Source organism: Falco peregrinus, chromosome 1 (genome assembly GCF_023634155.1).
Source record: "Falco peregrinus isolate bFalPer1 chromosome 1, bFalPer1.pri, whole genome shotgun sequence".
In the NCBI taxonomy this organism is placed as follows: domain Eukaryota; kingdom Metazoa; phylum Chordata; class Aves; order Falconiformes; family Falconidae; genus Falco; species Falco peregrinus.
Window position 1 is genome coordinate 120,336,887 of NC_073721.1, and position 232,722 is coordinate 120,569,608.

Genomic DNA, 232,722 nt, shown 5'->3' on the forward strand with positions numbered 1-232,722 from the left:
TGGCAAAGTCAGTGTTATGTCCCCAGAACTACTAAAATTAAACACCTTGCCCACTTTGCATTTTTTGTTGGTGGTGTTTACCACCACTGCTGCTCTTGTTTTCAAATGTATGTTCACACCCTACATTTCTATTCTACAGAAGCAAATTCAAACCAGATGTAAATGTGGTGATTGCTCTGAAATTCATTGATCTTGTGCACTTGCATGAACTGTAAATTCATGCTGGAAGAAGTGGAGTTATTACTTAGATGATCATTATATACCTCTGTGCTGCAAATACTGGGGGTTTAGGCATTTTTTTCAAACCAGTACTGCCATTATCTCATTGATTTTATTCAAATTTCACATAATTAGATCTTCTTATCCTGTTAGTGAATACATAAAGGCAAGAAAAATCATGAGATGACAAAATACACCAGTGTCCAGCTGTCTTTGCTTCTCCAGCACAAAAGATCCTACCTCTTTTAAGTAAAACTTCTGTTTGTCTGTAAATGAACCTGCTACAGGATTACAATAATGGACTCTTTCAAGGGAAAACAATAAATATGGTATCAGCTGACAGATGCTGTCCTTTCTGGCTGCAGTGTTATATCCATTATTTAATAAGATAGACATGATGTTGAGGAGAGCTGGAGCGATGAGGTGTAACTGTATCTTTTTGCTCCACAGAGGAACCTCCAAAGAGATGAACAGAGGAGGAAGGAGGGGAAACTTTTCATCTGGGCTTCTGGAGTCTTATGACTGCAGCTTTTTGTTTGCAGATAGGACCCTGCAGGAGCCCTACTGAATGAGGACAGAGATGCACAAAGCTGCTAGTAAGTTTCCCCACCACTTCTGCAGCAAATGTTTTCTTGGTGTTTTTCAGAAGTTGTCTGCGTGAGGTGAATGAAGTCAAGTCAGGTTCAGCTCAGATAATCTTGATACTATTGAGCAGAAGGAGGCACAGGGGTAAATGCATTGTTACTAACTGTCAGAGTTGAAGAAGTGACCATGGAGCAGCTCTGTGCTGGAGGCTTGGGCTGAGAAGATAGATCGGCAAGTGCGGCTCTCGCACATTAGCTGTTCTTCTGAAGTTGCTAGCAGTAGGTACAGCAGGGGTTTCTTAGGACTGGCTGGAAAGTCATGGAGAAAACTAATTTTGGAAAACTGCATGCAAATGAAACGAGGATATGTATGTTCCACAATCAGCTTTAATAGTTAATGGTGTAGTGGCAATTAGGAGAGCAGGCAGGGTCTTTTTGATAAAAGAAGGTGCATTTTTCAGCTAGCTGAAACTGAGGAAGTTTCTAGGTTTTGGGTAGGAGATCAAAGTTTCCTCTCTAGGAACTAGTCTGATACCAGCAGGCTTGTTCCCAGTAGTCCTCCCAAGCAGCTGCTAATAAATACCATGAACAGGTGTGAACTAACTCTTCGATCTGAAAGACAATGATGCTCAGATATGAGATCAAACACAGCAGGTAGTCCCTATGTCTGGATGGGAACAAAAAAAAATGTATACCAACCCCCCTGGTTCATGCAGGTCAGATCTATTTCAGAAACAGCTGTTGTGCCTGGCTAGTGGGATATAAAGCTGATTTGGCTCCTTGGCAGCAGAAAACAATCCACAACCACCCCGGTCTTGCTATCACAAGACAACATACTCCAGGCATGCTGACTTCCTCTGATCTGGCCTTGGGTGTTCAACTACTAGCAATTAGTCTGCCTAAACCTCATCTCTTGGGTATTAAAATTGTAAGGAAAGGGCCAGTGCCTGATTCTTAAGAGGGCAAGGGGTTAACATGTTAAATAAAAATATTCTGTCACTATAAAAAGATGTATCCTTATCTCTGAAAGAGACATATTCTATTACCCTGGAAATGACTGATTGGCCCTAATGAAGCTCCATGGGGAGAACATACAGCAATATGGCTGGTTCTGGTTACCTTAGCAACTCTCTCCTTGAGAATTCGGAGGCTAAATTTATATAAAATTGGAGATCTAAAAACATCTGACAATATTCCAACAGAGAAAAATGTTACCCACTGAAATTAACCTTGATTAAGAAGGATGATGTTGCTGTAATTGAGTTGGCGTGTACCTCCAACAGAAGGGTTTTGAACGCTTATTGTTGTTGCGAGTCGGGGAAAGCAACAGGCTGCTCTGAAGGAGCATCCCGTGCACATCGGTGGGGAGGTGTGTGCAGTGAGAGCTGGTAAGACGGGGAGAGGTAGGGGAGAAGGTGCCTCCACATAGTTTGGAGCTGCCCAGCTGCGCATGTTCTTAGCTCCTGCAACCCTACAGCCATATTATTATGCTTTTCTGCTACTGTTAGTATTGTTCTTGAGGTTAGAAACTCTTCAGCTATCAGGCAAGGCCTACTGCTTTGCTTCTTGGAGCACCTACTTGGGTCTTGACCTAGACTAGGAGAACTGAAGTTTGTCCGTAATGAATGCAAATCATGGACCATGCACTCTGGCAACATAAGTAATCATATGTGTGTTGACTTAACTGGTATATAATAATGTACTTCCCTGGATGTCAGTGCAGGTAAAATCTCTTGCAGTTGCTGAGCATCATCAGCCACAATTCCAAGTTACATCGCATTAGTTTCAGAAAGAAGTGTTTTTAATGCTTCAATCTTTAGCTTTTAAGCACTTGGAGTTTGTAGATAGCAGTGACAATGTATGCAGCTTTAAAGCTTCTCGCCTTTTAATTTTAAAGATCATCTGGATTGACTCAGTTGTTGAGGGCTGAAATGGAGATGTGGCCGTGGACTTGGTGAGGCACGGTGACGTGGCAGGAGAGACCCTGAGCTGCCATGGGTGATGCTTGGAGCTGCTGCTGGCTGGCACCAGGGACCGAACCGCCCCAGGCTGGGGAAAGCGGTGGTTAATTTTACTTGTGGAATTTGTTGCTGGGGGAGGTCAGCAGGCCAAATACTCCAGTTGGGTTTTAAATAGGGCTGGATAACTTCATGATGTCTAACAACATTTGCAGCTCTGCAAGGCAAGCTAACGAGGTTAATCAAATCTTATGCTTCAGGGAACTGCCTTGCCATGCAGGCCTGCTCCTGTGTAAACACTGCAGGATGGGGCATTATGGGTGTTCGACCAAAAATATCAGGAGTCTGCGTCAGTGAGCCAGGTTTGTTCTAAGCTAGAATGATGAAGGATTTGATCAGAGATGGAAAAATGGAGCAACCCTCATTACTTCTCAGTTTATCGCTCTGAGATGCAGCTGCACTGGCCTCTATTAAAAGAAATGAGAGCAAATGTGTGGCCACAATACCTTGAGGAATTAGCAGTTACACTCCACTGCTCTGTGAGTAAGGACCTTGGTGATTGTAGTCCCTGTTGTACTTATTGCTAATCCTCCTAGGGCAGCACTTCCCCACTGTAATGTGCCTTACCTTCTGCTGGGTCAGAAGCTCAATAACAGATCAGGAAATACTGCTAAAAAACGAAAGGTTTGCACAGGTGAAGCAGGGCATGGCTGCACAAAGATTCTGTGCCTTTCCTCTTCCCTCACTTACTGAAAGCAGCGTAACCTCATTTGAAGGGTTTCCCCATGAGTCTTGCCAGTGACCCCAGCCCCAGCAGACTGAGCTCGGCACAGGCAGTGCAGCCTCTGGGGATGCTGCAGAGCTTGGGACCACTGGGCTGACTGCAAAGTAGAGTAGATCCTGTGCTGTGTTAATGTGGAGTATCATTTTGATGAGCACCTGACTTGCTTCTGGTGAAGTGATGTAATGCAGGGAATACCTTAGCCTTTTGTTCCTGTTCTGATCAGTCACGAAGGGATTATACTGGTACAAATCCATTGACTTGTTCAGGGTTTATAGTCTGAAAAATGATGGCAGGATTTGGCTGGTTGCTCTTGTTTTTCTTGCTGCTTGACTCCTGGATGTCGTGCTTGTAAGTGAGAGCTGAAAGCAAATGCAGAGGGCTTGGCCGCTGAACTGCTTCACTTCTGGTCTCCCTGTTTGTACAAGGTTTTCCCTGTCTTCAAAGTAATCTGGAAGGAAAATGTCCCTGGCTTGATTGTGGCGTTAATCCAGCCTGAGCCAGGTGGGCTCAGGCTAAGTTAGGCTCTTCAGCTATATTGAACAGGTCCAGAGCCATGGGAGATGGGGAAGAGCGGAGCTGGAAGCAAGCACACCAATTTCCAAACTCACTTGATGGTCTTTCCTTTGCCCTTGGTGCTTAATGTCTCTTTAGCTAGTGCTGAGTGTGAGGCTGAAGTGTGTTACTTTTTCATGGGCTTTTCAATATTCTGGCTGAAATATTTAAAGGCGTGAAAATCTTAGGCAAAGTCTTCTGGGCTTCCCTAAATTGCCATGTTCCTAAAATTCACCACAAGCAAAGGTATGCTTAAAGTGGGATACAAAAGGGATTAAACGCATCCCATGAAGCAAAAGTCCAAGTTTCTCTGAATTAAGACAAAAAGGGATTGCAGATTTTGGGTTGCACATGTTTCATTAGCACAGTAATTAGTTTGCATTCAATTATTGTTTAAATGTAAAATAATAGGTGAAGTGTTTCTTCCACATGGAAATGTAATGTGATTACAGCTTCCTATTCCACAATAACTACATGATGACCATAGACATAAATATTTTTGAGAATTCATTATGGAGGAAGATAACTAGTAATTCCTTTCTACATATTTATGCCATGTTTGGGAGTTGCTAGAAACAGCACATGATGCTGACCTCTGACTAACTCAAGCTAACAGAATAAACCCTGTAAAAACACTTTGTTGCATTTGTATGTGCATACTAATGTACATACGCTTATACAAAGCATAATTGCTGTGCAGGATTGGACTACCTGGTCCCTTAAAATTAATAATGTCTCCAGTGCTGGTTCTCAAGTGGTTCTTCCCCAGGGGCCATACTTGCTGGGTAAGTAAGTGTCTCAGCAGAGTGTTGTCTGACAGCCTAAGAGTTTCTAATGCTCTGTTGTGCCACTTCAAAATACCCCTGAGAATCCTTCTCTTGAAGGCAATAAATTGCAAAGGTCTCTGAGATATTGGGGGAAGCGGGGAACACCTCTAAATATGAGGTGAACTGATGGATAACCCCCTTGGATAGGGAAACTTGTTGCTGATCAGGACTGACAGAGGAAGGTGATGGCATCTTACAGCCTTGCGGTGGGTGGTAGCCTCTCAACGCTTCAGCTCGGAGCCAGCAGCCTGTCGATGAATTCATGGAGTGAAACTTTCGGTCGAGTCAAACACAACATGATCAGGCTTGGCCTGCCTGGCCACTAATGAATAGAAGGATAGGTACATTGGATGGTGCTAGATCATTATGGTGGTTTTCCTTTTTATGTAAACTATGAAGTTACTTCCTATGGTGCAGACGGAAGCTGGTCCCTGCTGGGCAGGGTGTGCTGTAACTGCCGCTTGTGAAGGTCTGAGGTAGCTTAGCCAGACTGTAACAGGAGCTAACATAATGTATACTTTGGGACAATATAATGCAAAGGTGGGTGGCTTGAAAAGAAAAATCCTTTGTGGAGAGGCAGATAGTAAAGGACCAAATCCTTTATCCCTATGACGTAGCTCCCTTGCCCTGTCCTATCCAACCAAGTGATGGAAGTAGGGGGGTCATAGAGTCCCACTAAAAACAGCCAGATAACCACCAGACCTGTTTTCTGCTTAATAAAAATGGGTTACAGGGTATTGATAACCACTCATCTGATCTCCTGGTACCCTTGGTGCTTTTGATTGATATTTTTAATCACATTTACCAGTGAGATGCCCAGCTCTATGGCTCAACACAGAGACCAACTTTATCAGACAAACCAGAAACTCATCAAGATCTTTCAGTTTGCAAAGCAGGTCTTAAGATGTTTCTTTCTGGTACCAGCCATACACATAGTGTCTGTCTGTCACCTTCCAGCACACACTTGTCACTCAGTGAACGATATAGAGGAGCAACCTGAGCATAATGAAAAACCCTGGATAAGAGGAAATTGAAAATCAAAGTCCCTGGCCTTGGGAATTAAAGGATGAAGCAATCACTGGTTAGCTCATTTCCCCCTAGGGGAGTCCTCCAGCCTCTTGCAGCCTGCACTGTAAAGGAGCTTACAGTAAAATATGCATTTCATTTTATTTTGTTGAGAGGAAGAAGGGCAAATGAAATGACCAGAGGAGAGGTGGATGGAGAGTGGAGCACAGTCGGCACTTTCCATTATGTTTCATTTGTCAAGCCAGTTAGTCTTGCTGCAGAAATAATATTGGGTTCTCCGGCCTTTTCTTCCAGACACCTGCTGCCCTTTTGCAGTGATTTATCCCTGTGCCCCATCCTCCTTGCTGGGAGGAAGAAATGATGGTTTAGTGAGTGTAGCTGGACCCTCAGCTCAGAAGCAAGCCCTGTCTGCATTTTGACTGTGGGTTGAGATAGTTGCTGCTCCTGTGGGGAGCTTGGATTTCTTCTTTTATAGAGCTTTTGGCCAGCATCTAAGAAACATCTATCTAGATGTGTTTTGAATTGGATTTGTCAGAGCACATTTCCAAAATACTGGGTATGTCTCACCAGAAACTGGTCTATTTGATGTGCTCCTGCCTTCTTAAATCACCATGTGCTGCTTCTATACAATGGAGCTTGTGAAATGATTGAGTTGCTACTCTTCCTTCCCCACTACTAGTGACGCTTTGCTCCCTCAAGGTCTGCTCATGGTGGCTATGCTGTGGCTGAGTTCTGCTACCTGTGAAGACTTGTATGTCCAGCCTAATCCATAGGCACTGCAATACGTTGTTCCCTAGTTGAAACTTAATTCAGTTTTAATACTCAGCAGTGCTGCACCGCTGTGCTGCTGGGGGAGGTTAGAAGCTGTTGCTTACACAAAAGCTAACAATGAGCATGTTTTGGTAGGGATATGAAGTACACACTTATACCTGTGCTCAGCTTCCTGCAGGGGCCAGTTTACAGTCCAATTAAACAATTACAAATCATTAAACTGAATCTTCAGAATCCTCTGGGCTCTCTAAATTGCTATTTACATAATTCTACAACTAAAAATAATGAAGATAAAGCAATCGGGTGGCTGTGGAACATCCTTTTCAGGAATATGAAAAGTTAATTGCCTTCACTTTATTCCCAAGTGGGCAAACACTGTCTTGTTTAATAGTGACAAATAAAATTTGGGGGGTGTTTTACCCACCTGGCATTTTGAAAAGGGAATAGGCTGTACCTGAAGAGGCATCATCTTGGAGAAAATATTATTACTCTATACAGGTCCATCACCCTGTGGTGTGTTCATTAAGGGAATATGAGGTTGCTGAAAGATATTATAACTTCTGAAATAGCCTCTGCTAGAATTGCTAGCACAAGGAGGAGGGAAGGCTGGAGTGACCTTTCCAGGTCTAAAGCCTGGTGGAAGAGTTTTGCCTTTGCTTTTTCTTTCCTGTGTATCTACACATTCACGCTGCCATTAGGATCAGAAAAAGCCTGTTGTGTCACATGGATAGTATACTTTCTAGAGCTTTGTTTCAGACTTCTTTTTGGCCCCAGTTTGGGTGGTCTTCTCCCTTGCCCCCAAACTTTGGAATAGAAAAGCCCCACTAAGCTTGCCATGCTTTCACCCATTCAGTTCACTGAAGTGGAAGTACAAGGCTGGAAATAAAAGGATGAAATTTATCTTAAAGGCCGCACTTCAGCCATAGCTCCCAAGTGCTCAGTGCTTTGGAAAATACGTTCTTCAACTGACAACTTGATGGTTTATCCCATACAGGACATGTGTAAATGCTTTATGAAGCAGAGAATGGCTTAAGCATATCATTAAATGCCTTGCTGAATACAGAGCTAAATAGTGATTATTTTGCATGACTCAGTTTCTCTAACCACCCAGAAAGAAGAATAAGAGTTTTGAGCCCTCTCTACAGCATTACAAGGAGATATAATGATATCATGCAAGTGAACTATTGTACTGATACAAAATACTATAATCAGCATTAGATTTGCCTGGCTGTGGAAAGCTCAGATAACTTTTCTTTGCTATCACTGTCTGTGTTTCTACAGTATGACACCAGTGCAACAACAAAACAGACTGAGTATGTTCCAGGTGGCAAAAAATTACTGTGAACAAAAAAATAAATAATTTTTCACTTATTTTTCAAATCTCCAGGCACAGTTAATCAAATTTTATAAAAATGAAGCCAAAATGGCTCTTAATAACAGGGTTGAGGGCCAGCACCTCAGCTGTGAGAATAGTTTTTGCTCTTTTTGCAATGCATTTTGAGGAAGGAAAAATAATTAGAAGACTGATGTGAAAAGTACAGATTCCATTTCCCTGCTCTTTCCAGGTTTGCCTGTTCAGTACCTCAGAAATGCCACGATGGCTTATCTTTGTACCACAGTTTTTTTCAATTCTTCCAAACATGGAGTTGTTCTTGGGGCCCTTGAGGTGCTAGGTCTGGCTGTCTGCTTCTACTCCACAGTGAGAAATAATCCACTGCAGGGAACAAAGCAAAAAGCCCCAGTTTCAAGGCAGAAATAACCCTCTTCTCATACAGAGCTAGGGAAGGACTGACAGATATGTTGCTGCAATCTCTCCGTGTTTCCCTGATTTCACAGTAAACTATATTCTTACCAGAAAGAATTGCAGCCTTGCTCCTTCTGACAGATTTTTGTTCCTTTAGTCTGTGTTAACTGATTTCTTGCAGTATCCAAACTCCCCAGGGCAGCAGGGACCAAGGACCAGAGACTCTGGCTAAGTTTGTATTCTTAGAACTGGTATACAGTCTGGGATGTGCAGAGAAGGTGGGTGGTGGAGGACTCAATGAAGGGAAACCACTACAGAACTAGATCTGGTGTTTTTTTTTCAACCTTGCTTCTATGAGGTCTGAGGGACACAAAGAGGTGGAGATGCTCTCTGAGGAGAGCGAGAGTGGCAAGGGGAGCCTCTGGAGATGTAGGGCTGTACAGCATCTCTTCCAGTCTGTCTTCACAGTGACGCAGTGTACATGCCTCTGGGATGTTGAGTATTGGGTGGCGATGCAGCTACCTGTGCACATCCATCATGTGCCTGCACCTTTGTGCTGCTGGAAGCAGATGACTGCAGAGTAAGTGCATTGGCTGCACCCAGCTCTGCTGACAGACAGGTGGCACCTCCAAGAGTCACAAACGCCTGAATTCGGTGACACTTTCCTATCCTTGCCAGTCTGTGCTCCTCCTCAACAAGTGACAAACTGCTGCATTAGAAGCATGTTATCAATCCAAAGTGACCTTGCCCTGTCACAGCCTGTGAGATGCCCTATAAATCACAAAACACAGTAATTACCAGAATTAGGCAAGGGATTTGGGATTGTTCTGGGTAATAACATCGCTGCACATCTTCCTAGAGGCTCCTCAGCTTTGGAAAAGCTAAACTCAATGTTCCCTCTGGCGTCCTTCACTAAGCTTTTTATTGTATCTTTTGGGCACATTTTATGATGATCCAGCTTTTTTCGGCGCCTGCATGACTATTGCTGGCTGGTAATGGCATCAAGAGGCTTTTTAAACTTGAACAATGTGGTATTTTGTTTACAGCATCCTTATGCTTGGCTATGATCTTGAGTAAAGGGGCACATAACCTGGCAAGCTGGAGTGAGAGTTATGATTTAAATAATGTGAGGCTTTCTTGATTTCTGCACCTTTTCAGGAAGGTTTTCTTTCAAGGAGAAATTCAGTTGGCATCATATAGTGTCTGTAAGCACAGCATAATTAAAGAAGTGGTGCCTGTTGCCATTTGGTAGGGCTGAGAAGCCCACAGGTGTGGAGATCAAATGAGGAAAGGACCAGTACTGCCTTGTGAAATGAGAAACAGCACTCCTTGGCTGGTGTAATTCTCCTTGGTTTCACACTTCTAGGTGGATTACAGCCCCTGAAGCAGTGTGCTCCTTGGGTTGTTTTTTTTTAACTTAAGGAGAATTTAACCTGCCTGTGGAAATGTAGCATTTACTCAGTGCTAGAGAAGATGTAAGGGCTGGGGATTCCCATCGCGGAGATGGAGTCAGCCGCTGACCCCAGCTGCCTGCTCCTTCAGAGCAGTTCCAGCTCCCCTGTGACATGCCTTCTGGCCTGACTGGGAGGATGAATTGGCACCAGAAGTAATAAATAGAGAAAAGAGTGAGTTGTCTGGAAGAGAAATGGGAAACCCTTGTAATCACTGTTGAAATCCTGCATGCCTGCTGAAATGCTATCCATGTCTCCATCTGAGCTCTACTGTGATGCTGTTTAAGGGCTTTCAACATTTCTCCCAAAAGTTCTTCCTTACTGAAAACTGGGTTTTCACTACAAAAAGGTCATCTTTGATAACAAAACATTTTAGTAATCATTCAGAAATGGCTTAAATAAGCTTTCCTGACAAAAAAACCCCAAACCAAACTAGGTCCACTAAGCACCCTTGAAGAACTGGTGCAACCTTGAAATATCAAATTCCATTTCAAAACCTTTCTCTTGGTTTTCCCTTCAGTGGATCTGTCTGAAGCTGTTTATACACCCCAGGGAAGACTCTAATCTCCAGCTGTGGACGTCAGCAACACGTGTGTGGCTCCTGCACATTTTCACAGAGCCTGGCTGTGCTGTCACTGGGCAGCCCCACTCAGCAAGGATCAGGCTGGCCTCTCTGGCAGGCCAAGCATACAGGTTGTGTGCTTGGCAGGAGTCATGTCAGTAGAAGATGAGCTCCCTGCGCTGGGTTAAATGGGTGAACTCAGCTCCTGTGCCAGAGTGTTGTTTTGCAGAGTCCTTGCCTCTTGGTCAAGAGTAAAAGTCCAGGGTAATTCTTGCATCCTGCTTTCTTGGATAAAAAAGCATCCTAAAGCAACAAGACTTTATTCTTCATGTCTGACCTGCCTGACCCAGGATGTCTGTTTTAGAGGCTATGGGCTTTTCCATGGGCTTTTCCTAACAATAGGAGAGCTTCGAATAAAGTCATAGAGATGAGTAGCTGAAACTTCTCCCAACTGTTCAAGGAAGGAAGCCAGGTCTTAAGAGGAAAAGTCTGTCTGAGTCATGTTTCTTCTATTTCCTATAGCTATTTTGGAAGTATACAAAAAGAAAAGGAGGAGGGGGGAAGACTTAGGGTTGCTTGGGTGTGTTTTTTTTTTAATGCATCATCCCTAATGTCACCAGGAGCTTTGCTATTCATTTCAGTGGGAGCCCTTATCACTGAACTTCGTTTCTTCACACTGCAAAGCAAACTGCAGTGTGTCTTGGCTTTACTGGGGAGTATGTTGAATCCCACATCCTCTCTTTTTGTTGTTCTCCCCGGGAACTGGACAGGCACTTTCCACTTGAGTTAGTTATAAGCTGCTTTGATGTTTTGCCAGCGAACAGGGCAATTCTGTGCAGCCCCTGATCTCATAGTCACATGTGTTGATGTAGGGACAAAATGCTGTTGTCCAAATGTAAAAGATTCTCTGCGCGCATGTGAAGGACCTCAAGATACAACGCGCTGTGGAGTCATGCCTGTGGTGGTGTCACTGTTTTGCAGTAGTAATCCAAAAATCTGTAGGAGTGCTACTAGTATAGGAAACCTGCAGTGGGATGTACAAGATCTGTTTGAGAAGAAGCAAATATGCAGTTGTAAATCTCAAGGTGGTGGTGGTTGTTGTTTCATGCCAAATGCCTCCCTGTCTTCCTCCAAAAAGAAGTTCTGTCTGCTCGGCATTGCTGGATGTCTCCAGGATATCCAGCAAGGACCTTCTCTAGGGTTGAAGTTACCAGAGCTAGAAACATGCAGCAATTTCATCTTTGGCACTGAGATATTTAGTGGGATCCAGCTCCTGGTGTTACATGATACACAAAGAATGCAATCTCCTCAAAAACTCAGAAAAGAAAAGGATATTTTGAACCCTCATGGCTGAGGGGGAGAGCTTGCAGCACTGTCCTTGAGGACTCTGAAGGATCAAACACAAACCTGGGAGTTATTTCTAAATCCCAGTTTGATAAGAACTGAAAAAAACCAAACCCACATCCCTGGCCTTTGAAAATCCGGCCCATACAGACCCCTTTTTTGTGCATACTGCGAATCGGCCCCCAGAGCAGTGTTTGTGGAGGGAGAGTGGTTCCCTCCGGCAGTGCGAGCAGCTCCCACCTCCCACACCTTGCTTGCAATGGGAGCTGCCTGGCAAAACACTGGTCTGAAACCACTCAGAAATACAGGGCAGATAAGGAGCGCTGCTGTGCCCGGGCAGCACCCTGATCCCATCCATTCAAGGATGGCAGAGTTGGTTTTCCTTGTTTAACCATGACAGCTTCTCTCTCACCCTCAATAATCTGCTGACTGCTAAGGACATGAAGAGAAACCTGCAGGACCCAGCTCATTCCCATGTATCACCCAATGCTTTTTTTACCCTGCTGTAATATTTCTCACCTGTCCCATGCAGCAGATTCAAGGAAGTCCTACAGGGGCCAGGTCCCCAATTCCATTTGTCATGTCAGGCAACGCAGGAAATTGCATTGCAACAGAGCAAATTACTAAATCACACATAATTGCTCTGATAATGGTTTAGAGAAGGTGACAACAACTAGGAAGCTTTTTCATCTCCCAAGGTTAAACATTTTACAGGTACTTGATCGCATTCTTTTCCTGTGAAAACATGTATTTTCTTCCCAGCTCTTTTTCTGCACAAAGGAACTCGCAGAAAAAGGTTTTGGAAAAGGTTTGCTTATTTTCCTGCATGTAACTAAGGGAGGATTGATTACCTCATGGTGTTTATGATGCTGAGGTCAGCTCCCCTTGCGCTAGTCTTGCAGGAAGAGACAGTCCTGCATGTCCCACGTGCTGCAGAAAGCAGGTGTGAAATGTTGACTGTCCCCGTGCTACAGGCAGCACAGTGCAGCTCAGAGATGAAGGACCTTGCAAAAGACTTCTTACAGTCTTGGGCAAACATTAGACTCTTGTTTAGGTTGGTCTTAAACCCCTGCCCTTAACAGAGAAGCACCTTCATCCCTAAGGATGACCTCCTCCTGTTTTGGTTGCACTGATTTCAAAGCCAACATTTTCAGTACTTGAAATCCATTTATCTCCTAGTGTGTGTGGAAAGTTACAAGCATTTTATCTGTGCAGGACTGGAAGAAAAGGCTATTCAAGCTGTTGGCTGCCCCCCTGCTGTCCTCCAAAATAGCCTTTTTATTGCCCTGCAATATTTAAACTTCAGCAGCTAAAAACTGTCAACAAACTGCTAAGAAAACCAGAAGAATCTCATTGCTGCAGCTTTAATGAGTGGGTTTTTTTTTTCTTTTCCCCTACAGCACTTGCTCCAGCTTGCAGCAGCCAAAAATAGAGCTGGCAATTCAGAAGTGTGCAAGTAACTTGTCCTGGTGCTCACTCCCATTTCCCCCAGGCAGCAGGTGGCAAGGGCTGGGCAGCCACCCATTTCCAGAGGCAAAACCAAGTCCCTGCAGTGATTTCTCTCCCCGGGGCACCTGAAGTCTTGCACAGCTGCTTCTGAGCAAGCATGTGCAGTTGCATTGAGACCACAGCACTTGGATGCTCCATGTGCTGCTGGCAGGGCTCCAGGATAACACGCTTGCTCCAGTGTGCTGGGGTATTTTTGAGCATAGGAAAGTGGGGCAGTGAAGCCAGCCAGGGGCTCACAGCCCTTGGCAATGCTGTTCCCAAAGGTCAGAGCTGGGGGGAGGTGGAAACTCACCCCACCCAGACTGTTTTCCTTCATTGTCTCTGGTTTTGTGTCCAGCAGTGGAGCTTATCTCAAAGGAAAGGGTGGAGGCTTTCTAAAGAATTGATTTACTTCAGATTTTTCTCACCGTTGGGAAGATGCCATGCCTTCTCTTTGCAGCTCTGCTCGCTCCAGGTATATCCTAAGTGCTCGTGGGAAAGTCTGCAGGAGTTTGACCAGGGAGGGGGAGCAGGGCTTCCAGGCAGGCAGGGGGACCCTGCCCCCTGTTTCTCCCAGAAAGGCACAGCCCAGAAGTCATTTGTCTGATTAAAAAAAAAAAGCAAACAAACCCCCCCCCAAAAAAATCCACCAACAAAAAACCCAACGAAGTGGAAGAAAGCAGTTGGATTAAGAAAACAAAAAGTCTGCAAGAAACAGGTGGGAAGGGGGAGCACTAAGGGGGGAAAAAAAGCCATTGTGAAATCATGTCATTTGGTGTAATGCAATCTGGCTAATTACTCAGCTGCATTAATTTGAGAGCCTGTCAAGTGGGTAAGGGGAGAGGAGGGTGCAAGCGCAGCCCTGGGCCCAAAAGCTGCTGTGAGTATGTCTGGTTGGCCTCAAGCAGGAGCAGGATGGAGAGCACGGTGCCCTGTGAACTACTCAGCACCCAGCATCTCATCACATGCCCTTCAATGAACAAGGATGAAATAACGAAGGTCAGCTGCCTGGGTGCCTCTAAGGAGATCATGACTAGCACAGCAATCCTTATTTTTCCCTTGTTACTTTGCTGCCAGCCCCTTTGCCCCAGCTTGTTGGGAAGTTTTGTGCTTTGGATGTTGGGGGCCAGGCAAACGCGATCAGCTGCTGGCAGGCTGAGCAGCGTGACAATGTGTGACATTCAGAGCTGGTTCCCCACCCACGCAGCACCAGCTGCCTTCCTCACTCCTCAGCAAGCCCACCAGGAGTGTGCCAGGTCTCAGGCTGGCCACCTGCCAACACCCAGCTGTGTCACTAAACCTAGGGACGAGGGGGCTCTCTGCCATGGGAAGGTGTGTTTGGCAGGATGCTGCGCTCTAGAAAGATGATGCATTAGCAAGGATTATCCTTTCTCCCCAGCACAAAGAAGGGATGATATCCATACCATGAGAGCTTCCCAAAAAATGCCTAACCTCATGCCTGGGCCACCTCCGAGTGCTTCACCCTGTCACGGGAAGGTCAAGTGGGCAATATGTCCTTGGGTTTTGACTGGTTTCTAATGCCAGAAGTGCAGCATGGGCATGTCTGTGAGGAGGGTGTGAGCCTATGTGCCTCTTCTGCCTTCCATAGGGAAACCTACCTTCTCCTTCCATCCCATCTCCAGGTTGCTGAGACAGCCAGCGCGGCATATTGGCATCATCACAGTGCAGTTGCAGCAAGCCCAGGATCTATAAAGGGCCATGAAGAATAAGATGGTGCAAGGTGATGGCCGGGTGACCAGAAGCTGGCCTTGCTTAGGAAGACTTTGCCCTGGTGTAGATTGCCCAGTTTTAGGGAGCGAGGATGCCAGTCTAAATACAGACTCTGCATTGATGGGACTGTCAGTTCTGATTAATTCATTTTGGATCTGTCTTAACCACGCAGCTCCTTAGAGGACCCCCTCACTACTTCCCCAAGGAGATCCTTACATCTGCATCGCTATCACATACACCCATCCCTTATTGAAGACACAACCAGCAAATACCAGTCGATTCTGCATAATGCTGGATGGGATCCACATTCTCAGCCAGGCTGCTGACCCTCAGGCTAGCTTCTCTGGATGGCTTCCTGATATAAAAAATTACATCAATAATACTTCCTTCTCAAGATGCTGCAAATCTTCATTTTTTTTGTTTCAAAGATGCTCTGAGCCCTTTAGATGAAATTCACAGTTCAGCTACAATATCCTTTTTTGAGTTATTATGCCATTCTATTTTACGTTATTGTGATATTTGCAGTTCTCTGGGCTGTAATATGCTTCCTTGGACCCTGCTAGAGAATACGTGCATCTGTGATAATAGAATTTCCAGCGGTTATTTATCTGACCCTCTGAATTTTCATGGTTTATGTATGGGTGGGGATTATCTCGCTGCCGCCTTTTGCTCTGGGCTTCAAAGATGGGAGCTTTCTATTTTCCAAGGCTTTGCTAAGAATTAGTCTCAAGTTCTGCTTCAGTCCTGGAGGTAAGGCATAGGAGGTTACTGCAATATGGAATATTATATGAATAGTTTACAAAAAAAGACCATGCAGATTTTTCACACCTAAACTAAGGATTTCAATAAAGTAATGAGAATGGTCTTAAAAATGACCCATAAACCCATTCATGCATTTATCAAATTCCATTAAACAGACATATTGAGAGGGTTTTTTTGCTTGGAATAGTGGCTTTTCCATGTGTAAAGTACGGTAATTTTTTAACCCTTTTCACTATCTGGGTTTCATTTAGGGGGTTGTTTGGTAAGAGAGAGTTGGGTCCAAGACTTAACAATTGTCTCCCCTTCCACCACCAGCACGGCTCTAGTTCTGCACCATGTCTCTGCTCAGCGGGGCAAAGAGGTGTGAAACAGGAGAGGGATCTTCCCTTCCTGGAGCTCTTTACAATAGCAGCACAAATTTATACTAATAATGGTGGTGGTTTAAATCCTATGCAATTTGTAAATGTGCATTTCCATGGTAACGCGTAGGTAGTGAAGTAATCCTTAATTCATCATCTTCCATGAAATTCCAGCAACTATTCCTAAATATTCATCCTTTTCTAATCCCAGAGCCGTTGCCATGGAAATGCTCAGATAAGATACAGGCCTTTAGGCAGATGGGTCTATAAAGGATGCTAAATCTTGGCCCATTGAAACCTACGAAACTATTTTGTATTTCTTATTTAAAAGCAACGTATCTGGCAGTAATTTTTCTTTTTATTGTTTTAAGATTAATTAAAGTAACTCCATGTTGAAAAAGGCTTCTTTTTGACTAATCCCTGGGAACTAAGTGTCTCTGGATACAGGTGTCTCTCTTTCTCCCCTGGTGAGCTCTGGTGCTGCAGCATGGGCTTCTGCTGCTCTAGTGTTCCTGCTCCTCCCTCCACACATGTGGAGCTCAGATCCCCACTGGCATTGCGTGCGGTCTGGGTATTAGACTTATTTTTTGGATATCTTGTCTTACAAAAGAGCTTTTTTTAACCATTTATCGGAGCAAAGGTCATCATCCAGGATATTGCATCCAACACCTAGAGGATCACTGCTTTCTGTTGCATTGTTTTCAGTTCTAAAAGTCGTGCAGGATGAGAGGTTTACACGTGCAGGAGCGCTTTTCCGAGCTGGGCCTGTGTAGGTGACTGTTGAAATAGGATTTGGTTTTGAAGTCTTTAAGTCAAATGTTCCTAAGCCCCAAAGGTGCGTTGAAACCTGTATGTCTTCTATCTTCACTCAGAAATGTCAATGCAGGAGGAGCCATTCAGTTTTTGCCTTCTGAAATCAAAAGGAGAGTGTTTCAAAGACACGAACCACTCCTAGGCACCAATTTTGCTGACTTTTAATAAGGGCTGGGAATCGAATTCCTATATGTACCTGAGGCATTTTTCTGCAATGTTTCTTGATCTCTCTGCACACAAGAATACCTGTAAATTAATCTGAACAGAGAACATCTGAATGTGAAGCCTTTTTTCTTTTTTTTTTAATTAGCTTTTAGAGACCAGAGTCTGATAGTAAGAGGCCATCCCACTTAGACAACTCCTATGGAAATAACAGTGGTGGTTAAAAAGCCCCCTCTCAGACAGCCTGCTGGTTGTCAGGTGTTTGGTGATGGTTACCCCCTTGTGAAAGCTAACTGGTAGAGGGGTGAATGTTCGTCATCTGCTCCAGTGCAAAGCTCATCAGTGTTGGTGGTTAAGGAAGGTCACGCAGATATTCTCTGTCCTGAAGGACTAATGAGAAGTGGAGATCGGATGTATATGCAGAGTTAGAAAGTACATGCTTGTGATGTCGTGCCAATGGGGTTGGTTTAGCTTGAGGACAGGAAGAAACTGAGAAGGCAAGGAAAGGAGAGAGTGCTGGGACTGGGAAGGAGGCAGGAGAGGAGGAAGGACTCTGCCAGAAGCTGTTGAGCACACGAAACTCCAGGGAGAAGGGCAGAAAATATTATCAACATCCATCAGTGTCTGCACAGTCTGTTCCTGCATCCCCTCTACAGGCTGCGCTCTGCTCTTCCCAGCATGGCAGCAACTTTGTTCTCATTACAGGGTAGAAATTACAGAAATCGTACCCTAGAGCCAATGCCTTGTCCCCACCAGTGCTGCTGGCAGTGGCAGCCCAGCACATGGGACCCTGAAAGAGACTCTGCAAATAAAAACTTTGCTGTTTGCATTCTTGCAGAGTGGTATTTTGAAGATTTCCTATGGATGACCTAGTAACGCCCATTAAAAAAATTGCATGGGTTTTTTTTTTTAGAGCTTAAAAAATCAATATCAGCAGCTCTGCCTGGGTTTTAATCACTCACTGGCACCGCTTATTGCCTAATAATAATACTGCACGGATTGCAGCTCCTGTGCCAAGCACACCACAGCCTGGGAAGGAAAAGGGGGAAAATAAGTTCCGTAAAACCTTGCATGAAAATGGCATGTGTGACAGCCAAGAAAGGCAGCCAGTCGCCTCCACCAGAAAACCTGCCTAGTCTAAACTTCTCCTCACAGAAGAGGTTAATAGCAATCATACCCTGCGTTTATATGGTGCCCTGAATCAAAGGTACACACAGCCCCCTTGGTTTTTTTGTTTTGTTTTTCCAGCTTTAGCTTATAGATGGGGAAAGAGTGGCAGGAAAGGGTTGAGTCACAAAAGCTCACAAACAACAGCAGGAATCGGACCCAGGAGTCCTGGGCTCCAGTCTGCAGCTGTAATTTGGTATATGATATTTATCTAGAGACAACAGAGAGCTTGAGAAGGGGAGGACTGACGAAGACAGAGGGAAGCAGGGAAAGGCAGGGGATGATGAGCGTGGTGGGGAAGGAAAAAGGGAAAAAAGAAAGAGGCACCAGAGGAGTATGCAAAATTGGAAGGAAAATTTCTAATTAGTCTTCAAGTTAGTAAGGGTCAGAGGAAGAAAGGAGCTTGGACTAGCAGGGCAAGAGAGGTGGACTAGAAGACAGAGAAGAAATGGAAGAAATGTTGAGATGGTGCTTAGCGATAGAGACATAGCAAAGATTTCTAACTGCAGTAGCCAACAGAGAGCTACAGTCTCTGTATCTTTGTATCTGCTCCTGGAGCTCACTGAGATGTGAGCTGGGCACCATCAGAGCCTCCCACGTCACTGCAGGAACAGTGAATCTCCTGCAGGGAAAAGACATCCATCTCCAGGGAGACAGTTTGGCTAAAATCTCAGACAACATCTCAGTCTCTGTCGTTATACTTTAAGTAGCAAACTGCTGTGATTTTAGCAAGACTTAATAAGTTCCCTAAAATATCCCCTTGACTAGGGCTGGCCATAATTGTCTTGATTTGCAGATGTGCAAAAAAAAAAGATGAAAGACAAGCGTGGAACAGGTGTTCTCATGCAAATGAAAGGATGGGAAACAGTGAAATTTTTGCCTGGCTTCTCTCCTTCCCTTTCCCTTTGAAGACACTTAACTGTTTACAGCAGTCCTGCCCAAAAGTCACTTGGAGATCTGCTAGGGCTTTCAGAGTGGCTGGAACTGCTGCAGACTGAAAGATGCTTTTGTCCCTGCGGTGCCTGACCCCTTTCTTTCCTAGGGCTTGAAGAAAAGGGCAACCTTTCTGCTTCTCAGCTTTCTTTAACCTGCAGGCACTGAAGTTTATCATCAGCTTTCAGAAAGGTTTGTGGCTTTGTCTCTAACTGTTGCTAGCGAGCATCTGTAGCCCTCTCCCTTCTTGTCTGTGTGTTCCTGAAAGAGCTGCTGCTCCCTTAAAACCTCTGACACAAAGAGATAGAGGTAACACATCATGTTGAATTAGGGTTTGGGAGAAGCAGCACTTCTCCCCATGAGGTGAAAAGTGTTGACCCACAAATGCCACCCCTGCCCACGGACTGGCAGGTACTTGTCTCCCACTGGCCACCAAGACACTCAGTTCTTCCACCATGTACTCGATGTCAAACTTCATTCGGAAGTGAGGATTAATACATTAATAACCAGGGCTCCTCATGAACCACGAGGACTTCCTGGAGGGTCCTGATTTCCCTCCTAACCCATGAGATGGAGGAGATGTTGTGAGTCCCATTCCCAAGGAAAACAGAGGAGCTCATTGCTAGCGGCTCAGTTCCTGCTGAGAAGGTATTGGAACGGTTCTGATTTTTGCCATTCTTTTTTGTCAGAGCTGGGTGCTACTGAAAACAGTGAAGAAATCCCTGGAAATACAGTCCTACTTGTAACAGAAGCATACCTATCCCATAGGTGCCACTTGGCCTCATCCTGACACAGAAGCACCTGCACTGGGAGGGAGGGGGAAGGCTCCTTCCCCCACCTGTTACACCAGTGCCGTTAGCAAAGGCCCAGGGAGCTTTGCAGGGCATTTTTCACTTGGAAATTTCCAGGTCACTCAGTGTGAGGGACACCGGGTCCTTTACAAGGTCAAAGATGCAAAAGGACATTTTTACAGAAGTGTTTTTGTGAAGTGTTTCCCAGTTGTTTTATTTTCCAATTGCTGTTCAAAAGCAGGGTACATTAAAGAGTGTCTGGTGCTCCTGGTGGCACAGAGGCAGGTTGGGAATATAGCAGCAAGTGGCACCACCAGCGGGGTCTGAGCCCAGAGCCTTTGGCACCATCTCTCCCACCTGAGCTCAGGGAACAGCATTTTATCTGATAGCTGCTGGAAATTCTTATTTTCTACGTTTGAAAAATAGCAAAAAAGTCCCACTTTCTGCAGAAGTAAAACACTTTGAGAGTTTGATAACAGAGGCTTATCGCGATATCTCTGTGTTTTAAAGCAGATGCATCTGTGTGTGCTCACAGTCAAGTACATGATGAGCTGCCTGGAGTATTTTACAAGCTGGGTCTGCGAGCTGAAAACTCTGGAACAAGTAGCTTATCGTTTAAGCTGCTTCGAGGATTTAGGGTGGTTTAAATTACTTAAAGTGCTCCAGGGACCCGATCCTGCACCCATTGAAACCACTGGCAATTTTGTTGGAGACTTACAAGGGACCAGGATTTGGCACTAAAGGCTTAGAGAGCTGAAGTGGATAAAACCCCTACAGCCCTTTAGAGATGGCTAAGCCATTCCAAAGCCTTAGACCTGTTTACAGCCCTCAGAGGCTGGCTGTGGTGGAAACGCCTTAGGAGTACACCAAACATCAAGCACCTCTCCCAGCCCTCCTAATCACAGCAACTCATCTCTTTTTCATCTCGTGTTGACAGCAGTGGTCCAGTCCTGCTCGCAGCAGAGTCAGCAGCAGAATTGGACTACTGAAGACAGTGAAACAAAGAGAAATGAGGTGCCTTGTACAGAGATTGCGGGATCACTTTCTCGGGGTTTGGCTGGTGACAGCTAGGCAGGAGCAGAACTGGACCCTGAGATGGCAGGTCAAGGGTTTCCTGCTTTTGGTTTTTGCATAAGGGCTCTTCCTCAGTCATTTTGATACATTACATTAAAGCACTACCATTTCCTAAGTTCCTGTCTTCCTTCCATATACCTCTTGGATTATTTAAAACCATGTTTAATACTGATCTTTCCTTCTCATCTAAGAAAGTACCAGCATGAATCCTGGCTTTTAAGTTATTAAATAAAGTACCAGACTTTTTTTTTTCTGTGAGGTCGCACATGCAGGGGGAAAAAAAATAAAAATTGAAACCCTGCCATTTGTTGCAGAATTAAAAAAAAAAATTAAGAAGAAAAATGAAGAGGGGTGTTTACACCCAATGCCAGCCTTGGAGCAGTATTGCTCTCTAGAGATCCAACCTTCCATTTGTGCACAGGCCTGTTCTGCTTTTCATGCAGAAGTGGAATATGATCCCAACTCCACTGGCAGGCAGCAGTGTGTTAAGGCACCTCAGGCAATGTCGGCATGGCCTTGCAGGCACACGAAAATGATCATCTGCTGAAGACACGTGAGACAGAAGGGCTGAGCCAGACCTCCTCCACCACAGCACCCAGGGACCCTCAGCAATGCTGTAAAACCATGGCATCCAAAAGGATGTGTTTCCCAGTCTTTCTACCTTTCTCCCACATCCCACTCTCATGGGCAATAAAATAGGAAAAATCATAATTCTTAAGAGAAATTCAGCCATCCGAATGTAATATACCGGGGATGAATTACCGAATTCATTTTTCTACGAGACCTAAGAGGATTTAGTGTTGTGGATAATAGCACGAAGATAAAGTTCTTACAAACTTCTTTGCTTCTTCAGCCGTTGCCTGCTAAGCCTTTCCTCATTTTCTAGAAGCCCTCACCATCTCAGCGATCTCTCTTGATTTGGACACTTCATGTTAAAAAAGAGAGAAGAGCTGCAGCAAAACCAGGAGAGGATTCTGCTCCCAGGGGACCTCAGCAAATCTTTTCCCAGCAGCTCCAGAACATACCAAAATCCTGTCAGTACAGTAAAAGCCAGAAGAGCTGGAGAGAAGCATCTCAGAACCATCATACCAATAGAAATACTCTTGTGCTAATAAAAAGAAAACATAGCTTAAACATTTTTCTTCTCAGTAGAAGTCCCTCCATAGAAGGGACACAGTATTCTGGACAGGCTGACTAGAAATGTAAGTCAAAGAGACTGATCTATTTTCATACACATATATACCAACCGAGATGTATATATTTTAGATTTATAGTGGATAGCTCAACAGTGTCCCCTGAAGGATGTACTGTAAATAAGAGAGGTTAAGAAAGAGGTTAAAGATGACCAAAAAAACCCCACCAACAAACCCCAACACAAACAAAGAAAAAAAAACAGGAGAAGAAAGAAGAATCAGGAGAAATTAATGAAAATGCTTGGGAGCAATACTTCCAGCTACTTTTCTTGTAATGACGACACGATTCTACAGTTTTACAAGAGATCAATGAGTTGCTAAATTATGTCCAATTAGCTGGATTTCATGCTGGACTTCAGCTAGCTGTGCCCAAGAAATGCCTCCATATTTCCAGAGGGCACCGCTGCAACAGAAAAATGAGTCTGATGCAACTCCATCCTCAGCTGATCAGGAAAGCAGTATTTTTTTGCAGAGTGAGCTCATTAAAAACACCATCCCACTGTGCACAGGGGATGCACTCAGTGACTACCCAGTGGATGCCAAGACGTCACAAATTTTGCTAGATGGATGCTGAAGCCATCCAGGCAAGCCAAAACAGGCCAGGCATGGAGAGCCACGCCAGCCCCCGCAGCTATGTCCCTCGGTGCCACCACACACGTCTCAGTCCAGGGGCTTATTTGGGAACTGATGTTTCTGCAGCATCTTCCTTTGAGCTCTGAGATGTCTACGCAGTCATGATTGCTCTTGTGCAGCCCTGTTCGGCTCGAGGCCGTGATCCCGCAGCGAGCTCTCTGTGTGTGCTGTGAATTCATTGTGGGAATGCAGCTATCAATAACACCCACAGCAGGGTTGGGAAGTTCCTTCTATTCATTTAACATCACTGTGGGTTTTTTTAAACAACAGCATCAATGAGGCTTTCATTTTTTTTTGCAAAGGAAAAACAATCTGACCACGATGAGTTCAACCCTGGTAGTTTTCTGTAGGGAATCCATTTGCTGAGCCACTGAGTCCATTGGCACTTTGCAGTAATGCCAGCACTCGGTAAATATTGGCCAATGTGCCTCTAAGTACTATTAATGAAGTTAATTAGCAACAAAAGTTTTCAAATGTGAAAAAGCTACAGGCATAGCCATGGTTCATTAAGCTTCTCAGAAGCTTCAAACAAAACTTAACTGCATTTCTCAGGGAAAAAAAAACAACAAACCACTAACTTTTTCTAAATAGTTGAAACATTTTAGCAGCTCTGCTCTACTTTAGGAAAACAGCATCTAAGAATATTGTCATCCTTCTGCAGGCAAACTGTACTGAAGGAGAGAAGGAAAACTGAAAACAGAAAAAGAAAAAATGTGCTCGTCCAGCATAGTGGGTTGCACACAAGGCTGGTTTCCTTCTCCTTCGAGATCTCCAACATCTCAGAAGATCCAGTGATACCAGAAACAGTTTTGGATAATCCCTGTGGTCCAGCAGCCTTTACCTCTGGTCACCTTTGTGACTGGGCCTGCCTGCAGACCTCCTTTGGGTCACATTATCTCCTGGGAGTCTCCATCGGCTGACAGAGACACCAGCACTACTGAATGTGCACAAACACGGCTTTTTTTTTTCCTGAACACCAGATTTCTACATGCTCAGCAGGCTCCCAGAAGCTTTCCTGCTCCGCTGCCGGCTGAAGTCCAGTGCCAGCTGAGCCATGGAGGAGATAATGTGCGGTCAAGGTGAGGCTGCCACTGAGGACCGCTGATTCTTTTTGTCTCAACCACCAGCGTTCTGGCTGGTGTGACAAGGACTACCCATGGTCATGGGGAGCTCCTTTATGCCAGTGTTTCTCACCTCTGTCTTTGATATCCTTCATCTCTCCATCATAAAGCAAAAGGATTTACTGCTGTAAAGCCATCAGCAAAAGAGAGAACAAAAGCAGATGCTTGGGACCGTTCAGCAGGACATGTTGCAAAACCAGCAGAGTGGGTGTCTGCTCCTCACCTTACAAAACAGATGCAATTTAAGAATATAAAGCATTTCTTGGTAGAAAGGGAATTCCTTTTGCTTTGCAACACCCATGGGTATTAAGAAGCTTGGTCCTGCTTTCCTGGAATGGCCAGAGTAGAGGAAAGCCTGCAGGCTGTCCTGGGGGAATACTCAGCTGCAGGTGACCTCAGTGACGTACCCTCTTTCCACTCAGATGGAGCTGATGGAGCATTTAAGAGGTGTATAGGAAGGAAAAGAAAAGAGCATAACCTTTCTAATAAGCAATTTGCCTATGACAGTGCTGGTCAGTCCAGCATATCCCTCTCACATAATTAATCAAGACCAAGTGCTAGATTTGCTATCGTCCTATTTAATAGCATTATGGCAATCCAAGATTTAAGCCAGTGCTTTAATGTCCCTGCCTTGTTTAATACCATTACTGCATTACAGATTCAAGGTAGCACTTAGGTGGTAAATTTTCAAAGCAATGTCTGGGATTTAATGTCAACAGAAGTTCCACCACTAAATCTTCTGCTCCGCTTTGAAAATGTTCCTCTTAACCTTTTGCCTGCTTCTTAATACCCAAGCTAAATGGGATACTTTTAGGGTACTTCTCATGTCAGTTTAGTCCCTGGTGAATCATAGGCTCCTTGAGATGGATTTAACCCTAATGGAGACTTTCCCATAATGCAGATCTGGAGTGACAACTGATAAGAAAAGACACTACGCTCGCCTCTTAAAGTTTCATTTTTGTTTGAACTAAATGGTTTTTCTCTTGACCAGCAGAGAACAGGGGCTGTGTCGGGGTGCAGGAAACGCGAGAGAGGGAAGCACCAGATACCTCCTCTCCCCTTGGCCATCCAGGAGATGCAGGTTTGCACAGAACTGGTGCTGTCGCTGCTTCTTCATGCCCATGTTTGAAGTCTTTCTGACTGAGATCCCACTGACAGCCGCAGGACAACAGGTTTCCTTCCTGCTGCTTCCCAATTAAAACCCAAATGACATTTCCTTTGCCATGCCCTGTGAGTCTGGTTTTCTCCCTTTTTAAAGTCTAAGCTGGATGTAGCAATCATTCCTTTAAAATCACGTGTCGTTGTACCACTAGCAGTGGTTTAGTTGAAATGTTACCTAAACTGCTCCTCAGCTGACAAGCTTGTATCACAGCCTCTAACTAGGAGTGAGACTCGATTTCCCAAAGAATATCCATCCTTAAATAGAAACCTAATCAAGTGCATTCTCCTCGGTTTCTGGAGCCTATTTTCCAATAATCCATCTTTCTGTGCCAGAGTGTTAAGTCCAGTAAACTGAAAAAAGAAATTGGGTAGGATATTAAAGTTAGTTCATTGTGGCAGCCATCACTTTCAGCTCAGCCGGCTGCATTGCTCCTCGCTGCTGTGAAAATGATTTCAGAAGCAAAATTCTGTTATTGTACCCTGATATTTCCCCAACAGTTCCCTGAAATATCTGAAAGTACAGAGCTGTGACATGGATAGCAGGGTCAAACTAAAGAAATCCAGGAAAAGTTAGTATGAGGAGAAGCTATGCCATTTCATGGTCTGTGTCCCTGGAGCGCTACATAGACACAGAGCCTCCCAGCAAGCAGATTTTGACACAGCTGGAAATATTTGTACCTGAAAGTAAAAAATTATACATTCTTCTCGGCCAATCTGGAGACAAAGCCAGTATTATGTTGTCTATTATTTGGTAAGCTGTAACCCCTGCTAATCTCCTCACAGATGAAACACAAATAGTTTTCTCACATATAACAAGAACAACGTGAATTCTTCACCAGAATTATTTACTGATTTACCTTCTATGACCAGGCGTCAAAGGAGACAGCAAAGTACTAATGGATTGAGAAAGAGGTGATGGGAAGCTAACAAACTATTCACGCAGTTTTATTCCTTTGGGCAAAGCCCTTATTCCACCAAAACCAATGAGAACAGAATAGGATGAGTTATGATTTATTGTTACAGTCAGATCTCGTTGTGGTGCATTAAAGAGGTCGTGATGATTACAGGTTTTCTCTCAAAGCGCTACAAACACAGCGACGTATTTAGAAAGCATCAGATGTCAAACTCCAAAATGTTTCCAAGGGAACTTACAAAACGTGACATCACAAAATGAATCAAAATAGTGCAAACATCCATTTTGGCAAGTACTAATTTGTCAGCACATGCTAATCCAAATTCTTCCTTGATGTAGAGCCATTGTAGTCAGTTCTGAGGACAATGTAGTCACACTAGCCTGAATTTGGCAGAGTATGTTGCATCTGGAGCATAAATCAACTTGGCTTTGCTTGTTTCCTTCCTTGATCGTGGACCAGATAATCAGTGATGACTCAGAATTACTGAAAGAGTAGATATTGCTAGTTCATTTTCTTATCCTCAATGTTGTCTTGTCTGTGTTTGCACTAATCATGCTCCAGGGTAGCTGGATTTAATGATGGTGTCATCAGAAAGCGGTAGTGTCTTTTTTGAATTCTTTGTGACAATATAAGCCAGCTGATGTATTGTTCGTGATATTTTTCTGCTTATATCCTTAGCATGGATGGTACAAAGATGAAAGCAACACTGTCAAGCCTTTTTGACTACAGCTAAAATTCCTATTTGCTATCAGAATAGATTATGTTAAACCAGCCATCCTTGGGCCGGAGGTACCTTAAAGACATACTGCAATGACAAAAAGCATTACCAACACGAAGATGCAATTGCCTTTCATGGGAGCTTAGCTCCCAGGTATGACTGATTGTTTTAGGGCAGCAGCACTGACAGGCTGGGCCAGTTTTATCAGTTGGAAGTTTCCCTTTATTTTTATTTGATTTATTTTGTTGGAAAACGCTCTCAAAATGCTGGTGTAGGGGGTTTGTATATTAAGCATTTTTCTTTGCTAGAAGGGATGTGTCAGGACATTGAAGTCCATCTGATTGTAAGAACTCGGCAGTGACTTTCACAGGGAAAAGGTTGCGGCTCGGAGGACCTGAGCGCTGCTCTCATCAGTTTTTGCTTGTCACCGGGAAGCGAGCAAATCTGCAGGGTGCTCACGGTGAGCAGACGCAGGGGAATTTCAGCTGAGCTTCCTTCAGGCTGGGAAGCTCAAACCCTCACTGCTGCCAGTCACCCACAGTGTCTGCAGGGACCCAGGCTGGTCCCTCAGGCCTGCCTCCAGCTCAGACCAGTACCTGCTGTCCATGGATGCTCTGGTACTTCTGGAGAAGAAATCTGAGCACAATGGCAGCAGAAATGGAAAATGATCAGGAGCTGATGACTAGCAGAAGTACTGATACGGGTGGAGAGTGCAGTGTAAGATCAGTTAAGGTTTGTGAATGCTTTGGTGCACCTGGGAGGGGCGTTCCAGCACCGGTAGAAATGTCTCTCCTGTTAGATGAGAACTCGTGATGCTTGAAAAGATTCTTTGAGGCAAAATAAGTGCATAAACTTGTATAAAGGTTTGACCTCAAATAAATTAATGAACAATTTTATTCCCTTAGGTGGCTATTCTATTTGAAGAGCTGAGTTCCCTTCCTCTATTCCTGTAAAATGTTTACAGGGTCCTCTCAAGCATCTTCATTACCTGAAGTTCACCCAGTAATATCCAAGGAAGATCCTTGGCTGGTGGAGAGCATAATACAAGGATCTTGCAGAGCAATGGGCTGTTAGAGGGTTGGCCACAGACATGGGAAGCTTCTCTCAGCTGCTCTCTTCAGAGTCTGTTGAAAATCAATGGGCAAAATGTGTATGGTGCCTAGTAAGGAAACAAGGGTTCGAGTGGTTCTTGGTAGAGAGAGGTACCCAAACCCCACAGGCACACCGGTACGTTCACTAGCAATCTGGAGAGAGGTTGAGGGTGGAATATTTCTCCTTTTCCCTGAAGAAATACTTCCAGCTCTGGGCTCGGACCCTGCACAGATCGGACACAGTCCTGAGGATGCTATCCCAGCGATGTTCACAGCCACTTGCTGGGACTGAGGCTGTTTTCATGTTGATTTACCATCTTTGAAATTAAGGCAGCACCTGTTCCTAGGGTGGAAAGAGGGCTGTTCAGACAGAAGCAGTGAGGTTATGTTTTGTGACCATAGGACTATTTCCCTGATGTTACAGACAGGTGTTCAGGCTGTGCTCCTCAAAGCAAGAGCTAATCTGCCCAAAGCATTGGGCATGGGCTCACTAGCTGTCCTCTTCAGATCAAATACTTTGACCCTTTGATCTGCTTATGCAGTGTCTCCTCTATGTGGCTGAACATTTTCCACTGTTGTTAGGGAGTATCTACTGGCATTTTGAAGGACAGACCCCCTTTGTGATCTTTTGGGGAGATCAGATATTCAGTTGACTTAACTTTATACTTCCGAAGTGAAGAAAATAGGTAATCCTTGAACAACATAATGCAAGAAAAGTTCAGAGATCTGCAGTCGCGTGAGGAAAGAATAGAGGCTGAGTGAGGAAAATTTTACTCATGCATTTAATTACCTGAGTCAGCCTAAGTAAGTTGGTCATCCTAGAAGACAGCAGGGATTCAGGATCACAACCATCTTCAGAGGTCCAACAGCAAGTACTTGTCATCTCCCAGTTAGTGCTGCTCTGCTGGCGTAGAGTTTCTATCTCGGCCTGAAAAGGGGACCTGAAATATTGAACAAAGGGTTATAGATGACAGAAAAGAAACATAATTCTGATACGGTAATAACACTGTATGTCTGTGCAGTAATGATAGCTCATATCTAAGACTTCACAAAGATACCACAGCATTTTATCTAGAGAACAATGATACTCTCATTACAGGCAGAATTAGCGGTGATGTTCGTGGTGAAGCTGCTTAATGCTTTTCCTCATAAGACTCCCTTCAGATCAGATTCCGTAGGGGGAAAAAATGTGGGGTTTACTTATTCAAGATTCATATGCTTAAGGGAACTGAATTAAGATTGGTTAGGCAAACTGAACTGAGGGCATATCTTACACATGGAGCAATGACTACACAATCTTAATGTCATCTTAATGCTGTTTTTTAAAGAAAATCTCGCAGATGAAAAACAAGGGGTATGAAGAGTTGTGTTCATGTAAAAACAAGGAACAAGTCAGCATCAGGTAGAAAGCAAAGGAGAGAGCCAGAGGCAAACTGTCTTAGTGGGAGAAACCTCAGGTTAAAGTCTGACGTGGCTCAGCTGCAAAGGATATACCCCACTGTACTTTCCTCTGGGAGGAGAGGATAAACTTTCATGAAAAATGAGCTGTTTCTACTCTGTATTGAGCTTTGCCTATTGAACACAGTGCCAAGTTGAGGCCAGACTATGCAGAAATACCCTTGGATTCTTTTGGAAAAAAAAATTTGGTTTTTAGAGGCAGATTAATTTTGAGAAGAAAGACACTGGCACGACATTTTAAGGAAAGAAATGGAGTTTACTTTTCCTGAAAGCCTTATCTTCCCAAGTCCTTCCTTTTTCCATTAAGAACAGCCAAGAAGGCTGATGATTACCTGTGGTTTGTAGCTCTCTAACACCAGACAGCAAGGAAAGATTGACTTTGCTGCAGGATGATAACTCTGAGACTTGATTACATGTCGTGAATTATAGATTTTATTCTAAATTAAATGAACCGTTACACGTTCAGTATTGTGCACTTAGAGAGCTGTAAAACTCTGAAATAAAATTAACAATAAAAAAAGAGAAATTATGTAATGAATATGGGAACTTAGCAGGGGTGCACAACTTCTCTGTCCTTGCTGGTTTGTTTCATGAGTAATTGCTTTCTTCTTCCTTCTACCGTGCTTAGTTATCTTGGGCTCTGATAACAGTGTGATTGCCACATTGCAGCCTTCAGCAAACCCGTGCAGGGTCCCATGTAAGGATTCAGATGGCGATAACTAGCTGGATTTCCTCCTGCTGTCATTATAATCAACTAAACAGAATTTACCGGAGGGTGCTGGCTCTGGCTGGGCTGTAGACATAGTCTCTGTGCAAGATGCCTTCTGCTGGTGAGATGTTTTGGATCAACATGATGTCAGAACCCTTCTTTGCAATTAGAGATCAAATACAGCAGTCTAGCTCAAGACTAACACTTCATACAAACTTCTGGATGGAAATCAGTATTTTGGCTTGCTCCTATTAGCAGCAGGCTAACCACAAATAAAGACTTGCCAGCGACTGATGTACTAATCCATGGCTTGGGGATCAAAGCTGTCCATGGTCGTGTGTGTCCATGTGTGTGCACGTATGTGTGTGTGTCTGTGTGCAGGTGCATGAGACCAGGGGTGTATAATTTCATTTCTCTGTATCTTAAGTCTCCATCATGAAGGAACAGTTAACATTTCCTTTGGTGCTGTGATAGAAATGCTATTCATTTTTAGGCTGACATCCTAAAGGCACCCTTCCCTTAACTTTAAAATTACACGTGTCTAAAGGCAGTATTAAATTCCCATGTTCTCTCTGCACTTCTTGCAAGCTTTTCTGCAGTGGAAAGCTTTTAAGAAAAAAAAAAAAAAAAAGAAAAAGAAAAGAAAAGGCATTCAGCTTGTCTCTTTTTGTCTTTTTTTACAGACACTTCCAACAATGGAAAGTTTCACAAGAGGTACACCCACAAGAGAGCAAGGAGGAAGGAGAATGCTCTATATACATCTTTTGCTAGCAAAAAAAAAAAAAAAAAAGAGAGAGAGAGAGAACCAAGTAAGTATATCTTAAAAAAAACTTGTATTACAAGTTTTCTTCCTGATCACACTTTAAAAATCTTATTCATTTCAATGGAATTACCCAAGTGTAACTTCAAGGAGAATTTGGCTTACATGGGATCAGAGCAGGAGGCTTGGGACCAGAGGCTGGCAGGATGCCAGAGGTGTTTCATTCCCTCTGGCTTCTTCTCCTGGGAAGAGGACTGAAAGGGAGAAAACCCCACAGTGTATATGCTCAAAACATTTCATCAAACAGATCACTCATCCACGCCATAGTCAAAAAGTCTGTTCGCCAGCGCCTGGGACAGAACACACAGAGCCCTGACCTAACGGACACTCCCTGCACTGGAAATCTGGGGCATCACTTCATGCAGTACAAAGTCTGGTAGACAGAGACAAGTAGTGACATTTCAAGGAGGGGAATTTCTGTTTGAATACTCGGGGGCCACTGTTGCCTGATGACACATGAAGCGTCGAACCAGTGCTGCTCTCCATCTCCCAGTGCAAACCACAGCCTGAGCTGCTGAACCAGCTCTGCTCCAGGGTGACCGCAATAAACTCCTGATCTCTGTACTGTAGATCAACCAGTGGATTAAATATTCACCACCAGTACCTAATCTATAGCTAGAAGTTATCACGGCTTGGTTACATATCCGGTTGACTAAACCTCTGAGGTGGTTTTGTCCAAAACTCCCGCTGACATCAGCCAGACATAGTCTGGGTGTGGGGTCATCTGGATCCCCCGGAGGGTGAAAGATTACAACAGCCCACAGGATTAAAGCTAAACCAGCAGCGCTTACAGCACTGGCTCCGTGGAAAGATTTATGAAGGTTTGGCAATTCCAGCCTGCCAGTGAAAATACGTGTTTTAACAGTACAGTGACTAAAACTAATGTTGTATTTCTGCTAGCTGCTGCCCGTGCATTTGCTGATGTATTTAGTTTCTGGGTTCAGGGCTAGAAGACCTTACTCATCACAGCTTTTAATGCTCCTACCCTACTGCAAAGCCTGGCACCTGACTTGATGAATAGTTACTGGTATTAATCATTGGAGGGGACCAGTTTCTTCTTTGTACATTTGTCTGAAAAATTGCTCTCTTTGTGGAAGGTTTTAAAGGATTTCTCAAGTCTTTCTCAACCATGACACATAATGTCTGAAATTCAATGGCAGCGACAAATGAAAAGGACAAAAACTGAGATGGAAGCATAATTACTGTGTATCAAAATATAGTGCTCTGGTAACTGAAACTCAGGGGTGATGCAGCAACAGTTTAACATAGCCAGGCAGTGGGGCTGACAGTCCCCTTCCTCACAGCCACCCATGCTGCCGCCCTGCTCTCCCTTCCCCAAACTTCATTGCCTTGCAATTATTGGTTAGGAAAAAACCTGTAATCACTAGACATTAATTGCATCTCTCTGAAATTCCCGTCCCTGGAACTGACAGGGAGAAAGGTCTTGGTGCTTCTATCCATAGCATCATTTAGCAGTGAAAATACAGAGAGATTTTTTGGAAATGTCAGGGGGAAGTTGCCAGCTCTCCTCTTGGGCTGGGACAGCTACTGGAGCACCGTGGGTGCTTTGATATTTTCATTACAATGGGGCACAAATCATCTGATTTTCACAGGCAACAACGAGAAATTGTCTCTGGTCCTGCAAGAGATGCTATATTGCATGTAGCCCCTGTAGAGAATCGGAGGCAGATCTTATCTTGCTAGAAGCAATAGAAGGGGAAAATGATGCAGAGCATTGATCTGGGGTGGGACTCCTGCCTTTTTTGGAGAAGGCTGGGAGGGGATCTTACTGAACCTGTCTTAGATCTTCTCCCTTCTGGCTTTTATACTGTGGACTCCACCAAAACCCATGTGCCCTCATGATCACAATTCACAGATCCATCCTCCAGTTCAAAGTCTGCGTTGGTCCAAACTAAGTTTTCCGGTTCTCTCTGACCTCTCTCCTGAATGACAGGTTGTCACCACGAACTCAGTTTGGCAGGAGCGAAGCTCTGAGTCCTTCCCAGCCACCTTTTAAAACACCATACACAACACCACTATTTTGTTTGCCATCCAGAAGTACGGGAGACAGACTTCCATTCAGGTCATCACACCCAGGTTATTTTTAATTCCAGCATGAAGAGGAAAACCATATCTCTTTGCTGAATTTCCATATCCACTCGATATAAGATATAGTTTCATTTCACACCTTACAGAATGGTTGGGGTCGAAAAAGATCTCTGGAGTCCAACAAGATCTTTGGTCTTGTATGTGGAGCAGTATCCAGCACATTGTCAGCTATAATCAAGCAATTAGTATTACAACAAATGATGCAGGAAAATCATGTGTCTGATTCTGAAACCTCTAAATGATTGGGGAAAATCTTCACAAAGAATGTTACCAACCACATGTACAAGGATCACATTATGGGAGTTAGGGAAACACAGCCACCACATCAGTGCAGTACCATAATTTAGAGGCTGAAACCTCATTCTGGGGTATGTGCCATAATTTTTAATAAAAACAGCTCTAAAATAGAGCTGTTGCCAAGCAAAGCATTACCAGGGCTGCCAGAAGGCTTTCTGAGGTGCCAGCCCAGCAGAAAACCAGGCAGGGACTGAACATGGCTGGTAAGGAAGGTTTCTTTGGATACCTGGTGGATTTACACAGGAATTCCAGCAGGCTGGGGTGCTTCTTTTTTACTGAGTGGGCAAATTTCTGATGGGGAAAGTCCACCTGAAAATTTCCAGCCTGAACCACTATGTATTACACAGCAGCTGAGACCAGCTCTTCCAGATGGTTCAAGGTAGGAAAGCAAAAGCACGTTTGCCATATGACACTGGGAAGTTCACAGAGCCAGATGATAGGGATGAACCTGGTTTGGGGACAGGACTCAGCAATGACACATGGCTTTTCCCACAGCACTTTCTGGTTTCGGTTCTAATAGCGTCTCACTGTCATCCTGAGATGGGTAAAAGTTCCCCATGGGAGTCTCTTGTACTAGAAGATACACAGGAAAATAAAAACAAACTACTACAACACAGAAAATACATAAACATTTTTTTTAAAAGGTAACAAGTGCATGGTAAAGTGCTCAAATCCTGCAGCTTTTGTTCACGCCAATCCCTCAAGTAATGGCAACTGGATACCAAACTGACCAAAGCAAAGTCTTGCCAAAAAAAAAATCTTTTGTCTGGTACACTTGCTGCTTGTATTAAACACAAAGTCTCTTCTGGAGAAGGTCAAGAAGAGTTGATGGCAACAAATCCTGGCATCGGCTTCTGAGATATTAGTGGCCTCTCTGATCGTCCTGTGCGCTGGCTTTGCTGCCTCACTTGCCAGAGCACCACTGAAGCTCTGCTGCTGCTAAATGACTGATCAAGTCCAAAACATATATGTCATAAGCTACTGGACCTCTCTTCTGTCTTGATAGTTTGTTACACGACATGATTTTGCTTGCCGCTCCGCATCTTGGAAAGGAAGATCAATGTTGTGGAGCATTTTAAATTGGCTCACGCTGCAGAGTAGATTTCATTACCTGCTGATCAGTCCTCGAGTTACACAGTAATTCCCCGCCCTACATTACTGGAATTTTTTGCATCTTTTCTAGGAACTAGGTATTGATCCCTGGAAAATGAACAACACTTAAAATAAAATATAGACAACTGCAATCCCAGTGGTCCCATTAAAGGATGAAATGCTTCATTAACACCTCATAAGAACATTTGGAACATGAGCAGAGGGCAACATTTCTCCTTTACCACTGGTGCACGATATCCAGAAAGGAATGGCTTTTAAAATTCCCAGGATTAGTCTACACACCAATTACTCTAGTGTAACCAAGCCAGCTGTAAGTTGAAGTGCTCTTTCCTACCACCTCAGGATATTTTTTCTACTTTGAAATCGTTTTATCATAGTCCAGACTAAATCAGTTACTTAGCAATTTAATCTTAAACGAAGCAAAGGAAATGTAAACCATCACAGAAACCATAATTAGTTTGATAAAACTAGGTCATACTGTAAATTAAACCAGCTCAACTTCATGCATCCATTTCCTCTTAAACTTCTTGACTGTGAAGAACCCGTATCAAATTGTTGGACATGATCTTCCTCAAAACTTCAGCTTTGAGGTTTGGACCAGGAAAAAGCTCTTCAGTCTAGCAGAGGTAGCAAATCTGACTGACATTTGAACATTCCAGAAATGCTGACTCTCTACTGATGACTATAGAGTTTTCTTATGTTTATTTAAGAAATTATGGAGAAACAAAACTCTGCTGATTTCCATGGGGCAAAAGTACCTCTGAAAATTAAACCCCTAAGTGTTATGCAAGTCAGAGCTTGCACACGAGGCAGTGCCTACATGGAGTGACTGAAAACACACACTAAACTAGCATTATTCAGGAACTGCAATTTATTGCCAGTGAGGAACCCAAGAGGATATTTCTCCAGTACTATTTTAGGTGCAAGATAAAGTGTTATCAAGCCCAAGAGGTAACTATTCAGTATGGAGACAGGATCTAACTAAGCCAGAGTCTCCCACGTTGTCTCCCATCACTGTGAGAGGTTGTAGAGGCTGTCCTAACTCCTCCTCGTCCACCCACCCAGGGTGTAAATGATGCTTGGATCACATCAGTCCTCCTGAATGAGAGCATGCCCCCTCGGAAACTCTACCTTAGCCCAGAGAGACAGAAAATGGATCCAGCTATAGATCTGGATCCAAAATGCCCAGAACAATCTCATTCTGCATTTTCTGCCAAGTTTCTTATTGACTGTTTCATCCAGCTAGAGACTGGCGACACCTGAGACATCAATGGTGTTATGTAAATATCTATCCTATAGAATTAGGGTTATCAACCTAATGCTTCTGAGGTTTCTAGTTTACTTCTGAGAGGTCCATGAACAGCAGCTCTGACTAATGCTCCTTATCAGTTGGCTTAAATTCCTCAGCTGGGAAATGCTATGGGGGGCTGCAAATCCAAAAAGGTTGAAAACCAAGGCAGTCAATAGACAGATAGTGTCAGTATCTGACAGAAGAAATATCAATAGCTGGGATGACTGATGGGGAATGAAGGAAGTATCACCCACAAACAAAAAGTAAATAAGCAGAATTTGGAGCCTCCATATTGCATTCATTTTGAGACTTCTTATTTTCCCCTTTTGAAGCTGATTTGATTTCAGTCCTCAGTGTGATCTTCTGATCTAGGCATCCTCCATAATAAATAAATAAACAAACATTAATTAATTAATACAAAGTGGCCCTTATGGAAGCACCATTAACAAGGTGCACGATTAACAAGTGACTCTGCCCACCTGAATGGAGCTTCTGTGAACCACCACGGAGGGGCATGGAGATACACCTTCCTGTATCAAGTGACCTCTATGTAATCAAGGGTGTGTTGCTTAATGCCTTGTAAACATGTGAGGAAAAAATAAAGAAAGGAAAAAGTGATTTTATTTTATTTTTTTATGCTGGAGCACAGCAGGAAATAATGGGTAATTGAATTGTTTGTTTTTTTTTTTTTAAAAAGACATTTTTCTACATGTTAATCTCCTGGTGTTTGAGATTCTGAAGTGTTCAGCCACTTGAAATGATAGGTAAGTGAGTTTTTGGCTGGAATCTAGGTCTTTGAGTTCTGCCAGGCTATAAATAAACATAGATTGATTTACATATTTATTAAACTAATTTTTACTAGGTTGCAAACATCTCAGATCTTTCACATACTGTGGTCAAAATGCCAGCAAGGTCATTCCAAGAAACACAGAAATTCACAAAGATGTTTCTCAGTGCCAGAAATGCATCAGTTTAGGAGCAAAGGAAGAAAGAAGACAGAAGGCAACACCTGGGGTCTGTTGTGAGTACAGGTGGGGAGGATCTGAAGAAACTTCATGGATGTGTTATATCATTAATAGGCAAGATTTTGATGGATACCTCTCAGTTGCTGTCACTGGAACAATGTGACCTAGATTAGCTTGTGGAATAGCAGATCAGATTATATTGAAGAGCATGCCTGCTGTGTCAAGAAAGCATAAAGAAACTTTAAGGTGGAGAAGGAAAGAAAGAAAAGCATGTGAGTCCAAACACACACAAGTATTCTTTAAAATGTTCCACTGCCAGGCACCTCTGAGAAAACAAACCCACCTGGAACCACAAGCTCAACTCTTGGTGGCAGCTACACATCATCTGCCCAAACCCGAGCATTTCAGCGGGAGGTTTTAAGTAGGAACTTACGGTGCTGTTTCCAAAGAGACTGAAGCATGGAAACCACAGCCCCATATTTCTCCTGACGTGGAAAGAAATGTTCTGATTTTTCAAAAAATCCAACTAGGGACTACTTGCCTCTTGAGCTGCCTTCCATCCCATATGGATTTCAGGGACTGTAAGACACGTCGGTTGCAGCTAGGGCTTCAACTCACATTTGAGCAGGTCTGCAGTAGTAACCACAGTCTCCTTAGTGCCTCTGCCGGGCTCAAGGCTGGAGCAAACTAGCTGCATGGCTGCATGAAGGCACTTGGGCACAACGAGAGGAGAAAGCAACTGGCTCACCCCCGGCAGCGCAGCTGTGAGCAGATCGTCCTCACTGGCATGTTTAACAAGGACAATATAAACAGTGTCAGCACGAGTTACGTTGGGAACAAGCGATGCAACTTTTTGTTGCTACTTTTCCTTCACACCTTCAAGCCTTTTGACCAAGCTGCGCCACAAAAATGTGAGAAACATGTCATTCAGTGGAGGGGTGAGGAAATACTGCTATTCTGAGCACGGAAGAAGAAAGTCAGTTACGGAGCCAATATGTAGATCACTGAAGAGTTTACGTATCGTCATCAAGTATGAATGCCAGAATCTGATGCCTTTGATGGCACATCAGCGGTTTGATCAGCAACATGAAGCCATCTCAGAATGGAAATTATTTGACACGCTCTACAAGAGTGACACTTGACATCTGGTTTGACGGGTTATAAGGCATCATGAAAACACTCTCATAAATTAAAGAATTCAGTCCATCCATCAGAGCCTACAAACGAGCCTGCTGTGATCCCAGTCGTGCTGGGATGCTCAGGAACACCTGAGGGCTCTGCTGCTGCAGCAAAGATGAGTTTGGCCAGTCATCCTCCAAGGCTGCTCGGCACACTGCCACCCCAACCTTCGCATCAGGAAACAGAATGTCTAATTTCTTCTCAACTCACACTTCTGAGAAGACCCTGAAGCCAAAGGATTGACAGGCACGAGGAAACAGAAGAGTAGACAGAAAATTGACTGAAGCATACTGTAATTGAACTACCAAACACAATGGTAATGTGTTACTACGGTGGGACATAAATCAGTCATTTATTAGCATACTGTTCCCTGCAAGATTCTTTTAAATACTGACTCCTGTAGAAGCAAATGCCCTTTCAGTAGCAGTTCTGGTGTGACTCAGTTACTCAGGGATATAGGGACTGAGACATAGCTTAGTATCTGGTGCTACCGAGAAATATACTAAGGAGAAAAGCAGTGAAGCACTTTACAACAGTTATAAAAAGATAAGGTGCTCTGCTTAGCAGCTGTAACAGAGCAATAAGGTCATGCCAGCAAGCGCCAGTACACCCTAATTGAATTATCTTTTTCTTTGAAAGAATAAAGCACGCATGCTAAGTCTTCCGGGTTTGTGTGCAGGTAGTTTCACAGCACCGCAGTATACAGAACAGGCTCCATCCTCAAGGTCACCGTGTTGTGCCCAGCAATGTTCAGGAGAGTTTCAATGGGCCAAAGGCCTCAGGATTTTGCCTCAAATCAATTTCCCTAATAAGAACTTGCACAAATGGCTGCATGGGATGAGAGCAGAGGTCTATCTAATCCTGTATCCCTTTCCTCATCACAGCCAAAATCAGAAGACGCGCTGGACACACCTGCTAGCCTTCCCGAAGCAGAGTCAAACTCGGGTCCATTTGCTTTGCACTTATGCATCAACAGACTCAGGTTCCAGAAAAATAACAGGGGACTTGTATTAAAAGCTGAGGGCTTTCCAGTAATAACTCCCATAAACCAAACACACCCATTGAAATCAACCAGGCATGCCATTTATGTGGTGTTTTGATAAATTATAGCTCTGGGGTGCACTGAGGGCCAGGTTTTTAAAGCTGTTCAGCTGCTTGACTCTCATTGATTTCAACATAATTGATTTCAGTGGGAGTTAGGTGCCTGCATTGCTTCACACGTTGGGCCAGTCCCTTCTATAGGAACTGTACCAATTAGGCAGGAGAGCTATTTATCAGGAGCCCTATTAAATAGAGTCAGTGGTGCCCAATTACATCTAAATTACCAGTTCAGCCACCCTGATGGCTGAACGGGAGGGGTGGCCATTGCTGTAACACTGGCACCATCATTGACAGGGAGAATTTCTTCCATTGTATCCCATTTATAGTAACGCTTATCCAGGAAAAACATCCTGCTTCCTCCATTAACCTACAATTATTTATTTATTTTTTTACCCTCCCACCAGGTCACTCTGACATTGCAACAGACTAATGGTGTAATGGATACTAGGAGGAAAAGCAGGCTGAATCCAAACCTAAATGAGTGGGGCTTGCATAATTAGAGGGTGAGAGAAAGAGAAACTAGAATCAGAAACACGGTCTTTTCAAGGTTTCCAAGGCAGCAAGTGGCTGCTTCTCACACTGCACGCACCACAATCGTGTTTTCAATTCTACAGCATCAGTGTCCCCTATGACAAGGAAGGGAAAAAAAATCCCCACTCTTCTGTAATGTGACTGCTTTTGAAATAATAGAGAGAAGGTCTGGGACATTATGGTCCACATGAGTAGTTGTGGTGATATCTTCATTTATTTGATATAATCTTCTGACATTTTATTCCATTTGCAGGTGAGCCATTTGTAATGTTATGTACAAAGGATTCTGGTGTCATGATCTTTAACTTTTGCCCTGCATCTAATACTGAAGATCACTCAACTGTGATGAAACCAGCTGGAGGAAATTCCTCTCTTGCAAGACATGAAGGCCAATGACGGTATGAAAGATGTGGAGCTGCTTTTGTCATTTATTGCTCCATATTCCATATGTTTGTCTGACTGGTGTAGGGAAGGGTCCATTTATTAATACAACAGTTCATGTCAATTGCAGGCAGCTGAAAGAAAAGAAAAAAAAAAAAAGAAAGAAAGAAAGAAAGAAGGAAATAATAAAAAATAATAATAAAAAAAAAACACGCAAAACCCAGCCATGAAGGCAATGCAATGACTGAGCAGGGCAGCCTTAAGGGAGCTGCTGGGATGCTGCTGAAAACCACGGGAGGATGGGAGGGCTGGATGGCTAAGCCTCCCCTAGCGCCTCACTTTGGGCAACAATCTTGGGAGAAAGGGGTTCCAGGGGGAAAAAAGATCCTTTCAGCAAAAGCACAGAGGATTTCTGCAAAGCTGTCAGAACACCAACAGGTAAAGCACGTGAAGAAGTTAACTCTAGGAAGTACAGGAATATTTCCCTGGACAGATGGATCTTTCTATATAGGTCAAACTTTTGTTTTCTGCCAACCCTCTTTCTCACTCCTAGGATGACACCAGCTGCACCACACTGTACTGCTGGTTCCTCATTCTTGAAAGAAATTTTTTCCAGGTGCCAAATCCAATCAAAACAATGTAGGTAGCTCAGGTGCTGACATGGAACCAGAGCCGATGTGCTGGGAGGAGTAGAACGCGCAGACAGGATTCCTGTATCCTATACCACCAGGAGACAGACCTCCTGGCCTGCCCATACCACCAGGTTTCCCGAGACATCCTCCCCAGATCAAGCAAGCTTCACACCTTCCCAGGAATGCCTGGAAAAGGTAAATGCTGAGAAAAAACGCTTCCTTTTGAGATCAGCCTTTAACGAAAGCTCCCTGTTACCCACAGCCTTGTTTCACGCAGACGACGAGCCTGTTAACACACCGATGGTATATCGGTGCATCACTGTATTACAGGTCGGTATTTCATGTTTACTGCTGTTAGGGGGAGAAATATGAATAACTTATTTAGCTAGATTTCATTTCCTTAATCTCTGCAAGGTCTACAAATTAATTCCTCAGTGGGCTTTTGTTCCAGTACTTAACCTGATCTTTTCAGCTGCACCAGTGATCATTTCTCAGTTCCTGCCGTATTCTGCAAGAAAATAATTCCACAATACCCTGCCGTCTGTGATCTCCCCTTGGCAGAGTTCTCACATAGCCGTGTGAGACTGGTCAGAAATTTCACATATTTCGGTGGAATTTGTAATACCACAGTGGTGGGGTTTTTATCAGGAAAAGCCTTGTTCTGCAAGACCAAGAGCAAGCACCACCATGGGGATTCCTTCAGCAGGCACCCAAGCACTCACCTAGCCTCAGCTAAGGGCAGGGAAAACAATACATGTGACTCATTTCTGTTCAAAGAAAGAGAGGAAATAAAGAAACTGTTATTTTGCTTTCCTCCACCATCCTACCCCAATCTACTTCTTCTCTGTTCTTTACCCAGCTAAATTGTTCATTCACTATTGAGTCCAGCTAACCCTTTTCATAATGTGCCGGTCTTCATAGGTGTGGGAAGGAGGGCATGCAAACTAATGAAATAATTACTCCCAGCCTGTTACTTGTGGAATCTGGCACTTAGGAAAAGCTTCAATGGTATTTTTTCTTGTGGTGAGGAAAAAGGGAGGCGGGAAAAAAAAAAAAAAAAGCAGTGCTGCTTGGCTCAGAGCTTAGTGACTGAGGAAATCGGCTCCAAACATCCATACTTCGGGGTGAAAGCTGGCTTTCTGCTTCCCGATTAGCTAATGTTTTCACACGTTAGGCTGTAAAATTGTTAAGTGGAGTATTAGGGCTTCTGGTTTCTCACTGTGAATGACACATAAGGGCACCTTCTTGCCATGGTAACGAGCAAAAGACCAGTGTTATAGCTAAAAAATGTATAAAAGTAAAGCTACAGCAGTAACAGTAAAGGTGGATAGGAAGCAGTTTGCTCATCGGAGAACATTATCGAGGTGCGGGTAGGGGGAATGGGGAAAAAAGACAGTCATCAATTATTGCCTGTTCTCACTGAAGCAGAACGTGCCAGGATCTGGTGCTTCTGTAGGTGCTGGAGTAAAAACAAGTCTGGGATTGCCAGTGTGCTGAGTCCTGCCACCGAGGAATCTCAACCAGGATTCCCACAGTCTTCTTTCTTCAGATGTTTTTTAATACATTGTCTTTTGCGGTTGTAAAACCTCCCATCTATTATCCTTCCTTCCTTGCTAAATTTCTCCATTTCTCAAGCAGTTTCTTCTACCCCATCCTCCGTAAGACAACACCCTCCGGAGCCGTAACTTTCCCTGTTTAGTTCTTTCCGAGATCAAACTCCTATTGCACTTAATGAGCACTTGGCCCAAAACAGGAACAATGCCAAGTCTGGGACATCTCCGAGCAACACTTCAGCCCAGGTTACTGCTTTTATTTTTACTATTAAGTATGACTAATCTCCAGTGCCTCCGACGGAGATGTGAGTGTCCTAGCCAAGAGTTTTAATACCTCCCAGAGGCCTTTTGCAGTTGATCCAGGCTGGCTAATAAGCCTATAGCTTGTGCACAAGCTTTTAAACATCTGCTCTAAGTGCACCATTTTAGCCCTTTCAGTTTGGCCTTACACGTGCTATTTTTGGCTTGTGCTAATGACTGACATGTTGTCCTGCTGACTGTGTTATTTCACATCCTGGAGACACTGCAGGCTGTGAGCTACAGGACTCTCGGTTCGGGAAAAACACACGTTCCTTCTGTAAATCTCCATAGTCCGAGTGCGTCCTAGCAAGAGTCACCTAGCAAATGACAAGAGGGCGAAGAAATAGGAGAGGTGCTGAAAAGCATTAATATATAATAAATAAAACAGTGGCATAACAGACAGGATTTGATCAGCTGGAATCTCAAATATTAGTGTAGAAGAGGAGTATTTATAGATATGGGTTGCTCCAGCCCTGTTTAAAAATACTGGCAGAAGTTAGAGGGAGAACTCAGATTACCGCGTAGGGTGGTAATGGCCAACCTACAGTGTAACATTTGCAATTCTCTGGAAATCTTTGGGATTTCAAGCAGCTTGGGGCAAAGTGTACTCCACACACGTGGTGCCTGCCATGTGTTCAGCCCTCTTTACTCAGGAGGCCAACTGCCAGGATTTGTGTAGCGTGTGTGAGTACGTGTTTGGAGAAAGCGTTACTGGAAAGGGAACTTAAGCAAACTTCTCTTTGCTGAGGTCACCTGAAAAATTTCCACACACAGCTCTAGCACTTGAGCCCAGATGATGCCATTATAGAATTTTTAACCTCTGTGACTGTTCCTTCATTTCCAGAGAGGAAGGGTTTCTTTTTTCTTTACTCTACTAGCTCAAAATTTATGCACCAATGAGTACAAATACCTATTGCATCTGTTTCTTGTAGATGACTCCAACCTAGAGCATACAACACCTGCAGCAATGGCGTATGGGTTATGCCTCAGTATTTATTGTTAAATAGTTCCCATTTCCTCAGACACATGCAGCAATAAAGTGCTCAGAGTATTGGAAGGACAGTTGAGTTTGACACAGGTTTCATTGATTCAGCGGATAATAATCCTTCCTCTGGCAATGAGAATAGTCTTGGCAGTGCCCAAAATGTCTCTGTGAGTGCTGAGGAGGTGCCAGCTGCTGACATGGTGGGAGATTGAATTCAGCCCAGGGAAGGGGGCAGGATCATTTCTGGTTGTGGCTGCAAAACAGTACGGGGTGAAAGGAGAAGGGCAGGAACATCCACCCAGTTATGTGGATTTTCCCTGGGATGACCCCTGTGGATACATTTATTCTGATTTATCTGAATTTAGCATTTGTTTGCTGCCTTCTTTTTTTTTTTTCTTCTTTTTTTTTCTTCTTTTTTTTTTTCTATTTGCTTCTTGCTGAGCTTCTGAAGGTTCCTGAGATCATTTTGTTTGCGTATCCGTATATCTACATGTCTGCCTCTAACCTGCTCCCAAACTATCAAACCTGTGGGCCAAATTCTGCCAGCTTTCAGCTGAATCCAAATTTCAGCTGCAGGAAAGGTTGAACCATAGTCTTAATCTTTATTAGACCACTAGGCAACATGCTCAGAAAAGAGAAACCAATAGATAAGACCAGAGTTCAAACCTCTAAAAATACTACAAAATCCACCCGCTAAGCACACCATTGTAGAAAGCCAAGCTTCACTTTATTGTGTTTGACTTTATTTAAAAATGCAAATGGCTGCACCCACGCTGTCCATCCAACCTGCCAGTGAAGCTGAGTTTGAGGAGGTACCGCAGCCAGCACGCAACAGCGCCTTCATTATATCTTGTTATGATTCAGCAGAAAACTTCCAAATTAAGCCTGAAGACTTAATGTGTCAACGAACACTGATTGTGCCTCTCACTGAAGGTACAGAAGAAGCTATAAACACTTCCCTAAACTCAGAGGAGTGTCCTTGCACAGTTATGTTTGCAGACACTGTCTCCCAAGATGATTAACTAACAGTAGTAACGGGTCTATTTGAGCACAGTGCTGCTGGAGTTAATATCCAGATCCTTCCCTGTTTGGTAAAGGCATTTTCTAGCTGTGTGAAAATGTTCTGGTTAATCATCAAAACTGGAGTCATTCAAACAAGAGGTACTTCAGAGATGAGCCAGGGGAAAGAAAAAAGGCTGCTAATGTCTCCTAAAGGTGACAGATCTGACTATATTTTGTTTCTTCTGGAAGACAGAGGTGCTTCATCTGGGTTGATGGCAGGGAGCATGGTCAGGGTGTGGGATTGTGTAGACTTTATTTTATTGATACTGCATGCAGGCAAAAAGTGGTATTTTTTTATATTGCCGGTTTTTTAAGTCACATTTTGCAAGACACTATGGAGAATAAGAAACATTGCACGAGGAACAGTGGCTTGTGTCTTTAAATACTAACCAGAGTTCTTGTACCAGCAGTACAAGCAAAGAGGATCTTTACCTCTCATGATACCCATTTTGGATTTTCCGCGCTCGATTTGGCTTGCTGCGAGTGAGAGCACTGTGCCAACACCCTTTCCTTTCAACCTTGTGTACTAAAACTACAAGAAACAAATTTATGTCAAAAAGCACTGACGGAGAGCTGACCCCAGTTAATGTTTGTGAAACGCCGTGAAGATGCAGAACACTTCAGAAACGCTGCTGGTTCCGGACGGCAATCGGAACTGGTGGGGGATACACATGCAGCATGCCTGTGCTGCTCGGGGAGGAGGGAGCCTCTGCTTGGGCTACACATGAGACAGCAAGTGCTGCTGGAGGTACGGAGAATTGCAGAGCTCCAGAGCAGCGTGGTTAGGCATTTGGGAGAGCAGAATTGCTGTCAGCACCCACTTCAGATCTGAATGCATGTATTACAGCTACGAGGCTAACACTTTCTCTTTTCTGCTAACTTTGGTTCATTGCAGCGCACATCCTCCCCCTCTCCTTCCTGAGCATCTGCTGAGGTCACATCTTCTCCTCTGCTCCCCCAACCCCCACACTTCAGGGATGAGCACCCATTGCTGCTTGCACATACAGCGCCCAGCACGCACCGAGCCCTTCCTCTGGGACTGGGTTACACAGCATTGCTGTCCTGGAGTGGGGCTTACACTGGGGGCAGCGACACTGCCCATTTTGGCACCGAAAGAGACCTAAAGGAGAGCCCACACTGTGCGTGCAGAGCAGGTTAAGCGGTGCCCGCACAGTAAGGCCAGTTCAGGAACCCGTAGCCCTGCGCCGGTACGGCTTGGGGAGGGACAGGCTGTTGGCCCAGGTGCTGCAGCATGCGCCCGTGGCTTGGCTGCCACTGGGCCCATCCCAGTATCTCCACAAGGGAACGGAGACGTGGAATCACAAACTTCCCACAGTTGCTGGGCTACATTGTATTTTCTCTTCCAAATTCAGGATGAAGGGACAAGAATTAAATGAGAGCCAGGAGGCACTGCACGTCTGACAGAACACCTAATTATCAGTACTTTTTCTCTGATACAATTTCTGGCCCATTGGAGGTTGGGACCCCAGCCTTTCCCTGCTGCCTCATTTCAGATGCCTTGTACATGCCATTAAAACTCCTCCCACCACCTGCTTTGGCACCCATGCTACAGTTCTGCTCTGTTGGTGTAGGTACCTGAGCTCTAGTTCAGCAATAACAGAGGGGTTTCTGTCCTGCATGTCATTGCCTGGCTTTTATTTGTCATGGTCCATATGTATGAGTACAGACAGGGTCAGATAGTTGGCATGTTAGTGAATTCTGCTTTAAGAGCAAAAATTCAAAGAAAGCAGGTAAAAACTCTTAACCAGAAAAGCCTCACTAAATTAGATCTACATTAAATCCTTCTTGGTCCTTCCTAAGAGCTAAGCAGCCCTTACTGAAGCTTTTCTTTTCCAGTTTAACTCTTAAGATGTCTTACACATTGTCTACCCAGGGAATATCTACTAATAAGGTCTGAGCACACTTGCAATTTCTTTTAAAGCTAACTAACACTAACCTATCCCTAAAGGGTTGCTTTTGCTTCAGGTCTCCCTCTTAATTACTATAACTTTGCTCATACTGTTTGCTTACGTATTACTGGCCTGTCTTCCAGCTTGACGCCTTCTTTCCAGATGTGGCAGGTTCTGGGATCTAGGGCAGTGGAGATCATCCCTGAGAGAGGGGGAGAAGAGAAACAGAAAGGAATAGTCAAACAAGTCAGCAAATTTCTCCATTCAGTCTGTCAGCCCTTAAATTTCCGAAAGAAGAGAATAAAAAAGAAGACAAAACAGTATTGAAACCTAAAGATTTGGTGGCTACAGGGAAGGGTCCAGCTGAGGTATTTTCAGCAAGAAAACTTCCCTAAAAAACAGCAATTCAGGTGGACTAAGACAATACAATTCAGCTGACTTAGGCTAACAGAGTAGGCTGGAAAAAGTGAGGGGAGCAGTTTTTATGTCCTAACTTTCATGTTCACATTTTTAAAACAGAATATCTCACTGCAGGCATGCCAGTTGCAGGGGTATGTTTTCAAACTGAAAAGATTTGCCTCTTCATGCTGAGACAGGAATTTTTACTGAAAAATTGACCTAGAACTGATTTTTTAAAAGGGGGAGAAGTTTATAGTGGTAAATAATCCAAAGCTGAAGAAAACTATTTTTTCGAAATATCCATTTTCACTTGCCCTAAACTGATTTTCTCCAATGCTCTTATTTTCTATTTCTGCCATTAAATCCAAAAGTCAGGTTTTTACTGTGCCTCAGCACTCAAGGTCACGCCATTCTGACTCCTCAGCACTCCAAGGGCCTTTGCAGGAATTAAGTGCATCTCACAAAGGACAAACTTCTAGGGTGAAGGTTTAATTTGGTTTTGCACTGTGTGACTGTGAGTGGATGAAAACACAAAGAACTTCCTCATGCCTCTGTATCAGTGCTGCTAATCGGAGCTCTAAGTAAATGAACTGATTCGCTCGGCAACAGGTGGGAAATGAACTGAAGCAACCCTCCACCCACCAAATGTCCAGCCAAAAGGAACTTAGCCAGCTAGGAAATAAGGAAAACCGTGATGTCCTGCTGGCCCCGGCCAGCCACATGCTCTTAGCCTCCCCAGGTAGGAAAGCAATGCCATGAAACTTCAGATCAGCAGGGACTCTGTGGCACCACGCTTTTGCTAAAAGAGCTCTACAGTGAACACGAGGGTGTTTCTGGGTTTAGACAAAAGGATTGGTCACGGCTTTCTGGCGTAGCATATTCAATTTATCATTTGTTGAACATTTACAGAGCTGCAGTGAGCTACTTCAGCAACCTGAATATCCCACAGCCTTTCCTTTTCCCTGCTTCTGGGGAATCCTTCAGGTGTCCTTCCATACTGGACCTGTCCAGCGGTAGGCCCACAATTTCTCTTCCTGGATCACACCAAAAGATCCCCAGAGCCTATACTCTGCTGTCAGCTCCGCAGTCCCACGCGTAGGCAAGGGGACTCCCTGAGGCACTCCTTCCTAACAATGAGGAGGGACAGCATCACTTCCTCGTAACGTCAGTCTGAAGCAGGTAAACACTTCTTTTTTAATACAATAGGTGAACTGGGTTGAGTTGGTCGTCTCGGGGGTGCGTGCAGAGCGGGCTGTCCTGCTGCACAGAATGCGTGGCGCTGTGCAGAGCAGAGAAGCAGAGGGGTGACTCCCGAAGCAGCACAGCCACATCAGTGTGTGCCATATCCCAGCCCACCTCAGGAACCAGCTCAGCCAGCGCTTCCCTGGGGATCCCCACCGGTGCACCACTGTCTGGTGCACGCATTCCCTTAGAGAATGAGCAGCACAGCACTGCCCAAATTTCCAGATATCTTTTAGTCGTCTTTGTCAGCTAAACTGTACTTCTGTCCTGGGAATAGCCCAGTGATGCAGAGCTTCTGCTGATGAGGTAGGATTAGAAGGACTTTATATAAGGCCTGTTTGATTAAGTGGCTATTATCAAGTAAAAACTTGGTGCTTCCCATTAAGTACTCTCAAACGCGTGTCCTCACTTTACTTATTCACTGCTCGCATTATGCTTCGGAAGAGGCAGCCTGGCCTTTTTGCCTCACCCCGGCCCCTTTGCCAACACTGTTAGGATGCTCTGTCTTACTGAGCGCTACTGTACGAAACTGTACGCCCTGATGGAGCCTTGCCTTAAAGGTGTTTCTCTAAAATCACCACATCACCCTGTAGTTTACCATGCAAATTAGCCCAGCCCCTGTGAACTTTCTGCTCCCTACGAAATCCTTCAGTGCCTCTCTCCCAAGGCAGCTCTCTCCTTGCAGCAGATCAAAGGCTGTACCGCACACAAAAGACTAAAACAATAGCACTCTCACCTTTTGTCTTTGTTTCTATTACTGTGCCAGTGCAGTTTGATTTGCTGCCTTTTGCAGCATCTGTGCTCAGGCTTCAGTGATTTCCCATAATAGGCCAATATACTTTTCGTGATCCATTTCAATTTATACGCACACCCTGCTTTAATCCTTCTGTCCAGATCAGTTATTTCATACTTTTGTACATCAAATTGCATTCACCATCTGTTGGCCCAGTTGCCCTACATAAGTCAAACCCTCTGAAGGTATAATTGCAATATTGTTCATTATTTGCTTGCTCCCTTTCCTCCCGATATACATAATGATGGCAAAATTGGAGAAATAATTTAAATCTAATTTAAATTCCCTGCAGGTTTTTTACACTGTGCTGATCAAAATAGTAGCTAGGGTCTTCAACAGAAGAAGCCATCCATCTCAGAAGAGCCTCAATGCCCTCAGATAGCTATCTGTGAAAATGAGTGAATTTTTGTAGGACTGGAGCATGGTGTACCAGCATTAACTAGGCTGACGGCAAATGCTATCAGCGCATCAGCATGCTGTTAAATCATTGCACAGAAGAATTCCAATCTGGTTAATCGGGATCTGATTTTATACCGCCACTTCCATAAAATAAATATACCCAAAACATTATTTTCATCTTGTCTTATCTATTCGGATCTCTCTTTCAGCCAAAGCTTGTTGTTCTAGCACTGTGCACCATACATCACGCTCGGGCAATTTTTCAAACATCTACAGAGAAAGCTTGTAAGCACCAACCCTCTTCCCCAGGGATAACTATTCCTTGAGCTTTGATTTAATTTTTCCTACAGTCAGGAGGCCACCCACAGATCTCCAGTTCTGCCTGACATGCTTCATTTCTGCCTCAGCATTAATAGCAAGGGCAGGGGGGGAAATAAGTCTCTGGTAAGACTCATAGGTTACTCCAGGCCTGGGTTTGCATTTACCTTTAGGACTTACGGTGGGGAGGAAACTGCCGCAGAGCCATGGGGAAGTACCGCTGACGAACATCAGAGGCACAGCTCCAGTGCAATACATTGCACCAGCGCACACCTCCTGGAGGAGCAACTGCGGTGGAGATAAATAAGACATGTAATTTCTTGTCAGGCTGTTGCATTTCCCACCACTCATTTTAACAATTACACTCTGTGACTTTTTTTATTAAACAACTGAAAAGAATAGATTCTTGTAACCTAGGAAGAAAAATTGCCTGGAGAAATGAAACATACCTAGACTTAATTTTCTCTTGCGCTTTCTGAGGTGTGTGCAATGAATATGTTTTCAGTACAGCAGCCAATGGCAAGCCCTGTGGTTTTGGCACATCTTTGCCACACTCACCTTTTCAGCAACCAATTTCCTTACAACCAAACCCAGGGGGAATAAAAGGGCCCATCCAAGCTGTGGCTTTGATTTTTGCTGTTAAAAGAGAAGGAAGAACTTTTTCCGCCTGAAGTCAGTGGAATCACTGCCATAGATTACAACAGGAATCATTAAGTCCCATAATTATTTCATATGCAGCTTTCTCAACATCTTATTTTTAAAGCAATTAATAAAAGAAGTGATTGCCCTTTAGTGAGCAATGTCCCAACCTGAACTGTAATCAGCGTTTCTTCCAAGTGCTTCTTTTCCCTGATATCTGTACCAGTTAGATGTTTCTTCTATAGAAAGGTTACACAAACACAATTGTATTTCTTATTATTAACCATTTTTCAGACAAGGGCAAGTTTTAAGAGCCTGTCTGGACTTAAATCTTCAGTATTGGAGTTGTTCTTATAAGGAAGAGGCTGCCTTTAAGACTGACCTGGAAAATATAAATTTAAGGAGCACACATGCTAAATGCTTCAGCACTTGTCTTTGCTTTCAAGACCAGAAGGTTGTACATAAAACACACTCCACTACTCCTGACTACAACTTCAATGCTTTTTTAAACAGCGATGCCTCTGAACTCAAGATCAACCTGTTGTAAACAGATAATAAGATCAATCTGAAATCCTATTTGTTTGCTCAACTGAGGCACCTTTGAAACCAAAATAAAATGTACAAGAAAAAAATCGAACTGTCTTTGAACACCAAATAGAGAAAGATACAGCTGAAAAATAGATACTGATAGCAGACATCAACCTGCCCTCTATAAACACCCATGTTTCATTTCAATTCAACAAGATGTAACGTGGCATCACAGTGACAGAGATTATAGAAATTGCCAGTGACAGATTTCTCTGTTTTGGTGCTGAGCACATGTTAAAAATAGGGAAGATTGGGACGGGAAGAAGGACAGGGGAATAAAGCCTTTTGTTCCACACAACGTGCAAGTCATTAAAAATGCATCTGGCTATACCTGGAATATTTCTCTTGTGAGGGATAGAAATACAATCCCCTTGAAACAGCTACAACAGTTTTGTTGGGGGTATTTTTTCCAGGCAGAGCAACCTGAATCTTCCCCAGTACAGCTGTTTCTGCTGGATTCGGTGCCCAGCCAGAGCAGGTCCCTCATGGCAGGGGCAGGATGGCTCAAGACCACCAAGGAGGTGACTGCTGCTCCATAAATTGAGTACACTGATATACCCAAAGAACAACTTGCAGGAGTAAGTACTCAGTGTTGCCACTGCTACCGAGTTTCAGGGTGATTTTTTTAAGGCAACATCTAGGTTATGAACATGAAAATATGGTACTCCAGACTCTCAGCCATCTGAACGTGGCCAATGGTGAATGCTCATTTCTAACATTTCTCACCAGGGTTAGTATTGATTTCATTTCTCACACTACACTAGTCACTTGACCAAGCTGCAATCCAATGTTTAATGTGTTAGTCACACTGGCTTGTGGGGACTTGTGGTCTGTAGTCTATCACATGGTGACCTTTATGACTGGCAGTCTTAATCAGGATAGAAAAGGCTGATACAGAGGTATTCGCATCATTATTTTTCTAGCAGTAGGCAATGACAGTTGAAGGAGTAGTGACGTATGAGTGGAGTGGCATTTACTGTCCCCTGTGGACAAATGTAGTGATTTGTTGTACAGTTTAATTTTCTTTTAAAGACAACAAAACTTTGGCTGGATAGGCAGCTGAGAGGTGGCAAATGCTCTGTTTTAGGTGAAGGAGTACTCAGAATAGAAACATCACGACTGAAATTCCTCACATTAACTGCTCGTACAGCTTTTCCCAGCATCCTCATTCCCCTCCAAAAGCACTGAACAGAGCGTCTGTACCTCAGAATGAGGGATGAGCCAGTGACATCCTGAAGTCTTGTACGAGCTTCACGTTTGTTAAGCTCAACGTGGAAGATGCTCAAATACTCTAGTAGCACATAGACATTAAAAATGACCAAGAGAGTCCAGCCCACAGGGAGTCTGCAATACAAGACACTGACCTATGAGCTGGAAGGTCTCTGCTCCCACGAGGAGCTCTAATAGCACAAACAGTATTTTAAATCGAGACCAGTCTCACCCCTCAATGTCCTCCCCACCCCCTGTAAGACATAAATGAAAGTGATCAGTATTTCTTCATTCTAATTTTGCCATTTGATAGCTTTCCTTGTAGTTTTTGAACTCTTTCCACATTCCAAACTGTCCTTCCTTTCTATAACCATTATCACCTGTCCAAAACATTTTCCAATTATTACATGAGCTGTACCAACATCTCCCAGATGAGTAAGAAGCTGTGATTTACGGCGAGATTCTCCCCACTGTGAAGGGTTAACCTGAACCTTACATGCTACTCAAGCTCCCAGGCTGACCCCGAGTGAAAATTAATAGCTTGTATCTGTTTAATATTCCTTGCCAGTACATTCTCAAATCATTTAATCTGTATTTAAATGGATCAGTGGTTTTCATCTTCAGTGTTTCCTCATTCCTCTTTTGGTTTTTTACTAATCCTTTGCTGTTTGCAGGTGTTTTTAAAATCATAGAAGAAAGCCCTTTTGTTCATTGCTTTTATTTTTATTTCATAAGATTCTGATAAAGTTGGAGGTAAAGGAGGTGCACCACATTGACGGATCTGTGTTGTCTCGCTCAAATTAAAAAAGTGGACCACATCTATATGTTTTATGAGCTACATAACAGATATGGCAGCGTCATCATTTGCAGCTAATCAAAACATTCCAGCTGGGCACAGATTTCCTAAACACATGTATCGGTATTATTTGTCATGCAGGTCATTAATTTAAAACTGATGCATCTGTTACAGTCATTGGTGCTCAAGATGGAAAAGATCCATAGGGAGGCTTTCAGCTTTCCATTTAGTGCTAAAGCAGAACTGAACTCTATCAGATGTATTATTATTGTCATTATTATTTAATATCCTCCTCTGCCTCCCCTGCGTGCTAGCCACTTAACAGAAAACACAAGTACAGACCTCGTCTCAGATTGCTTGCCATCTGAGTGATGGACTAGATGTCCAAGTTACAATAAAACACATTTCACAAGGAGAATGGCCAGGATCTTCCTGGCGTGGCTCTGCGGGTGCTCAGGAAAGGCAGGCCAGCTCACTGGTGGACATGGAGGGATCTGGAGTTTGTTTTTTCTGTTGAATTGTACAGCTGTGAGGTTTTTAAGAAGGCCGTGCTGGTGATTGAATTCAAGGGGTGTATTTGAGCACCGATACTTTATCAGCATGGACACCAAAGCGCGCTAGAAAGAAAGAAGTTTAATGCAATATATTGCAGCTGCTAAACAACAGAAAGAAGATAGACCAAGCAAACCACTGCTGTAATTTCTCTCTTTTGGACTGGGTTCAGATGCTCTGCAAGCATTGGGCAGTATCTAAGCCTTGCATGCCCTCAGGCTTATATTAGTCATGCTTCCAAGCTCAGGAACTTCTTTATTTCAGCAGCGCTCATGACATCTCCAGCTTGAAGTCTGTCCTTGTGCTGTTTCTACAGGACTCACATGCCTGACTTTAAAAAAAAAATAAGCCTGGAAGCCCAGGCTGGGACCTCCATATCTTTAGGAAAGCACTTTCTTCATCATGCTTTGCAGGTTACAGAACTGCAGAGATAACCGAGTTTCCAATAAACTCCTATTTATGTTAACCTTGGGCAAAGGCAGGGGACATTCTTTGTGCTTCCAGGTGACCCCTGGAGCCCAGTGATGGTCACATTCATCACCCAGCTGTGCTTTCCTCAGAAAAACCATATTTTGAACTTGTTCCGATCTTAATGAGTCATCTGTGAACTATCAAATATTTCACATTCTATATGGAGCCGCTGACACCATCAGCTGGGGTGACTGGAAACATCGTAAATAATCTTCTCAGTTTAATGAGTTGCCACACGAGGAAAGGTTTGTCTACCAGGTAATGAGTCACAGCGTCACTTTGTTGTAGATCAGCTGAGACACTTGATTTACCGTGAGGGCTACCTGTATTAAAACTAATCAGAGGCTATCAAGGAAACCCAAACAGATCCAACCCACCACAATTTAATCTCCCCACAAATAAAATCTACCCATAAATCAGGGTAAGCATGTAAATGTGCCCCTCTAATGCTTCTATTAGGAAAGCTAAAACCACTAAAAGCTCGGTAGGATGTGAACACCATGGTAATGTCGGCAGTGTTAGACTAATTCATAAAATGCAAGGAGCTGTAAGATACATTCTGCCCTTACAGCTGACTAATTAGTCAAGATAGAGAAAGCAATTTGACAAAAATGTTCATGTTTCAGTTTCCATTTTGAAACTTAAAATGGACATATTTTTACATTTTTATTGAACTTCCCAGATAAACACAGAGAAAAAGATAGATAAAAGGAATTAAAATCTTCATCATAGCTTTTATTTACTGAAAGAAGAATTCTGATGGAAAATCAAGTAAACAAACTATACTGCTTTTAGTAGAAAATTATAGAAAAAGCTGAGTTTCACTCAAATACTTGTATTTATTATGGGGAAAGCATCACTCTTACTAAAAACCCACAGTAAGGAAAATATGATAGAATTACTTTGATCAGATCCAGTAAAGAGCTATTCTGAAGCAAACAACAGCATTAGTTCATTGATGGGCTGTTCAGCTTGGTCAAGAAAAGGCATGTTGATACAACTGAATGACTGCACTGAGTATCACCCTCTGGAACGATCATATCATGCAAACCATGTCCAGGTGCTAAATGAATATCCATGTAGAGGAGAATGGAGACTCAGCCTTTGTGCTTGGGAGAGTGGTACTTCTAGATCAGTCTACAAAGGATCATTTCAGCACTGCTGTAATTTATGTAAGTCAACAAAGTTGAATATTATCAAAGCCAAAAATTTTTTTAAAGACCTTGATTCTCAACCCCTTAGCAGATCTAGAACTTCAGTGCTCTGTTCCAGAATTGCATTTTTTCTTTGATGCTGACAGAGGAAAGAATCAAGATCCTTCTCCTTGTCAAAAGATTAATGATATATGTCCACATGGAGGAAGCTATGCAAGAAAGTTTTGTATAAGTACAATGGTTGTCTTAAGATGTTGTGCTCCATTTTGCTTCAATCTGATGTGCACAGACTATTAATAATAGTGAATTATTGCATTTAGGACAAAAATTCAAGGAAATAAGTTATAACAAAATCTGCATTCAAAGCCATCTCTCAGCTTTCACATACTGGTCATAAATCACTAAATAGACATTTATGATTGATTTACAAGGAAATTTTTGTATTACTATAGATATATAAAAATAACAGTCGCCTTCTGAACAACTGTCCTTCATCCTAATTATGCAGCCAAACTTATCCTTGGCAATTGATAGTTAGGATGTTAGCAAAAAAAGAGAATTTTAAAGTCAGAAAGGAAGCAAAGGCATAGGTGCAAGGGTTGGTACTGGATGATACTACAGGTGGTTGTTGATATTCGCTTTATCTCCTGGGCAGATCAGAAGAAGAAATTACATCGCAGGACAATACAAGAGCTGGAGCAGGCAATGGGACATAGTTCCCATCCTTGTGGTGACAATGCTGCTTGTGGTGCCTTTATGGCACTGAATCCCACTGAGGTCCAGGGTAAATCTCTGAAAACAGTGTCCTAATGTCATTTCTTTTTGTTTGGTTAGAGGCTGTCTATAACTCTTTTGTGTAAGTGCGTATGGTCTCCTCTGGGAAAATGAACAATTTCAGTGGGGGAGTGAATCCCACCTCTTGATGTTCTGTTACATGTGTAAGAAGATGGGACATGTTTTTTAATCTCGAAGGGAAGGCAATTCAAATGAGTATGGAGAGATCAGTTATCTTTTAATCCATTTGAACTAGCCATCCCATTCTGTGCTGTGAGATAACGATTAACATCCAAACCTTCACTGCTGCACCTTTGCGGGTGGCTTGCTGGCAACTCTTCACACTGTAAAAATGCAGGAGGTAGAAACCGTGGCTCTTCCCCAATGAAAAATAACTGCTGAGGGCTCACCTGCAGGTCACTCTGCCTAAACAGGAAACATTCATGTGAGAGCTTTCAGGGTATTTCCTGTAACCCAATTATTTCTTTTGTAAAAAGCAATGACAAATGCAGCAGGTATCTAACTTTGTTAAGAAGCCTGTCAGGCTTTTCCTCTCCTTGTTGCTGCTCTTCATTTTGTTCCATTATCTCCATGATCATTAAGCACTCTAGAATTAGCATCAGATGAGGCTGTATTTGAGAACCATCAAGACAACAAGCTCACCAATCTCCTCTAATAACACCTTCCTCTCCCACATCCTGCTTTTTCTGGGGGGGGACATGGGAAAGTTGTTCTGGTACAGCCACCAAAAATGCAGGCTGTGTTAGCTTTACAGTAAGTAAATGAACTGAGCATTTTTTCGCTGGTGGCCTTGCTTATTTCAAGGTCAAGAAGAACAACTCTTTGCTGCCCTACTGAGGCACTATCAAATGACTTGTTTTTATTCTTCGACCTTCCATTGCATTGCTCTGGTTCCGTATTGGAGGTCAGTCCAAGAGTAAGTGAATTCTCTTTATCTTCCACTGACTTATCTAAGTTCTACCGAGGTCAACAACTCCTCTGTCCCCTGCATTCCTCTGTCCCCTGCATTCCTCTGTCCTGCGTTTTTATCATTACTTCAGAGATACTAGACTCCTTCATACCAAACATTGTAAGGATCCTTCACAAGAGGAAGTTCCTGCCTCTAAGACTTTAAGGACGAAAAAGATGGAGCAAGACTCAGGTGCTCTTAGGATACAGCTTGCCTACAGATCCACGGGAAATCTGCAGCAAGGTCTTAGCCAATCTATTGCAGTGACTTCAGCAAAGGCACCCCTCACACTTGATTTAAGTGTTTATACCAGATAACCGTTGCCTTAAACATCAGTTAGTATACTCAAGCATTATTTATTACAAAAGGGGTTTAGAGACATTTCAGTTTCACGTGCTTGCACAGAGTAATGTAGGGATCCTGTTAATTCTAAAAGCTGAACCAATAATACATAGTAAGGGTTAATCAGTGTTCTCCAGAATAAAGTTATATAAGAATCCAGCTCCTTTCTTGGGGCTCCTGCTTGCTTCCCTCAGCCATTGTGCAAACCTTTTGAGGACCAAAGGCTGTCAAGAATGCTGAAAGTCAATTATTACAGGCTCTTACAGTAGAGTTCAAGGCAGAAGAAAAACATTTAATTTTGGCAAAAATGCTCACTATATACTCATAGTGCTGCTGGTTTCCAAAGGCACATTGTTGCTTATTAACATGAACCCAGCAGATGACTGTTCAACTCAGGGATATGGGTCCAGTCAAAAAAGTTGTGACTGACCTTACGGGTACCTGAAGGCATTGGTATAGCTAAGGTGACAAGAGGGTGTTCTTTTACATCAAGCTAGCTCAACTGAAATTACATAAGTATATAAGGTAACACCCAACAACACTCTTAGCTGCTGCTAAGAAGGAGCTATTGAATTGAACTGGCATCATGCATGAGTTGAAGGGGCAAGAGAATTCAGTTCTGGCCAAAAAAGAGGCAGTAAAAAGGTTGTTTATGGGAGCTTGTTTTGTTTCGAGAAGCTATTGCGCAACATCACAACACATCAATGCAGTTCCTCCCTTTTCTGTCTGTACTGGTCCTACTTTGTGCGTGCTTATTGTCTTGAACCTTTCATTGATAGCATAGGCCACTACTTTAATTGCCACCTGATCAGTATTTAGCTTCAAACCATCCCATGAACACCCTTACTTGTAGCTTGACAGAAGTAACATCCTCCACAGTGGCATCCGGCAGGTCTTTCATCTGCCACTACAATGCATGTTACAGAGCTTCTAGTACTACAAAATCACCACAAAATCACACAGGAAAGTCACTTCCATTGGGAAGATCCAGCTAATCCAGCAAAGCCCTAAACCAGCTTTTACTAGCTCAGAGATGTTAATAAAATCTGTTCTGCAAAGAGATACACCAGTAATTTCAATAAACTCAAGAATGAGTACCGTGAGACAGATACATGCTGCACATAACGTCTAGAGAAAAAAAATGTGACCGCGTTAAATAAAGCAAGTACAAATGGTAGATTGAAAGCATTCACGCAAAAGTACAAGATCCACAGAGGATATAGCCATGGACAGTAAATAAAAGGCTCCACCAACAGTCAGCCTGTGCACCCATGGCTAGATTTCAGCATGACATTGAGTATCTCTGTAAACAATTTCTTTATTGAGACAGCTTGACTTACAAGTATTGGGTCCGTCAAGTTATTATCTAGCAAGAAGTGTCAGGGCACAACTGCTCAGTGTCTGGCTGGAACTCCACTCACTTACAAAGTGCTTATAGCCCCCTTGATCCATAGCACTTTGCAAACTTTCATATAAAAGCTCTGCTGCCTTTTGCCATTAAAGGAAGTTACTTGCGAGGTGGAAGCACACGGAAAGAACCAAAGTGTGCCCAACTAACACAAGAAAACCAAAGTAGGGGGTCAGAATCAAATCCCAGGAATGAACTTCAGGCTGACCCGCTAAGACTAAGGCTCAGAGTTGGGCAGAAATGTCCACGTGTCACCGGCAACTGTGACTGTGTGAGAGCCTGGTGTGACTTCCTACACAAAAGATGGCACCATCACTCCTTGTACTACCCCACCACCTGGAAGATGAATTCTTACTGACTCCAGGGAACATTGCCTTCTGCTGCATCATCAGCCACGGATGAGTCTCGCCAAGAATATTTTCCAGAGTGTGACAGTGGCAGGAAAGCAGAACATTTGTACTAAGGTGTTCTTACCATGGGAGTATCTTAGTTGTTTCACAAATGCACATCAATTTGTAAAATAAAAACAGATGACATTCCCTTTTTTTCTTTTTTTGATTGACTAAATAGAATTATCTTCTAGAATTAGAGCTTCAAGGTCTCATCCTTACAATAAAGAAATTAAATATTTTCACTATATATTGACTTACAGTTCCGACAATCACTGCTTTAATGCTTTGATGCTGATTAACATTCAGGAAAGTGGTAGTCTGTTGTCCAGTAATTGGCTTTTCCTTTTCTGATTCTGCAAATTAACTTTCCTACTAAATGAGGCGTTAGGCTGATGTCAATATTTGCAGGTACTCCACGATTACACTGTGTTTGCTAAATCACATTGCTTCAATTCAAAAGTCATTCTGATTTCCATTTAGACCATGATCCTGCTGGGTGCTTAGTTCTCCTGTAAAAGTGCCACATGCCCTCGGGCCTCATGGAGTCAATGGCATTTGAGATTATTCAGCTGCCTTCAGATCTGAGTCTCATTTATTTGGGAAAACCATAATTAGAGGTTAGGAGCCAGGTTTATGCAATGTCTACATTAGAAGACAAGTCATCCAACTCTCACATTTCAGAATTTCCTCTCTTTTTTAAACCGTTTTCAGAGTGGGAGATTTCAAGGTGAACCTGCACCTTTTGTTAAACTAACGTCTCTTAATTTTCTGCAATTTTTAGCTGCAGTGAGGTGTTCTCCAGCCTTTCATCATCTGGGGGAAGAAGGAACAGCTATCTAATCAGCATGTCTGAAGGAAATGCCTTTTTAATGAGCCCAAGTCTCCAGCCGGACTCAAAATAGCAAGGCAGTAAAGTCAGAAGTGTTTATAGAAAGACATCGCATTAAAACCGTTAGCATTGCGGTATCTTGGAAATGACAGCTGCTGATACATCCACAAGCTATCCCAATTTCAACCCTCCTTACTGCTGTACACCCGTGGCAGATGTGCGCACTTCTACCCCTATCCTACACTGGTAGATGATCAAAATCCTTTCCTGTCACCTCCCTCCTGTACCAGTTGATCCATAGGGTTTTGCACCAGAAAATCACAAAACAGAATTTCACAGCCATCCCAAGGAAAAGCCTCTTGGCTAGAGTCCTGGGATTTCTTATTTATTTACGTGTTCTTCCTTGCTCTTTGAACATATCTGAAGTTATTCCTCATTTTCTTAATATGTAAGCCTTCCCTCAGACAAATGCACCAAGTAGGACCAGCCAGGGGTGCAGAGCTGGTGCCAGGGGGACATGATTTATGCTACATGCAAAGCCATTTTGGCAACACATGAGGTTTTCTTTCATCCAAATGGCTTAAAGCAAATGAAAACTGGCCTCAACACGGCTGCGCCATGCTGGAAAGAAACCCCAGTGGGTGTAGTCTGGGAGTGGTACCTGGCACAGCTGTGCCTTTTTTTTAACTTCACTGGCGTAATTTTGGATGGAGCAGAACATTATTTTCCAGCACCTAATGCAGTGCAGGTGAAAGCATCTTCTCTGCCAGATCAAGGGGCAGCAGCACAAGTGTCAACCTGGCAGACCAAAGCAAGTGTGCCCCGAAGGTGGCTCTCAAGATGATGTTCCTCAGTCACTCTGGCAATTACACCAGATTAATGGTGATTTGCAGCTCGGCTGGCACGCAGGGCCACAGGGCAGGAGAGAAACCCTAACGCTGTACTGCACCAACACCTGTCGTAAAACCATAGCCATGGGGAAGGGTGAGGATGCAGACACTTGGGCAAGTATCAAACTCTAATAGCTGCTCCTAACCTAGAGCATTGTAAAGGACAGCGATGAAATACACAGTCACCCTGCAGAAAATATCCAGAGCAGTTGTCATGAGAGCATAGTTATGGTTGCAGCACTTCTTTTGTGGTGTTTGTTCTTTTTAATATACACCACAGGACTGATGTGTCTCCTGTGAGATTATCACCTTCTCTTAGCACCTGTCCTTATTTTTCTCTGTTGCATCCTCAGCAAGAATAGGTACCCGGGGTGCCTACCGCTGCTTCAGTGCACATTAGCTCCCTGGACTGTAAAATATGTCCGGAAGGTTTGGGAATACAATTCCAATGGCAATTGTAGAGATGCCTAATGACACAAATCAGCTGTTTGCCTTGGCACATTTCATAGAAGAGGTTCCCACCAGCTCTGCTCAAGGAAAATTATCTTCCACTGTTCCTCCTCCTGTTACGAACACTGCTGATGGTTAAGCTTAGATTTTAAATTTACACTTTTGCCCCTTGAGGTGTAATGTATCAGTTGAGTGCCTCACTAAGGTCCTCATCCTTCACAGCTCTTCCTTGGTTCTTCTTCTGTGCTAGCCCTAAACCCCATATACCACAGCCACTGATTCTAGACACGGATGAAAAAACTTATGCCTGTCTAGTATCAAAACACATGACCGCACAGCTAATTTTCAGTAAGATTAATCACAAATAGGAGGAAAAAATTAAAGCAAAAATTGTTTTAGGATGGTGATAGATCAAGAGGACTCCAGCTGTTAATGTTACCCAAAGGTGAATGTCGACACAAGCCCACAGGTACTGAGCAAGGAGATGTCCAGCAGACAAGATGTAATAAAACTGTCTCAGGGAAGCCGACTCATTAAAAGATTGTAGTGTCCAACCTTATCTATGGCAGCACGTTGCCTCCCAGCTATGAATGTTCAAGTGTTTATAAAAATCTGACAAGGTATCTGCAAGAAATTTAATACAACTTATTTTGCGGGAAAAAAAAAAAACTTGTTAATGCTTGCTTCGGCTGGGGAAACAGTTGAGAATTGCATTGGCAAAACTGCTGAGCCCTAAGGAAAAGGGACTATTCTAGCTAGAAAGACTCTTTTTGTTCTAGGCTAATCATAATGCAAGAACATTAGTATTCCACACATTAGTAGTTAAAGTTCAGTCAATTTAGACCAAAAAAACTGTTTGGGTATAACAATAATTAACTATTAAATTCAACAGGTCACTTGTCCATCCCTGAAGCACTCGACTGAGATCTCTCAGGAATGTGGCATGTTCAGAGGTGGTAGAAAGCAAACTCAGGTCTACTAATGTACTCGGGTGGAGATCCAGGACCCCCATTATTTCTTTTAGCAGAGCAATCCAGGAAAGTGTTTCTAAAGGAAGTAGTGCAAGTGTACAACATAAAGAAGAGAAAAAAAATCCAGGCACTCTGTCTCTTCTGGACAGAAATTGAAGGGATAATTCTATTCTGCTGCAATAAACTAACCAAGCAGATGTTTCAGATAATTAGTATTAGAGTCAATTTTTTCTAGCAGCTGTTTTCCTTGTGACAGACAAGCAGTATATCTGCTTCCTCAGCCTGGACAAACTCTTCCAACAGGATGTCTAAGATGTGATCAAGACACGTGATTGCATTTGCATAATTTTTTTTTATATATATCCAAAAGCTTTAAAGCATCCGCTTGAATATTGATAACTGCAAAAGCACGTGCATAAGGTTACTTGGGTCTCCAGATACACACTTAGTGAGTTATATTTTCAGAGCTTTGCTACCTTTAGCACCTAAGCTAGAGCGGGCAAAAGCTGACTGGAAAGACCAGAATGTTTCCCAAATATTAATATTTTTCCTTTTTGCAGGGAATTTTAAGACTTCCCTTGCCATAATTCTATATGCTCAAGTATTTTAGGAGACACCACTCTATTTTCACCTGTTGAAAAGTCTGTTAGATTGTCCGTCCTGTTTACAGCGCACTACAGCATCCACCTGGAGCAAAGCATCTGTCTAGCCACGCTAATTGAATTAGTCTGCAAATCTACCCATCAAGAGACAGAGATCTTTCTAGCTTTCTAACTTCAGAATTTTATAGCAGAGGTCCCTAAATAAAAATGTTAGGAAGGAGATGACCACTTCTGTAGTCTGAAGAGATTTCAAGAAAATGAGCTTTTTGGGGTTTGTTTTGGTGGCAGAACCAGTTATTCCTGGATGGAAAACACACCTTACGAACGGGCAGAACTCTGTACAGGTGAACCAGTTTTTCATGACCTCATGCAAAAACCTTGGCATCTGAGGCCTCAGGTAGCTTCTAACGTGCATCTTGTGAGGTGCACAATGTCTGAAAGACTAATATGTATCTCATTAAAATTTAGACCACTCAGCTACAAGCACCAGGCTGTTCTCTGCACTAGTTGTGTGATAACGCTGCCTGAGGCCATCAGTGTTGGAGACTTCGTGCCTGGACTATTGACACCTGTTGATGTGGCCCAGACGGGCTGGAAAAGCTGTGGCAAGCCAAAGTTCAGCTGGGGAGGGAGCTGTTGGCAGCTGATGAGCAAAGGGCAACAGCTGAGCGTGCCAGGTCTCTCACATTCCTGTCCGGCAGTGGTCTGCCCTTCTGCTGGGGCAATGAGCACCATCTGGTCTTGGTAAAGAGTCATCAGCATGGGTGGAGGCTCTGCTCCAGATTAGTTTTCAGAGCTGTATGAGTGGCAGTCACATTTAAAAAGGCCCAAATAAAAAGCTCCCAAACAACGGTGGTATTTAAGAAGAACTCAGAAAAAGACCTGGGAGAGAAAAAAGGGGCTTATTTAAAACTAGTTCTCTTGTCTTTCTGGTGTGACTGGTGATGACTGGGCTGTGCCTTGAAAAATTAGTGTTCTCAAGTTTCATTTGCAGAGGTAGCATCCTTTGGAAGCCTCAACCGCCTGTGAAAGTGAAATTTACGAACCAAAGCAGAGTTGTTTTTGCAAAATGTAACCGGTGCTTCCTCCAAAAATGTTCCTGTCAAAGGCCATAGCCATCCCAGTAGGAACAGACAGAGCTTCACTGGAAGTTTCCTAGGTAAGGAGGGAGGCAGCAGCCCCCGGCGCGGGTCCAGCCGTGAGCCGGAGGAGCGCGGCAGGTCAGGTTTAGCGGTTACGCCGCCGAGGAACGCGATCTGTAACCGTAGAAGTGATGGTGAGCGGTTTTTACAAGCACTGTCTCTTGAAACTCGAACTCGAGGTGGGGGTGACAAGGAAAGGCACCGCCAGGAGGACACGTGGCCGGGGACACCGGCGCAGAGGCGCTCGCCCCGGGGCCAGCGGCACGGCCACGCACGACGCCCCCCACCCGCCGCCCCTTTGCTGCTCTATTTCTCGGAACATGCGGTTTTTCCAGGGGCGCCCTCGGCCCCGCAGAAAGGGGCGCCGGCCCGCCACCGGGGCGCCCGGGCGGGGGGGGGGGGCGCTGCCGGGGGGCGCCGTGCCCTCAGCCTGCCCCTGCCCCGGCTCCGCGGCGGGAGGCGCCGGCGCGGGGGGCAGCCGGGGGGTGCGGCGGCCCCCGGAGCCGCCCCGCGCGTATCCCGGGACGGGGCCGCCCCGCCCGCCGCGGAGCCTCCGCGGCGCCAGCCCCGCGCCTTCCCCCGCCCCTCGCCGGCGGGGGCGCGGATCCGGCCTGCGCGGGGCCGGCGGAGCGAGGGAGCGCGGCAGGGCGAGGGGAGGGGAGACGGGAGGAGGCGGCGGCGAGCGGCGGCGAGCTGGCCATGGCAGCAGCCCGCGGGCGGAGAGGCGGCCGCCGCGGGCTGCCGCTGTGATTGGCACCCCGGGGCGGAGGACGGCGCGGAGCAGCCGCGGGGCCCGCCATCCCGCGGCGGCGGGGCCCGGGAGGATGCCGGGGAAGCGGGGCTCGGCGGGCGGCGGCGGCGGCGGCAGCGAGCTCCCGGGGGCCGGCGCGGCGCGGCAGCGGAGGCGGCGGAGGAAGGTCTCCTGCTTCTCCAGCATCCAGCTCTTCCTGGTGTCCGAGTGCGCGCTGATGCTGGCCCAGGGCACGGTGGGCGCCTACCTGGTGAGTGCAGCCGGCCCGCGGTGCGGTGCCTGCCCAGCCCCGCGGGGGGCTGAGCCGCTGCCGGGCGGGGGGCGCCGCGCCCGGGGATGCGCGGCAGAAGTGGAGGGGAAGTTTCCTCGCAGCCGGGGCAGCCCCCCCCTCCCCCCTTCCTCCGGTGGGTTTCCAGCAGCCCAGCGTTTCGCGGCTGAAATGACTCAGCAGCTCCGGGGGTGCCCTCCTGCCGCCCCCCGCCCGGGTAACTTCAGCCGCCGGCCCCCCGCGCCCCGCCGGGTGGGCTCATCGCTGCCGCTCGCATCCGAGCTGGCCGCTAACTCGGATCAAACGCCAGCCCTCTCGGTTTGCGCTCAGTGAGTACCAAGATAATCTAGGGAGGCGTTTGCATCATGCCTCCCGCGTCCCTAATTTTCCTTGCCCTCCTCAAGTGATTCGGCCGTGTTAAGCCCAGCGGCCCCGTAAGCCCTGGTGCTGGGTAGGGAACGGTCGGAAGAAGGCTTTGCACTGAATCTGCACAGGGAGCTTGGTGTCAGAGGCAGAACTGTAGTAGAAGAGTTGGAAAGATGTCCATACGGCTGGGCTTGTGCCTTTCAGTATATGCCGAGAGGCAGCCTGTGCAAATGAAGTGTTCTTCTTCCAGCAGATGCAAGTGTGTAGTTGATTTAAATTTCTCAAAATAGCTTGCCGGATTTGAGAATTATAGTTTCCATGGAAAAGAAATGTATTCATAATCTCTGAGGCTTTTTCAGGCCATACACGTAACATACAGCAAGTGTAACATCTCGGCGTTTGGTACTTGTGTTCGGTATTTAGTGCTGCTCCTCTCTCACATGCTCAAACTACTTATGCAGATTTGTACTGAATGTGATCTGTAATTTTTAAGGTATGTGGCATGGTTAGTATTCCCTATTAATATAACATGGAAATTAGCAGTTACCTCCATATAATAAAACATGTAAGTTTAGTTTGAAACATATTTGTAATTCCAAAGGAAACTACATCACATCTGTTGAGATAAATTCAGCAGCGCTGTACCCTGGGAATATATAGGTGGGGATCACTTAATTTGTAGGAGCCAGATGGGGACATGCCTCTTCTATGTGAGTAACACCTTAGTAAGTAAATAACGTTGTTTCCTATGAGCTACTTGCAAAATGAGCTGTCAGCGTGAATGAGTGGGGGTAAACCTCTGTCAAAGTAATGGCCAAGGAAGAGCCTGCTGAGTTGGTGTCGCCTGGTGGGCACCGGTATGCTGGAAATGTATAGATCTGGCTAGAGGTGTGTGTACTGGCACGCTTCGCTACAGTGTCTGAGCGTAGGATCAGCAGTAATAGTCTCTAGTGTGGCATTTTCCTCAAACTCCTCTGCACTGCTCTCTCCTTGCCAGTTTAGCATTTCTTTCCTGTTTTTCCCCAGCTCCCGTGGTGTGCTCTGTACCGGAGTAGCACACTAGCTCCTTTGGAGAGTTTCACGCATCCCAGCCCCACTGGCTGGAAAACAGGGCTGCGGTCCCTATTCTGAGTCCTGCCTTCCTCCTCAGAGGGGTTAATTCAGCTGGGGTGCAGCTTTCTCCCTCCCCTGCCCTTCTCCAGGACCGTATTCTGACCAGCATGGCACTGTGCCCCATGGCCAGGCAGATCCACAACCAGTAAGAGACAACTGGTCAGTGAGGGTAAGAAAAAAAGAAAACTAAACTCAAAACAATCCTCAGCATGCATAAGCAGTGGCCCAGCTGCACTGGGCAAGTGTTCCTCCGTTCCCTGTATAATTTATCTGCCATCATTGTAAATGCCACGCAGCTCTTCATACAACGAGCAGATGCAAATGTGGAATTATCTTTGGAGGGTAAATGTGTGCTTAAAGCGAATGTGGATGAGTGCTGTGCTTACAGGTGTCATGGGGGAGCGAGAGCTGGAGCAGGAAAGATGCTCGATGGAAAGCGTGGAGGACCTAATAGGTTTTGCAGACTGAGTGTCCTGTGGGGCCAAGTGCTGAGCTCAGGTGCTGTGTTGGGGTGAGATCAGTGGAGGCACTGCAGAGTTGCCCAGGTGTGACTGCAAGTGGATGTTCATTTACTCAGGCTCTTGGGATGCACAGGAGCTGTTGGGCTCGGCGGTGGTGTGCCGGGCTGCTTCCCGAGGGACAAATTAGCGGGCGAGACAAAGCAGAGAGCAAACAGGCAGGCAGACAAATAGGGAGATGCTGCGGAGGACAGCCACAGTGTGTAGTTCTGGGCAGTTGAATAAACTACTAATTTTAGCCTGTCAGCAGTGAGCAAGTACTGTATTCATACTTCTGCTTTGCTTGGCCACATGTGTGACTTTCCCTAGTTATTTGTAACTCAGGAAGAGAAACCTTTTTTTGCCTTATACGGCGACAAGTTGGTTTCCTCGGTTTTTGTCTGCCATGCACAGGGAGACCATGAGGGCAAAAACTCAGCTTGTTAAGAAAACAAGGCAGGGGCTTGGCTTCTTAGGAGTGATTGAAGAGCTCGGTTTTGATGGGGCTTGGCTTTCATGTCAGTACATTCAGAAGTGGATACTATTATTTCTTTTTAGAGATGTAAAAACTTCTTTTTTCCATGTTCACTGTACAATAAACGAGCAGCGCCCACTTGAATATATGTACAAAGTATACATTCATTCATTATGTGGTTTTGAAGCAAAGCTCATTCACTTTTATTTGTTCATAAAACATTGTGCTTGCCAACAGGGCTTTATAAATAATAAATGCTGATAAAAATCTATAAAGTCCAATTCTTTTCCCACAGAACTCAGCAGTGGAAATACCCCAGGATGCCAACAGTGGATGTCTATAGTTAATTAGGACGATGTCTCTGAGGTTCTTGTGTGAAGTTTTAGGGAGTGTTTGATCAATGTCACATTCCAAAATATTTGTCAGTTACTGTGCTTGCTGTTCGCAAAATGCACGTGTTCCAAAATGACTTGGTGCCATATCCTGCATAGTTTATGCAAATGCAAGCCTGCGCTGCTGCCTTAATTTCTGGGGCTGCTGAATACACCCTATTATTTGCATATTCTTGCAAGGTTTTGTGTATGCATTTATTGGTTTCATCTAATTACTACTGCGTGCTTTTGGAAACTTGAATTTCCCAGCAACTGCAGTGGCAGCGGGAAAAATGCTGCCTGTACTCTGCAGGCATTCCTGCTGCAGAAGTTACTCAGGGTCTTTGCAGCAACTTTTAAAAGCCCAGATGATTTCCACCCCCAGTTGCTCTCCTGCAGTGTAGGTCCATGGATTAAAGAGCCGAGCGTTACTGATGCAGATGGCACGAGGAGGGAAAGGCTGGAACCTCTGTTTTCCAGCTGGAGCCTTGTGCCTTTCAGGCAAATGCAGCAGTGTGATCAGTCATGCTGGCCGTGCAGCGATGAGGATTTCGATAAGGCTGATTCACATACCTTGGCAACACTCCCCTCCCTGTCCATCCCCCCCACCCCCTGAATTCCTACGTGCATTATATTTTGGAGTATTTTAACTGGTAATAACGTTCCAAGCGCTCCTGACAGTTTATTGCCGAGGCATTTCCTCACCCTGCCAGTCAAATCTTTTGCCTAGCCAGTGGTGAAATGCCTGCTTTAGCAGAAGGCAAAGAGCTCGCGGTTTGACAGCTACAGTTTGTGGAGCAGGAGCGCAATTTCATTTTCTCTCCCTAGCCTTTAGCCTCGACTTGCTCCGGTTCGAACTGACCTAGTTGCAAGCATCCAACATCTGCCAAAGTCATGGGCTTCTTTAGATAAAGGGCATGCATATGGGAAGCGCGCTGAGAAACAGTTATTTGGTGTGCTCCAGATAGCTGTTTTTACAGAGCTTTACTGAGATGTCTCTGTTTGCTGCAGCTTTGAATGCAGCTATTCATGTGTTTTATCAAGTGATAGAGGATGACTGGCCTAAGCATGAGATGGAAAGGAAAATAATTGGACCCTCCCAAGGAGGGTGCATCGGTGTTTGCATGGGAATGAATGCCAAATTGTTTCTTGTTTTGCTGAATGAAAACTTTTGAACGGCGCTTAACTTCCCAGCTAGAGCTTTGCCGGTGCAGCAGTGTTTGACTGCAGCTTGCAAAAGCCCTCTTAACCTATCTGCAGTAAAAATAGTACTGGGTGAGTCCAGGTGAGACTGTGTGTGTGTATGTGGTCTCTGAGACAGCCTCCTTCTGTTCAGTTTTATCACTGCTGGGATATTAATGAAAACTTTTAAATTCCTTATTCAGGGAAAAAAAAAAAAAAGGTATAAAAGGTAAATACAGAAGTTAATCTTCAAAGGATTCCTGCTGGAACTAACAGAAATAGGGGTCCTGTGAGATGGACACCAGGGAACTAAGGGATTAAAAGCAGAATTTGTCTCTTGGATTTTTAAGTTGCTTTGGTGCACAACCCCTCCCACTCCTGTGTGAAATGTGACAAATACCATACTGTTTTCCTGATGCAGAAAGCAGTTGTCTCCTGTTGTAGTGACCCAGTCAAACCCTACTTGAACCTCTACTCAGTAGAGGGGTCTGCATGGAGGATGTTATTAAAGACAATTTTGACAGGAGTGCCACGGTGCTTCAAAGCTTTCTGTTGTGCTTGGTGCTGTGCTAAAGAATTTGCCCCTGAGTGTTTGCAGTCTGAGTAAACTGGGTGGGAGAAATGTTACAAATGGGGAAACTGAGGCAGAGACTGAGAGCTTGAATCTGTAGCTGAAGCTATTGATAAAGGTTTTGCTTAGTTAACAGCAGCAGAGCCCGAATGGCCTCAGCATGGGCAGAGAAGAGTTTGGCAGGGCAATGAATTCCAGTTTCAGGTGTTTCAGTCCGATGACTTAACTGCAAGAACAGTTTTTCCCCTTGAATTTATTATAGTTTTTATTAAAGTATTTATTTTCCTAGAATAAGAATCGGCTTTAAAATACTGCTGTCTTTTTTTTCTTTTTCCATTCTCAGCCCTCAGCAGTGCTGAGTAATAAATTAGCTGTAATGCTCATAATTTATTTGTCACCGGGGTATTTAAGGGGGGGAAAAAAAACCATGGAGTGAAAATAAATGTTTTAGTGGGGATGAAGATTGCCAAGCATTGGCTGGTTATTGCTTACAGTTCATTTTCCCTTAATATATCTTAGCTGACAATGTTATTTCTGGAAAGTTGTTTCTAGTATGCCTTTCCCATTAGAGAATATTGTCTGTTTTGCAGCTGAGTTGCACAGAAAGTTATGCTAAACTAGCTCTTTTGACTATATTAATATTTCTTCTCAAAGAAGCCTTTTGGTGTTCAGGGGTCCCTGACTCCAGGGTGGAGGAGAAACCAGATCCAGCTCTGGGTTCTGATGCCTGATTTAGTCCTGTGGGGCTTCAGTCAGGACTGTGGCATTGGCTCATTAGCATCAAAACGGCATATAAATAAGAGGAAACTTAATTCTGATCCAGGTGTAGGCTGGATTTTTGAGTACCAGGAAGGCTTGTAGGTAACTGGCATTTATACTTTAAAGTTTTCTTTTATCTGCTATTAATAGATGAAATGGTGTAGAGATAACATGTTTAACTCTTTACATTATATACTGTGTGCCATTTGCAGAGTAAATCCAGACTTGCAGTCTGATGCGTTCTTTGTTAAATGCTTTTAAAGGCAAAATGCACTTGATGGGTGAGTGTGTGGACTAATTGATTTTAGTGTTTAATTTTAAAACTATTTTTAGTGGAAAGTTTGGCAGTTCTTCCTTTTGTCTGTAAGGGCCAAGCAATGTTTGTAAGCCCTGAAAGAAAGAGCAGCCTGTTAGAAATGTTATGGTCCGCTGTAAAACCAATGTCTCATTTCTTTTGGCCAGCCTTCGCTTCCAAAACCCCTTTAGCATTTGCTGTTTGACTATGTGACGACTAGCTCTCTGAGTTTTAATGGCCTGCAGTATTAATGCAGCTGAGGTTTAAAGGGATCTTGAATTAAATCAGAGATTACATTGGTCTGAAGGTCTGTGTTCTTAGTAGTTTTATGCAGTGTGACTCTTTAACTTGTAACGTAGCCCCTGTCCCACGGAGGGCTCAGCTGAACTGTGATCCCTCCTCTTCTCTGCAAGGCAGGGCAGATACTCCCCGTTTCCCAAAGAGGGGTGTCTCTCGGGTTGCATGGCCTTTCTTTTCCCTTACTCTTAGGGTATTGTAAAGAACCAAAAGCCAGCTTCTGTTCTGCTACAGCAGTGTAAACTTATTGATTCGAAAGAGTTACTCTGCAATTCATCAGGAAGAATTTGTCCTCTGTGTATAATAATCCTTACTTGTATACTCCTTGGTCTGTAGTTATTCCTTCGTGGTAGCAAGATTAAACAATGGCATACTATTTAGGGGGTGAGGTTGCAGCTTGGATGAATTAGTGTAGCTTTGTCTTCTGATCGACACCAGATGAAGCTGCAAAGTGATTTATTTTAAGCATCATCCAAGGAAATTTAAATAAACACATGATAATACTTTGTGTAGGAACTCCTTTAAGTGTACCAGTGAGGTTTTGAAGAATTCATTTTTCCTATCGCATAGAAAAATGGGCCACTGATTTTGATGTACAAGGTTTCATTATAACTCTGCCGCAAAACCAGGACTAGAACCCCAAGAGTCCCGTCTCCAGGTCACCTTGGAGCAACCATTAGACTCTGTCTCTTTGTAGATGCATACTGCAATGCAAATAGCGTTGCCGGCTCCACTAAGGAGAGATTTCACACTGCCACACTTCATAAACTGTCAATACAATCTATAGTGATAGCAAGCTGTTTAGGGAGTTCCTGGAGTGTCTGGCACTTTTTCCCGTTGGTGCTGGGAGGGCTCTGCCCTGTTACGGGAAGCGTTCTGTAATGCTTAGTGAGATGGTCCCTGCATCCGAGATATTTCGGTTTGAGTGGATGGATCAAAGCATGCAGAAAAGGAACTGCTCCTTTTTTCCCAGATTTTAAGCGGAGATGCAGTTGTAATCGTGTAGGGATGAAGATCTACGGCACAGGTAGGACTGGATCTGCCCCTCTTCACTTAGCAAACCTAGGAAAGACCTCAGAACAAAAATCAGATTTCTTAAGCTCTCAGTTAGCAGCTTTCCCCTTTCCAGCATTATTATAAATGTGATGTGCTTCTGCATTTTGATACCCAAATCTTCCTTCCTGATGTGCAGAAGGCAGGTCCCCTCCTGCTGCTGTTGCACAGTGCCTATTGCATTGAAGTTGAAGATCTTTTACTGGGGCTCGTATTGCAGCAGTGCCTGAACATACTCGGTAATTTTAGATGACTACTTGTAGCATAAAAGCAAAATCTTTATTTCAGGATTGCTTGAATATTTATCATCATTGTTGTTTATTTTCTATGGTTCAAGAAGAAAAGCAATTTGCTTTGATTTGTTTTTTGCTTTTTCTCTCTGCTGCTCCTCCCTTCATAGTATCCTTTCTCCTCACCACGCAGCTAGCTCATTTCCCTATGTTTCTTTAACACCTTTATCTTGTTGGTGTCTGCAGCTATCACATGGATGATTTTTGCATGTTTGCAGGCCCAGTGACTTTTAGATAAGTGGCTGTGAGGGCAGGTGTGGAAGCACAGAAGTTGTTTTTCCATGCTACGTAATGATCTATTTTCTGGGCAAGGATTGCTGTAATTGTCATATTTTTCATATTTAAATGTCCTTTTAAAACACTTACTGTGCCATTCACCTGTATAATTCATAATGCTTTAGTTTACTGAAAGTGGAAAAAGACTTAAAATTCAGTTTATGGTAATCCATAAACCGACAGTGAAGTTCTTGAAGGAACCCGGATAATTCAGTTGTATTGAGGTCTTCGTGACTCACCCAGCATTATGGCTTCTGAAGCAACAATGCAGATTTGCTTTCAAGTGGGGTTTTTTTGTGCTTTGATGTTTGCATCTGAATCCAGCATTTCCTCTATTATTTTTTTTCCTAATAAAAAGGCAACTACAAACCCTACCACAAAGAAACTGAAAGAAGCTTGGCTGTTTGGGAAGAGTTGTGGGGTGTGGGTGTGGAACAATACAAAAACCTTTCACTTTTCATTTTTTAAATGTATATTCCCCCCACCCCAAGTTGTTTTTTTTGCTGAACTGAAATCAGCACCAAATCAATGAGATCAATATGTAAGAAACAGCATTGAAGTGTATGTTGTATATGTGTATTTTAAAGTGATAGTTAACATTCTACTACCTGAAGAATCTAATCAAGTGATGTGGAATTGCTTTACAGTCAAGGTGCCAGGTAGCGGTGCCTTCTGTGTTCCTAAATCAGATACATAAATTTATAGAATAATTTAAGGTGAAAAGTAAGTATTTTTCCTGGAATCTGCTTGTAACCTGTATTAGATGAAGCTTTTCCAGCTGAAAGCTGTTGGGAGCACCCACGTTCAAGTGTGGGATGGGCAGAGGATAGCAGTGATGAGTATGTTTGCCATAGCAGGACAGAGTTCTGAGTTTTCTATAGTTTCAGATTGGTTTCATCCCTTTAATTCTCCAGTGGGATAACAGGGAGTGAGAAAACACCATAGCTTCATAGGACTGCAGCCCACAGTGTTAAACAATGAATGGTCTTTGTTTTCTCCGGTAGAACTTCAACAGGAAGAGCTGCAGAAATGGTGTTTTGGAGTTCTTGTTTTGTGTTTCTGAAAAGGAGGATGTGAAAGAGCTGCTGCCTCCTTCCACTTCTCTCCTTAGTTTTGTGCAGACATAGTTTGGCACATCATTAGCAGTAGATCAGAGAGTTGCTTGGGAGTGTTCGGATGCTGGAGTGTGGGCCAAACCTCACGCTTTGCCTTGGAGGGAAACTCTGAGAGGCTGCAGGAGGACCGACATGTGCCTTGCTTGATACAGTAGCAGGGCAAGTTTCCTGCACCTCTGAGTAACACCAGACCTTTATGTACAGACACACAGGTCAATACTGAGAAATGTCAAGGGAGAAGAGGAACAGCATTAGAAGGTTCCAAAAGAGAAGCTAAAAACACTGACTAAAAGAAACTTACTTTGAAAAATTTGAAGGAGGAATGCCCCCAGTGGTGTCCTGCTGCTTGTTGTGCTGTGCTAATGACTTTCATCTGCTGGAAACATGCTTACTACTCATCCTGACATGGTTTGCGTGTTACATGTTGTATTGAGATGCCAAATTATGAGTTGATCCTTTCTTTTCCCATAACTGGGAAAAGACAGAAAAATAATATATAACTAGGTCCCAATTTTTAAAGAGGAAAACCTTGTATTTAGATTTGCAGGTTTTCAGTCCTGTGCCTTGCTTCTCATAGTTTCTCTGAGCTGCAGGAAGAGCTGTAATTGTCATGGTTTAGTCAAGCTATTTTTGTCAAGTTGTTCTTAACCAAGCAAGGTGGATACTCTTTAAAAGAGAAAAGTTGAAGCTTTAAGTACTGTGCTGGGTTAACTTTGGACTGCAGCCAGACACCCACCCAGCCGCTCTCTCACTCCTCAACAGAGCGGGGGCAGAAAATGAGGTGAAAAGCTCGTAGGTTGAGATAAAGACTAGCAATTACTGTCAGGGGCGAAACAGACTTGACCTGGGGAAAATTAATTTTTATTGACAGTTAAAACAGATTTGAAAGTTTAGAACAAAGGCAAAAATTAAAACATCACCTTCCCCCCATCCCACCCCTTCTTCCCAGGCTCACTGGGAGCATGTCTCCATCGGATGCTCGCTGTGCTCTGCTGGGAGAGCATCCGGCCTCACCCATGAGCTAAAGTAAACCGTAAATTGTGTTTGAGCACTGACATGCCTTTTTGCAGAAACGTTGGCTGGCGCTGGGTAAATGGTTTTCCCTGTGCTGGGATCCTGTCTGCGGCTTGTGGTCAGCCACCGTTTTTTGTGGTGTGCTGCTGGGCAGCAGTTAGGTTCAGCCCAAGGAGAAACACGTGTCTGTGTGATGAAAGCATGGTGATATTCTTTCTGTCCTGCAGGCGCTGTCTGTAAAATTTCATTACTGTGGGGATTAACCTTCCCCATAGCTGATGCCAAGTGCTGCAGTTTGTGTGATGGGCAGAGAAAGCGTTGGGCGTATAGAGCTTTTATGGGAAATAATGGGCAGCATTTTGGGGGCTTACCAGCAAAGGAAAACTGTGGGGTTTGGTTTTGTCTTGTTCAATGTACAGGGCCGAGAGTGGTTAATTACAATGGGCCTTTCAGCCTCTGCATGAGATGCACACTTTGTTTCCTGCTGCCTATGGCTAGTTATAATGCAGGTCCTTATGTCTGAAGTCAGCACAGCTGCTGGCTGAGGGACAGACGCGTTAGCTGAAGGGATGCCTTGTCTAGGGTGCTTGTTTGTGAAGGGTGGTGATGAGTTTTGTATTATCGGTTGGTTTGGGTGATCCTGTAGTTGGTCTTGTCCAAGGTGCTCGGTACAGCGAATGCCCACTGAGCTCCGTGGTGTTCCTGCAGGAACCTGTCATGTCTCGTGTTTTCCAGCTTCAGTTCAAAGAGGGGTGCTTTGGCCCCAAGTTTGTATTTCTGTCATCAAAATGTGTTATCAAAAGCCACATGGCTTACTGGAGCCCTTGGGTCACAGTGTTATGACAAAACCCCTAAGTTGGGTTTTGTCTTCAGTTTCTTCTCTTGCTATGATCTGTGATATTTAATACTCAAAAAAACCCTGTATATCAAGGGAGCTGGCTTGGAGTTACTGAAAAGCTTTCCCGTAGCCTTTGGGATTCAGACATACCAACTTTAAAGAACTGGAGAGCAAAGGCTGAAAAGGGAAAATTTCAAGTATTCCATGGAGCTAGATAAACCATTCACTTCCAAGAGTTTATTTGCTCAATTGAGGCCACTTCTGCATTGACAAATCTCTCTGTGAATGAATGGATTCCAGAAACAGCTTGGGAGTTATTTGATGGCTATTGAAGTTAAGCCACGCTAGCAAACCATGTGCTAGAGGCACAGCTTTGTGGGTTTGCTGTCTCATTTGGCGCAACTGTACAAGCTTTCTCAAATGCTGGCCCTACACAGAAGTCCAGTGTTTTCTGTGGATTAGGCTGCATCAAGGCTGCTGTGTTGCTGTTAATCTCAGTGCTAGCTCTTACCAAGAAGGCAGAAGTTTCAAACTTCTTCTTGCTATGTCTTGTGGGAGCATTTGGGGCTTATGGTGTAGACTCTCGTAGCTGAGATGGCATTTATTGATTTGAATCATACAGTTTAATTCAATGCTGGACAAGCACTTTGCCAGAATTTTTATTTTGCCGCCTTATTTAAATAGATCCCTAATGAATTACTGTAGTTGTGTGTAATGACTTTTGGGAAATACTGGATGCAGCCTCTAGAATGAGTTCTGTGCCATTTTCAAATTGCAAACTCTTGAAGTGTATCTCTGAACAGTTCCCAGGGTCTCTTGCCATTTTCTGAGTTTTCAAGATGCTCCCACATTAATAAGCTGCATGTTTGGTATTCTGTGGGCAGGTATCCAGTGAGCAATTGGTTAGCAGGGTAACAGCTCGGAGGTAAATCTGGATGCAAAGTTCTTTCTGCTTTCACTGCGTTGCTGGACCAGAGGGATGCTGGCAGGAGAAACTGGCTTGTTTTCTTCCAGGACACAAGTTTTTTGTTTCGGCAGGGTCAGGGCTTGAAATCAGTTGATGACTGCATAATTGGGATTTTGAGTCAAGGGAGGGAGAGTCTAGGATGGAGGTGGGAAGACAGAATTTAACTTGTTGGAGGGCTCCTTTTAGGTATGGAGAAAGTCCTTCAAGTGGGGTTGCAGCAAGTAGTTATTACATGGCTCCCTTGAATTGGATTTCTTTCTTGTGGAAGCCACAGCGAGCCTGGGAATCAGTATAAGGCTATAGGGTCTCATGTCTGGATGTTTGGGGTTTTTTCCCAGGCTCTCCTGTAATGTCCAGCTCAATACTTCTGTGTCCTCATCTTCAAAATGACTTGCTCTGAGATGGCATTACTGTTTGGGGGTGTGGTTGGCCAAAATGGACAAAGATGTTCTGCAAATGGCCTGCAGCAAAGTGGGGTCTTCTGGTTTAGTTAACAGTCCCTTTTAGCAGGAATGGAGTGCCTGGTTACTCTGGTGTTGAATTTGATTATTCCAGTGTTGAATTTGACCAAAACATTATGGATTTCTGTTAGGCATCACACTGAGGATTCAAAGTATGGGATCTTTAAGAGATGCACAGAACTTTGCTGCACTGGAAATGCAATTGAAACTAAAATGACCTTTGCTTTCTCCTTTGTTTGCCCCCTATGGTGCATAGTGTATAGATTCAGACACTTTCAATTTGATTCTCAGCATCCTGATTACACTCAGAACTCTTGGTATCCAGACAGCGTCACAAAAAATTAAGTTCATGGAGTGTTTCCAGGAGTCCGTGTCACTGTGTGTTTCCCTGCCCTCTCCCTCGCCCCTGCTGCTCATGCAAGTGAGAGATTAAATGAAGGGGGAACAGCAACTTGTTTCCTCTGAGCCAATACTGGCTAGTCAGAATCTGTTGATGGTGGCATCTTGGCAGAGACAGAGGAACATTCCTGCTACATGGGTAATGTTTTCATGCCAGACTTTTACTTTGCAGCTTGCTGTCCAGAGCTGACATGTCCAAACTGACTCCTGTCATCAGTCAAGGCTAATGCTTATGCCCAGAGAAAGTTTTTATTTGCATTTGGACAATGCGACATGTGGCAGACTTGGGAGAGGACAGCTTTGCCTGTGAACTAATGCTTGTTGGCTGAGGAACAACTGTTCTTTGTATTTTCTGGTGAAGATGCAGACCAGGGATGTTTGGGCTCATGCCTGGCTTGGTTATGGACCTCCCCAGGCCTTCTTGGGGCTTTTTCTCTTCATCAGCAAATGTGCTGCTAGCTGTGGTGTTCTCTGGCTTTGGACACCTTATGGGCTGGGATGATGGGCACTCAGATGCTACAGTGATGGTAACTGGAATGAAAGAGGCGCCCTGGCTTTAGACCCTGAACCAGGTCTGTATCTGCTACTGTAGTAAGTTGAATTAAATGAATTAATGGGCTGATAATTTTGTGTGGTTGCAACCTGTGGTTGGTGTGTGGGGCTTCTCCTTTGACCCTGGGCTATGATGCAGCCTTGTTGCCAGCCTGAATGGTATCGCTGCTTCCTTCACACCTGCCTGAAACCACAGGGATGAAGCATCTAGCCCTTTACTTTTTGAACGTTCTCAGGAAAAGACTTCTTGGGGCTGCTTTGCTTGCTCTTCGCTAGTGGTGGATTTTAAAAGAGCCTGAGGGTGTTATTTTTCAAAGGTGCTTTCTGACCCATACTCTCATTGACAGAAGTGACTTACTCCAAGTGTCTCTTTGAAAACGGGACTCTTGTTCCAAAGCCACTAAAGCACTTCTCAAAAATCACCTTCCCTGTTACTGACTGCAGTGGACTGCTTCCGTGGTATCTAGCGTCGTTTAAAGCAGGCCAAATTTAGAGTCTAAATGTTATGTGCCTGGCTAATAAACTGTATTATAATTAGTACCTTGGGGAGGCAGGAACCAGGGAGAAGCTGAGTATAAAGAGAATAAAAATTAATGTAGAAGCTGTCTGTGAAGGATGGGTGAAGAACTGTGGAAGGAGATTAAAACATGGGATTTGAAACAGCTGAGGAAGGTATGTGTGATGGGAAGAAAATGGGCATGGAGCTGTGAGGAAAACTTTAATAAGCTTGGGTTAAAGAAGACAAAAGTTCTAGCATAGCAGGTAGTAAGACTGGGTGAAGAATGATCTTTCCAGCAGTCAAACCCTCTCTGTTAAATGTAACCTGCGGACAGGCTCATGCAGGTGCCAGTTTTCCAGCTTCCTCCATGCAAACTGGACTAGTTTTATTCCTCTTCTCCGTCACATGTCCACTAGCATCATCTCCCAGTTTCAGAAACTCATGTTCAGGGGCTGCATGGGCCACTTTGCTGAAATATCAGGGGCTTTGTTTTGTTTGGTTTCATGCATAATGGCTTTCATTTCCCTATGCTTGCTGTGTATCTCCCAGTGAAGCTTACATTTGCTTTGAGTAATCTAAGGTCACAGATTCCCACTGGAGGTGGGAATACTGCAGCCATGTGTGCAGCTCTTGTCCTTGCTTTCTGTCATGCACCTGTGAAATCAGGGTTAGGGGAAACGAGAGGATGGGAAAGTACGAGGAGAAAAGAGAGAGCGCTCATGCTGGCTGCACTAACCCGTTGGTTAGTGAATGGCTCTGGCTTGGTGTTGAACACTGAATGCAAAACCATTCCCGCTCTGCCGTGCCTGAATTCTGGATTCCTCCCAAAATTTGGTGTGCCCCTGCTGTAGGAGCAGTGGTCCTCCATGGGAACTTTCCCTGTCGTGCTGTCACTCGCGTCAGGCTCTGGTAGATAAGTGGAAGAGGTGCTGACTTCTGTTTTCCTTGCACGTGCTCATTGAATTTTTGCCGGGTCTGGTGATCCTACAGTGAGGGGATTCTGTCAGCTGCTGTTTGATGCCTGTCTCTGACACAAGTTATTGTTAATCCTTGCAGTCACAGAGGTGAAATTCAGCATCTGTATGTACAGCCTCAGCAGATGCATTTGTTCATTGGCTTTTTGATAGCTCACTTTATAGTGAATCCCAAGGAACAGAGCTCCCATCATCTGGTGAGACATCTCGTTGCTTGTATCACCATTGTACAGGGAACACATTGAAACGAGTGAGATTTTGATAAGTCTGCAAGTTCTAGCTAGATCTCCCATTTATTTTTTCTTTAAGACTTTTTTTATTCCCTACATGGTATTTTGTGTGTGTTATTTTAAAAGACACTTGTAAGTTGCCTTCTGTTCGGGAGGAAAGGGGCTTGCTACCTTTGAGAAGTGGCAAAATGGGGAGATGATCTGATGATACGTGACATAAAGTTGCGTGGCTTATGTTGTGCTCGGGACTGCCAAACTTATGCAAATGTCCCAAGTCTGCCCTTTTTGACTTCCACCTCCCATTCTTCACCCAGGAAATGCTCAGGTAATAACCACGTTCTCACCTGGAAAGAGATTTGAGATCACCTTCCAGCCGTGACTTGTTGTCTGTTTGCACCATGAACCCCCTGTGCTCACCTTCCAACCTGCCCAGTTCTTCCAACGGGAACTTTGGCAGCAGCCGGCATGCAGCTCCCGTTTGTACCCTTGGCTCTGCACAGAGACAATGTGAAAGGAGAGATGAGTCGCTTGTGAACAGCTATGTGGGAGGGTGTTACTTAGCAAATAAGCAGGATGACACGGACAGCTCTTGTGTGGGCTGCAGGGTGTGAGATGGGGATAAGCAAGCAGCCCATGTGGCTTTGGGACAAGCTTGGGGTGTTGCTAGTTAGGTGCTAGAGACACCCTAAGTCCACCTGCAGATGCTTACGGTAATTTGGTGTTTCTTTTATGGGTTGTTGCAAGGTGCTGTGGATTGACAACACAATGTGGCCGTTTTGTTGGTTCCCTTCTAAATGGCTTCCTTTTTCCCAAGGCTTACTAAATTAAAGCATTTCATGTACTGGTTGATGAGAAATGCCTCTAACTTTTCCCTAAGCTGAGTTCCCGTTTGCTGTAGCCAGGCCTCCTTGCTGCTGGGTAGGGAGTGAAGCACGAGAGATATCAGCAGAGCCAGAGCAGATGAGGAGAAAAGCAGCAGGACTTGTCAGAAAACCTCCTCTCTCAGTATATAGCCTTTATATAATCACCGTTGTCCTCCAACCGTGAAAACTGAATTCAGCTTCCATCAAAGCTTTTATTAATGCTGCTTCAGAGTGTCTTGCCTGTGTCACTCCTGCCCTGGTTCATGCCTGGCAGCTGGGAAGGCTGCTGCAGCCTGTGCTGTGGGTCTCTCTTCTTGATCTGCACTGTGGCATAACTCGGATGCAACCCTTAGCCCTGAATTCAACTGTGTCTCCTGATCATAAATAAGATAACATGAAGTCCTTCACATGACAGGTTTGCTTGTCAGGCTTCCATTACGGTGTCTGCTGTGGTGAGTAGCCCTGTTTATTGTAGAACGCCGCCTCTGCAGGTGTAAAAACATTGTGTTAAGAAATATTTTATTAGATAAAAAAGCAAACTGGTATTGTTCTGGGGAGGTGGAAAAGTGAGGGTGTTGCAGTGTGACAGCTTGGGATCCTGCTTCTCCGGTGTTTTGATAGTGCATAGGAAAGGGCTTTTTTTCTGTTAAGTCTTCTAGAGACATGAGTTTCATCTCCTGTTCTCCACTGGAACTGAACCCGGGGTGATGGTGCCCTGTTTGCAGAGTCCTGGACCCACATATGAATCTGTTTCCAGTCTTGTATGCGGCCAAGAGTGCCTTTGATGCAGTAGGAGCCTACGTTTGAGTTGTTATATACAGTTTAAATTGATCTTTATCTGGCTTTGTACACCTACTTGCCAGCCACAGGAAAAACAGGAGATTCATCTCTGAATGTGTCAGATGCTCTGGCTGCTTTCCCTTGGCTGTTTACTTTGACAGAGCTGAGTGGCTGCCCCTGCTCACAAGCCCCTGCTGCTGCACGCTTATTCCACATGGAATTCTTCATCTTCTGGGTTTGAAATGTGCCGGCAGCACTGTTCTGTGCTATGGCTTTTTAAGCACACAAAGATGCAGTTACAGGGTTGAGGTCTGTACTACTTTGCATGCTCATGGTGCATTGTTTTCCTGCCAGTGAAAATGACATAACATGCAAAAAAATAAATGAGGATTCAAATATCCATGAGCTTTTTCCATGAAAATACATAACATGCAAAAAATAAATAGGGATTCAAATATCCATGAGAAATGTGTGCTACTAAAGAGCAGTGCAGACTACAAATGGATTCTGGCACTGGATGTGTTTATGTAGATACCTTGTTGGAGACGGAAGTGTCAGTATCGTGTGCCTTCACACAGTGAGGTGAATCTTGAACAGCAGACTTGGAGGCAGAAACCTTGCATGGACACTCAGTCCGCGGTTGTGATAATACCACCGTAGGCTGGGACTTCAAAAGGTTAAAAAAAAAAAAAAAAAAAAAGCAGATCTCAGCGGTGATGCACATCTGTTTCAGAGCGGCAGAAAAAGCCTTTCAAGTTTTGCGAGGATGTTCACGGTGGCCTGGTGCTCTGTACCTGGCTCTATTTTGAGCTGTTGGTGACTCACGCTAGCTTTCCATGATGGATGTGAGGGGGTAGTTGCAAGTAACACCCCTGACAAGGATCTTTTTGTTCACACCTCTCGAAATGGAGCAGTGCTCCTTCTCTTCCTCAGAGGAGGCAGGGAAGGGGGTCAGTCCCTTGTGTCTCGTGCAGGATCCTTAGGAAGCAAATGCGGAAGATAGCAGCCCGGTTGCATGTGCTAGAACAATTCCCTGGATTAGAGCTTCGGGTTTGATGTTGCATATTTGATCAGTATGGATCCCAGTTTCACTACAGTAGTGGAAAATAACACTCGTTTAACTTGGCTGTTGCTGCATGTGCTGCATAACACCAAGGCGTGTGACTTTTTTTCTGTTTAAGCTATTTTGAAACAAACTGTGGCTTTGCACTGGTATATCAACTCCTGACCAAACAGGATATCTTCTGTGGGTGCTGGCTGCTCTTTGCTCCGTTTGCAGCGTGCAGCAGTGCACAGCATTGCTGTCTTTGTGGCATAGCTGCGTAACCCAGCAAAGGACTACGCAGGTACACGTGCTTTGTGCCCTACGTTGGCTGCGGGCAAGTGGCACAGGATGCTGTGATTACTGAAATGTGGGGAGGAGATGCACAGTGCTGTACAAGAGATGGCAGAAAAGTTTTCTGCATGGTGCCAGAGAGGAGGGGTTGCCAAAAACACATGTCTTGCCTCAACCAGGAGTGTGGTGTGCTGTTTCTCTTGCTGCATAGTGCAATACCCTTTCTACTCAGGCCCCTGATAATTCTGACTTTGAATGTGTGTTTAATTTGGACTGTGTCAGTAATCTCAGAGCTGGTCACTAGAATATAAAATGAATTTTTCACACCAGTGAAGCATAGATCCGAGCTGCAAACTTCTCGTGGCACCAGTACAGTAACTTGCAAATTTTCAAGTGCTGGCCTAGAAACAGCACAGGCACATGCCGCAACAGCCAAGCTAATAACACCCTACTTCTCAGCAGTGGTTCAGCTGCGGCGTCTATTATCCCTGTCATGTGAATGCAAATGTCTGTGCAGAGATGATTTCCAGACCTTGAGGCAGAGCCAGCTTGGGTGTGTTTGTATCGCCACCCTTTTCTGCTTTCCCTTATGTTGGTGTGCCCAAAGCCGGCATGGGTGTCGGCATCTGCGGTGAGAACATCTTTCAAGTTTCCACTGACTTTATTGGCCCGCAAATGGTGTTGAAAGAAGTGATCAGGAGCCTGAGATGGGAGGTCCTGATGCCCTCACTATTTCAGCAGGGTGGGGAGCAGCAAGGAATGCTGGTTCCTGGGGCTGGGCAAAGGGTATTAAGTTTGTTGCCCTCCTCCCAATCATCTGATAGCAAAGGAGTAGGCAAAACACCAAGGGAATTGTACGCGTTTTAAAAAACGGAGCTGAAAAAACATCAGACCAGAGGACCAGCATTGTTCACTTGGGCTTGAAGCCTGAGCCTGGTGGCTGTGCTGTCAGCTGGGAGGGTGGGTGGGTGGCAGTGGGGGCTGAGCCCATGGATAGCAGCTCTACGGGGAGGAGAACTTGCCTCCAACTAGGCAACTTGCCTCCAACTAGGGGATGCCCCTCACCCCATCTCCCATGGCTGCTGGAAGAGAGGATGAGGTGACATCTGAAGAAGTGGGTGGAGGCGTGTGGAAGTAGTGGCTTTTTTTGCTGGGGTGGTCGCTTTGCATCTTAGGAATCTTGTGTTTCCATGCTCTCTAATGGAGACTGTAGGAGATGGTTGAGATGGTTTGCGTTTGTTTTCCTTAGGGAACATAGTTGCCAGGCAATTATTTTACACCTCGTAGCACTGCAGACATGTCTCTTCAAGTCCGATCTCTTACTACATAACTGAGGAAATGTATTTTACATTAAAAAGAAGCCTTCTAAAAAGACCCTTCAGGCATAAAGTCAATGTGTTTTCTATATATAACCATGTATTATTAATACAATGAACTTATCTGTAGGCTCTGTGGGTGAATATGACTTGATCATTGGAGATACGAACAATATGATATTCATTTTCAATGCACTGTGTCTCTGACTCCGTAATAGTGGCCCGAGCCTTCAGTTCATTTCTTAGTGATAAAATGGGGCAATAGTTTGAAGCAGGTTTGTGGGTTGCATTTTTGCTGAGCGTTAATATAAAATAAACAGCCTATAGAGAAAACAAATTTACATTGGTTCAGAAATGCCAAGATGTATAGATTTGGGGCAGACGGGAATGATGAATGTGAGCATGTATTATTGAAATAAGTCCAGAATGGCACAGCAAAAGCTTCCCTGGATTTAGTTACAGGTGTTGCAATATAAGTTGCTTTGGCTGGAAAATTTTAAAGTGGTGATTGATTTCTCTTTTTTTATGTGGGTCATTTATCACTGTGTGCATTATGCAAAATCATTTTCCTTTTTCAGTCGTTGAAGAGTGTTTTAGTGTGGATTTAGGAGGCCTGTTTAGCCTAGGTCCTTTTGAGGTTAGTCTTCGAAATCACCAGAGACAAATGTGTGTGTGCAGACTTCTGTGGCTCTGTAAGAAGAGGAGATAGTGCAAGCATGGGGTAAGTTTTAGTTACTTCTTGTTATTGTATGTTAGGCAATGTATTCACAGAAAGGCAGATGGCTGGGTTACATGATCTTTCTAGATCCTGAGCCTTCTTTCTGCTCGAGCAAGGTGCACAGAGGCCCAGCCTGATTTAGTTTACAGCAGTCCAGTTGACTGATACGGTGTAGACGTAGTCTGGAGGAGCATGAGCTTGCAGAGTAACAAAAGCGGCACAGTCCTGCTGTTCCCTCTATGGCCATAGCGAAATCTTTGTGGAGCTGCTCTTAAAAACTGGGTGGGAGATGCCTGCAGTGGGTGAAATGGAAATCCCACTGGAGACAGAGGATGCAGTTAGAGATAAAAAGGCAGTACCTATCAAAGGGGGTGGTGAGGCCTCGAGACATGGAAAAAGGCAATGAGGCTGGTATGATCGAGGGCTGTGTACAGTGCTGCAGCTGAAGTACGTTGCTGGTCAGAGCCTCAGTGACTTGCTAAGGACCAATCTGCAGGACAGGTGTGAGGGTATAAGAGTAGCAGGCAAGGTACAGCTGTCTCTGGCACAGCTGCATACCTGCATGAAGCTGTAGCTCCAGTGCTGTTCCCAACAGTATGGGCACTGGCATTTGCCATGATTGCAACGCTCTCTCTGCCTCTGTCCTCTCCTGGTTTCTCTGGGCTTGTCTGGTCCACTGTGTGGTTTCACACCGCTAACTTCTTGGGGTCAAACTGCCTTCTGTATCTTGTCTGCCTGAATTTTACTGGCTGTTGTAATAGCTTCCTGGTAACTGTTTTCATCTTAGGTTAGAAGCTTTTTTAACTGAATATCCTCTTAATCTATTCTTTCCAGCCCTGGCAAAACAGCTGTGTAAATTGACAGGAGCCAGGAAATAGCAGCTTCACAGCTAATAATGTGGGCTCCTGGTGCTTCCCCCTGTGTTTTAGCATGAGGTTGTCCATCTGCGGCACCACTCCATTGCCCACATCCCTGCTATTAAACCAACATCCACGTGGGCTGAACTCTTGAATGATCTACCTGGTCTCAGCGCCCATCCTTGCAGGCTTTTCACGTGACATCAGTATTTCACAGAGACCTGCTGTGTCTTTTGCAGCATTTTATGTAACTCTTGATAGACAGAATTAGTGTCTAGGAGCCGTGATGGCTACTCTGCTGGGGAGCAGGCTTGTGAAAGGAAATACGGGCAGTACGGTGCCCTTTTACCTAACAGTTACAAGGGCACTGGGAGCATCCCATACACAAACTGCAAGTACTTGGGTTACACCTTATATGCAGGAAGCCTCGGAAAGGTGGTGTATAGAGGCGAGTAGGAGAATGATTCTAGCCATGGGCAGAGGTTTGTTTTGAATAAATGCCGGTAACATCTCTGCTGCGCTAACGCTGATTTTGTAGTCGGCCTGTGTATTTAAGGTCACAGCCAATGTCAAAGCAAAAATTTAGGCTGTGCTGTCTGCACTGCAGCCGCCTGGCTGTAATGCAGTTGTGTTCCTGGTGTTCTCTGGCTAAAAAGCTGCATGTTGACAGTTTATTTCCCAGCCCTGTATTTATTTTGGGATATTATTCCCCCCTCCCCCTCCCCATGACTGTCAGCATTGGGAGGCTACTCTGCTCGTGCTGGTCTCAGCACTTTGTACTTGGATGCTGTTTTCCTCTGAATGCTTAAGGCTGATGTGATTGTTCTTTCACCATACCCTCCCAGCACCCCATACCCCACTTAATAAAGGCAGACCTGGTAGCACTGGGTGGCAGTGCTACAGCCAGAAGGAGCAAGCTGGGAAATGCAGTGCAGTCCAGCCAGAGGAAGAAGGAGAGCTGCCAGCTTTTATCAGGAGGGTTGGAGTTTTCTTTGTGTTCAGTGTCCTCCTCCTCCCTTTGTTTCAGTCTCTACACCAAAGCAAAGCAAGAAACAGTTAGGGGATGGTGAGACTCTTTCTGTATTGTGAATGGTTTAACTTTTTCAAAAAGGAAGAGAACAACTGAAATCCCACTGAAATAAGAGCAGAATGAGAACTGGGACTTCTGGGTTTAGTTCCCAGGTTTGTCACCAATTTACTGTCTCTGTCACTGTGAATTGCATTTAGAAATGGTGCAGTTTCTTATCTGAAATCCAGCTGTCCAAAAATCTGACCCTTGTAAGGTGTGGCATCTGAGTGTTTCTAAATGCCATACTGCTTTCTAGTGACTTGTGTGTGTATATATATGTATGTATGGTAAAAGCCTAAAACTTGGCACCCAGGTCAAAATGTGGGAGAGACTTCTAAAGATAGTTAATACCAGTTGGCCTTGGGAAATCGCTTCTGTTGGCTTTCAATCTTCCAGCCTAAATTATTCCATCACAAATTAATTTTGTTGACTGTATTTCTCTCATTAATATTTGGCTCTCTATGCCTCAGTTTAAACAGCTGTAATGAGTAATTATGAGTTTCCTATCTAGGTACAGCTCAGAAATGGGCACTACAGACAGAATTTTGCATGCTCAGAGTTATATACTCATCTTGGAGAGATTCCTCATTCCGCCAAAATTGGTGTTCATGGGACCTCGGCTATAACTGAGTTCCTCTAGGAATGTGCTGGAGGTAGTAGTGTGAAGGAAAGCTCCCACAGCAGGGGCTTTGCATCTCTTAGATTTTTTTTGTTGGTGTTTGCTGTGTGGTGTTGAAGTCTGGAGTCCTACCAGTCTGACTACATCAGCCCTTGCAATCACACCTTGCAATAAAACCAGCCCAGTGTTGTGGGTGATAAATGTAGCTCTGTCATATGAATGTCTTGTGGGACTGCCTGGGTCAATGGGATGCTGTCCATATCCCTCCACCTTGGTGTGCCTTGCTTTGAAAATACCAACATAGTGTTTTCTAGCAATGTCTCTCCCCATCTGCTCAGCTCTGTCGCCCTGGATGGTTGGGAACAGTGATGTTGCTGTTAGATGTGTGCTCAAGCACTGCTCATGGAGCAGCACAGACGAGGTTGCAGGAGCAGGGACAGGCTGTGCTGTGCCCTCACACAAGAGGACATTGTTTCCACTGGTGAATCAGATCAGTTTCATCCCAGCAGGTACCACCACCCGGTGTTTCAAATGAAGTGGCGATCTCCTCTTCCTCTGTCGTGCACATCGTCACTTGGCTTTGCCATGGGGAAGAATTATTGCTATTGCGTTGCCTTCAGTCGTAGCATTTGATTTTTAGTTTGTTTTAGGTTTTTTTCTTGCCTTGCTCAGTTCTTGGCTCTTTAGAGGGGAAGGATTACGGTGGTAGTATAAAATGAAAACTGCCTGTATGGGATGAAGGCTGAATTTTCCGAAATCATTAGAACAGTCTAGTTTGGAAATCTGACTTGGACATTTATCAGGGTCAGGTTTGGGAGTTTTTGCTTATGCAAAGCAGAAGTGGGTTGTTTCCATTTTTCTATTTAGTTGCTGACGGGGCTTTCTTTGTCCAACTGTGCCCTGGTGTACCCTAACATAGGCTGACTGCCCCAGAGAAGAGCTGCTGTCAGAATACTTTAAAGTTGGTCAGACTGGCTCCTGCTTCATGAGGTTGATCAGTAAAGATTTTCGGTGCCTCCAGTGGGAGGCTATTTTTATTCTATCCAGGGGCTATCTGGATATGCTTTGAGGTCTCTATCCCTTTTTTTCATAGAGAAACTTTCCTGTGTTAGGACAACCTTAAATATTTTCATCTTCTGCAATCTGAAAAACAAGATAGTCTTTTATCCAAGGTAAAAGTCTTTGGCATTTCTGACATGTCGAAGATATCTTTTGTTATTTTTTTTTTCTTTATAAGAGGGGACACTGCTATAGACATGAGAATGTGCTGAGTTTTCTCCTTCGAGCACAGATGACAGCAAGTGAGCTACCTAATGTTTCATCTTCATACTTTCATCAGTGCTATGAGTGTTGCAGAAAATCCACATTGTGTTTCATTGCACCATGTAATCAGGACTGGATGAGCTCTCAAGAGATGATCCAGTTCATTTTCCTGCCCTATGGCAAGATCAGTCATACGTGTGTCTTTCCTGACAGATGCTGGTCTCTGCTGTTTTAAAGACCTCTGCAGCCTCTCCAGGCAGCATATTTCAGCTGCACAATCCTTACCAGTAAAAGTCTGGTTTCTCCCCACCTTGTATTTAACCTGAGCAACCTCTGCTGCAGTTTAAACCTGTCACTTCTTGTCCTGCCTATTTTGATTACAAAGAACAGGTCATTCCTTTTCACAGCAGTGTTAAATATTTGAAGACTATTCATGTGCTTCTCTCTTCTTAGTGTTAAATAACCACTTTTTGTTAAATCTTCCCTTCTTCATGGTGGACTTAAAACTTCTATGTAAATCTTAACTGGCCTGTCTTCTCAAAAATATTCTGTAAGTGTCATTAAGCAATCCACAGAGGGTTTAAACCCTTTGATCAGTGTTTTATTTATATACTTTAATAGAGACCTACTATGCCAGCCAAATTGCCTGTTTGTGCATCGCTGTCTCTGACTGCCTTGATGGCCTTGTGCTGGTGTATGAGCCAAGAATCTGCAAGGTTTTTTGCTGCTTGCTAACTGCAGTTGATTCCTAGGGAAGGACTGGGTGCATGGAGTGAAGCTTGGTGTGGTTTGTGCCTTGGTTCTGTGGGGTGGTGTTTGCAGAGTGAAGGCTGGGCTCCCCTTCAGATAGAAGGGGAGCCCAAAGAGGGGATAACCAGTCATGGAGTCATGGGTGTCTGCAAGCATCCAAAACGTACATCAGTGTACGCAGGAATTTGGAAGTGAGCATGTGCTCAGACAGGTGGTAGGTTGTGAAATGTCACTTGGTATTAGGACCTTCTGATATGGCTGCATTTCAACGGTCAGATTATGTTTGGACGTCAACTACTACTATACTGTGATTTGGATGTCCTTGATGTGTATGTTTTTGGCTCCAAGGGAAAGTCAAGGAAACTTATGCTTTAGCAGGACATATGGAGAGGGTGGAAGGCAGGTCATACTCCTTTTGGTAATTTTCTGTGGGTTTCTCTGTTGTAGGTGAGTGTTTTAACCACCTTGGAGCGACGATTCAACCTTCAGAGTGCTGACGTGGGCGTCATTGCTAGCAGCTTCGAGATTGGCAACCTGGCCCTCATCCTCTTCGTGAGTTACTTCGGAGCCCGAGGACACCGGCCACGCTTGATAGGATGTGGAGGGATAGTCATGGCTTTGGGTGCCCTCCTTTCCGCGTTGCCTGAATTTCTAACCCACCAGTATGAATATGAATCAGGAGAAATACGCTGGGGGGCTGAAGGGAGGGATGTGTGTGCTGCCAATGGGTCCACCAGCGATGAGGGACCGGACCCAGACCTTATCTGCAGGAATAGGACTGCTACCAACATGATGTACTTGCTGCTCATTGGAGCACAGGTCCTCCTGGGCATTGGTGCTACCCCTGTCCAGCCCCTGGGAGTTTCCTACATTGATGACCACGTGAGGCGGAAAGATTCCTCCCTGTACATAGGTAAGGCTCCGTGAACAACTCCTCACCGAAGGCTTTCCTTGTGGGCTGGCATCTCACTCTTGTTTTCTGTTTGGTACCGGTGGAGGGATGCCTTGAGGCCTCTTCTCTGTGTGCTGCTATGCTTGTGAAGGTAACTTGGCATGGATCTCTACACCAAGCAGTTGTAAGCAGCAGGGAAGCACAGTGATATTTGCTTTCATTGTAGCAATGGTAAAGGTTGACAGCCATGGCGATTATTACTGGATGACGAGGAAGATGCTTGCTACTCCTATTGTTTTTCCCCAGATTGCTTTAAATTGGTGGCTTATGGTTGAGTTTTAGCTGAAGAATTTCCAAGTGGCATATGGGACGATGATTTATTCCTCCCCCCCTACCTCCCCCAGGATACCCTAGTTCTCTCCCTGTTCTGAAACATTTGTCTGTGTCTGAGTGATCATTGCAGTATAAGGAGACTGAGAGGAGACTCATGTCTTGTCACTACCACCATCATTTTAGCGAGTAGGTGCTGTGACCCAGCATGCTATAGCAGGACCCTAGATAATGTGATCCCTGTAACGGAATGGGATGCGGAAGCTAGTGAGGTCTATTTTGAGATATGGTGAGCCTGAAGTAGAACTCATGATTCTCGTGATCATGTTGCAGAATTCTTCCAGATGGTTAAGATAGGAGATTTGGCTTCAGTTACCTAATGAAACATCTCTGTTATTGGGGTAAAGTGCTCATGGGTTTCGGCAGAAGTACCCTCTCCAGCAGGTTTATAGAGGATGCTGTGGATGAAGCTGTTCTCTGAAAGAGCTTACCGGCTTGGCTCATTCTTTTTTCTACAGGACTTGTCACTAGACAAATGGCTCCAGTGCAATAAATCAGTGAAGTGCATGCCACCATTAGTGTGATCCTTGTGCACTTGTTAGTGTGGTTTCTAGTAATCAAAACTCTGCACTTGTCCCATTGTTCCTGTCTTGATGTAACTTTCAATTGAATGGATGATCCCATTACTGGTTTTTGGGGGTTTTTTGCAAAGAGATTTTTGTCAAGTTCCCAAGCATAACTGAATGCACTTGGGGTATGACCATAGACAGCAAAGCTAAACAGTCCTGCTAACTTCGAGTGGCATTCAGTGTCTTGGGACAGTGCAGAGGCTTGGTCAAAAGACTGTATAGCACACTGTGGCATTCTTGGATGTATTGCTACTCTACTTAAAGAGATTCTTCTGCATGTTCGAAGTGTGTCCATGTTTTCTTGTAACGGGCTATAAAATCATAGTATTTCAGCATTTGGCTTTGCCTTTGGATCGTTATTCACCTTCACTTGGTTCTCTAAGTGCTTGTGAGGGATCCACTGGATAAAGCAGGATGATACATAAAATACAAGATACTGTACAACCCGAAGATGAATGATGAGACTAAATTCATTGGAGCAACTTTGCCAACACCATAAATGATGAGCTGGAATTAAGATTGATTCTAAGATTATCTATTATAAATAACTATATAGAGGCCCAGCAACTTCTTTCAGTCTGTTCCACGGGCATTTTTAAAGCAATGCTTCATATCTGAGAAGAGGATTGAGGAGGGTGCATGAGAGGAGGATTAGAAGAGAGAATCTTTTTGTTCCTGAGATACATTCATCTTGTATGCTAAAATAACTACTTTAAAGTTGGCAGTTCAACTGTAGCTGGGAAAATACTGCCAGAAAATGATTTCTGCTTACTATATGCTGCTTCGTTATTTTTCCTTCAGACATATGCTCCTAACCATGTTCCTTTCTCCATGTAGAGTTTTAAAAAAAACCAAGCATTTTGGAGTCATTTGCTTTACTGGCTTTAGCTATGGCAATCATACTCTGAATTTCTATGTATGAATTATGGGTTGCAGAAGAGTGAGTGTATATGCACACTCAACAAATCAGCCATACTAGCAATGAAGTTTAATATCTACCCTGTCCCAGCCTATCCATCACAAGTAGGTTTTCAGATATGGGATGATTAATTCGTACATCAACCTGCAATCAATTTGGCGCGCAAAAATAAAAGCTAACAAGAAAAAACTACAGGAAAAAAAAATGTTCTGTGAAGGAATATAAATGGATAAGCACCTGGTAGAAACATGCATGTCTTCAGGTTTGTGAATACTTCAGAGGAGGTCAAATTCCTATGTTTACAACATTGAGAATTATTTGCTTAGATTTGCCTTTAACTGATGATTTTTGTTGCTGTAGTCAATGCAATTTTCAGTGGCCTTAGCAGAAGGCTGGCTGAACAGTTTACCCACTTCATTCTTCTCTGTTTTGCAGAGGAAATAACTGCAGAGTGTATACTGTCACCATGCTATATTTATATCAGTTTGCTTTCTCATAATAGCACGCTCACTCAGTAGGGGCTACACTGTGTGACCGGATAAAACGTTTTTGGGTAAGTTCCCTCAGTTTAAATTAGGAGCAAATCTGGCATAGGTTGTTCTCTCAGGATAGAAACTAATTAATAACAGCAGTAATAGCCTGGCTGAACTTTCTGTCATGGCTGGCTGCGGCTGAGAAATGATCACATTGACCAGTTCGTGCTGTCTTTAGTACATTGCTAATGTTGAGTACATATCTGCTACGTTTGGGCTGTATTGTACTGGAGGGGAAGAAGCTGTCTCTCACCTGACAGCTAAGTGCTAGTAATTGTTCACCTGCTGCAATAAAAGCCCTCTTGTGTCCCAAGGCAGTGAATTAGATAGAAATAACTCTGTGAACAGAGAGGGGTTTTTTCCGTTCCTTCTGAATTGTCCAAGTTAAGTGGAGTAAATTGTTACAATATCTAATACAGGTTCTTTGCAGTGAAGTGACAATGCAGGAAGATTCCTCTAGTTTTAAAAAACAAACCAACAAACCAAAACCCCAAGAACCCTCCCTGAAACCACCTTCTTTTTGTATTAGAACTAATACGTGTGTGCAGAAGAATGCAGATGTGATACCATATGGAATTTAAAGTAAAACTTTGGCTTTAACCACTAGTGCAAATAATAGCATCTGTGGAATATATTTCTGGCCATGAAGTCCATGAAATCTGGCTCGCTGTGGTTTCTCTGCAGTGACAGGCACACAGGAGATCACGGGCAGTACACTTCTTGTGCGTCCCTTGAAGGCAGAGGTCGCTCAGGTTTGTGCGCAACCAAGGAGGTGGGGATTCATAGAGTTTCATAATTAGAGAGACAGGGGTGAGATATTACAGGAAGATATCTCTGTGGCATGGGCTGCTGACATGTAGTTTCATGTTTCTTGAGCTAACAGTAGATTTTTTTTTTTATTATTTTTTTTTTATGCCTGCAGTGTGTTGCTACCAAACTCAAACAGATTCTGTTGCTGTAGTAACCAGCCTTAGGAAAAAGGGCTGTGTTGTGGTAAGCGAGGGTAAATCAAATCAAAAAGATGAATGCGTGGAAGTATACACCAAAGGATGTTCAAAAGAAAATGCATTTATGCCATAACACAGTTAGAAAGATAGCGGGACCATACCTGCTCCTGCTAATGATGGGAAATATATTCTCCTCCCATTCAGCATCTGAGCACCTGCTCGACACAGCGGTCGTAACATTGCAATAGCAGCCAAAAGGTGAAAAAATAAAGGAATTCCCTTAGCTCTTTGAAGTTGGGAAAAATCTTCTGTTTTGGTGCTGCTTTGCTTGCTTCTCTCTGTTCGGGTCTGCTCTTGTATTTAAGATCTGAACTCTCATCTAGAGGTTTCCAAACAAGCAGGTTAATTTTACCTGTGTATTTATTGGCATTTGGCATAAGTAACTCCTTTGAGTGAAGGAATTCCTCACTCCTGCAGACTGTGCAGGGCTCATTATTGCTGCAGCTTCGCTAATGTCAAAGGATTCCCTCAATTTTAAGGGAGGAAAAGTATGTTGAAGACTGCTTACTACACAGTTCTTTTCTCTACCTGCTAATGACTCACTTGACATTTCCCTCTTTAGTTCGTTTTCTGCTAGGTCTTGCTGAGTTCTGTTGAAATCAATGAAGACTTTGTAATTAGGAGGGGGATCAGAGGCGTCATGGAGCTGATACAGGGTGGGAGGAAAACTGATCTGACAGTAGCTGTATGGATTTACTGCCTCTCAGATGAGCAAGAGCTTGCAAGTGTTTTCTGGTCACTGGAGTACCCACGTTGCTCTCAGCAGTGGTTTGCGTGTTTAGTTAGAGCCGGTGCAGTGATGTGGTAGATTAATGTTATTAGCAGTCACCGTACGTGCCTTCTGGGCTTCCTGCAGCATTTAACATTTGCTGATAAAAGTTGTTGCAGCTTGTCTAGGGCATGGTTACCTATAGAGCAGAATGAATAGCCTCTGGGAGCCAGTATTTGATCTGGGACAATTAAGGACTGCATTATATAGAGGAAGTTGCTATTATTCTGTCTCCTATTGATGGAGGAAATTGATATTGATGTTGGAGGGAGCACTGCCAGATTGTGGGGCTTATTCCGAAGAATGCTGTGTTGGTCTTTAATGTGTTGGCAATTCTCTTTAAGTTTGCTGAAGCTGTCTCAGTGTTTAACTTCATAGACACACACACAGGTTCAGGGCCCACCATTTCAGACTCCTTGCTGACTTGCAGAAACTGCTGTAACAAGGGGCAAGTCTTGAGTCAAGGAGTAGGTGATGAGGAGTGATGAGCACTCCTGAGTTATTCATGGTGCAAAGGTGTGCCTGAACATAGTGTGCTCAGGGGCATAGAGCTGTTCTTGGCCAGCTTTGTGGCAGGGCAGAGGAACGGAAAAATAGAAAACCCAGCACTGCTGGATGTGTCTGTTTAGCTGCTTTCTTCTGTCTCATCTCCCAGGCTTCTGTCTGTCTTTTTCTGTGTGTATTTTGGTTTATCATACGGTTGTTCCAGCTGTTACCCTTGGTGTGGGAGGAGAACTCAACAGGATGTTGTTCTCTTCCTACATCTGCCCAGATGGGACTAACACAGTAAGGGGGACAGGACCGAGCATTGTTACTGCTGACTTTGACCTTTGCAGTAGTGTGGGGTTATTCTGTGTCATATGTGTGGAAGCACTTTTTCTTTTGTGATGACAGTCATAGAGAAACACTCGCTCTTGCTTCTGGTGCTTTCGTGCTTGCTTTAAGCACCAACTCAAGATTTGCTGCAGAGGAAGACAAACATGCCCTAGTTGGATTCTTGCTGTCTCCAGGGATAAATTTGTCCATTTGAAAAATCACTTATGGTAGCTTACATCAGTCAAAATGACAGCAGCCATTGTGTTTTGGAGAAGCAGAAACATTTTCTTGACTGACAAGAATGAAATCTGAGAGTTAGTATTTATGGTGGTGAGTTAATAGTAAGTTATCAGCATAAGATGCTGAAATCATTGGGCTTTGTATTACCACATACAAAACGTTGACTCAAAGAAACAGAACTTGGATTTCTATTAGGAAGCTCATGTTGGTAAGCTAAGCAATTGCTGTGAATTTTGAAGTCATTCATCTACTGTGTATCTGATATTGATTAACTCTAATATAAGTAATGAGTACTTAAAGAAAAAATTAAAAAAGGAAACGAGGTTTTGGATTTAATAAACAAGCAAAAATGTCTTCAATGCCATTAAAGGAAAAGCCATAGAAATCAGTTGAAAACCTTAACCATCCACAGGATGTACCCCTACTGTCTAACCAGTGTTCTTGTATGTAAATTACTGTATTTGAAGGACTGTAGAATGAGCGGTCAGTGACAGCACATTTCATGATAGCAAATGTCTCCCTGTTTTTCAAAGCTTTTAGAACTCTTTTTCCTGGGAGGCTGTCCTGGTTTCAGCTAGGATAATAGAGTACATTTTCTTCTTAGTAGCTGGTGCAGGCCTGTGTTTTGGATTTGATGTGAGAACAGTGTTGATAACATGCTGATGCTTTTAGTTGTTGCTGGGTAATGTTTATACTAAGTCAAGGACTTTTCAGTTTCTCAGGCCCTGCAAGTGAGCAGGGTGGAGGGGCACAAGGACCTGGAAAGAGACACAGCTGACCTGAACTAGCCAAAGGGATTTTCCATACCATGGGATGTCACGCTTGATATATAAACTGGGAGGTTTGGCAGGGGCCAGCCGATTGCTGCTCAGGGACTGGTTGGGCGTCAGTCAGCGGGTGGTGAGCAAGTTGTATTGTGCATCACTTATTTTCTTTTCTCCCTTCCGTTTGGATTTCATTCCTCTCCCCCTCTCCCTCCTTTTCATTATAACTGTTATTATTATTATTGGGGGGGGGTTATTTAAATAATTAAATTGTTCTTATCTCAGACCTTAAGTTTTACGTTCCTTCCTGATTGTCCTCCCCATCCCTCTTGGGCTGGGGGTAGAGAGTGAGCAAGTGAGTGGCTGCATGGTACTTAATTACTGTCTGGGATTGAACCACAACAGGGGCACACCATGTAATTCTGAAAAACACGAGTAATTTAGAGCTGAAAGCAAATTTTGCAGATGTTTGGCTGTCAGGCTGGAAATCTGTTCTCTGTACATAGCTTGGTATCTACAGCGTGGTAGATTCTGTGTAAAGTTAGTGAGGGCCTTGGGTACCCACAAAAATATGTTGAGATGGGCATTGTTTCTGTCCCCAATTCTGTAGAATTTTTTTTTTATTCAGTGATGATATTTTTTTATTCCATCCCCCTACTCCAAGAAATTCACTTAGGTTTCCAGTAGCTGCTTGCTAGTTTTGTCTCCAACTGCTGAAAAGTCTTGCACAGATGAGTGCATTTTGCTCTATCATACCCTTTCCAATGTTCTCTTAATTTCTCTAAGTGTATGGTTGAACCTACAATTCTAAACCATAGCAAGTGGAATAATTGTTTCTAGCATACAGGTCATATCATGGGCCTCTTGAGACCCTCTGTTGACGCATGTTGATTGAAAGGTCTTTAGGGCACTTGGGAGGTCTGTACAGTTCTGCCCATCCTGGCTGCTTATCTTTTCACTCTTTACAGCCTTTCCCACTTGGCCGTACTCCTTCCTTGTGTGTTTACTTGTGGTGTGCAAGCAACATAGGTACTTTATTCACATTAGCCCTTCTTGCTGGAACATGCTTCTCTGAGCTCACCCACTTAAGGCACTGCTAGCCTTGTGCCTTCCTTAACCCTTTTCCTTTTAAAGCCTGCTTCTACTAGGTCTTTTACAGTGGATCTTAGTTGGCTTCATATCCGTCGTATTTTGTCCGTGTGCCCGCTCAATACGCACAAGCTGCTTGATGAGTTTGTCCCCCTCCGTGTGGGTACATGCACTTGTGAAGTGTGAGCACTTGCTTTTCCAGACAGTTGCTTTTCTACTTGCTGGTATATGCAGTTCAATATGTATGTAATATTTTTAGCCTAAAAACTTGACAGAATTTTGTAATCATTTTGTTCGGTAAATGCATCCTCCTACAGGTGATTTTAAGGAGCCTTTCCTTTCTGCCACAGTCTCCAAGGGGTTCAGAAAGATACAGTATTAACACTAAACTAAGAGTAGTGCTGTTGCCAGTGTGGGTGCTGTGATACCTGTTCATTATTGGAAGGTGTCTTTGCATCAGATTCACTGGGTTGTCTTCCCCATGGGCTAACCGTGATCAGATTAAATCGCATGGCTTCATGCAGATATACTGGTATTAACTGCGTTGGCCTAACCCACTGATCCATTGATAACCTGCAGCCTTTTATAATTATTCCCCTTTGGGGAGAGATCTGTGTTCTCATTTGCTGTGTGTCAGCAGGACTGGCTTGGTTATACATGTTTCCTTTTACAGTGCTACTCATAATATCCTGGAAAATTAAACGGAAACATAAACAAGTGTGTAGGGTGTATAGAGCAGTAACAATAATCAGTTAATGGGAATAACCTTCCCCACTGCAGGCAAGAAGGCTGAGTTGTGAAAGGCGGTAGCTGAATTGATGTATTTATTCAATTAAATGTATATATGCACAAAGTCGTAACCGCTGTGGGCTCCATTACTATACAGCAATTGTTCCAGTTACCTTAACCTTCTGCTAATAGCTTTTTTGTTATGAACTAAGTAAATAAAGCTTGGGTCCAACACAAATGACTTTGTGTGAGAGCATATTGAGGGTGGGAGCTGTTTCCATGTTACTCTGTGTACTCTGCAGCTGATTTTTGTCTTAATTGGGACTTGCTGACTCAGGGGTATTGTAAAAATCACTTCATTTTTTGAGCTTGTTGTTTTCTTTCTGTAGTGTATTTAAAACAGTTGTCAACCAGGAGAGCCTAGCGAGGTACAGGACTCGTGGGGCACCTTCTTTAAAGCAGTGCCCGTGTCATTCAAATGGCAGATATGTAGAGGACAGTACATATTAGTCATAAGGTTCATAAAATTAATTAAATAGATTGGAAAGTGCTGAGTTGCTCATGTCAAGAGCTGAAGGCTGTATTGTACCGCCTTGATGGCGCAGGTGGGAGTGAGCTGGCATGTGCTGTCAGTCTTGCCAGTTCTGGGAATTCAACTGAGACTCCCCAGCTCATTGCACATAAGGAGCCTCCAGACGGACCAGAAGGTCCCAGTTCACAAGCTGGCACTGGGGAAAGTTGGAGCTGTGTTTAGCATGTGCCTTCTCATGGTGGGACAAGGCACAAGATGTGCTCCTTCGCCAGCATGAATCAGGGCACTAGCCTCAAAGTAGTGGTGAAAGCCTTGTTGCCTGATACTGAGGCTTATGTTGTCCTCTTCTCCTACCGAAACAAAGGATTTGGTATGGAGGATATTTTGGGACTTGTCAGAAATTATTATCCCACTCATACTCAGCCAAGTGAGCAAGAGATGGCTTTCATGAATTATGCTGTACCACTGCAACCTTGCAGCAAAGGGCAGTGACCTGAGGTAGTGTTGAAAGGTAAGTGCTGCCTTAAAGTTGCAAATAGTTACTGGTTTATTGTATATCCTGACACACACATCCTGCCATTTGCCGGCAGGGCTTCAGACCCCTGCCCCTGCCGCTTTTGGTGATGTCTGCCGTGTTGTGAGCTGCAAGGAAAGCTGGCCAGCCGGCTCCATGCCTCCCCAGTTATCCGTGGGACCAGGTGTTTATATGACTGTAAAAGAGAACACAAAACTGTCACAAAAACTCCTGCTTTCACAACTGCTTCTCCTGTGGCCGGGTGAGGTGCTCAACTGATTTTTTTTTTTTTTTTTTTTTTTTTTTTTTTTTTTTTTGCGTAGTGCCACGGCACAAACATATGGGCCTGTTGATACTTGGGGCCTGGCAGTGCTCAGCTGCCAAAGCTGCTGTTAAGTTGCATTTTTATCGTGACTGCTTTGCTGTGTGCTGGTGGCTCGGTGCAGGTCACTCCCTGGCGGAGCAGCCAGAAGAGCAGAGCTGCTTCAGGGCTGTGGGGAACAGGGTGGGAAGAGCTTTTTCCACAGGCTGTGAGGGACATCGAGGAGCGATGGTGGATCAGGCCCTGGGCAAGGCTTCCCTCAAGGCTGCGTGCATAACTGGTATGAGACACCCAACAGGTGCTTGACCGATGTGACAGGTCCAATATATGAACCTGAGTAATTAAAAATTTAATAGTGTTAACCGCAGAGGAGTAGCTGTGACATGAATCAAAGGTGTAAGACGGCCCAGCAATACCCGTTTTGTGAGGCCCCGCGGCAGAGCTGCTGCGGAGGCACTGTTGCGGTCTCAATAACTACAAATGTCTGACTGCCCCAGTGGACCAGCCTGGAGGAAAAAGTGTGGCCACAAGTGGTGGGTACCTTGCAAAACAAACATAAAATTCCTTGATGTGCTGCTTGGTCACCTTATAAGCCATTAGACGAGGCAGTGGAGTGGGAGCCCTTCCCTGGTGTGGTGCGTGGCCTCAGGGGGCAGGCAGCGTGCACAGGGGCTCTGTGACAAACTGAGTCACCTCATCTGGCAGACTTGTCACTGGGTGCTGGGGGTTTAACATTTAACCCACTGCAGATCTGCCTACGTATTTTCGAGCCCTGTCAGCTTTGCTGGCAGGAAAGCCGGGTGCCAAGGTGTTTCCCCATGGACTAACCTGTCGCTTCCCAGCTGTCAGTCAGCTGTGTCTTCCAAACCTACAAGGAAAACACCGAGTGAAGGACCTAAACTGAGTTGGAGAGAGGTGAAATTTGCCATAAGGTGCATCTCAGAAGCTCGGTCTTAAGAAAGTACAGGGCAAAAGTGATGTTCCCCTTTCACGTATAGGATTTGGTTCACCCTGGGAGTAAACTCAAGGCTTTCTGACCTCTGTTTCATGGGAGGCAGTTTGCAGGGCTGGGGGCTCAGGGAAGGGATGAAGTGTCTGCACTGTGGGTAGGTCCCCTCTGGCCATTGCTGGTGGCTCTGGCAGCCAAAGCACCCAGAGCAGGGCCGGGGAGGGAACAGGTGTGAGCACCGTGGCCCTTGGCTGTCGCCTTGGCTTTGGACAAATCCTGCTGTCTTTGCCTTCTCAGAGTTTGGAGTTTGGTCCCTAAATTGCTCCTTTGAACTTTGCTCTTTTGAACGCGCTCTGAGAGTCCTTTTTCAAATTCCCTTTTGCCAAGGTACAGCTATTTCATTAACTGTGCTGCTACTAAGGTATTTGGCTTTTCCTTGGAAGGAGGCCTGCTCTTGGTAAGCCCCCTTTTGATTTCAATAATAGGGATTTTTGTCTGGAGGAGGCTGTCCAAATTTGGCCCTTCATTGACCAATTAAAATGTGAGGATTTAAATAGTTTCTCGGATGGATGTTAACAAAATGTCACATTGCTCTTTGACTTAATACCTCAGAGTACTTCACTGTGGCTAAACAAGATTGCCTCTGTTACAAGGTGCAGGATCTGGCCAGAGGCAGCAGATCAAAGTAATCGCAGAAATTCAAGAGTTCAAACAGGTAGAACAGCAAGATGCAGTGTGCACCAATTCTTTCCTCACTGTCTGCCTCTGTTTACCTTGCTTTTTCCCTGTGGTTTTCTGTATGTTCCTATCCTCAGTGTTGGACAAACCATTCCTGCTGTAACTGTTTGTACAAGACAGTGATACTGCTTATTAGAGTTGGAAAGCAATAACATTGGGGGGAAAAAAGAAGACAACTGGGACAACTTTGCTGTATTAGTCATTGCTGCAGAGACCAATTACCCTTGCGATGAAAGACCACCTGTATCTTGTTAGTCATCAGCTAACAACATATGGATGCCCTAATTCAATCAGACTGATCATCAAAAGAATAATACTTGTTAGAGAAAGCTTTCCCTCTGCAGAGTTATAAACTGCATGCTGGGGGGACTGAAAAGGGGGGTGGCATACAAGAAGTGAGCTACAAACTATGCTGGCCATGCTGCCAAAGTGTCTTCAGCATTGATTAATGCTTTGCTGTCCTCAGCTGTTGGTTGCCTCAGCTTTCTGTTCATCTCGGGCATGTCTTTGTTGTAGAGGGGTGTGTGTATTCAATATTTCCCCTCCACACTTTACATAAAAACTCGCATTCCAGCAACACAAGTGTAAGGATGTTTTACTGTGCTTTCAATTTATGTCAATGTATATCTTTTATGTCCTCTGTAAAAGCATGCTGTTCTGGTACTGGTGGTGGGCAAGCACACTGTATTGTAGACTATGCAAGAAGTAGCATTGCAGGAAACTATTTGCAGTAGTTCTGGGTAAGCTGTGAAGAGCTTCTCACAGGTGCCAGAGGGTAAGAGGTTTATAGGGAGAGATAACACCTATTATTTGATCAGCTGAGGCAGCTGGAAAACACACATACATAATGTTCATGCTTGGTGGATCTTGTTCTGACCAGTGTGACTACTTACACTTAAGGATTTACTTCTTGTTTCCCAGCTGTCACCTGGTCTGGTAAAATATACTTCCTGTCTCTCCAAACTTTGCTTCGCTGCCCACATTGGTGAGAATTATGTATCAAACGGAAATCTGGTCTCTTCTGTAATTGGATCCCACGGCCCATTATTAGGTGCTTAGCTTCCTTGGAGGTGCTTGGTTTGTAAGTAGTAGCAGCAATCAAGTTAAGCATGGGTTAAACAAATACTCTTACTACAGCAATGCCTTTGGGGTTATAAAACAAGTTAGCAGAAGGGTGAGAATAGACCCCAGGAATTCTGACTCCAGTGCCCATCCATTGCTCAGTGACCTAAAACATTTTACTGCATTCCTGCAAAGCAGCATATCTTCCCTGGGTGCAGACCTTCCTTCATTTTCAGTTTCAGAGGGCTTCATGGTCCTGGCTTTTTGTCTGCTAGCACTAGTTTGCTCCACCTCTGCAAACTATGTTTAATTTGTCTCCAGGAGTTGGATGATTAAACTGAGACTACCATTGTCTATGCATAGTGGTCAGTGAGGCACAAGAAGCAGGCTGAGGGCAGTCAGACTCCATGCTGCTCCATAACCCGCTTCCAGGAGCCACCTGCATGGGGGATGCGTGCCCTGGGCTTGTCCAGTTGCTCTTGAAGTTCACTTACACTTACAGCCTGTGCAACAGAAATAGCAGTGAATTCCACAGTTCCCTATGGCTTTTCTCATCTCCTAGTTAGGTGCATTTTTCTTCCCAAGTCTGTTACTTTTTTGCCTGGATGCTTGAGATTTTGGCTTCAAGGCTATGAAGGTAGTGAAGTGGGCATGAAACAGTCTCCTGAGTGAAGATATTTTCGAATTTGCATCTGCCTGTCAAAAGGTCTTGTTGCTGCCAGAGATGGCAGTTGTCCCATCACCGTGGCCTCACCACATCCCACTACTGATAAGAGTGCTCCCGCAATTCTTTGGACTGGTGAGGAGGTGCACTGGGGTTGGGGGGGTAAGGCACAGGCAGGTGTCCCTGGCAAAAATTAGAGCAGATGCCATTAGGTGAAAAAATGTAGCTTTAAATGGATTTTGCCCATGCATAAAAGACCTATTGAAGTGAAAATCTCAGGTAAACGAGAGAAGTGAAAATGAAGCTGTGCTGCTTTCCAGTGTTACTGTATAAAACGCACCTGCCTGTAGCTCCTTGAGTTGGTCTCACATTCTGTACCCCCCAAAACCATAGTAACATGGAGATTAGAGCAGCTCAAGTGAAGCTTTCTTAATAAATTAGCCTCGCTGTCCTGTGGTATTCCAAGACTAAGTAAACAGATGAGACTTATTCTGTGCCTTAAAATCAGTGAATTTGGGCTTTATTAGCCCTGGAGGGGCAGTAAATTCTAGAGCTGAGCCGGAGGAGCAGAGTGAGGAGGACAAAATCAAAGAAGTGTAGCATGGGATAAGGATATGCTTGAGACAGTCCTTGCTGCTTACTGCAGTCCAGGAAGGCAATTTGAAATTGAATGTACAGTGCATTAGGGAGCTATTGGAGGTGACTTAGGATAGAGTAAGGATTTGGGAAATCCGCAGGAGCAAAGGCTGCATGCAGCAAAAGCAAGAATAAGGATGCTGACAGAAGTGAGGTGGAGTGTGGAGGTAAGCAGCAGCATATTAAGGCTGGGGGGCACAGGTATTAAAGCAGCTAGAGTTAAGACAGGAGCTGAGCCAACACAGCAGAAGCATGATATGGGCCATCTCCATTAAGTCTACAGAAACCTGGATCTTCACATCAAAAGGATCTTTAATTTCTGTTAAAATTAAGGGGGTGTTATTTTAATCGATAACCATGGGAATTAGGTGTCTAAATAGAATCTGGGCTAAATGTTGCCTTTCTGGATCGCAGTTGTTGGGTGATTCTCAAGGGCTTTGCTGTGTGCCTCCTCCTAGACCATGGGACGCATGTGGTCTCAGTTTTCTTGCAAAGCAAGCTTGTTTTGTGAATAAACAGTGTGTTTTGATGGTGGGTGTGGGTGGTGTCAGGAGGGGAAGCAAGTGTGCTAGGAGCCTTGTTCCCAAAGAGATCCTAGTGTTTACTGAAGACACTAATTAGTGTGTCCAATCCATTGTTATTTGTCTTCTGCCCTTAGCACACTGATCAAAGGTGCTGCTAACACTTGCATTGATTAAAAAGCTTGTAAGAAAAAAAAGATGCTCTTGAATTTCAGGAGTACCACTGACTGCTGTTTTACTTTTGGGCTGGCATTTTTTGGAGGCATTTTTGAGACTGGAGGTGGCAAAGGAAGGAAATGCTTTTGGGTTTTGGTTTTGTTTTTTAATGCCCCATATGGCTGTTCTATTAACTGGAAAACCTCCAACTGTGAATTGGATGATGTTACACAGCTACAGAGCAAAACTCATTCCCAGCCGTGTGGCTCCGAGCATGAGCCATACCTCCCCCATCTAGGGTTAGGGTGAAAAATAAAAGCTGCATTTGCCCTGTTTTGCTGATCCAATGAAAACATTGTTGCTCTTCATGCTGGGGATATTGAGTTTTTCAGACAAAACCCAAACCTTGAACTAATTAGCTGTCAGCAGCTCATCAAAAAGCACCTCTGTTTGAGTTCAGATTCTGGGAATCATGGGTACAGCAAACATAAGTTTGGGTTTTTAAGTTTGCAGTGAGTTTATCCACCACAAAGTTGGTAGCAGGATGGCTATACTTGCACGTTCTTCCCTTCTTGTATGAGTGGGGTTTTCTGCCATAGTATGAAAGAAGACGCTGCAAGCTAGACTTCGGTAGCAGTGATCTGCACTTCGTGTTATCCAGGCACTTCCCAAGCATTGGCTTTTTGATTCCTGCCTGAGGAGCGTTTCTTTGCATTGTGTACCAGACTTCTGTCCCATCTCCCATGCAGAGACAGAGAAATGACTTGCCATGTGTAGCATCTCAATTGGCAAATGAGACTGGGAATTTTGAAATAGCTTTTAGTCATGTTCCTGCTGTCTTCTGTGAGTGTGTATGTTTTAAGTTACTACCTCTGTTTTCTGGCCAGGCAACTTGGTAACAAGCATTCCTTCAGACCTGCCTTTTCACTTGTTACTTTCTGTTGTGCAAAGCAGGGAAAAGTACGGCTGGGACCTCAGCCTTTGTCTTGGTTCTTCTACAATATCCTGGAGACTTTCTTTCAGTGAGAGGGATGTGAGAGAGAATGGGATTTGTTTAAATAGATCCCTTTAGTTTTAACATCTTGCTTCATTGTCAGCTGTGAGTGAAGAAAGGGGATTTGATGTTTAGGAGCAGACCTTTCCTATTTCACCTTCCAGAAGCTGTGTATCTGGTCCTGCTCCTTGGAGCCTTCAGTGCTGGATCCAACTGCTGTATGGTGTGGAGTCCACGTGGGCACTGCCGTAAGTTGAAGTTCAGCACGTGATTGATTGTTTTTCCTGCCAGCTTCTTTCTGGAGCTGTGCTAGGTAGCACAGAAGTGCTGTCTGTTTGCTAAAGGTGATGTTTAGCATTGAATGGTTTGGGAGGAGTTGCTCAGTGGGTAGTCAGAGCTCCCCATGCCTGCTAGCAGTGACTTGGGGCTGTTACTGCCTTTCCTTGGGAGATGCCTCTGGATGGGAGACAGCCTGCCAAAGACAGAGCAAATAAATAAGCTGAGCTGCAGTTACAGCAGGTGGATAGTATATCAGCAGGGTCCTCACAGCAGTGGTGAGGGTCTGCTGGCAGCTGGGCCAGAAGCTGAGGATAACCTTTTACCGTGCTGAAACTGCAGGAGCAGAGTCACAGCCACAGCCTGCTGTGTCACTCCACATGCCACCCTCTGTGCCTCTGGGGACAGTGCGTATGCTTGGCAGGCATTGCTGGAGTGAAGGTGGCTTAGTGTTGCAAGATGGGAAGTGGCACAAAGCAGTCACAGGCCCAATTTTGCAGGGTCTGCACCTTCCATTCTTTAAACCTCTAGCCCTCTGTGGGAAGGTAGTGAAAGAGGAGCAGAAGGTCCAGTACTGACCGTTGAGGCTTACTTAACCTTAACCCAGGTTAAAGGCTTCTTAGGTGCAACCTGCCTATGCAGCACCAAGTGTCTGCAGTTGCTTGGGTGGTCTTTTCCTTTTCGGCTGGTCACAAACGTGATTTGGTAGAGACAGTGGGCTGAAGAAAAGAGAGATTTGACGGTGACATTTAAATTATTGTCAAACAGTAGACTTTTCTGTGTAGCAGGAGGATGAGCCGCCTCCCGTCCAGAGTTTCCTCTGTCCTGGAGTGGGAGTCCAAATCTAACCTCAGGTGTCAGCACAGAGGGTCAGTGTGGCTGAGTCTTCCTCCCCTCTGAAAGAGACTTTGACCTGTATCAGGCACATAGGAAGCAGCTTAGTGTTACGGTTCTGCACCAAGTTTGTGTTTCTTGTGTCTACTTCTGCATTTTCTTAACGAGACTTTTGGGGTTTAATTACAGTTACTACCTAAATTCAAGTCCCCAGTGTCCTTGGTTTCACAGTAGTCAAGGGAGAGACTGGCTGCTCTGCAGGAGCTGAGCTGAGGGACTTGGGTCTCATCTCTGGAGATGCTGCTCTCCAGGAACTGTTTCTACATCTAAGGATGCTGTTATCTACCCAACCCTTTGTCTTTGATGTGGAAAGTAGGTGGTTAGAGTATCCCCTTTACACACACACACACACTTCAAACACAGATTGTGCAGGATTACCACTGGATAACAGCCAAATCCCAGGCAGCAGAGACTGTTTAATCACAGTACTCTGTCTCTACTGGATTAACGTAATTAATGTAAGCCCTTTTGGATGGGCAACCTGTTATTTGTCTGGCGCAGCTCTTCATTTGTGTGTGCGTACACCCATGATGCTCTAAAAATGATGATGAAGTTCTAATCCCACTTGCATACAACTGGTGACCAAGTAAATCTCCATTTACAGACAACTAGTTTACTGCTCCCTTCAGGGGAATTGGTAGACTATTTAAAAGAAAAATTAAAAAACTTAAGAACGCCCAAGGTTAAATCAGAATTATCATTTCCTAAGTTACTTCAAGGGAAATTAAAATGGGATTTTTTTTATTTTTAATGTAATCTCTCTAGGGAGCAAAAAGAGTTATTAATGAACTGAAGGTTCATCAGTGCCTTATGGTCCTGGCTCATTTCAAGGTTAATGTAGAGCTTAATGTGCAATGGAAATACTAGCAATTGTGTCCTTGCACACTCAGCCTGAGCACAGTGGGCAGGAGCTGTGCCTTTATCTTCTGCCCTTTGTGGCACCTGGAATCATAGCAAGGAGGCAATAAAGTTTTTCCTGAACCTGTGATGTCCCATGAGCCCAAAATCCCATGTGCTGAGTTCCTCCCTGCTGTCTATCTGCATTTTTTATGCAGCTGGACATGATCTAACCCTCAACAGGATATGCTGGCTCCCTCTTTTTTCCACTGGTTCAGGGTTTTCTGGCAGCAAATTGGAGAGAGTTTATTTAAGAAAGAAAAAAAACAAACAAAAAAAATAAAGCAGCCCTTCCAAAATATGAATGTAACAAGTCAAATGCTTAACTTGAATATTAATTTCTGAATTGAGAAATGCTTTTAATAGGCTTTTTGTGTAGCAGAAGTATGGACAATATTTTTTCTTTTTTTATGAAAGTCATCTTGTGCTTTCATTTTTCCAGGTTTTAACTGTAACCTTCTATATTCAACAAAATCACATAATAATTTCATAAGGAGTAAAATCAACTTTCATCAGTTCTGGTGGTTTGTTTTCTAGATCTTGGCTGTACCCATCTGTGCAGAAGGCAGAGGCTTTCTGGAGCATTCTATGAAAAACAAATGCTTGTGTCCAAGCTTGAAAATTAGCATGAAAGTGACATTTAATATTTGGCCAGCAGCTAAAAAGCCTGTTATTTTCAGTGAGGTTAAAGGGAACCTCAGTCGGGCAGCTCTGGCCTCCAGGGTCGCAGCTTGCCCAGGTCTTTAAAGCAAAGCTGCTGCGTGCAGCCGTCTCACTGGCCGTGGGAACTGGCAGCACTCCTACAGCGAGCTCTGCAGTGGGCAGCGTGTCCCGGGCTGCCCTTCTCCTGTCCTGCTTCCTCCATGTGCCCTTTGGAGAAGCAAGAAACCCTTTCTAGGGGTGCATAGAGTGAAAAGACTTGCTGGAAATGTGAGCTGATCATTTAACAGGCAATACATGGTTATATGTTGCCTCTGATTTGTATTCAGTGCTAGTAAGATGCACTTGTCACCCAGTCTGTGCTCACAAGCTTTATTATGGCTAATGTAGAGGCATTCTCCTATCATTTTTCTCCCCAGAGCCACATGCTGTTAGGACCTTTTGATGTTGTGCAAGTCCCAAATGCCCTGTGAAGGGACCACAGGCTGGGGTGAGCAAAAGCAGCCAGGAGCATCAGTATGCCTGGACCAAAAACTCCATGTGTGTATAGGATAGGGTGTCTATTTTTCAGTTGCAAGAAGCCCAGTATTTAAGGTTCATGTGGAGCATCATTTGCAACAGAATAAATATCTTGGCATGTCACGTTTTACACAGCAGAAATGCTTCTGACTTTCCAGCCCTTGGTATATGTAACTCGCTTGAAAGAATTGCTGACGTCTGCCCAAATGCCAATATCTTCTCAGCCGTATGAACCTTGATATCATGGCTTAAGCTTTAGTCTTCGAGCTGTGCAGCACAGCTAAAAAAGCAAGCTGTGTTTCCAGCACTGAGGGAGATCCTGACTTTTAACCCACTGGCTTTTTATTTATTTTCCTTCTGTGCTTGTTGTTGAATTACAAAGTCAACTTAATTCCAGGGCTTCTAAATGGCATATGATTTCTACATGATGATGGAAAATCTGCTTTGGGCTGTTTATACCAGCTGATACTGGTGACCTAAACAGGGGTAGGTCAGGACAGCAGAAAGCAGGGCACTGGTGTTATCTTTCCTTGCTACCCTTTCTTCACCCACAGTAAAAAGGCAGGTCACAACACTGCTTTATCCCACCCCTTCGTCTTAATTTTTACGTTCCCTTGGCTCAGTCTTCTTTCCTTTGCAACTGCCGAATGCCAAACTCTCTCTTTTTTTCTACCCCAAATGGGTTTACTTTCAGCCTCAGAACCCTTTGGTGGTTTTATCATTGCCATCCTGGATGGGTGCTCCTATCTAAGGGTCTGGCTCTTTCTTTTCTGGCTGTGGGTGACTAACGGGGCATGTCCCATCCCACTGGGACTCACGGCACCGCACCCTGTTCAGTCCAAGTTCAGAAGACCGATTGTTTCAAGGATTAAAGCTGGTTTGGATTGCTTTGGCAGAACCAGGTTGGAGGGTGGTTGCACTGGGTGGTTTTGCTAGGTGGCCTCTGGTAGGGAGAGGTGTGGAGCAGCTGGGAGCAAGAACCCCTTTATAGTGCTCAGCTGCAGTGAGAACAGTGCCCATTAACCCAGGGGTCTGCTGAAATGTCTGTCACCACAGCACCTATGCATTCATTCTGTGCTGCACCCCTTAGTCAAGGCTGTTATGTGAGGGAATTTGGGCCCCTGACTGAGCTCTTCTCCTGTTAGAGCCAAACTTCAGACGGAGTGGAGGTACAGCCTCAGCCCGAGTCATAACTTTTGCTGCTCTGATGGAGTTGATCCTGGGACCAGCTGTACAGCCTGGGTCTGTCATAATAAGCATCAGTCATACCTTCAGAGGTTTATGAAACTCTGTTTGAGGGCTCCCATGGCCCTCTGAATGCTGTAACTGTTGCAATGAGAACTGTTTGGGGGTGTTTGATGGTCAGTCCTCCCCTCACTGCAGGCACACACCCCCGGCATTATCACCAGCAGAGATGCAGCCCTTCGAACTTAGCTGTTAACACTGAGAATATGATGGAAATGGTGACTTGTCCCAGTGAGGGAAGAAGGAGCTGATACCGTTCAGTGCAATTAATTGTAGTTTCCCTGATTTTTCCCTCCTTTAAGGGCATAGTTTGAATCTTGCAGTTTTTGGTGTTTGGTGGTTTTTTTTTTTGTTCTACTGACTAAAGTACCTTTTTACCTAGTTATTCATCTTATGAAGTTCCTAAGGGTCTTTAAGACTTCCTGGAAGTCTTCTGCAAACATGCTCACATGTTGTGAATGTTGCTAATGGAAGGACCCTGGCTGTGATTTAAAAATATTCAGGATCGTGTGCTAGAGCAGGAGTCTGGATTTTGGTGCTAACCAATATGGACCGGGACACCCCAGAGCCCTTTGCATGCCGTGTAGGAGAGAGCAGAAATGGTCTGTGGGTTTGGTCCTGGTGCCTTAGGTGTAATTTCTCTGGAGTCATGCAAGGAATTGCTGCTGCTGTTCCCTCCCATCCCACCCACTTTGTTCAGTGTCAAAAGTATGATCTCAGAAAATGAAATTAATTTCATCTTGGTGCAGCTATTAATGTTACATGCTGTGGGAAGGCTCTTTAAGGAGGCCAGTGACCTTCATCCATGTGGAATAAGTGCTGAATAATGGAGAGCTTTCATGTTTCCACAAAAAGAAAGTGGCTTTTTAAATCAACTGGAGATGTTTCAGATGTGGAAGAGGAAAAAGAACACAACAAACTGCAGTGGGCAGGGTGTGCATGGAAACAGCAGCAGCTTCCACAGTCTGACAGGTGCTGCTGTTTTCAGTGGCCCCTTGTGGGTACATGAAACTGCACTGACCCATCTTGCCTGCTGTTACTGGTGGTATCTGGAGACCTCTGTGAGTAAGTGTGGGCCCCTCCCAGTGTGTTCAGCCTTTCTTCCTCTCCAGCCCAGAGAGCTGCTTGGTTTCTGCATTGCCAGCCCATGCCTCAGGCTTCTCTCTCTTTTTCCTTGAACTGATTCACATTACATGCTTCTCTGGTGGCCTCTGGCAATGTGTGATGTGCTTCAGCCATTCATTTATGGAAAGAAATGAGTCTTGAACAATATACGTATAGCCTGTCTTACCTCCTCCACTCTGTTTTGAGGAAGCATCATGTCCTGAGAGCAAAGTTCTTGTTCCCCAATGGTCTCTCTCCTCAACCTTTCCCACCCCACTTACAGTGCAGAGCTCACTTTTAATGAGGTTGTTCAGAGTGGCCCACCCATAAAAAGTCCCCTTCTTCCTCACCCTGTCTGTATTGTGGGGTTTGCGTGATGAATGGGTGCTTAAAGCCTGAGCCGCTCAGGAAGAGCTTGCCAGATTCATTTCCTGCCTGATGCATCATCAGCTAAATAATCGGAAAGATCCATTTGTGCCTCTCTATCACCCAGTGAGGTATGAGCGGGCAGGGAACTGGTTGAACTGGTAATTCTAAAGTGACTACACAGAGCAACCAAAAGCCACTGAAAAAGAGTGGAAATTACAACTCCCACCTATCCTTTTTGAAACCAGGTTACTGACTGAGACAAGCTTGATTTTGGGATCCTTGGATTCAAAGTTTGTGACAAAGCAGTTGCCTTTTTTTTTTTTTAAGCTGTATTTTAGATGGTGGGACTTGCCTTTCCTCTGGGGAAAAATATAAAAGTCAACAAACAAAGTGTAGTTGTTTTGCTTCTATGTGGTCTTTTGTAGTATTTGCGTGCTTCTGGAAGCATGACAAGAGAACAGTTTTGTTAGCGTTTGGTTATGTTGGAAGAGGTCTGAGAGAATCCTTCCTTAAAGAGTTGAGTGAAGGTACAAAACCAGGTTCTTACCACATGAGAAAGAGCTGAGGTTTGGGCCTTGGACAGCAGAAGCTATTAAAATTTTGGCTTCCTGACAAAGTAGCAACAGTTACTATGTCTTCATAGTACTTGAGAAATAAGTATTACACATCTCAATGTTTCAGAGGGCGCTTGTCAGTGTATTGTCATGCCTGGCACAGAGGGTTCTGCTGTTTCCATTATGGAGGGCTGCTGAGCATGGGACTGGGGGGACTGGTACATGTGGAGCGGAGCAGGGATGTCAGAGGTTAGGAGAAGAGTACAGTATCTCAAGTGTGTCCTGAATGGACAGGCATATTTGGCACCAAGAAGGTAAATAGGAGCTGTTCTTTGACCTTGCTCATTTGCAGCAGCGGAAGAGCTGATTTGGGCTCACTTCCCACAAGGTACTGAACTTTTTGCATCTGTTTCCACAATGTGCAAAAAAAGAAAGGCAGTAAATATTAATTACTCCATAGCCTGGATGCAGGTTTTACTCCTCTTACTATCCTTTCACTGCTTCTGTGGCAGCTTGTGTGGCTTTTGTGTCCCCAGCACAGGGAAAACTTGAGGGCGGCTTGCAGGAGGTTTTGAGGGGACCCAATGCCGCAGCGAGGGGAGTCGCTCACTGGCATGCAGCTATGCCATGGAATGCAAGTGGGCCACTTATGGTTAAACCATGACAGTCCTTGGCGACCACCATCATGGGCTAACTGAACACAACGGACTTAAGAGGGATGGTCCATAGACTAATGGAATGATACCTGTGAATTTATATTAAAAGACAGGAGAGGTGATGATGTGTTGGAAAGTGTAAATGTATTGGAATAAGAGGTAGATACTGTCCTGGGTTTAGCTGGGATAGAGTACATTTTCTTCTTAGTAACTGGTGCAGGGCTGTGTTTTGGATTTGGTGTGAGAACAGTGTTGATAACACACTGATGTTTTTAGTTGTTGCTGGGTAATATTTATACTAAGTCAAGGACTCTTGAGTTTCTCAGGCCTTGCAAGTGAGAACGCTGGAGGGGCACAAAAAATTGGGAGGGGACACAGTCAGGACAGCTGACCCAACTAACCAAAGGGATTTTCCATACCATAGGATATCATGCTGAGTATATAAACTGGGAGGTTTGGTGGGGGCTGGCTGATTGCTGCTCAGGGACTGGCTGGGCATCGGTCAGCGGGTGGTGAGCAAATTATATTGTGCATCACTTGTTTTCTCCCTTCCATTTGGATTTCATTCTTTTCCCCTTCTCCCTCCCTTTCATTGTTACAATCGTTAATGTTTTTATTTTATTTATTTAAATTATTAAATCGTTCTTATCTCAGACCTTGACTTTTACATTCCTTCCTGATTGTCCTCCCCATCCCTTGCTGGGGGTGGCAGGATCAGGGGAGTGGGAAGTGAGTGAGTGACTGCATGGTGCATAGTTACAGGCTGGGGTTAAACCGTGACACACCACAAGAAACATTGTTCAAGAAACCTTTTCGATGCTTGTCTGCTGGAAGCCTTGCCTCTGCCTTGCCACTTTGCTTGCTTTGTATGATGGGCAACAGCAAACTCTCCTCTAGCACATCAGGCACTAATCAGCCATTTATCGTTTCATGGCTGTGCAAAGCACTTGGAAGAAGTTTTGAAGATGTGGATACTCCACCCGGTGCTGCACATCCAGCTGTGGCCCTGTTCCTTCCACAAGTTACCCCGATCATGCTCCTAAAAATCCCTGCTCTAGCAGGAGTTTAAGGTGTGGAGGGAAGCATAATGTTTTTTTTACTCAGATAATGAGTCATTCTTATGAAATTCATGGTACGTTAGTAGCATCAGCATTCTCGGAAGGGAAAACCAAGAGAAATGAGACTTTGTATGCAGTATTGACCTTCTGGCTTTGTTTTTTCCTGGAGTTAAAAAACAGTTTCTTTATATCATATAGAAAAACAGAAAATTAAATTCAAAAGATTGCAATTAAGAGGAAAATACAGAAAGCCATATATCTGCCTCTCATCTGTATGTACCAGTGTGTTTCATTAGTTTGGATCCGGAGCTCTGCTTTTGGGTTGAAGGCTTCTCCTTTCCTTTCTCATTTTCAAGAGAAAGGACAGTTTCTTTTGTTAAGAGTCCATAGGAGCTGCTGTACACCAGGTTTTTGTGGAAAAGCAATCTCGTATTCGTGGTCCATCTTGCTTTTTCACTCTGGTCGGCATCAACAGCAGGGAACTAACTGGCAATTTATTTATTTTTTTCCCTCCCTTGAAATTGTGGGGAGTTTGTGTCCATTTTTCTGTGGTGCTGCTGAATTGCCCTTCCCTTCACGTACACATTCATGCCATTTGCACTGGCAATAATTCAAGGGATTCCTATGCCACATTAAACTTGGGAACAGCTGTGGCCAGAGTCCCTTTTGGCCTGCACCCGGTCTTACATTGTAACTGGTAACAAATCATCAAATGTGGAAGCAGCAACACAAGGTGAGGATGATCCTTTTCTGGGTATTTTCAACTGACTTCTGACTATTCAGCGGTTTGGTTTGGAGGCTTATCTGCATAACAGTTGTGTTTAGTGAGCCTATACTTTCCAAACTTATCTAACCTGACTTTAAGCTGATTTATATTTTAAGCCTCGCAACATCTTGCAGCAGCAAGTTCCGCAAATTACGTTCTTCTTTTTGGATCGCTTTTACAACTTCTGCCTGGGTACCCACAAGCCCTGAAAGAGTAGTTGTTTTTTGTTCGCCTTTTCCATGCAATTCAGTCATCTCTTTTCATCTTAAATTGCCAGTCCAGTGGCTCTCTCCTTCCATATTTCCATTGTCTCATGTTGTCTCTCTTTCCTAGTCCTGGTTTTTTCTATTATTTCTGAGTTTGGATTGTCAGACATTCACATTTAATATAAGATACAAGTTTGCTTCAGAGTTAGACAGGGACATCATGGTGTTTTTTTCCCTTCTCAATTCCCCTCCAGGTTTGCAGAACATACTCTGAGAGTTTTTTTTGATATCAAGATGGAGTTGTATTTTTTTTTTTCCCCATGACAGTGTGATTTACAGCCTGAGCACTGTCTAGCTTTATAATAACTTGGCACTGAGATATTAAAGCAGTATACTTGTCTGGTGATCTTGACAGCCCCGCAGTTGTGTTGTGGGGTGGAGCTGGTTGCCTTGATTCCAGGGATACTTCTCCTTTTTTGTTGGTAGTAAGACCTTCTATAACATGACTCATTTCTTACTGAGATGGTGAGAAATATTTAAGAGTTGCTAAACTGGAATGTGATTTGTTTGGAAAGTCTGCCGCAAGTAGCTGAAAGCAGGATTTGTGAACAATTGGACTGGGAATCCTTTGGGGTTTTTGAATAAAGGAAGAGAAATAGAGAACGGAAAATAACGCTGTAGGCACAGGTGCCTGTCTGTGTGGAGGTCTGTCTCTGAATGAAGACATTAAAGCATTGTACAGTATGAAATTGGTTATTATTTTGAAATCAATGCACTGGAAAGGTGGAGCCTCAAAACTTAGCCTTACACCTGTGTTGCTGATGCAGTAAATATTTTTGTACGAATCAATGGAGGGAGCCTCCTCAGCAGTGTAAATTCAGTGTAATTACTGAGCAGAGAATTATAGTTGTCATGTATTGATTACCCCCCCCCTTTGTTAGAGCTTCCTCCTTTCCACAGAGCTGAATTGCAGTCACAGTGGTGGCATTAAAGAACTGAAGAAAGACAGTGTGCTGCTGTTAATCAATATATGGGTAAGGGATTGCACATAAAAATTCACGTGTGTACACAGATTGCTCCAAGAGCATCTGACTCACATAAGCAAAACTGCTTAAGGACTGAAATTTCCTTCTCTGACCCTAGAAAGCTCAGCTGCTCCAGCAGTTCTTGTGAACTAATCTTGAACCATTGCTTCGGGGACAGCCCTAGAGAGGAGTGCTTGTGCGGTTCCTGTTCTCTGCTACCTCCCCTGTTGAAAATGTTACACCAATGTTTTGTCCTCAAAATCATACTAGGTTGCTTCTATGGGATGTTAATCTGCTGCTTCACTTCACCATAGAGATGGTTGCAATGCAGAAGTCAGTAGAACATTTCCTGGATGGTGTTTCCAGAGGATGCCGGGACCTGAAAGAGAGTGTCCCTTGTGTGTTTTGGTTTGCTTTTGTTTTAAAGCCAAAGGATTACATGTGTCATCTTGGGATGGGCTGTTAACATCACGGAATCCCAACATTTCCAGTGATCCATCCTGAGGAGCTACACAGGATTATTCTGCTTTAAAACAAGCAACTGCAGCTGCTCAGGGGAGCATTTTTGCTTCGGCTGCATTATATGCCAGAGCAATTTAAGTCCACTAAACTGGAATACTGAACAGGGATTTGTGACAGAGTAGCAGTGTCGTCCTTTATTTTTCAAATTCTGAGGAAAGGCAGGTGTTGGTTGCCCAGAGAACACGTTGTCCTGAGATTCAGGTCACACCTTGGTTTAACACTGTTCCTTCTGAATACCCTAGTAACACAGGTGGAGTTTGATGGAGGCAGGGTGGTCTGGGATCAGGAGGGTCTGTGGCTGGGGGTAGGTGCAGAACTGGCCACTCTTACTGAGCATCAAGTCAATATTTCAAGCGTTAAAAAAAGAAGGGGGGGAAAAAAGCTTTAAATGAAAGTATGTTGAAGTTTTGGTTGCTTGGGACGTACAAGGTAATTGCAGCAAAGGTTTGTCTGGGGGTTGTTTCGTAATGAAATATAGTAAGAAAAGGGCCAATCTCAGTTCATTGCAAGGAATGTTGGTGTATCTTCCGTCAAAGGGCTGGAGGCACTGCCTTGCTGCTGCCACTCCTCACACCTATGTCAGCCTTCACATTGAATAGAAATGTCACCATCTCCCAACCCCATGGCACAGGGAGGAGATCTTTGCCTCCCAAAGTCATCCACCTGGCTTAGTGCCACCTCTTATTCTGATTGCATGGGTCTGTGGTGGCTGCTGAGATGGGGACCTCAAAGTCCTCCTGGTCCTTGGGATCCCAAACCGCTGCTGAGGTGACTGCCGTAGGACCCAGGAGCCCCAAAGCTGCTCCAACCTTATCCTGCTGGCATGCAGAGCCAGCATGGGATTGGGATGGGGAAAGGAGTGGTGCCAGAGGCTTTCTTGTATGCCCCAGCTTAAAAAAAAAAACCAAGTTATCATCTGACCTTATGGTTTTTACCTGCTCTGAAGAAGTTTTTAAGTAGCTGCTGTCTCTATGGCACTTGAAGCAGAACTAGGTTGTAGTTAATAAGATACACAACTATTTTAGGCAAACATTCCTCACACAGCCTGCCAGCGCAGGGTAGGCTGCAGGCTGTACTGCTAGGCTAAATGCAGAGGATGCTCCGGACTGTGTTTTAACTGAAAGCCAACTCCTGCCTACAGTGTCTCATCCTGGCGTGTAGGATGAAGTGGTTATTGATGCAGTTTCTGTCTGTGAAAAGTAGCTGGGGAAGGGAAACCCTCATGCTGTGAATGAAAGGATGGCGGCAAACTTCCTAGGGTTTGTTTCTGATTGATGTGTGTTTTTTCTGTGCTGGCTAAGAGAAGAATCCTGCTTCATCGCACTGTCTGCAGCTCTTAACTTTTCCATTCGTTTTCCAGTGTAAATCTTGAACATGTGAAGGATGTGAGTTTAAAAAAATTAAATTTTAGTTATTTCTTTATTCTTGAGGATGTTGAAGCAACCTTGTACAGGACTCAGTGTTGCTGTGTTGAATATTGCTAGGTGGTCTGGGAAAGCAGGAAGGAGAAGCTTTCCTATGACTGCAGGGAACAAATTTTACCTTGTGTACAGAAAAGCACAGATAACTTCCTTCCTCTGACAATGCCAAGAAAAAATTATATCACTTGTCTGCTGGTTTCTCTTTTGCCAATGTGTTTGGTGTAAGCTGTCTGCAATAGAGAAAGCCAGGTCAAGGATAAAAATCCCATACTAATCCACTATCTATTTAATTTCAGCTAAACCCTCCTGTCTTTCTGTCTTTTTACCTCTGCAGGGTCAGCAGGGAGGCTGCTGCTTTACTGTTATGCATGGAGTGAACTGTCTTGTCTGTTCTTTTTTTAACCTGATAAAATACCCTACATTTCTATGACAATCTGGCCACAGCATCTCCCTATAACCCTTGTTGCTGCTGGGCTCCTTTTGTAAGGTCACTCCAGGTAACTGGAGTGCCATCGCACAGACAAATCAAAGCAACATTTGTCGGGTACTTTTGCTTTGGCTCCACATTTGAATCCCTTTCTCCTTCTGCCCCTTCTTTTCAGCCCTGAGGCTGCTTTGCATGCCTGCCGTGATCTCACTTGTGGCAAGATGGTCGCTTATTCCTTGTATTTGTTTATGTCTGTGATTCTTTTTTCTTCTTCCTCGAATGTTATTTAGATCTCTTGTTCCAGTTTTGAAAATCCAACCCTTGCATAAGGTCCTACAGTTTCCAGTCTTGTCCTCCATGTTTGTTATGAACCAATAAATCATTTATGCCCAATTGCCCCATTCAGTTATTCATGCACGTTTTACTGACTAGTGGAAAATACAGATTTTAATGGTGTCCAGGTCTGAAAGCCTCCAGTGTTATTTGATTGGAGGAGAGAAATAAAATGAGAAGGTTTTGTTGTTACAGTATGCAGAGCAAAGCAGGCTACTTACCTTTGACTGAGCATTAAGGGTTATTGCAAGAAGCATCTTTTTTGGGCGTGATACTTAAATGTGAAGTAATTCAGCTCTGTGCTCTGAGAGTAGAACGAACTGAAACAGAACTTCGCTACCAGGTTTCCATCTGAAACAACTGTGAAGCTATATCCAAACTGCTCAGCAAGAAAAAAATATGCTGACATACATGTACCACCTTGCTAGAAAACAAAAAGAAAAATCTGATAATAACACATTTGTACTCATTTACTAAGCATTCCTTCCCACGCAGTCAGTCAGAATGAGCTGAAACAATAGGATCAGGTGAGTAGGAACAGGCTGGCAGGGAATGAGTTGCTTCTCTATGGGCAGAGAGAAATGGGGGGAGGAAGAATTAAATAGCCAAGCTAATGCATTTGGAGGACAGAAATGCCATGCTCCAGCAGAGGGAGAGGCAGGGAATTGGGGAATGCAGGTTCTGCCCCTAACTTGTAGCTGCTTTCTAGGTCTTGGGCTTCTGTAGCCACGGGGATCAGGAGAAACTTTGCATCAGGTCTGTTAATTCTTGTTCTTGGCAGGGCTGGTCTGTGGGGCATTTATGACTGCATAAGGACACTGCACAACCACAGGGCAGGTCTTCCTCCTTGCAGCCCTGCCGCACCATGCCTCTACCCAGGGAGAGCAACAGAACAGGTCCAAGTCTTTCTTGCTTACATAGTACAAAAGTGCAAGTGCAAAGCTTTCTCCCTGGGATGCATCAGCTTTTATAGTGAGCCCAGGGAGGCTTTCCTCATGCAGGAACCATGAAGCACATGCTGCTTTCTCTCACCCTGAGGTTCTCATCCCTGCTTGTAGCAAGTAAACTGAGTCACAGAGAGCTATGGGCTATGTTAGTGAAAATGCTGTCTGCATGATAGCTGTTTAAAAGTGGCTGTTGCCTGAGCAACAGCTGAGATCTATGAAAATCTAGGTCTTGCTCCACGTGCTTCTGACAGCAAATCCATGTTTGTTACTTTGCATCTTGACTCTCAAGATAAGTGTCATTGTCATCAATTTAATATATCTAATCTGTTTATATTTCAGCAGTAAAAGCATATAAGGGACTAGATTCTTGCTTAGTATAAATCAAGCAAGAATTAATTTACTCTTCTCCCTGTCTCCACAATTAGAAACTCTGGCCTAACTCAAAGCTTCTTGTACTTGAAATGAAAATGTGGATTATTTTTTTTTTTTTTTCTGTGTTGAAAATGCTCAGCTTTTGGCCCTTCACCTGTGATTTCTCTGCAGCTCCCTACCATAGATCACACCAGTGCCCTTGTGCTATAATGCAAAGTCATGCTGGATAATCACGCATCAGCCTAGGAAACATGACTTGGCCCACGATCAAACCTGTTTCACAGTTCAGTATACTCTGTGCAAAAGGTTTTTTGGCTTATATAAATTAGCCTGTGCTGCTTCTGATGCACTGCTCGTTTTGGGGTTTTATCCTTCCAGACATTTTGCATGTGTTTGCGGTCTTAAAAATATTCTTTCTTGCTCATATTTGTGCTTTTTAATAACCAATCCATTTTTCTAGCAGATGTGATGTTTGTTTATTTATGAGTAAGGTGATAAAATGCCCAGCCCAAATACTTAAGTGCCGTTGACAAATGTATTCAAAACAAACGAGACATGAAAACAAATCTAGTGACCACTACTACTGTGTACAGCAACAGTTGAGTGAGCTCCCCAGCACTGGGGAAGAAGCAGCCGCTGTCATCTCTCCTGAGTGAGAATCAAACCTCCCATCTCAGATGTAACTGGTGTATCAACAGATTTGAGCTTTGAAATACAGGGGGAGTCAGAGGTGGTGTTTGTTAGAATAATATTCAGTATCTCCTGGAAGAAAGATGCTGGAACTCATCTCTTGCTGTACTCGCTGAGCAGCATCTTGCCTCTTACCATCAGGTCCAAGCAGAATTTACCTCTGTCACATGAAAATGAGTTTCAGGTATGGTAAGGAGCATTAATATTGAGCAGAAAACCTTGTCACCCTCTGTGTGAAGGTGTACATACCCTACACCTGCAGAAACCTGAATATCTAACCAGACTTGCAAGTAATAGAATAGTTTGGAGAGAGGTATCTGTTTTACATTTTTAGGATGCTCCCCTCAACCTGATGCTGCTTTCCCTAAGTAGTCATTGATAAAGCATTAAAAATCCTTCAAGGGTTTCTGTGAACACTGAAACTAACAAAGTCCATTTCCTCATGGATCGGGAATGAGATTCATTGATTTGTCTCGAGAGTTAACATCTAGTTGATTCCTTTCCTATTGGGATATATTTATAGGGTTCTTCCTAATGTGAACTCCCTAGTGTTTGGTAAAATATGGGTTCCCACTGCAGGTTTTCTCTCTTGGGGAAGGAGAAGTTGAACCATTCTGCATTTTCAGTGAAAATGTTAGGGACTTAATTTTATTTAGACCTCCACCTCTGTGTTATGTTTCGTTAAAAATGTGAATTGAGATCGTTGTGGGTTTGAACACTGGACAGAATTTGAGGCAGGATTTCTCTGCCTTTGTAGCTCACTCAGTGTGTGTCCTTGAGCAAGGTAGCTGAGCCTGGTGAAGCTGTACCTCCAGTTGGACTAGGTGTTTGTGTGTCTGTGTGTGTCTCCAACCTGGCTTCTCACTCAAGCAGAAATGCCAGTTCACTCTGTTCACCTGCTCATTCGAAAATATTGGTGGCTTCTATGTATTTTTAGCATTCTCACCCATGAAATGGAAATGATAATAGTAATTTATTTGCTTACCTCACAAATTTGTTGAGAGGATTAATTGATGTTTGTACAGAGTTTTGAAACCTTATGCAAATATTAAGGTTATTGTTAATAGGCCCTGCAGAATAACGGAACTGCCAAATAAAAGAAGGCAGAAGTTGAACTGTCTTTGAGCTTTACAGCAATGTGGGCTTCCAAGCTTGCACCGTGTGTACTGCTCTGGAGGTGGGATCTGTAGGGCTTCCTGTGTCCCTGCTCCAAGGTGTGTACCATGCAAGGCGACTCTGCTTGAAAATACCCTTCACAACCTAGTTCTCATGTCTGTTGCCCAGTTTGTCAGCTTGCAAACAGCTGAGCTTCAGGCATTTTAAGGAGCTTCAGAAGTGTTTTGAAACTCTTTGGTTACAGGATTATTTTCAGTTTTCCTAAATGAAATCTCAGACTGTACTTTTTAGGGATTTTCTTTCTAAGTATAGGTTTGAGGGGGTGAGTTTCCATTTCAGAATTCAAGTTTGCTTGAAACGTCGAGGCTCTTTGGAGAAGACTTCCACACACCCACCCCACCCAGTTTTGGTAGTCTAGATAAGCCAGCCTTGAGCCACTGACAATGTATGTCATTTTTCTATATGATCTTTCTCAAACCCAAATTGTGTTTATCAGCTTCCATGCCTGTATCTTAGTGTTGTCCTTTTGATGTGGAAGTTGTTCACCCTATAAGTTGTTCACCCTATAGGAAGGAGCAAGTCAGGCAAATGACATTTTTTTGTGAAAATTAGTTTCTTGTCTTGTCACAAAGTTTTAAGACTAATCTGAAGATGTGTTTCAAGTCCCTGGAATGAGGCAGAGAACACATATGCCATATCTCTTCCACTTCCAAACATGCAGGGGTATTATTTTTTTCTGGGTTTCTGTCTTTCTCGCTACTCTTGGCCTAGTAAAATAGAAATTACTTCCACCCACCATGTTCTGGAAAAAGCTGTTCGCTGTTCAAACCATAAGGCTCTCATTACAGTCAATGGGAGGTATATGACTAACCCTTGGTGTGCGCCACTTAAGGGAAAAAATGTAATTACTAACATGGCTTTTGTGTGGAAAATATTTTTGGTGTAAAAAGAGGATTCGGTTTTCTCCTTGATCTATAACATATTTATGGGGGAGTTTGTATGTTTCAGTATGCTCTGTATATCCTGGGAGGAATATACCCAGATCTCCTCTTAAAATAGTGATTGAGTTCAGCCAAAGTATGACAGCTTTGGAGCCTCCTATTCAGCATGTTCAAAACAGAGCTCCCTCTGGGCAATACCTGGCTCTTAAGGTGATTGGGTTTTTGTTGCCTCCATGTCCTTCTTGACCTTCGTCTGCTCTTCATTTGCTCTTCCCCTTGGCGTTCTCTTTAATACCTGTGTGAAGTACTCACTCTCCAGCTGCAGGGACAGAGGGGTCATCTTCTTTCTCTACTGCTGAGTGAATTGGACTATTGTGGCTTCTCTTGCCTCTGGATGATTTTGTGTCCCTGTTAATTTCACATTTTTAGCCCTTAAGTCCCTGTGGAGCAGCTTGCTTTCCTACCTACTCCAGACAGGGTAAAAACTTCCAAGCCAAAGCTGTTGCCTTGCGTATAATCAACCATGTGGCTGAATCAGAGTAGCCTTGGTTAGGCGATGGCTCTGCTGTGTATGCCTTACAATCCTGGTACTGATGCACAGGGAGAAAGGGTGTGATACTGATGCTGAAAAGTGATACTGCTGATGTTTCTGAGTGACTGTGTTATAATGATGAACCTCAAGATAAAGCAGGTTGGTCTGCCTACAATTTTGCATGGATGTTCAGGGCTTCTTTCTAATAGAAGGATTCAGTAAAGAGGATGATGTGGTGGTACTAAGCCCTAAAAAGAAATCAAAGGGAAAGATTGTGATATTTGATCTCGTGCCGTGAGAAGTTCTGGTACTCCATTAGACTTGATAAAGGACATACAGTAGCTACAGCGTTGAGATACTTGTTTGGAAAGTTGACCTCGAGGAGCTGGTTAACTCGTTCCCCATTCAGAGCTGGCAACTAATCACTAGTATTCAGTTTATCCATATGTTTTCTACTTGCAGTCAAGGCAAAAAAATACTCAAGTGCTATGACACGTGGCACTTGCTTGAAACCAGAGGTGTGCTACTTGATATGCTTTGGAAGAGTTGTAAAAGTGGGGGAAGGGTCCAAGAAGTTCTCATTGAGGTGCATGTTCTATGTGTGATCCTTCTGCTCATTTCATATGGAAACCAGGACAACGATGCTCTGCTTTCCACTGGGCTGTCTGACTCTTACAGCTATCTGCAAGGTGTGAACACTGGTTGTGGTTTTGCAAGTTTTTGTCTCTTTATTACCCAGGCAGACTGGTGATACGTGAACAGTCTCTGCAGATGTTGGGATTTTAGCATTGCTGGCTTTTGCCGTTCTCTCGTGGAAGTTGGTGGTTGACTGGCTTTTTAAACATCTTGGTTGTGTATCAATATCTGGCACTGTAGAAAGAAGGAATAAGCCTTTCTGTGAGTGTGAAGTGTGCTGAACTAAAGCCAACAATCTTCAGCGTTTTTAATTACAGAACCATTCAAAACCTGCCACTTTTGAAAGAGATATTTTGATACCACTCAAAGGTTTTAACATCTGCTCTTTGTGCAGAGCTGAGGCACTTGGCAGAATCTGTTTTAATTTTTCATTGGGTATTTTCTTTTGTGTTCCTATAACAAAAATAATATAGCTTGCAGGATGGGAACTCTGTCAGCAAAGACAGGTAGGTTTTTGTGATGCGAAACCTCGTTGTTGAATCCTCAGCAACTGAGTATGAGCTCATGTTTGGGGAGGAGGGTTGGAGAACAACTGCTTGGATTATATTCCAGTTGAGACACTACTCCTCCAAGACTCTGGGTGAATTATTTTGATTATTCTTTCCCCGTTTATAAAACTTTATAGGGTGTGTGGGCTTTCAGTAATATTTTCAAAGAGGTAAAAGCACTGATTGCTACTGGGATGGAAATGTTTCTCAAACCACAGACAGCTACCAAATATTCATCATGGGCTGTGGCTGGACACATCCTGTTTTTAGTGAAGGTTTTATTTGTGGTGGTGAAACGCTTTTATGTGGGATACTGTCAAATGCTTTAATGGTCATGGTAATCACTAGTATTCAGCTTATCCGTATGTTTTCTACTTGCAGTCAAGGCAAAAAAATACCCAAGTACTATGACACATGGCACTTCCTTGAAACCAGAGGTGTGCTACTTGATGTGCTTTGGAAGAGTTGTAAAAGTGGGGGAAGGGTCCAAGAAGTTCTTATTGAGGTGCATGTTCTATGTGTGATCCTTCTGCTCGTTTCATATGGAAACCAGGACGAAGATGCCCTGCTTTCCACTGGGCTGTCTGACTCTTACAGCTATGGCCCTGCCCTGAGAAGAAGGGAGCAGCAGGTGCCTCTCCTATCATCATCTGCCTGAGTGAGATTTCCTAGTACCAAATGAGCTAGTGGCACAGCCCACCAACTGCAGCAGGCATCCCTTATGCAAAAGAGGCGTATCAATCATACTTAGTTGCTTTTAATTCTGTCTTTATAGCAGTGGCACAGAGAATGAGATCACAGCAGAATTCCTGCATCCTGCCTGGGCTTAGTAAGATACTCCCTAAAGATGTGTTACTGTAAGATGCGGTAGCTCTCCCCAAACAGCATGTTTTATAAATGTGTTTTTCCCTCCTTGCCTTTCTACAACTCTCCCTCCACCCAGAGCTGCCAGCCAGTTTGGTTTCACACGTAGGAGGAGTGGCTGGGCTGTGGGGTTGAGATTCAGGTCCTTGATACCAGGTGGGAGTCTGCCATCCGGGTTGGAGTCTTTCTGTTGTGCTACTTCCCTGTAGTGTTACGGTGATCCTCTGAAAGCTGCTCTTTCAATCTGCCATGGAAAAGATGTGGGAAAGGATGCTGCTTAAGTAGCAGATGATATTCTCCAAAGTTTTGTGGAGCCAAGCTATGTCTAACGCACCAGTGTGCTTTCTAGGAGGAAATGAAAACTGTTGCTTCTTCAATTGTCTGATTTTTGCATGCATGCTGCTCACTTGCACGTGTCATCCTCCTGCTCTGTTGGTTTGAGTGGCTTACTATTTGATTTTGTTCTAATCTTTTCAGTTAAATGAGGGCTGGTCTTGAAAAGAAGCTTGCAGCTTTCTTTTCCAGCTGTTGTACATTAAAATAAGCCCCTCCTTGCTTTATTTCCAGGCATCACTCATCAGCTCGAGCTTTTGGAGAAATTACCAGTTTAACTCTGACAGCAGTTTTAGTTGGTGTCATGACAAGACTTCAGTAGTACTGTGTGTTTCGTTTCCTGCTGTAACAAGCCTTGAACAAAGCAAGATTGCTTTTCTCAGGGATCTAGTGATAAATTAGATTGGGCACGCTGAATATTTGTCTGTACTTGTGAAAGAAGAAGCTGATAATCAGTATTTTGTAGCCAAAACAAACATAACCCTCCCTGAAAATACAGGGTTAGTCCAAATGTAAAAGGAAGTTCTCTAATTATCAATATTTAACTTGAGGAAGATATAAATTGGACTTTTTAGATATGGCCAAAAATATTTTGCCTCTGCAAACAACCACATTTCAGAACAGCAAAGCTGATGATATTTCTTACTTTTTTCCAATGGCATTCTCATCTGCACACCTCCATACAGCTTTGGTGGCAGTGTGAGTACCACACGGAGAGCTGTGTGCCTTCTGTGTAGATGGAGGTGTGATGACTTCCCATGCTGTGAAAGCAATTTCCAAATATTGTCCCCATCGTTAAGGACAGAGTATGCAGCCACTCAGGGTATTCTTGGTATCAGGTATTCATTTGGCTTCCCTGGATGCTACGATGGCATTGGCATGGGTTTGCAATCTAGCAGTGCTCTTGAAAACTGTGTGGGTGACAGAGAGGATCTTTTGTCTTGAAAACGTAGCTGGGCTGTTCTCTGATGTGTTGGCTGCTCTGCTACTTCTCCCAATGCCTGGCCTTTCCTTCCTGTCTTTTATCTCCTGGATTGGTTTTATCATCCCTCTGAAGATTTTTGGATAAAAAGTGCTGTCATCATACTCTTAGGGTATATATACAGCTTTATACAGGCTAGCCTAGATGCAGGACAGAGGCTCAGAGCTTTGGACAGGCTATTTTCCCCTGTTACAGAGCCTCTGTTTTCAGACACCATCAGTACGCTTATTTCCAGAGATAAATTTTTATCATTTTATCAAGCCTGGTCTTGATCTCAATTTTGTGAAATGTTCCCTATTTCCTGCCACTCATAGATACTAATCAAGTTTAGGCAATAAGCTAGTGATTAGATTGAATTCAGAGTTGGTCAGGAAGGCTCCAGTTAGGATGGGCACACAAGCATCTTGATGAATTTCTGTGGAAACCAAATGCGAGATGTGCGAAGTCAAGCAGGTATCGAAGCCTGCATCGCAATAAGGTAGGCTTGCGGCACCTAGTGCGGTACACTGAACTGTGCTCTACTAGTCTGCCCTTTGGGATCTGATGCCCACGGAGTGAAAAGATGTCTGTGAAAGCCTGGCTACATCTGTTTGCATCTTTAGACATTAATAGAAAATTGTGCAAATGCACCAGTGAATGCACTAACTTCTCAAATACTCTTCAGAAACATCCACTTGCCAGAAGTGAATGTGATTACTGGAGAAGTTGCACACGGCTCTGCAGTTCCCTTCCACCTGATCCAGGGAAACACCTCTTGAAGCACTTACCCGGGGTGGCAAGGCATGGTCTATGGATGGATGTGTGAAGACAGGAGGCATCCACTGTTACCGTAAAGTGTCAGCTCTTAAAGTTGGTGCTTCCTAACTGCAGAGAGACTGAAAAGAATTAGATCCTGAAGGCTGGAGAAGTGCCTTGTTGACATAGCAGTTCTCTCCTATAGCTGCTAGGGCAGGAGGGATAACTCTTCAGTGATGTGCGAAATATGGAGAGGTAAAGGAGCTCTTTTGCATGGCTTCCTGCCATGACATGTAGCCATATACATTTGTAGACTTTGAGTTATGACAGTAAAAGAAAATCTTGTTCCTCTGGGTCTGCAGGTAGTTGTGCTGTTTAACTAACCTTTCCTTTGAAGTCTTGGCAGACTGCAGTCTTTCTAAGAGGCTTTTAATTTTGATTAGGCACAGAGCTGAACTAAGTCAGCACAGCTCCCAAGTGCATGCCAGACAGAGATGTGATCACATAGGTAGGGCTGGCACAGGAGATGGAACATTGTGGGGTTGCATAGCAGGCCCTGTAAGGATCCTATTGCAACAGCATATGACGTATTTACATTGCCTAGTCAACCTACAGTCTCAGCCCATAGTTCTGCTGCAAACTTGATTCATTTCTTGTTTAAATCCAAAACCTGATGCAGAGGTGGTCCATCATCATCTTCAGCAGTCTACACGTTCCCTTAGGTCAGGGTAGGTTATGGTGCAGGGGTGAGCTGTTCTCATTGCAAGTGAGTTACTGGTGGTAGTTAGTCTTTGTCAGAGCAGCAAAGGAGGCCACTCCCCACCTTTATTTTTTTATTGGTGTTAGATCCTATGTTGTATTCAACAAAAAGGAGAACTGATATGGGCTAGGCTGAGATTCTTCAAGTGAGTATGTCCCAAGTTTATGAAGAATTCTCAAATCCAAACTGGTCATGCCGGTGGGTCTGATGAGCCTATGTCCTGACCGTATGTTTGATCTGCAATTCATGTAACCATTGGAGATGGTCATTCTGCACCAAAATCTGTGCTGATGAAGAGGCTTCAGATTGTCAGTGGACAGGCACAATAGTAGGATGTTACTGCATGGTTTCTGGGCCACTGCGCAGCTACTGTGCTCACTGCAAGTCACAGTTTGGTGACCTGTAAATGATGTGTACACAGTCATCGTAGTCAGATATGGGTCGTGTGAAGCCAAGTTTTTGGGCCAACTTAAAATGCTACTTACTGTGCTTTTGGGGTTAAAAACCTAACCAAAACAAACAAGAAACAACCCACATGCAGTTGTTCGAGAAAACTATTTCTACTTCCAGTGGGGGACACTGCAAAGCACAATAGACTTCTATCTTCTGGGGTGAGATCAACTGTAACATATGAGCACTTAAATATAACTTGGGTTTTTAGAAACATGCTTAGAAATATGCTCAACCAGTGTTACCTTTCTGGGCCATAAACCAGCTATCATCTGGCTTTAGAGGCCATCATATTTTCCAGCTGAGTCAGTGTATGTGGAGTTTATTAATAAATCAGAGGGAGCAGAGTCACTGTGAGTGCCTCTTGGCAAACCACTTCATCTCCATGGTGTCTCAGGTTTCCAAGCTCTCACACTAGGAAAGGGTGCAGACTTTCCCATGTGAAGATCTGCTACTGAGAGCCGTCTGTCAGTAATGAGCCATCATCTTCTCCCTGTTGCATTTCAGACTTGAATCACCTCAAGGCATTGCATAGCCTTGGCTTTGAAGGTATAGTGATGATGGGTCCTTGTGCCTTCGCTAGAAAAAGTTCCTCTCCCATCTTGTGCAAACTTCAACGGTGGTGTACTAGAGCTCTGCCAGATGACAGGTAATTGAGTACCAGCCCTATTTTAAGAAAAGAGGACAGAGGTGAAGGAATCACTGATTTGGACATAATAGTCACATTAAGTGTTTGTGCAGGTCATTCTGATTAGACTATTGTTTGTAATTTCTTCATATGGCTTTCTTTGCAGGGCTACAAAATCTTGGTATTTTTTTGAAGTGACATACAGCTTCAAGCATAAAAATGCCAGTTGGTCAAAATTTGCCAAAAAAAACAATATTCTCAGAGAAACACAAGATAAATAATTCATACAAATGTGCTATGCCTCTGGTTCTTGAGAAATTCCAAGAAATAAGGTGACTACAGTTACTTTGCAGGCAAGTACATAGTGCTATTACTTTTCAAGATAGCTTATTTCAAAAGTGTCTTGTTGCTGAAATCAACTTTGGGGATCCATTTTAAGATTTAGATGGCATCTCCAGAAATATGCACAGTTTCTGTGGTTCTGAAGAGATACATATAGGCATCCTCTGTAAACCAAGAATGCCATTTTTGTTCACTGATAGTATAGATGGGGAGAGAACAGAAGAAAATTAATGCCCTAGACTTGAAACAGAAAAGCAAGCTATTTTCTTCAGCTGAGGGTAAGTATTTACTTGTATGTCCTGACAGAGATAGAGCTGCCCAACATCTGACAAAATGCCTTTGTAATTGGTTAGGTGTGTTGTACACATTAAAAACTGTATTATAGGGCTCTACTGAAGTACTGCATTCAAAAGCCCTATTCACATGCGTTTGTCTAGGGTCGATTTTGGCTTATATGTCTGTCTGAATCCCTATTTTTCCTTTCTCTCATCTCCAAGCTGGTAATAAGATTTCTTATTATCGTCTTGCTTATGACTCCTTCAAGACTGCTGACAAAGGGGCCTCAGCTGCTTTCTTGATAGTATCTGGGCAGATATCAGTTGAATTTGAAAGGGTGGATTAAATAAGTGCTTCACTAACATTGCCAGGCCTAACTTTATTATTGTGATCCTGCAAAGGAGAGGAGAGGGGAAAGAAACGAACTGTCTGAAGAAAACTGAGTGCCAGAATAGGGAAGCATTGTGTGTGCATACATTTTCTATACATCAGTATGTGTATGTGGGCATACAGTACCTAAATCTGTAAGACTTTGCCTTCTTTCTTTCAGATGCATAAATTATTTATAGATCCAAGTAATACAGATTACGTTCTGCTTTGGAAGAAAATACTGAAATTGAAGGAGTGACTGATGTTCGCATATACATTTTTCCACACATTTCTTCCTGGTATTTATGGTGGATCTGTCTCTGTGCAGGTATTTGAGCCTTAGCTTATCAGGGAGATATCTGGGAGTCTTTTTTAGGGGCCAGAGAAATAAGTCTCTGTTCTTTGACTTCTGCTTCCTGCAAATCAAAGTTCCTTTGGCCTCTCCTGTCTGTTGCATGGAGATATTATGCTTCTGGTGCAGGGAGCTTGGCTGCAATGTTCGCACTGTCATCCTGTGAGTGAGACTGAGACACAGGGAAACAGAATTGGCTGCATAATCATTTAAATAGGTAATTATATACAAGTTACTTTCCCTTGGTTTCCTTTGATGCATCTTATCTGTCCAGTCTGCTCAGACCATAGTTTTCAGCATAGGGATGATGCTGTTTTGACTGTATCAATTTCCTAACGCGGTGAGGCCCTCCACTCCCTTGGGTCCTCTAAACATTAACAAAACAAACGCTCAGTGTTGAGTGCTTTGAAAATCTCAGATGAAAGGCAAAGTATTACTAGGAAGCATTAGCATCTCCTTCCCCTATGCATTGATTGATGGGGGAAGCAGTCCCATTGGAGGCTGGAGAATGGAGACAGCCTTGTGGATGTACTGATTTGCTCTGCATGATGATTTCGAGTAACTGCACTGTCAGACTGTTTATCAGCTAATGAAAACCTACTTCAGTAACACCAAAAAACAAGCATAAGTGAGCCTTGGTTTTCTCTCCCCCCCTGAGCTCAGCATCCGTTATTCATGTGTCAGTTCTGTTCACCACTCTGGCAGGTTGCAGAGGATAAGAAAACCTCATCCACCAGCCTAATGCAGAAACGGGTACTGGTACCTAGATAAGAAGAATCTCACTCATCCAAGAGCAGATGGGGTGGAAGGAGAAACCACAGAGGAATTTTAAACTAATTTGAACCAAGCTCTAGTTACACAAACTTTTGGTTAGCCCTTTTTCTGTGCTGTGCTAGGGTCTACTGTGTGAGCCAGGGCATGCTCCTGCTATCCCAGCCCAGTTTTGTGCACGTGTTGACGCTACCTGGCAAAGCAGAGCTCCAGGATTTCTGATGCAGGGGGGGTGTTGGAAAGGCCCTGTTGAAGGACCAATGCTCCCTGCTGTTGTGGGGAGGTGTGAGCTTGGAAGAGCTTGCAAAATCCAGTCATCTGGGACTTGTAGGTATTGCAGCTTGTGGCTGGAGGAAGAGAGGACCAGGGGGTGAGCACGTGAAGGGCAGAACCTGTGTGGAAGTCCAGCTCTGTGGGACAAGCAAGACTGGGGTGTCCAGATGCTTTTTGCAGTGCTTGTGCATGCTTTGACACTGAGCCATGATCCGAGTCCCTGCACTGCATTATATATGAACTGCATGTTTCCTAACCTATGTTGTTAAGCTGCAGACTAATGATAGTGCTTCAGATCCAAGTGCTAATTACATTATTTAATAAAGAGGGTGTTTTGGATCCCAGAAATGTACAGAGCAGTTTGAACAACGAGAAAAGCAAAGCAGGATGATACTCTGTAGGTTATTTGTTGTCTGCTTGCTGAGTTTCCCCGGGGAAAGGCAAAATTGGCAGGGGCAGGGAGAGTGGTTTCCATGAGTCCCTGAAACCACGGCTGGCCAAAAAATACTGTGGATCTGTTTTGGGAGAGAGAGGTAGTGTAAGATGTAACAAGCTAAATAGTTCCAGTGCAGAAAACATGTTGTCTATACTTTTAGTTGTGCATTTCAGTGGGTTAGGCAGTGCCACCCAGCAATTTCTGTCTGCACTTTGGATGCTGGTGTCCTCGTGCTGCAGTGAGAGCCTGCACTTGTAGCAGGTGAAGGTGGTGGGATGGTGTCCAGGCATACAACCACCCCAACCCCACAAAAGCTGAGGTCAGAGAAGACATTGCAACCAGGGAGTCAGCAAGAGGGTCAGGAGGGGTGTTTCTTGTTGCCTTGCTTTCATCCTCCAAAATGGCATCACTTAATGAGAGATGAGATGAATCCCACCAGTTTGCAGCATTACTGCCAGCCTTGCTTCTCCCCCAGCTGGGATACATTGACTGGAGTAGCAGTGCTGTCCCCCCTACCTTTCCGAGCCAGAATGAACCCCTAAAATCTTGGTGGTGTGGCTAAAAAGCCAAGTTCCAGATACTAAACCAAGCATTGTCCTTTGGAATATTTATTTACTTTTTTTAAAAAAAAATGTTCTTTTCATTTGAAATTTCTGAGCAGCGCATTGTGTCAGACCGGAAAGGATGATGTTCATTTTGAAGGCATTTTGGGGAGAATACAGGGACAATTCAAAAATATTTCCGAACAGCGCTTGGAAGAGAAGGTACTTAAAACCAGCCCTTTCAGTTTGCACCATGAGAAAGTAAGTTTTCTGATGTGAAAATGGCTCAAATAAATTGGTAACTAGGGCTCTGCTGATATTGCATCCTGGCCAAGGTTCAAAGCTGCATGAAGAGCAGGTGTTATCAGGAATACTCTTTTGTGCCTGTGTATCACACCATTAATGTTAAGAAATTGGTGTAAGGGGGGCAAGCTTGTGTTTGAAATAGTAGAGTTCTGAGTTAGAAGAAAAACTTACTGTGCTATGAGGAAAAGTTTTATTTGCTTTAGGAGAGGGGTTGTTTCCATGTAGAGCTAATTTGGAGGTGATACAGCATAGGGTGGAAATAGATAGTGGGATAACAGTCCATTTCCCACTTTTCTGGGGGAAAATACACTGTGAAACGTCACTGCTAAGGCACTAGTAAATCCATGCAAATTGGAAAGTGAGGTATTTCATCTTCTCTTCCGAGTCTTTGCTCACCTCCTGTCTCCATAAGTGTTTAGATATTTGCCTACACTGGAAAACACAGCCTGATAAATAGCAATGTTGTCAAGAGATGTGATTTTATTTTTGTACTTAGGGTTTTCCCAGTGCAGGGCTAAGGGGAACACTGTCTTATTTGGTACAGTTTCTTTTGCTTATGAAAGCAAATAAGCTATACAAATGCAATTACTATTACATGCACAACTGTACCCATATTGAGGCATGTGTCTGGGTGAGCAGGATGCCTTTTTAACCACTGCAGGTAAATAAAAGCAGGAAACTTAGCACAGCCAAACCCTTAAATTGGATTGTCAGATCCATGAAACGCTAGTGCTCTGTCTAAAATTTCCCTTGAAAGCCTTAAAGCCCTGTACAAGTTTCACTGGGGTCTTACAATGTGATGGTGGTGGATTAGTTTTTACACCATAGTTAAGGTTTCCTGACTTTTCTGGGAATCTTAAGTGCTTTTCCTACATTGGTGCTGTCCTGTCAGTAACTGAACCTTCAGAGCATGGATATTTCTCTTCTCATGGAAAATGTAATGGAAATGGGATGCTTAAACCAGAATTCACACTTCTGAATTCCCTGTCCTGAGTTGGGCAGCTTATGTCAGAGAGTACTCACCCTTCTCCCTTTGAGCTTCCTCCTCTCTCTATGCTGCCAACTTGCATTTTCCTCTGTCCTGTGATATTTGTGCAAGTAACTAGAGGGGCAGAGTGTCTAATTAGGCCGAGGACTGTTTGATCACTGCGTGGTGTCAGGCAGGACTGCTTATGTCCCATGCTGCAGCTGTGAAATGACGTCAGAGCCACTTCACCAGGCTTTGTCCCCTGGGGATGGCAAGGGACAGGCTGTGACTAGAGGGGAGCAGCGGCAAGTACCAGCTGACACAACAACCACCACATCTTGCCTGTGCTGACCAAGCTGCACTGCAGTTTACAGTGCCCTTCTAATCTACCATATTGGCAATCCTCGTTAGAAGTAATTTTTACAATTAGCTTAATCTTCTTTGTATAGCCCTTGTATTACTGGAGTAGCCCTGATGGACAATAAATGCATACAGTTCTACAGGTTTTGAGCAATTGGTATTTTACCAGCATCTCTGGGATACAGCTCTAGATCCTGATTTTCTTCATTAAGATGTTTCTACGAATAGCTACTCAAGAAGATACTGTGAAAAAGCAACATTTTTTTTGACCTTACTCAGCACTTGGGGGTTTTTGTTACTTTGACTTTTGGCATGAAGGAGCACTATTGTCAGAACGATGGGGAAGGGGGGGATTTGTGGGTTCGGGGATCTCTCTATCACAAGATAACACTAAATCCAAAGAGCCAAATCAGAGTGTCCCACTCATAATGCATAGTCTTCCAGGCTCTAGTGATGAAATTTTTGGGGAGCAAAGGGGCTGAGATGGCAAACACTACAAGGCTGTGAACAAATACAAACAAAACTTGCAGTGTGTGGTGTCACAGAGATCTCATTCTAGCACACAAAATTGGGCAAATACTTAGGATTAGGACCTGACTCAGCCTCATCTCCCTTGTAATCCTCCAAATCTTCAAGTTTTTAGGCCTTTCATTTAGCTCTAAGCAGCCTGCCTATGTGGTCATGCTGGTTGATGTAGGTCACCGCACAGCACTGGACTTTAAAGTGCAGCACAGGGGTCAGGATTCATCCCTGCCACTCAGGGAGGTGATGGGCTCCAGTGGCATGTTGCCCGTGGTGTAGCTGAAGTCAGGCAGAAGCTTTGTCTATGGACAGAACGGACTAGAAGTACCATTGTGCCAATGCTGGGGAGCTGCTGAGGAAGTGGAAACTTACAGCAGATTTAGAGAGATGAATGGGGCAAAGCCATCTGGGGTGGCTGCATGCTTCTTTGCTGCTGTTGGCCATCATGTGTTAATGCAACACCTGACAGACAGTAAATCCCTGACCGTTCATCTTTGTAGTCATCTGTGTCCATCACCATCTATTTATATCATTACCGGTGCTGTAATCTTATAGCTGTAATTTTATAAATTGCAAGTGGTTATGGTGTCATTAGTGCATGAATGTGGAGGTAGATGCTGGAAGTTTTGCCTGGGATTTTTGTGTACAGGAGCCTGTTTTAATGTGCTGCTCGCTTTGGAATACTTGTACTGGAGAACTGCAAAGTGGGAATAATATTTATGATTTGCATGAGGAACAGTGGTGTATTCCCTACTGACTCTCTGCAAGTCCTTTCAAACACTAAACATACTTTTTGATTCGGTACTATTCTTTAATGATACACAGGTTGTGCAGTGGGTTATTGTGGACTGTTCAGGATTGGTTCTGTGGTTTTCACTTATGTGGCAGTCAAAAATCTGCCAGCATCAAGGCAAGAGGGCAATCCTTGTTCTGTTCCCATCAGTGCTAAAGCTCCTGCAGGTACCAGAGACTGAGAGCCTGGCCTTGGGAGTGAGACGGAGCAGGTCAAAGCGATGGTATTTGCAGTCTCCCAAATCTTGTAGTGTGGAGGGACTTGTTTTGTAATGCTGTATGTATAGCTGTATGTTAGGTCTGATAGTGGACCGTTCCCCAGTTATTGCTCAAAGGTCACAGTTGCTAAAGCCTCAAACAGGGGTTTTCCCATGACCTCCAAAAAATTCAGTATCAAGGTCATCAGAGACATCTGCTTCTGACTGCCAGTGCTTAGGTAGTTATTTTAGGCAGCCTGGATCATCCCATGCGTTTGTGCACAGACATAGGCAGGCAAACCTTTCCCCCTTATAGGAACCAGGCACCCAGCTTCTCACTGAAGCATTTGACAGTCTATAGAATACCAGAATCACTGGGGCAAGTCTCCAAATAGTTCATTGGGGTCTAAACTGCAAGACAAATATTTTATTTGTAGATGGCTGAGAGCCTTCCTCCTCTCTCTTGTGGCCACTGCAGCAGCTGCGACTTCTGCATCATTACACGGCACCAGAGCACAAATACTAGTCAACGAGACTCTGAACAAGAACAGATTTTACACTGACAGTGGAGCTGCTTAAAGAACAATGCTGTTAGCCACAAAGGAAGGCAAAACTTTGCTGTGTAACCATCTGGCACTCCATCAGTCCCTGCTAACACTCTCTGCAGGCTTGTCTGCAGCCTCTCTGTCCGTCTGTCTCACTTCACATCAGCGCTTGTTGTGGTTGCTGTTCCTCATTCTGCTCCTGGCGCCGGCTGCTGAGCAGTACGCTCCCAATCTCATGGACAGATGCTGAACTACTTTGAGAGCATCATTCAGGCATTGCCTCCAAAAGCCCATTTAATTCAGTCTTTACATTTGAGAGTGGGAGTCACCACAGTGTCCTCAGACTGTTTCTGGAAGGTGCCATCTGCACTGGGCAGCGACGGTGGGACCCCTCAGTCTCACATGAAGAAGGAAGCTGAATCTTCTGTGAAGGATTCCCCTTAGTACAGGCATCTTGTTAGCAGAAGCCAGAGCTGTGATATTGGTGGTGTCAAGCTGGCAGCTCAGCGGTTGGCATCCGAGAGATGTTTCTATATATGATGCTGTGGGGAAGGCTGAACCTGCGTTTTCCTCAATGCTCCGCAAACATTTGTTGTTGGGCGATTTTTTCCATCATGACTGTTCTAGGTATGCACTGTTTCCAAGAGATGAGAGCCTTCTAGCTTATGATCCCTGCAGATAAGCTTGTTTTCCATTTTGCCCAAGAACAGAGCATTAGCAGAAGTGGTCAGGTGTTACTGTAAGATGGTATTATAAAAAGGCAGGGACTGGAGCTTGCACATAGGCTGGTTTTATTATTTTTACCTATAAAAGAGGTGCCGTGTAGGTTATACCCATAGGTTGCGCCCTCTCATCTGTATTTGAAAAGCAATCCAATTGATGTCTCTTGGCTAGCTTTAAAAGGGAGCCAGAGCAACAGATGTCTGAGGTGCTGCTGCAGTGTGCCCTTGGGCAAACCTGTCAAAAGGAACTTAGGCAAGGGAAAACTAAGGAGTCCTCTTACAATGAAGCCGTGCTAGGGGATTGTAAAGACCTTTTTAGCAAGGATCTCAGGAGGGAGGAGAAGAAACATGGGCATTATAAGCTCTGGTGACCTTTAACCAAGCATAAATTTGTAGATGCTTCCTTCCTCATGTTTTTCTGCATTATGAAACCATTAATACTTTTTTCCCGTTCCAGCTCTAAGTGATGCTTACTCCCCTCCTCTGCCATATCTTCTGAGACAATTCAGTGCATGTAACGAGTTAGTCTTTTTGGCTTGGTGATCACTGCTTGGCTGATCTTGCTTATCTGTTCTGTTAACAGGGTGTCTGGGAGGATATTTGCCTGAGCAAATTATTCCAGTTGCAAAACCCCATTTTATTTGTTCCTATTTTTCTTCCCTTCTCCCGTAAAGATTACGGGGGGGGGGGGGGGGGAAGTTACCGATTTGTCAGTAAATCAGGCTTTTGCTACCCCTGTTGCTCTCCTTGCTTTCTGTTGAACTGATTCTTGGAAAAAAGTATTTCAGTCATTTGCTCCAAAGGACCCAGCTGGTTCCTGCACTATCTGTTTGTTCTGATGCTCTGCTAGCTACAACATCAGACCAGACCAGCCACCTTGGGAGCCTGGGGCTCACAGGTGGGAGCAAAGTGCATCTGTGCCACATAGTTTCCAGCATAATTTACTGTAAAACACTGAGGTCTTGGAGGACATAGTGGCTGGGCCAAAGGTATACCCATCAAAACCAAAACAAATGTATTTTTGTTGATGTTCTTGGAACTGTAGGTTATTCCCCCCTGTTTAAATTATAGTTATGTCACTAGGGCTTTACTCATAAACATGAACTTGGCTTGCTGCATGTGTGTTTAACAGCCTGTAGTTTTGAAGGTTTGTGGTCATAATTTAGCATTTGGTGTTGCCCTGAACCTGTCCATCTGTGAAGAGGTTGTAATAAGTTTATTAGTACAGTTGTCTCAGTTTTAAATTAAAATAAACATGTATGCCATATTCAAATCTATTTTTTTCAGCTTTTAAAAAATAGTAATTTGTTTTTGTTATTCTTTGTTTATATAGCTTTCCATGCATGTTTGTACCCCAGATGGGGCCAAAACACCACAAGAAGGGTTATTATTTTCATATAGCGAAGTATACTGCAGCAACGCCTACAAACTTGAGCAGGAATGAGAGCCTTGTTTTACTGCCTTACCTCCTTTTCATGTGTTTTGCTCCCACTTTTGGTTTTACAAAGGTAAGAAGAAATTTGCTCTTGCATTTATGGAAAAGTGAAATTCTGCCTCATTTTTGAAGGTGTAGCTGTTGAGTTTGTTAAAGCAGTTGGGTCTCCAGGGCTATTTTTCTTAGGAGCGAGAGTTCTTGAAGTTCTGTTCGTCTAGTTCCAGTTTGAAAGGACTTTGTGGCCTGCAAAGGGACCCTGCTGTTGTGACGGCTTGGCAGATGCATTTAGCCAGTTCCCTTGCCTGCAGAAAGCACTCCTTAGGTGAACAAAACATGGGACCCCAGGGTTGCCTATAACAGTGCTGAGAGGCGGAGGAAGGTACTGTCTGTGCATTAATGGGAGAAGGAAAAGGAGTCATTTTTGGCAAGATGTTGATGTGTGATGTAAAGCATGGGATTTACTGGACAAAGAGCAACTGGTTAATGAAAAGACTTACTAGCACGTTGCAGTCAAGGTTGCAGACATCCGAGGCTGAGCGAAGCTCCCTACCTAAGCAGAGGTCTTGTGGCAGTCACCAAAGGTTTCCTCAAATCCTGTCTGTGTGCTTGATCAGCTGGCCAGCATTAGGGATGCGCATTTTCCCTGTATCTTCATGGTGTTGCCAGGCTGGTGTCACCTGCTCTGTGAACTGTGAGATGCTGATACAAGCTGGATAACACTAATGCTTTGCCTTAATTTGGCCTCTTGGAGAAATCAATCCATCACACTAATTGGGTGCAGTGCTTTGGTGCCAGGTGGCTGTCTTGAGACCAGAAAGTTGGAGCACATATGGTCTGCACTGACTTCTAATAAAGAAAAGAATTAGTGCTAGACTCTAATTTTTTTCTTTTTTTTCCCCACTTGCAGAAACAGGATATGCTGAGCTATTGCCTTTCTGACTTTCATCCTTTGGAAGCCATACCTCAACCTTACAGTTGTTTGATTTGGGGATGGAGATTTAAGCTGTCTTTTATGGTCTGTATCTCCAAAGAAAAGTTATATTTGTGCCAACTGCACTAATTAACTGACCTGATTTCTTTGTCCACTGAACAGCTGGAACAAAGGCACCTATCCATGAATCCTCCCAGAGGGACTTTGGGTTCGGAGGACTGTAATAGTGATTACGAGCAGACAGTATGGGCTAAGCCTTCCCAGCGAATTGCATCGTGCTTCCACTGTGGCAGTAGGAAGGGAATGGACTGAGCTTGCTTTCTAGAACTTCAGCAGGTTTTGGGAATCACCCTTTCCCCCTCAAATTTTCTGATAATCCATTTTTCTATCTCTTAAGTTTTTATTGCGGAAAAAATTACTGGAATTATTTTTTACCTTTTTATGGAAAAACTGCTTCATAAAAATAAGATTTGAGAAAATTCTGGCTAGCTTGTAGCCTGTGTGTTTTCAACTCACTGTGCTGTCGATCATGGTGTCAGACTACAGTTTGACCATGGCTGGCAGCAGATTGAGGCTGCTCCACCATCTTGAGCAGGTGGTGGTAGGAGGGGGGGGTTGGATCTAACTGTTCTAGAACCTGCTCGTTATTTTCTAGAGGTGCTGCCTATCGATGAGTGACTTCCATACCTTCCCCTGTGCAATGAAACTCAGGAATTCCTGAGAGGAACCTCCGTATACAGGTGTAGGATATCTGCAAATGTAAATGTCATTTGAAGGAATCCTGGGGGGGGTTTTATTATTATCAGACCCCTAAGTAAGCCATTGCTTGGTGTGTGGAAAGCAGTCAGGCACTTGCAAGCACCTTGATGCATTTGAAAGATGAATCACCTCTAATGTTATTTGGCCATCAGCATTTTAATCCTGACAGAATAGCGTTGGAGCTGATTGCTGGGTCAGAGCAGTCCCCAAGTAAATAAAAGCTAGGAATGTAATTTGTCTCTGCAAAGTAAAACATTTGATTAGAGGGGAATGACAAAGAAAACAGCTTCTAACCACAGTCGTTACAGCCAGAATCCACTTCAAGGTTTTGTGCTGATATGCCTGTGATCCTTGGATGGGGATCCAGGTGGTTGTTTTGCCACTGCCTCTTGTTTGTGACCCTGTAGTTCACTATCTTTGTACCTCTGTGTCTCAGCCTATATACTATTATGCAAAATTAATAATGCTTCTTTATTCCCAAAAGCTGTTGGGAGGTTTCCTGAGGCTCTGTAATGCCAGTCAGAATCAAGATCGACAAACCCGTGACTCAATTCCATCAATACAACCCTGAGCACCAAGAAGAGTATAGGAGCTCTTGCCTGTGCTGTCGTGTTTCTGTGGCTGTACGAGGACCTCTCCGTGGTGTAAAATTTATGGGCCAAAAGTTGAGCAAATATAAAACAGCAGATATACTTGGGTCATATCAGTTGAGTGTCTGTCTCTTTAAATTCGTTTACTGACCAGGGCTGGGATTTTGAATGCTGGTGGTTTGGTGTGATGTTAACTCCTCATTGTCTTGCCCGTTGTCCCATCTCATAACAGGTTAAGTGAAACCCTGCTCTCTCCTGTCTGCGTACACATACTGTGTTACCTGGCAGTAAGAGAGATTTCTTATTTGGTCTAATTGCTTTCAGAATCTATCTAAAATTTTGGCTGTCATCATGTGGCAGCAAGGTCCACAACTTAAAAATTAATTGAGGAAAAAGGTATTTTCTTCCATTTGTTTAAGCTCCTTGGGAAGACAGTAATACAATAAATATTAGAATAAGCCAAACTGTACCCTGTGAGAGATCTGCAAGCAGCAGCTGACTCATCCCAAGTTGATTACTTGGTGCTTGGTCTTCCTCATCTTAGTTGTTTAAGTGCCCTAAGGTATACTGTTAGATATATACCTAGCATTACTTTTCTCGAGAAGGAATTACTTTGGTTGGCACATTGATCCAGGGGAATGATGGGCTGTGTGGTCACAGGAGGGGCGGGGGTCATCTACAAGGCATCCGAGACACGTTTCAGCTGATGAAAACACTTGGCAATTGTCTTTGCTTTTCTCTCCTTCTGAATAACTGATTAGGGAATAAGCATGAGAAAAGAGCAGACTTCTAGATCCTAGATTATATTCAACAGATTCACTCAAAGACTACTTCTGCTAATTGAGGGCACTGTATTTCTGAAGGCACCATGGCTTATATAAAGGCTGTTCTCCTGGGGAGAGAAAGACCCACTTGAAAACAATCAACTCCATTTTTTTATAGCCTTCTATTGCAATGTATTTACATTGCAGGATCCTTGACCTGGATGGATCAAGCTGAGCATTTTCTGCAAGTGGCTATTTTAATTCCACTTTTTCTATTATCTTTTCTCTTTTCAACAAAAGTGCATCAAGTGGAACCAGAGAAGTGAGAGTTTGGTAACATTTATCGCAACCCTGTCCTCTCAGGGTTGAATGCAAGATAATTTCCTACAGTATGTATGCTGATGGGCCATCCAGTCCAGTTTTATATGGCCCATGTGTTAAGGGTACCCCTTGGGAGGTCTGGGATGCATAATAATGCTGATAAATTGTGATTGATCAAGTATGTTCATGCTAGCTCTCCCCTGGGAGCTGAGGAAGGGGATTACTCAATTCAATAGTTAATGTACAGAAGAAAATGGATGTTAATTTAAAACCATCAGTTTAAAATATTTGAAATTAGTTTCATGCTCAAGAGTGCCAGACTGTCCTGAAGAGGATCTTTCTCTAATGATCTGGGGTGGTGGGGAGAGCTCCTGTGTGCAGCTGCTGATGTTCCTCTCCATGGTAGTGGGTCAGTGACCATCCCAGGGCAACCTCAATCTTTTCATCTCTTTGGCACTGACAATGAGCTTGCAGCAAAGACCCCAGCTAAAGCCACTATGCAGGTGGCACATTGGGCTGTGGCAGGACACCTTCATATGCATTTTTACATAAATCTGTTAATAGCTGTAGGTTGATAGTGATCACCTGTGGTTGCTGATGATCTGGTTCTTAGGTGAAATCTGAAACCTGTTATCTTTTGTGATTTTTCTGGGGCACTCAAAGCCTTCAGCCTGTTTCTTCCCCCGCCATATTGTATATACTCAGAAATGTTTGTTGAGGGACACATTTTTGCTCCAGTTAAAAATTATTTGCTCTTTCACAGTGAGGTTACGCTAGATATTTCACACAATGATTAAAGTTAATTGTTGAATCCCAGTGCTAACTGGAAAAACTTCAGCCAAGTTATGGTGGGGTGCAACTGAGCTAAGAATTACAACATTGCTCATGCATCACTTCTGATTTTTCTGTCTCTTGTCACTGATTTTAATACTTGAGTGAGTGCAAAGTTACCTTAAGTGGATTTAGAAAATATCTGTGCTACTTCTTTATAAGGATATTTCTGGTGAGGTCATTGTAGGTTCTACGTTGCAGTTGGCTTTAAAAAAAAAAAAAAAAACCAAAAAAAAACCCCAAAAAAAAAACCAAAAAAACTAACCCCCCAAAAAACCCAAAAACAAGTTAGTGTTGCAAGATTGACTGTCAGGCTTTTCAACCCAACCAGTCAGTAGATTCGTTGAACTTCTGTTTCCTAGCCAAGGAAATACTGTAACTTTCAATTTCTCCATGTAGAAGAGCTGTGATTTGAAGTTTACATCTTTTTCTAAATTCTTGGTTTGTCTCTGAGGAGATAAAATGATCAAAATAAATGTGTCTCCTTTTCTCAGCACTACAAAACTATCAACTTAGCTATATTGAAAAATTTTTGTGTTACCAATAAAATTTCATGGTCAAAGTCAACTCTTGAAACATGAGATCAAGAATGATGAAGCTCACTGTACTTGCTCCAGAGTGAGGTATCAGTTGCTGCCATTCCATCTTAAAGGACTTTATGGATCTCTGGTGTGTAAAATGATTTTTGTATTTTATCACAGACAGAGTCATCTTCAGGGAGGAATGAAAGTATATTGTTCCTGACATCTTTTTTTTTTTTTCTGACAGTTTTACACTTTGACATTTCTCTATCCCAGCTTGTTTTCCTACTCACTGACCCAAAATATCATAATGGTCTGGTTCAAAGGCTGCAACTAGCCTCAAATTTTGTGCTCTGTTGAGCCTTCATTTCAGTTTAGTTTACTGGATTGTCAAGTATCTACCTATGAAAGTCAGAGAGAGATGGAAAGACACCACTAGAATTGTGATGACTGAGAAACCATGATTGGGGCAGAAGGCAAGATTTCATACTACTGCTGTTGCGTTATTCATGAGAAAATTAAACAGAATGTTTTGACCTTGAAATCTCTTTTTTTTTTTTTTTTTCCTTTCTTCCTGCGCTTAGGGTTAGATATATAGGCTGTAGCCATGGAGCCGTTGCTAGGATGCTAGGAACTTGATAAATCTGTCTCTCCTGTGCAAAAACTTTGCATAATTTCAGAGCTGTCAGTTTTGCTGAGTTCTAAGGTCACCCACTGGACTTGGGTGAGTGGGTACATCTCTGTCCAGACTGCATGTTGCCCCTTGAAGGAGAAGTGTGAAGGTCAAAGTACTAACTCCTGCAGGGTGTAACTGAAGTATTTTTTTGTCATGGTGTTCCGGTTGTTTTAACAGATCTCCTCTAAAAATGAGTTCTAGGTTCAAAAGGAGTCCTGCAGTAGTAGAGACATTGAAAAATTATGCCTGTCCATTGCATTTTTTTTCTCCCTGGTATTTGGCAGCATGAGATGCTGTTGTATTTAAAATCCCTTCAGAAAACAGTGTGTTTTAAACCACATCCTAGGAGGCCACAGTCACAGAACCACACAAGAGTGTGGATGCAGAGTGGGACCACCCTAATATGCTCAGGGCTGCAACATAGTCCTTTGGGAAAGAGAGAAAGTGAAAATTCTGGCTTAGAAAGATGTTGGAATTTGTAACGTGCTTCCATTACACTGCACAAAGGATGTTAGATAAATGCAGAGCTTTCTCATAGACCTGTACCTAGCTGCTCTTATTTAGCAATTGTCTTGACTATTAAATGTACTATTGTTCTTTCCAATCAAACGCAGGGACTGTGGCCCAAGAATATGATGTTCTATCACAGCCAGATAGCTGAGCTTGGAGTAGCTGTTGAAACTACGATCACAGTCAGCTGCAAAGTTTGCAATAGGCCAGCCATACTCTTAGAAACTAGGCTAAAGAAAGCACAGGAGCATGCATGCATTGCGATGGGGTGGGTGTGAATCAACAGTAAGTAGCTACATTTTTTTTTTCCTTCTGATGAAGCACAATTTATTTCCGAGTGTTGGGGTGCAGGGAGTGGAGGCCTCTCCAGAGCCCTTGCAGGTGGGTAGCGGGGGAGCTCAGAGGGAGCTCCCTCCTTCCCACAGGTAGGTAGGGTCAGCCCAGCGTTAGGAGACATGTAGGCAGCAACTGAGGAATCCTTGCAATGGTGGGAGGGAGGTTTCTCACCTCCTAGGCTCTGCTTTGCTGCTGGCAGGGAAATGGGCTTTCAAAGCACAAGTTAGAAAAGAGGAGCAAGAAAACAAGATGCAAATTAGAGGAGAAATAAACTTCAGAAGAGTTTCCTTTGTGGTTATGACTCAGTTTTCAGAGAGTCAGACAGCGTAGCTTTTGATGCATCAAAGGTGTGTCACTATATCCTTTTAGTAAGTTCTTCTCTTTCAGTGCCTCTGCGCATATAGGGAGGTCACATATTTACATGACACCAGAGCTGCTTGCACAAACACTAGCCTGTTGCTGTAAGTAAAGAAAACAAACAGCAATCTTCTTGCTACTTTTTCCTTTACTGGAGATCAGTGCCTCATGGTCACTTCTATTTGACTGGTGGATCTAATGAGATGGTGTTTCTGCCTACAGGTGCAGTACAGCATGCTCTCCTGCTCGGTTCTCTCCACCTTCAAGTACAAACATGGGGCCTCATTTACCCCCATATCCCAGGAACAAGCAATTCTTTCCTACAGCCACCTCAAATTCCCTCTGATTCTTTATTTGTTATATACGATAGAGGAATTGCTGAGTTTCCCCACCCACAGTATTGTCAAGTTGATAGCTCTGTCTTTCTCCAGTATAATGCCATGAGTAGGCTCGTTTGCAGACGTCTTCCTCAGGCCTCTACCATTTGTTGTTGCTGAATAACCTTTCAGCTCTTGGACAAAGTTGTACATCAAATGCTAGAAACTGGTCTGCCAGACTGGTAACCAGTGAGCCAGGATATTGCATAGCAGGAATGCTGCCCATCACACGTCAGCTTTGCCAGTGCTTTTCCTTCCAGTGCCCTATGGTTAACCCATGGACAAACTTCTCCATGTTTTGAAGTCTTCAAGTCAAGATTAAGCACCTTTCTGAGAGATGATATTTAAGCACAAGTGATTGGGGTCTTGGTGTATGGGGTAATTGGATAAAAGTACAGATGAAGCTGCTGATTCCACAAAGCAAACTAAGAGTAGCTGATAAAAGGATCTGTTCTGGCATTATATGCTGGGAAGTGCAGTTCTGCAATATAAGGAGAGTCCATTTACTTGCAACTGGTTGTGACCTGCAGCTGGATGCATCTCAAATTGCTCCCAGACCATATTGCCCTGTAGAATATTAAAGGTGAAAAGAAAAGCCCTAAGGCAAGTTGTACCAAATGAACTTTTCCTGAGCTGTCTCCTAGACCCCATGTGAGAGACAGAAATAGTGCAAATGCATCTCATCTACCTGGTGTACAAACCTCGAGTCCTGGTTACACAGCAGCTGTATTATACTGTACGTAGTTTATCATTGTGTATAGCTGTGGAGAAAATGGAGGGTTTTCCTGGTGTTACTACTATGACATTTGAACCAACCTGTCAACAATTTGTGTGGCATTATAAATATAGCCAGACCAGGATGCAGAAGAGAAGGAAATGGTTGTATTTCTCTTTCCTTCCTATTCTGCCCAAACACCTAGGAAGAGTCTTTAGACCCACGTTTTGAATGACGCCTAATTCTGGTTACCTTGACTTTGGCTTTTCTACCTCATGTTTTCTGGAATCACACCAATCTTCCAGTCAGAGCTGCGGAGCCCACCAAGAGAAGGCAATACTGGACAGTCCAAACTGAGGCATCTTTTCCTTTTGAAAACCTGTAATACCCAATGCTTTTGTCAGATGGTGCTAATTACTGTATTAGTTTAAAAATAGATTGATAACTTTCAGTGCTCTTCCCTCATTATGTCAAACTCAAGGGAAAAACCAAACCCTTAATTTTTACCAGCTGCTGTCAGAGTCCTGTGGCAAACTGCCAGCATCATGGCTTGTTGGTTATTATGCACAAATGAAAAACTGGAGGAATTCCACTTACTTATGTGTTTTGTTCAGGTGCTCCCTGCGTCTTTATTGGTCCTGAGGCTTTGTTGCCCTCATTTTAGCAGAAACCAGTCTTGAACATACATGGATCTGAAAGATCTTAACTAAAGTCTGACTTTGGAGATCTGGAAATTAGGGCACAAAAAGGCAGATTTCCTTGCACAGGGATGCACCGCAGGCCAGTGGCAGGGCTGGGAACAGCAGCTCCATCATTAGTCCCATGCTCCATCCACTGCATCATGTTGCCCCCCCTTCTCCCGGCCCAGCAGTGCAGTTTGGGCTTTCCTTGTCCCTGTGGACTAACAACTTTGATGCTCTGCTTTAACAATACATCTGGCAGGGATGCTGGTAGAACAATAGAAGTAGGCAGGAATTTGGAGAATCATTTAATTTAATCCTTCTCGTCCCAAGATGATTAGTTGAGATACTAGTGTAGCAAGATCAGACCCATGAAAACAGTGTCACTGAGTGATTGCTCTCTCTGCTTTCTATAAATACTCTGTCCTACGTTAGTGACTCTGCCCTGTAGACCTCCTGTCAGACACGCCAGCTTTGTACATACTTTTAAGCACTATATGCATGTATTGTAAATGTTAACTGTGTATTTTGGTGGCGTAACAGCTGGAGACCATTATGCTGTGACAACACTGTTCTCCTACACTTCATAAGAAATTCAGTTTGGTCGGCCTACGTTTATGTCAGCCTCCATGCGAACCTGCTCTGTAATCTCTCACTTCTGTTGTTGCAAACCTGAAACACTGAATGAGGAAACAGAGGCTTGCCAAAATTGTTAAATAAGCAGAGCCTGTGTCATTTGGAGACTGCCGCTGTGTTTTCTTGCTCACATGGTCCTGGAATGTGTCTCCTGGTAGGGGGAAGGGAGCATTTGTGAATATGGTTCTCAGAATGAGTCATTATGGTAAATACTTTTTTTTTTTTTAAGTGCATGACTTAAGATTAGGTGTTTCTGAAATAACAAGTTAGGACCAGGCAAAAATCCTGATACGGCTGCAGGTACCAGCCAGGAGGCCTGCTGCACATGTGATGTGTGAGCAAGGTAAAAAGCAATCTTTTAGGGAAGGCTATTTTTAGAAGTTACAAATCCTACTTCTTCCACGTACTGTCCTATTTTTAACCAGGAGTACTTCCGAGCTCTCAGCCGTTCTCTCAGCTGTGATCTACAGGAGCCTTCTGTACCACATTGCTTTGTTAAGAGCTTGTTGCCTATTATGGAACACTAACTTTGTGGCAATTGCACTGGGTTAACCAGTGACAAAATGTGTATATATTAGTTTTCATCTTTCTTTCAGTATCCCTTAGTACCACGCACAGAGGAGGCGGCTAACCTGTGAGCAGTGAGCAAATTTGGATTGGCAGGTAGACAGTAATAGAGAGGATCAGATGCTACACAACCCTTCCTTGCTTCTTCCCCACCCTCAAGAGCTTTCAGTCCCAGCAACATCCCTGACAGTCCTGCTTCTTAGGGCCAGGAAAAAGCATCCTTTATATTTTAAAGGCAAGTGTTCAGTAAGCAGTAAAGCATGGGACAGGACAGCCCATGGCCACGCTGAGCTGCAATAGCAAATGATGTTGGTTCCTTGGCTGTTGGCAAGGGAAGAAAGGCAGTGCAAGAATGTGGCAAAACCCATCCAATCTGCAGAAAGATTTCTGAGATTGCTTCTTTTTATGTAGAGTTGTAGCACAATGATGCACGTTTTTGTAGCTAGACAGATGTTGCCTATTGAAAATTGGGTCAGAAAAGGTTGCATCTGTAATGAATGTGTGATTAGTAATTACCCTGATTGCCCTGTGTGAAAAACTTGCTGATTCCCACAACTCTCTGTCTACTAGATGCTATTTAATCCCACTTGTAAGCTTTTGGAAGTCTGGCTAACAAAGTCTTTGCGCGTGTGACGTAATGAGCATCTTTGTAGAGCTGGAGCCTGAATAGACATGATAAAGACAGAGCAGGAGGGATGTGATATACAGGCAAGTGAACAGCGTGTGTGAGAGCGTGTGTGAGAAGGAGGTGGAGCAGGAAAGGAGTTTGACTAACAACAAGAGAGGAGTGTGTAAGATAATGATCCTCTAATTGACGAAGAGGATGGTTCAAACTGAACCTGGCTGAAAAAGCTGCTGTCACAAATTACATAATTACATGATCTGCCTGGACATCTTTGCTTGAGGTGTTCCTGCAGCTGGTTCTTCTCACTTCAGGTCTTCATCTGATTCATCCTTGCTGTCTTTCCTAAGAGTGCATCTCAGTATGCTCACACTCTGATCAGCTTGTTGAACTATCAGTGTAAACGTTCCCCATCATGTCTGCTCATTGCCTGTTTTTTATCCAAATGCTTTTAAATGCCCAGGTAACAGCCTGGTCATGAGACGTGAAGAGCAGAGTGTGGCTGGGAAAGGGGTGGGTGAAGAGGGAGACAGACGAGGATGGTGGCATTCAAGGGAACTTTAACCATTCTGCTGTGCATAGTTTTGATTATATTGAAGGAGCGAATGCTGGGCTCAAGTACACTGCCTTTTCCTCACTTGACTGGTGGTCGTAACCACGTCTTATGTAGTTCATCACCAAATCTTCACCTTGGTTTAATGGTGAGGGAAACCGAGGCACAGAGAGCTGAAGCAACTTGTCTCATGTCACTAGCAAGCAGTGGGCAAAGCACAGTAGAAACCTCTCCTGAACTGATACTGTAAGCTGGCTTGCCCTGCCCAGTCTGTCACTGCAGGGGGGGGGCAGTGCCTGCACAGAAAGCAGATGCTTCTTTTAGCCCTGTAACCAGTGGCATAAGCAACCAGCTTAGCCAAGCTTCAGAGTATCGCATGGCCCAGCCTCAGTGGTGGGGGTCCTCCGCTCCCTCCAGAGAAGGAGCTCGAAAGCAGCAGCACAAAGGCTTTCAAAGTTACTAAATAGATTTTATGAAGTGCTATTAAGCCCCATAAAGGAACTTTTGTTGAGCTGGAGCATTGTTTATATTGAAGCTGATTCTCTCATTGCTCCCCCAGCGCTGTGTGCCTGGGCAGCAGCCTGGGACGAGGGCAGGGAGGGCTGGCAAACGCTGGCTTGTACATCTGGGTATTCCAGCCCGGTAGGTAAGCACGTGTCTGCATTGTCCCATCTCCTGCCTTTTTTAATCTCATATTCTATTATCGCCTATTACTGTGGTATACAAACATCCAACAAACGATTTTAACAAGACCAGTACCCAACAGCAGTAGGTGTTTCGGCTGTGGGAGATGGCCAGACAAGGTCTAGCGGTTGGAAGCTGAAGTTGGGTGTGTTCAGATAGGAAATAAGTGATGCGTTTTTTTATACTGAGGTTAATTAACCATTGAAACAATTTACTGAACAATTCTCTGTCATAGGACGTCTCTCAGTCCAGGCCTAGATGTTCCATCTAAAAGAAGCGCTATAGCTCGAACAGATGTAGAAGTTGCTAGGTGAGGCTCTCCATGTTTGTGCAGGCTGTCTGGTGTATGTTCATAATCTTCATTTTTGGCCTTATGTGAATCCTCCAAAGGTGCTATCAACTCTGTCTTTTTTTTAACAGCTGTACTCTTCTTTTAATGAACAGGAGATCATAGTCTAAGAAATTTATTTTGGGGGGAAGGAGCAGGGAAAAAGGCAGTAGACAGAGCTTTTAACTTTGCATTCCCTCAGAAGAACTGTCCCGTCAGTGACTGGATGATGTTTTGCTCTTCCTGACATGTTTGATGCCCCTCCTTCATCACAGCTGGGCTGGTTCTCTCCCTCCTATCCTCCCTGCCCTTCCTCTTGGGTTTGCACAGATAAATTGCATCCACATTCTTCTGGAGACGAGGAGGAGAGCAGGGTATTCACCACAATGTGGATGAATTTCTCAAATCTGAGTTAGCTTCTAGGTCTTCTGTGTGAAATTGTCCTCAAGAGAAGTGCTCTGATAAAAGGGGCATGAAAAACTTTCAAGTGGCATATTTGGCACTTTGGACTTTTTTTTTAATTATTATTAACATAAGAGTCTTTTTGAGGGTGATAAAAAAAGCGTATCGCTTTGGGATTGCTACATTCGCTTCTGGTTTTCTGGTGTTGTGCGGCCTGGGAATACAATATGCTACTCTGTGGTGGCAGAGGCTGTTCACGCAGTGTTCCCATCACATTCAGAAATAGGAAGAACAAGATGTACCATGAACAAGATTATTTTTGTGAGACTCTACTCCAGCTTTGCAATTCCAAGTGCTTCAAAGATATGCTTGATCTTGGGCATGTTTACATACAGCAAACAAGCTTTGAGGCTTTGCCCATCACTGGCTGTGCCATCTTGCACTCTGTTTGTCACCTGCTTGTTCCACAGGTGTTCTGCTCCAGACTTCCACCAGGAAGCTTGGCTTGGTCCTCCCAGCTAAAGTTGGGATGATGACATCCTCATCTGGAGGGACAGCCTTGGCATCTGGCACTTTTTTTTCAGAGATAGAAGGCTGACTGTGGTGCCTGTGGAAAGAGGTGGGCATTGCCAGAGGATGGTTTGTGTCTTAGGTGGACTGAATTGCCCCTGAGCATATTCCTCAGTCCTTGGAGGATGGAGTATCTATAAATTAGATGCATCACTTACTTGTCTAAATAGGAGAGATGCATGTGAGCTGGAGAGAGATAACAGATATTTGGCCAGTTCGTGGGTCAGTTATATCTGTGAAATCAATGCAGACAAGTTTCCTTCAGCAGCAGAAATACGGAAGTGCTGTAGGGTTCTTCATTTTCCAGATGCTCTGAGAAAGAGGTTACTGTATATTGGTATCATCAGTCAGGAGCTGTGGCCGTTGTCCTTTCCATGAGGCTGCCGTGTTAGCAATACATTTCAACGATACGTCTCAGCGGGAGACCTGGACTCAACATGACGGGAAGATGGCTTCTTCTATTTGATTGTTAATTATCTGCATTTAATATAGTTCAGGCACTTGAAGCTTTATTTTTAGAGACTGATTCCTTTATGTAATTAGATATAATGGCTGAAATAGCTGTTCTTTAATGACCCCGTTCTCATCAGGACTGACACTGCAGCTGAAAGAAATGTTCTTACCCAATGTTCTTACCCTCCTTTGTGTTTCTGTATTCCTTTTTCTTAATCTGGGGTGAACAGACAGATGAGCTTGGTCTGAAAGCTGGGAGCTCCAGGGAGCTGGAGCCACATTTCCACTGGGCTCCTGCTGCTGTGCCAAGTCAAGGCAAGAGCAGAGCCTTGACCTGGCCTTGGCAGCCCAGGTGCTGCATGGTCCATATCATCACAGGAGGAGCTTTCCCTTCAACGTTCCCCTCCAAGCAAAGCGTGTGTTTACACTGCGCCATTGCATTGTGCTAATATTCTCCTTAATGAAGAATTGCAAAACTCGTGACCCAAAGATGAAGCCTAAGGAGGGGTTTGCCAGCCCAAATGTTTTCTGACCCTGTCTGTTGACCTAATCCGCAAGTAGGAACCTGGCCTCCTTGGTTACAGAACATTGCAAATAATGATGCCAGGAGCTAAGCTTTATCAGCCGCCTCTTCTTAAAAAAGATTTGTTGTATAATGGTGTGTCGGCTGTTATTTGGCTGTGATTTAAGGGTCTGGGTCTGCTCAATGATTTAAGTATTTTCCAAGAGCATTATGAACCTGGATATTGGGTCAAATTTCTGGCTTCTAAACCTTACAGTTCAGTAACTCACAGGCTTTTTTAAATAAAAGCCCTCAGGAGAAGAGATGTGCCAGGGTGCAGTGAAATATATGCTCTGTTCACAAAGGTGGCAGCAGCTGCATCAGATGATTAATATTTTGTACATCCTGACACTGAAATGCAGGGTTTGGCTGGAAGATCCAGGTATTGTTGTGTCACAACCATATTTTATTACATTTTAAGCTACAGCAACTGAAACAGCACAGTTGCTTCCACATGATAAATAATGGAAATAAAAGCTGATTAAATAACAGCCCTCCAAAAGGGGAGAAGCTGCTACGAGCTTTCAGCCTTCTGATCTTCTGATTTGCTTTGTCTTTGCCTTTTTTATTCTTGAGGTACTTTATAGTATACAGTAAAATATTCCCTGGGAGCTGAATTATATAACTTTCAGCAGTGTTAATGTGTGATGAAATGAGCACTGAGCCATTCAATTAACACTGCACTATTGCTTACACTGATATACACAGGCGTATTAATGGTATCTGCATTGATATTGGTTAATCATAAAAACACTGCCGTTGTCACTAGTGTAGACTGCTAGGTGGATGTGCAAAGGGTCAACGTAAGATGCAATAAATTCCTGGTGATGCTGGTGCTCAACTAGCGACTTTCCCTTGCCGTCAGGGGACTTGCTTGCTGTTGGCAGTTCTGCCAGCAGAATAGACCTGGGATGGGTACTTCCTTGCTGAAATACCTACTTGCTGAGTAGGTATTTCAGCAACCGCCAAGTTCTTCTGTCATGCCCCCACCTCCCCCACGCCCTTTTATTTTTTAAAAAGAGGAGGGTCAGACCCATGATCTGTCCAGTCCAGTGGTCTGTCTGTAAAGGCTGTACTAGTGAGGCTTCGGAGGAAGCACAGGGAGAGCTTGACATTTGTCTTAGGGAAAGCAGGAGCTGCGTGGGTAAAGAGAAATCTTTGTTTCAGCAGGATAAATGGAAGGGAACCTCAAACAGCCTTTTTCCTCTCCAAATTTTCGTGTGTGTGAGCAAAGATATGAGAACCGTGATAAATATACATGGGTCCTTGATACTTGGTCTCAGCTTGAGTTAAGTAATCCTTTGAGACTTTTTTATTTAACATTCAATTCTAATACAAATTTTGTCACGTCTTCAAGTTCCTTCTTTCTGAGAACAAGGAACAAATTGTCCTTCTCCATTTAAGTACAAAATCCTGACACCAGAAACATCTGAAACCCCATCAGAGAGGTCTTGTATGGCCATAAAATAGAACACATAACGTAATATGGTGCCAAAGGTGTTGGTTGCACTGGTTGAAATGCACACTTGGCAGATCTAGCAGCTTTTAAGCAACTTTAAAAAAAAATACTAGCAGCCCTAGAAGATGAACAAAAAGGTAGGCTCTCTCCAAACCTCCAGTTGCATGTGTCATGTTTGCATAACTCCCACCAGCAGTTTATGTTAGCAGGTTTATGGAGTTGGCCTAGATTTATGGCGGAGAAGCAGAACATGAAAGCCCTGGGGGCAAGAGAGTCGGTTCCTGCCCCAGAGCAAAGTCCTGCCCCTTATCAGCGAGCGCTGAGGCTGACGCCTGGCTGCAGAAAAGTGTTTGAGCTCATTTGCTGTCAGCTGCATTTTGTGACTCCTTTAAACAAGCGCATGGTGTGCTCCTGGCCAAGCCGGAGCCAAAGAGTTACTTTGGGTGTAGTCCCGGTGGGAGGGCCAGTTCCTACCAGGGACTGCTGTGCTCCTCTTGCAAACCTCACCTGCCCTGCATCCTTGGATCCTTGTAGGAAAAGTCTGGGGATTTGGTGGGGTTTTTTGGTTTTCTTTTGAAGGCGTGGTAAAAAAAAAAAAAAAAAAAGGAAAAGGGAGAGGTTTGCGAAATAACGATGAGTTAGCATAATGCCCAAACTGCTGGCTTTCATCCTGTTTGATGTAGAGGTGATGTTTGCTTATCTCTGGTAACGATTGGACTGGCCCCAAATCAGCCTTTACACTTGTAAGTGACTTACGTTGATATTGATCGTCTCAGTTTCACAGGTAATACGTTTTAACCTGTGCAGTACCTGGACGATCAGCATGGTGCTTTCTCAGTGCAGTGCAGGCTGTCCACCGCATAGACCAGGGACCCCATGCTGGGAAACCAGTCACCAGCAGTTCAGAAACCTCTCCCGTCTGCATTGACTTTACCTCTGTGTTTGATGACTGGGTTCAGAAGACACTATTCAAGTACTTCAGGCTTTACAGGGGGTTGGCTGGTCTGCCTGATGCCTTGTTAAATCTGGGTCCTGCAGTGTTGGAGGGGGAACAAGCAGCATTACCAGCTGATCGCATCCCTTTGCACTGCATTGGGTTTAGTACTTAAAACTTCTTGAATTTTCAGAATTTGACCCCAGGTTTTCCATGCAAAATGTCAACCTCGGGGTTAGATTTTTGGAAAAATTAATTTTTAGCACAAACAGCTGTGGCTCAGTGTTTTTGGTTGAACACGTGTTATTTTATCATTTTCAAATAGTAACGTAATTCTTACAATTATGTACTCCCATGCCTTGCAATCTGGGGAGAGATAATTTTGTAGTCTTAGATGAGCCTTTTGTCATCACTAAGTGTGCTTAACTTCAAGATCTGAAAGATTTTATTTTGCACTGAACCTCTGAAAGATTTTATTTTTTTTTTATACGCTTGGTGGAGGTCTGGGTAATGCACCTTCTCCAGAATCTTCATCTGTGACAGGCATGTGCATGTCTCTAGGAGCTGACGAAGAGGTTTCTTGTTCTTAGTCTTTCCTCACTTTTCTCGGTGGCTGAAGGACCAGGAGCTGGGTCAAAACCCCATTCATCTCCTTCTACAATTGCTTTAGTTTATAGTTCACATTTCAACCTAAAAAGTACTTGTTTTTCAGATCTTCCTGCATGACACTCTTTGAGTGCTGCTTTTTGAACCCAAACCTGTCTTGTTTAGTATTACATTTGCCTGACATAATCTGGGTCTGACTAAGCTAGATTCTTTTGTTGTGTGAGAACAGAGAAAGGTGGATTTATTTGTTTTTTCCTAGTAAAATAACGAACTGTAAACTGATGTGTGCGTCTGGACATTGTCTCTGTAATACTATATTTTTTTCTCCTCCAGAGCCACCTTGGCGTCATGCCCATGTAATTAAGTCAAAACGAATAAGCAACACGTGCTTTGACTGTGCCATGTGGCTCCCTATTGTATGTGTTACAATTGAGCTTCTCAGAACATACGGGTTAATTAACATCTTTTAGGGACCTGAATAATAGATATGGTGCACAGGGCTTTAACGTGTTGGGCTCTAATCAGTTTATTAGAAGGCAGATGAAGACAACACAGCAGGCTTGTATTATTCTTGCCTCTAGCCCTGGAAATTGAATTGCATAGCATTTATTTGATATTAACCAAATGCGATCTGTTTAAAAATGTACTAGGACCTGTTTTGTTCAGGTCTGTACTGTACTTGTTTGTTTGTTTTCACTGTTTCTGGAGGGGAGAGACAGCCACTTTCAGCCCCTTCTAGCGCCTTGTAGCACTCATCAGTATTGCTTTCTAAAATTCCCCCCTCAGCTTAATTAACATTAGGCTGTACCCAAGCAGTATTAATTAATCAGTTGCAAATGGCAATGCTGAAGATGGCAGTGGTGACTACTGTTAGCAATCTGCAATCAGCTTTTGCTGCCCACACAACAGGGATGGCACAAAGGGGCTGCGAGTAAGCAGCAGGCTTTTTGCTCATTTGTTTTTTTGAATGTCAGAGGTGGAAATCCTGCTTTATTCTGTAGTTACACATCTGTCTCTACAGGGCAGAATCCAGTGGTGAATGACAGGCTTTGGCAGTTTGACACTCTTGCATGTTGATGAGTGAATCTTCTTTTCTTCTTTCTCTGCTACCTTGCAGCAGGCTGTGCACAGTCTGCAGGGCTTCACGCTGCCTGCTGTCCTACATCTGTAAAGCGTTTCACAACCAGGTGGAGATACCTAAGCATTGACCTACACTGCCTGTCATTTTAGGACAGAGATGGCTCTGCGATATGATGGCAGATAGCTGAACTGCTTTTAAACTCGCCTGATGCATGCAAGAAACTCACAAATGGAGAGTGAGCTTTTACTTTTACCATTTAGTTTGCTTTGGAATCAGTTTTGTGTCCCTTTGCAGGCTGAGAGTGTGACACTACAAGTGCTGGCAGGCTGGAAGCCAGGCGGAAGAACTGTGCTGTAGTCACAACTTTGTCACAGCCCCGTATGTGGTGGCAATATCCCAAATTCATGCCCTTGTCACCCCGTCATTGAGATTACTTGCAGAACCTGTGAAGTACCTGGTGGTAGCCAATGTGTCATCGCTTACAGGGTATCCAGTGACAGCACTGAAATATTAATCTTTATACTCCTAAGAATAAGAAGGAAAAATGCTTTCCCTGCAGTGTTTTGAAGGGTTTTATTAGTTGGCAGTCCATTTTTTAGGTCTTTTTTTTTTTTTTTTTTTTTTTTATTGGTACAGAGCTTCTGTGGATGCCCCTCTCTCCATCACTGCTCAGCAGGCTGACAGCCTGGCTGGCTAATGCCTGAGACTGTAAACTCAGAGCTTCTGCTCAAAATGCTGGCGCTTGCTGGCTTTATCAGAATACGGCAGCCTCCGTTCTTGAAGGGCTTTAGTGTGTTGAGTGGAAGTGAGATGCCTTGGTCACGGCAGCGGGATGAAACAGGAGCTTTGGTCCAGGAGAGGGAGAAGAGGGTATGGCTGGAGGAAGAGGAAGTCTGTGTGATGGGGACAGCTTGGCTGCTGTTTTCCTGCCCTTGTAGCAGAAGCAAAGGGGAGATGCAGCACAGCCAAAAAGGACAGTAACGTGGTACCTGGCACAATGGGTGTGAGATAAGATGTTTGGTAATGGCAGTGCTGGGTAAGCACGGAAAGCTTAGCTTGTATGGTCTCCTCTGCCGTTTGCCAGCAGTGGGAAGTGAAGCAGGTATATTGGCCTCAGTTTCTTCCGTCTTCAGAGGGAAGAAGGGTGATATTTTGACTTTCTTTTGCAAAATACTTTGAGATCAAGGGCTGTGGAATATGCAGTCCCTGAAATGAGTGTTATTACTAAACTGAGGCCACAGAGGCATGACCTTTTCTAGCCTCTACTGTGTCAGCTGCAGTATATTCCACTAGCTGGTATTTAGGAGATGCTGACCCTTGATCGCAGCAAGCAGAGTTGTTCGTCTGATCCATCCCTAAACTAAAATGAGCCAGGTGACCATGAGCAGTATAAACAGGTATTTAGTAATCTAGTTCCTCTTGACTTGTGCGAGGTAGGATAACTTTGCACGAGTGGCTCAGCCGGCTATAGCCTGCCCTTACTGCTTGCAAAAGAAATTGTAAGAAGCAAAAAGGGGATGTGGCTGTGCTTGAAAGGAAATATTTGTCTGTGGCTCAAGTCTTACAGCAGCATTTGTCACTGTGGTGGGCAGACATGGTGGTGTGGACATGGAGAACCACCCCCCAACTATTTTTAAATAAGGAAGTTTCAGTGCAAGTCGTACACTGTAAATACATCTCCAGGTAGCTGGAAGCAGAATATGGAACTGTCATCTCCCTTCTTTATTCATGCCAGCTCTTGGGGGGGGTGGGGGTGGTGTGGTGTGTTTAACAATGACAGGTAGAGGGAGAGGAATTTGCATTCATTCTGCCCACAAAGATTACACGGGGCCAATAAGCAACGCAGAGTCGCTTTTCTGAAACGACAGTACCTTGTTCACATATATTAACTTCTTTTGCCTTCTGCCTCTGGATTATTCATGAGCCAGGCAGTGTGCTGCCTAAATACCAATAGTGAGTAATGAGGATTAAGTGTTACCTCTAATTCCATCATTATGAATATTTCAGAACTTCCTGTTCAGGCTTAACTGCTATTTTGGTGCTAAAAAGGCAAGTCTTGGGAGCTGAGCTGCTGTTGGCCGTGACATCACGATGCTATGATTTGAGTCTGGCGTGACACATATTCCGGAGAGCTAAGCTTGCTCAAGCCTCTTATGTAGATGTGTCCGAGAACCTCTTGTATTGAGAGAGAAGCACTTGTTAGTGAAAGGGGTGGATTTTTAGTATACAACAAATGTGATTTTTCAGACTGCTGCTGCTACTTGGTTTTTTTTCTCCCCAGTTTGCTTCCTAAGCTGTAAGCTTCAAATCCTGAGCCAGCGTCTGAGCTGGGGAGAAGTTTGGGAACCGATTCGGGAATTAGTCACGTGAAATTTGAGATCAGATGGGGAGTAGTGCAGGTACCCCACTGGCAAGGGAAGGAATTGAAATGTGGTCTCCTGGTGGCGGGTGAGGGAGGAATCTAATGCCTGGGCTAGTAATGGTAATGCTGTCTCTTTGTCCTTTGGCAGGTTGTGAAGCATGCGTTTGGTGGCAGGGAGGTTAGGTATTTTTGATCACACTAATGAAACAAAACAAAAAAATCCTCACTGGGAATTTTTTCTGGAAGTGCTGGGTCAGGAACATCCAGCAGGTTGGGCAGTGCAGTTGCTCAGTCTGAAGAGTTTTTTAGATCTCATAATCACCCATGGTAAAAGTTGTGAGAACAGTGAAATGAAAACAAGCTCCCCCATGTGAAGGGATGGACCTTCAGTGCCAGTCTCCCAGGGCAGGTGAGGAGATACGTAGGTGGTGTATCTGGTATGCAAGATGTCTCTCATCAAACTCCTTTTCCCCCTTTCAAACACATTAAAACCTTTCTCTATCTCAACACTTCTGTGCAAGCCCAGAATTATTTCAAACGCCCGTATTAAAGGGCTATAAAGGTTTGTGGAAAGGCTTGTCTCCTCTGTGCACCAAGAGGTGACCTGTTTTCCTCCACATTATCTTTTCTTGCTGTGACAGGACAGCAAGCACTTTCCTCTGCAGACAGTGGTGGAGGAGGAATGGCACAAAACGGTGGTTTGGGGGCTGGGGCTTTGTTCACTGCCTGCCATCGCCGAACAGGGCAGCTGCAGTACATTTCTTACCAAGCAGTGTGCAGAAAGCAGGATCAGTGCTAGCGAGCAGTCAAAAGGCAGGATTAAACAGACCTTTTGCAGCAGTGCCTGTATAGTGTTGTCACTTCAGGATGGATGAAGGGCCCTTTATAAACAGCATCATAGATCTATCTGTGTGTCGCCAGAAGGGTTTTGTAATTTCAGACTCTGTCAGTCAGCACCTTTTTTTGTAATAACAGCACCTGCTATTGAAAAGAATAGTTTTCACATACATCAAGAACACCTTTTTCTATCTTCTTTTTGTGCACTTGTTCACTAGTTCAGTATTAACAATCAGTATAAATGATCGATTTTGCATAGTAAAATAGTACATGTGGACATCTGAAAATCATCCCCTTTCAAAAGCATGGAAGAGCAGTCCTACACTGACCGTGGTGATAAAGTAGGTGTGACCCAACACAGCTTTGCCGTGGTGCTGCTGAGCAGCAAGACACTTTCCTGTAGTCATAAACTCGATGGACTCTACTCTGTTTGGACTCTGAAAATTGCATATTGCCAAACTGTCCTTTGTGACACATGCTTCAGTTATCATTCTGAACGGCTACTGTCCCCTGTTACTAATATGTGGTTGATGGTCATTCAGCAGGAAAGAAACTCTCTTTCCTAGGTGGAAGGGTATAATAATTTGCCTGAAAGCTCAATTGGTGCACTGGCGACAAATACAATCTATGATTTCAGTGCCCAGGTACTTTCCTTTAAACACATGCCCTGCTAGTCTTGTACCTAATCTTGCCAAAATGCAATGATGAAACGGTTAAAACTTTCTGCTACAGCCTCCATGTTTGAGGACATTCCTGAAAGTCATTTTCAGATCAGAAGCCCCCTTGGTCATCCTTGCACCTTTCAGCTGGGAAAACAAGACACATCAGGTTTGCACAATAAAAATTGCAGGGACATTGCTCGGTTGGTCTGCTGGATGCTTCTCACTATGGCAATTTTCTATAAGGCTGATTCATTCAAATTGAGGTGTTTTGCAGGATTACATGAAGTTTATCCAAATACTCAACAGGAGATTGTCAACGTTATGTCATTTGGATGGGGGCAAAAGATTTTTTAATAAAATGTATTAATGAGATGAAGCAAACTCCAGGTTTTTCCCTCTATCAATGCATCATGTTTCAATAATTTCAGTGAAGCATTTTTGGGAATGTTTCTTTTGGCAAAAAAAAATCAGAAAGTCTGATGATTTGTCTCGACATTGGACTAAAGGAAGTATTTCCATAGGGATGGAAAAATCTTTTCTTGTTACTGAACTGCTTTGCCAAACTTCCCAGAGAGAAACCTAAGCCTCTAAAGCTGAGAGTTGTGTGCTTTACTTTTCCTGGCGACACGGCGTGCACTGAGGAACCACCGTGATGTTTGTAGATGTTTATCTCCATGGAGTGCTAACCTAATTAAATCATGGACTTGGCCATGTAAAGGTAAAAAAAGTGATCAGAGGCATATGCTTTAAATGCTTTTAGAGTTTCAGCTTCATTGAGAGAAGGAGCACAAACAGGATAACGTGAAAAAAAGTCCCCTTCTCCTCTCCAGGGTTCAAGTTACACTGGCAGAGGTGAAGCATATCAATTTCTGGCAGACATATGCCTGCTTTGCAAAGCAGAAATGATCACAATAAATACTGAGCTCTTTCTATGTGTCCACTCTGGATCCTTTTAAACATATTGCTAGCTTTGAAAGTAATAAAAACCTTCTAGGAGATGACAAAAGAATGGAGTGGATGTGAAGGCAGAATGTTCCCCTGAGATGGCCATTTCATTGGTGGTACTTTACCACAAAACTAAGTTTGTAATTTTCAAATATATTGTAACCCCCACAGGATGCGGATTTGGTGACATATGGCAGAGCATCGCATTAATTTTTATCAAGATCCTGTGGGTAACTTTATTGAGGTCAACTCAGAGGGAAGCTGCAAACCAGCCCTAGCAGCCTGCAGCTGCAGCCTGAGAGGCTGGGAGGATGCCGCGGAAAGCCTGGCTGGAGAAATCCTGATGGCTTTGAAGGAATACAAGAGGTGTCAGGGAGCTCGATACAGCCTGGACAATGTATGCTCATGGCCAAGTCTACAAAGAAGTCTGCCATTTGAGTGATCCTAAACCAGGATAAGCGGGTTTTTTGCTGGGTTCCAGATCCTGTGCAGGACATCAGCAGTGTTGTCAGGCATATTTCCTTAAAAATGTGGTACCCTGTAGAGAATAGAAATTCATGTTGAGTGTAATTGTGATTACTCGCTTCGGGACTGCTGCTTTGTGAAGGTGCCAGGCGTCTGTGTCCTTTGTGCTTGTGATGTGTGCCAAGCCCTTGACTTGTTCTGTGCTTGATGACTGAAGATAAAATTAAGACTTGATTATTAAAAGGAGAAGGACATACATTTCAATGGGTGACTGCACAGACTATGAGAAGGGATCCATCAGAGCAGACTGTGAAGTATCTAGTGTGGAATCTGCGCATTTCTTGATAGCAGTGCTGAAGAAAGGAGATGTAGGATTATGATCCTGGTTCCCTAAAGCCCTGGGAATATCCTTGGTCATATCCCTTAGCCTCTTGGTGCCTCAATCTGCTGTTTACTCTCGTTTAGTGAAGAAAATGCCTGAAGTGTGTGATGCTACACAGTGACAGGAGACTCTTCCCTTCAGCAAGAGAGAGCGTGAGTCGTCTTTTTGCAAGGCTCAATCCCCCTGTGTCAGGAACCATCATTTCTTTTTTTGGGAACTAAGAGATGGTAGAAATTAGAGGGTGGAACTTAGAGGATGGAGGAAATGAGAGGGGTTTTTTGGACTGAAAGACCTGTTCTCCTGCCAAAGCGAGCTTGCTGCACCCTACCAACCCACAGATGAACTGACTGTGCTTTGAGATCTCTCTGTGATACCACATAATAAGCATCTACAATACCTTTAAGTACAGGCAATATTTGTGGTCAGGGTGTTGCTCCTTGACCTTTGGAGCTAGCACAGAGCTATTTCTGCTCTCTATGACCACGTAGTCATGCCAGTCATAAGAACTGAGTATGTTTAAGACCCCTACTCTATGTCAGATATGAGTCCATGAAGCTGGTGTTTGTTAGGGAGGAAGCAGGCAGAAAGCGCCCATACACCTGCAGAAGTACAGCGCTTTCAAGGCCGTCTCATTCTGCGGAACCAGCTAGAGCACAAGAAGAAAATGGGAGCCTGTTATTTGTCAGTTGAAAAAGACCCCAGATTTTTACAAGAAATTTTATTTCCAGTTATGGCTGGTTTTGGCTATTGTTAGCATTGGGTTTGCTCATATATCAAAAGGGCTGAGTCCCAGCTGATGTGGGGACAAGGCTGGTGCAGTCTGAATACTCACAAAGGCAAGTACCATTGTATAAAATTTCTGCGGTTTCAGACCTTTGAAATTTCTGTCTTTGTTGCTTGCGGAATTTCCCTCTTCTCCTTTCAAGCCTACCTCTGCCTGAAGCCAGACTGGTAACATAACCAGAAAGGGTGGTTCTTGCGATGGGTTTCAACAGCACATTAATAACTAATCAAGGCTGGGATCATAGCAGGTGGTTAAAAAGGGCCTGTTGGTCATCATTTTGAGCTCTGGCAGAAAGCCTGCCCTGGAAAATGTAATTACTGTCCAAAAGAATATGACAAACTCTGCCAAAAATAATAAAAGTAGATCATCATCCAAAGCCACACCAGCTGAAACATGTGGCAGTTTGCGCAGGCCAGCCAAGCAGATCCTGCAGGGCTTGGCGTTCACCGGAGCGGGGCAGGAGATGTGGCTCTGCATCCTGCAAGGTGTTGCATTTTCATGGAACGGGTCCTCATTCCTCTGCATGGAAGAAGATGTGGCAAACTTTGACGTTTTCCACAGCAGAATATTCTGAGAACAAAATGTCTGAGGTTGGTGGTTTTATTATCTGTTCAGTTTTTGTATGGCTGTATATCATGCAATATGGAAATTTATCATACAAAAGTGGCAATGTTTTTTCAAACCCCAAAATAATAATGTGTTCCACTTTGAAATTCTGAGGACACTTTTCAACATCCTGTCCTTTTTCCCCCCTCCCAAAAATGAAAATAAGGATAAGCAGCCATAGTCTCGTAAAGCCTCCTGAATTCATCCACTGCATTTTTCCAGTGGCACACTGGTCTGTCAAAGGCTTTCTGACCAATTTCACTTAGCAGGACTTTGCAGTAAAGATAAACCTTATGAAATGATGATATAAGAAGCAGGCAGCTCTGGTGCTTTGGAAATTGCTGTTTCTGGCCTCCTGTCACATGCTCCATAGGATTCCTCTCTGCAGCAGTTCTTTCAGCTGGATTATTTTAAATACATGAGTATCTTAACTTGCGTTGCTTTGCAGGACTGGGCTTGGGAATGCCAGCACTGGCAGTTTGGCTGGCAGAACTTGCAGCACATGGGTGGTAACAAGCTCTATAAACCTCTTTATCCAGCTCAGGTCCAGCCAAAAGAGTTGAGTTGGCTGAGACTAGTTTCATTTTCTGAGCACTTACCTATGTGGTCTTAAGGAGTTAACTTTTTTCAGGAGGTGATTCCTGAAAGCAGGGTAATAGAGAAATAAGAGAATCCCCATTAATTCATTAGTAGAGCCAGATGGAGACAGAAGCCAGTAAGTGACAGTACCAGAGCAACTTTTAGAAATACGACTCTGAGGCGCTTGCTTGGCTGGGTGCAACCCCTTTTTTGACTAATCAGGATGAAGGGATGCTTACAAACAGCAGCTTGAAATCAAAGATTTGGGAATTAAGGGTTTTGTATTAATTTAAAAATTAATTATTTTTTTTAGAACAAACCAACAAAAAAACTAAACCAAAATCTGCACCTCCACTCTCTTGAAAATAGGAACCCCCCAAAAGTAGCAAATCCAGAGGTGGCTATCTGTGAACAAAGTAGGAATTGGGCATTTATGACTAGGCCATTACTCCCGGAACAGGAGGGTGACCTTGCAGAGCCACACCAGCTCCTGAAAGGTCGCTGAGCACCCAGGAGGAGGAGGAGGAGGAGGAGTACAGGAGCAATTTTGGAGGTCTTGTTTCATTAACAAGAGGCTATCATGCACCCTCCTATGTTCATCCTACTTGGCCCACTAGGTCTGCTTCCCTCAGGCAGGGGCAACCTCCCACTAAACACCTTTAACTGAGCCATTCTGATGTGGTTGATTTTAAATGGGATGTTCAGGTGCTTTTAATTCACTTCCCAACTTAAAAGGCAGTCCCAGGTCTGCTATGGGAGAGAGTTGGTGTCTTCTTCCAGAGCCTCCATCCTGATCCCTCTCCTGGAGGGCTAGAAAAGGGCTTTGTTTTCATCTTTCACTTGTGGTTGTGGATGCTTAATTAAGGGAGACAAGCCCATAATGAGAGCAGCAGCTGTTCTCTCCCCTGGGGAGAAAGAGACTCTTCAGGGACAGGGTCCTCCTTGGCACAAAGGAAAATCTTCTTATGAAAGCAACACTGGAGAGGCTGGCAGATCCCCATGGCATCTGACTTGATAAGAAACCTCAGAAAAACATCCATGTGGCCTGTAATTTTGGGAAGTGGGCAGAAGGCTGGGCACTAGGGATGAAATGCTGAATAGAACTCTATCAGGAACATAGTCCTCTGGATCCAGTGTCCAGCATTTGTGCTTATAATGCAACTGACTGCTAGAAATTATATTGGAAGTAATCTTAGATTGGGGGATTATCCTGCATCCAGCCAGCCTCCCCATCCCCCAGAACACACTAGCATCTGGTATCCCTCAGACTTCACCACATGGGGTGAGTGGGGGAGATATTTGGAGAGGGTTTTCAGAGTGGGGCACCGCCACTACCTGCTTTGAAATGTTTTGTGGGAACATAGTGCTGTCCCACCCATAAATAGTATGTATTAAGACGTCCTAAATTTCTCTCGCTGAGAAGTTTGCATAGAACCTGTAAGACTGCCATGAACCAAAGCACATCTTCAGCCACAGCCCTGCGTTGCCCGCAGAGATCACCGCTGATGGCATGGGGAGACCTCAGCGTACTCTGTCCCAGTGAAGCAGGTGGAGCTGCGACCAGCACGCGGCCAAGGGCTGAGCAGCCCCTGCAGTGAGGGACCTGGAAGGGAGGAGATGGGTGGAAAGAGGTGCAAGGATCCTGGTGTTAAGCCATGGCTGCTCACTAGTGAAAGTCTGCAGGTCCCAGGCCAGCACCCTAAACATCTGGCCATCCTCTGTAAGAAGCAAACAGTGGATTTGATCCAAAGCCAGTTAAGGTCAGTGCAAGAGTTCCCATAAACTTCAGTGAGGTTTGGGTCAATGCAAAGAATGACTATTGTCAGGAGCAAATACTTTTTTCTAATGGCGATTGCAATATGAGGAAGCAGAACAAGAGAAGTTTTGTTGTTAATTTCCTTTCCTTCCTGACGGCTCAGCCATTACTAGACTAGAGTAAATCTATTCTGCAGAGGAAAGCGCAGCACTTTCCTAAACGGTTGGTACAGATAACTGTTATCAGCATTAGGTTTCCAGCAGCCTGCCTGACATCATCGGTGATTCCCAGGCCCCTCTTTGTTTCAGGAATTTAGGGTGGGCTTAGCCAGTACTAGTTGCTTGTAAATCATCCTGCACCATGCAGTGTAATCTGTACCTGAGCAACAGCCAGGCAAAGGGAGATTTGAAAAGTCATCACAAAAGATGTAAAAACCGCTCTTGCTGAAAGCGAGAGTTTTGCTGATGGCTTTTGAGAGGGCAAGGGGTTGCCTGAACTGTTCTTGCTTTTCAGCCACTCTCCCTGTTTCCTTTGCAGAGGCGCAAACGGTATACTGTGGTGTTCTTTATTTGTTCTGAGTTTTCCTCCCAGACTTTTTTCAAAAATATAACACAGAGGATAAATAAAAAATGGAACCGCTAACGTTCCCAGGGCTGATGTTGGCTGAGCTGGCAGCCCTGGAGCAGGGGTGATAGGGACTGCAGGGCAATGGGCGGTTTTCCTTGGCACAGAAATGCCTGAACAGCAGAAATATGAACTTTCCACCTACATTTCAGAGAGACAGATTCTGTGACGGGTGCTGTGTTTTGGATGGAGAACTACTCATTTACGTGTGTGTCACAGCTTGATCAGCTGGGAGTAGAGGGGGATTTGGGGAGCTGCTGGCTGTTGGGGTATCCAGCACCATACCAGACTGAATGTGTCCTCTAACCTTGGAAAATACCTTCTCTGGCTGATGCTTAGAGGAAAGGCCTTGAAATCCCAGGTGCTGTCAGCACAGGGAGAAACGGCAAACGCTAAGTTCAAGGCATGGGCTGGAAATACAGCAGCAGTGGTGCCGTGCTGCTATCAAGGCAAGAGGTGGGAAGGAGGAGTGGGGAGTTTTGCAGGGAAGAACCTTTCAAATGTCAAGGCTGGCATGGAGGAGGTCCAATAGCACGGAAACAGAGTTGAACTTTTCTTCCTGACTGCATTATTGCTTAGAAAAGTAGCAAGCTGTCTGTATTGACATAAAATGTCGGTAGGAAAAGGAACTCGCCGTTTTCTCATTTGTGTTATGTGGGATGGGAAGGGATACCCCCACGACTGAGGTTAAAGCAAGAGGGAGGCAGTCCTGGCAGCTTTATTCTCAAAACAAATGTGTTACATCTGTGCTGAACTCAGTATGCAGCTTACATAAATAAATAAATAAAGGAAGGTGGTGGTGTACCAAACTCCAAACTGACAAATTCCAGACTTCACATTTTTCAGGCTCTGAGATTTTACCCTGTATGTGTGAATAGCTCATTGTACTCTCAGTCGTGTGATTTGATGGTTTTTTTTCCTAGCATATAAGGAGGATGAGAGATGCAGCCTGTTACAGAATTCTAGCAATGGAGGTAAAAATGTGCAAGAGCCTCAAAAGGGGCTCATATCTACTTAACACGGGTTTTGCTCGAAAGTGGGATGGACAGCTCGCCCGAGCGGGGGAGACAGGATGGGGAAGGACTTTGTGCAGTTGTCTAATGTATCCCTATACTCCTATGTAGGATCAAAACCACCAATGGTTTAACAAGAAATCGGTCAGCAAACTCAGAGAATTGCAGTCCTGTAGCGAGGGAAGAGTGCCCTGGAAGTGCATTTCCATGCTAACCTACTGTTGGCACAATTCCTGGGAAATAACACAAGGAAATCTGGCTGCTTGTAGTTACTGCAGCACCACAGATTTGGCAAAACAGGTGTTTCTGTTTAACGGGTGGGAGGAGATGAACAAAGCTCAAAGGCATGCGACTTAAACCCTTTAAAAAACTATACATAGTGTTTGAGCATTTTTTTTTCTTCCAGTGTCTCTTTGGTGACTGCTTCCCAGGGTAATTAGCATGGAGCAAATTTGCTTGAAAGGTGGAAATCACTAGTTGAAGCCCACAGCTGTGGCTGGCATATTTGCACTGTACATTGAAGGTGCAGAATCTGTGTCTTGTGGGCTTGTGTGTCAGGGTGCCTTGGATTTGCACACTATAGTTAGATACGTTCTTACACCTGCTTCCTAAACTGAGTTGGCTGCTTCTGATGTGTTAACAAGCAAAATTCAGGGACAACAATGTAAAGCAGCAGGGCAGGTGGAGCAAGCGACTTGTCCTTGGATTTCAGAGGTTGCTCGACATCAGTTTTCTGTGATACATCTGACCAGACAGGGCATGGATTTTGGTGGGTTTTGTTTCTTTGTTTTTTACAGAAAGTGACAGAAAACTGGACTATTAAGCCCTTTTTCAAGAGTCTGCCTAACCCAGCCTGAGTCTCTAATCTCTTGCAATGCATATCCAGACTACTTGTAAACCCTTCGGAGGAAAAGATGTTTCTTTTATGAGTGTTAGGCAATATGTATACCTTCAGGAGTGCTGCTTTATATAAATAACCACTATGAACATAAGCATTTTAGCAGAGGGTAATGGAGACAGCAGTGTATGATACAGGGAGATCTACTAAATCACTACGTGGTGCATGTGATTTTGTAGGCAGAGTGTCTGTCCAGGATGCTTGCATGGATTGATACGATTTTGCAGCTTGTTTGTATGTAGAGTGTATGTAAATATTAGGAGACAGGGCATCAGAGTGATTGCAGCTTAAGTAGGAAAACACTGCTACAACAATACCATTGCGTTCATAATCCTCCATGAGTGTTCATTGCTTTAGTTAAATATGCAGAGACTGATGGAGATTGCTAGTGGATTAGTGTCTCATATGACTGGTGCCAAGGATTGATTAGCATAAGCAAATTTCTTCTCCAGCTTCCCATCAGTAAGGAGAGAAATGCAGCAAGGAGTCCCTCCACTGCCTGGAAAGGTACTGGGATGCTAAGGCGGAAAACTGTTCAGGAGTAGGAAACAGTTTGCTCCCAGTGTCAGCTGGTGGGACCAAAGTAATCCCAAGATTTCTGTAGTGGGAGCATCCGCGTAGTTTACCTTGCAGAGCTCACAGATTGGCTAATTTAATTTTTGTTTTGCTTGCAAGTGCAGTTTTGAGGGTTGGGGAGCTTTTGTCATGGTGTGATTTGTTTCTCTGCAGTCCTATTGGTGATCCTGTTTCAGCAGTTGGGCACAGCCGTGACCTAAAGGCCAATACAAATACAGCTTTGGGGTTGGGTTTTTTTTGCTTGGGTTTTCTTTATTTCTGTGCTTATCAGAACGAGGGCACAAGCCAGCTAACGGGTGTGTTTTTGAGCTGTCAGAGGTGCACCTAGTCATGGAAAATTTGGGGCTGGACACTAAGCTTGTGCTTCTAATGCAAAAGTCCAATTTTGTGCCACTCTGCAAACGTTGTGTGTGTGCATCAGTATCTCCTGGGACTGTCAGTTGTTAGTATAACGTTGATCCTTTCAAATGTAGCCTTGAATAGTGCTGGGGACAGGGATTTGCTGATAAAACAGACTTAATGCTTGGTAATAATTGAAAATGCAGGGTGGCTCACCAGGCAAAATACCTGCTTATAGGAATCAGATTTCATCTCAGAGCCAGCAGACATTTCCTTGGAGAAATCCTGAATTCTGATAGAAATCAATATTTAAAGGGACACTGGTAGTCTGGGAAGAAACTGCCATGTAAGGTAGCTTCAAGTCCTAGCAACCTCTTCAGGGATTAACATCTGAATGCTCAATGTAGGCCAGAGCAAGGAACTGTGCTGTGAAGAAGTTAGTCTTTTTCAACAGGCAGGAGGAAGGCCACCAGCATGAGCTGTCTCTGCAGCCCTGGAATAATCACATTAGAAGTTTCTTTCATCTGTAGTATGGGTGCATTTTTTTTCCCTGCCTCTTGATAAGTAAATGACACACACTCCCCACAATCAGCTTTAGATGCAGATGTTAACTCTTATTAAAAACACAGGAGTAAATAAGTAAAGAAAAAATTCTGCAGCATTTCCGTACAGTGGTGAGTAGCTTGCTTCAAAAAAATATATCTTCATAAAGCAGGATATGATTTGCAGAAAAGTGATTTGGTAAATTGATGGAAAGGTTTGAGAGGAGAGGGGAAGAAGCTGATGGGAGATGCCCAAGGCTGCCTGATTGCAAACTAGCTAATACTTTATTTCAGTAGCTAAATTCAGGGCAATCAAATACTAAATCCTGTATGGGGTTTCCATCACAAGTGGACCCATGGAAATGGGAGCAGTCAGATTCAATCCAACACTTCTACTTTGCAGGCGTGCTGCTTGCTGGAGCTGTTTTTGACAGTGAGGTGATGTCTCGGGACAGCGCTGTTGGTTCTTTTTCCAGATGTTGTATTGCACACACAAATGCAGGTGATGAGCTGTTATGGTAGAATCAGTGGGAACAGCTCAGAACCAAAATTCAGATGTTTGCTGTAACGCCTTTTTCATCCCTGATTACTAAAGCACTGCATAATATTCATGCATCTTGCAGTGCTACACAAGGAGGGACTAGCCTTTGTTAAAAGGTGGAAAAATGATGATCTGCAGCTATCAGTCCTCAGGAAGGTCATGGCTGAGCAGGGAATTCAGTCTGTCGCTACCTCGGGAATGCCTTCCCAGACTGTGACATCACTTGAGCAACCCTGAATGCCCATCTGAGGGGTCTACTGGTTTTGAGCTCCTGAAGGCAAAACTAATAAATAAGACGTGTGTGCTACTGTACAGATGGGAGAACACCCCCCCAACCTCTTTCCTCCTCCCCACCTCATCTCCTACCAATACAGGGCTGGAACTGCTTTGATCCCCATCAGAACAAAGACTAAACATTAAAGTGAATTATCCCAAAGTTGCTTCTCATTAATCAACAGCTGCAGGCACTTGGAAACATCTGTCAGGATTGTTTGAACATTCCCTTCGCTTCAGTGGTTACACCGAGGAAGCAGAACAAATCAAAACATGCCGTCGGTCCAATGCCACCTATGCAAGTTCCCTGCAGTTGATTGCAGTGGTGCAAATAAGCAGCAGCGATAAGGGAGCAAGAGGCAGAGATGGGCAGCTGGTTGTGTAGGCAAGGAGTCAAGCAGCAGGAAAAATGATGTCTTTCCACGGTAAATGAGGAAAGCTGTTTCCAGGAAATCTGGGAAGGAGAGACCAGGGCATGAGGGTTTTTGCTGGGCTCTGTGGGAATGCAAGCATCCCTGCGCCCACATGGGAATGGGGCTATCTGCCAGAGAGGGTGGGCAGCACTGGATGACTCTGGTCGGTTTTGCTGCAGGAAGAAGCCAGCTGGCTAGGAAACAGCTTCCCCCTACCCTTACTGTGTGTTTTTGAGGTTACGTCAACTGATAGAAATCAGAGAAAACCCACTGCTTTGCCCACCGGGTGCAAGTGAAGAAGCTTTTATCCCAAGCCCTTGAGGGCCAGTACCCTGCATGCAGGAGGATACAGCACCTCCAGTCTGTACCAGTACACCTTTGATTCCTGCAGGCTGTGCCGGCGTGGTGTCTCTTTAAGGGCAGGTCCCAGAGTGCACGAATTACGAATTATGGTATTCCATTAATCCCTTCACACTGGCCTGCCTGTCCTCCACACAGCGGGAAATGTGGGACAAGCAGGGTTTTGAGATTATCTCGTGCTTTGCAAAGCCCGTTCCCTTTGTGCTTTTAGAAAGAGCGTGCTCCTGTGGCAAGCAGGGGGCTGGGGGTGACATCCCTGGTGGGATGCACCCCCAGGGCCATGCCGTGACAGTGTGTGTGTGTGCTCTGCCCTCCTCCATATAGCCTGTGTGTGTATTTTGTGACAGCCACTGAAGCACTTGGGCACTGTCATCCTTGACAGAGATCACGTTTCACTCCCCAATCCATTCCTCCGTGGCAATGTAGTTATTTGATGCAACAACAACACTAGCTTTGCAGCAGAGAGTTTCCCACATCTTCCAAAGTGATCGGCTTTTTGCCTGCCAAAGCTGTCCCTTGGGGTGGTGCAAGGGGGAAGAGGTACTGCTTTGGGCACATGCTTTGCTGAAGGTATGCTGCTCCTTAGGAGCTCAGTGCACAACCTCCTACACTCTAACCTCATGGAAATGCCAAGGCAGGAGCAGCCTGGCTCAAGGAGACCATAAGCCCAGCAGTGACATCTGTATGGCTAAATAAAACGGGATCCTTTGCAACACCAGGGGTTTGCACACAGCTGGGAAATGCTGTGTAATTCACTGCTGATGGTGGATGCTTGAGCATCCAGGCCCTGGCTTTATGGATTAGTGTGGAAGTGCCACGGCTTTGTCAGAGTTTCAGGGCACTTTGTAGAGGTTAATTAACGCCCTGGTGCTCAAGCACATCTAGTTCAACTGCCTACACACCCGTGGAGAAAGAGACTGGAGGAATGCAGTCAGTGCATGTGCATCTTGGACCTAGCCCTTCCTAGAAGCACGACCCAGGTTGCTGTGGAAGTAGTAAGCAGTACTTTTCAGAAGTGTTTGGATGAGTCAAGCAAACTTTAAATGTGTTTACAGGTCCCTGGAGGCAGTTCCTGTAGTGCTTTCCAGGGCTTTTATTGGCAGAGGGTTGCTCTGCGTGGAGGCTTTGTATCTAGCTGAACTTTTTCAGAGTGCATCACAAACAAATCTTCTCAGCATCAAATAAATCCTTACTCTGGGAACAGTTGGAGCATGACTTCTCTTGCTGATGCTGTCTCTTGGGACTGCAGCAGGGCTGTGTTGACAGAGGGCCTTTGGGAAGAAGTCCCCTGTGGCAGGGGCCACAGGGACTGTAATTCAGCTCCATACCCACCTCCATCCTGCAGCTGGGAACACTGGGGAAACATTGATGTTTCTCAGTGTAACTTCCCATCCTTTTTTCTCTCCCACAGCTCCCCAAAGCGAGTGCTTCTGGATTGCATCTCAGTCTGCCACTTGGTAAAGTCAGGAAGGTTGGTAACCCTTGGGCTCAGGGTGTGCTTGCACCAGTAGGTGTGCTCAGGGTAGGCTTTAAACCGGCTAGCACAGTACAAATAGCAGTTCAGTCCTGGCAGCAGGATGCCTGTGTGGAGCTGTGAGATGGGTCTGCAGTATTCAGTGGATTCTTGGGTACCAAGCTGAGATGCTTGCCAAATCGCGTATCTCCAAAAACTGGGCTTTAAGTTGAACGTAAAGACATGTACAGAGCGAAGGCATGAAGAAGGTCACCGTGCTGGTAACCTGGAGATGTCTTTGGGGATAAACTCTTGGTTTAGCACCTTTTCCTGTGCTCCTGGGACAGTTCCTTTGAAGCCGAAGAGCTTGATTCAGGTATGTTCCTGAAGCAGGCCTTAACTTGTGTCTAAACACTGTGAGGCATAAGTCAGAAACAGGTAACCTGCTGTTACCCCTTATTGTATGGTCTATTATTGGGCAAAATAAATGGCAGATGCTGTAATGCTTCATATCAGGACCTTGCCCCCCTACTCAGCTCTCGTGAGACCCCACCTGGAGTGCTGCGTTCAGCTCTGGGGCCCCCAGCGTAAGGACATGGGCCTGTTGGAGCAAGGCCAGAGGAGGCCATGATGATGATCAGAGGCTGGAGCACCTCTGCTGCGAGCTCAGGCTGAGGGGGCTGGGGTTGTGCAGCCTGGAGAAGCAAAGGCTTTGGGGAGACCTTCCAGAACCTTCCAGCACCTAAAGGGGCCAACAAGAGAGCTGGAGAGGGGCTTCTTACAGGGGCACGGGTGACAGGACAAGGGGGGTGGCGCTGAGCTGGAAGAGGGCAGGTTTAGGTTAGGTATCAGGAGGAAATTCTTTTCTGAGGGCGGCGAGGCGCTGGCACAGGCTGCCCAGAGCAGCTGTGGGTGCCCCGTCCCTGGCAGTGCTCAGCGCCAGGCTGGATGGGGCTGGGAGCAGCCTGGGCCAGCGGGAGGTGTCCCTGCCCGGGGCGGGGGGTTGGAACAAGGTGAGCTTTAGGGTCCCTTCCAACCCAAACTATGCTGTGATTCTATGAGTAGGAGGTATGTGAGATAGGACAAGATGACAGCTTAACGCCGACTTTTTCATTTTCTCATTTCTCCGCATTATAGTCACGTATTTCTGACATCCCTACCACTATTCACTAAAACCCCTTACAAAGTGCATTAGTTTCTTAATAAAGCAAAACAAAACTCGGCCTCCTGACCATTTTGCTTTAGGGTTTCCTGTAAAGAAATGAAGCCTGTAGGTAGACCCATCGCAAACACCATATCGGAAGGGGATTGGGAAGTAGAAATGGGGGCGTGATGGGAAACATGTGGCTTCAGTAAGAGGAATAGCTCCTTCTCTGGTAGCCCTGCGTGCTGTCCTGCTCTGGGAGATGATGTTTTTCCTCCTTCCTTCTCATCTACCCAGCTCACCTTCACCTGGCACTTGTTGACAGCTCTCCAAAATAAATTTCCTTGTCTCCTCAGCCTCCAGTGGGACTGAGGCTTTGAAGTGAAGTGACTTGGTGTTCTTTAGCTGTCTGCATTTTCCTTTTCTCAGCTCATGACTGTGCACTGAACCCATTTTTATTCATCAGCAAACTGTACCTGAGGTGCCTCCTCGCTGCACCTTGGTTAGGCTGGCAAGCCTTGCTGTGTCTCCCTCTATGTCTTATTCCCAGCAAAGAGGGTTTCTGCTGGGAGTTACTGTCCCCAGTTAATTCATTATAGCGATCAAGCTGATGCTTGCCCATTTCATCCTGTGGACAACACAATTTTCTTTGTGTTTGAGGATCCTATTGCTGCTGGAAAGCAACTTGGATCACCAAGGGACAGCTCTTCATTACTGAAATACTGACATCCTTTATCCTTGCCTTTGCAACTTGGTTCTTGTGCACTTTGCATGACTGCGCCATGGATGTAGTGATACCTGCTGCTGCTTCTTCCCTTTGCTCTAATGGAAAACTCCATTATCAGTCCTGGGCCTTACTAGTGATAAAATCCCATCACAAAATGTCAGATCTAATACTCTCCTCTGTCCCAATCCTTTCCTCAGCCTCTGGAAAGTATCTGTTAGTTGACAAGACAACGTAGGATTTGGGAAATTGTTCTGTTTTAAAAGATGAGGAGGAAAATATTTCTGATTTCTTGTGCCAGCCTGGCTTGCTGCTTTTTTTCCCCCTGCCTTTTTGGGAAGCAGGGAGACTGGTGAAGGGGATAGAGCAGGAAAGCTTAAAATTTTTAGCTGTTTCAAAATAAAATTTAATTGTGCTTTAAAAAGGCCCAGACTGAAATGAAGTATTTGTGAGTTATGAAGCAAAATGCTTGATTTTTTTCAAAGCAGGGTTGTTTTGGTTTTTAATTCATATCTCTTAAACATTTCTAAGAATTGTCATGATTTGGTAAGAATTAAAAAAATATCTAAGATTAAAAAATAAAAATACCACCAAATTGCAGAAAGGAGAAACTTTTTTCATTGCAGTTTTCACTAGTCTGTGTAGGGCTAACTACACTGGTGACATGCCCTGCTTCTCTCCATGAAACGCTGGATGCAGGACCAAGCACAGACCCCTTTGAAGAGACACAATAAGCCCTGAGAGCAGGAAGCTTTTGTTCCCAGGACAGTATCCTCAAGGAGGAAATTTATTAATGTGCTGCTCTGAGTGATAGAAACAAATTTTAAGCTGAGAATGAAAAGGAATCTCATGTGATCACCAGTTTGGTGGCCATCAGTGGGAGTTTCACAAGAGGCTGATGGAGTCAGGATTAGACCTTTGATCTGTTTGCTCCTGGTATTAGTGCCCTCTGGTTCTATCGAATCAGGCTGATCTAAAAGTTAGAGGGAAAGGTGGGAAAAGACTTAGCAAGTGGTGTTAAATCTAGCCCTAAGTTTAGCACATCTTTAACTTTAGAAGCAACCCCAGGACCAGGAGCAGGGGTTTTGCTAAACCTCCTTCTCCACAGAGAGCAGCTTCATTGTTGCATGACTAGGCGGATGATGTGGGAAGTGTTTTCCTCATAATGGGGGCGACTAGTAGTCATGCAGAATTTCTCAAAAGAGGAAGGATGTCTTAAACTACTTCTAACTTGGCTAATTTCCCATTGAGCCTTCAATTCTACACAAACGTTCAACCACAGGCGCTATCCCAGTTGCTTAATAGCCTTATTCTTGTGCCCAGTAGTGTGCTCTGTTGATCCTCGAGCATGGTTGGGCTCCGTACAGGCCCTAGACTATCCATCGTGACAGTCCATGCCTTGGATTTTTCCAAAACCTGCTTGATTTGTGAGATAAAAGTGTAAAATACTGCAATGATAGGATTTTGTTGGGGTCTTGAAAAAAGATAACAAAAAGGACGTGGGATAAACCAGTGGGGTGCTTTTATATTTGGACAAATTATAGAAAAAGTAAAACCACAGTTAGTATGAGGGTTCCTTAAGCTAGCCTAGAGGTGAATAATAATTCAGTATCTTATTGTAAGATCTTAGATACCTGCTTCCCTGTTCAGTGGATGCTCTATCCCGCATTGCCCTCTAGCGAGGACATTGCAGAGCAAATAATGCCTTCCAGCTTGCAGCTGCCAGGATATGAAATATGGTATTTTAATACCTGAGGACCTGGCTTGTTTCTGAAATGATGCTTTGCCATGCAATGCAAATAGTGTGAGGAGGGTTAGCATTCACCGGTCGTAGGTGCTGATGCATGTATCTGCACTGGCCATAGCTTTCTTGACATTTGCTTTTTGTTTGAGCTATCTGCCTCTGCAGGCATCTCCCTGCTGCTGATGGATCACTAGCCAGAGGTCCCTGCTCTCTTCTGCTTTGAAAAAAGGGGAAAATATTCCCTGGTTTTTTTTTGATGAAGGATGACCTTTTTCTGTGTTGTGTGTCTTACCCTGTGCTCCATGAAACATACTTCAGTTCTTTCAGTTCTGTGGTTTTGCCTTTATACACATGGTCTGACAACGCTGCCTGTGGTTTGGCAGTCATCACGGGACAAACTTTGGTCCCTCTTCAGTCCAACACTGGTCCATCCAAAGGTGTTGCATAGAGGGTCAGAACTGGTCCTTGTACTTCTGCCTGCTTAGCCGTGTGAGCCTGCATCAGTGCCAAATGACAATTTTGGTGTGTTCCCAGTTCTCTAGAGGTGTTAAATACTTACAGAAATTCAACTACCAGCAATAGGTTTAAAAAAAAATAATTAAAAAAACCCCAAGCAAACAAGTATCTGCTGCCTGTGGAGAGCAGGTCATGCCTGATTCATCCTGTCCTCAAGGTCTTACTTAAACGAGCCCTGCGGTGCCCGGAGCTGCTCTCCCCTGGGTTGTCAGTGCCCTGAATCAGCTGTCTGTTGGCCACACAGTCAGCTTGCACGCACAGGTCCTGTCAGGGCAATGGCACAGCACTGCAGCAGCCTCCTGTGTGCCTGTGGGAACCTGTCGCAGCCGGGCTGCGTTGATGCCTGCAGCAGCATTCCCTCGGGGGTCATCCCTGCAGATGTGAACCCTCAGGCAGCACTGGAACAGCAGCTTTCTCTGGGGTGCTGGGTACCAGAGTCTGGGCTGAGGATCTGGGACTGAGAAAAAGGAGGCACTCAGGTCTGCCTGGGTTTTCTTTCCCCTTACTCACACTAGGGCAGGGAAGTAAGAGCAGAGCAATATCCAGATCCCACTTAAATCCAAGGGCTCCTCATCCAAAGCGTAGACTTCATTTGTCACTGCTTCAGGCACTGCTGCAACCGAAGTGAGACCCAGTGTGCCCTTACGTGCTTAACCATAATTACGTAGAAATTCATAATTGATGTGCAGTCTTCAAAAGTTAACCTGCTCTTTGCCAGCTTGTTCACCACAGGAATAGCCATGGCCATCTCTGCTAGATGCTGTCAGCTCAAATTCTTTGACCAAGACCTTAACACTTTTAGAACGAACCGTTATAAAAATCTGCGATTTCCTGCGTGCTAACAGCCAAAGGGCACAACCTGTTGTGCATATGGCAGGTACGTGGGTGCAGACAGCACCCCGCTGTCGGTGCGATCCTCCCAGGGACTGTAGGACCCCCAGGAACACGATGGTGTTTGGGGAGCCGGGGCGGGCTGCCTGTCACCCAGCCTGCTCTGCAAGGCACTGGCAGGGTGAATGACAAACACTCATGCCATCTAGTGACCAAACAAACGCGATGTGGATGTTTTCTAAAACGCCGCTGAAACTTCATAGCCCAAAGTGGGGCAGGGCTGGGGGAGGGGGGGGTGTTAGGTGTGCTGGGAAAACAAATCGCTTTTCCTGCGTTCCTGACCTGTCTCTTCCCTCATTTCACATCCCATGAAGTGCTTCTGCATGTAACCAGGGACTGGGATCTCCCATGTGAGGCTTTATAGATCCCTGGCAGAGCAAGACACAGGCTTCCTCAGCAGCTCTGTTGACTGAGGTGCACAAATACCTCAACTTATTGCTGATCGTGGAGCACAAACCCAGTGGCCAGGGACAAGGTGACTGTGGCAGGGGAGATGGCATGCTCTGCTGCTGATGTGGACATCATGGGCAGAGACCCTGGGGACTAATTTAAGCTGGCAGCACGGGCTGCGACGCGGTGCCATTGCTGCAGCTTTGAGTTTAGCTGAGACAGGGGCAAGGGCTGGCAGCTTCTGCCACTGTCCTGACAGCAGTGACTCGTTACTAGGGCTCATATGACCTGACACTTTTTTCCTCCCGCCACCTTTGTTTCTCCCTCTTGCTTCTGTACATGATAGCCGTGAAGGTATTAACGCACTGGGTTTCTGCATGACTGGCTGGCTGGAGCTGCCGTTGCTTCATACCTAGTTATTAATCCAGACAGGTCCCGGTGCCACAAACCTGGAGGAATTAGTTTGCACTCTGCATTTTTAAAATGAAATTGAAGCTATTTCTGACCATACTGGCTTACTCTTGCTTAGCCAAGCTGTCATCAGCCAGTGCAGTTTGCCTTGCATAAGGCTGGTGGTCTCCCGGCAATATTTTGCAGCTCTGATCATTTCTTTAGCTCCTGAGGAATGCACAGAGAGAACTTGGGAATTAAAAGTTTCCAGTTAAGGAACTTGAGGGCTGAGATAGGTGTGAAGAAGTGTATTACAAATGCACCGAGATGCTGGGCAGCACGCCCAGAGAGATTTGGAGAGAAATGTGGGATGTACCCCACTGCTGAAGGGGAGTCAGCAAAGCACCCAGATGCGAATGTGCTCTTTCATGGAACATTTCTGAAGTACAGCGACACCGAGGCTGATGGCAGCACAGGCTGGCACATCGCTGGCCAAGGGTGCTGGAGAGCTGCCCCTCTCACTGGGCACACAGGTCCCTCAGCAGTGCTGTGCCCCAGAGCAAACAAGCGGGTGCTTGCTCTGCTCCGTGCTGCTCAGACTTGCCCCTGCTTCCTTCAGAAAGCCATTTACAGGGTTCTTGGTACCTTCTTGTTGGTTTTCTGTACCAAACAGGAAGGTACCAAATATGTTTCTTGTTGTCTAATTTACAAATGTTTTTCTGTTATCTTTACTACTACTTTTTCTGGACTATCCTTGTGTCTCCCTGCCTTTCTGCTCTGGATAATTGAGAGTTGGCGGTGTTCTGTAGTCTTCCTGTTTCAGGGCCAAAATGGGAGTGAGAATAAATGCATCTAAATATTGTATTGAAGCAAATAAGTAATTTACTCACAATAGCTCTTCACCTGGCATTACACTGGCAATTTTGTGCAGGTTTTGCAGGAGGAATGAGCAGATGTGAGAGGCTGGAAGAGCCATGCGCCTTGGGGAAAATTTGCCGTCTGGGTACAATGGAGAAAAGGACTTCACAGATTTGGAAGCTTGCTCCTACTTCTGTAAAAGAACTTTATCCAGCAGCCTGTGACAGTGCTGCGTTTTATAGATTTGCTGGCCCTAAATTCTGAAAATATCCCTGTCTACCAGGAGTTTAGCTGGAGATGGCAAAGGTCAAGACTACACAGTGGGGAGAAGGCAGGTCTGCTTTACCTTGTGCTTTCGAGTAAGACATCTTTTAGAGCAGCCAGCTGACCAAACACAGTATACGTCCACAGTCTTCTCAGCTCAGTAGAAATCCTTCAGCGTTATCACAGTTCCATTTGTTCTTTTCCCTGAAGAGATATAGAAAAGCAAAAGACATTTAGGGTGCTCTTTTGCCTGAAGCATTCAACACAGAAACATACCCCTATCTATTTGGCATCAGTATAGCATCTTGCAGGAGAGAAGCAGAACAAATTGCAATGAATAACCTGAACCTAGTACTAATTTTCTCTTTTCTTTCTCCTTGTAGGGATCCTGTTTACGATGCTGGTATTTGGACCAGCCTGTGGATTTATCTTGGGCTCCTTCTGTACCAAAATCTATGTGGATGCTGTCTTCATTGACACAAGTAAGGAGAACTGTGTTTTTTTTTCAAATCGAATATGCTAATGTTGTATCAGCAGGACAAAAATGTTGATGCTCCCAAGCAGGAAGCTGCTTCTCATTCCATCTTGAGTGCCTCTTGCACCTATGGGAGTCACTTTTAGAGGGGTTTTATGATTGGGATGCAAAAGTTTTCAACTCTGTCCCCATAGATAACAGATTTGTAGTAGCTAAAATTTCTTCCATCCACGGGCTTTTCTCCTGTGAGATGAGTTTCAGCCCAGCTCTTGGATGATGCCTTAAAATACCACTGTGGCAGGACACAGGGGCTAGCCATGGACATAGTCTTGCCGAGGAAGCTGTTCCAGAGAGAGCTGCCGTCCCCAGGACCTGGGAGGACTGTGCAGGGTCTCTGATGGAACACACCAGTAAGACCCATGCCCGGCACCTTCTGCGAATGACCCAGTTTGGATGGACAGGTTCAGTCCCACAGCATTATTGCTTTTTCCCAAAGCAGTGCTAATTATTGCTCACCCTGAATTTGCACTTGGGTTCAAGCAAATCGTTTGCAAATTTGTCTTTAGAGAAAAACGTACAAATTCTTTGCTTTTACTGTTACCCGCACTATGTACTCTTTGCCATTAGAGGGCAATGTGTAACCGGCTGTCACCCACTGCTCCCCAAGCCCTTTGCCTGTAGAATGCAAACCTGGTGCTTCGTTCTTTTCCCGTAGTTGTTCAGATGCTTTTTCTACAGTTCTTAGCTCTGTCTGATCCCACAGGCTCTTGTCCTGCCGCAAGGGTGTTCTCCCCTTTCAGGGTGCGTTGCAGTTCTATGATGTGGCAAATACACCTTTCACAGCATGCGTTTGGATGGAGTTGAACCTTGCTGGACTCAGAACAGAATTGTGCAAATCTAAGAGTGCTACTGCCTTCTCTTTGTCTTGTATGCACGTGGCAGCTGAAGAAATCTAGATAATACCAAGCAAGCAGGAAATAATTATTATTTTTGATGGCTGAGACTTTCAGCTGCAGCTTGGTCAAACACCACATGGCCCCTTTTCATTCTTTGACTTTAGCAAAGATACACCAAAGACTTGCTTGGTTCTGGAGACAGAGGAACTGCTTTTAACCCTGTTATATATTTGACCATTAAGTATAATTTACTCCAAAATATGAATGTGCAGAAGAAGATATTTCTTCTCTCTAGTAGGTGAAGCTGTGGAACCCCTCACCATAGAGTGTTAGAAGTCTACAAATGGATTCAGAAACAATTGGATTAGTTTAGAGAAGAAAAAATGAACATGACACCAAATCTAACTTAGAAAGTCCCTGAGCCACAAATCGCAAGAATAATATCAGGTATATGTTGACTTTATTCATGTGGGCTTTCTGGGCATCTGTGGCTAGTAACCATCAGAGGCAAGGTGCTGGACTAGTTAAAAAGTTAATTTGATGTGATCTGGCCATTTTTAACATAAGGTTTATATTTACAGCTCAAAAAGACCCGGGCAAATACAGAGCCACTGAGGAGAATGGTGGAGCGTGATTATTGAGAAGCCTGGAGGGACTGTGGCTCAGCAGCTTATAGGGAGGGTATAGTGCTTTCCAGATGCAGGTCCAACTGGTTTTGGCCATGGTCCATCGCTGTCATGCAAAGACTGGGGCACACATGGCCTCTGTCTATTTTTGGATAGGAAAAAGTTTTCTTGTTGCAGCAGGCTCTGCCTTGCAGCTTCGGGGTCGCACGAGGAGACTGAGCTCCAGAGGGCTGAGCCCTGTCCTGCTCCCTGTTTCAGGTAGGAGATGTGGGATGCCAGGGCACACTGCTGCGCTGCCCTCCGTACAGGACCTGTTTTAGGAAGGGGATATGAAGAAGACCTTGGTTTAGATGGCTCTTCACATGGCTGTGTTCCCAAGAACCTGAAAAAAATGCACTTCAGGCAGGATGAAATAACAGCAGAAGAATCCTGTCCCTCTAGAATGCTATTTTTCAAGCTTCGTATATGTTTGAGAGCTAATTTGAGTTATTTTCCCCAAGGAGAAAAGAGTTTCCTTCCGTCTGTGCTTGAGAGACAACTTGATTGCCTCACTTGAGACAGATTTTTCAGAGCAGTGGTAACCAGACATCGTGAACGGAGGAGTTTGTTATTCCAGCCATGCGGACCCAGGTCTCCACTGGGAGTCAACTTCAGCACCGGGCACCCTCTGTCAGCTTGTAGAGTGGCTGTGGCAGCGAGATGGCTGTTAGGAATACAGCTTTTTCTCTCCTTCGGCTTGTTTTTATTCCACCAGACTGACTGCAGAGCCTCTTTTTTCCTTATCTCTGCTGAGTGATGACCTACAGGATACTCCTGCCTTTTACTTCACTTTTCTGCAATTTCTGATGATTTCTCTACCTTTCTGAGCCCATTTGATACAGTGGGTGGGTTTCTTTTCCAACAGTTCAGACTGTTTCACCCTCCACACAGTCACAGGTGCCCATAAAGCCCAAATGCCCATCTCTCCTTTGCTGAAAAGGGCTGTGAAGTCAAAGCAGGGAGAGCGTTGACCTACTGGAAAAAAGGATAAGCCAGGACGGAGATGCAGTGTCCTTGTCTGTGCTGCTGCTTCTCCGTGCAGGTCTTTGTGCCAGTAGGTATGTCAGCTGTGCACATTAGACACACCGGGATAGTGATGTCCAAAACCTCGGTGCCAGCACAGGGACACTGACTGGTATATGACAGCTTCCTAGAACTGGCGGAGCCAGAAACACTGGAGAGAAGCTCTTGATTACAGGGTGTTGCAGAACTGGATGTACCATCTAGATGGGCAAGGTGGTGGGTCCTCTTGGATGAGGGGTGTGGGATGCCCTGTGGGTCCCAACTTTGTGTCTGGGAGCCCCTCACCACCCAACAAAACCCCCAACAACCATCTTCCTGCCTACAAGAGCGTTAACACTGTTGTCTTCCCCTCCGTACAGCCAAGTCGCTGACGTGTGTGTTTCCCATTGCAGGTAAGCTGGACATAACCCCAGATGACCCTCGGTGGATTGGTGCATGGTGGGGAGGCTTCCTGCTGTGTGGTGCCTTACTCTTCTTCTCGTCCCTGCCGATGTTCGGGTTCCCGCAGTCCTTGCCCCCGCGGCCGGAGCACGCTGGGGAGAGCGCGCAGGCCATGCTTCCCGAGAGGGAATATGAGAGACCCAAGCCAAGCAACGGGGTCCTGCGGCATGCGCTGGACGGGGAGAGTAGCACGACCTGCCTTCAGCAGCTGCGAGGTGAGGCACTGGCCCTTGTCACGTTTTCTGTGAGAGTCAGCAGCTGGTTGGATTTATAATTGGTCTCTGATTTGGGCTATCTACCTCTACCTCCAAGAAAATCCCAAAAAAACCTCAGCGTCCTGAAATTTCAGTCCCTAGCTTCTAATTATCTCTGGCATTGTCCTCATTTTAAAGACAGACTGTTCCACTTGAAAGGTTTGGGTGGTTTTTTTTAAACTACAAAGCTTCAGAAATGCATGATAGTCCTGCAGAGTTGATAAAAAAAATGAAGGGGAACATAGTTGCCAGGGCAATTTGTGAACTTCTCTCCAGTCTACTGTCCTGCTCCTCTCTGCCTCCCAAAACAAAGAACGAGCCAGCAAGGGCGGTTAAAAGAAACTGGGAGCTTGCAGCACCTGAGCTGCAGCTTAGTGCAATCCCAGATACAAAGCAATGAGTGCTGGACACCACCACAGCTCTTAAACTGGGATGGAGAGGAGGTAGATACCAGTCCAGAACAGCAGCAATGTGGCAGGGCAGAGCATGGCTTGCAGCGCATTAGAGTAGAAAACACCACATCGTGTCCTGCAGTGTTGGAAATGGACCTGGCTCTAATTAAGGTTATCTAAGCATCCACCATTTTGTGGGAGAGCGTGGGCAGATATCCTTCCTGTAGGCTGCACTGGAAAATCCTTCCTCTGAGAAGGTGGTCCTGGAGCACTGGTGGTTGCTGCCCACTCTCCGGCACTGTGGCAGAGCAGGTTTCGTTACTGCCTAGTGCATTTAGATAAGTGGGAACAAAATCACTTATTCCCTGTGCAGTCGCCTTAATTGGGAATTGAATGAGGTGCGGGTGGGAAGGAAAAAGAGACTTGGGGAGGAAAAAGTGTTTTCTTAAATACAAAAAGGCCTTGAATAGTTGATGTGGTTGTTCATTAAGGGAAGGTCAAAGAGGTGAAATTTTGACTTGGTGAGACAATTCAGAAGAAAGGTAAAGGGATAAATAGTTTGACAATTTGTCTGTAAAATTAATTTCTTCATCCTTTCATCCTTGTTGCAAGGATTTTCTCACGTTTGAGGAATGGGCTTTTCCCATGGTACGTCCATCTGGATAATTCTGTGGGTTTTGTTGTGCACATCTGCTTCTGGCCACTGAGTTTTTTGAATGGGCACTGAAAATTTTTGCAGGTTTTCACATAGAAAAATGAAAGAATACAGCACATCCTTGCTGCATGGAGGGGCAGCAGTTCTGCCCAAGGATGGTGCAGAGCAAGCTGAGCTTCTTGCCCACAGGGAGGCCATGGGGTGATTTCTATAGCATCTGTTGCTCATTGAAGTAGAGAAATTAAACTGCCACATCCATACGCTTCAAAGTATTGAATACATCAGGAGGCACCGCAGTCTTCCACGTTAACCTTCTCATTGCAGGTAACCCCATTTCGGATCAGTCAGTATTCCAGAATTCTCTTTGTAGATGGACTTTTAAATACAATTTACATCACATCAAATAAGACAGGGGATGACCTTTTTATTTATGCCTTTGAGTCTGTCACAGACGACACAATGTTGGTAGCTGACATCTCCTTTCAAGTCCCTTGCCACTATTGTCACAGTCAGAATGTGGTCAAGAGTCATGTTTGCTAAAGTGCCTGCCTGGAGATGTTCAGACAGGTACTGCAAGGGAAGGCAAACGTGCCTCACTCATTCCTCATGAGCAGTGTTTAAGGTGATGGGTTGAATCTTGCTGTGTATATACGTTATTTTGCCAGCAGCTGAAACATATATGCGTTCCTATGTGACAGGACCTAGTATTCTCAATCTGTTTGTTGATTGTACAGTTTCCTTTGGGGAAAGTTAGATTGCCTTTTTCCTAGGACAAAAAGGACTGGTAGTTATATACAAAGGTTAAAATATATATGTGCATGCACAGTTGTGTCTTCTGTTGTATTATGGGCTCTGGGCTTGGATTTGCATGTATTTGTGAAGCTAAATAGCAGATATGTATCTGTCCGGGGGGGTGGGGGTGGAAATGCTCACTGGGGTTTGTACGGCTATCATTCTGACTCCTTTTCAGCGAGTGTTGTCTCTGCAGCTCAGTCCTGGGCCGGTGCGTGCCGGCTGTAAGTCTGTGTCTGCATGGAGGTGTGGATGGTCCATATCTCACGCACAGTGCAGGGAGGAAGAGTTGTTTTGTTTCTCTGGGCTGATTGCACAAACACACTTGGCATCGACAGCATCCTTAGAGGCTGAACTGAGGCTCCTTTTTGCCTGTTGAAGGGGTTTCATTTTACTCTTGGTTTTGGGGGGTTTTTTTTGGTTTGTTTGGTTTTTTTGCAAACCTTGCAGTGACTGCCGCAAGTGAGTGGACATGGCAGGAGCAGAAGCGGGGCGTTGTCAGCTGGGGACATGCTCCCAGCTGGGTCACAGCTGTCCGCTAGTGACATGGCATGGCTGGCATGTAGGAGGATGCTCGAGACGCTACAAGATCTGCTGAAAGACAGTGAGATGCAGGGTTGCGTGAGATTCCTTGGCTTTCTCTAGCCTTAGCACACAGAAAAGCTAGCACTAATATAAAAGCAACCTGCTCAAAGCGTCAAAGTGTTTTACATCTCTGTCAAGGTCTGAACAGGAGGAAGGGCCCAGCTTTTGGGAAGTCGTGACATCTTTTCCTGTGGGATATTTTCATACCAGGAAAAGAAGCATCCTTAAGAGGAACTTCAAACTCTGAACAGAAATCATGCCTTTGAATAGCACAAGGTGAAGAGGGAGTCAAAGGCAGCAGAGGCGGTGGGTGGCTGCCACAGCAGCTCTGCACAGGGACATGGTGGCTCATGCAAGAAGGCTATGGGGCAGTCCTGGGAGGTGCTTGCCATTGCTTAACTGACATATGAATGCTGCACAGCTTTACTTGATTAGTATTTCAGTTAAGCAATGCAAATCCATTTGGGAGCGTGTGGAAGTGAAGGATTAATAGCAGGGGGAGGATGGATAAATGCTGCCATTGCTCTTTGCTCTCAGCTGGCAGACTGGCAGGGTTGATCCAGCCCTGTGCTCTCCGTATGGTCTGTGAAAGCACTTCAGGCATGGGCTGCAGCAGTCCTTACTGTCCTGGGGGCAAAGCTTTGCTTTCCTACCTCTGATCTGCCTTGGGGACCTCTCTGCTATTCGGGACCAGAGATGATGCTCAGCTGTGTCAGGGCACCTGTGCCTTCTGCTCCTGTCTGTCCAGCATCTGCCCTCACTTGGTGTTAACACACTGCCTCTAACCCACCACCTGCTCCAGGACGTGCTTGGAAATACTTTATTAAAATCTTTCTTTTTATTTTAATACAGAAATGGCACTGAATTGAGTGGTCAGTTCTGACGAAAATTGGTTTCAGAATGCTTCTTTGGCTTTATCTTTAACACCCCTGGAACATTCTGCTCTAAATGCATTTTGTTTTTCAGTGATTTAAACCAGAAATTCATTACATTCTCCTGTCTGTCTAGCAAGAGAGATTAAGAACCTAAAAGGATTTAAAATTATACAGAATCCTTCAGGTTTGGAGAGAGGAGCTCATTCACGAGGAATTAGAAGAAAACTCACTGTGGAATTAAATGAATTTCAAAACTGCAAATTCCCTAGATTTGGAAACATTTTGGTTTCTGTCCAGCTTCATTTCCAAGAGCGTAGGAGAGTTGGGATGTACAGCTGACAGCTGTCTTGTCTTCTGTTCGGTTCCTTCCTGCTCTGTGTACCAATCTGCTGAATACCTAGAGAGGGAGCTGGTCTGAATCCTGGATTTCTCTCCCCAAAAGAGCTCTCTGGGAGCAGGCATGTAGCACTGGGCCAGAAGCTTCCAGCTGTGCAGGGGGGGTCCTGGGCCGTGGAGAGCCTGTAGTTCTTCATGGGAGTTCATAGGACTGAGCAGGATTAATGGCCAACACAGTTTTAAATGCATGACTCTAACGAGTGATTATGACAACCTTCTGGAGAGGACTCCATCTGTACCTTCATACATGGCCAGAGTGGTGAGGCTTTGGCCCAGATCTAGACAAGTACTGAGACCTTAATACCCTTTTGGATTTGGGTCTTGGCTCCATACCAACATCTAGAAGGCTTGCTTTTAGAAAGCAAGTGAAATTCTAACCTTAGGTAGGGGAACAGCGGGTGATAATAGAAGGCCCCACATCAGATCTTGTTAGTCTTCGAGTTTCCTTTGCTGGGATTTTATGAGGGTACAGGCTTTGTTGGCAGGTTCTTCTTGGCTGTTTCAAAGCCAACATCCTTGTTATCAGAAGCTTTTATTAGTTCAGAAGGGCCTTCAGCCTGTGCGCTTTGGGGCAGAAGCTGAGCAGCAGCTGAGGCCAGGGAGAGTGTGTCTGTCTGTCTCTGCAAAGATACTGTGCCTTGCTGTGACCTCCATGACACGAGTGAGGGAGGTTTGTGTCCCCCTCTGAAGCTGAGCAAAGGTGGCTGCTGAAGGCAAGGTGATAGACTAGAAGGACCTGCTATCCGTGTATGAGAACGTTACTGTTGCTTCAAGCGTCTATCTGTCAGTAAGCCTCTGACATAGGTGTCATCCTTTTCCTTCACATCCTTTGTGATACTAATTTTGCCAAGGCCACGTGGACTTTGGCATATTAAACTCACCTGAGATACCTTCAGCACTCTTGCCTTACTCCATCGTCTCTTTTATAGGAGCTGCCTCTTTTCAGGAGGTATTTTCTTCTTGTTGCCTCCACTGTTTTCTTCATCCCTTATTCCTCAAGCCAGGTGGAGATTTTGCCTTTTGTTTCCTGTTGGGATCCGAGGCTTGCTGCCTACGGTGCTATTAGAAAGTAGCATTTTGGCTCAACATACATTTTGCCTTTCCCTCGCCACACTGTCCTAGGTGGACTGGGCTGTAAACCTCCCTCTAATTTATTACTTTGCTTTCTGTGTTCCTCATCTTTACTGCAAATTGAAAACATGTCTCTGTAGGGTGCTCCAACTGGAAAAAGGGGCCCTGGTGATTGTAATGTTCCAAACAATTCATTTCAAGCACCAACGTGATGATTATAGTTTGTCGTTTCTGGAGAGTAGTTAAACCTCATGTAATGAGGTTGCCAATTATCCCTGGTACTCCCTGATGTTTAGTGACAAATCAAAGCTACTTGGTGTACATAAGTGTGTTTGCCTGTCCAGCCCATGGCCTGTCACCCACAGCTGGCCCCACAGCAGGAGATAGTGAGGACGCTTCATGCCTTGGCATGGGTGTTGCTTGTGGTGTTAAAAGATGAGAAGTCAAGGGATTGCCAGGGGTGTTGGAGAGCTTTGGGACATTCTCCTTGGGTCCCTTCCAATCTATGGATGATCCTGTGACCAACACTGCATGTGGATGGTCTGAAGAGTTGGGGTTTAAGTACTTCAGTGAAAAGAGGCTGAGATTTCTTGTTCTTGGAGTATCTTGCCATGGCAATGAGAATCGATTTTCTGCCATTGTTTCTGTAGTGTGTTGGGCGCGTTGGGAGAAGAATGTTAAATGAGCTGGTCTTTTTCAGCATGGGAGGGTGAGTCTTTCTGTGCTGCGTCTGATACAGCTCATGGGTTCTCCAAGAGGACTTTTGAGACTCTTTCCCTTTCCCCATTTGGTGAATGGGCTTCAACCTCAGATTTACAGCAACAAAGTGCTGCTACAGTGTTCAGCTAACCTCTGGGCCAACAAGGTGCAAAGTAACATTTATTATTACTTTTGCTGGGCTCAGCTCCCGTGAAGAAGTGCTGTCCTTAGCTGTTCTGTTCCCCAGGGCTTTACTGTCCCCCATCAGACATTTTCCATTTCCCCTTCTCACCCAGGACCATATGCCAGGCAGCTGAATGCACATCACTCTAGCCTATTAAGAGATGTTTAAACTTCATTGCTGACTTTTAATCTTGTTCCCAGAGGTATTTCACCCCAAGAACTGAGACAGATAAGGCAGCAACAGGTGTCAAATGATTCATCTTAATGGGTGGCAGTAGCAAGATGAAAGGATATTCATTTCTATGGGGAGCATCCTGTCATTTCCCGTAGGAAGTGAAAGGGAACAAGCTGGTCCTGGCTGAGGAAATGTTGGAGGCTGCCAGGCATTGCTGGCATCGCCTCTGCACTCGGTGCACTAGGTTTTGTGTTAATACCCTCCAGCTCGTAGAGAGCCCTGTTGCAGTAAACAGTGGTCAGACATAAAGTGAAGGACAGAATCTGTCCCAGAAGATACACACGCAAGGAGGAGAAGCAGTGATGAAGTGATGGCACTTGTAGCCCAACACTGCCAGGCAAGGCAATCACAAGGGCCTCCTCTCTTGTGTGAGGTGGTGCAATAACTCTGCAAAACTTTTGCTGTCCTCCCCCAAGTACGAAGGGTGGATTTTGACCTTGGTAATGCATGATGATTGGGTACCAGCCTTGCCAAATTCAGAAATAAATGTCCATGCTCTTTAACTCCCTCCTGCAGAAGACAGGCCGTCGTTGTTATTATTTGGTGGATGAAGTTAAAGGTAGACCTTTGTGTCTTTGCATTTGAATTGGCACAAAGCTACATCTCGAGGAATCCATTAATCTTGAACAAACTGAACTCCAGGGGCACAGCAGGCATTAATACCTTAAATACGGCTTTTCAAGTTCAGCACTGCCAAGTCCACCTTTGCATTTTCCTTCCTTTTCCTGGCAAGAAGGAGAAATTCTGTAGGTGGCCACCAAAGAACTGAAGGAGGCAGCAGGTAGCTTCTGAGATCTATCCACATCTGAATCCTCCCACCCCCGTTTCTCCCTCCCAGTACTTTTTTCCTTTTTTTCCTTTTCCCCCTGTTCTACTAAAGAATACTGTGCCTCCTGCACCTTCATTATGTTCAGCAAATCCTCAGGAATCAAGAATTTTATACAGCGTGAAAAAAAAATTGTGATTCAAAGAGACCAGGAACTGTGGAATGGCCCTATCCAAAAAGGTTAGATCAAACCTAATTATAACCCTCCTGCCCCCTGCCCAAGAAAGAACCAAAGGGGACCAAGGAGAGCCTTGACAAAGAGCTGTGCATTCATTTGCTGAGGCCAGTGCAATTAGATTTTGCACCAAAAAAAGCCCTAAGGGGAAACAGAAGCCAACACCAGAGAAAACTGTCATCTGCCAGACCCTGGTACACTATAGGGGTTGTGGGGGATGGATTTTCAAAATGCAAATAGGGGTCCGTTGAGGCTTCACTACACTTCAGCGAGGTAATTTTCAAACTTAATGATTTTCACATTTAATTCAGGGAGAAATTAGTCATCAGGTATTGAGACAAAGCAAGGCTCTCTTCTGTACTGGGATGCTCTTCAAGCTGTGTTATCTCGGCAATAATTAAAATGTTCGCTGAAGTAGAAAATGTGCTATCTGATTCATTAGCCAGATTTTCCTTTGTAAGGTAACTCATGTTTGCTTATTGGAAATGGAGGCAGGCTTGGAGAAGAGGACTCTGGACGCTAATGATTCGGGGCAGGGGGAAGGAGCCAATGGTTCATGAAACTAAAGCAAGTGTGCGTGCATCTTACACAGTGAACATGTCCTCTTTCACCCTTGCAACCACCACAACTGGTAGGGTCTGCATGGAAGGCGTTGCTTGGCTGGTGAAGCTCTGGGTTATACAGAGGATACACGGGCTAGCGTGCCTGTCCCAGTCATAAAGTCCCTTATGCCCGTGGGTGGCCGTGGCCCCAGGCTAAGCAGGAGCATTTCAGGTTGCACCCAGATGTGCTACATGAAGGTGTCCCTCAGCAAGTGAGCCAGTGTTACATGGGAATATGAAACAAATCTGGATGGCAGGAGAAGGAAAGGCCAAGTGTGAGCTGCGTTAGCTTGTGTCTGAAAGCTTACAAGAATCTGCGTGGTGCTGAGTACAGTACTGGTGACGCCCACTGGCTGGTTTAGCGTTTTTCATGGGGAGCAGATAGGGAAAGGAGGAGGAAGAGAACACTAGGCTTTGATGGACTTCCCTGGGGGGGAAACAAAAGCAAGTATTGGAAAACATTCATCCTTCAAATTTTCAAAATCATCTGTAAGATGTGAACATAACAACAGGTGACTTCTTTTTGCACTCCCCTGGTATCTGAATCTGTAGATGACACCATTTTGGTGTTTCACTTTGTTCTGGTGTTGCTGCTTTCAATGAGCTTGTCTGTGCAGAACAGAAAATTACTCCAGGTTTAAGTGAGTTTGTCCTGCAGGAGAGCAGCAAGGCACCTCTAGCACCTCAAGTAGAGCCTACACAAAAAAAAACTTTTCCCTTTTTCTTCTTTTCTAGTGATCCCCAAAGTAACTAAGCACTTGCTCTCCAATCCCGTCTTCACCTGTATCATCCTGGCAGCCTGCATGGAGATCGCGGTGGTGGCCGGCTTCGCCGCCTTCCTGGGAAAGTACCTGGAGCAGCAGTTCAACCTCACCACCTCATCTGCCAACCAGCTCCTGGGTGAGTAACCACAGGGGCCATCAAATCTTCTGCATCAAAAGGCATTTAAAGGTGTTCAGCGTGGCTGGTTACCTCAACCTGTCTCACTGGTTAGACTGTCCAAAAAGTGACTTGCCCAACATCTAGAAATGTGTCCCTAAGTGGTAGGACCGGGCTCCAGCTGTACCTTGCCTGCAGAGGCCAGAGCAGACCTCCAGCATCCTTCCTCTTCGACTGCACTCTCCACTGCAGCCCACTGCAGTCACTTCCCCTGTAGCCAAGCCCCTTGTGTGAGAAGTGGTATGATACAGCCAGCGTATGAAGGTCTGTGGTGGCCCTGAGGTGCAGCAGAAATCCCAACCAAACCGGGCCATTTGGTTGCCCAAGACTGCAGTGGCTTGCTGAGCGACAGGGCTGCCCAGCAAACGGCTTGTCTTGTGGTTTAGGTATCACAGAATTCTCCAGCCCATCTCCATCTGGGTTAGGAAGCCCAGTTTCTCCTGCTAGTCCCTCCATTCCCCTTGGAGTGGAAGTGGTGGGAATGCAATCAGCAGTTTGAATACTCAAGCTATTACAGGTTGGTTGTCTTTCAAATGCCCTTTCTCTCTGACCATGCTATGCTGCTGCAGTTTCTCATACATATATTTCTCAATATTCACTCATTCTCTGTCAGGATACTGATGCACACACAGGATCTTAATTTGTTTTCTCCTGCTGCTCATTCCTAAGCAGGCCCAGTGATCTGTTTACGACAGCCGTTCTCTCAGCAGCACCCAGTTAAGATATCTACTGGTTGATCTTGGATGATGATCTACAACTACAGCTCGCCAGATGGGCAGCTGGCAGTGATCTGTCAAAAACGGGAACATCATGAAATGCGTGGAACTTAATACCAAAATGAGGGGCTTGCAAGCTGGTCTCCTGACAGTTAATTTTCCCATTGAACTCATTGATACCTTCTGGTTTGGGTCTGGTTTTCCAAAAGAAACAATCCCCTGCAGTCAATCTTGCCTTGTCTGGCAACATAGGAACTCACTGCTGAATTTTGGTTGGATATGACAGAAGGCCAGAGGTCTCAAAGATGTTAGGCTCTTCCATCTTTCCTGAAAATTAAAGCCTTGGCAAAGGAAAGCAACTTCACTGTTGACCCACTGGGAGAAGGAAAACCACTATACTGTTTGGTGGGAGATGCCTGGCCAGTGAACATGTCAGTACAGCTGGATGGTCAGCAAGGAGGGAATCACTTATGAGCCAGAGCACGTCCTGCTTCGGACCTAGCAGTGGGAAAGGAGACTTTGATACATCCGTAGTCCTCACAACAACTTGTTTAATTTAAACAAAGTTGCTACCAGATTTCCCACGTGGTATTTATGGGGGTCCAGAAATGCCAGCATTTGGATGCACTTCTAAGCTTAGCCCAGGTAGGTAAAGTCTGGAGTATAACTGGCAGCAAAGGGATAAGAGTTAACCCAGACAAGCTTAGTGTGATGATGCCTTTCTGTGCCTGGCAAGTTAATCACTTCTGGCAGTGATTTTGCATCTCACAGTTTAAGAAGATTCTTTAAAGAAGACTTCATATTTTCAAATGCAACTATGGCCTAATCTTTGAAGATCAGGCTGCTGTGAAGTATACCAAGCAGGGTTCATTCAAAGCCTCTAGACACCTCAGAAAATTCTTAGCTTTATGTGTCTGCCAGCTGTTGCAGGAAGCATTAGAGATGCTGCTGCTTAGGTTAGGGTGAGCCATCCTCAGCAATTTTGGCATCTCCCCCCAGTATTGACAAGAACTGGAAGAAGATTCCAGTTCCTCTGTGCAAGGCAGCATACACATTTGCATCCATTTCTCTCTTTTTGGGCAGCTCCAGCTTGGTGCTACTCCAGCGGTTGGTCATTGCAAGCTTTCCCCATGCTAGTGCACAGATGTCTGCTGGAAAGTAAAAAGCTGTAATAGTGTGGTTCACTGAGCCTTGCTCACGCTTCTGGCTAACTGATCTTTCTTCTTGCAGGAATGACAGCAATCCCATGTGCGTGTCTGGGCATATTCCTGGGTGGCCTCTTGGTGAAGAAGCTCAGCCTGTCTGCTCTGGGAGCCATCAGGATGGCCATGCTGGTGAACCTGGTGTCCACAGCTTGCTACGTGTCTTTCCTGTTCCTGGGATGTGACACAGGACCTGTGGCAGGGGTTACTGTTCCCTATGGAAACAAGTGAGTCCGCAGAGAGTTTCAAGGTCTCACACAGCCTTACCAGCATAAATGCCATGTTACTGTCCTTAACAGGCAGCCTTCAGGCAGCACTGGCCCTTAGACAACCATGTAGAGCCAGCATATAAAGGCAGTGTCATACAGGGCTCTTAGTTTGGAATGTTTTCATGCCACTTGTCACTGTGCGAGTTGAGTACCTGCAGCTAACAACAGCGTTACTGCATTGGTCAAACTGAATTGAAAGGTGCCAGACTTGATTCTGCACCTATGACCAGCTACGTAGCATTGGGTCCAGTACACCATCTGGTTTCTCCTGGCAGCAAAGGACATGCACTGCTTTGTGCATTTGTTTAAGTGCCTGAGGGGAATTTGTAGAACCAGGTTTTAGATGCCTGGAAATTCAGATACAGTGAGGAAAGAGTATGTACGGCTCCAGGCCCATTTTAACGGGAGAAATGAGGCACACAGTGCCCTGTAGCATTCACAGGACTTGGAGAGAGTTATTCTGTATTTTCTTTTCTGATGCTCCTTGGTATGCAGTGGTGACTCTTTAGAAGGCGACAACTTCAAACTCTCAGCTCCTCACAGTTACTGTTCTAAAAAAGTGCAAAGCAATCTCCACAGCATCTCTTTGGGTTTCCTTGGAGCTTCTCATTGGGGTAACAAGGCAGCCCAAGCCTTGCATTAGATTCTCTGTTGCAGAGGGACAGTGGCCATAACATTTCTGACCCCATGCAGAAGTTGTAGCCTGGATTTCTTGAGGCTGGGACCCAGATAGCCTGCCCAGGGCTTTTTGTAATTTGTTTGCCTTAACTACCTGCCTTCAAAGCTATTTTTGTGTGGGAGCAATTGGAAATGCTGGCTGATACTATCACACTGCCCATTAATTTCTCTTTCTGTTTCTCTTACAGCTCAACTCCAACCTCATCTCTGGACCCATACTCCCCCTGCAATAACAACTGTGAATGCCAAACTGATTCCTTCACTCCAGTCTGTGGGGCAGATGGGGTCACATACTTATCTGCCTGTTTTGCTGGCTGCAGCAGCACGGTGAGTGGGCTTTCCTCGGGACCTCTCACCTGTGAGCATGAGTGAGTGAGGTTAGTGCGTATCGGCTGGAGTAGCTCATTTACAGCGAGCAGTGGTTACAGCCTCAAAAACTAACTTCATACCTCAGATGGGCCTGAGCTACTGTCAGTTTTCACTCTGTTGTGTAAATGTCACCTGACTGCAGCAGCGATCTGCCACGGTCACTCACAGAGTGGGATGGAATTTCCCATCCTCATCCTCCTCCTCTGGTCTTTCCTCTCAGCACACAAGCAAGGAACACGACAGGAGATCTGCATGGTTGTCCACTGGCAGAACCCAGATATTCTGTGAGACTTTGCTAGCCCAGGCTGTGGGACCAGTTTCTCATTTCTCCTGCAGCTCCTCATCTCCCTGCTTCTCCACCTGCCCATGTTTGCCCTGCCTAATCCTTTTATTGTTTTTCCTCTTGCTCTTTTCCTGAATCTAGTTCCTAGGCACATGCAACCAGATACTGAGTTTATTCGCCCTTGTTTAAGCTTGCTTTCCCCTCCTCTTGCTTCTCTCTCTTTCCCTGCTTTGCTCTGAGGCAGCAGTAAGAGCAGTTGTCAAGGGAGCAGAGACTCCATCCCAAAGACATGCTGCATTTTTCAGTTCTCCATATCTAAGAGTTTATTTCCTTCAGAAAACTCTTAAAGGCCAAACCATTTATGTGTTAAGATGATATGGGGAAATTTTAGCAATATCTTAAAAGCCTGCTTTTCCACTTTTGCTGCTGAAATGGTAGTGTCTTCTGGGTTACCCTGAAAATGAGTGCCTGCCGCTCCATGGGTGGGAACTGGTGGGGTCCCAGCAGTCCTTGCTGCCTGCCTGGGGCTGTGCTAGGCATGGTCATTGCTGTCACACTGCCTGTGTGGAGCCTGTGGGAGGTCAGCCTGGTCACAGTGACTGTGGCTACAGGAACGTCAGTGCTCACCACATGCAGTTATCCCTCCGTCGCTTCATCCTTCCTTTTTAAGGAGACATCAAACCTCCCTTTGTGCCTTAAAGAGACAAGCCGCCTGCGAGTACCAGTGAGAGGAGGTGCAAGTTTGCTGCTGGCAAGAGCAACCTCACAGCCCAGATGACCTGGGAGCTCATCCTTCTTAAACCTCTTCCCTCCTCTATTCCCACTCCAGCCTTGGAGATGTAGGTACCCCTTTGAAATACCAGTTTTGAGGTGCTTTCAGCAACCCCACAAGTGTGTGGCACATGCAAAGGTGTTACATCCTGCCCTCTTCCTCCTCCTCCCAACAAGAAAGAAGTCAACACCTGGGCAGCAACATGATCATTTTAACAAGAAGCCAGCTTGTACAGGGCACACAGAATAGTGTCTCACCAGTTCGCTGAGCCCTTAGCAAGAATAGAGCCAGTGTGGTCCATGGCTGGAGTGTGGGAACAACTTCTTTGCTGTGCTGTGCAGGGCAAAGCTTTGGCTCCTCTGGAAGGAGCACAGTAATGAAAATTCAGTTGCTGCCCCTTCCAGTCTGCCGCTGCCTGACCTCCTGCTCTGCAAGAGCAAACCTCTGAGCAAAAACCTCACTCTCCCTCATCCTCACTCTTACTTATTCTTTCTTATTTTGCCTTCTCGTCATCATCTTGGGTTTTTTTCCATTGCTTTGTTTTGTACTGTTTTTTTGCAGTAACATCTTGGACACAAATTAGTGAAGCAATAGCATCCTCTGGAAAGGGCATTATCAGGAATTATGGACCAGTTTGGCCATGCAGTGGCCCTGAGGCAAAGCCAAATTGCCAAACCAGGTTTTAAACCCATAATCCAGGTAATGACCTGTCTAGAGGGTCTTGTGAATGTTATATGCTCGTGATGAGCCAAGGGTTGCTTTTACTGGGACATAAAATTCTCTGAATGCTTTATTTAACTTTACTGCGTTGGACATCTCTGACTGCCTCTCTCCGCTTTTCCTCTGTGAACAACTTCTCAAAGCAACTTGTAGCTCAGTATTTTCTTTTTCATTTCTTCTCTCTTACTGAGCTGATTGCAGAGGTGCATCTGTCTAAAAAGCCCTAGGAGCATTGGTGCTGATAGGCAGAGCTTAGGCACTGTCAGGAATTTCTCTTTCAAGCCATTCCTGGGAGTGACCCTTGCGTATGAAGCCTTTGATTGTGCATCTTGTTTGTTTGATGCCATTGCTTCACACACCCTTTTGGCTGGAGACGCCTGAATGCCTGGAATTACCATGCTGGCATCTCACAGCTTTGCACTGAAGTGCCAGCTTGTCCCTTCCCTGTCAGAGCCAGGGTTTAAAAAAAATGAGTAATTAAAAACGTGGGTAATTTGCATAGGTAATCATCCCAAACTCAGGAGGCTGTTAAAGGTGGAAACTCTGCATCTGTGCAGCTTCACAAGCACACAGAAGATCTGGGTGTGCAGGCTGCTGGGCCCTCGAACACTGTGATAATGTGTGGTTGGATGAGGTGGGATTGCAGACAAGGGAATCTACAGCAATTTGGCACGGGTAGCAAAAAGTTGCCCCTCCTACAGGACAAAGGTAACACTCCATCTTTGATGTTTCCTTTTTTGATGTCTGTGAGTTGTATAGTGCATCAGTAATAAAAGATCAAAGATCTCCCAGATAAGGATGAGATGCAGCACTAAGCAAGCAGATGTTGGTACAAACTACTCACGCTGCTTTGGGCTAGCACCTTGATGCACAATGGTCAGAAAAGCAGATTGAGGGGCAAATTTTCAGGCAGTGAAGGTAGGGACCTGCCTCGTGGTTTATGAAAATCACACCAATGGCAGGAGAATCTGCCCCACCATTGCCAAAAGCAGGTACTTTCTGTCCATTGATAAGAACCCATGGGAAATAAGGGGGCAGTTCTGTGTGTTTGCCATGATAGAAATGTTGTCCCAGGGTATTTCAGTGCAGGCATGTACTTTCCTGGACTTAGATGGGTTTTAATCCACGGGGCTGTGTCCAAGCTGGTTGTTAGCAGTGCACTGCAGTGAGAGCTAGGAACTACAAATTCCTGTTGTCTCTGTGCAAACACCACTGCAGTGGTGCTAATTGTCACCATACCGAAGCCTTCAGGTGGCAGCTTCTAACTCACAGCACAGGAATTTGTTATGTTAATTATTACTTGCCAGCCAGAAAGGCACCTGTATGTCTAATCCAGCTTTCCTCGAGTTCTGCACTGCGGTCTCTCTTGCCCTCTGTGCGCTTATTTGGAAGAAAATCATTTGACTTCTATGCGGAAGAAAGAGATTGGTGTCAGAAAGGCTGGAGTTGTATCCCCGCAGATCCTTATCTTTGGAGGCAGTGAACCAGAAAGTGTGCTTTTGTATGGTCCTAAGGGGACCCAGCAGAAAAGCAAAGGAATTTCCGCTTGAACATGGTAGAGGGGAAGAGGAGGAGATTTAGCTGTTTTTCAATATGTTTTATTTTATGGTGTTACTCCTCTTACAAACATGTGATCTGCAAACCCAGCAGGCTGATGAAGACAAGCCATGAATCATTTATGATCATTTCTGTATTCGTTAAGGGATTTCTTGGTAGTATTGTGTGCCTTAATTGCACTGACTTCCCCCACTCAGAAATTCAGGAGGGTGAGCTGGAAAATAAGAAAAAAAAAAAATCCCTAAATCTGTGACTGGCAAACAAAGCTTCTTTTCACATCCTGCCCTTGCTGGAGAGATCACAGGAAAATGCAGTCATTTTTCCCTCCTTCTGATCACATATTGATAAAGTTTATCTCAACTGACTTAGCTTTTAGCTCAACACAAATCCCACTGAACCAGATGTAATTCATTAGCCCTGTAGTGTACTTGAGTCCAGTAGTGTCAGTGCCATCAAACTGTGATAGTTCAACTCTTGGTGAGCTGCAGCACCCAGCGTGGGTGGCTCCTTCCCGGGATTCAGGGTGCTGGAAGCAGGCGTTGAACCTGCAGCCAAGACCAGTGCTGCAGATTTACCTGCTTTTAATGTACTTCAGTTTAATTGCAACAGCCAAGAGGACGGAGGTAAATAAGAAAGTAATTACAACCATAATTTGGGGATCTTCCTTGTCGCAGGGACACAGATCATTTCTTTATTCTCCTCCAAAGGGGTATAACTTGGTAATAATTTTGTTGCAGTGACGTTTATGGGAGAGACTTGAAAGGAGCAGAAGAAAAGAAACAAGCCAAGGGACAGCTTTCCCTTGCTGGTAGCATGCATCGGAGCTGACGAACCTGTGAAATTCTTTCCAACCCCCCCTCAAATAAGCACTTAGGATTCACTTAATTGACCATTAGAGGATTCAGAGTTGCTGTTGGCAAGCTCTTGTACCAGAGGGCGGGTGGTGGGGGCTGCGGCTCTCCCTTCTCCTGAACCCCTGTGCTCCTCTGCAGAACCTCAGTGGCTGTTCATGCCTCACCTCGGTCCCTGCTGAAAATGCCACCGTCGTTCCTGGCAAATGCCCCAGTCCCGGCTGCGAAGAGGCCTTCTTGACATTCCTCTGCGTGATGTGTGTTTGCAGCATGATCGGGGCCATGGCGCAGACACCGTCAGTCATCATACTCATCAGGTAGGACCACTGCCAGGAGGAATCCATAAGTGTAAGGGGCTGCTCTTGGGGTGGGAGCAGGGCTGGAGGGACCGTGGGGTACTGCTGGGAGCTGCAGGGAGCCGGGGGTCCTGCACAGCTCCTGGGCTCTGCCTTTTGGGGCTGCACTGACTGTCCCCAGATCCATGACTTTGGACTGAACCTCGCTTAAGCCATCAGCCAATCCTCCTTTGACTAAGCACTGCCTGGTGGAGACACCTTGAAAGAGCTGCCTGTATTTTCAAAAGATTTTTAACCTCCTCAGCAAATGAGGAACTATGGGCACGGGCTTTCTCATATGTTGCTGCCTTTACATGCAGGCAGGAGTTGGGGATGTGAAAGCCCGAGCAGTCCTGGCTGAATTTCAGCCACGTTGTTTCAAGTGTTATTTAAATCATTTTCTCTCTAAGCCACTGTTTAGCTTGGTAGCGCCTGGTTCGTCCATGGCATGACACCACTGAATTCAGTGCCTGCAGTGCTGACTTGCTAGAGAGAAACAGGAATTGCTTGAGTACAGCTTTGGTAAAATGGGAGTGAGGAGGGACCGGGCTTGCAAGCCAAGGAGGTCCCTGCAGGAGTGCTGCCAAGAAAGGTGGCAGGCTTGTTCTTACCAAGGCTGGGGTTAGTATGGGAAGGGAAATACAGACATACAGGTTCTAGTCCCGGTAGTAAGCATGTGAAAACTGCATCAGGAAAGGGGCAGAATTGCAACCCCATGTTCTCAGCATGTAACAGCTTAATAAGATAGCTTTAGAGGTGGCTTGGAGATAACGGAAATCATGGAAAAATGAAAGGCTGCGGCAAAGACTAGCTTTGGTCAATATCCCCCTGGCTAGAGTTTAACTTCTGGCACCCTGGAGCAAGTCCAAGAACAGAAGGAACTCGAAAGTCTGAAGGACATCTCTGAGTTGAACCGACATGAATAGGTGGGCAAAGGTAACTTTCTCAAATAACTGACCTTGTGTTATTTCCAGACACTGGGAACACTTCACCTGATGATATACATGTATTTCTAAGCCCACGTTTATCCAGTATTACTTATCTGTCCCGACTGTCACTTACTGAGAATAATAACCAGAGGCATAAATAGCAGATCCATTCTGCTGCTTGGAAAATTCCAATAAAATTCAATCAATAAGGTCTGTATTAGAAACACAGTCTTGAGTGGATCTTGGACAGAACAGCTCTGTGAGGGCATATCTCCCTGCAGGAGACGAAATGAGATATTCCACCTACTAGTTCATTTCTCTCTTTGCATCTACAGTAGCTAAAGGGAAATCAAATTTCTCATGATAAATATTGTGGCAAAAGTAATTTGAAGTTTGAAGAGTTCTTTGTTCAAGGGAGCTGCCAGCACCTGTAGGATCCTGCATGGAGACATCTTAGTGTCGACTTGAAATGAGATAAGCCAGTTGCCAACCAGGAAGAAGAATAGAAGGGAATAAGAAAAGTAAAGGGAATATTAAAAATATTCAGCTCACAGCTGTAGGAAATAAACAATTCACACATCCAAATTAGTAACTCCCCTCCCCTTAGAATCACTGATAGCTACTAAAATGCACAGGAGAGAGCTTTTCACCATATACCGCTTCGTGCTGTCTTGCAACTGCCATCTTGGATTGCTAGAAGAAAATTTTGGCTTATGACTTGTCCCTGATGTCCGTGGCAGTGACAAGTAGCATCAGCAGCTCCTGTGTATGGTTAATTTAAAATGAACTTCAGTGTCTACAAATTAGATGTCTTGTCTAGGCAATCATTTATTCACTGCTGTAGTCAGTGAGAAAAGGAGTTGTCATCAGGTGGCAACTTTTTCTCCGCCTTAAGTACGGGAATTAACTTTGTACTGAAATTCAAATAGTGGATGGAAGGACACCAGCACCAAGGGAAAACCCACTATAAATATTTCATGTGATAACCTATTTTTTTCCATAAAATAAACTTTAATACTCCGTTTCCTTCATTTCCCACCCAACTGTAGAACTGTATTTGAGCCAAGTCGTTAACCACTGGGACATTTTTCCAAGGGTAGATACTTCCTGGCATAAAGGCTTTATATTGAGCCTGGGAGTCTGCCTGAAAACTCTGCTGAAATTCATCCAGAGGTCACAGGCTTCATAAAGGAGTCGTGGTATAGCGTTACGTGGGCTGTGTAATGTTTGAGATGAGGGCAGGTGATCAGAACGGTCTTAACTTAAAACCTGTTGCCATTTCTGGCTGTTGTATAGGTGTTGTGTGATGCCCCTCCAGTGTATTTATACAGAGGACCACCACTGCCACCATGGATGCCACCAGCAGTGCTGCCTGCAGACCTCTGTAAGGAGTTAATGGAAGAGGCAGCTTAGGCCTTTAAAGTTCCCTTGTGTGATGAATCTATTCATAGGGGGATCACTGTCCTGCTTCCCCAGCCTTTATATACTGTGGGAAATAAAATGCTATTATAAGACTTAAGACCAAATTAACGGCTTCTGACATTCCAAAGGCTTTGCAGAGCCTACCCCAGGAGGATGACTTTAGCCAGTAGCATCCTTGAGTGAAGCATATTAGAATGCAATGAATTACTTTTTAAAGCACCTTTGAAGGATAACACTAATGTGATAGAGTGGGTTGTGTTTGTAGCAAAAGGCAGTGCAACCATTGTCTGCCAGGCATAAAAAAAAATTGCAAGCTAAACTCATGCCCATGAAAACTGGTCTTCTTGACACTTCCTTTTGGAGGCTTGATTTAACAGGCTGACTGAACCTTTTGGTCCATCGTCCTTCTGTCTCTTGTTCCCAGTAGTCTGGGAAGTTGCAGAACAAAAAGTTTTCTCTCCCTCCGATTCTCATCATCTGGAGCCTTGAAAGCGTGATGGGGAGCTTGTAAATGGTGATTTACTGGGATAGGAATTTCATTTTTCCCCATCCTATGACAAGATTAGCTGCTGTTATTAATGACTTAGCTAAATTCCTGAACCTGTCACCAATGCAATTACTTTTGGGGCTGTAGGCAGTTCAGACGAAGGGAGAAGAAAAACCCCATTAATGACTTTTTGAAGAGGTGGTGGTGGCATCCTGGCTTACAGCACAGAATGGCCACGGGGTGTGTTAATCAAAGCAGAACAAGAAGAAACGATTTCACTTTCTTCCTCCCTCCTCCCTACAGAACCGTGAGCCCTGAACTCAAGTCTTACGCTTTGGGGGTGCTTTTCCTGCTTCTCCGTTTGCTAGGTAGGTACAAAAATTTCCTGTCCTTTCTCTCGCATTGTTTCCTCCCCCACAGAAAACGTGCAGAAGTTGATTTCTACTCCATGCGGTGCTGTGTTTGTCATGAGTGAGGTCTGACACAACAGGGTCCAAGCTCTCTCTATGAAGGATATCACATTAAGGCTTTTGAAGGCACTTTTCCTGCCATTTGAATTGTGCTAATGGAAGAAAATGTGGTCTTGCATGAGAATTGACCATTTCTGCCATGGTCCCATGCAGCCGGTTACTCTTCTATAGCTGTTATTAACATGTCAGCAGCTTGCAAAATTACTGCTGTATTCCGCATTGCTGAAGTAGAGGAATATGTATTTTTATCCTTTTTTGAGGGACAGGACCTGTGTTACATGGTGTATTTGCCCCTTCCTTTGGGTCTCTCAGAAGGAAGAACAGTAAAATGAGACAGACTGAGTCCTTGTACCCTTCAGTGGGTTAATATGCCATTAAAATGCATATGGCTGTTCCTCTGGACCAGTATGTGCTTCTCATACTGGTATTTATTAAAAGGAACACGCTAGGCTTTAGTCTGTTTAGCTGCTTCTTGGTTCTGGGTGGAGGGTTTTTTCCCTTTTGAAGAGATAACTCCTATATTTCAGCTCGTTAATCTCAATAGTTCAGGGCAAAATCCTCAGATCCATCATTGTGTGGGTCCATCTCATCCACAGGGTTTCTGCATGTTGTGGGGATGGAACTTTTTTTTTTTTTTTTTTCAGCAAGGCATGGGCAGTACCTTCCCTGCTTGCCCCCCCAGTCTCAAAGGAGTGAGCTGGAGCATCAAGTGCCATCTCTTAGGCTACAGCAAGACACTAGGAAGTATGGGACCAGAAGTACAATACCATACGTTGCTTTGAATAAGTGACCTCATTTATTTACTTGTTTCTTCTAACACCTTACTCCCCATTAGCTGAAAGGGAAATGGTGGTCCCAGACCAGTTTGCGATAAAGCCAATTAGATTTTCATTGTTTTTGGTGAAGCAGCTGCAGTCGTACAGAGAGCTCCATCAAGTAACCTTATCGAGAGCTCAGCTAACTCGAAGGGAAGCCTGGGCTGCCTTGGGTCAGCTCTGGTTCAAGCCTTGCAAAGGCAGCATTTTCTTTAGCTGTTGCTGCTGCTCTCAGGTTTTGGCCAGTCTTCAGCTCTCGCTGGCTGAATATGGAGTGTCAAGAGGTGAGTGTGTGAAGAGGGTGGCTGTGGGCTATTGTTTCCAAAGGAAAAAGTGTTTAAGGGGGGGAAGATTTTCTCTCTTTTTTTGCTTTCAAAAAAGAGAAGCCCCCTGAGATAGCAGCATGCTGAATTCCTCTAAAACCAGTCTCAGACATGTATGCTTAAGTTGAATATATCTTTTTCTTCCAATAAAGAAGCCAAAGTAAGAATTCAAACTCAAATCTTTATATGTTGCTCTGCCACTAAGGAATTCCCATGAAGTAAGACAATGCATCCTGAAGCATATCAGCAACGTAGCTGGAACCCACAGAAAATGAAGCGAAAGGTGCTTTTCAATATGAACAAGGGTATCCAAATCTTGCCCGTAACAACCTGAGGTTTGAGAATAGCTTTACTGATTTATTTTAAAAGCTGTTCAGTTCACCTTTAAGCTTTGACTTAAGAAGACAGTGATAATAGCTGCTTCTTGAACCAAAGGAGAGTATTAAATATAGGAGGTATGAGACCCCGAGGTGCAATCGTAGCTAATAGATTTCAGTAAGACAGAAGCAGCTTTTTTATACAACCCTACAGTTTCAGCAGTGAAATATATATATAGCAGAAAATTTTGCAACACTTTGCAGTAAGAGGTAAAACATGATTGAATCTCTTTAATATTCACTGTAATAACATGAAACATGACTGAATCCCAGTATCCTCTGGATGTATTGTCTTATTCCGTAGGAATTCTGCTGTGAGAGGGCAGTGTAACAGTGTCTTCGTATAAAAACATTACTACAGTTTCTCAGAGAAGAGATTAAAGCAATGCCATTGGAACCAAAGATTTGGAGTGGAAGTGTCAGGGCTGGCAAAGAGTTTTAGACTCGTAAGATCCTGAATGCATCCTTTCTGGATGGTGTTCACCGTGCATCCTAGCAAAGCCTTCACTCACTGAGGCACTTGCTTTTGTTTTTCCTACAAGCCCATTTTTTTACCTCTCTTCTTCCAACATGAAAAAAACCAACAGTGTTTCTCTCTCAGAAGGACTTCCCAATCTGTGGTGCAACCCGTTAACTCCCTTGTCTCAGAGGGTCTAGACACCAGGTTGCTCCTATGAGTCTTTTGTCCTCTCCTCTGGTAAAAATGACTTGAAATACTCTTTAAGGTTTCCACATCCGTGCCTGCATTCATATAGGTAAAGCTTTGGCGTTCAATGAAAACAAGTCCTTCCTCAAGTCTTATGAGGGGCAATTTCCAGGCCAAATTATCTTGAAATACTGGAAAGCCAGCTAAAGCCAGCAGATGGGGATGACAGCCCTCCGAAGTTCAGCCTGTAGACCTTCAAAGCTTTGTCTCAGGATCTCTCGGCATGTTAATCAGTAGGAGCTCACACCTCAAAATTATGATCCAAATGCAGAAAGCGTGCCCCTCCTGCCTCCTTGCTCACCGCCACAGCTGGATGTTACCCGCTTAGGTGGCATCCAGCACCAGTGCAGCATTGAAGCACACAACCTGCTTTCAGCAGCACAGTCTCTTTGCTTGTTTCTGGCAGGAGCCCAGCTGAATTTTTAAATTCTAGGTTAAGTGTGTAGTTGTCCACATGTTTCAACAAAAAAGCATCTTTAACTTAGAAGCAGAACCAGCCCAGTCATTGAAATGCCGAACAGAGGGCTGGCGCTGACATTTTCCCAGAACCAGGTTTTTAGATGTGATGGCTAGAGCTAGTGTTTCTAGCAAAAAGATTGTCTTGACTTTATATCATCTGTTTTTTGTTTACTACATTTGTGCTCTTAATGGCTGGTTAAAATGAATACCAAAAGCCCATATAGCCTTTCTTAACTCCTGCATTTATTAACATGTAAGGAAGATCAAACAAAATCTGCAGGCTCTAGTCATCAACAAAATAAAATAAAGAGATCTCGGTTACCACAGGAAACAGTAAAGACAACCAAGTTATTTGTAGTCTTAGGATACATGTCATGGATGTCACTATTTTGCTGATGACAAGCTGAAGGAAGGTATTTTTTTTAAGCCTGGAAATCCAGGTTAATGATGAAACTGTATCCAAGATTAAACACTTTTCTGTCTAGAAACTGCAGTCCTTGTGTCTGTCTACATGTGTATTTATAGAGTCTCAGGCATTACAGCACCTATGGATGCAGTGATACTGTCGAGGGTATGTTGTGCCTGTTTGTTGTTGGATTTCAGTAGATGCAGTGCTCTCCTTTGCTTGCTGTCTTAACCCACAGCAGTGGTTTAACCCATCAGGATTTTTCCAGGGTTTATCTGCTTCCAGTGTCCCCCTGTAAATATAGAAGAAGGAAGAGAGATGGTTTACGTTGTGTAGAACATCCACGTTTTCTTCTGGCTGCTGCATGCTTGGTGCACGTGTGCTGGCTGGGGAGTACAAAGTTGCAATGTGGATGTCCAAACCACTGCTGGGGCAGCGTGAAACAGGGGCCTCGACAATGTCCCTGTAGGAAGGGGAAAAGTAGAAAAGCAAAGCGTTGCCTTTATTAGTTAAATGAGGTTGGAGTGATCACTCTGCTTTAAGATTGCAGCTCTGCTGCAAACTGTGATTGAGAAACACTCATCAGTAGTTAGCTGCGTTGGGAGAATCCTGCTGTGATATTTCATTTAACGGCGCACAGAAATTTTCCCTTCTTTTCAGATTTAATCTTTGGCATCTATTAGAGGCCATTATTTCTTTTCCTTAGACTCAGAGAAAACCTTCACCTGTGTCAGGGAAAGGTCCAAAAGTAGATCTCAGTGCCCCAGCTGATTTCAGGCTCTGAACTGGAGTGCTATGGCATCCTTCAGGTGAGCACCCCAGAGTGCAGAATTACCAGGATCTAAACAGAATGCAGCAAGGCTGTCCTTCTCCTCTTTCATTTACCCCTCCACTCAGTCTCATTAGGCAAATGAGAAGCTTAATAAAAGCCACTTAAACTTGAGTAAAATCCTTCCTGCATGTTGATATCAGCAGGAATCTCTTCCATAGACATTGAGTCCAAGCTAAAAACTTATCCACAGACTTTGTTTAGGTTGATTTAGAACTTAGAAAATTAGAATCACAGGCTGCAGCTGGGACCATTAACCTTGATAAAGTATCCTCTCCATTCACTGCAATCATATCCTCTCTCTTTTATCATAAGGATCATAAAAGCATGATTTGTCTCTCTTATTTTGACAGGTTTTATCCCACCTCCGCTGATCTTTGGGGCTGGAATTGACTCCACATGCCTGTTTTGGAGCACGTTCTGTGGCGAGCAAGGAGCCTGCGCGCTGTACGACAACGTGGTCTATAGATACCTGTATGTTAGTATTGCTATAGCCCTGAAGTCATTTGCATTCATCTTATATACAACCACCTGGCAGTGCTTGAGGAAAAACTATAAAAGATATATCAAGAACCACGAAGGTGGTCTCAGCACTAGTGAGTTTTTTGCCTCTACTCTCACCCTAGACAATCTGGGGCGGGACTCGGTGCCCCAAAATCAATCACATAGGACAAAATTTATCTATAACCTTGAAGATCATGAGTGGTGTGAAAATATGGAGTCTGTTTTATAGTGACTGTGGAGGGGTGAACTATATTAATAATACAAGGGTCCTTTTTAATAAAAACAAGAAGAGCACGAATGAAGAAACACAACTGCAAAACAACAATGGCAACGCAGGAAACTCTTGTCTTTTTCTCAAAGTCAGACCCAGCCAGGATTCTTGAGAACAGCATCTTTTAATGGGATCGTTTGTGACATCCTGCGGGGTGATGGAGCCGCTGTGGCTGGGTACCAGCCCCTTTGATGACAGTACGAGCTTCCAAGAAGGGCATCTGCAAAGGTTCATCGGAAAGCTTGGCAAATGGACAGGCTTGGGCATAAGGCATAGAAAAAGCAAGGTGATAACAGCAGTGCCGGAAGAGGCATTTGTGGTTGCAAACAGGGTCCCAGGGATACATGGAGCCCTGCAGTGTGGGCTGAAGGATTAGCCGGTCTGGGTGCTATTCAAGCCCGCTGCACTCTGTGATGGCAAAGAGGGAGCGGTGCTGGAGTTGTTCCACCATCACACTGTCACCAGCCACGAGTCCACGATAAATACCTTGAAAGCTGCTGGAAACCTTCCAGGTGGCGAGCAGTGCTGTCAGAGGTATCCAAGTCCTTCCAGCTGAGGCTTATTCGCAGATTGCAGCTTTGTGGTTGTCTGTGAATAGCTGTGCTCAGATCTCTCAAACCCAGTAAAGTTCAAGACATTTGCTCACACTTGCCAAACGTGCTGTCATTTTTAAAGAGGGATGAATTCCAAGTACTTGTCTGTGTAATCCTCTAATAAGATTTTTTTAAAAAAATTATTTTCAAATCTATGTTAACCCTTAAATCGCTGACAGTTTTCCATAGGGAGGATTTATTTATGCTAGTTTGGGGAAGGATCCTCTAATTCACCCAAACATAATGTGACTCAAGGGGTTTGTTTAATCCTCTGCATTTTTTATCCATACGCCTTCATTCTAATATGCTACCAAGCCAATGAAGACACATAATATGTTTCTAAAAAAGAGAACGAATGCACTGTGTCTCTATAAAAACAATTGTCAGTTGGAGAATTATAGATAATATGATTTACATAATATAGTTTTTTCATATTCTGTGTGACTCAGTGAATACATATATATATGGAGAGGCTGTTTACATTCTCTCCAGTTTTTAAAGATATATATATATATATATATATAATTTGCAATCTAGAAATTGTGGCGGATGTTTTCTTTAAAGTGTGTGTGTGTGTGTGTGTGTACGTGTACAAGATGAAAGGAATACTGACCTTAATCCTGCAGCCCTCACAACTGTTACTGTTTTTTCACCTGAGAAATTCCACTGACTTCAGTGGAAGCCGTGTGAGGAAGGCAGAATAATCTCCCCTCCTGGAGGCCACCTTTTTGCCCTTAGATGTGCAAATAGTGTTCCTATGGAAGGCTGGGTTATGGGAGCAGAGGCTGGCCAGCATCTGAAATTTTCATTGAGATCCTCAAGAGGCACCCATGCAGGAGGAGATTTGGCTTTGCTTTTGCAGTGCAGTCTTGTCTAAATCTGCAAAAATCATGGGTAAGCTTTCATCTGATTTCAAGAAGCATGGGGTCAGGCTTATTTTGCATGCATATTTTTCTTTTCCAAAACACTCCTGCTGGGAAGCAATACAAATTGGTTGCGTTTGATGAGTTTTCCCCAGGAACCAGACCCATTTCCAATGGACGAAATGTCAGAAGGGTTTTAAGGGTTAGCATTGTAATCAAAAAGCTCCTTTTTTTGTTTGTATTTTGAAGCTGTTGTGAACTTGCAGATGTTTAGAGAAGTAACCTGGCATGTTGAACCGAATGCTGGACATCACTTCCATGCAGCTGGTGGAGAGGCTGATCTTCCCTAAGTCCTTGTCCATTGCTGGCGGTGGACACCCCAGAGCTGGCACAATTACACAGGGTTGATAACTTGCCACTCATGTTCAACACCTTTTAAGCAGACTTTTCTCTTACCTAGGCATTGAAACATGGCTGTGGGGTATCAAACTGCTTCCACTTGACTGACTTTACATGTGTGTTTAATTTATGCACAGCATTTTATGTTTGGCAACAATAAGGCGGGAAAAAAAAGGGGGGGGGGGTGTATCAAATAAACTCCACTGTGCCAAATACTTGACAAATATTGTAACTGCAGATATTTGATTCTTGGGTTTCAGCCATGTTAAGAATCACTTGATTAATGGAGTTGAAGGGAAAAAAAAAGTTATCAAGCGATGCAGTGCCATTGTTATGTTGGGTGGTAAATGATGCTTTTTAGACCATTAGATTGGTTTAGTATATCCTGTCTGCTAAAACAGAGATACTGCATCCATAAAACAATGAATTTAAAAAGGCACAGGGTGCATAACAGTCTCATAAAATATGTATAATTGTCAAGTATAAGCCTTTGAAATCATTCTGTACAGTTCTCTTCATTCTGCAAATTTATTACTTAGACTGCTGTCTTTTCAAATGTTAGCTCATAATGTTACACTATACACACACATTCAGACTCGAACACAAATGTCACAGAATAGAACCTTTCTAAAAGCCTGATTGCTTGAAATTCTATAACGTCTTTCACAATTTCATTTTTTTCCCCTCTGAAAGTCCAAGGTGAAGGAGAATAGCACGCTGACATGATGCAAAACAAATTCCCAGTGTTCAAGAGCTGTGGTTTGTCAGTACAGTCAAAAGTCCCCCTTGACTGGAGTTACAGAAACAGGATTCCAGGGCACTTAATGTTTGGGTTTTTTTGGGTTTTTTTTTTTTTTTCATTTAATGTTGTCTCTTAGGTATGGGAGATGCAGTTGAATGGGATTACTTACATTATTTTTAAGCTGTAGTTTAAATTCCTGCATGATGGAGGTTTTATTTCTTTTGATAATGTGACTTCTGAAGAGCTCTCTCCCCATCCCAGTCTTTTTTTTTTTTTTTTTTTTTTTTTTTTTTAGGATGTATCTGATGCCTGCATCGTGAAGGGCTTTACTGTCAGTGCTTTGGTACAGATTCAAGAACAGAGCTTTAGTTTAAAGAAAACACACAGACCAAAACTTTCATCCATCCCAGCAGGCTCTTTGTTTTTTCTGATTTCAAAATCACAAGCCAGTTTTGCCGGCGACCCAATTTTTGCTATAGAATTACAAATGAAGAGTCTCAGACATCCTCCTGCTTCCCAAATAGCAGGATGGGCCTTCGCCTGTCAGCACTTCGCTTCCATCCTGCAACTGCCTTAAACATGCAGGAAACTTAAGAACTAGGATGGAGGTGGAAAAATGCCCGTTCCTGGCAGTGGGAACAGGGGCATGGTCTGAGCTGTGCAGTCCGCATCTAATGTTGGAAATTTTTTCTCCATATTCAGGGGCATTGAAATTCAGGGTTTTGTTGAGACCTCCGCCTCAGCAGAAATGTTACTTTGACATTTCCAAGCACTGTGTTCCCTGCATGGCCGTCTGCTAAGGAATGGGATGTTTGAAAAAATAAAACTACTTGACATTTAGCAGTCTCTGTGGGATTGTCCAGTTGCCTTGCATGACTTCAGGTTGGGGTTTCCTTTCCCTTGCACAGATAACCACCTTGGTGTAGCCCCAGTGGAACCAAAAGGGGACCCCAATCTAAAACTGATGCAGATGACACTAGAACTGGTTTCTTTGCATCCTTGTTAACAAGGGGTGCATTTTCAGAACCTTTTTATACATAATAAAATCATACATTTTTCTGACTTTGCCCAGCACATCTTGAATGTGCAGTGGGACCGAAAGGGCCATCACTTGAATTATCTAGACAAACCTTCCATTCCTGGGGAATTCAACTAATAGGGGCCTCACACTGCCATACCCCTGTGAGATCCACTGAACTACTCGGTGCTGCTACTGTTGATCTCAGCCAGGTCTCACCTTGCTGGGAAGGTGAAAAGGGAAAGATGCAGAGAGGAATTAGCTTCAATTAGCTGTTAGCTATGCTTCAAAATGCTTCAGAGTTGAACTGATGGTCTGCAGACATTTGGAAAGTGATTGGAGTATTTCCAAATGGCTGAGATGCATTGACATTTTATCCTGGGGGGAGGTGGGGGGAATAAAAATTAAGGGAATGAATGAGATTTGGAGTTCTCCTATACCCATCAGAGTTTTATGTTCATTGCATTGCTGTTGGAGGCAATGTACTTCAGGTTTACCTTTCTGTCTCGGTCAGATACATATTTTTTCCCAGTAAATGAGGTCCTGGGAGACAGAAAGGTGACTCCATCTCACAACCAGCAGTTTCACTCCACAGCAAACCTGAGACAGCCTGACGGCTACCAGCACTGTGAAGCTTTAGCCCCCGAGTCAGCCGCGGCTGTCGCTGCCATGTGAGAGTTTGTCACAGCTGGGTGTGTTGGGCTCAGTATTTTCTTAAGACTTGGACAATCTTGATGTGATGTTTTATTCTTGGCAGGTGACATGGGGAATTGTCGGTATTAAAGACAGATGCAAATGCTTCACTGGATTGATGCGGTAACAGCTTTGTTCCTTTATTCACAACGGTTTCCAGACTTATTCCCACTCTGCCTTTAGACACAGCCATGCTCATCTATCCCCCTAATTTCATGTGAACTGTCTTTGCAGGCAAAAGCAGGTTTGTTGTTGTTTGCTCTCTAGATCTGATTAATGCCTGCAAAGTTCACAGGCTTTCTGTGTGTAGGGCAGAGCACCCCTGAATATAAGCAATAATACTGCCCTGTTCCCATTTATGTTTGGCATTTTTGCTTTTCTTGCCCAAATCTGAGTTCACCTCTCCGAACATCCCGTGCTGCTTCTGTGACTTGCCTTTTCTGTTGGCAGCAACTCCAGGAGACAGGCAGCCAAGACAACAATTGGTGTGAATGTCGGCAGCAGTTTATTAAGATGGGCAATGGTGTGATGGGAGCCTTTAGCATGAGCTAGGCTCAGTTCAGTTATCTGATGGTTGAGATTGATCTGGAGAGGAAGGGAACAACTGGGGCATTGTGGCTGAGCCCCCTGGACTCCCTGAAAGGATTATCCACCCTTCCGTGCTCCTGGAGAGACCTGCGTGCCCTGTCTTTCTGAGACCCATGGCTTGTGGGCATTTCTTCCAAAGTGACCGTCAGCTTCCTTTTTCCAGCCACAGTTCTGCCATCCTCCCAATGGCAAAGCATAGCTTGGCTCTGCAGAGTCAATACGAGATGTTCAGAGTTATTGAGCGGCATTTAAATTTGCCTGGGATGCCAGCAGGTTTCACTTAGTATTATGTATGCTCAAAATATTATAGTTTGTTCTGCTTTTATACACTAAATCTATTCCTTCTAGGCTGCAAATGATGTTTTCTATCATTCCATTGACATTTCTAGCCAATCTGAGTCTTAATACAATTGCTTTGCTGAAAAATGGCCTTTCAGCAGTTCTTAGGCATTAGGTACTTCTTTATTAACTAGTGATGCCAAGTAAAATCTTTGGCCATTGTCTGTTCCCTGAATCTGGTGGAGCAGAAGGAGGCTCTGCATACTCGGAAGCAATACTGATGTTTTCTTTGACAGAATATGAACAGGGAACGCTTTTCTTTCAGCTTCAGTCTTGCCACAACTGCTCAGCTATGAGCATATTTTCATCCCAAAAGGACACAGGGAATTCAGGAGAAGCCATGTGGATGAAGGTATCCATTTAGATGGCTGCAAGGGTGGGATGTGCATAGTGTTTATGCTGGTTTGCTTGTCAAAACTTTGCTTCAGTCTCTACTTGCTTGATGAATGGAGTGACTGCAAGGATGGGGTCTTTGGGATACTATCAGTTTGAGATGTTTCCCCCACTTTCTTCTGATTAAGTGCAGCAGAGCAGAGTGTCACGCCCTAGGAAGGAAAACATTAGCAACACCCTGACAGTTTGTAGTGCTGGGCTTGCTCTACACAAAGTTGGTGTCTGCAGATGGCAGAAAGCAATAAGAAACTTGTCAAGTCCAACTCAGCAAATAATTTATAGCAACTTCATAAATGAATTTTCCCTTTTATTTCTTCCTTGCGAATTGCTGAGGAAACCAAGAAAATGCCTCCAGTGTATTTGCAAGGTCATTTCTGCATATCATCTGTGGTCTGGAGGGATTTGGAAGAGCTTTCTTATAATTCATACACGTTGGTTTGTTCTGACTAGACATAGAAATCATGGGGGATATTTCTGCTCCCTGAGTTCCCTAAGCTGGAATTTTCTCATCAGTACAAATATTTTGTTCAAAAGTATGTGATTAGGAATTGAGTAAGAGGATCCATGCTCAGTGCCAGTGGGCAGAGTGCCACTGGACATACGCCACTCCAGGACAGCCAAAGTACTGGCTTCCAACTCATAATCCACTTTCCAGGAATATTGTCTCACAGATGCTTGAAATTCTCAGCCTCTCCCAGTGTTCCTACCGGTTAATGCATTCATTTGAGTAATTACTGAGAGCAAACACGAGAAGGGTATGAACCCAGACAAAACCAAATTGCTGTTAAGGTGAAGCAGGTGGTGCAAATTTTATTTGCAATGTTTGTACAGCTCTTAAATCAGAAGCAAAAGTCTCTCGGGAATTGGAGAGTTGCATATGGCCTAACATATCTTGGTTCTTCCCAATTAAAATGCCAGTTGGTAGGACAGCGAAAGGCATCTTTCCCTGCCATGGCTATCTTAGCCCTTTAAAACCCTTTTCTTTTGCATTATGGCATCGCACAATGCAGTGCATTTACTCCTCAATGTAAGCTGCATCTCAGTGCTATGTTTTTGGTGCCTCACAACTCTTAACTTTGCGAACTTGAAAGTAAGAAATGACCCCTGTTCTTCACCCGTGATGCTTTCTGCCTGATCGGAGGATGACGATCCCTCCTGAAGACTCGCAGGCATTTCCCTAAAGTCTTACGTGCAGTAGGACCAAAACTGTGCTCTGACGATCGCAGGTGGCCTATAAGCTGTGCTCAGAGGTCTGTAGCTCGCCTGCAGCCCCACATTGCCTTCACAGTGTTTTCAGTGCAAAGCATGGTGACGAGGCTATATATAACTGTCCCTGACACATGTTAAGGGTTGCCAATGGTCTATCCCAAACCCAGGTTTGGGAGTCTCCATGTTAGCACATGAAAGCAGCTCCCATCACCTACTTTTGGGAAGGAGCCATCTCAGAGCAGGGTTCGGTGGAAAACTGCAGCAGCGCTGGGACCGCGCAGAAGGGAGCTCTTGGTTCGCTTCGGTACCACGTCTGTAGGGAGGAGGGGTGGGGGTGGGAGCAGGGGAAGAGCTGTGACCTTTTAAAACCCATAGTGCCTACCACTGCAAATGGAACGCTGTATTGTATTATATTATACATGACTACCGTGTAAATAAAGTACAATAAATGTGGTGTTTGTTAGGATTTTGATACAAGACAAATGCAGTCTGCAGAAATGTGTTGTTTTGGTTGTTTGGGTTTTTTTCCTGCTGTATGTACTTATATCACATTCCAGGCGTGGGGGCATTTGGGGTCATGTGAGCTAGAAATGCATAAATGTCATCAGATGGGAAATATTTGCAGTAAGACTATTCTAAAATTCCTTTTGCCCTGTATGGATGAGACCTGAGCACCATATGAAAACCAGTTCAGCGTGGAAAGAGTTGGGGCCGCTTAAATACACAGGAGGAGAGCAGCTCTTGAGCTGAAGTGGTTTATAAGCAAAAGCCATAGTACTGCCCAGCCAGTCCTTGGTCGTGCTTCATTCATGACGGAGAAAAAGCAAGGTTTTTGTTTGGCTGATTTATCTTTGCTTGTTTTCGTGATGACCAGGTTGATCAGCAGCATATGCCTTGCCCATGTAACCTGGAACCTGATTATTCTCTACCCTTGAGATCACTTAGCAGCAGCTACAGCTGAGCAAACTTGAGAGCAGCTTGGGAAAGAAGTTCTGTTCTTAACTCAACCAGCTGATCCCTCTGTGGCTCCGGCGAACATTGAGGGGCTTTTTTTTTTTTTTTTTTTTAAATAATAAGAATATTGGGAACTTTGTTCCTTAACCTACTCCCACTCCCTTCTCTATCTTCATGTTTCTCCATGTGTAGTAACAGAATTAATACATTTCAGCGAGGCAGGTCTGCTACGTGCCCTCCAAATCCTGATGCATCACTTAACTGTGTTGTTAGTGAGAGTTTCTCCAGGCTTCAGAAGCTCAGGATTTTTCTGTCAAGTGCTTGCAGCTGGTGTGTGGATGTGATCTTCCATCAGTGTATGGAGGGTGCTTCCACATGGATTGTCTTGTTGGAGAAACAAGACCACCCCATGTAGTTTGTCACGTCTATGGCTCAAAACTCCCCCACAGAGCTCTGTGCTGGGTCCACGATATTGGAGGAGTATCTACCTGCCTCCGTACCAGACCAGTCAGTGGTGTTTGACCCTCACACCATTGCTGTTCTTCATAGTCACCTGGGCAGAGCAGCATTTGTGGGAGGTTGTATGTGTAGAAGGTTCTTCCTGCATAGGACATCTCCACAGATGGTCTGTAGCAGCGTCCACGGGACCTGGATGAGCCCACATGCTTCTGCCCCTGCCTTGGGCTGTAGGTTAGTCTTCCTATACAGTTCCCAAGGGAAAGTGATCCTTGGAGAGGTCTTTGAAGTGTGCTGGTTTGACTGCTGGTAATTTTGCAGATGTTTAACAGCACTTCCAAAATAAACCAAAACTTGGTTTGGAAAAAGGAAATGTTTCACTGTACAATTGATTAAGAAAAAAAGAAAAAAGGAAAAAAAAAAAAAGGAAAAAAAAAAAGAAAGAGAAACCACATGCTCGATATATTTTGAGTACTGTGTTCTGTATTTTTGCAGCTTATATTTTCCAGATGAGCAGTTTAGAAATATGTGATGTGAAATACATACTGTAAGTTTGCTGTAAATGATATTAAAAACACTATTTTCATTCTTGTCCTGTCTCACTGGATGATCTCTTCGGTTCTCCCAGCTTGGCTGGCTGGGCTGGTCTCTCACAGATGAAAGTTTTCAATTTCGGTAAACGTTTTTGTTGAGAGTTTGGGCTGGAGGTTCAATGCCGAGGTTGAAGTTTTGCTGGTAGGTGACAATGGGGCTGAACATGTTCTGATACACATGCAGTGCCTTCAGGGCAGAGTCCTGGTGAAGTGGTTGTGACAGAGAAGGTAAGGCAGATTTTTGAAAAGGGCAAGATAAAGTTTAATTAATGGTTGTAGAAATGGAGAGGGAGAATGAGGACATCCCAGGTGGTTGCAGAATGGGGGAACGTGAATGCCTGGAAGAGAGTAAGATGAGGAGGAACTCAGAAGGAACATGAGCAGTTGGGCAAAATGCTGGGTGGCTCATTGGTAATGAATGTGTCTGACACTCTTTGTGTCAGTTCAGCTGTGGAGGGGAAGAAAAAAAAAAAAAAAAAAAAAGAGCTTTTGGCTAAAATAGCACCAGCTCAGTGAAGTGGCTGAGCCCTGCAAAGCACCCTGAGCCCCTGCAGCTGTTTTTGCTCCGAGAGCTGCAGAGGCTTCTCCCTTTATCTCCATGAAAGTGCCCAGTGCCATGGGGTCGGGCCAGCAGAGTGGCACGTTTGTGAGAATGTGATGATAGCCATTTCCACTTGTTCTAGCTGCTGCATCGGTCGGAATAAAAGTAAGCACTTATTTGACCCATTATTTTTAAATGTTTCAAATCTGTCGTATGAAAAGAATCATTTTCTCCTGAGCTTCTACAAAATGATGCTAAATGAGGCAATTACATTCAAACTGAGTTGAATGTTCAGTTATTCCTTGTTTGTTCCATTTTTTATCCTTCCCTGTTCCAATTCTCTCCTCTGGAAAGCAGAGGGCAAAACAAAGATTAAAAGTTAGAAAAAACCCTTCCGTTTTACTGCATACAACTTGAATCCAACCGCTGTTGCTTTGAACTCCCTTTCAAACAACAGAAGCTTTGGAGACCGGTTCAGAAGGAAGGAGTGAGGGAGGAAGGCTGGAAAAAATGTTTTGCTAAATGGCAACGGCACAGAATATTTGTTTCACTTTATTGCTTCCCCTCAGCCTAGCTGCTGCTGGGGTGGGATCCTATGCAGACATCACTCCTGCATGCGCCTCTGGCTGTTCCTTGCAGGTCCCCCGCTGTCCCCCACGGTGGGTGTGCACACCAGCACACGTAACACCCAGCTCTCAGGAGCCTCCCTTCAGCCGTCCTAGACCTTGCATTTTGCTGCTTTCTCTGACAGAACCCAGTTAATTGGGTATTTACCAAGCTGGATTCTGTTGTGGATGCAGATTATTAACCTTTATGCCACCTAGAAGATAGTACACCTGGTAAAGTTAATGTTTTGAGACTGGGAGGTTAATGTGTCAGTGCTCAGACCTCCCTAATTAGCAGCAGGGCTGTGTGTGTGGATGTGCTGTGAGCCCTGCTTTAATTAGAAAGGACTCACAGATGGGTCGTGTCAACAGCATAAGTTTATTTGCCTCCTTCAGCCCTCTCTGATGCATCTCCTCCTTGCTGTCCCTAGACTTGGGTAAGTCTTGCCGTTGTGATGCCAGTCCCAGGGAGGGTACCATCCTGGTAGCCTTCCCAAGGCCAGCTTGCTTGTGGTCTTCCGAGGCTGGGCTATGGTGATGAAGTCTGAGGACCTCCAAGCTGAGCAGGTGGTTGTGTATCCAGGAACGTGCTTCGCAGAAGGTCATAGCTCTGCACCAAGTTTGCTCAGCTCCTGAAGCCTCTGGTGGTCTTTGTGGTGCCTCGGAGCTGGCTGAATGGCATGAAGTAGGTGTTAAGGTTTGGAAGAGTTTGGTTTTGGTTTGTATTCTGGTGTTCCTGTGCTTGCAACTGGAGCGTGCCCTAGGATGCGTGCTTACTGGTGTAAGGACTGCGCAAAAAGTAATCTGCTGGTCAGGAGTGGAGAATACTGGAAGGAGAAAACCTGTCATTAGAGCTGTGAACTTTTGTGCCACAGACTATGAACTTCTGTACTACAAACCTTGTTTGAAGAGCCCTACTCAGCCAGTCAAGGAAGTCGGACAGATCGGATGTTGTTCATAGCAGGGCAAAATTAAGTGTTTATCCCTCGCCTCTGGTTTTCCCATTACTCCCGTGACAAATACAGGCCAGGCAGGACCATGGGTTTGTGCCTTGCAGGATCAGGAACTGCCTGTCTTCAGAGAGCTGTTTACAGCTTGTGTCCTGGCTGACCCTGAGCAGCCCTGGACCATGCCGTCACCTCGCTGCAAATCCATAGAGGTCTCGTCCTCGGGAGAAAGGGGCTGCTCTGCCAAAGGCAGCTCCCTGCTGATCCACGGCTTTTCCACGTGTACCTCCCGCTGCCTATCCCTCAGCTCCATAGGGATGGATCCTGGCTCATGTGGCTGCTACAAGGTAATGAGATCAGACGGGTACTTTCAGCAGGCTGGGAGCTTGAAGGTTTCTTTTCCTAAACGTTGCTTTTAACCAGCAGGTGTGTTCCTGACAGCCACGTGCTGAATCGTGTTCCTGTGCCTTGGGTGCTGAGTCAAAGGGCTCAGCCACACGTGCATTTTGCAGGTACCCAGAGGCCTTCAAAATGCTACTGTGCTACCTACCATCTCATTACTGTGGCTCTGTGGGCCACCGTTGCTTCCAAAAATGAGCTAAATTCTTCCCCGTTTGCCGCTTTCTGTATGGCAAAGGACATTTTATGTCATGCAATTAGCAGGGAGAAGTGGGTATGGAGCTGGGTAAGCACAGGCACCCGCTGCAAGGCTGCCTTTGTGCAGGGCAGAAGGGAAGCGCTCAGCATGTCCCCAGGTGATGCTGTTATCTGTGAGCAGTGCTGCCGTAATACCTCCAATCCCTGACACCAAATGAGCCCGTAAGGGAGACAAGTGCTCTGCAAACTTTGACAACAGAAACGCTTGTGATCTACACAAAAGATAACCTGGTGGAGGCTGGCGAATGAGGGACAGAGGGGAAAATGACTAATCTTTTCAGCCTGCTTGGAAGAGGTGTTGCACATCAAGACCTACCTTCATTTTATGACTCAACCTTCAGCACAAGGAGGAATCTTAGTCCCTGGGAGGAATCTCCTCTGCAACGTGGCAGATTTCAGCTCCTTCGTGTCGTGGCAATTGTCCTTCGACACAAATGCCTTTGAGTTGTGCAGGCAAAGTGCAAAACCAAACTGCGGAGTGCAGCCAGGCAGAATATTCCCCTTGAGGAAAAAAATGTTTCCTCAAAACTGTAACTTTTTTGTGGGAATATCTCCATTTCAGTGGCATTTCATTCAAAAGAAATCTGATGAGCTCACAGTGTCTTGTCGGAATTGGATCATTTAGAGTTTTCTTTGGGAAACTGAAGCTTGAATTCTATCAGCATAGAAAATAAATTGGAGTATTTGGACTTTTATCAAAATGAAATGTTTTGATTGCCTTCAAGCAATCTTTTCTGCTTGACATTACACTTCGGTGGAAATTTCGAAATTCAGTGTTTTGTTCTATTTTGAAATACAAGTGCGTATAAGACTTCTGGATTTTTTCTCACATGCTTCTTGCCAGCCCAGGCCCCACCAGTAAGTACTTCTAGTACATGAGCAGCCTGGTGGATATGTGGGACATGGGAGCAGACGTGGCTGCTGTGGGGGAAATGCAAGAGCGCAGTTACCCGAGAGCAGGCCATGCCCTTGCCAGACAGCGTGAGGATACATCCCACTCCTAAGCCAGGAAAGGGTTATCCATCGCTCAGTTTCCTTTTTCCATTGATCCAGTCAGAGAGAAGAACTAATGTATTTAAAAATCAAAGACAATGGTGCATTTTCCCTGTTAGAGGCCAACGTTCATTTTAAAATTGGCTTTGTGTTTCCTCTGGCAAATTAGCATCTCCCCCCTGGTACTCCCAGCAGGGGCTGGGGCTCTGCCAGCAGGATGCTTGAGCTGGGCTCACCCTCAGTCTGGGAGCACCAGTTCAGGGGCAGAGCTTGCTCATGTCCTGCTGCAAAAGACAATGTAGCTATACATAGCTATAGCCTATATTTTTTGAGAATATAGAGGTCTCGGTAGGAGTATCCTTATTTCAGAGGTGAGCATCCATGAAGGTGAAGGGGAGCTGTAGAAATCCAGTGTTTTCACTGGCCTTGGAGGTAGGGAAAAGCTGCTTGAGGAGCTCAAAGTGTGGATCAGGGGAGTTTGTTCCTGCCAGGTCCCCGGGGCTGGGTGCTGGCTGCCGCAGAGCTTTTTGGCAGAGCCATTCCTCCACCTCGCAGGCTGCTAGTCCATTAGTCACCTCCCTGGCCTTAAACAGAAGGAATTTCAGAATTTCATTAAAAGCCTTGAGCCTGGGATGATGCTTAGCAGAGGTCCCATTTTCACCTTTAGGAAATGGCCAGAAAGAATAAAAAGGGTCTCATTATACAGCAAGTTAGGAAGATTTCTGCAGAGGTGGGAGAGAAAAGGGAACAGAGACTTTTTATCTTCTTCTCAGATGGACTCAAGATGACAGTGAGGAGTGAATGTGTCCCTAAAGGCTGCAGGATGGTCTGTGCAGAATGAACTGGAGTCCTCCAGCTGCTTCCAGCAGGCAAGCAGAGAAATCCAGCAACCAGAGATTCAGAAGGCTAAGAAATGCTTGGGCTGCAGTGGAGCCTCATCCTGCTTTTATCGCTTAGAGATAGTTTTTGGGATTAAACTTTTTATCTCTCCAGCCCTCTCCTCGCATGCAAGAGGAAAGGGGCTGCTGAGCTGGTGGTATGAATGATTGATAGGATGATGTTGTCATGGCAGCCCTTGGAGAACACTGAATGCTACCCTTCCCCTTAGATTAATCAGGAATGCATTTACCTTACATCCTGGAGACCTCTTTCCTGCAAGCCTTGGGTGTATACAACGTATACCTCCTCCATACAGAACACGTACCAATTCCTTACTGGAATCGGTGTGCATCCAGTACTAACACCCACACAACTTCTAAATGCCTCTGGAAAGGAACAGAGCAACCTGAAAGACATCTAGATTTCTGGATGAAGGCAGAAGTCAGATCACAACCCAGCCTTTGTTGAAATGACATTTGAACCAATAGATGTTTGATCATTTTTTTTAGAAAAAAAACCACCCCACCCTGCCCCGTAAACATTCCACTGAAGCACAAACGCACATGAAGATGCAGAAGAAAGTGCTGAGCTGCAAACCAAAGCCTGCTCATGGCGGGAACGCACTTTGCAGCTGAAGATGAGGTTTGAGGGGACTCTCTTTGCCCTTGCATCACGTCTAATCTGTTTTCACTCTGGGTCATAAAGCCTGGTGTGCCGAGTTTTTCAGGTGCCGTTAGTTTATGGGCTTGTTAACAGAAAGGATTTTCTTACCTTTCAGGGTCTGATTTTCATTGAACCAGAGACACCTTGGTGTAATTTTGATGGCAGAGGAGAATCAGGTTAATAACATTTAGGATTGTCTTTCCAGCAGATACTGAGCTGGTTCCTTTTTACTTCCCTCCTTTCCCTGCTCTGTTGTTGCCGTCACTGGGATTAGCCACCCGGTATTATTGTAGCTGTATTTAAATGTTGCCATCACTTGGGTTAAGGCTTGTTTGTAAGTACAGCAGCAGCCTTTTGGGGGCTGCATTCAGAGGAAGGTGAGGGTGTCTACAAAATGCATGTTTGTTTGTTTTTGCACGTGTATCCCTGTACAAAGCTGCAAATGGGAAAGCAAGGGTGTTTAAAAGCAGGAGAGACAAAACAAGTTAGAATTTTGAAGTATTGTTAAAGCACAGCAGGCCATATAATAGTGGGAAATGTGAGATAATAAAAGGGTGCGTCAGTTAATTAGTTATATACTGCTACAATCAAAACTAGTCTACTGGCAGTACTGCTTTCAGTGTGAATGGAGTAATTGTTAGAGATACCTGAAAAGGACAGGGCTCAGATCCTGACAGTGGGTCAGGAATAAAGCTGTGTGTCAGCAAGGGCAGGAGAAAACATCCAGAGGAAAGTCTTCACAGTGCTTGTACCTTCTAGAAGGGCTGGAGTTTGTAGGTATCTCTTAATCCACGTTATACGTGCTGACTTGGACTTTTCTTAATGCTGCTTCTGCTGAAGAAGCTTTTTGATGGTTAAAACTCAAAGACAGCCTGGTCTGGTGTCATGCACCTTTTATCTCTTCTTTTCCGGTTTTCTAGTTAAGTGCAAACAAAGCTGGAATGCACCAGGAAGAAAAGGGTTGGGTTGTTTCTGGGGAAAACAGCTGAAGAGCCTGCCGCCTGCTTTCATTCATCACGTTTCTCATATGAGGGAAAGAGCAAAGACCTTGCTGATTTCAGTGAGACATTTCTCCTAAAAGGTAACAACCTTTCCAGCAGCCTGTGTTTTGATGGGATATTCTTAAGATCTAATGCACTGATATCAAAGACCTTTCCTTTCTTTAAAGAGGTGAAAATGAGGTTTTGCCTTCTAGAAGCTCACTATAACTAAACAATGTATTGACTTCCCTGCTACAAGGCACCTGCTTTCTCCAGATGCATTAAACATGACAGATACTCCTCTGGTCCCAGGCAGTGCAGCATTAACCATGTCTGTGCACCACCTCTGCTGCAGGATGCTCCTCCAATGTCCAAATTGACATGAAGGAACAGAGAGATGCTGTAGCTACATGCACGGGAGAAATGGGTCAAAAGTAAATGCTTTCAAGAACAGAGTAAATGACTTCTCTGTCATCTATGCTCCCTGACACACCACTAACTCATCAATATCTTCCTCTGTGACAACCCTGAGAAAAACAAGGCAATTGTAGAGTAAGAGAGGTTATTTAAACAAGTAAGCGGAGTGGCTTTCAAAAGTAGCTCTTGTTCGTTATAGATCTGCTGGGATTTTTTGGAAACACTCTGTAGAGCAACAGTTTGTATTTTTTTAAAAAAAAAACAAGAGGAAAAAAAAAAAAAGCAATATTGCAATCCTGAGCAGCTCATCTTTCTTCCAGCTTGGGTCAAACAGACCTGCAAGTTGCTATAGAGGAGCTGGCTGAGGTGGGATGGTGGGAACAGTCTGGCATGGGCATATAAAGGCATATCCAGAATCCTTCTGGATTAGACTTCTTCCAGTGCAGATTTTATTTCATCCTTAACAAGGTGTGTTTTTAAGAGCTGTTAAGTCTCATCAGTACTAGGCCAGATGGGCTTTGGCAGATGGGTCCTGTGGAGCTGCTGTGCATCCCGTACAGAAGTGCCTCTGCAAATCAAGACATCTCTGCCCTGAGCTCATAACTGTTCTGTATTAAATGTATTAAATTTCTGCTAAACCTCAACCCAAACCCCAGTTCTGGAGAAGGCCACCCTCCCTGAAGGTGGGCTGTGCCGCTGCCTGCTGGCACTCCGGCCATCCTGCTGGTAGGTTCAGCCATCTGGGATACCTCGGGGTCCCTTTGGTGACCTGGTCTCAAGCTTGGGCCTCGTGGACAATATCACCACTGACCTCACCACCAGAACAAGGTGATAACTGGTTCTGCTGGTGACCAGCCCCCCACCCCCCCGAAGATGCTCCCCGGCTTGGTAACATGGTGGGCTCAGCCCAGTGGAGGTCACGTCCCCCACTCACACCCCTGCACGAGGGCAGGAGCACGCTACTCTGCAGCAGCAAAGAAGCTCCTCTTTAGCTTAAGAAATCTTATCTTTTCCTTCTTTATTTAAAGGGCCTTGGTTCAAACCCGCCACAAGCCTCGACAGGTGGCTGTTTCATAGTTACAGTAAATAATTTACGTGACAAATTCAGACCTGTCTCTTGGTCCTGTATTATTCATGAATGAACGGGCTTGGTTTTTATGACAATGTTCCTTATTCAAACATGGTCCACGATGTATCTCACTCCTCAAGTTCATTTCAGTTACATCTGGCTGTTTGCCAGCCTTTCGTCGCTATTTTATGTTTTGCAAAATGTATTACCTCGATCGTATTATTTCAGTTTGCTTCCTGAGGGACTGAAACTTTTATACAAAATGACGAGATTTCTGCACGGCCACATAAGCCCCTTTGTAGCAAAGCTTCACTCAAACGCATGTTTCTGAGCATTTCCCTTTGCACAGCTGTTCTTGCAAACAAAAATATCATTTGTATGAACATTTGTGGCAAAGGTCAGAAATATCTTCAAGGAAAACACTGGAGCATCATTTATATAAATCTTCACAAGCACTTTGCTGTTGTTCGCTCATTTTGGCTAGCACAGGTCTCACCCACAGGGTTTACGGATTTGAGGGGTCAGCTCCCTGGTGACCTCTGGGCCACCTGTTTTCTCTGAGCATCTCTGAATCCCATTTATATTGTCAGAGGTGGCGAGGGCAAAGCTGCAGTCTCTCAGCTGCTTGCTGACTTTCTGAGGTGTAGAGCTTCTTGAGAAGATGTACGTCTTGTGACTCAAGCACTGTGCACAGGGGGAAAAAAAAAAACCGGGATTCATTTCTCGGTTCTTTATGTGCTCCCACTCGCCCTTGATTTCCTTAGACCTTCACTCTCCAGCTGTAAAATGGGAAGAATAATAATGCAGTCTTTCGCAGGTACTGTTTCCCTGTCCTATCGGCTCACCCTGCAAATGCTACAAGCCACAGATCCAGTGTCATCTTTATGCTCACTCATACAAATGAACCCTCATCTCAACAATGATAAATAAACATGCAGTATCTACATGACACCAGGCAACCGCAAGATCACTGAAACACGAATCCATCCTTTCGTATTAATTTATATACTGCTGAAATATTTCATATGGGGACAACTGACCCTGGCACTCATATGAGCGATTTGCTTGTACACAGCTGATTTTCTGCCTTTGTGCTTGATTGAATAATTGATGGTGCTTACTGTTTTCATTCATCCCCTGAAATAGAAATGATTTTTATACACATTTCATCTCCTTCATCTCCTGAAAATAAGCCCGTATAAATTAGTGAGAAATTAAAGACAATGCTATCTATTTATTCTTCTGTGAATGTGTGGTAACAGGCTTGAAAGATTTGAAATCCAAGTAAGAAAACTGACCAAGTGTGTTGTTAGTGCTCTTTATGTCTTAAAAAAAAAATAATTTGCTGCTAAGATCCCTTTGGATGGAAGGGGGGCGTGGGTTATTTACAAACAAGTGCTATTCCTTTAGCTGTTGTTACTCAAAATGATGCTGGTGGGGAAATCTTTATTGTCTTTACATTTCTTTCTGTATTTGAGGGGGCTCCAGTTTGTCAGATGTCTGCTTTTAATACAGAACTTTAAAAGCCAGAGGATATATCAAGCCCTCTCAGGAGATGACAGAACTGTTGATCTAATTAGGAAAGGATTTGGAGCATTGCAGGCTCCTCAGATGACTTCACTAGAAGTTGTGGGTGCAGAGATGCTTTTGAACTTCGATCTGCACATCCTTTAGGTGTGTCTGATCCAGAGACCTCCAAGGAAGCCCCACGACTCTCCAGAAAGCAGTGGCGTCAGCACAGGACTAACAGAATTTATCATTTCTGGAGATAGTTTCAGCTTTCATATGAGACCAAAGGAAATGTCTTAATAATTTATGATCATGAGCCATCCTCTGCCATTTCTGACAAGTGCCAGGTTCTAATTCTGGAGTCGTGGCTTAACGCGCCCTGCAGGGGCACCTGAATAATTTATCTCTTGGTACATGTTCTTCTCTGTGCTTTCAGGCAGTGAAGCTGCTTTGGTTACAACGGTGCCTCATTTGTTTTTTGGCCCATGGAGCTACTTCCCAGCAATGGACCAAGGAATTTGGGTCCGTAAGGTTTGAGTAGTTGGGATCCTTGGATGAAACATTTTAGGTAAATCCCAAGTCCCAGCTGAAAAAGCCAGACAGGGCATCCTATCCATGTAGGTATTTTGCAGGTCTATACTGCCGTGCAGCTTAGCTGAGCTCGGCAGCAGTCGTCTTCTGGGCTCGGAAGGGTGGAAAGGATAACGCAAGTCAGGACCAAAGGGTATCAGTAAGAGACTCATAGAATCAGGTCTGGAGCAAAGCTGAGGTGTATTGATAGTGTGGGTTTGGCATCTTGGAGTTGAAGAGAGGAAGCAAATAACTTAGCTTCAAACTTAGATGAACGAACAGAGCTCTGTAGCACTCCGGGATGGGAGGGGAAAGGCAGCCCAGGCACTGTCAGACCAGGGAGCATGGATGATAGCAGCAACAGCCAGAGGGTACGTGTTAGGAGTGAAGTACATCTGCAAGCTGTGGCAAGTGGGTGATTTTGGCACAGGACTTTAAATGTTCTAGCCTGTGCTATTTCTCCATTCATGAACAGCATCCAAGCAGCAAAGTCAGCAGGCAGGTGTGTTTGCCCAAGGCCAAATACAGCTCTGCTGTCATCACCGGCAGTAAGGACTACCTGCCTAATTTGTACCCAACTGTATATCCACAAAACCACTGAAGTTTCAGGAGCCTTGAGTCCTTTCAATGCTCCTGTGGATTCAGCATAGGAAATCAAAATCCAGCACTGTACGCAAACATTTTGTGCTTTCTGGTGCCGCTCTGCTAACCAGATTAGTTTCCCCTGCTACCTTACTCATTTTGCACTCATTAAAGCTAAATTTAGAGATGAAGGCAACTCTTCTCCCCTCTGGGAAAGGCAGTAGGGAGAGTCCTTCTTGCAACAAGCCATGAGGAGGCAGAAATAGCATCTAGATTTTCTCTCCTTTGAGATAGAAATGTGCATGGTTCTGCTGAGACAGAAACTTGCCATTTCCTTCTGCATATGGCACTCGTTGGACTCTGGGTCTAAAGAAATTTGTGCAAATCGTTGTTGAAAGCACGCAGAAAAAAGGTTTCTTTGACACAAATCACAGGCATGCAGCAGTGGCAAGAGAGGTTATTTGCACTGGCCAGTGGTAGCTTGCTGCTGAGTTTGGACTTTGGGCTTATCTCCAGCGTTGCCCTGGCAGATGGGCAGTAGCTCCCAGATTTCAGCTAAAGAGACTAATGCAAAGAGGTTTATTCCTCTCATTGACCTTTATAGACAATTATGTCAGCTTTTAATGAAAAAATAATCGTGGCATAAAAACTGCCTTCGGATTCTTACGAGCAGGAATTGGCAGGCACGGTGCCCAAAGAGAGCTGAGCTCCATGTGTGGTACCTGCTGCCCTGATACCCAGCCACAGCGGGCATCCCTTCAGCCGTCCCTTTGCTGGCAACACAGCTGGGGCGAGGAAGAAGAGCTCAGGTCTTTTGGGTAGTCAAATGCTGTCACGATGCTGGGGAACCTCAGAAGGATCTCCGAAATCTGTGTGAAGAGGTAAATCTGAGCTTTGGTGTAACTGACCATAACGAATACTGGGGGGAAATAATCTGAGCCATCTGTGTGTGTGCTGAGCTCGGACTGGGCACAGTTGGGTTGGTGCTCGACAGTTCTCCAAGACCATTCGTTCAACATGCAGCGGCAGCCAAAAAAAGCTGGCAAAATATTGGACATTGTCAGCAAGGCCACCGAGAACATAAGAGATGGTGTCATTTGGCCTCGATATGAGACCCTGGTGTGCCCCCGCGTTGGGAGTGGGATACCCCTGGTTGTAGGTACCGACTCCAGGTACTTAGCTTTGCCTTGCAGCTGCAGACAGCTGCTGGGTGTTGCTTTCACACAGCGAATGGGGGAAAGGATGGGTTAATCCTGGCTTTGAAAGAGAGGGCAGTGAGGCCTGGAGATGATACCATAGCTTACGGCATTCACAGGGGCTCTGACCAGGAGAAGTGGACTGTCACCAGCTGTTAAACCCCAGAAGGCGGAAGAAGCTTGTCAAAAGACAAGCTGTGTGTCTGCATCTGTACAAGATTCCAGAGGCCTGGTGGGAAGTGCTGCTCCTTTCCCAAAAGATACAGGCTGAGCACGAGACCCCCTGCCCACCGCCGAGGTTTGTGTGATGCAGCTGTGCCGTGCAGAATTGCAGGCATCATATTTTTAGGAGCAAAAATGACATGTTTGACCATCGTGGGGGAAAAAAAAAGAGTGAGGAGGTCTGTCAGCACTTGATTAATGAAATTTTTCCCTGTGGAGAGATCTATGCGCAGCTTTCTGCCAGGGACCCTGGCAATGCCAAGATTGAGGCATGGGATCAGCACCTCTTCCAGAGCCGGCAATTACAGAGCCAGCTTCACTGATAAATTCCAAGAGAAACTGCACTTAGCAGCACAACTTGTTAGGCAGCGAATGTTAGAGCAAAGAATCTTGTTGGGTGAATAGTGCCTTAAGCTCAGGTTTTAATAACAATTTCCAGTTTATTTCATGGCTGGAGTGAGGCGTCCAGTGCAGACCCTCTTGTTCAGCTTATTCCAGGCTAGCCTGAAGGTACACGTTTTGACTGATGTGTACCAGCAGATTTAAGTCAAAGGCAGCAGCTGGGACCAGCCAAGCCTTGTGCCTACCCTCCATGGGAGGCTACATCCTTCCAGGCGGGGACAGCAGATCCATGTGTGACTCATCTCCCAGCACACCACGGCTTTTGGCCACAGACTCTCAGTTCCCTGGTCACAGCCTTCAGTTCACTTCCACCACGAGGCCAAAAATTTCCCCAGCTCAGGAGCTGGATCACAACGGGATGGGCATCCCTGGCTTTGCACTCGATGGCTGGAGAAGTAGCAGCTTCTGACCGTCTGGTTTTGCTCTGCCGCTTTAAGTCGCCTGGAGCCGTTCAGCAGCCTGACGTTTTCTCTTTGTGTGATGAACTTCCTCCTGGGTCATTTATGCCTGGTTGGCACTGGCCTGCAAGATGGGCGGTGAGAGCCAATGATTTCTTGGGGGAAAAAAAGAAATGTGCTTTGACTTCCAGGCACAAATAGTCATTTTATTTCTAGAAAATAGAGCTATAAACCCAAATTATGCCAAACAAACATTATGCAATGTCTGGATTAAGCTGGGGTGGGGGGAGTTATGTCAAAGGAGGGTGATATTTGTCACTCACCTGCCTGAGTGCAGGGAAATGTTCTTTTCTTTATGTATTGAGTGTGTGATTTTCACCCTGCCTGAATCCTGGCCTCACTTTTTGCTCAGATAGATTCTGATCTCAAGCCTGCAGAGCTCCGTAGAAAAATATTTCCTTTTCAGCTCAGCACATAGGTCTATAGCAGAAAGAACTGCGGGCAAAGTTGCCCAACGGGCAAATATCGGAACCTGGAATAGTTTGTGCCCTCAGTAGAGCGTGTATCGCAAGAAAGAGTAAGCTAAATATCATGTCTTTAACTGTCCATCTACCTGACAGGCACCTAGATGGGCACATTAGAAACCTGATGGACAAAATAGATGAGGCAGAAGTAGCAGGCTGCTAAATTACATAAAGTGCAGCCACAAATTGCAGGCACAAAAAATAGGAAGGACAGCTTAAAAAAAATTATAGCCTAACTACCCATTTCGAGACCAGTACTTGTGATGCTTGCAAACAGATATATCATTTGAGTCCAAAAGAGATGAACTATTTATTTAGCATGAAGATTGCCCCCAGCAATTGTGAATCGGAGGTTATCTAATGTCTTTGCCATAGGCTGTAAGCGTCTGGACAGTTAGCATATGCAAGGGAATTACTCACAGATAAGCATCCAGTAATTTATACGGAGCATTCCAGATAGAGACCTCTTCTGTATCAATTTCTGCCTGCTCTATAAACTGCTTCCATTTATCACACCGGATAAATTCACAGGCAGGCAATGAGGGTGTGCTGAGATCTGTGTATACTTTATCAGTTAATATTCACTGAGGTCCTTTTGACATGATTGGAGTAAATCTTTCTCTCCTTTTCTTTCATTATGACCAGTCTATAATCTTCCAGGCTAAACACCATTCCCATGAATGAAGAATAATACCGAGACACAGGGCAAAAAATAATATGTGGAAAGAATGCATTTCATCTCGCTTTGGAGGTAATGAGACAGTTTAGTATGACATGTCATTTAAAACCAGGTTTTTCTTTTTAATAGATTCAGTATTCCTGAAGAAGTGACTGACAGATCGGTTCATGGCATATTTCTCGCAGGAGAAAAAAAATTTGAGGTTGACGCAACCAGGGAGGTGGCAGAGTCCTGGTGATCTTCAGGAAGACAAAGGGACAAACCTTTCTCCATCAGGTAAATAACACAGACGTGAGGTTCTGCAAATTAAGCTAAAAATGTCACAACCAATGTCTGTTAGATCAGGATGTGCCTGTGGTGCCTGTGCCCTCGAGCTGCGGTCTGTAAGAGGTTCCCTGCCCAGCTCTGCAGTGGAGGCAGCCCCAGCAAAGCGCCCTGAGCACTGAAACACCCCAGGCTCCGCTTGTCCTTTCTGCGGGCTTCATCTGCAACTTGCTGCCATTCGCCAGAAAATTCCTAGTCTGTGCCCCGTTTTCCCTGTGGCATGGCTGCCACAGGAATATCAGCTTGAGGGAGTGTTTGTTTGAGGTTTTCTTTGGGTGGGAAAATCTACCAAGGGCTGGATGGTTCCCAGCAGCTTTGTTTTGTGTAGGCTGCCAGCAGCCCACTCCCAGCTATCCAAAATGAACGCACAGCTGTCTACTCAAACCAGCCAGATGTTTCACTCCTTTTGAGTGAGTGACAACTTCAGAGTGCATCACAAATGGAGACGGCTTCTTTCTTAGATAACAAAAGTGTATCACCACGATCCCAGATGTGAGAGATGTTGCCACACTTGGACAGAGTCCACACACAGCTCTTAAATAAAAAAAAAAAAAAAAAAAAAAGCACATAATGAGTCCTGGCACGTGTGTACTCAGGGCCATCTGTTAATGTGTTCTGTTGCCAATTTGTAGAGCTAGGAACCAGTCTCTGCAGGTCATGGGTGCCAAGATGAGATGGGCTTAGGAAAGGCACTTGCAGAATGTGCTAATGGCCACTGTTTATCAGAAAAATCTTCCCAGGAATGAACGCCATCAAAGGAGGACTGTGCTGCTATTCGGTATCTGGGACCACATCAGCTGATACTGGTGGACTGTTCCTGCCATTTCCTGATGTCTCTCTGCCCCTGCAGCAGAAAAACAGAAAGTTATAATCCTTGGTAAACACAGCATGAAGTGAACTTCTAACCAGCCTACTCTCTAAGTTATTTCAGCATTTTTTCCTTCTGCTGCATGACTAGATTCTCCTTCATGGGGTGAGGATGGAGAGGAATTGATGTATACCTGAGGATCCTTACAAGCAAGAAAAACACAGCTTATAGAATGGATAAAGAGCTGTTTTCACCCGTGGCAAGCACAAAAGCCACCCTGACCTGTTCATTGGCCATGTCTGGAGTCTCACTTGCAGGACACCCTTGGAGCAGGAGCCTTCCCTCCTCTGCTAACCTCCAAAGTACTAGACCTAACCTCAGGGGACAGCCAAATACGGAGGAATGAGTCAAGGTTACAGCTACCAGATACCTTAAACCCCCAGTATATTGTTGATAAAAAGGGCCCTAAGCAAATCAGATTTATTTCCTAATCAGTGCCTGGTAATGTCATCTTCGTACATTTGCATAAGCAGGATGTTTTATGCATTGTTTTTCTTTGAGCAGGTACCTCCTCATTTGTGTGCACTTGCCGATGTGCTCTCTTAAACTGCCACAGGCTTCCCCAAAGCTAGTGTCTGTAAATGCTTCGCAGACAGTAATTAGGAGTATTCACCCCCTCTACATCTTTGTCCCAACAAAGGCTTGAAAAATGCAACCTGATTTTTACATATTTTTTCTCAGTTTTATCTCTTCTCTTCCTTGCTCAGGTACTGGCTGCACGGAGGGCAGGTGCCTTTTATCAAAAGACAAGGAGCCGTTTCCTCCTTAAGAAATGTTTATGTGCCTTCCACAACACCAAACTGAGAAAACAGATTACCTCTCGGAAAGCCATCCGTTTCCACACCCTGTGACCTCTCAGGTTGGTTCCTGTGTTTTATAAGACGTTTGAATCCTCCTGTGATTTCTCTCTTTCACCTGTCTGCCTGTCATATAAATTATTCTGAAGGTTCAGTGCCCCCATTCCGACATACCAGCGCCTGAATTCCAAATGTTGTTTTAGGGTTGCATTACAAAAAAATAAACAAACAAACAACAACAAAACCCCTCCAAAATAAACAGACAAAAAACCCAACCCCAACCCCCCCCTTCCTATTATGCTTTAAGATGGATGGGAACAGGCTAATGGGAACTGGATGAGAAAATGAGAAAAGGTGGGAATTTGGGCATTTTTTAATTATTATTTTATAGTAAACCAATATTTTCAGTCCTTAAACCAGAAATTATCAGAAGTTGTTGGTTTCCATAGGCAAATCTATAGCTTTCCAACGAAAAATTGAGATTTTGGGAAGATGGCCAACTTACTGTGTGGAAGGTCGTGTTCTGTTGAGAACTTAAAGGATTTTTTTTGAGATGGGCTCCAGACCACCCCAGCTCCTGTGTCTTGCTTAGGTACACACCACTAGCTGTGGAGCTACAGGCTCTTTCTTGGAATAAGTTGTTACTGGGGAATGTGGAGACTCCCCAAACTCTGGTTCTTCTTACAGTCCGCTTTGAGTCTTGTAACTGGAGTAAATGAACTTTCCATTTTCTTCAATTTGCTCACCCTCCTCTACTCATGTCAGAGCCACTTAGTCTCTCCTTAAAATCCAAGTGGACGTAAGATGGACTAATGCCAAAAAAGCACTCATCATATACCAAAAATACCCAATAAATAGCTTTCCCAGCTTTAGCACAATCCATTTTCTGCAGTTAAAATATGGAGCGTTTTAAAAGTGTATGCTGAAAACAGAGTTGTCACAAAGCACATAGAAATCACTATTAATTTAACTATGCTACTTATTTTTTTGAGTCATTAGTTGATGCAAGGGATATGATAATGGGATACAAAACTTTCCCCCTCTGGATCATGGGTTGCACTGCAATCCAGAGAATTAGTGACTAAAGTAATTAACCGCCGCTATCTGTTCAGTAGCGTAACTGGAATAGGATTAAGCTTGTCCGACTCCATACAGACCAGTGTCTCCATTACCAAAGCCACCGGCACAATTAGCGCTAATGGACATATTCTTCTGAAGAGATGGTGTGCGCGCAGCAATTTTCTCTGTAGAAAAGTTACTTAATTGGTAAATTTTCATCCTGGAATCTAATTGGGTTGCTTTTCACTGAAAAAAAGGCTTGGGGTAATGCTCTGTAGTGCTGTGAGGAATGAGGCAGAGTGGATGAGGGAGACGGAGAGAGGTTTGGTGACCTGGGGGATGGCCTGTCCCTGCTGTCACAGGAGAGCTGGACGCTGTTCCTACCCTCGGTGCAAAACCCTGGGCGAGCACTATCATCCCCCTGAGGCTGTTTCCCTTCGTAGCTTTGTTCTCCTCATGCCAGATCAGCAGCTATTTGCAAGAGAGACCCTTATGCCCCTCACACCCTTGCTCCCAACATAAGACAGTTGCAGTTCCCTTCCTCTTGCCTGATTCAACAGCAACCACCTAGCAGGGCTGTTGCTTTCATTTCTAA

General features: G+C 44.5%; 1 protein-coding gene across 2 annotated transcripts; it reads left to right on the forward strand.

The window, feature by feature from the left end:
* The first annotated feature begins 62,528 nt into the window (after positions 1 to 62,528).
* Positions 62,529 to 215,244, forward strand: SLCO3A1 (solute carrier organic anion transporter family member 3A1). Of its 2 annotated transcripts, none has more exons than XM_055815314.1 (10): positions 62,529 to 63,676; positions 89,291 to 89,756; positions 178,861 to 178,959; positions 181,929 to 182,192; positions 190,453 to 190,617; positions 192,603 to 192,801; positions 193,710 to 193,848; positions 198,215 to 198,390; positions 201,550 to 201,614; positions 205,985 to 215,244. In XM_055815314.1, the coding sequence occupies exons 2-10, from the start codon at positions 89,456 to 89,458 to the stop codon at positions 206,362 to 206,364; spliced, it is 1,788 nt and encodes a 595-aa protein (XP_055671289.1). In that variant the 5' UTR covers positions 62,529 to 63,676; positions 89,291 to 89,455; the 3' UTR covers positions 206,365 to 215,244. The 2 variants fall into 2 exon arrangements, with proteins under 2 accessions (XP_055671289.1, XP_055671282.1); XM_055815307.1 differs by lacking the exon at positions 62,529 to 63,676 and adding an exon at positions 64,060 to 64,660.
* The last annotated feature ends 17,478 nt before the right edge of the window (positions 215,245 to 232,722 follow it).

Coding starts and splice junctions, on each gene's coding strand:
- SLCO3A1 (XM_055815307.1), top strand. CDS start 64,484: ATGCCGGGGAAGCGGGGCTCGGCGGGCGGCGGCGGCGGCGGCAGCGAG. Junction 178,960..181,928: donor TGCTGTCTTCATTGACACAA/GTAAGGAGAACT, acceptor TTCCCATTGCAG/GTAAGCTGGACATAACCCCA. Junction 193,849..198,214: donor TTGCTGGCTGCAGCAGCACG/GTGAGTGGGCTT, acceptor GCTCCTCTGCAG/AACCTCAGTGGCTGTTCATG.